The sequence below is a fragment of the Pleurodeles waltl genome, chromosome 7 (genome assembly GCF_031143425.1).
Source record: "Pleurodeles waltl isolate 20211129_DDA chromosome 7, aPleWal1.hap1.20221129, whole genome shotgun sequence".
In the NCBI taxonomy this organism is placed as follows: domain Eukaryota; kingdom Metazoa; phylum Chordata; class Amphibia; order Caudata; family Salamandridae; genus Pleurodeles; species Pleurodeles waltl.
In genome coordinates, this window is record NC_090446.1 from 85,322,265 (window position 1) to 85,610,622 (window position 288,358).

Genomic DNA, 288,358 nt, shown 5'->3' on the forward strand with positions numbered 1-288,358 from the left:
AACTATAAAGGGGAATATTTAAGAGCCCCTAGCGCCTCCTTGCGCCACATAAGCTTAATTTTTTGTAGGCCCAACAAGGCCAAAATCTCTGCGTCATATTTACAACACGGCACAATTCATGCATTGTGCCACTTTGTAACCCCTTGCGCAACATTATGCCTGTGCCAGGTATAATGTATGCAAAGGGGCGGGGGCGAAAAAATGGCACAAAGAAATCTAAAAGATTTATTTGCGTCATTTGTTTGTCATTTGTAATGCCTGCTCATAACAGGTGTAAAAAGGGGGCACACCATTGGTTAAAATGGGCCCCTGTGTACTGTTCAGGGACCCAGGACAGTTCTTCAATAGCGTCAGAAATTCTGACGCTACTGCCCCCTATCCTGCGCCACTGTGCGCCGTATTCGAAATAGGGTGCACACATGGTGGCGGCAGTGGGGCGGTAAGGGGCGCAAGGAAAGTGCAGCACCACTTTTCTTAAATCTGCCCCAAAATGTCTTCAGTTAAACAATATGTCACATAATTTATTTGTCTTTTCTTTACAGTGTGCCTTCTTTGCAGCACAGTTGAGTCAACTGTGATGTTTAATTCGATCCTTCACTGATGCATGATTGCATTGGCCCTGGTCATGTATGACGACAGCATGCCATAATCTGATTGGTTATAAACGAGTTGGTTTATGCCACACTGCAAAAAAAAACAAAAAAAAAACTTTGTATTGGGCATTACTTAAAATGGGTTAACATACCTGGAAATTATTTAGGTGGGCTTACCCTGATGACGCAGAGGACTGGCTTTATTACTAGCCAGCCTGCCTCGTTCTGGTTGCATAGACAATAAATTAGGATTTTTATAAGCAGCAATATTTTTGAGTCTGAAACATTAAGGTTTTCCAAGGGTATCTCTAACACTGTTTTGTTAGGACACTCCTGTCCTCCTGATTATGGTCAGGTTTATATAGACGCTGAATAAACAATCCCATCAGGTTTTCACAATATCCACAATGAATATGTATGAGGCAAATTTATGTATCAGAAATGCCATTGGAAATAATTTGCATATTTGTTGGTCACCTGCAAACCAGCCTCGATTTTACTGTTCCGCGGGTGTGAGCGTCTCCTTCCTCCCACCACCAAATAAAAAATAACCCTTATAAATTACAGGCCTAAAAAGATTGTGTTGTCAAAGGTAAATTGTTTCTTGGTTTTGCTAACTAAGCAGAGCTATCAAACCACATTCAACTTTGCAAAACATAAACCATTTGCAACAATTAAAGGTTTCCATTTCAAACACCTAACCATTACATAAATAATATTTGAAGCTACTAAAATATTGCATCTCATTTTCATTAAATTCTCTGCGTTCCGTGGCAGCATTTGATATTATGTTTTATTTGTTGATTTTTCTGTCATTGCAAACAGTGTTATGTCTTCATAGCCAGAGCCGGTAGAATTCTGCTTAGTGTAGGGTCAAACTATGCACTGTGATGGATTAAATTATGTGATTAAAATAGACAAATTATGCGGAAAAGCATGAACATTTTTTATAGGATATTAACTGTGTAAAAGCAAATTATGTGGCTCACATTGTAGCATTATGTAGTAGCTATTGTGATATAGCAACACATTGGTGCACAAAGGGATCCTGGTTGTAAATATATACACTGGTCTTGTTCCACATTTAGGCCCTCATTATGAACTTGGCAGGAAATCCCAGAGCGTTCGCTACTGGCGGTCGAAAAAAATGACCACCAGTGCGTTGAAGACTCCGCCGGCCAAATAAACGACATTCCACTGGGCCAGCGGAATGCAGCGCAATGCAGGGCCTATACATTGCCGCCGGCAGTGCGGCCGGTGCAGCAGCACCCGTCGCGCATATCACTGCCCCTAAATCGGGCAGTGACATGCGCAACAGGACTGTGCACAGGGGGCCCTTCACCTCCCAAAGCCAAGTGCATGGGCAGTGCAGGGGGTCCCGGGGCACCCATTCCGCCAGCCTTTCCGTGGCGGGCAAAACAGCCAGGGAAAGGCTGGGTGAAAACAGGTACATTATCCGGCGAGCAGCGCTGCTTGCAGTGCTCCCTGTCGGATAAGGTACTCCGCCATCGCCAGGATGCCTGTGGGCAGTAATCTGGCGGTGGCGGAGTTCCACCTGTGGCGGTCTCACCATGAACATTATATGGCGGTCCGGACTGCCATGCCGGTGGCGATAATTACCGCCACCGCCGGCATGGCGGTCTGGACCTCCATGTTCATAATGACCGCCTTAATTTCGGAACTGTCATGAACCAACAACTAAACGGTTTTGTATTGTGTGGAGCCAGGCAAAACTATTTAATTAAGCTTTCTAATTCCAGGTGTCAAATATATATCTATATATATATTTCTTGCAATTAAAGGTGCACTTCTTTTATTCAGCACATTCCATTTGTGTTATAAAGCATGCATTAATGTCTTGTGTTTTCTTTGTATTCACCCCCACAGGGTCTCCGGAAGCACCTCTTTGCACAAAGAAACAGCCTTGCGGAACAATATTATCATTTTCATACTCATTATCTTTTTCTTTCACTAGAAAGCACTTTAGGAATGAAGGCAGCGACCCTGAAACCATATGCATGTTTGGAATTCAAAAATCTGAGTTCCATCTTCAAATAATCTCTGCCTTAATGTAAAGGTTGAAACAAAACATATTCATGAAAAAGAACTCGTCATTCTTTCTATCCTGTTTGAAATGCGTTTAGGAACTGTATGCTATTATTTCCTACAGCAGGCAAAATCCCTTCCACCCAGCCCATTTATTTCAGATGTTAACACAATCTGGAACAAAATTGCCACACTTTCTTATGTCATATTATGGTAATCACTGGTGAGAGGTGACCACTTAGCATCCTTTGTGTAGTGATTTTGTTAACATTTGACCTATCTAAGGTATATGGGATACAATACCCCCTGCTGTGCATTATTAGTATATTGCAAGTCACCGAGGAGCTCCATAACCATATAGAGGAATGAGGCTAAAGGTCAAGTTCCCTTATAAGGTTATGGAACTTCAAAGTGATTTGCAATATCCTTATCATGTGTGACTGGGGGTACTTTATTCCTTATAATACATCTTCACATCATCAACTTTCCCAAAAACCACTTAGGGGGAGATTCACTAACATTTTGTGCTGGGTATGCGTTATGAAAGTGACGCAAACCAGTAAAATCTTTTTTATTATTTACTTTCCAGTGCAAAACTGCACTGGAAAATGACTAAAAGTAATACAAAGTAGCGCAAAGCACTGCTTTGCATTACTTAGCGTCAAGGGAGCATCACATGGGTGTTCCCATGCAACCACCCACCCTTTGAGATGCAAAACCCTATCTAACAAAAATGTGAGATTAGGTTTTTTCGTAAAAAATAACACCTTTTAAAACCAGGCACTAAAAGGAGAAATGTTGTCATTTCTCCTTTCTTTTTCTTCTTTGCATGCTTGATGCACTATGCAGCACACACACAAAGTAGGAAAAGTTTTAAATGTTGTCTAGGTATAGTATTTTGTAGTCGAAGGGAACCCTTTCAGTAGAAAACCCATGCTCGACTCTCGCACGCACCTTTGTACTATGGCGCAAAGGTGTGTACGTGTCGCCCGGCAGCTAAAATCAGCCCCGGCGCTAGTGAGAGGGGAGGAGAGAGCCGTATCTCTTTAGATATGTGCTCTCCAGCTCCCTCCCTGCCGCGTTAAGCAGCACAGGATGATTGGCTGCTGCGCTGCGTTGCCTGACAATTTGGTAAATCTTGCTGAGTAGCTCTATCATATGAAAGGCAAAGCGTGTTTGTAAACATGAAAAACAGAATATCCAGTGCAAAATTAAACACATCAAAAAAGCTGTTAGATACTTGTTGCTAAAAGGTATTAGAATTAGTTTAATGCAAGTCAGTTGTTTTTAAAAAACGTGCAGTAGCTCGGAATGTGTAGAAACATGCAGAAAGATTTTAACTTTTGTATTATTACTTACAGAGTAAAAAAATAAACATATTTTCATAAACATCTCTTTTTCTGTTTGTCATTGTCCAGTAGAAAAATAGAGCAGAAGAAAAAGAAGCAATGTTTCATTTTGTGGCCTGAAACGCCTCTGGCAGCCGGCATTGTGACATCAGAATTCAACTGTAATAAATTATTATAGATGAGTGGCTGTGCCACTTCTTTGAAATAGGCGACTGGGTGTATCACAAGTAGGGGACTAGAAAGAAATTAGACACAGGCTTTTAATACAGGGATTGGAGAATCACATGTATTATGTATGGCATAAAGTACCCTTGAAATATATTATAAGGACATTGCAAGTCACTGAGGAGTTCTATGACCATAGAGAGAAATGAGGCCTAAGGCCGAGTTCCTTTATAACTTGATGGAACTCCAAGGTGATTTGCAATAATCTTATAATATACAAAACAAGGTACCTTATTCCTTATAATATGTTGCCGCACTATCACCCTTTCCACAAAATGTTCAAACCCTTGGAGTGGAGCTCTTTGAAATGAAAGAGACAGGAAGTTTGTAAACATGAAGAATAAAATTAGAATCTCTAGTGCAATACTAAGCACACCAAAAGGCAGTTAGATATTTGTTGCAAAAGGATATTAAAATCTGTTTAATACAAGTCAGGTTTTAAAAAGGTTGTAGCTCAGAATGTATAGAAACACGCCGAGAAATTCTGTCTTTCCTATATTTAATCTAAGCCTGAAAAAAAACGATTAAGATGTTGCCATACATATCTCCTTTCTGCTTATCACAGTTCATCTAGAAAAAGAGAGCAGAAGAAGACATGTTTCTTTTCACTGTTTAAACTGCAGCTATAATTATGCTCAGCTACCCGCCTTTCCCTTGTGCTGCTGGCTGTGGCAGCAGGTTGTGTGGCATCAGAACCCACTGTAATTATTCCAGTTGAGCAGCTATGTCATTTCTTTATTACAGGTGACTAGGGATGGGTTTGCAGGCTCCCATGTACTCTAGGAGCCATTTTATTGTTTATTAAAGCGTGCACAGCATGCAGAACCCGGTGGATTGTGTGGCAGTGCAGCAAATGAATCCTTATGTGGAAAAGGGCCAGGCCCCTTCCTGTAGCTCATCCCACACCCCTCCTCACCTGCCACTCAGCCACACCACCCCCACTCCAACTTCTGCAGTTTTCTTTTACCCCAACCCCTCTCCCTGTCTGTCCTCATCCCTAACATCTCCCCACCCCTTCTCCCCTCACCCCAGTCTACTGTGCACCCACACCTGACTACACTCCTTATACTCAGCCCTCATTCTTCCAGTCTGACCTCACTCACATCCACTGTCACTCCTTAGCAGATTCCGCCTCCCCCCTTCTCTCCCTTGCCACCCGTGACATCTCCCCTCCCCCTCCACTCACCTGTGCCCTCGCTCCACCTGCCCACTCGCCAGCCCCCCACCCCTCTCCCCTTCGTTTCCCCTCTCCACCAACCCCATCTCAGCCCTTCCTCGGCTCATCCACCCCGATCTCCCCAGCCTCGGTCTCCGTGACTCCCCACCCTGTCACCCCCACCTCTCCTCCACCATTGCTTTCCCTCCCATCTCCTCCCACATTCTTGTCACCCCATTCTCCCTCTCCACCCCATCACACCTATCTCTCCTTCCCTCTTGTGACTCCCATCTCCACTGCCCTCCTGTCACTCCCGAACACTTCTCTCTCTTTTCACTTTCATCACCCCCCTTCTCTCCCTTTTAGCTTTTGCACCCCCTCTTTCCAACTCCCATCTCCTCTTTCCCACACTGATGTCACCTCCCTCAGCTCTCCCACCTCCCCATCACCCTCACTCCCTTCTTACCAGTTCTCAACTCCCACCACCATATACCTCCACACCTTACTCCCCCCTCTCCTCTCTCCTCCACCCCCAGCCCCTCCCTTCACCCTTAATAATGCATCGCCCTCCCCCACTCCCATCCGCCTCTCTCTCTCCTCAGTCTGCCAGCTCCCCTCCACCCTCCTCCCCTGGTTCCCATAATTGGTCCTAAATTGCACTGCATCGCTAACGAGGAGGCTAATGATCCTGGCTGGCAGTGCCCGCACGTGCAGGAGGGGGGGCACAGCTGGGGTGCCAGGCACACGGGCAGAGCGAAGGGAGACGGTAGACAGGGGGGAACCGTGCACGTCGATGCAGGGGGCGGGGGGCACAGTGTACGGGGGGCAGGAGAGGGACGGCTTGTTCTGGGGAGAGAAAGATGGGTAGAGACCGGGAATGATGGAGAGAGGGATGTTTGGTGTAACGGTAACATGTGGAGGGAGGCAGGGCCTTAAATGGGCAGGTACTCTCCGGTACTGAGGGCCTGCACTTCTTCAGTTTGAAAGGGTGAGTACCTGCAGTTTTCAGCTCTGCTGGGAGAGTACTGGCACTTCTAAGGAACAAACAGGTACTCTAAAGAGTGAATACCTGGACTTCTGTATTTCCATTTAAAGCACTGAGGGAAGGAGGGACCGGAAACAGCTGGCGGCATGGAAAGATGGCGTGCCTAGAGGGGAAGGTGATGGGCAGAGGTGAGAAATGGGCTGGGTGAAGATGCAGAACAAGAAGGGTGAAGAAGGAAGAGGCTGGCGAGGGAGAGAGGCCAGGTGGCGAACAGGCATGGAGAGGTGACGGGGAGAAGGGTGAGGAGAGAAAGAGATGGGCTGTGAGCAGGGGCCTAGCTTCGGAGGGGCGGGCATTTGTGGTGTTACACCCCCTTAATAAATGTATTTTCTGATAAATACTTGGGCACAGTTGCTTTCAGTCAGGTATGGTGAGGGGTCTGTCAGATTTCTCCTTGGATTTTTGTATGCACACACTGACAAAAACACACACACTCACTGTTTTGGAAGTCCCAAAATGTTGATTATTTTACAAAATGTTGTTTCCTCTCCCTTTCCACTGCCCCTTACACCCTCTCATGCACAGTAGTCTTACAATGTATTTTAACATTATATGAAGCTTGAGTGTTGGGAAATCTGCAGGGGTAACTCCTCCCCTATGGTGGAGGTGCGTAACCCCCGCCAGCAGCAGGATCTCCAAATCCATTAAAAATAAAACGATAATAAACTACATTTATTATCGTTTTATTTTTAAAGGAGCGGCGCCATGGGGGTGACAAGCAGTGAGGGGATTGCACAGAGCACTCCCCACAGTGCGCATATATGTTTGGGGCGGCCAAACACATATGCGCATAAGTGCTCTCTCCAACCTGGCACTGTGTTGCCGGGCTGAAGAGAGCAGGCCCAGGCTCCCAGTCTGCATTGGAGCACCCAGCCAGGGCGCATCAACCAATCACAAAGCTGCTTTAAGCAGCATCATGTTTGGCCGCTGGGTGAGCTGGGTTCCTGGAATGCGGCAGAGAGCGGTGGTGTGGCGGCGGCGAGGTTCAGGTAAGTTTTAAAAAAAAATGTTTTATTTATTTTTTGGTTTATTCCCCGCCCCCAACCCTCCCCCACCCCGCCACTTGTCCTAGTCCTCAGCCGCGACTGGAAATCTGACGCTCACCCCCCAATTTTACTGACCAAGCTCCGCCAGTGGCTGTGGGAGGTGATGGAGAGAGAGAGATCTTCAGGGTGGGCACTCATCAGGGATGAACTGACGAGGACAAAGGAGGACAAGAGACAGGAGACACATGAGACAGAGAAACCTGGATGCGGGAGGAGGGGAAAGAGAGAAAGGATGGAGTTGAAGAGAGAGAAGATGATATCACAACCCATGCCCTCACAGGAAGTGACATCACAAGAAGTGACATCAGATCTTAACCGTCCACACACGTTTCACAGGTCTATCATGAGTACATTTGAGTGCATTATGAGATTTAACAAATGAGATTTTGTGTCTGGTTTGTACCAAAATAATGACGCAACCTAAAAGAATATTTGGTCCTCAATTTATACATTTATATTTTTAAAACTCTGCCAGAAAGACGTTTGGAGCAAGGAGAAACCTAGCAGTAAATCTACTCTGCTTAGTTGGTTGAAAAGTCTGAATTTTCAAATATCTTATGGGGTTGAGGCACCTGCTGCAGAGATCTGTGTGTGCCCAGTACATCCCATCGAACAATAATAATAATTGTAAGATAGCTTTGGAGGGTAACACGTTTGAAGGAGAGACCTGTGTATTCTCTAGTCCCAGTTTTATATCAAAGTAGCGTAGAGGGTCAATGTGTCTCCTGCAAAGCATCTGCAGATGTCAAATTTGTATTTTGTGTTGCTAGGCAAGCAAGTTTCTGCTTTTAAGAAAGACATTCATTTTTGCTTGCAGTTCCTAAATTGGAATCCTTCTGATATAGCAAAGCTAGGAAGAAAATGTGCCTGTTACATCCTGTAACCCTCACTGTCTTATGTAACACATTTTATACATTGATTTACACATTTATTGAATTTATTATCAATTTAAAATGTGTACGTCTGATGCAAAATGCTGACACACTGCATTGGGATGAGTTGCGCTATAAAAGAAATAAAACAAATAGTGGTATTTAAATTGTTATTACTCTAAATAATGGGACAAACCAACACATCTGACATTCTTAAAGTGCATGCATATCTCATATATAGTGACTGAACACTGTAAAAAGTATGCCTCTCTTAAATATTTGTGAAGTGATAACAACAAGCTGTGCGCCTCCCTTGCATTTGCATCTAGGTGTGAGGATCAGATAGATCTCAGTCAGGACAGTGGAACAAAAGGAGGCTTGATGGATGCTTAAATTCGGCCTTTGTTATGGGCCCATCAGGAGTCTGCACCATGAAAGCCCTCTGCCGCCTGCACGTTGCTGCTCGAAAGGAGAGCAGACAAGTTGCAGGCCCTGCTGAATGTGTCCCGGTGTTTGCAAGTTACACTGGATATGTTCAACATATTTGTGTGGGGCCAAACTTCTTACAGAGTGGGTTGATACCCTGTACCTGCAGACTTGTACCCCGCCCGCTCTGCCTGGAGAGCAGCAGCAGTATATTCTGTCATAATGACTCTTGCAAACCCCAGTCTTCCTACTCCCCCTTAATGTAAATATTGAAAATATTTTTTGTCTATGTACTGTTCATACAATAATCAAATCTACATTTATCTATATCAGACCTGCCCACCCAGAAGGTGCCACAGTGTGACACACAATATCATCTCCCTTCACACAGTCACCCGGTGAGGAGCCGATATTACACGTGGTGGGGAAAACCAACACTGTAAAAGTGGATTTCATGCACAGTTTGGGGGGGGTCGAATTTTTGATGTCCATTAAGAGGTGTGAAAACACCCCAGGACATCTGCACCAACCTCAGCAAGGTGTTTATTTTATTTACGGGGGGGGGGGTATGTGGGTTGGGTGGAGACAAAAGTGCCTTTTAGGTGCTTCCTGGGTCGAGGCCCACCCCCTCCAAGGCCTCATCCCCTCCTCACACAGTTGTCACATAGTTGGTAGGTCTCATAAGTTGTCTTCACAGACACTGTAATTTACCCTATGTGCTGTATTCCTGTTCTTACATGTAGGATTCCTTGCCAAGTGCTATTGAGGGTTCAATATAAATCAACAAATAAATAATAAATGAGAGAGAGCCAGAGGAAGAGACAGAGAGAGAGGAAGAGTGATGTGTAGAAATGGATCAGCGGACGATCGAAAGTGAATGATAGCGAGGGAGTGTAATAGGGAGAGCTAGAGACAGAGACCAATAGACAGAAACTGTGATCCTCAGCCAAACTGTGAATGAGTTGTGCTGAGAGACCACTCGGGCAGGCGGGCTACACCTACTTGTCCACTCAGAACATCTCTCACATTATAACCTGCTGAGACAGCAAAGGGTTAACCAAGGGGAAAAGCTGCTGGGGGAACAAGAGAGTTTCTAAGACAGACAAAACTGGCTGGGTTTTGAGCAGCCTCGGTTCCAGGTGCTGCACACACAAAGAGTGCTCTGAACTTAGAAAGAAAATGCAGTTTTCAAAGCTGGAGAGTTCTCTGAGCTCAAAAAGATCACAAATCTGCTGTCCAGACTCCGATTGAGATGTAACTTTCATCCTCTTCGGGTGGAGTGAAAATTATTGGGTGGAAGGGGGCAGCACAGACCATATACTAATTTCTTGTGTGAAAAAGGCTGCTTTATTGAAAACAGGTGCACATCACATACGGACCCTAGACCCTAACAAGTCACCTGCGGTCACTGAACCACACCCCTAAGATTCCTACCCCCCCCCCACATATTTATCCTGCAAATGGCTAACTCCTAGCCTGCTTTTGAAATTGTGACCTTTAACCCCCCATCACTTAACCGAAGGCTATTAACATCTAACCATCTATATTTCCAACAGCATAATTTATAATTTCTTGGCTTATCCAGGTGTTACTTTGTTGACACTCCCCGGTTTCTCCTGATTCACCATAATCTTACCATAGAACCAGCCGCCCTGCATCTCTGTCAAGCGACAACAGATTAACATATCCCAACCCTGCAAACCTGTAACCAACGGAAGCTACCCTGCAATATAGGGTAAAAGACCTGTCTGGATCCCGCCTCAAAATTAGGAAAGGGTCGGACCGAAATGATTTCACCTAGCGCTCTGGCCAATGTGTCACCTAACCCAAAATGGTACCAGTCGGCATACAATGGCTTACTTTATTTGTTGGACTATCTTTAAGGATGACATAACCCAAAATTGGCCCATATGTAGCCTGGGCTGGACCATTCCTCCAATAATCCTCTGGGGGGCACACCCCCCCTCCATCCAGCTACACCCCAAAACTGAATGGAAACACAGAAACTTCTGTTCCTAAATTATTTTTAATTTGGTAGTTTTATATAGCAAGGCTGACTCAGAGGTCCATGGGCAAACCTAGTTTTTCACCATCTGTCCTGACAATTTTCATACAATTTACCATGTGTTCCGGATTCCAGCCAAGGCCGAGTGAACACAGAAGGAAGCACGTTTTCATGTATTCCAGTGCAGAATTAGTTTACAGTCTTTAGGAGAATATAATTTAGTTAACACAGATGATGATGTGTGTAAAGATGCGATTAATTCTTCTCAGTGCTTCATTCTCAGTGTTTTCTATGTTGTTGAGGGCTATTAATTAATTCATTTCTGTGCCCCTTGGTCGTGGAAAATGTGTAGTCCTACCTCTATGTTTGTGGAATATCCCAGTTTTTGGTTTTCATAATCTGGTCACCCCATGTTACCTTAGTGCCAACTCACAGACACTTCAGTGCCGTCCAGATCAAATCGAAGTCTTGCTTTGTTAAGCATCGGGAGTCGAATCCACCTATAGGATAAGGCATTTATCCACTATTTCTACCCCTCTACGCCATCCAAAAACAGTCTGCTCTGAATAATTCCGTTTTTTGGAGTTTTCAAACTTGTAGTTAGTTGTACATCTAGTGGGAAGCGCAGATGATCTTTATGTTCTTTTAGGGAAGCAGGGGATTCTGGCACCTTTGCTATTTTCACTGGAAAATACTGGATATGGAGGAGGTCTGGGAAGCAGAGAGGCAGCCATTAAACCCTTGAAGAGAGGTGACTTCTCACTGTTATGTGAAGCTCAGCCCTGGCAGACAGACCAGGGGTGGCTGCCACTCAACGTGAGTGGTGGGGTGGGGAGGGGTATTGATCGGGGGGGGGGGGGGGGGGGGGAAGGGAAGGGCAGGGTTAAAAGCAAAAAAAAAGAAAAATCTTTCCTGTGGGGGAGACGCGTTCCCCTCCGTCCTCGTCCTCTTCCCAAACAGACATGTGCACTTTATAATGCACGTACCCCTCCTCTGGCCCCTTCCCTCCAGCCCAGCCCCGTCCCATCTCCGAGGAAAAATCTAATGATAATAACGTAGCTGTTATGATCATTTTATTTTTCCTCTCCCCACAATCCAGTGGGGCGACGTTCCTCTGCCTTAGCAGAGGAGCCGCTCCTGAGACACACCCTGATTGAGCCTGACAGGACCCTCTGAAAGCTCAAGTAAGAGAGAGAGAAAGGCCCGTCTCTGTCTCTGGTCAGACCCTACTTCAGCTAAACTGTGGGATTAAGGAAAGGAAATAGTTGACTAACTTTGCATTGTTTCCTGTCCCCCGGCATCAGGAATCTTGGGAGGTGTTTCCAAGGCGACACCAGCTTCACATGTCTCCTTCACAAAATGGTTCTACAGACCCTCTTCTTATGGCTTTCCAAGCCATGCTGCCCCCTGCTGGCAGCCACCACCTATTGCATCAGAGATAGAAGGACCAGGAGAGAGCTGGGCGGGAGACATATGTACATAGGAAGAGTTGTTGGTGGAGAGATAGGGGCTGGGAGAGAGATGTGCTGGAGTGATTCGCAGGGACATAGATAAACAGGGAGATTGGTGGGAAAGCAGACAGATGGACAATGAGAAAGGTGGACAGTGAAGAGGGTGTGTTGGACGAGAGATGGAGTGATTATGGTCTCTCTATTACCACCGTCATATTTTCATGAATTAATGGACTCTTGGTTTAGTGAGGTGAAGGGTGCCTCTACAGCCATAATTGTGTCCGACCTGAGGTGCAAGAACTATTCCTAAAGATTGAAGGACTTGGGTAAAGAGATGGTATATTTTTACGCAGACAGCATCTTCTCTTCTGTTTTCGACTCTAATAATGAATGGATTACTTCCCAGTGCCCTTCATTACCCTCAGGATAATCCTCCTCGTCATAGCAGCTTCCCACCTCCCACCCTTCCTGGGACGCAATTACATGTGTCTTTGTTACTTACAGGAAGTGTTAAGGGGGAGGAGTCTTTTTAACTTATGGGTGGAGTCTGTTTTAATAAAAATAGAGGAAAGCTTTGATAGCGTTTCCCTGTTCAGAGGCGAGGTGGCCACATAGGTTAAGGCTATGATGAGGAGGACATCTGTAGGGGTAATGTTGCGGACATCACCCATGTTCTAACCTCTAACCAAAGAACAGTGCGTGTATCTCATTCAGGGGATAATAGTGTCTCTATATTGTGTTCAATAGAAAGTGACCACCAGACTTGTTCCTCAATGAAGAGAAACAACAGACTACGGAGAAAGACAGACTCATGCTGGAGGTCCATACATTCACAAGCAGCCCTGCATAATCATGGTCATGAAATCACCCTGAGTAGACAAAAAGGCATTGTGGGATGGTGGCCTAAGCGACCATAAGAAGAGTCTTAAGTTTGAGCTTCACCCTTTTGTCCTTCCTTACTGCTTTCCTGTTTGTCAGCAGTAAGCAACATCTCAGATGCTTTCACTTTCAGAGGCATTTCTATAGCATGAAAGAACTTCTGCCCTGTCCTTTTCATTCTAAAAGGTACCAAAACCAGCTGATTTCCAAGAACCAAAAATAATATTTATTGGTATAAAACAAATAAAACAACATTCGATGAACTGGGCAGTAGGGCCGGCATTCCAGAAATATTGCTTAACTTAGGTTGTAAAGAAAATCAGAAGTTGGGAGTTCTGGTCACCTGGAGGAGGTCCCGCCTGGAAAGCTCAATGCTTCTCAGCCCCACCATGCACAGTGGTGTAGTTAGTAATCACGTTGAGCTGACGTCAGATCTCACAATCTGAAGCCAGTACGTTCTCCCACATTGTTTGTTCTATGCATTCTAGTTTTGACGGTCCGGCACTTATGGTGGGACACAAACGAGTTCCAGAATTCGACAAAGAAAGCAAAACTTGATACTTCAGGTCCTCTTTATTTGGCTGGGGTTCCTAGCCGGGTTACACGGATGCCAGCTGGTCCCACAGCACTGCATAGTGCAGCACAGGGCATAAGGTAGGTCCACCCCCACATGGATCAAGCCTGTCTCAGCGGGAGGGCAGTCAGAGGCTACCTCTGATTGGAGGATCAGGCGGGGCCTCTGGTGGGACTTCCGGGAGGCTTCTGAAGCACTGGGCCTCTGCTCCTTTTTCATGGTGGCAGTGCCGTGCTTGAAATTTAAATGTGGGTGCGTCTCTCAAAATGAGCAATTATGATGCATCAGCATGGGTTCTGTCATGCAGCACAGATAGGCCCATATTTATACTTTTTTGCGCCGCTTTTTGACGTAAACTTACAATTGTATTTTGTAAGTTTGCGCCATTTTTGCATCAAAAAATGACACAAATGCGAGGCTAAAAAAGTATAAATATGGGCCATAATTTTTGGTAACTACACAGATAGTGCAATCATAAAAACATACATCTCAGTTAAGTCCTGGTGCACTAAAATGAGTTCTTGTGCTGAGCTCTGGCAAACACCTGCACAAGTTAGGCACTGATTGGCCTACACGCTTGAGGACGTTGATGCACGAAGATGCCAGGTGCAGCAGAAGGACCATCGCACACCTGTTGCTACCCAGTGACATCATAGGATTAGCCCTTTGTCACAAGGGCATAGCAAGGATGCCATGGGTCCTAGCACAAGGAAGAATATGGATCCTTCTCACTAACCAGGGTTCATTGCCCCTTTAGCCCTTTGGGCCCTGGCACCAAAGCACCTGCTGCCCCATTGATACCTGGGCCCATATTTGTCCATCCTTTCACCCCACAACAGTCCCAAACATGCTGCTTAGAGCCTAAATCAGTGGTCTTCAAACTTTTTAATGCCGCGCCCCCCCAGTTGAAAAATAAAAATCATTGGGGCCCCCCTCAGGATTTCTCACAATTATTTTAGAAATATGGCAATGTTTAAATAGGTCTAAACCTATTTAAACATTGCAGTTAAGTACTGTTACCTTTTTAAAACAGAAATAACATGCTTCTGCTTAAAACAAAGGCTTGTTATCTGTAAAATATTTCTTTTGGCCAGAGTTTGGTGCCCCCCTGGGATCACTTGAGGCCCCCCAAGGGGGGCCCGCCCCCCAGTTTGAAGACCTCTGGCCTAAAGGAAGGGTAAGCAATGGACACCAGAGAAAGTAAATAGAGATTTGAGAGCCTGGTTTCTATTCCTGGCATTGTCTTCAGGGCGCACCAGCTACTACCCCTGTCTGCCCCAGACTGCTGCCATGCATGCCCTGCTTTTTCCATGAGTGGGGATGCGATGCTTCTAGACCAGAGGGCTCTCCAGCCAGTCCCAGGCAGGTAATATACCAGGATTGTAAGCTGGATGACGTGACTACATGGACTGGTGTACCTGCACAAGGCATCTGTGTTTGACCATATGGTCACGGGTTTGAGTCTGGCAGGTCCACTCAGCCTTTCATCTTCTGAAGGTTTATTTTTTATTTTTATTTATAAAGTTTTATATAGCGCCAACATGACCCTTGTGGGTATCAGAGCACTTTACAGATGTTCAGGGAGACAGGTAGAATAAACAACAATATTGTCAAGGGCGGAACAAGATATGACAGTGTCCCCAAAAGAGACCACTTCAGGGTCCAAAACAGTAAAAAAACAAAAATAAGAACATAACGTGAGAGAAATAATCATGAGTGCAGCCTATGGGACGAATCGTGTCCGAGAGTAGAGTTTGTGAGGTCTAAAGCAGACATTTGTTCATCAGTATCACGTTAACTTCTTTCTTGAATGAAGCAGTTGAGGGGTTCAGTCTGATTTCAGGGGGTAGGGCATTCCAGATATTTAGGATGTTACCTGAGAAGGCTCAGTTATATGTTTTCTTTTTATAGAATTTCGGTGGTTTCAGCAGTATGGTGCTGGTGTCTCTGGATACTCTACAGCCACCCAATGATAAAAACAAATGATGTCTGGTAAGAATAAATATCTGTCACATGTCAAGAGAGTCAAGATTCCCTTTGGGATGCTCAAGTACTGTGCAAGGGCACGTGTTTTGCTATACCAGATGCGGTACTGAAGCTGTCTGAGCCTTCATCAGGTGTACATGAGGTAATAAGGGCAACTTTCCACCCACAAATTACTATAAATGAACAAATGCAAAACTTGTCATGTGTTGGGATGTCCTTTCCCTATTTCCATAATTCTTTGTGTGAAAATATAGGATCTGGTGATTTTATGACTGCACTTGTTGAAAAGACTGATACAGTGTTTTTTCCACTGTTTTCTACTGTTGTTAGGTGGAAGGGAGCAAACAGTCTTTCCTACAGTCCATAGCATGCAGCAAGGTGGCAAAAATGGAGGAGTTGCGGGCGTATTTATAAGAGGCTTACGCCACTCTTGCATCACTTTTAGTGACACAGCAGCAACGCAAACCTCTCAACCATATCTATGAGGCCACGCAAACCCACTTTGCGTGGCATTGAATGGCCTAACAGATATAGAGTAAGGTAAGGCAGCGCAAATCATTACGTTGCCTTACTTTGCACCAGGGAGACATTCCATGAGAGTTGCAGCGGGTTTTCCCACGTGACGACTGTGGAATTTGACGCATCCACAGATGTACAAGAGCCTGTAAACCTGTGGATGTGCCAAAACCTTACGCCTCCCCAGGGGAGGAGCAGGGAGGAGTAATATGTTCATTTTTCCTTGTTTTTCCCTCCTTCTATGTGGGCTGCAGAATGCAGCCCACATAGAAGGAGATAAAAGTCTCCCAGGAGGCACCTTCCTGCACAAAAACAATCCTGCCGACAATTGCAGACACCCTTGCACCATGGTTGGCGCTAGGCAGCCAAGACTGCGCCAGCGCAGTTGGAAGAGACAGGATTGCGCCATATCACATAGCTATGGCGCATTCCTGCCCTTTCCTTTTGACACAGGGCAGCGCAGAATAATAATTTACTGCCCTGCACCAAATTCTCATAAATTTGGCCCCATGGTTTTTAAACCATTACAAAACATATCCAACATCTGTGGTTAATGAATCATGTTCATGTGTAATATTATTATTATTATTATTATTATTATTATCAGAGAAAATGCCTAATGAGTGAACAGCCCTATTAGAAAAAATAATTAATCTGTGTTCTGTTTCATTTCTTTTATGTATCTTTAAGTTAATGTTTTAATAAGAAAACAACTTGATAATGCCTCAGGTTTGGTTTCAACTTATACATATTAAAACTTGGAAAAATTCTATTTGCTCAATGTTTTATGTAAAGACAGTAAAGGCAGAGCAAATTCAGATGGTTTCATGTTTGCCCTGGTGTTGCAATCCTTTCATGATACAGGCCGAAGCAAAGTGGGATCCACATTCCATTGATTGCACTGGTGACAGAGCAGGTTTGTACCGGTGGGGCTGCAATTTTACACAGATGTTTGTCAACCAGTTCGAAAATGTAGGCCATAGTTTTCATTTTTTCACACATCGCAACGCAGTGAGCCACCTTGCTGCGCTGCGTGAAAGGGGAAATGGCATGAATGCACCATATTTAACATTATGCAGCACATTCCTGTCCTTTCCTAGGACTGGCAAACTTTTGGCAGCCTAGCGCCAACGCAGGCACACTTGCGTCACGTTGCAAGGGTGCCTGCATTGTAAGCAGGATGGTTTTTGTGCAGGAAGGGGCACCTCCCAGCACAAAAACAATCCCCAGAGGCGTTTCCCTCTTCCTAGGTGTGCTGCAGAGTGCAGCACAGTAGAAAGAGGAAAAGAAACAGGAGAAATAAAGATATTCCTCCTTGTTACGCCTCACCTGGGGAGACGTAGTGTTTTGAGGCATTCCCATGTCTATCACTAATGGTAAATCTGGGAATGCGTCAAAGTCCATGGGTGGATGTGTGAGAAAATCCACGCTTCACCCATGGAGCGCCTCCCTGGGGCACAGTAATGCAAGGGAGCGGTTAGCCATACAGTGCCACGCAAGGTGGCCTTGTGTGGCTTGATAAAGTTCACTTAGGTCAATCTTGCGTGGCGCAAGGGCAACGCAAAATCCTTTCCAAATCGGGACCTCAATTTGCAGTGAGTGATCAGTACGAGAGCTGCCTTTACACCAAGTGAAGCTCAATTTTAACGTGTTGGTCAGTCCACACCCTGGTGCAAGATTGCTCACCACTGGTGCAAAATTCTTCGGTCATCAGGGCCAGTGTTGTATTTGCAAATAAAAACGTTCAGGTGCCCAAAGCTGTCCTCTGAAACACGCGGCTGCTCCAATTAGTTCGAGCACAGATCCATTCCATTTACAGCCACTCCATGCCCCTCCAGCTCACTCTTGCAGATTTCTGCGTTCTCCCTTTCTGACGCTTGTCCGTTTTTCTTTTCCTCCATCGTTCCCATATGAGTCTTTTGCTCGCAGTGCAGTAAAATGCCTGATGCAGAAAAATAAGTGCCGGTCCTCAAAATAAAGTGCCGGTGCCCACCGCCGAAAACCACCGGCTCAAATTAAGCACTGATCAGGGCATTCTGGTGACCGGAACCATGTCTGTTGTACCCCTAAAGACGTAAACAAAAACAGTGCAAAAAAAACCATTTGCACCATGTCGTGCGCCGCTGCAAACTTTTCACGGTCTGGCTCATGACGTCATTATGCAGCTTCTGACGCAGACCCCCGCACACAAAGGCGCCCAGAAGCTGAGGACACAACAGTGATGGCACAAGGGGATAATTTCATTGTGAGGTCCGAGGAGGTGACAGAAACGAATGCGAGAGACAAGGGGCAGGGGAGAGGGGTAGACAACAGAGGAACAGACGGGGAGGGAGCAAGAGAGGCACAGATGGCCGGAGGGAGACAGATGGAGAGAACGAGGGAGGAGTGGAACAGATGCAGGACAGAGTGACAGACCGTCTGAGAGACGAGCATCCAGCCAGGATAACTGGCTGGGGTTAACAGACATACACAGGGAGCCTGTTTCTGCCGCGCAAGAGACGGCATGGTGTGCTGACAGGACTTCACTCACACAGGATGCTGCGTCTTATGTGACGTCACTCATGTGACGTTATGTTATTAATGACGTTGGTGCCTGTTACTGTCTGACTGAAGGGCTGTCTCATATGCAGTAAGAGACATCTCCTTGTGGTGGCTATCGGGGTACTTGTCCATTAGACTGTCAGGTGGCATGTTAATGGTGAATGCCACCGTATACTGACTTTATATACGAGAATTGGCATCAGGGATGTCTCTTGTGCTGTAAGAAAGTTCCTGTTTGATGTTCATTGGGCACTAGAGGCGGGGGAGGGTGGGGGCGATGCTTTCTGTGACGGTTTAAGAGTTGTCAATGAAACAGTCTGTACGCTAATAGGTAGAGGGCCCTGTCTATAATGCCGGCGATGTTTCGCTGTGTAGATGAGACTGTCTCCTGTCCCTTTACCGCTGGGTGTGTCTCTGTAGTGGGTGTGGATAGGCGCGGGGTCTGTCTCGTGTGTTGTAAGGGGCCACGGTGCGCTACCAATAAGTTAATAGACACGGGGTATCGTGCTGTATGAGATGTTAACAAGGAGCAGTCTCTTCTGCTGTGGAGCGTTTCTGTGCTATGGTTATAAGTAAATAGGTGCCTGAGCCTGTCTCACATGCTGCAAGACATGTCCCTCCTCTGTGTTGGTTATGGTGCCAGGGGCTGTCTCATATGCTGAAATAATTTTCCAGTGTGTTGTTTATATGTTAATGGGGACAAGGGACTGTCTCAAATGCTGCACGAGATGTCCCTCCTGTGTCTATATTATGGTACTGGAGGCTGTCTCATAGGCTGTAAGACATGTCCCTCCAGTGTGTTGGTGCTCGGGGTTGTCTCATATGATAAAATACATGTCCCTCTTGTGTGTTGCTTGTGTTTTAATAGCTGCCGGTGGCTGTCTCATATGATAGAAGACGTCCCTCTTGTATGTTTGTGCTGGTGCCGGTGGCTGTCTCATATGCGGGGAGATATGTCCCTCTTGTGTGTTGGTTATGGTGCTGGGGGCTGTCTCATATGCTGTAAGATATGTCACTCCTCTGTGTTGGTTATGGTGCCGGGGGCTGTCTCATATGTTGTAAGATATGTCCCCCTAGTGTGTAGGTTGTGGTACCGAGAGCTGTCTCATATGCTAGAAGATACGCCTCGCCGATATGTCGGTTATGGTGCCAGCGACTGTCTCATATGCTGGAAGAGATGCCTTTCCGGTGTTGGTTGTAGCGCTTGGTGCTGTCTCATGTGCTGGAAGAAATGTCCTTCCTGTGTTTCGGTTATGGTGCTGGGGGCTGTCTCATATGCTGTAAGACGTGTCCCTCCTGTGTGTTGGTTATGGTGGCAGCGGCTGTCTCATATGATGGAAGACATGTCTTTCGGGTATGTTGGTTATGGTGCCAGGGGCTGTCTGATTGCTGACAGACATGTCCCTCCTGTGTGTTGGTTATGGTGCTGGAGGTTGTCTTATATGCTGGAAGACATGTCTCTCGGGTATGTTGGTTATGGTGACGGGAGCTGTCTCACTGCTGGAAGACAGGTCCCTCTTATGTGTTGGTTATCGTGCCTGGGGCTGTCTCATATGTTGGAACACGTCCCTCCTGAGTGTTGGTTATGGTGTTTGGTGCTGTCTCATATGCTGGAAGACATGTCCTTCCTGTGTGTCGGTTATGGTGCTTGGGGTGTCTCATATGCTGGAAGACGTGTCCCTCCTGTGTGTGGGTAATGGTGCCAGCGGCTGTCTCATATGCTGGAAGACATGTCTCTCGGGTATGTTCGGTATGGTGCCAGGGGCTGTCTCATTGCTGAAAGACATGTGCCCCTCCTGTGTGTTGGTCATGGTGCTGGCGGCTGTCTTATATCCTGTAAGACATGTCCCTCCTCTGTGTTAGTTATGGTGCCGGGGCTGTCTCATATTTTGTAAGACATGTCTCTCGGGTAGGTTGGTTATGGTGCCAGGGGCTGTCTCATATCCTGGAAGACATGTCCCTCCTGTGTGTCGGTTATGGTGCCAGCGGCTGTCTCATATGCTAGAAGACATCTCTCTTGGGTATGTTGGTTATGGTGCCAAGGGCTGTCTCATTGCTGAAAGACATGCCCCTCCTGTGTGTTGGTTATGCTGCTGGGGGTTGTCTCATATGCTGGAAGAAATGTCTCTCGGGTATGTTGGTTATGGTGCCGGGGGCTGTCTCACTGCTGGAAGACAGATCCCTCTTACGTGTTGGTTATGGTGCTCGGGGCTGTCTCATATGTTGGAACACGTCCCTCCTGAGTGTTGGTTATGGTGCCAGCGGCTGTCTCATATGCTGGAAGACATGTCTCTCGTGTATGTGGGTATGGTGCCAGGGGCTGTCTCATTGCTGAAAGACATGTACCTCCTGTGTGTTGGTTATAGTGCTGGGGGCTGTCTCATATGCTGTAAGACATGTCCCTCCTCTGTGTTGGTTATGGTGCCGGGGTCTGTCTCATATGTTGTAAGACATGTCTCTCGGGTATGTTGGTTATGGTGCCAGGGGCTGTCTCATTGCTGGAAGACATGTCCCTCTTATGTATTGGTTATAGTGCCAGGGGCTGTCTCATAACCTGGAAGACATATCCCTCATGTGTGTCGGTTATGGTGCCAGCGGCTGTCTCATATGCTGGAAGTCATGTCCCTCTGCTGTGTTGATTATGGTGCTGAGGGCTGTCTCATTGAAAGAAGACATGTCCCTCCTGTGTGTTAGTTATAGTGTTCGAGGCTGTCTCATTGCAAGAAGACATGTCCCTCCCGTGTATTGGTTATGGTGCCCGGGGCTGTCTCATATGCTGGAAGACATGTCCCTCCTGTGTGTCGGTTATGGAGCCGGTGACTGTCTCATATGCTGGAAGACATGTCTCTCCTGTGTGTCGGTTATGGTGCCGGGGCTGTCTCATATGCTGGAAGACATGTCCCTCCTGTGTGTCGGTTATGGTGCTAGCTGCTGTCTCATATGCTGGAAGACATGTCCCTCAGGTGTGTTGATTATGGTGCTGGGGGCTGTCTCATTGCAAGAAGACATGTCCCTCCTATGTGTTGGTTATTGTGCCGGGGGCTGTCTCATATGATGGAAGACATGTCCCTCCTGTGTGTTGGTTATGGTGCCCGGGGCTGTCTTATATGCTGGAAGACATGTCCCTCCTGTGTGTCGGTTATGGAGCCGGTGACTGTCTCATATGCTGGAAGACATGTCTCTCCTGTGTGTCGGTTATGGTGCCGGGGGCTGTCTCATATGCTGGAAGACATGTCCCTCCTGTGTGTCGGTTATGGTGCTAGCTGCTGTCTCATATGCTGGAAGACATGTCCCTCAGGTGTGTTGATTAAGGTGCTGGGGGCTGTCTCATTGCAAAAAGACATGTCCCTCCTGTGTGTTGGTTATGGTGCCCGGGGCTGTCTCATATGCTGGAAGACATGTCCCTCCTGTGTGTCGGTTATGGAGCCGGTGACTGTCTCATATGCTGGAAGACATGTCTCTCCTGTGTGTCGGTTATGGTGTAAAATTAGCACTTGTATAGCGCACTACTCACCCGTTAGGGTCTCAAGGCGCTGTACTCATACCGCTATGGAACCCCTCCTGGCTTTTCCCTGTGAGGCGCCCACTCCTGAGCACCCCCAGGGTGAAGCCAGGCATCCAAGCGCCGTTGGGGCCGTTGTGGAGATTAAGCAAGCTATTGCCCAGAGTTGCAGAGTGGGACCCATGAATTAGATTAGGCACCGAGGCGAGAATTATCTGGTCAAGGGGAATTGAGCCCAAGACCTGCCGAAGCGGGACTTGAACCCTGGTCTTGAGCCAGATCTCTGCTTCAGGGTCTGCCGTTCTAACCATTGAGCCACACTTCTCCACATATTGAGCCACACTTCTCCACATGGTGCCGGGGGCTGTCTCGTATGCTGGAAGACATGTCCCTCCTGTGTGTCGGTTATGGTGCTAGCTGCTGTCTCATATTCTGGAAGACATGTCCCTCCTGTGTATCGGTTATGGAGCCGGTGACTGACTCATATGCTGGAAGACATGTCCCTACTGTGTGTTGGTTATGGTGCCCGGGGCTGTCTCATATGCTGGAAGACACGTCCCTCCTGTGTGTCGGTTATGGAGCCGGTGACTGTTTCATATGCTGGAAGACATGTCTCTCCTGTGTGTCGGTTATGGTGCCGGGGGCTGTCTCATATGCTGGAAGACATGTCCCTCCTGTGTGTCGGTTATGGTGCTAGCTGCTGTCTCATATGCTGGAAGACATGTCCCTCAGGTGTGTTGATTATGGTGCTGGGGGCTGTCTCATTGAAAGAAGACATGTCCCTCCTGTGTGTTGGTTATTGTGCCGGGGGCTGTCTCATATGATGGAAGACATGTCCCTCCTGTGTGTTGGTTATGGTGCCCGGGGCTGTCTCATATGCTGGAAGACATGTCCCTCCTGTGTGTCGGTTATGGAGCCGGTGACTGTCTCATATGCTGGAAGACATGTCTCTCCTGTGTGTCGGTTATGGTGCTGGGGGCTGTCTCATATGCTGGAAGACATGTCCCTCCTGTGTGTCGGTTATGGTGCTAGCTGCTGTCTCATATGCTGGAAGACATGTCCCTCAGGTGTGTTGATTATGGTGCTGGGGGCTGTCTCATTGCAAAAAGACATGTCCCTCCTGTGTGGTGGTTATGGTGCCCGGGGCTGTCTCATATGCTGGAAGACATGTCCGTCCTGTGTGTCGGTTATGGAGCCGGTGACTGTCTCATATGCTGGAAGACATGTCTCTCCTGTGTGTCGGTTATGGTGCCGGGGGCTGTCTCATATGCTGGAAGACATGTCTCTCCTGTGTGTCGGTTATGGTGCCGGTGGCTGTCTCATATGCTGGAAGACATGTCCCTCCTGTGTGTCGGTTATGGTGCTAGCTGCTGTCTCATATGCTGGAAGACATGTCCCTCAGGTGCGTTGATTATGGTGCTGAGGGCTGTCTCATTGCAAGAAGACTTGTCCCTCCTGTGTGTTGGTTATGGTGCCGGGGGCTGTCTCATATGATGGAAGACATGTCCCTCCTGTGTGTCGGTCTCATATGATGGAAGAAATATCCCCGTGTGTTGGTCATATGTTAAAGGGTACCGGGGTGCGGCTCATGTGCTGAAATATGCCGGTGGAGCTTATAAAGTAATCAGCACAGGGGTGTCTCGTTTCCTATGACGAGCCAGGGTGTGTTGTCTATGAGTTAAGAGATTCAGAGAGCGTCTCTTCTGCTGTAGGAGATGCTAGGGTTTGATGGTTATAAGTTTATATGCGCCGGGGGCTGTTTTATATGTTGTAAGAGATTATTCTAACTGTTTGTTATGTGTCATTGAGCGCCGCGGGCTGTCTCTTATACTGTAAGCGCCTTTTGTAAGTTGACAGAGCTGTTTCGAGCTGCACGAAATACCAGGGTGGGTGGTTATAAGTTAATAGCTGCCGGAGCCGGCTCTTCTGCTGTCAGAGATGTCACGCTCCGATGCTCATAAGTTAACGGGTGCAGAAGCCCGTCTCTTGCGGAGGTCTCGAGGGGGCTCCTCCGTGCCCTCCCCGCCCCGGCAGCGCTAGAGTTAAATCACGGATGAGAAGATGCTCTTCGGTCTGTGGTACAGGCACAGGGGCTGGACCACTCTGTGCAGCATCTCCTGCATCCTGCTCCCATCCTTCGCTCCAAGGGCTGGACCAGTCTGTGCAGCATCTCCTGCATCCTGCATCCTGCTCCCCATCCTTCGCTCCAGGGGCTGGACCAGTCTGTGCAGCATCTCCCGCATCCTGCTCCCCATCCTTCGCTCCAGGGGCTGGACCAGTCTGTGCAGCATCTCCTGCCCCCGACTGTTCATCCTTCACTCCAGTCCTGCCGAGCGCCTGCATCCTCGCTGCCACCTCTGTCCTCCTCTCCACCCTTTCCTTGCACATCCACCGTCCTACCCTCAGTCCTCCCTCCACCTCTTGCTTAGTACCTACTCCTGAGCCCTGTCCTCTCCTCCTCCATCCTTCCCTGGACCCTGACCCTTGGCCCTAGGTCCACCTATACATGTGTCCTCCTTTCCACCCTTACACCGCCCATTCGTACACCCCCCCCTATCTCCACCTAAACCCACGACTGGTGCCCATATACCCACCCTCCCTACGGCGCCCTCCTCTCTATCCACACCTGCATCCGCCCCGACCTCTGTTCTGTCCACCTTGACCTGACTCACAACTACCCCCACCGGCTCTCTCCACCCTAACCTCTTCCTTCCCCTCCACCCTTCCTCGGCCGTCCTCATCCCCACACCCGCCCCTACTTCTGTCTTCCTCTCTACCCAGACCTCCACTCTGTCTCACCCCCATTCTCGCTGTCCATTCCCTCCGTTCCTCCCTCCCTAGCCCCCTAGGATGAAACAGAGGGGGGGCTGGCGGCGGCTCTCTCCCTCTCCACCCTTCGACTCTAGGAGATCTTCTCCCTCTTCCAACAGGTGCGTGAGCGTCCCTTCTCGGGGGGCGGCGGGAGGGGCGGATTGACATGATTTGTTTTCTGGAGATGCTGTGGTAAACATGGTTGGGGTTGGCTAAATCTGGGGGGGCAACGCTGTAAATATCGGGGCTGCTGTGATAAGGAGGGGAGATTAGGGCACATCTCTGCTGTGACGCGCTGCTGAGCCGCCATCCTCGTATACCGAAGGTGTGGCCCTCCTTTGGCACCCCCTGTAGGACCTGTTGTGACCCGCGCACGCCCCCTCCGCCCTCTCCGTGACCCCATGCCCGCCTCCGGGCTGCTAGGTATCTGCTTGGCTCTTGCTGCTGGCGGCTCCGCGGGGGGGGGGGGGGGGGGGGATCAGGGGGCTTCTTGTAAACACATCGAGGAGGGATGCAGCGAGATGCTGAGGGGGTCCGGGAGGGGCTCGGGGGCGGGGGAGTGGATGAAGATAAATCAACATGAGCAGAGGTGGCAGGAGAGGGGGGGTGCAGAGAGACAGGGAGGAGCAAGCAGGGGGCTGGGGAGCTGAAGTGGAAACAGGGTGGGGCAGAGAGAGAGAGAGTGAGAGAGAGAGAGAGAGAGGTGACTTAAGGATAAGAGAAAATACAGGGGTGAAGGAAGAAACAGAGAAGGAGAGACAGAGTTGTCCTGAACAGAGACAGGATAAAGACAGGGGGAAACGAGAAGAAGTAGAAGACAGAGGAAAAGAAGAGAGATCCATTTAGAGAAAGAAGAGACAGTAGAGGCCGGAAGAGAAATAAAGGGATGGAAAATTGAGAGACAGGGCGGAGAAAAAGAGGGGTAGATAGAATGGGAAGTGAAGTATTGAGAAAGAAGATGCGGAGGAAGAGGGGGGAAGCACGGATAAGACAAAATAAAGAGGAAAAGAAGGCCAAGCAGAGAGAAGCTGGGAGAGGGGAGAGAAAGAATTAGAAGAAGGACGGGAGTGACCAGGCAGAAACTGGAGGGAGGACAGAAAGGGATTGAGGAAGAAAAGAAAAAGATGGAAAGAGGAAGAAAAAAGAGTAAGGAGAGGGAGGAGAGGAAAAGAGGCAATAAATGAGTTGGTAGAAGAGTTGAGAGAGACGAAAAATAGGAAGAAAATAAAGGAAGAGGGGGAATGAAAGAATTAAATGGTCGAAGCAGATGAAGGCAGATGCTGTTCGTCTTGTGTTGTTTTCAGTCTTTGGTTCTCTCTGGTGGTGTTCGCTGTCTGGTGTTTATTTATCAGACTCCAATGCACCCTTTCTTTGCTGCTTCCCTTTCTGTAATATTTCTCTGTCTCTGGCATTCCTCTCTAGTGTTTGTGTGTCTCCCGGGAGTGTGCGTTTTTAATTTTTATTAGGATTCTCTTATTTAGGCCTTTTGCTGTCTGTGGTGTTTTTGGGCTTTGTTTTTTCTTTCCCGTTGCAGCGATTTGTCCATGTTGTTTTTGTTTTTCTGGTGTTCACAGTCTTTGGGGTGTTACCCTAACTTGTGCTTCTCTCTCTGGTATTTCCCTTTCTAAAGTTGCTCCCTGGCTGGAGTTTTGCTCTGCCTGCTGTTTATTTTTTCTGGTGCTTTGCTGGATGATGTTTCTCTGCCTCTAATGTTCCCTACCGTTGGTGTTTCTCTCCCTCTGATTCCTTGGCTCTGACGTTTCTCTGTCTCTAAAATGTCTCCATCACTTGGGTTCTCTTCAGGGCACGCATCCTAAGCAAAACAGTGGAGGGACTAATTATCATATGAGGTTCACAATAATATCACTGAAAGTGACGTCACAAGAAGTGTTATATTCTTATAGTAACTCCTATTTAAAATATTAAGGGCCCAGTTTACAAAGGCAACAAGTTAACATAATCACTAAGGAATGTGAAAATAATTTTTTTTTGGTTTTAATTTTACACATCAATATAAGTAAAAATAACAAAAATATAAAGTATCAAATGTAATGATCTCCAAAAGATATAATAACAATTTGTAACTGAGTTCAGAAATGGCTCAGAGTGACAATATTTTTTTAGCCAACATGTGGGACGTTGAAATTACATTTTACATTTCTTTTAGTAAGTAAACAAAATGCTCTAGTGTATTATTTAAACATTACATTTGCCATTAATGCATATTTGTTTTCTGTTATTGTTCATTATTCATCTCTAAACTACACATATACTTCACATTTGTAGTTCCTTAATCAATAGAACGGTTAACAAAAGCAATGTACCTTCATCACATAAGATATTAAAACATAATCCCCTCCTGAGCCATATTCGGATATAAATGGGCTTCTGTCGGGGGGGGGGGGGGGGGTTACAACCACCCATCCTAAAGCCAGGGACACCCTTAACGTTTTTACAACTGCAAGCAGTTGCAGTGCTGGCTGCTCAAGGTAACACACCTTAGACTGGGACTATCCAAAAAAGACTTGCCTTTTAAAAGAAAGTGGACTCCATACGCCAAAATCCACCCTGACTGTCTTTTTTTATCTCACTTTACTTGGAGGTTCACCTCTATAGACGTTTACTCTCTCTTATGTTTCACTTTCTGTGGCGTTTCTCGATCTGGTGTTCTTCTGTGCCTTCTGATTTGTTTTCACCAGTTTCTGGCGTTCCTCTGTGTCTTCGGATTTGCTGTCACCAGTTTCTGATGTTCCTCTTTGCCTTCTGATTTGCTGTCACCAGTTTCTGATGTTCCTCTGTTCCTTCTGATTTGCTGTCACCGGTTTTTGGTGTTCTTCTGTGCCTTCTGATTTGCTGTCACCAGTTTCTGATGTTCCTCTGTGCCTTCTGATTTGCTGTCACCAGTTTCTGATGTTCCTCTGTGCCTTCTGATTTGCTGTCACCAGTTTCTGATGTTCCTCTTTGCTTTCTGATTTGCTGTCACCAGTTTTTGGTGTTCTTCTGTGCCTTCTGATTTGCTGTCATCAATTTTTGATGTTCCTCTGTGCCTTCGGATTTCCTGTCACCGGTTGTCAGTTTCTGGTCCTTTACTATCTAACACAGCAGCTCTTAACCTTTTGACTACTGTGGGCAATCTCTTAATCATAGAGGACCCCTACAGAGTCAATATTGAAAGTCCTGGACCCCCAGTACTAACATTGTCTACAATTTTATCCTCAAAACACACAAAAAGGCAGAAACAAGTATACATCAAATCAGTCCACGAATGCTGAAATATTTAATCCACAATTACATATTGAAAAACTAAAATGTTAATTGGATGGTTGGAGCTTTTCCAAATCCAATTTTTACTTCTAAAAAAAACGAAGAGAGATGCTAATGTCTAGCATATCACTTTTCCTGTTGTGCTCCTAATGCATGCATTCTTCTGTCAGGCCTTCAAACAGGACAACCCATGATTTGTTGGTTTCAATTGCACTGCTCCAATGAATTAAGCTAAGGATAGCAACTTAATTTTTAGCCCCCAATTTCAAATTCCTTCACATTTACCGAACATTTAAATTGTTTTATTTTTCAACTTCTTTCCTTGTATACACGTTATTAATCTTAATATTATTAAACTTTCTACACACTTGATGGGTGTCACAGACCCCCTGGGGTCCACCGTCCACAGGTCAAGAACCCCCTTACTGTGTTTCCAGTGTTCTCTGTCTCAGATGTTTCTCTGGTGTGGTGCTCATTTTTCACTGTTCTGACGTTTCCCCAGTGTATCTCTGTGTTTGTTGCTTAGTGTTAGCTATTCTTTCCCCTGTCTTCGTTGTTATTGAGCCTCTACCGTTTCTTCATCACCTCTGATCTTGTATTTCATTTTCATTTTCTCTGATGTGTCTCGGTCTCTGACGTTGCTGTTAGCAACCTTTCTCTGTCTTTACTTTTTCCTTGTCCGTAGAGTTTTCAAGTTTCTCTGCCTTGGGGTATGCTATCTTTGTTCTTTTTCTGTGTCTGTTCTTCCCCTGGAGCTTGACTTTCTCTAAAGTTTGACTGTTTGTTGTGTTTTTCTATCGCCGGTTTGCTTCATTGATGTTCCTCTGTACCTGATTTTTTTGTTTTATTAATGTTCTCTATTTTTACTGCTATGCTTTCTGATTTTTTCATCTGTAATGTTTTATTTCTCTGGTATTTCACCAATAAGACCCCGATTTCCTTTGTTCCTGTTATATGTATGTTTTGTTGTTTTTTTTAAACCTGTGTTTTACTTCTCTCTTGTTATTTCTTTCTTTTAGTATGTTTTGCCCTTTTCTGTCTGTGGCATTTCTCTGTCTCTGGTGATTCTCTATGGTGCTTCACATTCTCTCAGTTGTTTCTCTGACTTTGGTGATTCATTCTCTCCGGTTTTTCTTTCTTTTGTGTCTTTGATGTACCTATGAATCTGTTGTAACTTGCTTTCTGCTCTGCCCCTGTATCTGGTATTCCGCTTGATTCCTCTCCTTTTCTTCAGAGTGACCCTCTTCTTACCTTCCATCCTCTGACTCCCTTCCATTTCTGTGTATTACCTCCTTTCATTCTCATGCCTGTCTGCCTTAATCTCTCCTATTGTAATTCTGCAATTGGCTGATACCTCATTTCACAGATCACAACCTCTACTCTTTGAAACCCTATCCCTGCGACCTAACACTATCTAATCTCTGACAACCTATTCACCACACTAACTTTTCACAGTAAACCATATACTCCCCCACTTAAGTGGTATTAATATGAGCTATCACAAATTAACTGGAATAAACTGCATGTTATTTTTTGTTGCGCGCATGTCTAATCACATTAATTAAGAATAACCACTGGTTAACCACTAACCATGGGTCAGGAGTAGCATGCTACTCACCGTACAGCGCTTCAACACCTCGTCCAGGGTAGGAAGTGCTATATAAATAGAATTACAATACAATAAAAATGTACTTATGGTACGGCTGTGTCGCCTATTTCTCTTTTTCTGGTGTTTTGCTGCATCTGGTGGTGCTCTGTCTCTGACATTTCTTGGCTCTCTCATTTGCTCATCGCTGGCGTTTGAGTGCTGCGAGCCTCTTCCTTCACTCCTTTCTCATCTCTTTCTCTGTAGATTAACTGTTTCTTGTGCTCCTTTCCCGTTAGTGTTTGTCTGCTTCTTTGGTTTCTGCTGCTTTCATATATCCGTGGATTCTTTATATATGGTGTTTGTCTGATGGTGCATCGGCTCTGGGTTTTTTCTTGTCCCCGTGGTTCTCTGCTGCTTGTGTGAGTCTGTCCCCTACTCCCTGACGTTTCTCTGTAGTGTATCTTTGGTTTGTGTCTGCCTGTGTTAAGTAGGTTGCGCAGTTTTGCATTGCATGTCTGCTTTTGCGGTTTCTTGGTCTGTGCAGACCCCCGCACCCCAGCACCACTCGCCGCATCTGCTCCTTTTATGCGTCATGTGCATTGCTTTCTCAGTTGTTGCTCTCTAGCCACGTCAGCCGCACGCTGACCGCAATCAGAGGAAACCTCTATCGGGGGTCTAGAAGGACACCAGCCGGCTAGGCAAGGAGGCTGCAGGCCTACTGAGTGCCCATCGATGGGCTCCTACCCTCCCGAATCATGAGAGTGAAGGAGTGGGGTCTCTGACACAACTGGTACTAAAATTAAGGGCTTGGAGGGCTCTAAGCAGGGAGCCTCTCCACCAGGAGCAGACAGAGGGGAGTCTTGGTCTTTCTTGTTACTTCCCTATTTGGTAGATGCCAAAGGGCATGACTGTGCCATTTGAAGCCACTACCCCATGTGGTACCCAGGGGTCACTCGAGTAAGTGACTGGTCTTCCTCTGACTGTCTCATCATACACCGACCTCTGTTCCATCCATCTGGGAAGAGAAAGTAGTCTTCTTCTGCCACTGGGCCACCAGTAGCCTGCTGCTGGGCCTAGGTGAACAAACCATTGGATGCTGAATCACTTGAACATGCTGGATCAGCTAAGATCGCTGAAGCTGAGGTCCACTCTGTGTCAAACCCATCAGCAATAATGTTTGGAGCTGCCTTCGTGCAGGAGAACCTAGTGTCCTAGAATGTTCCCGCTGCCCTTCTCTTGCTACGTACAGGGAGGAGCGCACATTCAGCGGTGTAATACATAATGAGAGTAGGAGTGTTTCCATTGACTGACACTAAACTTACTTTCTCCCAGTGGAAAATTGTTGTAGTGTAGTCCACCTTTTTTCCAATGGGCATCAGAGACACACGTCATCTGCAAGCACCATTTTAGCCTTGGTGGCGCTGGCTTAGACTCAATCAGATAGCCTTTTTTACCATAATGCTAGTCGTGATAGACACTAGGTGGCTGGTTTCTTTGGGATACCCATTTAAAGTTCTATCCCCTTACTCTTGGAGATACAGGAAAGTGATCTGGCTTTCGGTCACATCTGTACTTGTTTCTCCCATCACCAGAAGTGGGCTAGTTAATTTCCTCGTTGAGATCGTGCAGCCCGGAGACCCTGAGAACAGTCCACCTCAGCTGTGGAGCTTGAGAGCAAGTCACATTAGGTATCTAATGTCAGCCGGCCATAGATCATATACCCGGCACCTGGTGTCCTCCAGGTTGGCATAGACTTCCACTGTTAGCCTGTGCAGCTGGACCAGAGACCACACCTTTGTAGTACGAGTTTATTTTTCATTAGGTGAAGGTCTGCTTTTAAGGAAGTCCTTTCTTGATAGCCCCCGTGGATTGGTTCTTTTCTGTGGTGCCCCAACACTCCCACCTGAGAACTGCTTGGTGCCCTGTGGGTCTTGTACCTTGTGCCCCACTGGTGGGCTCTCGCTCAGTACAACCTTCCCATATCTGGGAAAAGGCAATCCTTAGGGAAATTTTATGAAGCACGAATTAAGCTTTAAATGATGGCATCATTTTGCATTACATCACTGAATGTACGCTTTTTCCTGTATATAGCAAGAGAAAAGCAGCTGGCACGTGCTAGGACAATATGTTCTCTTGCACACAGGCTGTTCCAAACATTGGCAAAAATGTGCATATCTGTTGTGCTCAGTCGATTAGCGCAGAGTGTCAGACATCATAACCACTTTATCAATATGGGACTGCTGTACCGGGTTGCTAATTTGTAAACTTCTCAGACACAGTGGGATGGGCCCAGGTCCACAAAGGGGCATATGCACCAATAAGCATTACTTAAGTCATTGTTGTGATATAAATATTCCTTCGTAGCACTGTGAGCTGGGTAGCACTCTCAACCTGTATGTCAAATGTTTTTCAAAAATATTTTTAAGCCTCAGGAGCCTGAACAGTGCGGGACTAGGCAAGTTTACGGGTATATAGGTGCTTTGTTTACATAGCACCACTCATCACCCAGAGACCTACAGGCTCATTGAGTGTTTTAACTGCATACTTAAGACCCACAAAACACAAAGAATGCTCACAGAAGGAAGCCATGTTATCACATTTCCCAAGGCTGTAGAACAACCTTCAATATATCATATACTCTCCGCACTCCTAGAAAGCTCCAGGGAGGAACTACACTTATTCCATTTATTTTATTTATTTTCCTAGCAGCAATAATGTAATGCTCTGACGTGTTTTACATAGCAGCAATGCCTGTACAGGCTAAAGATCTACCTCTGCCTCTCCGAACTGAGACCTCTATTCCCCCTTTGACTCATTCTCCCTATGCCCCCACACCCTCCCGCAGTTTTGCTGTATCTCTCTCCCCCAGCTATGTAAACATCCCCATATGCTCACTATGATGCTGTATGCAGCATGCGCATTTGCGTTGCTATGTACAGTTCATCGCTGCTCTTCATGTCAAGGTCCGCGCTCTAAAAATATCCACAATTAAATAATGCTGAAAAAATGCTGTGAATACTTTGTGGCGTAGGAGAGCATGCAGGGGTGGGATCCATCTTTCGCTCGCCATATGTGTATAGTGAGTGTTCTGTGGATGGGGGTGGGGCTCAGTTTGTATCTTTGGCAGTGGAGGGCTCAGTCTGTCTCTTGGCTAGTGGCGGCCTCAGTCTGGCTGTTGTCTAATGTAGGGCTCTTTATGTCTCTTGGCAACTTGACGGATCAGTCTCTCTCTTGAATAGTGAAGGGCCAAATTTTTCCCTGGCATAGTAGAGCGCTCAGTCTGTCTATCGGATAATGAAGGGCTCATTATGGGGGTCATTCCGACCCTGGCGGTAAATACCGCCAGGGCCGGGGACCGCGGGAGCACCGCCAACAGGCTGGCGGTGCTCCCTTGGGCATGGTCAGAACAGGAAAACCGGCGGTCTCCCGCCTGTTTTCCGCTGCCCTGGGAATCCCCCATGGCGGCGCAGCTTGCTGCGCCGCCATGGGGGATTCCGACCCCCTCACCGCCATCTTGTTCCTGGCGGGCGGGGATGGCGGTGAGGGGTGTCGTGGGGCCCCTGGGGGCCCCTGCAGTGCCCATGCCATTGGCACTGCAGGGGCCCCCGTAAGAGGGCCCCACTTTGTATTTCAGTGTCTGCATTGCAGACACTGAAATACGCGACGGGTGCCACTGCACCCGTCGCACATCCTCCACTCCGCCGGCTCCATTCGGAGCCGGCATCCTCATGGAGGGCTGTTTCCCACTGGGCTGGCGGGCGGCCTTTTGGCGGTCGCCCGCCAGCCCAGTGGGAAACCCAGAATGACCGCCGCGGTCTTTTGACCGCGGTACGGTCTTCTGGCGGTTCCCTACAGGCGGGCGGCTCCCGCTGCCCGCCGGGGTCAGAATGACCCCCTATGTCTCTTGGACGGTGGCAGGCTCAGTCTGTCTCTTGGATAGTGGAAGGCCCTGACTGTCTCTTGGATAGTGGAGGGTTCAGTTTGTCTCTTGGACAGTGGAGAACTCAGTCTGTCTCTTTGATAGTGAAGGACTCTGTCCTGTAGGTATCTTATGACTGATTTTCCTCTAAAGCTCTAGGCGTTATCGAATGGGCTCTAAGCAATCTATCCAGGGCCAGCCAGGGGTGACTGTGCGCACAGATGTACATTCAGATGGTATGGACAATATGGGGATTCCAAAAGCAAAAAGTATTCTTGGAATTGCAAGAAGCTCCCTCCAGTCGTAGAAATATGGGAGTAGAAGTCTCTTCTTTGACTACCAACAGCTGCATCGCGTCACCAATAACGAGGGGCAGCCATTGCGGAGACCTGGCAATTTGCTGAACCCTTTGGAAACCAACATCTTCATGTCAACAAAAGACCTGGTCTGAGGGTACAGCCGGACGCCTTTGCCCAGGTCAAAGAGCAGGTCTGATTTTACATGCCCCTTCCTTTATTAATTTTTCACCATGTTCTTAAGGATACAGATGCAAGGGCTTAGGTCTCCGACCTGAAGGAAAGAGCAGTAGAGTTGGCTCTCATGTGAAGGTAAAAAACACTGTTAAGTCTGAGAGCCTCAGGACTTTCCAGGCGACAAGCACCTAAGGGCGGTGAGGGCCACAGTGGTGGGTATTTCAGAATGACCCAGGCCCTTACTTAGCCACAAGTCTTTCTGGGAGTAACAGGCATAGCTCAGGTTAGAAACAACTCACAGCATCCTGATCACTGACTTGATTGGCTTCTTGGGAAGCAAGGCCTCCTAGAAGTCGCAGGACCTGAAATTTGCGAGACGTTTAGCTCTTAGAACTGCATTGTCTATATCGCAATCGTTACCAACCTTACACATAAGAACAGTTGGCACAGTGATGCTTTGGAACAGGTATTTGGAGTAGTCCTGGCACAGTTGGGCCACAATGGGGTGAAAACCCCCCTTGACTACTCTTTGTGGCAAACTGGAAAGAAAAATTTGGATCAATCAACCGGAATTGTTAGCAATGGTGCCGGCACTGAAAAACTGCAAATATTACTCTGTGGTGCCTGGTTCGTAATCCAAGGCAGCCAAAACAGTTATTTGTAAATACATTCTCCATAGAAAAACAACAAGAAATCCTTATGATTTGTCTTCAGTCTGATATGAGAACCATTGAATCCATCAACCCATGCCTGTAGTGCATAAACCTATTAGTGCAGCTAAGCACCAGGGAGGCCTAATGTCTCCCCAAGACTACAGGAGGTCTGACAAGTCTCATCAGAAGTGTTAGGAAGATTCTTAGGGTGCCCTGTGTTCCTACAATGGTGTTTTATTGTACGTCTTTTATCCTGGAGAGGTCTACTGTGTGTCTCGAGTCAATGCAGCACCGATGCAGGGGCTCCCACCCTCTAAGACCAACAAAAAAGCACGAGATTGTAGAGGAGGTGTGCAATTGTGCACACTGGGAACACAAACTGGTACTAGTATGGAATTCGCTGGCCGCTGTTTGAGGGATGCAGGAGAACCTAAAGGGGCAGGTTTTGAAGGGCATAGATTAACCAGTAAGCATCGAAGCCTAGGACCACAGTTTCAGGTTGTTCCCTCCTCTTGCACAGTTTGCACTGATTGACTCATGACCCAGTCCTCGGATAAAAGAAACATTTGCACATCACTCAAGCACCAGGCACTGTTGCTCGAGTTGATGAGCAGGGATATCTCTGTGATATTCCTCCTGAATGAGTTTGGGGCTTGGTGGGCCACAGACATCCCTAAGTCTGGGCACCACTGGTACATGACCGTAGTCCCTACTGAAAAGCTGGCATGCTACTCGACCAAGGGGTGGGGTTTGCTCAAAGTTTGCGAACTGAGATGTTCTGGTTGGTGGATGCTGTTGCAAGTTTTGAGAGACTCTCATTCTAGCGGGCTGCTGATAAGCGTGTAAGATCCAGCAGTATCATTGCAACCAGGATACCAAGTGGATTACTTATGTGGACTACACCCTCACAGCTCTCACACTTGTTGACACACTAAGTGACTGCCATTTAATGTTGAATAAATGTGATTCCACCTCTGTCACTGGTGCAAGGTCAATCCCTTCCCCCATTACTTGGGATTCTCACTAATTTTTGTGGAGGCAAAGGGAGGCAGGGTGAGATTCCATGACATGGGGCAATGTTTGGGACCACAGCAGGCACGGTATCAGCTGTGAGGACCCCCATTCAGACTGCCACCAAAGCTCCAGGATGGCTGTGCTCCCTGACAACCTACTTGTCCACTTCTGCCACTTTGACTATCATTTGTAAGGTGCCCTTTATAGCTACACTTTGTAGAGACATCTTTGTCTTGTCAGCTCTGTGGGATAGCCACCTTGCAAGGTGACCATCTGTGCTCCTTACTGCATGAGAACAAATGCAGTCACAAATAGCTCCCAAACGTAACACAAGTGTAAAGCCTAGTTAACATAGATGAGAACGTCAAGAGATGATAAGAAGTTTTCTGATGCCAAGACCGCCATCATCTCCACTTAGTACTTGCAGGAAAGAGCCGGCGTGGACAGTAGTAATATGGCTGATGTGTTGTTTCTGATTAGGGAAGACAGCAGAACAACAAAACTCCAGGAGATGAAGATTATCCTCTGGTTGATAACCATAATGTAATGAGACAAGATGTGAGTAAACTGCTTGATAGGAGAACTGAGGTGGAAGAGCGCATGCCTGAGGTAGAGCACGCAACAAAAAGGCAAACCGCTACTTGCAAATGAGCCGGTTGACTGTCATGCAGTATTCAGCATGACTCACTGAACTCCAGGACAGATCAAGAAGGAATAACATCAGCCTCTAAGGCTTAGCGGAAGGAACAGAGACATGTCCAATGAAGCTGTTCAACAAGAAGCTGATTCATAAGGTTTCGAGGGATGATGCTCTGGGAAATGTAAATGTAGATGCTGCATGCATAATGCTGGACATAGCCTGCCTCCTGGCGCACCAGCTCAACTGAACATATGCCACATGCTCCGCTTCACGGACGAGGTCTGGTAACTGATTGTCCACAGCAAGAAGAGCAGGTGAGTGACGAAGCTATCAGGTTTTTCTTCTTCCCTAGACATGGCAAATATGATGCCTTTACGAGACAGTTGTGTTATTAGGGAATTAGGTACAATCTGGTTAGTCCAGCTAGACTTAAGGTTGAATTTAAATCCAGTAGGTGCCACTTTGATACCACAACACAGATGCAAAGATTTGTTTTTTTCTGATGCTACTAGAGAAAAAGGGTTTTCATTGGAGGTCGTTGTGTATCCAGTACTTGACACATTTACCTAAGGCTGGAATTCTACATATGTAAATGACCCGCATCAATGTAATGGTGTAAGTAGTATTCTGTCAGGTAAATAATGCTGCTTGTTGGGTAATATTGGTTAGATCCAGATTTGTGCCCTGAGTCTGCACCAGCACAGATAGATGAGCTAGCTGAAATCCCAAGCAGGGGTGTCAGAGACATCTCTATTACCTGTTTATTCAGTTTAAGCATATCAAAGCTGCTAGCTGGCCTAGGAGCCTACAGAGGTTTCGCGCCTTGTTGGGTTTTGTAAGAATGTGGAAGGATTGTGGGGTTTTCGGTGCATGCAGTATTCCAGATGACCGTGCTACTGTCAGGTAACCAGGAATCTGTGGAGGGTTAGGACAGGACTCCGACTCAATTGATGGTCTGTCTGCTGAGTCTGGTACCAACCCAAAGAAAGTGGGGAGTGAGTTAATGTTGGGGAAGTGAATTAACCTACTAGACACAGTGCATCATTCTTTATTTGAAGTGTGAAGTAATACAGAGAGCACTACTTCAGGAGGTGCACCTTTCGGGGAATGAGCACCTAACATCAAACAGGCGATACGTTGGCCACGCTGTGTTTTCCCTTGCACATTTCATCTGCTGGGGGTAAGTGTATTACTGGAGGAAATTCTCTCTTCAAATTTACACCACATCACAAGGATAGCTAGAGCTAGAGAGTGGGATCTGGAGCTGCTGATATACCTGGCAAATGTCTGTGTCAATGACAAAGATATTGTGGAGCCACCAGAGATCACCCTAAGAGGTTAAAATTAATCTTCAAGGTTCCACCGATACAGGGTTGGGATTTTAACACTCCCACGGATATAGTACATAATAGATTTTCTGTTGGGAGTATGACTCGAGATGCACATAGCTCTTACAGGATCTTGGCCAGAAAAATGCATTAATAAAGATTTTGGGAAATTTATATAGTCAGCCCAGGGGATGCTAATTTATTATGACAGGCACTTGTCACATATGATTAGATCCACTGCTGTCAAGGACCCAGGAGGTTTAAGGTAGAGGATGGGGTCTGGGTGCTTTTAGGTCATTCTCCCTTCATGTGATCTTTATTGAGTCATTACTTGGAAGGCGAAGGCAAGGGCATTAGATGATCTGAATTTCAGGAGATAATGAAGTGATTAGAGACTGACATAGGTGATCTCTAGTTATTCCAGCTCACTGGTGAACAGTCCAAGACGGAAACAGCCCTTACAATGAAGCCCGAACCCCGCCAGACCTTTACAATGAAGATTTAACCACGCATGCAGCATTACCACGCATGTCTTTACAACGAATATGCCTTTACCACACATGCCATTACCACAAATTTTGTTGTAAAGGTATGAAGGGTAAAGGCATATTTGTTGTAAAGGTTTTAAAGGTATGTATTAAGTGTATACACACACACACACACACACACACACACACACATATATAGATATAGATATATTCACTGAAAAAAAACAAAGGTTCCCCCGCCATGCACAGGTTTTTCTTTAAAATGTGACTGCTAATGTTTCATATATACTTTTAAAGGGGTTATAAAAGTTCTCATGATTGATCTAATATCTGGGGTAATTAGCAGTGCATGGCAAGGGCGTGAGGTATAGTTACCTTAGGTCGCTAGTTATAGTTACTTGAAAGAACTCTAACTATAACTGCTGAATTTCTATGGTTTTGTATGAGTAAGTAAATTCAGAACCGAACTATAATGTCCCTGTAACCTTTGTTTTTTTTCAGTGACTTTGTAGGTTTTTTTTTGTTTTATTTCCTAACTATAGCGTCCCTATAACCTTTGTTTTTTTGAGTGAATTTCTATTTTTTTTAACGTAAAGTAATTTTCATTAATATACGTTAATCCAACCACCACCGGGCGTCGACTTTGGCCAGACCCTGCAAGCGACCCCTGTAACAACCTATCCACCAGCGCTGTGCATGGCCTTTGGCTGTGTGCAGCGGGGCTTGGCTGCAGGGCCTGACCTGCGGCCAATACCTATAACCACCCAACCCTGCACTGTGCTGCGCACGGCCTTTGGCTGTGCACGGCAGGGATTGCCCGCAAGGCTGGATTGGACTGGCCGCAGGGCTGGGTTTTCCCCCCTTCCCTGGCTGATCTCGGCCCCAGGGACTGCATCCCCCGGGGCCTGGCCTAAATATTGAACTCTTTTTTGGGGGTAGGAGGGCAGCGTGACTCCCGTCCCCAAGCCGATCTCAGCCCTGGGGACCCCATTCCCCAGAACCTGTCCTAAACATTTAATTGTTCGTGGGGAGGAGGGTAGGCAGTCCCCCTCCCTAGGCTGGTCTCGGCCCCAGGGACCCTATCTCCCAAGGCCGGCCTAAATATATATATATATATATATGTTATTTTAGAGGAGGGGGGCCACGCCGCCCCCTCCCCAGGCCAATCTTGGCCCCAGGGACCCATCCCCGCGGCATGGTCTCATTATTTCTTTTTGGGAGGGGAACAGCATGGCTCCCCTCCCCAGGTCGATCTCAGCCCTGGGGATCCCATCCCCTGGGGCCCGGCTTAATTATTTAGATATATATATTTAGGGTGTAGGGTGGGTATGGGTTTTTGGGTGGCAAGGTTATTTTTAGGGTTTAGGGTGGGTATGGGTTTTTGCGTATTAAGTGGTTTTTTTAGGGTTTAGGGTGGGTATGGGTTTTTAGGTGGTAGGGTTTTTTTGGGGTTTAGGGTGGGTATGGGTTTTTGGGTGTCAAAGGGATTTTTAGGGTTTAGGGTGGGAGTGGGTTTTTGGTTGGCAAGGGTATTTTTATGGTTTAGGGTGGGTATGGGTTTTTGGGTGGCAAGGGTATTTTTAGGGTGATGGGTGGGTATGAGAGACATACTAAGGAAACACCAATACTGCACAACACCATAGCAAGAGGGGGACAATTTGATGCATCTTGGTCTGTCTGGCCAATAGAAATACGGCATCCTCAACTATTCACATACAGAATCATAGATGTTAAGTGGGAATAATGGGGATGTTTTCACAGAGCAGTTCTGACTGACATCAAGCAGACAATGCCAGCGGTAATTTTATGTTAAATAGTGCCCCCTCAAAATGTATGTGTTCCTGCTTTCACAAACAACCTGGATTAAAAACAAGTAAACAAAATAACCTGATCTCCTTCCAGACACCCCCATCACACTCTGCACAACCCTAAACCCCTCCCATAAATTGAGAAAAATATACCTGGCTTTCTGCCACCTACCTACACTGCCCTTTTTTGTATACCTACCCAACTCTCCCCCTTAATAAAATTGGTCAAAACTATAGCTGGTCTCCTGCCACCTGTCTTAACCTTCTGCACAGTCATGAACTCTCAAAGCTTCATTCTCTCCTCTCAGAATGAGCGTGGAGAGTCAGCACCACACTGACGAGGGACATCTCCAGGAAGTGGCTCGATTGGTGCAGAACCTTATCAGATATGTGCTGGCACCCTGGTCCCTCCCTTAACAACACTGTATAACGAAGCCATTGGTGTTTCTCGGGCCCTCCCTATCAAGTAGATGTGAGAAATACTAGGGAGGAGAGGTGGGGTGAATGACAACAAGACCAAAACTGGACATTGAGAAGGCATTTGACTCATTGAGTTGGGTCTGGCTTAGAAAGTATAAGGAGGATGGGAGTCTGAGAACAACTGAATAATTTGGTCAAAATATTGTCTGCAGAACCGGTAGTCAATGGCAGACTGGCCCATGAGAGTAATCTGCACCCAGACACAGGTCAAGGTTACCTGGTGCCCTGTGCTTTTTGTGCTAAGCATGAAGTAATTGCTGACATTATTTAGGTAGTGACACCTGGAAGATGGCATACTGACAGAACAGTACCCTAACCTTATAGCAGTGTACACAGAAAATATGTTGACTCTCAGAAATCCTGTGGTGGGGGCCCCCCTCATTCTAAACAAAGACACAAAGACTCTCATAGGGGCCATTAGAGACTGGATCAGAGCAAACGAGTAGCCTAAGCTGTGTAATCGATAAGCTGATAGATGTGTGCAGTAAAAATAAACTCCCATACAGACTTAAAATGTAACCATTCTGACGAGTGAGGTAAGATATAAATGAAAAAACGCGTTAAGTTTTATTTTAATTTAATACAAAAAGGAAAAAAATATATTTTTATTAGAACACATATACAAATAAGAAACGAAGAAGGAATCAAAACTAACAATGAAGCATACATTTCGCAGAAGAGATAATGTGTAAAAAGTAAACAGGAAGAAAAGGCGCCAAAAGTCTGTGCAATAAATATGGGTCTTGCACACCATCTAACGCTCCAATAATTCACAAATATGTTTTGACAGAGCAGCAGCGGCCGCCACCGCAAATCTCAAGGGGAGGGGTGGGTAGGGGAAGGGATGGGGAGAAATAAAAAAAATTATAAAATAAAAACGTATCTGTTCCCGTCGCCACCCCCTGCCGTGTTGCTCCTCTTCTCTCCTTTTAGTGTCCCAGCATTCACTGAATCACCAGCACAGGCTCATCAGAAATCCTGGCACTGCTCTCATGCTAAACCTAGAATGAAAGCATGACCAAGATTGGTCTGATAGGCTTGTTCTGTCGCTCAGACACTACATGGGCACAACCAGGTTGGAGAAACCTAAGTGCGCATGTGTGTTTGGCCGGGCTAAGACAGCCGGCCAAACACACTTGCACACTTGGTGCACAGATTCCACTCCCTTCCTCCCGTGTCCCAGCCCCGCCCCACCCTGCACCTGCTAATGGCTGAGCCAGCAGCTGAAATAAAAAACGATAATGAAATATAATTTTTTCTTTCAGCACCTGGCTTAGCCAGGGGGCGACGCTCCTTCAGCACTGCGAAGGAGCCGCTCCTGTAGAGCAGTCTATTTTGGCCTTGTCAAGGCAGCCACGTCTGGCTCTCATTCTAGGCAGCTGCATGCTAAACTCTACCAATGATTCACTTAAATCGCCTTAAATCTGAGCCGTTTCACTTCGCTAGTCAATTGATACGGTGAAGATTGGAATTGGTCTTGGTTGGGCTACAAAGGCCTTTACCTAGCTGTATCTAGGGGTGTTCATCCCCTTGGGTAAGACTGAATCCCAGGAGTATGAAGAAATGTCTAACAGGCATCCCAGTAATAGGTGCCGAAGGATTAAAGTTCCACTTTCAACGCAGCGCAGGATCACACTGCTCGAAAAGAGTGTGTTATCTGAGCGCTACATTGCTGCATCAACATAGGTATCTTACATCAAATAGGTTGTCTGACAGAATGTCATTGTCAAAAATATTGTGTGGACAGTATATCATGTCAGAAATATCGAGGATCAAAATATTGAGAAGATACGTGCAAATCGATAAGTATATATTTACTGTTCTTACCGTCACATCTAAGTACCTGGAAGATATATTTATATTTTCAAGGTTCATGTATGTGTGGAGTTCAGTCTAGTAAAACATTGCTTACCCATAGAAACGTACCTTCATGATAATTGAGTCCTCAATATTCCTGACAGGATATTTTGTCCAGACAATGTATTTTGTCCAAACACCACCAAATTAAGGGCTTCATTTACGAGGCCCTAGCGGCACACTGCACCACCGGAGCGGGAATTGTTTATGCTTCACTTTGCATGGCTTTTCATGGGCTTGTAAATATGAACCCCTTTCATGCATTACACTGCATGACAGGGGCGTTCCCAGGGTGTTGCTTGGGGTGTTCCCATGCAACACCGATGGAAGCCAAAGGAATCTGACACATTCCCAGATTTACAGGACTGGGAATGCGTAAGATTACTACGTCACCTTAGGGGTGGCATAATTGTGATGCAATGGGGAGAAATATCTTTATTTCTCCCTGTTTTTTCCACTTTCTATGAGTGCTGCAGAATGCAGCACACATAGAAAAAGGAAAAAACCTCTTGTGATTGTTTTTGTGCAGGAAGGTGTCCTTTCCTGCACAAAAACAATCATTCCCCGCAAACACAGACAGCCTTGCACCATGCCTTGGCGCATGGAAGCAATTTGTGCACCAGCACAGAAGGAGAGGACAGAAAATGTGCAGTATCTTGTAGATATGGAGCATTTCTGCCCTTTCCCGGTGGCGCAGGGTGGCACAGCACAGCACTACGCTGCCCTGCGCCACAGTCGTTGTAAATGCGTCTTTCAAGCACTAGAGCTAATGATCTGTGGATTCACGGTGTCTGAGAAGATTCCTGGAGATGGTTGGAATGCGGTAAGTAAAAAATATGAAGAGGGTGGGCTATGAGTATCAAACATGTGTCCTTGCGACTGGACGTTCCCATTACAGGACAGAGTTCTTTGGTTGAATCAAATGCATTCCACTCTGACAGAACTGGTCGATTCCAATGAGGTCATAGAATTTTAAAGAGACATGCTTCTATAGCGAAAGACACTGGGCACTGATCTCAACTAGAACAATATGACATATCCGAGTAGGATGCCACATAGGGGCACCATTAATCCTATAGTTTTTAATCTGTACATTTTGGTCTTCCTAATTAGATGTTGATATCTTTCATATACACACTTAGGGTGGTTCAAACAATTTTATATGCTTTGTTAGACTAGGATTGCTGAATTTAGGTTTAGGATGGCGATATCCATGCTGGATTTTCAAGATTTTCACTATTTGAATAAGGTCATTATAGATCAACAGTATGTAAAATTATCTTATGTGGATAGCTTGAAATTCTTGCATGGGTCCAGTCTTCCTTAACTGACCTATTCACTGCAGGTCATTGCTGATGGTGCCTCCTGTCCTAAAAGTTTCACCTACAAATTATAGATTTCAGATATGTTAGTCTAATTAGTGTTATGGAATTAAAATAAGATTACAACACCCAGAATACATTAGTCTATCACACCAAAGTATAGGATAGGAAATAGTATCCATAATGACGTGGAGGGAGGTGATCATCCTTTGAACCTAAGGTGAAAACTTATGAATTAGCAGGCCTATTTGCAGAGTATACATTTATTTAATTGAAAACACCTATCATGGGTAGCAAAATGCTTGTATGCCCTGATTCCCACAGACCATCAGTTGCTCTTTATCGTAACATGATTCAGGGTTGAGCGAGCATTGATAAGGCCAATCATTAAGTGGGCTGGGAATATCTGGTTTTTGGACACTATATTGGTTCTCAAGGAGTAGGGGATACTTTTTCCTGGATATGCAGATCCAAGGCTGATGGTGTGGTGGGATTCGCCTGAACTGGTTGGGTATTGTCAAGAGAGTACGTTCATGATGAGGGGCAATACGTGTACCTTATCCTATGTAAAGGGCCTGTGGCAGTCACTTGTTTTAAGTGGGTGTAAAAAGTGAGCAACTAGAAAGATTCACAGTTTTAGTTTGGGGGGGGGGATGATCTGTGAGGAAAAAATAACAAGCCTTTAAAGCAGGGGTCTTAAAACTGGGGGGTGGGCCCCCCTAGGGGGCCTCAAGTGATTGCAGGGGGGCACCAGGGTCTGGCCAAAAGAAGCATTATACAGATAACAGTGATTTGTTTTAAGTAGAAACATGTAATTGCATTTAAAAAAAGGTAATAGCCCTTAACTGCAATGTTTAAATAAGTCTTGACATATTTAAACATTGCCATCTTTATAAAATAATTGTGAAAGTTTCAGAGGGTGGGGGGGGGGGGACAATGAGTTTTTTTTCAACTGGTGGGGGGCACGACATTAAAAAAATTGAAGACCACTGGTTTAAAGGAGATTGTAATTGCATTTGTGAGGTGCTTACTACCCGTGACAGGGTGTTGAAGTGCTTTCCGCCAGGAACTCAAGGTTAGTGGTTAACTGTAATTGTATTTATATAGGGCTTACTACCCCTGACAAGGCGTTGAATCACTTTTTGGCAAGTAGCACACTATAATCATGTATAATTCATTGTTGTTGATAATCAGGGTGGGCTTTAGGGCGGTGCATGCGGTGCGGCCGCACCGGGTGATGGCCTGTATTGGAGGGTGCTGATCTCAGGTGAGCCTTATGTTTAACAAAGTTGCAATTTAAAAGCACCTGGTGAAAAGTTCCTTGTGCGTCCAGCCTTCAGAAGCAATCAAAATGTCAAGATACCTCTTGTGATTAATGTTCCTGTAGAGAGAGAATGGGAGTTTTGTCCAGCGGCAGCTTTGACTTGCCATAAAGTTACACAGGGGGTTAATATGCCTGCTGCAAAGAACAGAACTATATTTTATGTGGATATCTGAGTGGATTAGTAAAGCAGCCTTTACACGTGCTGAATGAATGTATGTGAAAGGGAGGCTCTGGAGAGATAAGGGGCACATTTTCTGGGTGGTAGCGAGGGAATCCGAGGAGGTGGTCAGGGGGTGGGGGAGCCAAAAAAGATTGCTGCACAGGGCATCACCAGGGCTAAAGCCGGCCCTGTTGCTAATAGGAATTAGTCTTGTGCGCTCAAGCAAACAGTCCCATGCATTCACTCCAGTTTCTTTGAGGTAGATTACATTAATAGGAATTAAGCATGATCATTGGTGGGGGGGTTATGTTAGTTTATATCTATGGCGGGGTTAACAGATGTGCTCCAGGAGACTATGTATTGTTAGGTTGCAGAGGCATGACTTTCAAGGAAGGAGAGTTTGTGCTGTTTGAAATGAGTCATGGGCAGTTTGCAAAAATACATTAATAAAGATTAAGGCAGACAAGCATGTGACTCAAAGAAGATACTACTGAAATGCATATAGAAGATGGACGGGAAGAGAGAGCTTTTCGAAGGAAAAAGGAAAGGCGACAATCAGAAGTTTTGAGTTATGGTAAGTTTTCATGTTATATTTTAGAATTATGGAATATACTTTCTGAGCTAGCAGGCAGCTTGAGGATGCAAGACTGTAGAAAGAAGCAGGTGCAGATGAAGATAGTGCTGTGTTAGGCACTTATCAAAGGCAGCCGGCCCTTGTATGCACTTAAATGTCATGTAAGGCGCATCCCATGAAAGGCAAAACCTAAGTTAATGCATTTATTCATAAATCTTTTAGTGATGAAAAGGCTTAAGAACTCTTTAATATGCACTGCTGTGTCTTGAGGCGTACAGTCTGCCCACAGATAGGGTGCCATTACACAACTGTTTCAGCAAGGAGAGCTGATTGGGTCAGGGTTTGGAAGCGTAAAGTAAAGGCTGTGCATATGTAAGGGAAAGTCTTGAGAGCTATAGGCTGCACTCAAAGGAAGCTCATAGTAATGTGGGAAAATTGCTGGGCAACTAATGCAAAGATCGAAAATCAGTTTCTGCGCATGCTGGCACGGATGTCTTCTGGTATTAATCCTCATGTTTAGCTCACGGTATCAATTGTAGGACAGAGTGGGATCCATTCTGTGCGCCTCTGGTCTGGTACTGCATGTAATGGAGGGCAAGGAGAGCTTCTCCATGGAGTGGAAGTGTTTTCTTGCACGCCAGTGGCTGGAGATCCAGAAACTGTGGTGATATGTCTTCCTTTAGAAACTAACTAAAGACTTTATTAGCAAGAGGCTGCTGGTTAGACTTCCTGGAGCACAGTCCTTTGGTAGATGAGAGGGTGAGGGGTGGGGTTGCAGATTCTTTTGTGCAAGGTGAATGGGGCACTTTCGGTGAGGCCCAGCCTTTGAACTTCTTTGATCACACTTACAGTTGTGCTGATAACAGAGAAGTGCAGAAAACCCTCACCTCTTTATACCTTTGCTTTGGGTGTTCCAGGCCAGAGACTGCCCTGCTTTAGGACATCACTATACAAAGGCTGTCTGGAGAACAGGCTCAGTATGTTATTCCACAAACATCCCTACACCTCAAGGAAGCAAAAGAAACACCAGCACATGGGGACATGAAACCTCACCAGAAAAACAGCACAATAAAATACCACAGAGGAAAACATTTGTCACCTGGGACCATGGCTGTGAAGTGGGAGAGTGGAGAAGCGAAAGAGGAAAGGGGGCAGGTGGGCAAGAAGCAATGAACCATGCCAAGGAAGCAGGGAGATGATCGGAGAGATGAATTGCGAAACTGGGCGAGGGCATGTGAAAGACATCAAAAGCAGACAAGAGAGTGATCCACGGAGAGAAATGTGCAAAGGAGACTCACACATGGTTGTAGGGGCACACCAGTAAAAAAGAGCTCAATACAAATAAAGGAAATAAAGTGCACACAGAGAATTATCAGGTGTGCAACAGAAGCAATTGGTTGAAGTAACAAGCAGACCCATCAATTCGTCACCAGAGACTGCAATGGCGGAGGTTAGAAAAAGCTTGAAAGAATACCTTTATTTTTTCACACTTGTACATACATGTAAAGCGTCCTCTGCATCTGTGCTCATGCACCATGTAATCCACCAGCAGTTTACAGCCCTGCAATCAGGCCCTTTCACACACACGTCCTGTACTGCTCGGCACACAACTGATTTCTGCTATAAACTGCCCTGGTTCCCCTTATACTGTGTACCGGATAACAGTGTTTTAGAAGGCCAGCTCTCATTTGAAATGTGCCAAGTTTTTAACATGCACAGCAGGTGGGTGCATCCTCTGCCCAAGGCCTTTGGAAATGGAGGAGGCACATTACATGTTGCTTGGCTTCTGGAGTATGAGTTGGTCTGCTCAGAATGGTGCTGGGATTTGTAGGTGATGCTGGGATTGCAGCTGGTTTTCCGATAAGCAACAAAACTGATTTTGGAGGAGACCGCAGCGAGGTTGGTGGTTCACACTGGACAGAAACAACGACTTTGTTCTGTTCTGTGAGTGGTGGGAGGTTAATAAGTGTATGCTTTTTTAATTATTTATTTTTGGATGCAGCAGTAAGTACAAATGTCATTTGCAATATAATCAAAATTGAGGTCTGAACATTGATTTGATATTAGATAATAAGCCAAACCCCAAAAAAGGAAAAATAATAAAGAAAACAAAAGAAGCCTGCAAAAAAAGGACAGTGTGCCACTTCAGTCATCCCAGCTTTTCCATATTTTCAAGAATCTCCTTATAGACCCCATGCTCAATGCGTGGAGGTTTTCAAATGATTTAACCTTCTGCATTTTTGCGATCCACTGACTCAAAATTCTCAACTTCCCTATATTTACAGTTAGTTAATATCAGAGATATTGCAATCAGGGTAAAGATATAAAGAAATTGTTGCTGCCCTATAAAGATTTGCCCTCATCGCCATTTGGGATGATCTTAAAAACACAGTAGACCACAAAGGAGTTACCGCACTAATTCTGGACCTCTCAGCTGCTTTTGACACAGTTGACCACGTGACGAAGCCGACATAGAGGGGACTGCTCTCAACTGGATCACATCTTACCTTAAAAACAAACAAATTTCATCCATACTCCCCCTTCCTCATCCAAACCCTACTTTACAAAAGCAGGGGTCTCAATCATCTCACCCATGCATTTCAACATCTACATGAAGTCATTACCAGCAATGATCAATTAATTTCAACTCTCATGCTATAACTATGCAGATGACACACAAATGCCCCTTTAACCAGAAGCCTCAAAGACATTAGAAAATCAAAAATTTTCTGTTGCCTCAGAGCTGTTGATCAGTGGATGACATGGAGCCATCTCAAACTGAATGCTTCCAAAACGGAAATACTCACTTGTGGCAATTGGAAAAATTATGACCCACTGTGCACCTGGCCTCACGATCTCAGACCACCTCCTCAAGTATAGAAGGAAGTTAAATACCTTGGAATTACCATGGACTCCAAGTTAACAATGAATGTCTAAGTAGACAAATTAGCAAGATCAAGCTTCATCACCATGAAAACTCTGTGAAGCATCTTCCCCCACCCCGGATGTCCACATTAGGTCTGGGCTACTATCTCTCGTGTACTGTCTAAACTGGATTACGCCTATGGCCTCTATCATGGATCGCCTCAATCTACTATGAAAAAACTACAACGCATTTGGAACTCTGCTGCCAGACTACTCCTACATGTACAGCCACATGTAAAGCCACAAGCCCACATCTCCCCTGAGGGCCCTACATTGGTTACTGGTTGCCAGAAGATCTACCTTCAAGCTGTTTTTTTATCACTCACATAGCAATACATGGAACAGAACCACTTTTCATCAGGGATAAAGTCTCCAAATACATTCCACAAAGAAACCTCAGCTCCAGATTGGCATCCCGCCTTAAAATCCCACCATACAAGAAAAAGACAATAGGTGGTACATCTTTCACTGTTCAAAAGGAAAAACTATGGAATTCATTACCCCCAAATATAAGATCCACTAATAAATCTTATCTTCAGAAGACTACTCAATAGGTGGCTCTTTCCTACAAAACCACCATACTCAATACTCAAACAGCAATGGATTGCATATCCCTGTGTATGTAAACATTTATAATTTGATTATACGTATATATATATAGATGTGTTTATTTCTTTGTACAAATCTGTATAATAACTATTTTATCTTAAAATATATAGATACTCTTTAGACCTGTTTACCAAATGTGTATTTTACTTAGGGGTAATATATATATATATATATATATATATTTATACACATCCAAACAAAAGGTCACAATTCTGACATGGTGCACTCAGACTGCCAGTGCCAGTGGTAGGAGGTAGACCATTCCTCCTCTTATGTAAATCCAAAGAAAGAGGAAACCACTGCACTCCGTTTCACCGAATAGCCAATATTTTATTCCAAGCCAGCAACAAACAACTAACGCGTTTCAACTCCAAAAGAGTCTTGTTCACAGTTGAACAAGACTCTCTTGGTATTTATACACATATATATGTGTGTGCTTGTGTGTATGTTATTCTACGCTTCACATGTCCATAGGTCATTGCCTAGTTTCTATATGTTGTTTGATTAGATGCTTATGAGTCTCTGTTTTTATTTTATCTATAAATTATCTTAACTATTTATATACAAGCATTTCACTACTGAAATGTTGAGGAAAGATAAAATAATGATATAAAAGTACACAAATAAATTAACTTCAAATACTGTAACACTTCAAAGTGTGTGTTTACGATACAACTAAAAATATCATTATACCATATCTTTACACATATATTCCCGTACTACGTAATCACATATCTACATATTTTTTAGTTTAGTTCTACTGTACAAGAGAAACAGAAAAGAAAACAATGTTCTTGAAAGCTTTACTCTGACTCACCATCACCCTATACCCCTATCAATCTATCCTCTATCTCCAGACTCTGACTCATCCCAAACCCATTCTACTGCTATGATCTCCAAAATAACCCCTCCTAGACTCTTCCCTCATCTATCCCTCCTGGCCCATCCCAAACCTCAGTTTACTACTATGATCTCCTAAACAACCCTACTAAATTCTCCCTCATTTATCTCTCCTTTGACTTGTCCCAAACCCCATTTTACTACTGTGATCTCCCTAATCCCTTTCTACAGACTCTTCCCTCCTTCATATCTCTTTTACTCATCCCAAACCTCATCTTACTACTATGATCTCCCAATAAACACTTCTGGATTCTTCCCTCCTCTTTCCCTCCACTATTGTGTTCAATCCAGCTAACAGACTCACATGTCCACCACTCAAATTAACTCATACCTCCCTATACTAATACTATACTCATATTTCCCTATACTAATCCACCACTAATCCTTTTGGGTTCCGGAGTAGCGTACTACTCGCCGAAAAGTGCTTTGACGCCTCATCAGGGGTATTAAGCGTTATATAAATACAATTACAATGATGTTTAAAATGCTGTTGCATTGATTACTCAGGTTGAACCAGATGGTAGGAAGACCTGGGTCGAGAGATGACAGGTGTTCAGTAGTGCCCATGCTGTGCAATGATGAACCAGGTATCCACAGAGACTGTATGCACTGTACGCAGTACACACAACACTCCCTGGAAGTTATAAAACAATGGACTGCACCAAAAAACTGTGCTCACGGAGTGAGTAGTAATGCATCTGGCTGCGTACGGAAACTATAGATGGAATGCTCAATAAAAGTGTGCATGGAGGTTGTAAAGCCCAAGCAGAAATGACTCATATAAAGATGGATATTCCTACAAGTAGTGTCGCTGAGGGTCAGGAGTAATGGGGCAGAAAGTAGGTCTGGGAACCAAAATAGAAGTAGCCCATTACTGAATCAGATAGCTACAAGAAGTGTCCCACATTTGCAGATTGAAGCTGTTTGGAATTTAAGACAAGGTTTATATGTGTTTTGCAAGACATGGGCTAATGCGTGCATTTGTGCTTGCTGCGGGCAACGTTTGTGTTAAAACTAGAGAAACAATTGGCCCACTAGACCAGTGGTTCCCAACCGGCGGTCCAGGGACTCCTGGGGGTCTGCGAAGCCTCCACAGGGGGTCTGTGACTGCTGAGAAAATTAAATAATATTAACAGATTAAGTCCCCAGCTTTCAGAAGTGACTCAGTGGGGGTCCCCGTATTCCAATAATGATTCAGTGGGGGTCCCTGGGTTCCAGTATTGATAAAGCGGGGGTTCACAGGAGTCAAAAGGTTGGGAACTAGACTACAAAAAAGGTCCACAAACAGCCAAAAAACATCCCACATTCTGACCTGTAAGACCAGCCATTTGGGTAAAGCCAGATTGGCCGATAGGCCAGTTCGACCCTGCAAGGCAGTTGGCGGTGAAGCTGAAGAAGGCGACCCAAAGATAGTGCCTCGGCTCTGGGATAGGCGTCAATGTGCTGTTTTTTTTAATTTGACAGGGTGCAGTGAAATGGGACCATAACAGAGAACATATGGCAGGAATATTTAGACTTGATCCGCCTTTAAGTGGAGGAGTCAGAGAAGAAGCAATCTGGCAGAAAAATGACTAACCCCACAGAACTTAAACATTACATGCTATCCCTGCTTTCGACTGGTCCAGCTTGGACCTGGGTGAAATTGCCCTTACTCTTGCTATGCGACATTCCCAAATGTTTACCCTTATGCCACATGGCTTAAAAATGTGACATTCGCGGCAACATTTTAGTGTGGAGACAAGGGAACAACTTAAATGCAAGTAGCTGATATTCGTGGCACTTACATTTTTTGTGCTTTGTTTTGGCGCAAAATGCATCTTTGTGTGCAAAATAGACAGTTGCATTTTGTGTAATTTCACTTAAATTCTGCAGAATTTCATTTAAGTGTGCAGAAGCAAACATGTAAATGTTGCGCCCTCCCCTAGTACGGATGCAGACTGTAATGCTTTGAGAGGGTGGGGGTGGGACATCTCAGTAGTATTTGACTGTCAATTATAATTACGTGTAATCGAAAGGGGGTGTGCAACAGCACTGTGTGTGATGGCATCTTCATTTTCAGGGACGATAATCTTCTTGCTTCCAGGCTTCTTAACTGCTCTGCCTTATTGTGCTTTGAGTCCTCTTAACATTCATCAATCAAATTCTATTTCATCCCGTGAAGTCAAGGGCTGTTCATTTCATCAAAATAACTTCCGATGCCGGTCTGTAATGTCAGCTCATCAGACCAGAATGAGCTCATTACCTTGTGTTTAATGAGCTCTTTGGCAAAATATCTTCATAAGGGGACGACTAATTAAATGAAAGTGAGTTCTCTTGCAAAAGGTGAAACTACAGATCCTAGAATGCAATGCACAGTTGGATAGAAAGCCAGGACTGGCCGCAGGTGTCACACATGGCATGGAGCCGCTTGGCAGATATGTACTTGTACAGTAATAAACTTGGTAGTCCCTAGCCCTTTTGACTTGTGTGGCCAGTGGGTGGTAAATGGGAATTTCTGCATTTAGAGCATTGTCTGGCTTTAGTCTGTATGAGTTACGTTATGTAGATTTGTAGGATGCACTGTCACTCAGGATGGTATTCTGGCGCTGAACAAGTGTGAGTTTAGGCACACCTAGGGCCTAGTATGACTACTCAAAACACCAAGGCCCATATTTATGGATTTTGCCGCAAAACTGCACGAACCCAGTTTTGCAGAAAAATTCATAGCGCCTGCTAGCTCCATTCCATAGCGCCAGCTGGGTGCCATATTTATGGAGTGGTGCATAGGACAAGCTAGAGTCTAAAGAAAAGACGCTAGGGGGGTTGTGGGCGGGGGGGATGGGCAGAGGGGAAAAGGCATTAGTGGGTCAGAAATGAAGCTAAGCTGGTTAGCGGCAATAAATATGCTTCTAACCAGCCTAGCGTAATTTCCTGACGTACTACCACCCAAACATGACTCCTGTCTAAGTAAAGATGGGAATCATGCCCACCACCTCAGTAGCCAGCACAGGGGACCAGTGTCCCCTGGCCATGGCCATTATACCCAGAAAATATACTCACCTGTAATTACCCAGGATGGGGTCCCCCATCCTATGGCGTCCCTCTGGTGTGGGTGGGGATGTTCCTGGGGCTTGGGGTGGGCACCTGTGTGCCCAATCCATGGTGTTTAGCCATGAAAATGGGTCCACAGGTCCCCTAACGCTTGGTCAGAACCAGGCATTAAATAATGGTGCTAGGCAGTCTTAGCACCATTGTTTGGGTCCGCCTACTTTGTGCGAGTCATTTTTGCACCAGAGTATAAATTAGGTGTTAGGCAGTTAGCGTGATATTGTGGACAGGAACACCTACCTTGCATCTAATTAGCGCCAGGTAGTTTGCTGCATCTACAATATAGCGCTAAGCGCTATATTTTGACGGATCTAGTGCCAAAATAAAAAGATGGAGTTAGCTTTGCACTGTTTTAGCGTCAAAATAAATTACACTAAAACTGTGCAAACCAATTTTTAATATGGCCTCAAGTTTTCAGCTTCTTGCGGAATTCAAGAAGTGAGGAGGAGTCTCCCATGTGTAGCGGCAGGTGGTTCCACGCTTTAGGAGCCACAATTCTCAGTGTCACCAAGCTGCCCTATTTTCCTTGGTGACTTCCCCGGAACATGCAGGTACAGAAGGCTCCTTCCCTGGGAGCTGCAGAGGGTTTTTGTGAGAACTGAAGTTCCACTGCTTTGGCCTAGAACTTTTTGTGACTGGCCTCAATGCGAATCACCCTTTTTATGGGATACTTTTTTATGTGCATATTTATGTCTGGGAATTTTTATGGTGCTACAGCGGAAGTTTTTTTTGTCAGTTCTTGTTTCATGCGTGTGATTGTTTATATTTTTGTTGGGTGTTTTAATGCTGACTTGCAGATAGCCCTTGGATGTCTGGAGGGGTGGATTCTCAGACTCTCTGTAAGGTTAGGCACTGAGGCTCTCATTAGGAGTTGTCTGGAATATGACGCTGGAGAGGGGGGATGGAATCTCCCAGAATGGAGAATAACTGCTGGAGCCAGAAATACCAATCACATGACTGTGCATCCCCCCCCCCCATTTTAGGGGCAAAACTGCTGACATTGTCCACCTACTCTGAGCAGGTGGATGTGTTTATCGCAGTCCCTGGAGGGGTGAGATTTTGGGCTGGGGTTACGGAGGTCAGGGCAAACCTCTTTATGCCCCGGGGAAGCACTATCTGCTCCCCCACGTGCTCCCGCAGCAGTTGGGTGTTTCCCGGGCCAGAATTATGAGGCCCAAAACTGGATGACCCTAAAATTCAGGTCCAGGAGCTGCTTGTAATTGCAGGTATCCTAATTCCACCTAGTGGTAAAATTGCACCATTTGTAAGTGGGTCTTTGAATACAGTTAGGCTGAGCCCAAGCACAGCCCCTGAAATGGACCTCTCAGCATGGGGCTGGAGCTCACACAGGAAACACTATGCTTTTGCAGAAGAGGGCGCGGGATGAAGAGGACTGAGGGGAGTTCTATCTGACTTCGCTCAGGTAAGAAACTTCTCTATGGTCTTCATGCAGTAGGGACCGGGGAAAGCAGAAGCCAATAATCTAGGACCAGGTAGGACACAGCTGAGGCCTAGGCCAGGAACGATGCAAGTGGGGAGGATAAAGAAAAAGAAAAATAGGGAGAAAAAAAAGAAAGTGATAGTAGTTAGGTAGGGTTGTTCAAGATTGTCAAAATCATAAATGGGCATTTTGTTTGGAGCTGCCACTTGATGAGTCTTGGCTTAGAGGCCACAGTTGTAGGGCGCAGCCTTGGACTGTAGATGCAGGGCTAGGGGAAAGGCACTGATGTCTTTGTCCCTGATAGTCTGTGACAACAGAGACCTTCATTTTCATCTTCACTTTGGATTCCTCCACCTTTTTGCAGATCCAAAGCAAGAGTGGAGCTTAGGGCTGGATGTGGGGTCCCTGAAGTTGACCAATGGCATTGGCGTAGGTTGTAATGGGCGTGCCACCTGACCAGTATCTCTAGTGAGGTATAAGGAGTGGCTCGGCTGCGATAAAGCTGTCAATGGGCCGCTTGCAGACCTCTTGGGGAAATCTGTTCTTTTGGAAGCTGACCCGAAAAAGCCAAAAGCTGAAATCTTACACATACTTTCTGCTCAGTTGTGTGAATCTGAATGTGTTCAGTCTTTCTTTTCATCAGTGTCTTTTTTCTGCCAGGAGAGGGATTCCAATGGGTTTATAAGGTCCACGCTGTCACGTTGAATTCATATGGGTGGGTGGAAATGATTGGGTGGGTTTCCAAGGACAATGTAGTGTTTCACGCAAGAGTGTATTTTAAACTTGCTTTTGTCAACATTTAAGGCCCATGTGCAATTTTCCCTTCCCCTCTACTAGTGAACAAGATGACTACTAGAATATGCATGCCATGGAGGGATATTAGTGTAGCGGGAGGGCATGGTTGAGGCCCCCAAACATCTGCATAGACTTCCACCTCTTCTATTCCTACTAACCTTATCTCCCATGGTGATCTGGGATCCTTTATCGTCATTTCCAGTGCACCCACTACCCAACAACCTGCCTTTGTGTTGCTCAGTTGTCTCCTCCTCTCTGGGCCCACTATCCGTCATGCCAACCAACGATGCCAGTGCTCCTGGCACTACCACTTTATGACTGTGCATTGGGCAAGGTCAGGCTATATGACTGTGAGACTGTATGCAACAATTTGCAATCTTCTTGCAGCCCTCAAACACCACTGAATCAAATCCAGAGTGACACATGTTCTCCAAGAAGGTACTTGGTGATTGTGAGACTGGGTTTAAGATGGGAATAGCCCATGTTCCAACAAGCGTTGACCAGAGATGCTCTCCTCATGGACAGCACCTCTGGAACTTGAAGGATCTCAATGTTCTTTAAGATCGTGACCCATCAGCCCTCCAGGTGAGGACGTCTGTTGTTTCACCAGATATCTCAGAGTGCTACGGGGGGCATGAGAGCGGAGGCTACTCTTGGCCTCACCATCTTGGGGGCAGATGCTGTTAGTCCTATCTACGCGTTGGCACCGTGAGTCTGATGGAAGCCATCCCAAGCGCATGGCCAGCTGCCCAGTATGCATGAAGCCTCTTCTAGCTTTTCAAGAAGGCTGCTACAGCTCCTGGCTCATGCAAATATGGGTTAGGAGGGCAAACCAAAAGAGAGTTGGGCAAGCCAGGAAATTCAGAGAAGGAGATGAGCCGGAGCAGAGAACCAGCCTGAGAACCGAAACACAAACCGATCCAGTGCAAGAATGGGATAACAATCACACAATAAATGTTGTAAAATATGGTAAGGCTCTTTAAATTTTTTAAAAGGGCTATTTCTACAGTATTTTTGTTTCAACGTGATACATTCCTTGAGTGACATTTAGTGAAAACAACAGTTGTAAACACAAACTTAGAAATAAGTGCTGGGTATGTTGCTACGAATAGGCCAAACAAAGATATCAATCTTTCACGTGCCCCTTATATGGGGCCAATGTTGTTTTATATGTGAATCAACATTATTACTTTTTGAACCACAGAGGAGTAATGTTTTTGTACAGCGCACAAACTGAACTGACTTACTTCACAGCGCTATCAAATCGCTCAATCAAGAAAAAGGAAGCACAATGAAGTGAAATGATCTGCTTAGGATCACACAATTTTGTTAAGTGATTAAGCTGGGATTTGAATCAAGGTTTCCTGGTTAAACACTGTTCAGTTTAGCCTCTTTGAGGATATGGCCTTTAACCTACAATTTAACAACAAAATCAGGCCTCAATAACGTATTTCGAGAGTTAATGCAGGTAGCAGTTTATAAATTATGAACAATTCTTGATTGTGAGCTACAAGCATAACTCTGCAACTGCACAACCTAAGCAGTCCCTCTTGGGATGTGCATCCATAGTTTGATGTCAGGATTCTCTGGACCCTGAGTATGGTACATATTGTCATGCACAGAAACATGTGTGTATATGTCGGTGATGGACTAGCCCAGGCACCTGGTGAATCCAGTACCTCCACGTCCTGGTGTGAACTAGAGACACACATCTGCCTGGCCACACAAAGACCTTCTGGCCTACACCGAATTTAGCAGTCCTGCCATCCAGAACTGCTACCACCCAGAAGCCTTTGATCCTTCCCCTCACCATCCGATGATGTGGGAATTTCTATAGCTGACTTTTAGTTCTGCTGAAGTCTTTCCTCCTCCTCACAGAAGCTGCTCCTTGCTGCCGAGGTTGGAGCTGGTTGGATGCTGTCTGAAAAAGATTCTTTGGAACCTGAACCAGCTCTATCCATCACATGGTATACGTAATTAAACTAGATCGCTCAACCATCGTGCAGATCACTGGGTGTCCTACTTTCAGGGAAGAAAGGGCGCTGGCAGCTTTGTGTCCCAGGCAGAGGGGACATTCTGCCTTCCAAGGACTAGGCTTCACTTTGCCTGACGCCAGCATTTCAGTAAAAGAGCTGTGTATGAGCTTTGAACCCTTAGGAGCCCCAACTCAACACCTCCAGGTGACCCCCTTAACCCTGTTGTGGCCACAAGTGACCCCTAGAGACAAGGAGTGTCTAGAGATGGTTCCTGGGCATGGACCAAAGCCATGAGTCCTCAACTGCAAGATGGTGTCTATCTCTATGAGGTTCTTGGGATTGCATCCACTGAGGGTGGCGCTATGAACCACACCAGCACGTTGTCAACCTGCCAGGACTGGCAGAGGTCTTTCTGCCTGCACTAAAGGTCGCCCCGTGTCCATATAGCACATGATTGATGTCTCACAGGACTCAGGCTGTGGTACCTTGGACATTGTTGGGACATGTACGGGCACCGACATAGAAGGGGGACTTCCTTTGGTTCCTCACTCCTATTGTCGCCTGATTTACTTCAGCTTCATCTTATGGCATCTGTTATCACTGTAATAAATCGTAGACAGTGCACTTACCAGAGCAGTTGTACCTCCCTCCCTCACCTACCTGCACAACCCAGTCTGATTGACTAAGCCGTCTCCCAAACACAACCTTCTCAGTCATGTTTGAACCTTGGGCCTCCTCACAGAAGTGTGGCATGAGCCCAATGGCACAGCGAGCACCTGACCCATGCCCGGGCAAACAAAGAGTGAGCTGCAGAGGGATGGACTCTGGCCCTGAGAGCACAGAGGCAAAAACAGGGTACTGGATAGAGTGCAGCCCTGAGTGATTAGCAGTGGCTGGGATTGATTAAAATATTCCATTCATCGCTGTTAGAGATTTTACCTCACATTCTTGCCGGTGTTTTACACTGAAATGTCTCAGACTTTCAGCAGAGCTACACAACCGGCTACTTCCGGTCTCAGCATCACTCTCCTGGCAGTGACACGCGCACTAGCGCGTCACGGATGCCTCGTGCGCTGCAGTCACTGCTTTGCCTAATGTTCCTTTCGGGGCCTAGAGGCACGTGGCCTTAGCCTGATTGGGTATTGTCGTGACGTGGAGGGTGCAGACTTGTGACCTGCCTGACTTGTGATTCCATCACCCTTCTGGCACGTGCGTGGCTTCTCTTTCCCGTTCAGGGTGGGGGGACAGACCTTCCACAGATGCTTTTGTCTCTTTCCCCTGAAGTAAAACAGCGCCGGCTCAGTAGTCAGTATTTCAGTAAATTTGTTAAATTCGTCTTTTTTAATTGTATCACTTCAAAAGGATAGTGAATTACACAGTCAATTACAGTAACGAGATTTACAGAGCAGTGAAAATCTCACGGCTTTTATAAAACAATTAATAAACTGAAAAAAACAGGAAAGGCTGAGACTGCTAATGTAACATCAAAGCGCTGCACTATACTGTGCAGAATAGATGTACATAGCCACGTGTTTTAGGTGATGCAATGATTCTTGTTGTCACCGCACTCTCAAAATAACTGATAATGTATGCAGCTTTTTCATACACATCAACAACATTTTGGAATGGATAACGTAACTTTATTTGTACATCAGCCAGATATGCTTTAGTTTTGACAAATGCGAAATTAACTTCAAATAAGTCAATTCCATTTTGTTGCAAAATGCAATGTACTTTCGCCAGATCTCCGTCCTCCAGGAGGGACCAGGGGTCTTCGGAACAATGCATTATCTACTGATGGCTAAATAAGGAAGCAGGAAGACTTCTCACTTGTTGAGCAAGCAGAACCACAGGATTAGGGAGAATTGATGATTCACCTGGTAATCAAGAGATTCCACATGGCCAAATTAAAATGGATGATTCTCGTGGCTTTCTCAGGACAAATGGAAGAGACAAGCATCGGGCTACCTCCATCTCTATTTATGTTTTATTTATTTAAGTGGGTTTTTGAAGTAAGAACCTGGCCACATGGACGGCTGGAGACATTACAAGGAGCAAGAACTACAAGGAAGATTATAAAGGGACAGATTAACAATTGAACACAACGTAGCAATTAGCAACAAGGTTTATGCACATGCTATGGCCAAACTGAAAGTTTTGACATTTGTTAAACGATGGGGAAGATTAGAATTTTGAAGTGCTTGCACATTGTAGGGATTGGACTATCTTAAGATGTAAATATATTTTTCTTTCATGTTGACTACTTGTACGTAAGTGTTCTCTCTGGCAGTGCATTTTGTCCTCTTGTTGCTTCTCTGCCGAGAACTTACTAGAACTTACACGCATCAAGAAGATGGTGCATGTAGTGTAAATGCAGAGAGCCTGTTAAAGGACACCACGCTCAGGGTGTTGCCTGGTGACCTCATGCCTTGGACCACATTTGTGTTTCGGTGGCCATGGGAGCGGTGTTCCAATGTAAATGCGACGCATCAGACAGGAAAAGCAGTGACGAGACTGTGGGGTTCTGCACTGGACAATAGATGTCAGATTTAGGCGTCTTCATCTGTTAGGTCAAACCCATGACTCACACAAAGGGGCGTGGACAAGCCTTATGAGCGGCTGATCCAAAATGGCGGCCTGTTCAGGGCTTTTCCTAGTGTTCCCAATCTAAGATTAAATCAAGTCCTTTCCTGTGATAACAGTTTCTGTTTGAATCATATATAACGAGGCATTTGTAATTGCTGGATGCCTTGCAACACTTTGTTGCCTTATTTTTCATTGAGTTCATTGCACTCCTGTTCTATTTCTGATCCTAATTTTGCTTCTTATAGTTGGAATATTTCTTTGGCTCTCCTGCCAGGTGTCTTTGCTTGGCTCCTCCCTTGTGTCAGGGAGAGATTTGTGCCCATCTATTCAAGTCTGCATTGATTTTTATCTTCAACCAAGATTAGGATTGTCAATGAGGCTGTTTGCTCTTTGTGGCCTTCACTTCTTAACTGGAACCCTCTAAAAGAAATACCTGTTACATTTTACATGAAGTATTCCGTAACACTGTAGCAACTAGGAGTCTTCAATTTCTCTGGTAATCAAGCACAGAACTTAAAAAAGACCTTCTCAGTATCTAGTCCTTGACAACCTTGTTATGTTCTCAGTTTATGAATTATTGATCAGAGGATCCGGGGTAGGACCTGTGCACCCTGTGAACTTTAAGCCAATATGTAAACGGAAAAAAGTATAAATGCGAATTCACTACCCAGCCCACTGAACTTGACAGAGTCTCCACTCATGTCTATTTCACACCAGCATAAGGTGTCCACTTGACGATTTCAAGCAGTTCAAGGAAAGAGGTGAACTTTTCAGTGAGAAAGGTCTCCTGCCTCAAATAATAGTATACCACCCCTGCCAATATACTGCCCAGCTTTGACAAATTTCTGTTAGGAGAAACGCTAGGTCAGAGCCACAACCCAATAACAAGGTTAATATCCTAGAAAGTAGGCATCTTGCTTTACAATCCAACAAATATTCTGAGAAGAGTGGATGAGGGTTGTCTGGTTTCATGCCCAAACTCTGGTACACCCAGGGGTGTAACTTGGTCAGTAAGATGGGGGGGGGGGGAGGGAGTGAGATTCAGATTTTTCAACAATCACATTGGCACATAATGTTAAAATATATTGTAGGACAAGCAGGGCACGCAAAAGGGGCTTGAGGGGCAGAGGAAAGGGAGAGGAATGCAGAATGGTAGGGGTACTAAGTGAGAAAGCACATTATTTTGATAAATAACCAACATTTTTGAAGTCTTTCCACACAGAGAGGGGAAGTCTGTTTTTGTCTGTGTGTGTAAAAACCCCTAGAGAAATACGACAGACACCACAGCATAACTGACTGAAAGCACCTGTACCCAACTATTTGGTACAAAATACATTTTTTACAGGAGGGTGTGACACCCCAAATACCCCCTAAAGCCACGCCCCTGGGTACACCCATCCTCAAAGCATTAGAGAGGCGAAATCATCTTTACATTTTAGAAAACAGTTTAAGACATTGCTTTATTTTTTGTTGTTAAGATCTCCGTGTTGTGTTTTAATGTGATCTAACATGATATTGTCTCTATGAGCGTGTTGCTGCTATCGTACAATGACCTAAGTGAGTTGCATCTAACGATCTGTGCAATTGTAGCCCTATTGCTGTTATTGCAGTTCGGCATCTCCTGTATTTGCATTTTTTAGTGATTTTAGTGATGTTTTTATGTTAAACAAAAGCTTTAAATGTACTTTCACTGGCATATTGTGTTTAATTGATACAACTGTCTGTTAAGAAATAATGTACTTTATTTGTAGCTGCTAACAATAAAAATAAACATTAGATTAAGTATAAACCTAAACGTCTACACAGAGGCATCTCCAGGCTTCTTCAGATCTTGTTCTAAAGGATGTTTTGTTTAAATGTTAGAGATGTGGGCGAGCCATTGTCTTCTTCCTTCATCACGAAGTTCTTTGAATCTTGCAAGGAACACTGCACACTGTTAATCTCAGACTGAGGTGCCTCGTGTTCACTGTAGCAAGGACCGCCAGCACAATCGCACAAGCGTGCAACGACCTTCTTGTCTAACTGCATAACAAAGTGGGATATGGTGTCTGACTCACAAAGGCAGGCTGCAGAAGTCAGAAATCTACAAATAGTGGTGCTTTGTACTAATTAGACAAACACACCTGAAATCAATGATTTGTAGGTGAAAAGTTCAGGACTGGGCACAGTGTCCATAATGGCCTGTAATGAGGTGGCCACCATATACCCTTTGTTGTTTGGAGCCTGGCTAGGAGTTAGTGTCAAGGGGAGGGCAGCTGGAGACAGCCACCTTTGAGTTGATGGTTGACTTTTATGAAATTGGCAAACAATTCCAGAAGTACTTCTGTTTTTCTTCTGCTGGCATGAAATCTAGAGGAGTAAATTGTATAATTGTGCATTGACTTAATCAAAATTTTAATTCCACAAAATACATTGAAAGAGAGCCCCCGTTTCCTCTACACCCCCATCAGATAGCGCGGTTTTCCCTTCAATTGCCTATCCCGGAAGGGGATATGCTGTTCCCCTTCATAGGAGTAGATTTGCTTGTGTTACCAGTGTTTGAAAATACCTGCTAGCGGTAGGCAATCATAACAAACACATTTCTGGGGGTTCACCTGCTCCTGCAAGGTGTCCCACCACCCCCATCCTGCCACTAACACCAAATCTAATCTCGGATATTCTCCACCATCGCAAGGCAAATCACAGTCAAACATTTCACAACCAGCAGAAATAATTTGTGGTTGTAAACTCTATTTAAAGGAAGTTTTTGGTCTTGAGTCATAGGATGATTTGTTTCTTGTACTGACTGGTCCCTCTCTGCTGGTTTGTAACTCTTGTCTTGGTTTTACTAAGACATGTTAAATGATGTAGTAGATGTTTCTGTGATTACTCCCCTAACTATTAGATGGAGTGCGTAGGACTATATTTGGATTGCATCTTGGTAGGATCTGGTTTAAGGCAGGGTTTTTGACACATCTAGAGGAGAAGCCAAGTAGTTCCAACTGGAGCGAGCCTGGCGTTTCAACGTTTGGTCATGAGATGCTCTCATGCTGGTGCAGTGGTCTGAGCTGAAGCATACATTGTTCCTCGGTTGCCATTTTAAAGGGCATCTTATCCTAATGATTGACTGATCGATTCATCGCTTTAAGACAAGACCAGGCCTATCACTGGAGGATTCACCATGGAAGCACCAGCATCACCTGCTGCCAGTGTCCTGCCAGATGCCCTGTGCCTCTCAGTCCTATGTGGGAATTCAAGGCCTCCAGTCTGTTTCGAAGGAGCAGCTGCAAGCTGCAGGAAGGTTGTGGGTTGCAAAGCTGATCCCCTAAACCACCCAATGCCCCTCTCCAGCACCCCCTGCTACAAATGCAATAATAGTTTAGCACTCCTTTTGTAGGGTGATCATCTTCGTCCGGGTCATTTCAGCCACTCTGTTTTTGTGTGGTAGAATAATGCATTCTGGGTGTTATGGTCATGTTTGCTTCCATTGAACTAACTAGACTAACACCCTGAAATGAATGGTTTATAAGTGCAAATCTCCTGATTAGAGACAGTGTCTATAATGAACTGGATTCAGGTGCTCCCCCCTTTTCGTTTGTCACTTAGGCCAGGGCTGGGAGTAGTGAGAAAGGCAGGCGCGGGCCATCTTTTAGGGCGGTGGAGTCACTCCTCCCCACCTTTTGCCCCTTATGAAGAGTGCTTGTCAGGCTGAACAAAGGTCAGCCTGACAGACACTCTTCATGTTGAGGTCAGGCAGCCAGGAGGCAGACTCCTGGCTGCCTGAGCTGAACTTTGCTGGGCTGAAGAGGTCACAGCTCCGTGGGCGTGACCTCCTTCGGGCTCGAGGGATTCTTGAACCCCTCTTGTCAGAAAGCGCTTTTTGTGTACAAAAGGCTGTGAGTGACAGGAGGCTTGCACGAGTCCTATGTTCCCGAGTTCCAGGACCGCTGACAGCAGGTGCCGCAGTGTCAGGGTCAGAAGAGCCTGCGCGCGTCAGGGTCACCGGTAACACTAGCGTCAGTGCCAGGCAGGTGAATGCTGGGTGCCTGCATGCCTGGTGCAATGGTGAACAGTGCCTGGCGCTATAGTGCTTGCCGCATCCCTGCTAAGGATATCAAGGCGCGAGTAACCGAGGTAAACGTAACAGATGTACGAGGGGCAATAAATGATGAGCATTAAAAGTGCTTCTGCCTGCATCACTTGGGTGACAAGTGCACAAAATAAAAAAATTTAAAAAAGGTAACAGAAGAACACGTTTAAATCAGTTTCTTTAAGTTTAAAAAGTATAGTTTATTTAAAAAAATATACATTAGAAATAAGAAATATTTAAATGCAATACGTGAACATATAATTTATATTTTGAATCAATTTTAACTGTTGTCCACAATCCCGTTTGTTATTCCATTACATCGTAATGTGAACACAACACCTCAGACAGGTGTCTGCCTGTCTGCACCTGAACACAAGCAACTCAGACAGGAGACTTTTTCTGGGGGACAGTAGGCAGAGACGCCACGGACCCCACAGAAGCGTTAGGCTTAGCCCCCTCCCCTAACGTGAACGCCCCGCACGTGAACACAAACACCTCACATAGGTGTCTGCCTCTGAGGTACAGTAGGCAGAAAAGCTACGGACCCCACAAAAGTGGTAGGCCTCGCTGCCACAACCCCCCCCGCGTGTGTACACAAACACCTCAGACAGGTGTCTGCCTCTCTGCACGTGAACACCAACACCTCAGACAGGTGTCAGCCTCTGGGGTACAGCAGGATAAGAAGCCAGGGGATCACAGAAGTGCCAGGCCTCGCCCCCTCCATTTCTGAGGAGAATTCAGCCAATTCAGAGAGGTTACAGGAACCCTCAGCTGCCCCTTCAGGGCTCGAAATTCCTTCTGCTAACAGGCAAATCACTCCAAACAGGCATTTGCAATGCAATAGGGTCTTGCATTTCTCCGAGTTACAGCTATTAGCAATCGTAAACTCCCAACTGGATTTTTCTTGCTACATTGAATGGAAAAAAACAGCGCGATCGCCCTGCTACAGTTCACTCGTAGTGAAACCTATCGGCAAAAGTGCAATTATCTACGTAACCGGCAAAAGTGCAATTAACTATGTAACAGGGTCGATGTTATGCAATGCGCTCGACTTCTGCCAAGCGAGATCGTGATGCGAACAAAAGATAAAAAGTAGTCCACAAACATGACCCGAAACAGCGAGCCTCGTATGTTTTCAGTACTTGGTCGCTGCGATCGAGGAGGGCTAACCACCGGAAAAGGCATGACGTATGCGTGCCTTCCACTAATGAAAGCAAGCAGATTTTAACAGGCAAGCCCAAGAACCAATGAAAGACACTGACGTGACATGGATGGGGCTCCGAGCCCTTTTCTAACTCCTAAAGGGTCTCGCAAGCGAAACGCATGCGCAAGCGCATGCGACGCAGGCTCGACTCTAAAAAGACAAACTTTGTGGCGATTCTCACCTTCATTCTGCATGAGAGCCTCTCCTCGAAGGCCAGTGCTGGAGTGAAGGCTTGTTCCAGGCAGGGCCAGGATGCCTCCAGACCGGAAGCTTCCACCCTTTCGTACTCTGAAGACAGCGAGGGAGATTTACAAACCTTTTATTGCCGGGTTAGGGACACACAAAGTCACTCTAATCAGCACACAATGTTTTTTCCTAATTTACTTTCCAGTGCAAAACTTGTTTTGTGCTGGAAAGTGCCCTAAAAGTAACGCAAAGCAGCGCGAAGCACTGGTTTGCGTTACTTAGCGCCAAGGGGGTGTTATATGGGTGGTACATGGGTATTCCCATGCAACTATCCATGCCTTTTGACGCAAAACCCTATCTACAAACAATAGTAAGCAGGTTTTTGTGCCAAAAGTTAACGCCATTTGAAAGTAGGCGTTAAAAAGAGAACACTTTTCATTTCTCTTTTATTTTCCAACTTTGCATGAGAGCTGCATTGTACAGCCACAAACAACCTCGGAAAAGTTTAAAAGTGTGCATTAGCATACTATTTTGTACTGAAAGGGTACCCTTCCAGTACAAAACCTATGTTAGACTCACACTCACCCTGCACTATGGTGCGAAGTGGTGACGTAACAAAGGCCCCTGCAGCCCTCGCGGTGAAGGCCCTGAGCTCCGGGAGGCCCCTTCTGCACAGTACCCTGGCCTAACAGCTTTTGTGTGAGTCCGAAGAGGGGCCCTACATGTACTGTGCAGGGGAGCCCTGCAAGTTTTGTTTCGCCACTGGTGCAAAGGTGTGTGCGTGGCGCATGACAGCTAAAATCAGAATCAGCATTAGAAAATGGGAGGAGAGAACCATATTTCTGTAAATATGGTGCTCTCCTGCTCTCTCCATCTCATGCACCGCATAATTTTTTGCTGCTGCACTGCGTGACTCTTTAATAAATCTGGTTCAGTGTGTCTGGCTACCTCACCAAGGGGTGAAGGTTAGCTTACATAGATACTTGGGACTGTGAGTCCACGCCTCTCACCCCCTGGTGCCAGTCCAGACCTGTGGGTTGCATGAAAGTTCAAATTTTGCTATTGAGCAGCAAGGTTACGCCCACAAGGGGGCCAAGACTCCTCTGCAAATGGGGTACACAAGAAAAATGGGAGAACTTTACAGGAAACCCCTTTCACTGAGGAAGCAGCACTGGTTGTGGGTAGTCCCCAAGATAAAAAACAAGCATTTGCAATGTAATGGGTCGCGCATTTGCTTGTGTCAGAGCTATTCGTGTTGTAAATTCTTTCTGGACTTTTCTTGCCACATTAATTGAAAATGAAAAGTAAAGCAGTTGACATAAGCGAGCCAATTCAAAGCACCACGGTCGCCATGAGCATGAGCGCGATGGAGAGACACAAAAAGAAAAAGACGTTTGTTTGCAGTCAAACGTATCGGCAAAAGTGCAATTATCCATGTAACAGGGTCGATGTCCAAGGTGGTAACAAAACCGCCCCAAGCAGGGCTAAATGGAAAGCATTTACCAATGACATCAAGGAATTTTTGAGAGGCAAGCCCATGAACGAGTTATAGTGATGGGCGTGGTTAAAAGCCCACAGATAGATTACAAAAGGTCGAATCGCTTGTGCGCTTGACCTAAAAAAAAAGAACAGGACTTTGGCGCTAATTCACAAAGCAATTCATGATACAAATAATTTCACCTGAAAAATGTTCTGAAATTCACATTGGTGCTCTCTTTGCGCTTTAAGGAAAAATTGCCACAAGTTACCCTGAGGTTATTAGATCTGAGGCAGGTGGCTTCTTAGTCAGAGCGCTAGCTGGTGCTCGGTGCAATGCCTCCCTCAGCTATGCGTACGGTTTATGCTCCCTCAGCATGAAAAGGCTTTGGAATCCGTCTCCTCTCTTGATCTTGACTATGCGTAGCGCTTCGGTGCCCTCTGTGTACTCGTATACACTTTATAATTGTCTAATTATGGTGGTGCTGAATAAATACGAGAAATTGTTGCTGCAAAGTCCAAGTGCCATTATATCTCACTTCAGTGTTAGGAATAGGGAACGTTTACCCTACTGAAACTTTCAGTAGTAGAACTAAACACCGCCTCGAGCCGGCCGTGTCCTCTTTCTGTCCTGACAGAGGCCGTAACAGATCAGACCGAAAATAGGTCCGGGCAACAACAGAAAAGTGCCCCCGATTAGTGAGTAACAATACTAAACAAGCATTTGCAATGCAATGGGTCTCACATATGTTCGACTTAAAGCTATTAGCGTTATAAAGTCCTAACTGGACTTTTCCTGCCACATAAACTGAAAATGAAAAGAAATACAGTGTTACGTAAGCAAGACGATTTAAATAGCCATGCCATGAGCGTGAAGGAGCACACAAAAGGAAACAGAAGTTCGCTCGCAGTCAAACGTATCGGCAGTTGTGCAATTATCTATGTAACAGGGTCGATGTCATGCAAAGCGCTCGACCACTGCCCAGCGAGATCACGATGCGTAGGAAATAAAAAGAAAAAATAGTCGAGAAGCCATGCAAAAAACATTGAGCCTCGTATGTTTTCAGTAGTTTACCAGTGCTTTCGAGGAGGGCTAAACACCGGAAAAGGCATGACGTGTGCATGCCTTTCACTAATGAAATCAAGCAAATTTTAAAAGGCAAGTCCACGAACCAATGAAACTGATGGGTGTGGCATGGGCGTGGTTAAAAGCCTACAGAGAGATTACAACAGGGGCCAGACGCTTGAGCGCTCAACCCTAAAAAGTGACCTATGTTAGCAGTTTGGGGCTCTTTTAAACCTGTAAGGACGCCGTGGAATTGGTTCGCAAGGCACGGCAGGAAGCCTGCACAGATTTGAGTTTGCTGCAGGCAACCTTTGTTTCAATATCAGGGAAAGCAACTGTGAAACACAGCCCAGCCAACCATACAACAGGCCCACAAACAGCCAAAAACCGTCCCGCACACTGACCTGTCAGATCACTGCCTGATGCCCTAGAGGCCAGCGTGTCCTTGGCATCAGAGCCTGACCCCACCGAGCTGAGCACAGACACCCTGCACTTCTCAGACATACCCCCTTCGCCCCAGTGACTTTAACTGCGCCTGTAATAACCTTTTAGTACAGCACTCGTATGCTAATACCCGATTGGCCGGTTGCCTGCTTTTTATTACAAATGGGATTTTATCACCTTAATTTGCTATTATAGTGTCTGGTGTTAAACTCTTATCATTTCTTTTATACATTTCGTGTCTGGACATTGAGTTCTTCACTTGCTAACTGCTTATGAATATTGTAACACTGCAGCGCGCCCCAGTCACCACCTGCTTGGAGGAGGCAGGTGCACTTGTGCTAGACGTGTCAAAGGACATCTGGTAACAAGGCACTTATTTATGGAATAATATATGGCTTAGTCATCTGTGCACGAGTAATGTCAGTGCCAGGATTCACAAGTGCCCTGGTGACATGTGCACAAATATTAGGCTCACACGTGCCAGGTGCACAATCATAACATAACGTGAATTTGCAAAGATCATGTATCATCCGAGGGTATCAAGGCGCTGGATAACAGATGTTTATGGTTACTCAACTAATTGGTACTCATTTTATCGACCTTAGGAGGATGAAAGGCTGAGTGGACCAGCCAGGATATGAACTTGTCACCATGAGGTTGAGCACAGGCCCCTACATTGGGCGCATTATACCGCAATCACGGCACATGAGAGGGGCTAAAGGGGCAGGGTAAACAGAGATAAATGCGGATTGGTAGGAGTAATAAGGGAGAGAAAGCCCAATATTTTGTAAAATAACCAAGATTTTTAAAGGCACTCAAAGCAGAGAGGGAGAGAGTGTGTGTGCATTTTTGTCTGTGTATATGTAATAATTCCTTCTCAAATCTGAGAGACACCTCACAATACCCGACTGAAAGCTCCTGTACACAACTATTTTCCAGAAAATACACTTATTATGAGGGTGTAACTCCTCAAACACACCCCAAAGTTACGCCTTTGAAGAGAAATGTGAGCACGAGAGATCGATAGTGCAAGGGATTAAAATCATAGTCCATATGTCCCAACTGTACAAGGACCTGGTGCATGAGTGCCAGGAGCTGAAGCCCACGAGTGCCTGTGCAGCTCACAAGCACCAATGGTGAGAGGGCACTGATACCAGGAGGGTGGGTGCCAGGAAATACAACACATGACCACAGGTGCCACATACTCATGGCACGAGCCACAGCAGAGCCTTCTAGCGCCCAAAGCCATGGCCTGGCGCGTTGGTGTCGGGGGCTGCACTACAGTCCCTTTGTCCTACGATGGGCTTCAGACTGAAGTTTAAGGCCACGTACCCTCGAGCCAGGGCTGGGACTCCTTTGTCACATGGCAGGAGCTGCAGTTCACACCCCGTGGCAGAATCAGACCTTGGTGCACAAGCGGGAACTATTAATCAATAACCATACACAGGGCACAGGTGCCCGGATTACTACCCATTGCAATAATTGTGTATGGCTTGGGTTGTTGCACTGCATACTGGTGAAGGGGAACTGGAGGCCTGTGTATCATGGGTAATGCCCGGTACTCACCAGTAATTTTCATTACTCTGAGTCCATGTCTTCCTCGTCACAGTCCTGACTTCCCGCCAACCTCTACCTGTGGTTCGACTGATTTCTTTCTAGACTTTGTTATTTCAGGAAGTCTTCCCCAGGAAGCGAGGTATTTGTAATACCATTGGATGGGGACCATCTTAGATTGGGGAGGAATAGTCAAGTTTGGTAATTAGGTTCAGCATGAATGGAGATAAACTCATAGGTAAGGACTGTGAGAGGAAAGTGGACAAGGAGGTAATGTGGGTCTGTGAGAGGAAGAGAGGGAGGTGCACCATGGGACACACAAACTGCATTTTGTTTTGTTGGGGTTCCTGTGGTGTTTACCCTCCCTGATGGAAGATGTTCCATAGGACAAGTTCTATCTTTTACTTCCTTTCTTTGGGGACAGAGACAGCATTTTCTACACCCTAGGGAAGGCGGCGCTACAAATCACATTGTGAAAGTAGTGAGCGTGAGAGCAGATGGGACTATAGTTAGATGAGGCCTTATTTAGTAAGGGAATTAATCTCTAGCCATGCAGATAGTGAGAAGCCGTGTAGGTGGAGGTGTAGGGGGTGTAGTAATGGAGCCCATTTTGGTTCCCTCCTGCGAAAGCACATGCGTTGCATGAAATCTTGCTTGAGAGAAATATTGTATACAACAAGGGACTTTCAGCCCACCCATTGCTTAACATTTGTTGGCTTCATTGTCATTCTTATTTGCTGCCTTTTTATTGGCCAGGCCATTCTGGTTTAACTTCCTCTTCTTCCAGCTGGAGCATGGACCAAGTATTAATTGCCTCAGTTCGATTGCTATCCCTCAGCTGATCTTGTAGTGATTGAGGAAGTACTTCAATTTTTTCTTCCTTGCCATTTGTATCTGTTTAATTTGACAAAAGCACTTCAAAGAAGCCTTTTTTCTAATTTGAAATGGATATTTACTGTGACAACCGATTTCAACTGCTTTTATTGTGACAAAAGATGTTATTTGCTTCCAAATATATTTTCACTAAGACATGAACATGGGTGCAATTGCTTTCTTTGTGTGATAAGATTTTTTGTCAAATGTCATTTTTCCCCTTGTCCACACATTGGGAGATAAACAAATTTCCTCAACATTACAGGGGTGCTGTGCAAAGACCAAGAAAGCATTGGCAAAACCAATAGGTCTCACCATTGGCTTTTTTTCCCTGCTGTAGAGCATGAGAATTGTCGACTTTGGGACTGTATCCATGCTGTATAGCAGTGTGGCTCCTATGCAGCATGGCAAAAAATAGTAATATGAAAAGGACTCCATTGCATCCAGCGCTAATGCACTTTAAAAAAAAGGACATTCGCCCTGGCTGTGTAATAGAGTTTTTTTATATTAATTTTAGTCCACACTGCAAAGAATCCATGCTGCTGTAGAGCATGGCTACAAAACATTGCCACACAAGAGTTTTCTTAGGCAAGATCGATTGGTTTTGCCAATGCTACTTTTATTAGGTCTCGCCTTTGGTTGTCGAAACATCTCCTGTGAACCATATCAAAAATGTCCTGCGGGCTTTTAGCCAACCCATTGCTTACCATTGTTTGGCTTTCTTGTCTGACTAATTTCCTTGCTTTTTATTCATTTGCTTTCCTTTCTCTTCTTGCGTTTGTTCCTTCCCTGGAGCACAGCTTCCTCACCATCATTATGACTGAATAATTTGCATCCTTTAGAATCTGAATGAGTTTTCAGGTGTTCTGGTGTTTCTTTTTGTAGTGCCAGTTGAGGACAGCCTAGAAACTTCTCTTAGCGCCAGTGGGTTATTAGCTTAGTCTATGGAATGTCTGGTGCCCATTTGTTGATGGGAAATCAAAAGGTTGATGAGCTCAGAGGTACTCCAATTTCCTTTTCCTGGTCGGAGCCACAGGGTATTATATCTTAGCTATAGTTTTATATATGTTACTTTAGCTTACTAGGCTTGCCGCTGTGCACTTTAACCTAGATATATTTTATTCAGCTTTGTTTTTATTATTTTAACAATAGCCACATTTTCAGTCCTGTTTTGTTTTCTCTATCTGGCTGTTCTTAGCCTAGGTCAGCACTGTATTCTTAAACAAGGAGTTTCTTTCACTCTGTGCTTTTCTCAAGGCTGCAGTAAGATAGTTTGCCGGCCAAAGTGGTACGCTTTGTCTCCACTGTTCACAGAAACATACACACTCTTACATGGGGATCCTTTCTTGGAACATCAGCTGTTTTATTATAAAAACACTACTTTGACCCATGTGCGTTAGAGGGAGATTCTAGCCAGATGACCACGACTGTATGCTGATTGCTGAGAGCTTCGCTGCAGCTGCTTATGTAGACTACAGGCCTCTTGCTCAGGTATGAGGGATGATGTCTTCCCAGGGGGAACCTGAAGGGCAAAATTAGAGCTTAACATGCTGTCCTCTAATATGGCTTAGGTAGGAACTATCTTAAAAAACTTTAGTGACAATATGGTAGCATTATTTTTGTGATTTTCTCCCCTTGTCACAATTTTAATCCTATTAAGCTTCATCATCCTAGTTATTGCAATACATGCTTTATTATCTAGAATGCAGTTACTTCAGTAAAACCTTATTGAACCTTACTCTGCCTCTGATTGTCCTTGCATATGTGAGTCTAATGTAACTGAGAGAAATGGATGAGGTCTGAGTGACCACGATTCCCCTGAGGAGTCATTTATGTGTTGCACCCAGTTGCCCCAATCATCCCTGCTCTTGGGTGGAGATAAGGCACCTCTAGTTAACCGAAACAAAACCTGGATTAGGCCGACAGGTGTCACGTGGTGCAGGATTAGACTCAGTCCCCTCTGTACAGGTGATTCTGCCGCCCGAAACCACTACACCCAAAAGCAGGATTTAGAGCAGCTACTTAACAAACAAGCAATGCCAAATCCAAGAGCATGCCTGATAACTAAAAGTGCCTGGATTCTTCTATCTATGCAGTCACTAATCCATCTATACATGCACTCTGTTACACATCATACAGGATCTCAGTCACTCATATTTGCACTCATCCTTGTATTCATCATCCACCTGCCTGTGTACAATTTCACACACAGAAACTCACCAATCAGTGAGGTGGGATTTTTAGTTATCCGCCAGACAGTTTAGCTTTGCTGCTGGTTACTGATGGCATGAAAGGGCATTAAAGTGCTTCTGGCAGTTTTTGCCTGCCGGTTTGTTAGGCTTATGAGGGTGCTGTTGGTAGTGTGTGTGACTGCTAGTCTGAGAGGAGTGTAAGAGTGCTTCTTGTAATGTGTGACTGCTAGTGTGTGAAGAGCGGGACCGCTGTCAGTATTGTCATTATTCTATTCTGGAAGTGGTGTAGGTGATGTCCCTAGTTCGTTCTCTGGGACAGATGTAAGTGACCTTCTTTTAGTGTGTGACTACTGCTCTGAATATTTTTATATAACACACATTTTTATGTTAAATATTATTGTAAATTAATTGTAGACATTTGTTCGAAATATAGAACAAACGAAAACATGCTACATTACTATTAACTTAATTTTGAATTATATTTTTAAATCATTTCAATATATTAAAGGAAATAAAACATATATTTCTAAAGTTTAAATGAAAATGTAAATTCCCATAAGTAAAACAAAATACAATTTTGTTATGCATTAATAGTTATTGAACATGATTATGAATTAATTTATTAATAGCAATGTAATTATGTTTTACTAAAAATAATGTTACATTAAAAAATAAATTAACAATGGTTGCTAACATATTTTATAATTAAAGAACAAATTTGTTTTATGATATAGATTTTTAAGCATTTAATTATATGTATTTATTGTTGTAGCTTTTAAAAATAATTTAATTACATTTAACATTATTTCCTATGCAGTTTTATTTTAAGCCGTCTACCTCTATTATTTTCTATAGTAGGATGTTGCAGTAAAATTGGTTGGCCATGTATGGTGCCAGATTTACTACAGATCTGAAGTGGAGTAATTTACTACAGTTTTGGGTCCCTTTTTCGTCTGTAGTAACCTTAAAAGTGCCATTTGTTTATCGCAATCCACCTATTCATTTGTGGGTGAGTGCGTGTCCCTCCATAAAAAAAATTACTAACCCAATCCAAATGCCTCCTTACCCCCCCTTATCCCCTCACCTTTAAACAAGTATGCCCCTTATTCCAGCCACTCTCCCGATCCCTCCCACGTTTACTACTAAATCCTAAATGTACGTGTGTTAGGATCTCCCTATAGAAAAGATTGGAGAGGTGAAGATTTACACCCGTAGGTCCGTGAATAGTATGTTTTCATTCTTTAGTGTCACTAGTTTAGTAGTCTAGTACTACTAAACCTACTCAAAATGCAGCTTGTGAATAGGCCCCATAGTGCGCCTGAGTATCAAAGTGCTTTATACACAGTACACATGTGTGCTACAGTGAGCTCCACAGGAGTAGCTGGTTTGCACCAGGCAGGATCACAATATTCTGTGTGGGCAGCAGAGGATGTACTTGAGCATGCACCAGAGATCACCATATTCACACGTTAGGCAAACCACCCTAGCTCACAACTGACAACATCAGTATCATCACTGTCGTCTGGGATGGCCCTACAGTGGCTCTGGGGAAGCCCATCAGTGGTCAAAACAATGCAGAAAGCCCACCAGCCCACACCTTACATGTCAAGCTTTACATACACGTGCAGCAGCCATCTTTAGAGTAGGTGATCTGCAGATTGTCATGCTGAATTCTGAAGGCCCTTCTGCTGCTGGCGCATGAGGCAGGTCTCACTATTACTGTTTTTTAAGCAGTGATCAGCACTGGGGATGTTGAAGCTTTTGAGGCCACCGCGGATGGGGACCGGGGCACATGGCCAGTAGCAGTGCTGCTTTCTTCTGCAGAAGTGGTCAGTAGGAAAGAATGCTGTTGATGTGGAAATGGGGGAACTGAATTGGAAGGTGGAGTTCTAGGGGCAGTCTGATGTTGCTAAGCTCCATTCGTGGTAATTGGAGTCTTTTCCTTCTGGTGTACTGGTGTCATCTTACGTTCAGGGCCAAACTGACCACGAAGCGCACCCTTTTTGCGCTTATCCTTCTGGGTAACAAGGAAGAGCAGTCACAAGGCCGGATTTACTTAGATGTCAGGCATTGCAGTGCAGCGCATAAAGCTGCTGTGCTATGCTGCATGACAAGCCGAGAGCTGGACAGCACTATACAGGGGCGGCTCCTCCGGAATGCAGAGGAGCATCACCCCACTGCTGGAATCAGAAGATCAAAATATAAAATAAAATGATGATAAAGCAATCAATAAAACTGCATTATTATCATTTTACTTGTAGGAGCCGCAGTCAAGTCTTGAGGATAGGGCCATCAGCAGCAGGAGGAGGGGTGGGCACAGAGCACTGCCAAAGCGCATGCTGGTTTGACTGGTCATTTTAGGATGGCCAAACCGACATGCGCACTTGGTTATCTCCAGGCTATTGCATGGAGATATCAGTAGGGCTCAGGAGCACAGGTCCCCAGTCACTGCTGGAGCGTGAAACCGGCCCGCTCCGTCCAATCCCAGTGCTTCTTTCATGCTGGCTAATACCAGCATGAGAGCAGCATCTGGATTGGCGCGGGGGAGTGTGGGAGCCTCTGTCTATCGGGATTCAGGAGCTGAAGAGCGCGGTGAGGCAGAGAGGTGGCAGGTAAGTTGTATTTTTTTTTTTGCCCCCCCCTCCCACTGCCCCACCACTTTTTCCTACTAGCAGCCACCAATGGGGCTATATCTACAGAGATAAGATATTCTCTTCCCCTCTTCCTAGTGCTGGCACAGTATCAGACAGCCGTGAGCCATGCACACATATTTCCACCATAGGGCAAGGGTGTCTGCGTGAGTCTACCATAGGTATTGCGTTGGAAGGGTACCCTTCCAGTACACAAAAGCAATGCTTGGACTAACTTTAAATCTTTTCTTACTTTGAATGTGTGCTGTGCAGTGCAGCACATGTGCAAAGTACGAAAAGAAAGGAAAAATAAAAGTATTTCTCTTTTTAGTGCCTGCTTTGAATTGACATTAATTTTTAGTACAAAACTCTGCTTACTGTATCAGTAGATAGGGTTTTGCATCAAAAAGCATGGGTGGGAGCACAGGAATGCCCATGTCCCACGTAATTCAGGCCTGACAGAGTAATGCAAACCAGCGCTTTTCGCTGCTTTGCATTACTTTTAGGCAAATTTCCAGCGCAAAACAAGTTTTGCACTGGAAAGTAAATACAACAAAAACATTTTGCACTGGTTACGCAAACAGTGCAAAAGGTTTGTAAACCTGGCTCCAAGTCTTACTCAAGATGGTAGTGTGAATACAGCACTTACAACTACATAAAGAACACAATAACGCAATGTTCAGACATTGATTTTTATTTCAGATTAAAAATACTTTAATTCACACAAATGAAACATATAATTGCTCATGTACACAATGAAAACCAGACGTTACTAGAATCTCCTGATATAGAGAATTATTTAAGGTCTCTAAGTGATGAACAGAATTGAGCCCCTTGCTATGGGGCTTGTCAACTTCATCTTGCATTCACCACTGAGTTCTGCATGTAAAATGCATTTATGTTATATCTACCAGAGCTCACAATGTAAAACAACTTTTTATTGTGTTTGTCAGCGACATCACAATATAAAACCCTCCCTTCTTATTTAACAAGTGGTCTCTGTTAACAATGTTTGTGTCACTTATAAGCTATAGAACTACTGCATAAGCAGGCTTACCCACCTGGAGCCCAAACAAATGCCCATACAGAAGATGATCAGATGGGGAAGACAAAGCCCACCTCCCTGTACCACTTTTTTGGTTGCAACCTACCAGATAGCACAACTGTGTGGTATGCAAAAGACATCTTGTGGAGTTTCATAAAGTTGACCTGGCAATGCATTCTGCCCTTTGCTTGCCATTGGCTTTGTGGTTTATAACTCATGTTTTCTGGGTTTCCATTTGCTAGCTTTATTTGCTTTATGCACCGCAGCTCGAGTTCATACCTCCCCATGCCAAAGCCCGGTTCACAGTGTTCTTCTACAAACTATTTTTCTGTAACAATCAGGCCAATAAATCTGGTTACCTCCTCACATTTGCTGGGCATTCAAATACCAAGGCCAAATGTCAAGCTGTGTGTTCCAGGGAGCCTGGTGTTTGTTTTGCTTTCTGCTGACTTCAAAGTGAGAGCGTTGACAGGGAAGAGGAATGCAGCGTACTTTCTCCATGGAGCCCGCTTGTGTCGTTTTTTTGAATTTTATTTTATAACTTTATCATTTAAATTTATTTTTGGACATAGCTATCTCAAAATGATCTCGTTCTCCAGCAGCACAAAGCATTTGCCTTTCATTCATGCGGCATGAAGTTCACTATTGGCATCGATAGGGTTGTCGGAAGCATGGACGTTTCTAAAATCAGGTTTGAAAACTATTACTTTGAAAACAAAACTTGCACTGATTTAGTCTGATGTACTATTACTACTACAACTACTAAGATGAAACAGTTCTGTGAATGAAATATATTTTTTGAATTTTTGCAGCAATTTTTTCATATCCAACACATTTTTTGTTAAATGTCTTTGCAAATGAAGGTCTCGCGAAAGTTAAGTGTGCCGGACACCCTTGTTCCTTGCTTTCTTTCATGTTGATTCACTTGTAAATAAACGCTTGGCTGTTTTCAACAGGGGGCTGCATGCAAAGTTCAGGAGGGTGCTTGCGGATTGCACTGGTTTAGTCTGATCTACTAGTCCTACTAAGATGAAAGAGTTCTGCATATAAATGAGATACATCTTTGGAATTTTTGTAGACACGTTTTCATATTTAAAATGTTTTTTTGCGAAATTTGGCCTCTTTTGTGAGTCCATTTAGTTTGTGAAACTGCCTTTTTAGGAACAGAATACAAAACCGCCTTTCAGTCTCAGCTTAAGCCTGACATATGGTGTTCTTGAGCAATTTACACAGTTTATGGCCCATTCACTGTCAAGCACAGGATAACATATTTTCATAGGAAAGAACCAGCCACATTGTAACACAATTTAACAATGCTTGGTTTTCACTTTGATATGTAAAGCATGTGCTTTATTTATGACGCCTGTGACAACTCGTTTAGGAGATTTGGGTGAGATTAAAGGAACTTTTTATGAAAGCTTTTTGTTTTTGTTTAGCTACACAATAATTATGTATTCTGTCTGCAAATGTACTTTTTTTGGAACACGTATATTACTGGATATAAATGATTTCCTCATTTGCCCTTGCGGGCACTAAGGTCATGATTTGAATTGTGCAGCAGGTACAGTGGCGAAGGGGCCAAAACCTCCAAGAAACCCACAGAACCCAGATTACTGCTATAGTTTACTACTAAACAAGCAGTCACAAGGGCACTTACCTTACAGGCACTTCTGCCATGATTTGAATGGTGCAGCAGGTGCAGTGACACAGAGGCCAAAAGGTCTAGGAAACCCACTGAACATGGATTATTGTTACATTTTACTGCTAAACAAGTAGTCACAAGTGCAGTTATCTTGCATGCACTAGGGCCATGATTTCAGTGGTGCAGCAGGTGCAGTGGGACAGGGCCAAAAACGTCTAGGAAACCCAGGAACACCAACTCCAACTATTGCTATATTTTACTACTACCCTCAACTCGGAACCAGCTATGGCCGATGTCTCCCCATGTCCTAGCGACCCTCTGCCGTCCCAGTGTTCCTTGTGGCGCAGTGCCAGCACCGGTCAGCAGCTCTTTCTGTTAGTTCCCATCATTATTATAGTCATCTGCAACATGTACAAACACATGACAAAGGCAATGGATTTCACATAGTCAAAACCTATTGGCTTTGCCAATGCTTGTCCTTTATTATTACATACAATACAATCTTAAAACACATACCTTCAGGATGAGCACTCTATGAAAACTACTCCAACATTATTCTACTAAAATGTTGTCCATCTAGACTAGCAACCCACGCCATCCAAAGGGGGCACAGACCATGACTTGACTCTTCCACTACTGGCATCGTCAGGATGGGTGGAAGCATGAACGTTTCAAAATTCATGTTTGAAAACTATTCCTTAAAAGAATACTTGCACTGATTTAGTCTGATGTACTACTACTACTAAGATAAAACAGTTCTGCTTGTGAATAAAATACATTTTTGGAATTTTTGAAGAGACTTTTTTCATATTTTACATGTTTGTTGCATAATGTCTTTAAAAATGAATGTGGCCAAAAAGTTAACTGTGCAGGACATCCTAGTTACTTGTTTTTGTTCAGGTTGATTAACTTGTAAATACATGCTTGCCTGTTTTGAACAGAGGGCCGCATGCAAAGATCAGGAGTGCCCTTGGGCCCCCCAGACTATAGCTCTACAGGGACGTTATAGTATAGATTATACAGCAGCGCTGGCTTCAGTACAGCCTAGTTGCAAGTAAAAAGAAATGCTATAATGCAGTTAACGCTGGCTGTATCATAAAGCTTTTTATATTTACTTTCAGTCATTTGCAATATGACTAAAAACATTGGCAAAGCTAATAGATCTTGCATAGGCGAGATCTATTGGCTTTGCCAATGCTTGTTAATTCTGTTTCCTGCAATAATATGAGGCCTGGCCGACAGCTACAGCTCTCTCAAGCCATACTTAAAAACAGGACTAACTACTGGCAGAAACACTCTGAACATGTCCATAGCAGAAAGACACACACAGAAAACAGCCAATACTATGACTAGGCCCAGCTCAGTACAATTTAAGACTTTCTTGTTAATTCTGTTTCTTGTGATGAAATGAGGTCTGACAAACAGCGAAAGCTCTCTCTAGCCATACTTAAAACCAGGCCTCAGTACTGGCACTAACACTCTGTGAACATGTCACACAGCAGAGACACACACAAACAAAGCAGTCAATACTGTGACTAGGCCCCGTACAATACAAATTAAGACTCTATTGTTAATTCTGTCTATTGTTACGAGGTCTCACAGACAGCTAAAGCTGCCTCTTGCTGTACTTAAAAATCAGGAGCATAGCTTTAAGGGGGATGTTTGGGGTCTGATAACCCGCACCACCAAAATAAATGCATTCTTTGCTTGAGAGTTGGGTCCGGATGCCCTGAGTCGAGTCTCCTATGCTTTTGTTGGTTTTTCTTGTCCTCCTCATTCGACTAAAAGGTTTTAACTTGTTAATTTTATGTCATGAATTTAAACAGTGGCCCGCCTTATTCAAATCAGTATTAAGCCTGTACCTCATGGGAACAATGTATCCAAAACCTTGGTTATCCCTCCACCCATCGGCTTACTGTTTTTTAGTTGGGAAATTTGCAATTCATACCCTCCTAAATTTCACTGACTCAAATCATATCAAATCAAATCAAAATTATAAAGCCCACGGCTGCTCTACTGTGTGTCCCTGCTCGAATAAGCTTGTCAACCATTGACCCTACAGCTACATTAGAAGGCGCTATTAAACTGTTTTTTAGGATCTCCTTAAAGGAACCTCGATTCTTGGTGGCATGCAGGAAGGGAGGGAGGGCATTCCGACCAGAAGCAGCCAGCACAGAGAAGGAGGTACCACTCCATTTCTTCCTTTTAGTTTTAGGTATCACCTCCAACAGTGCATCCAAAGAGCACAGAGTTCTAGCCGGATGGTAATGAGTATGTCTTTTGGCCAGATAAGCAGGACCTGATCTATAAAAGGCTTGGTGGGCCAACACCATTCCCTTAAACTTCACTCCTCTGCTGAATTGGCAGCCAGTGTAATTCCTTAAGATGTGCATGGATTTAATTTTAATTCAGAATATTCAAAAGAAGCTGTGCTTTGGCATTCTGGACCAACTTGAGTCTTTTAAGTTGTTGGTACAATGGGAGACCCCAGTATAGAGCACTGGCATAATTCAGCCTGAGGTTATGAGGGAGCCCACTACCATATTGTGGCACTAGTGGGGAGCATGAACAGAAACTTTCTCAAAGATCTGAGACGTCCGGAACAGGTCCCCACCACAATGCCCACCTGGATATTGAAGGAGAATTTATTGTCAAACTTCACCACAACATTATGAACTACCATAGTGGAAATCAGAGGAGACAGATCAGAGCTAGGCCAAACATCACTACCCCATAAAGGGGTGGGGAAATGGAAAACCAGGACTTCTGTTTTGTTTGTGTTGCACTGGAGATAACTCCTGCACATTCACTGGAATACTACTGACAGACACACTTCAAATCTAATCCGGGCCGTAGAGATGCAACCATCCCAGGTTAAAAGGATCTGCAAGTTATCAGCATATGAGACAATCTGCACTCCAAAAGATTCCTCAAGGACTGTCAACGATGACATATAAACATTAAACAAAAATGGACTTAATGCAGAGCTTGGGAAACACCACATTTTTAACAATTTGGAGTCAGAAACATATGGCGGCATCCAAACTGATTGGCTTCTGCTTGACAGAATGGAATTCAACCACAGCAAAGTGACCCACCTATTCCAATATTCCACAAATGTTATAACAGGATAGGATGCTTCCCATTGTCCACAGCGAGTTTGATAACATCCAAGACCTCTACCTGAGTAGATTCAGTGCTGTGTGCAGGGCGGATGTCCTATTGTAATGGATGCAATAACTGATTAGAATCCAAGAATCTAGACAATTGGGCCTTATTTGATTTCTCGAGAATCTTTGACAAAGCCGGCAACAATGAAATAGGCCTGCTGTTGGCTAGAATAGATCTGTCTGCCAAAGGTTTTTTTTTAGCAATGGGATTAACTTGGCCTTCTTCCAACAGCTAGAGACAGTAGACTGATGCACGGAGACATTTAAAAGAGAATTAAAAACAGGATTGATGGCCTCAGCATTGGCAGCCAGTATACGATAGGGACAAGGGACATCAGGGGAGCCAGGTTTGTATGCTTTAAGGGTTTTGCAGAATCTTCCAATGTGATGGTAGTAAATTCTATCATTTGTTACTATCAACATTGGCACTTACAGCATCCATTTTATGACATCCTCATTCCTCACTCCTCATCCCTACTTCTCAAACCTGCTTCTCATCCATCATTCCTACTTCTCATCCATCATACATCATCCCTACTTCTCATCAATCATCACTGCTTCTCTTCCACCATCCCTACTTCTCATCCATCATAGATCACCCCTACTTCTCATCCATTATCCCTACTTCTCATCCCTGCGTCTCATCCCTGCTTCTCCTCCATCCTCCCTACTTCTCATCCATCAGCCCTGCTTCTCTTCGATCATCCCTACTTCTCATCCATCATCCCTACTTCTCATCCATCATATATCATCCCTACTTCTCATCCATCATCCATCATCCCTACTTCTCATCCATCACCCCTACTTCTCATCCATCATCCTTCCTTCTCTTCCATCATCCCTGCTTCTCATCCATCATACACCATCCCTACTTTTCACTTCTCAACCATCATCCCTACTTCTCATTCATCATACATCATCCCTACTTCTCATCCATCATCCCTGCTTCTCATCCATCATCCCTACTTCTCATCCATCATCCCTGCTTCTCTTCCATCATCCATACTCCTCATCCCTTCTTCTCATCTCTACTTCTTTTCCATCATCCCTACTTCTCTTCCATCATCCCTACTTCTAATCCCTCATCCCTCCTTCTCATCCCTACTTCTCATCCATCTTCCATCATTCCTACTTCTCATGCCTCCGCCATCATCCCTACTCCTCATCCATTATCCCTACTCCTCAATCCTCATCCCTGTTATACCAACACATTTTCAGTTTTGTGAAACACACCTTCACACTGATTGCTTGGGAACAGCCAATCAGAGTTATGAGAGAGCTGCATTCTATTTCAATGAAAAACAGCCTCCTCATTGCACATGGTGAGTGAAGAGGGAGGAGAGGAAATGCAACTGTGTGTTTGTTTCCAGTGAATTCAAGGCTGCACAATATTTCATTTTATTTAACTCAGTCTTTTTCTGTTTGCACAGGCCTCTGCAGAAAGCTCTGCTGGTTTGGGAAATACAAGGAGACACAGCCTGGCCATAAATCAGCTCTTGGAGAAAGGGTTATACAGGTCATCTACAGTTCAACCAAAAACCTTTGTGGTTTCAGTTACAAATTTAGAAATAAAATGTTTAAAATCAACTCTGGTGACAGTGCAATCCAATTCATCCAAACCTTTTCTGGTTTCATTTTTATTTGTAATAAATAAAATGTTTAAATCTGAGCCTGCTTTTTATTTGTAACAAATATCATGTTTACATCTGAGGCTGCTTTTATCTGTGAGTGCTGTTTTTTTTTTCTTTCCTGAAACCAGAAATATTTTCAATGAACTGTAGATGAACTGTATAACCCTTTCTCCAAGAGCTGAGTTATGGCCCTAGCTGTGGGCTCCTTGTATTTCCCAAACCAGCAGAGCTGTAAGAATGCAGCTCTTTCTCATAACTCTGATTGGCTGTTCCTAACCAATCAGTTTGAAGGTGTGTTTCACAAAACTGAAAATGTGTGGTATGACTGAGGGATGAGGAATGAGGAGTAGGGATGATGGATGAGGAGTAGGGATGATGGCTGAGGCATGAGAAGTAGGAATGATGGAAGATGGATGAGAAGTAGGGATGAGAAGCAGTGATGAGGGTTGAGAAGTAGGGATGATGTAAGAGAAGTAGGAATGAGAAGCAGGGATGAGGAGAGGGGATGATGGAAGAGAAGCAGGGATGATCGATGAGAAGTAGGGATGATGGATGAGAAGTAGGGATGATGTATGATGGATGAGAAGCAGGGATGATGGATGAGAAGTAGGGATGATGTATGATGGATGAGACATAGGGATGATGGATGAGAAGTGAGAAGTAGGGATGATGTATGATGGATGAGAAGCAGGGATGGGGGATGATGGATGAGAAGTAGGGATGATGTATGATGGACGAGAAGTAGAAGTTGTTGGAAGAGAAGTAGGGATGATAGAAGGGAAGCAGGGGTGATGGATGAGAATTAGGGATGATGGATAAGAAGCAGGGATGAGAATTAGGGACGATGGAAGAGAAGTATGGATAATATATGATGGATGAGAAGTAGGGATATGGAACAGAAGTAGGGATGATGGATGAGAAGCAGGGATGAGAAGTAGGGATGAGGAGTGAGGAATGAGGATGTCCTAAAATGGATGCTGTAGGCACTAGCACTAGATGCACTTATAGCATCCACAATGTCCATGATTTTATTGTAAACAAAAGTCAGAAAGCTGCATGCATAATTTCAGTGAAGCGTCAAGAGGCTGAGCTACGGCTCTGGGATTGGAAAATGTCTTGGTAATTTTAAAAAGCTCATTAGGTTTTTTACTAGACATGGCAATTTCATTTGTGCAAAACGTCGCTTCGGCTTGGCTTTGAGTAAGTTACGCCCCTATTAAAAGCAGGGCTCAATACTGGCAGAAACACCGCATGAACCTGTCCACCGCACAGCCACACAACGCAGTCAATACTGTGACTAGGCCCAGGTCGGTACAATTTAAGACTCTCTCGAGATACAGCTGAGTAGGAAGAAGCAAGACGCCCCCCCTTCCAAGAGGCTGCCTCGCAGCTTTCAGATTTATGGAGTCCTGCCTCGACAAGTTATTGATCGGATGTGAGTTGCATTTTCCAAGCTGTCAGCACGTTAGTAGACTTAAATACATTTCCATCACAGGTGGCAGCTCCTCTTCACGCGTGTACCAGCATGTTGCCATGAACAGGGTCCTCTGTAAGCATGTCTCCCTCTCATGGGCGGATAACACTTGCTTGTTTAGTTGTTTGGAGAATATGTGTAGGTTTCTCTGTATAAATGCAATGAGACATTTTTTTACTGAGTGGTTAATGCAGTTGTTGAGGGAAATTTGCAGCTTTGACGCCAAAAAGAATTAAGGCCATATGTACTAACATTAGGAATAGCTGTTCCTAATGTTTGAAATTTTATTTTTGAATTAGTGATACCTAGTGGGTTGCAATTCAGCCTCCCACAAGAATATTAATGAGTTAAAATTACTACCCACTAGGGATGGTGGCTTGCTGGAGTCAGCATACCGCTATGGCTGTGATTGCTTTTAAAGCAATTTTTTCTTTAAATGCAATCTGTTATCATTAAATGATAACAGGATGTGTTTCAACAAAAATAATGAAAGGTTTAATGTCCATTTTTTTAAGACTAAGCAGTGATCCATCGGATAGTTATTCAAGTCACAATTAGATGTGAATTTATATAGGAAGAGCATTTGTCTGTTTGCGAATAACTTTGGTGCCATATGGCGAACCTTCACCAAACTTTCAAAAAAAAAAATGATCCTCCACCGTAGCTCTTTCTTGGAAAGGTTTAGATGATCTCTGAAGGAAGGGCCGAGATAAAAGAGAGGACCCAAAACCATGTATACCCAAGCATTTTCCATAGACTTTTAAAAAACGTGATACCACAAAAACTGCTGAATGGAATTACACCAAATTTGTCAGGAAGTTAGATCTTGGTCCAGAAAGCATGTTTTTTTGTGAATTGGTGTTCATTCGTTCAGGAGTTTCTGAAAAATTCAGGTTTAAACATATTTGTATATCTGGACAATTGGGTTTTTAAGAGTGGCACAAGTTAAAAATAAAGCCACTTGATTGGTTGAGTGGCTTTTTTCCCATCCTCTGTCGCGCTCCTGCAGGAGCTAGAGACTCCCACAAGTCTTGCGGATGCTTGCACTCTGATTGGCTGGGCGCAACATGAAGAGAAATGTTGCAGTTGTCTTTTCAGGACAAAGGTACTCAATCCATGTGTCTTGAAAATACATTTTTTTAAAAGTATCATGGTACAGAATACAGGTACCGTGACACTGTGGACCATATGAGAGGGTCCCAGACGGACAACTCTGGGGCCAAAAGGTAAGCAAAAAGTTTTTTGGGAGGGTTTACATGATCCTACGGGTATCCCACGTGAGCAGGCAAACCCCTGGACTCCTTCTTCTTTCACAGGACACCTTCAGGAGTAAAACAATATATATAAAAAAGGCTGTGCATGATGGATGGTAGCCCAGACCCTGCCGCAAACCCCATGCCATGCATGGTCGAAGGCCATGTGCGGCAGACGGGGAGCTGGCTGCCCATAGTTGTTGAAAGCAGGACCTGGCCACCATGCATTGCTAATTACCTCTAAAATTACATAATTCATGACATGTTAAATGACATCACTGATAACATCACTGCAACATCTGAAATTACTTCATTGATGACAACACTTTGCATGGTGGGTGCGTGAATTAAAGCTACTTTACTGCACAAGTTATAGTTTCATGAGATTTGTAGCCTAAAACAGTATGTTTTAACTGGCATTTTCACCTAACTATAACGTCCCTTTAACTTTTGTTTTTTTAGTGAATACATATATATATATATATATATATATATATATATATATATATATATATATATATATATATATATATATATATGTATACATATATATAAGATATATATGTAGATAGAGATAGATAGATAGATAGATAGATAGATAGATAGATAGATAGATAGATAGATAGATAGATAGATAGATAGATAGATAGTCTGCTCACAAAATACAGAATTGCAGTTGGTCGCAGTTCAACATATCTCCTGAATATTAATAAGCCAGGTCGCAAGTTGTGTCCCACTGTGATTGGCTACAACCAAAGACATGGTGGCTTTCTAGGGTCAGCAGAGCACCACGTATGTGACTGCTTTTTAGAGAAACCGATCATTTTTAGGTATCGCCTGCACAGCGCTTGCACTGTGCTTGCCAAGTCTTATGTTACTAAAAAAAAGTCCTCAAAGGGACTCAGAACGCGCCCCCACTTCTCCCCTTACTTACCTGAACTTCCTGTTTGTTCATTCACACATCGCTGCAACGTAGCTTGAATTTACTTGCTTTTTATTGGCTAGCAGGTCACTTTCTGCTCTTCTGTTCTGCTTGCTGTTCTGCTTTTGCCATCATGTTGAGCCTGCCCGAAGTACACCTTCTGGTTTTTGTTGATTGGTTACTTCTTAGTGTTTGTACGTGAAAAGATGACCTGAATGCAAGTAAATTTGCATTAAAATGTGTGTAAACCTGTCGGCCATCTTGCAATGGAGTATCCAGTGCAGATGTAAAGCAAGCAGCGAGTGGGCTCATTATGTTATGTGTTTTTATTACTTAATAATTACATTTCTGATGACTAACAGTTGTAAATGTTAAAATTATTTGTGTGTTCGTTTCATAAGATACCACTGACTCATTTTTAAAGAAAAGTCATTTTTATAATTGGGTGCTGTTTTATTTCCAATTTCTATTCTCTAAGTGACTTATTAACAGCCAGTCACAAGTGCAGTTATCTTGCAGGCACTAGGGTCATGATTTCAATGGTGCAGCAGGTGCAATGGCACCTGGGCCAAAAGTTGTCAGAACACCTGTAAACACCAGATATTGCTATAGTTTACCACTAAACAGGCAGTCACAAGTGCAGTTACCTTGCAGGAATCAGGGTCAGGATTTGAATGGTGCAGCAGGTGCAGTGACACTGGGGCTACAGGGTGTCAGAACCCCTCTAAACCCAGATTATTGCTAAATTGTACCAGCAACAGGCTGTCACAAGTGCAGTTATCTAGCAGGCACTAGGGTCATGATTTCAATGGTGCAGCAGGTGCAGTAGCACTGGGAACAAAAGCTCTAGGCTTCTCACTAAACACTTATTATTGCTATATTTTACAACTAAACCGGCAGTCACAAGTGCAGTTATCTTGCAGGCACTAGGGTTGTAATTTGAATGGTGCAGCAGGTGCAGTGGCACCGGAGTCAAACGTTGTGGTCACTCCTCTAAACATCAAATATTGCAAATTTTTACTACTAAACAGGCAGTCACAAGTGCAGTTATCTTGCAGGCACTAGGGTCATGATTTGAATGATGCAGCAGGTGCAGTGGCACCAGGGCCAAACGTTGTCAAAACTCCTCTATACACCAGATATTGTTATATGTCACTACTAAACAGGCAGTCAAAAGTGCATTTTCCTTGCAGGCATTAGGGTCATTATTTGTAGGGTGCAGCAGTTGCAGTGGCACCAGGGCCAAAAGTTGTCAGAACTTCACTAAACACCAGATACTGCTATGTTTTACTACTAAACAGGCAGTCATAATTGCAGTTTTCTTGCAGGCATTAGGATTATGATTTGAATAGTGCAGCAGGTGCATTGGCACTGTGGCTACAAGGTATCAGAACCTCTCTAAACACAGGTTATTGCTATATTTTACTGCTAAACAGGCAGTCACAAGTGCAGTTACCTTGCAGGCAATAGGGTCATGACTTTAGTGGTGCAGCAGGTGCAGTGATGCTGGTGCCAAAAGTTCTAGGAACCCCTCGAAACACCAAATATTGGTATATATTACTACTAAACAAGCAGTCAGAGGTGCAGTCATCATTCAGGCAATAGGGTCATGATTTGAATGGTGCAGCAGGTGTAGTGGCACCAGAGCCAGAAGTTGTCATAACTCCTCTAAGCACCAAATCTTGCGATATTTTACTACTAAACAGGCAGTCACGCGTGCAGTTATCTTGCAAACACTAGGGTCATGATTTGAATGGTGCAGCAGATGCAGTGGCACCTGGGCCAAAAGTTGACGGAACTCCGGTGAACACCAGATATTGCAATATTTTACTGCAAAACAGGCAGTCAGAAGTGCAGATATCTTACAGGCACTAGGCACTAGGTTAATGATTTTAGTGGTGCGGCAGGTGCAGTGACCCCGGGGCCAAAAGCTTTAGGCCCCCCTCCAAACACCAAATATTGCTATATTTTACTCCTAAACAGACAGTCACAAGTACGGTTATCTTGCAGGCAATAGGATCATGCTTTGGATGGTGCAGGAGGTGCAGTGGTATCGAAGCCAAAAGTTGTCATAACTCCTCTAAGCACCAAATACTGCAATATTTTACTTCCAAACAGGCAGACACAAGTGCAGTTATCTTGCAGGCATTGGTGCCATGATTTGAATGCTGCAGCAGGTGCAGTGGCACTGGTATCAAAAGTTGTCAGAACTCCCCTAAACACCAAATATTGTTTTATTTAACTATGAAGCAGGTAGTTACAAGTGCAGTTATCTTGCAGGCATTAAGGTCATGATTCGAATGGTCCTGCAGATGCTGTGGCACTGGGACCAAAAGTTCCTCTAAACACCAAATTTTGCTATATTTCTATATTGCTATATACTTCTTCTATTATACTATACGATTCAGTTTTTATATGGTGCATGGGAGGCTAGGACAGTGCAGATTGTGACCAGAGTGTGCCAAACACAGCTTGAGGGGTCTCTGCATCCGACTGCGTGACGGCTCGCCGAGGACAACACTCTGCAAAACCCCAGAGGAGGAGAAACACTGGGTAGGGGAAGCACGTGCCATATTGATGACGAAAGAAAATAAAACAGGTCACTTACAACAATGAGTGCACCAGAGCAACAACCCCCACCGGTGCCAGCTGGAGCTCATTCATCGGTGGCGACATTGCCCCCTTTCAGTCAGCTTGCGGATCCGGCCACAGCTGTGCCACAGTGGCGCTTATGGCTTGGCCGTCTTAAAAAACTACTTTTGGGCCACACAAGAAAAAGATGGCACCGTGCTTAGATCGTTGATGCTACATATGGGAGGTGATGAGCTCCACGAGCTGTTTGACTCTCTACCTGACACGGGAGACCAGACGGATTTTGATGCTTCAGTAACAGCGCTAAACAGCATTTCGATTATCAACTTAATCCCGACTATGAGAGGTTAAAACTGCGCCAGGCCCAGCAGACGGAGACCGAGTCAGTTGATATGTTCTACGTGAGATTGCGAAAGCTGTCCAGAACATGCGTAGGACTGAATCAGCACAAGGAAATAAGGGCGCAGATAATTCAAGGGTGCGGTTCCAACATGTTGAGGAAACTGATCATGCGGCAGCCGGGGATATCCCTCGACGAGATCCGCATCCTAGTGCGCTCACACAAACTCTCCGCCGCACGGGCGGATGCCATGGCAGCGGTAAGGGGACAGACCACGGCAGCAGCATCACCCCCACGGACGGTAGCGTCAAAGAAGAGCAGGTAGATGCCATTCATACTCGCCCAGGACGGCAACACGGTACCCCCAGACAAGGGAAAGAGGTTTGCGGCAGCTGTGGGTATGAAAACAAGTCTCCAGGCAGCTGCCCCACAAAGGGCAAAGTGTGTGTAGGAAGTTGGCTCTGTATGTGCTATTTCAAAGTACGGAATAGCATGCACAGAGTCCAAGGGTTCCCCTTAGAGGTAAAATAGTGGTAAAAAGAGATAATACTAATGCTCTATTTTGCGGTAGTGTGGTCGAGCAGTAGGCTTATCCAAGGAGTAGTGTTAAGCATTTGTTGTACATACACATAGGCAATAAATGAGGTACACACACTCAGAGACAAATCCAGCCAATAGGTTTTGTATAGAAAAATATCTTTTCTTAGTTTATTTTAAGAACCACAGGTTCAAATTTAACATGTAATATCTTGTTTGAAAGGTATTGCAGGTAAGTACATTAGGAACTTTAAATCATAAAAATTGCATGTATACTTTTCAAGTTATTGACAAATAGCTGTTTTAAAAGTGGACACAGTGCAATTTTCACAGTTCCTGGGGGAGGTAAGTTTTTGTTAGTTTTACCAGGTAAGTAGGACACTTACAGGGTTCAGTTCTTCGTCCAAGGTAGCCCACCGTTGGGGGTTCAGAGCAACCCCAAAGTCACCACACCAGCAGCTCAGGGCCGGTCAGGTGCAGAGTTCAAAGTGGTGCCCAAAACACATAGGCTAGAATGGAGAGAAGGGGGTGCCCCGGTTCCGGTCTGCTTGCAGGTAAGTACCCGCGTCTTCGAAGGGCAGACCAGGGGGGTTTTGTAGGGCACCGGGGGGGACACAAGCCCACACAGAAATTTCACCCTCAGCAGCGCGGGGGCGGCCGGGTGCAGTGTAGAAACAAGCGTCGGGTTCGCAATGTTAGTCTATGAGAGATCTCGGGATCTCTTCAGCGCTGCAGGCAGGCAAGGGGGGGATTCCTCTGGGAAACCTCCACTTGGGCAAGGGAGAGGGACTCCTGGGGGTCACTTCTCCAGTGAAAGTCCGGTCCTTCAGGTCCTGGGGGCTGCGGGTGCAGGGTCTCTCCCAGGCGTCGGGACTTAGGATTCAAAGAGTCGCGGTCAGGGGAAGCCTCGGGATTCCCTCTGCAGGCGGCGCTGTGGGGGCTCAGGGGGGACAGGTTTTGGTACTCACAGTATCAGAGTAGTCCTGGGGTCCCTCCTGAGGTGTTGGATCTCCACCAGCCGAGTCGGGGTCGCCGGGTGCAGTGTTGCAAGTCTCACGCTTCTTGCGGGGAGCTTGCAGGGTTCTTTCAAGGCTGCTGGAAACAAAGTTGCAGCCTTTCTTGGAGCAGGTCCGCTGTCCTCGGGAGTTTCTTGTCTTTTCGAAGCAGGGGCAGTCCTCAGAGGATGTCGAGGTCGCTGGTCCCTTTGGAAGGCGTCGCTGGAGCAGGATCTTTGGAAGGCAGGAGACAGGCCGGTGAGTTTCTGGAGCCAAGGCAGTTGTCGTCTTCTGGTCTTCCGCTGCAGGGGTTTTCAGCTAGGCAGTCCTTCTTCTTGTAGTTGCAGGAATCTAATTTTCTAGGGTTCAGGGTAGCCCTTAAATACTAAATTTAAGGGCGTGTTTAGGTCTGGGGGGTTAGTAGCCAATGGCTACAAGCCCTGAGGGTGGGTACACCCTCTTTGTGCCTCCTCCCAAGGGGAGGGGGTCACAATCCTAACCCTATTGGGGGAATCCTCCATCTGCAAGATGGAGGATTTCTAAAAGTCAGAGTCACCTCAGCTCAGGACACCTTAGGGGCTGTCCTGACTGGCCAGTGACTCCTCCTTGTTGCTTTCTTTGTTCCCTCCAGCCTTGCCGCCAAAAGTGGGGGCCGTGGCCGGAGGGGGCGGGCAACTCCACTAAGCTGGAGTGCCCTGCTGGGCTGTGACAAAGGCCAGGTGTCACAGCTCCTGCCTGGGGGAGGTGTTAGCATCTCCACCCAGTGCAGGCTTTGTTACTGGCCTCAGAGTGACAAAGGCACTCTCCCCATGGGGCCAGAAACATGTCTCTGGTGTGGCAGGCTGCTGGAACTAGTCAGCCTACACAGACAGTCGGTTAAGTTTCAGGGGGCACCTCTAAGGTGCCCTCTGTGGTGTATTTTACAATAAAATGTACACTGCCATCAGTGTGCATTTATTGTGCTGAGAAGTTTGATACCAAACTTCCCAGTTTTCAGTGTAGCCATTATGGTGCTGTGGAGTTCGTGTTTGACAGACTCCCAGACCATATACTCTTATGGCTACCCTGCACTTACAATGTCTAAGGTTTTGTTTAGACACTGTAGGGGTACCATGCTCATGCACTGGTACCCTCACCTATGGTATAGTGCACCCTGCCTTAGGGCTGTAAGGCCTGCTAGAGGGGTGTCTTACCTATACTGCATAGGCAGTGAGAGGCTGGCATGGCACCCTGAGGGGAGTGCCATGTCGACTTACTCGTTTTGTCCTCACTAGCACACACAAGCTGGCAAGCAGTGTGTCTGTGCTGAGTGAGAGGTCTCCAGGGTGGCATAAGACATGCTGCAGCCCTTAGAGACCTTCCTTGGCATCAGGGCCCTTGGTACTAGAAGTACCAGTTACAAGGGACTTATCTGGATGCCAGGGTCTGCCAATTGTGGATACAATGGTACATTTTAGGTGAAAGAACACTGGTGCTGGGGCCTGGTTAGCAGGGTCCCAGCACACTTCTCAGTCAAGTCAGCATCAGTATCAGGCAAAAAGTGGGGGGGTAACTGCAACAGGGAGCCATTTCTTTACACAAGCCCCCCCCAGCCCACAGGCCAGGAGACTCAGCCAAAGCTGGAAGAGTCTTCCTAGTCTGTCAGGCGAGGAAGAGTAGAGGAAATGGCTGGTTTGTTGCAGGGCCTACTCTGCCTCACATCCTCCTGTTCAGGTCATTCCCTCTGGGGAACTGACCCACTTCCACAGTGATAGGACCTAGTCTGAACTGCCTCTTGTCTGTGCTTTTTATGTCTTCACCCATTCTCTCTATTTTGGGGTTAGAGGTATCCACCTCTGCTAATCTTATCTTAGCCAGGGTCACCCCTAGCTTACCCAAAGAGGTTACCCAGAGCTGGAGTAACCCCACCATGACCAACAGGGTCAGGGGGCCTAACTTGCTATTTGGCATGGGGTCAGACCACCATGCCAAGGATAGTGCAGCCATAAAGGCTAACACCCAGCAGAGGCCACTGACAGCTGTCAGTGCCCAGAACCACACCTTTAGCTCTTCACCTACAAGGGAAGGGGCTAAGTTACAGGCTTCTTTGGGTTCAGGGTGCCTGTCTGCTGTATTAGAGTGGGGGGTTACCACATCTTGTAGTAAACACCCTTCTTCCACTCTTTCTTCTGTTAGCTGAGGAGCCACCCACTCAGGCTTAACAGTTGCCTGACTAGCCAGGACTTCTTGTGGGTCAGGTTGGACTCTATCAGAGCCACTTTTGGAGTTCTCCCCTACTGGAGCAGAATCTCCTTGGCTTGCTGGAACCTTGGCTAAAGGTTGTCCACCTTTCCTACTCTGTTTCCTTTTCTTTTTCTTCTGGGGCCTACTTGCATTTACTGCAGAGGCAGGCACTCCAGAATCCTTGGGAGAGGACTGGCACTGGACCAGTTCCTCTCTTAGGCTCTGACTAACCTCTGGGTAGTCATTTCCAAGGAGACAATCAAGGGGGAGGTCTGTACTGACTACCACCCTTCTCCAGCTAAAAGTTCCACCCACTTCTATGGGCACAAGAGCCACAGGCCTATTAGTGACCCTGTCGGGGCTAACTCTTACTCTGGCCATCTCTCCTGGGATGTACTGGTTTGAGAGCACCAGCCTGTCATGCACAATAGTGTGACTGGCACAAGTGTCTCTCAGGGCAGTGGCTGGGATTCCATTCACCTGTAGGTGGTGGAAGTGTCTACTTCCCTCTGGAATCTCCAACTCACCTGCTGGGCCCATTTTCCAGTTGAAAGCTATGAAGACCTCCTCATCTGAGGAGTCATCCCCAATGGCTACACTGGTTACCCCTGGGATTTTGCTAGGGGGTTTGTTTTTGGGACAAGAAGTGTCCTTGGTGTGGTGCCCTGTCTGTTTACAGTTATGGCACCATGCCTTAGTGGCATCCCAGCTCTTACCCTGGTGCCCACCTTTGTTTTGGGTTGTGTCTCGGGGCCCACCCACCTGGTCTGGTTTTTGGGGGCCTACAGAGGACTCTTTTTCTTTGTTTCTAGTGTCACCCACTTTCTCCTGAGGAGGTTTTGTAACCCCTTTCTTTTGGTCACCCCCAGTGGAAGTTTTGGTTACCCTAGTCTTGACCCAGTGGTCTGCCTTCTTTCCCAATTCTTGGGGAGAAATTGGACCTAGGTCTACCAGATACTGATGCAACTTTTCATTGAAGCAGTTACTTAAAATGTGTTCTTTCATAAACAAATTATAAAGCCCAACATAGTCATACACTTCATTTCCAGTTACCCAACCATCCAGTGTTTTCACTGAGTAGTCAACATAATCAACCCAGGTCTGGCTCGAGGATTTTTGAGCCCCCCTGAATCTAATTCTATACTCCTCAGTGGAGAATCCAAAGCCCTCAATCAGGGTACCCTTCATGAGGTCATAAGATTCTGCATCTTTTCCAGAGAGTGTGAGGAGTCTATCCCTACACTTTCCTGTGAACATTTCCCAAAGGAGAGCACCCCAGTGAGATTTGTTCACTTTTCTGGTTACACAAGCCCTCTCAAAAGCTGTGAACCATTTGGTGATGTCATCACCATCTTCATATTTTGTTACAATCCCTTTGGGGATTTTCAACATGTCAGGAGAATCTCTGACCCTATTTATGTTGCTGCCACCATTGATGGGTCCTAGGCCCATCTCTTGTCTTTCCCTCTCTATGGCTAGGATCTGTCTTTCCAAAGCCAATCTTTTGGCCATCCTGGCTAACTGGATGTCCTCTTCACTGGGGTTATCCTCAGTGATTTCAGAGGTGTTGGTCTCTCCTGTGAGGGAACCAGCATCTCTGACTATTATTTTTGGAGTCAGGGTTTGAGGGACCCTGTTCTCCCTAGATAGGACTGGTAGGGGGGAATTTTCCTCCAAGTCACTATCCTCTTCCTCTGAGTTGCCACCCTCAGAGGGGTTGGCCTTTTCAAACTCTGCCAAAAGCTCCTGGAGCTGTATTTTGGTAGGTTTGGGGCCCATTGTTATTTTCTTTATTTTACAGAGTGACCTTAGCTCCCTCATCTTAAGATGGAGGTAAGGTGTGGTGTCGAGTTCCACCACAGTCACATCTGTGCTAGACATTTTGCTTCTAAAAGTTGGAATACTTTTTAAGAATCTACAACTGGTTCTAGAATCTAATTCAAACTTTTACAAACTTTTAAACTCTAAAAGAAATGCTAAACAGGATCTAACACAAGGCCCTAGCAGGTCTTTTAAGAATTTAGAAAACTTTTCAAATTGCAAAAATCAATTTCTAATGACAATTTTGGAATTTGTCGTGTGATCAGGTATTGGCTGAGTAGTCCAGCAAATGCAAAGTCTTGTACCCCACCGCTGATCCACCAATGTAGGAAGTTGGCTCTGTATGTGCTATTTCAAAGTACGGAATAGCATGCACAGAGTCCAAGGGTTCCCCTTAGAGGTAAAATAGTGGTAAAAAGAGATAATACTAATGCTCTATTTTGCGGTAGTGTGGTCGAGCAGTAGGCTTATCCAAGGAGTAGTGTTAAGCATTTGTTGTACATACACATAGGCAATAAATGAGGTACACACACTCAGAGACAAATCCAGCCAATAGGTTTTGTATAGAAAAATATCTTTTCTTAGTTTATTTTAAGAACCACAGGTTCAAATTTAACATGTAATATCTTGTTTGAAAGGTATTGCAGGTAAGTACATTAGGAACTTTAAATCATAAAAATTGCATGTATACTTTTCAAGTTATTGACAAATAGCTGTTTTAAAAGTGGACACAGTGCAATTTTCACAGTTCCTGGGGGAGGTAAGTTTTTGTTAGTTTTACCAGGTAAGTAGGACACTTACAGGGTTCAGTTCTTGGTCCAAGGTAGCCCACCGTTGGGGGTTCAGAGCAACCCCAAAGTCACCACACCAGCAGCTCAGGGCCGGTCATGTGCAGAGTTCAAAGTGGTGCCCAAAACACATAGGCTAGAATGGAGAGAAGGGGGTGCCCCGGTTCCGGTCTGCTTGCAGGTAAGTACCCGCGTCTTCGAAGGGCAGACCAGGGGGGTTTTGTAGGGCACCGGGGGGGACACAAGCCCACACAGAAATTTCACCCTCAGCAGCGCGGGGGCGGCCGGGTGCAGTGTAGAAACAAGCGTCGGGTTCGCAATGTTAGTCTATGAGAGATCTCGGGATCTCTTCAGCGCTGCAGGCAGGCAAGGGGGGGATTCCTCGGGGAAACCTCCACTTGGGCAAGGGAGAGGGACTCCTGGGGGTCACTTCTCCAGTGAAAGTCCGGTCCTTCAGGTCCTGGGGGCTGCGGGTGCAGGGTCTCTCCCAGGCGTCGGGACTTAGGATTCAAAGAGTCGCGGTCAGGGGAAGCCTCGGGATTCCCTCTGCAGGCGGCGCTGTGGGGGCTCAGGGGGGACAGGTTTTGGTACTCACAGTATCAGAGTAGTCCTGGGGTCCCTCCTGAGGTGTTGGATCTCCACCAGCCGAGTCGGGGTCGCCGGGTGCAGTGTTGCAAGTCTCACGCTTCTTGCGGGGAGCTTGCAGGGTTCTTTCAAGGCTGCTGGAAACAAAGTTGCAGCCTTTCTTGGAGCAGGTCCGCTGTCCTCGGGAGTTTCTTGTCTTTTCGAAGCAGGGGCAGTCCTCAGAGGATGTCGAGGTCGCTGGTCCCTTTGGAAGGCGTCGCTGGAGCAGGATCTTTGGAAGGCAGGAGACAGGCCGGTGAGTTTCTGGAGCCAAGGCAGTTGTCGTCTTCTGGTCTTCCGCTGCAGGGGTTTTCAGCTAGGCAGTCCTTCTTCTTGTAGTTGCAGGAATCTAATTTTCTAGGGTTCAGGGTAGCCCTTAAATACTAAATTTAAGGGCGTGTTTAGGTCTGGGGGGTTAGTAGCCAATGGCTACTAGCCCTGAGGGTGGGTACACCCTCTTTGTGCCTCCTCCCAAGGGGAGGGGGTCACAATCCTAACCCTATTGGGGGAATCCTCCATCTGCAAGATGGAGGATTTCTAAAAGTCAGAGTCACCTCAGCTCAGGACACCTTAGGGGCTGTCCTGACTGGCCAGTGACTCCTCCTTGTTGCTTTCTTTGTTCCCTCCAGCCTTGCCGCCAAAAGTGGGGGCCGTGGCCGGAGGGGGCGGGCAACTCCACTAAGCTGGAGTGCCCTGCTGGGCTGTGACAAAGGGGTGAGCCTTTGAGGCTCACCGCCAGGTGTCACAGCTCCTGCCTGGGGGAGGTGTTAGCATCTCCACCCAGTGCAGGCTTTGTTACTGGCCTCAGAGTGACAAAGGCACTCTCCCCATGGGGCCAGCAACATGTCTCTGGTGTGGCAGGCTGCTGGAACTAGTCAGCCTACACAGACAGTCGGTTAAGTTTCAGGGGGCACCTCTAAGGTGCCCTCTGTGGTGTATTTTACAATAAAATGTACACTGCCATCAGTGTGCATTTATTGTGCTGAGAAGTTTGATACCAAACTTCCCAGTTTTCAGTGTAGCCATTATGGTGCTGTGGAGTTCGTGTTTGACAGACTCCCAGACCATATACTCTTATGGCTACCCTGCACTTACAATGTCTAAGGTTTTGTTTAGACACTGTAGGGGTACCATGCTCATGCACTGGTACCCTCACCTATGGTATAGTGCACCCTGCCTTAGGGCTGTAAGGCCTGCTAGAGGGGTGTCTTACCTATACTGCATAGGCAGTGAGAGGCTGGCATGGCACCCTGAGGGGAGTGCCATGTCGACTTACTCGTTTTGTCCTCACTAGCACACACAAGCTGGCAAGCAGTGTGTCTGTGCTGAGTGAGAGGTCTCCAGGGTGGCATAAGACATGCTGCAGCCCTTAGAGACCTTCCTTGGCATCAGGGCCCTTGGTACTAGAAGTACCAGTTACAAGGGACTTATCTGGATGCCAGGGTCTGCCAATTGTGGATACAATGGTACATTTTAGGTGAAAGAACACTGGTGCTGGGGCCTGGTTAGCAGGGTCCCAGCACACTTCTCAGTCAAGTCAGCATCAGTATCAGGCAAAAAGTGGGGGGGTAACTGCAACAGGGAGCCATTTCTTTACAGTGTGCAACAAGTGCGGGAAGGGGAATCACTTTGCGAAAGTGTACAGGATGCGGAAAGGCAGGCCTCGAGATCCCTGAGGTAAGACAGCCACAGTCAAACACATAGAGAAAGAAGTGCACGCGATCCAAGCACAAGGGGACATGAAGCTACCAGTGTACGATGAAGAAGAAGAGGAAGACGTGTTGGTCATATCATTCTCATGAGGAAGGCAGCATAAACGATGACCACCCCCCATGAGTATGGTCAAGATCAACAACACCCAGGCCACTGTGCTCATCGACACCGGTGCATCAGTCAACATGATGGACAATACACTGTATCAGCAACTGTCTCCCAAACCACCACTATCACCCAGCAACACCAATATATATGCATACTGAGGACGAGACCCCCTCCCACTGCAGGGCACGATAGAAGAACCGGTTGCAAATGAAAGGCGCAGCACCCAAGCCAAATTCTACATAGTGAAGGAGGCCATGGCACTTTGCTGGGGTGCCATACAGCAGAGGACCTTGAGCTCGTGTTCTTTGCACACCAGGTGTATGAGTCATATGCCGAATCCATCCTTAAGGATTTTCCCCAACTATTCACGGGGCTGGGGAAACTCAGAGGCAAGCAGGTGAAGTTACATATCGACGGAGCTGTGACGCCTGTGGCACTGAGACACCGAAGGGTGCCTTTTCATCTGCGCCCAGCTGTGGAGAAGGAACTACTGATGCTGGAGAACCAAGGAGTGATTGAGAAGGTGGATGGGCCCACGCCCTGGGTCTCGCCACTGGTGATCGCGCTGAAGCCAAAACAACCAGGGGCCATCCACCTCTGTGTGGATATGCGCCTACCCAATCGGGCGATCGATCGGGAACGCCACATTACACCCATGATGGACGACGTCATTGCGGACCTCAATGGCGCGCAATGGTTCTCGAAGTTGGATCTCAATTCTGGCTACCACCAACTGGAACTGAACCCTGACAGTCGGAATATCACCACCTTCTCCTCCCACGTCGGACGCTGACGGTTCAAACGGGTGAGTTTGGAGTCTCGTCCGCAGCAGAAGTGTTCCAAAATGCCATCCGAGAGACACTGTCTGGACTGGCGGGGTAATTAACTTATGTGACGTCATCCTGATCTTCTCGGAGACGAGAGAAGAGCATCATCTCCACCTTAAAGCCACCTTGCAAAGACTCTCAGATGCAGGCCTGACATTGCACAAGAGCAAATGTGCTTTCTATCGCTCATCCATCGACTTCTTTGGGTACATTTTCTCAAAAGATGGACAACAGGTGGATCCAAAGAAAGTGGAAGCCATCCGCCAAGCAACGACTCCCCAATATGCCACAGAAGTCAGGAGTTTCCTGGGAATGGCTACTTATTGTGGCCCATTCATTCCCCAACTGGCCACGATGGCTGAACCACTAAGACAATTGACAAAGGTCAATCACAGGTTGGAGTGGACTGCTGAAGCAGACAGAACTTTCCAGGACATAAAAGGGGCACTGCTGGATAAAGTAACCATTGCGTACTTTCACCCGGAGAAGAGGAGGGAAGTGGTGGTGGATGCAAGCCTGGTGGGGCTGGGAGCAGTCCTCATGCAAGAACAAAATCCCCAAGAATGGGCCCCGGTTGCGTACGCCAGCAGAACCCTGTCGGCAATGGAGATGCAGTATGCCCCGGTGGAACAGGAGCAACTGGCCATCAGATGGGCATGCAAACACTTCCATCGATATCTGTATGGCCAGGAATTCCAAGTTGTTACGGACCACAAGCCGCTAGTGTCTCTGTTCGCTGGATCAATGAGATTGGCTCCCCCGAGAATAGAGAGGTGGGCGGTCCTGCTACAGCCGTATCGTTTCACAGTCATCTACTGCCCAGGGGCAAGTAACCCCGTGGACTATCTGGCGAGGCAACCACAGACAACTTCCCCGGGGGTTCCGGAGAGCGAGGATGAAGAAACACTGGAAAGTTTTGTTAACCTTCTGATAAAGGCGGCGTGTCCGGTGGCCTTGACTGTGGCGGAGCTAGCGGAGGAGTCGAACAAGGACCATGTCATCACCCAGGCAAAGGAGGCCATGGGTCAAAACAGGTGGAAGCATTTCCTGGAGGGGTCAAAAGCCTAAAATCCAAAGGAAAGGGTGGCAAAGCAAGGACTGTGGAAAGTCAGAGAGGAATTGTCTGTCCGTGGTGATGGCCTCCTGTTACGAGGTCAGTGGATAGTAATCCCCCACAGTCTGTGGGACAGGGTGGTGAAGCTAGCTCATCAAGGTCATCAAGGAGCAGCAAAAACAAAAGTGAGACTGCGAGCTAAGGTATAGTTCCTGGCCATGGACACAAGGGTAGACTTGTTTGTGGGGAACTGCCACTTGTGTGTTATAACACCTATTGAACCTCCCACCAATCCGGTGATTACGGAACCACCTTGCTGCCAGCCCTGGTCAAAGGTGAGCATTGATTTTGGGAGTTTTCCAGATGGCAAACTAACAGTGGTCCTGGTTGACTCATTCACCAAATTCCCTGTAGTAGAGACGGTGGTCTCCACCTAGTTCGAGAACCTGAGACCGGTATTGGAGAGAGCCTTTACCACATTCGGCCTTCCAGATGAGATCCGTACTGATAACGGTCCCCCATTCCAAGGGCATGACTTTAAGACCTTTCTGGATGAACTAGCCATCGCAAAATAACGCCATACTGGCCGCAGGCCAATGGTGACGTGGAAAGGTTCATGCGTACTCTGAATCGGGTGTTGAGAATCGCGGTGGAAAGGGGTGAAGATCTCGAAAGTAGTCTACAATTTCTGCATGCCTATCGGCAGACATCACACAGCACCACTGGATGTGCTACTGCGCTCTGCTGTTCATAGTCGCCCCATGTGACTGCATCCTGGCTGGAGCTCTTTGGGAATCCCCTGCACTGTATGTGGCCGCCACGCAACAACGCGGAAACAAGTCAACGACTGAGCCACAGCCCGAAGAAGAACGGGATGCCGGGACTTTCAGGTGGTCGACAAGGTGGTGATGAGAAACCGACAACCAATCTTGAGTCCTTTTGAGCTTGAGATGTGGAGAGTGGTGCGAACCCAGGGGTCCATGGTGACCACCCGATGTGGCGAAAGGCGGGTGACAAGAAACATTTCGCATTTCAAACGAGTGGGAGTGCCCGTGGTTGATTGCCCAGAAACTGAAGAAGAGGACACCGTCAGAGAGGCTGACCAGGAAGTCATCGATGGGTCAGGAGGCCAAGTGGCGTCCAGCCCGATGGTACCCCAGCCCGCAGTGGAGGACAGGGAGATGAGGTTGAGTAGTCGGAGTGAGAGGTATCATCTTCGGCCCAACCCGGCTCCCAGTCAGCGGCTTCAAGATTGTGCATGCTAAGAGACACGGAAGCAGAGGGGGACGTGTGCCCCGGCAAGGATGACGCCCGAGATAGACTGCGAACATTGTTGTCGATGACCTGGCCTGCTGGGAGTCTGGCTGGCCATCACGGAGGGCCAGGACATGAGCTGTGTGGAGAGCATTTATAATTTCGCAGATGTATCTCGATCTCTCCTTTCTCTTTTCTCTCTCGCTCTCTCTTTCTATCTCTCTCTCTATTTCTCTGTTCTTGCTTTTTGCTCTCTCACTATAGGCCCATCTCTCCATCCCGCTTGGCCCTGTTCTTCTATCTTTACCAGTTACTGTTTGTTACCGTGACGGTCGTGGTTATGACTGGTTCAGTTTTGTTGGTTGTGTTGTGGGGATTAAAATCCTAGAGGGATGTAGAGAGCCAAGCGGGCTCTACCATACTTTGTTGCCTGCAAGGTCGCGGTGCGGGTTCGAGCCCAGTTAATAAATGAGTGGAGGTCTGTGACCCGGGAGTCGTCCCTCGGAGAGTACATCGTGTTGTGTTGCATTTACTGCGCTGTCGCCACGTAGCGCCAAACTTTACACATCTCACTTTATTTTACATAACAGACTATATCGTATATGAGTATGTCCAGTAACGCCCTAGGCAACGTCGTGATTTAAGTGCTAAATATTGTCTCAGCTTACCACTCAACCACATTACAACCGTACCACCAGATCATGTCAATATATGTCAGAGTGTGGAAGGCTTCAACAAGAATCCGGGTCACACAAGTGGCCCAGATTGAGTGCTGCCTCCTTCTAGTCTGAGGATTTCATAATATTATTACCTTTTCAGTGATGTCCAGAAGAATGCATAACACTGTAAATTGAGACAGGCGTGTATTAAAGGAATGGGAGACAGATGCCACAGATTTGGGGGACAGTCTTAACTAGGTATTTTGTAAGACAGTGTTGGGTGGTGTTCCAGTGATTTCAGGGTGATGTGGTCTCTCTTAAAATGGCGGTGGTCTGGTCTTCTAATGGAAACTTAGGAACAATTAGGCAATTGCCTCCATTTGGCAATTGAGACATGTCTTCTTGCACTTTGTCAAGGGTATACTACATCACATTGGTATCAGTCAACGTGCCAATCTTCGGTTATTGACACATGGTTTGGTGACTATCTTGTCCCACCTAGGGCCAGGCGTTTGACTATTTAATTGTAAGGATGAAATCTTGAAATTGTCTGCTGCAGCTGTTTAACTCTGCTATTTATTGTGTCTCCCAATGTACCCTTGTTTATATGTATCTGGTGGTTCCAATCTGAGTGACCACCAGGATACCAGCGCCCCCCACTGTTCGGATTGCCCGTGTACCCCGAGGGAAAGGGGTTCATTGGATTAGGTTACTACTCTAATCTCCCCGAACAGACATCCCTAGGATTAAATGTTTGTATACAACTCTAAGAAAGATTCCTGAAAGAAGGGTACAGCGAGGAAGAGGATGGAAGACACGTCTGCAGTCTTCTGTCACAGGAGCAGGCCCTCATGGTGGCGTAACAAGGTCCCCCACAGCCCCCGCATTGCGGGGGGCCGAGCTCCAGGAGGGCCCCTCAGCACAGTACACTGTGCACGGGTGGCAGGCTCCTGACTGGGCCCAGGAGGGAGGGAGTCCTTTCAAGGTACTTTGCAGGGTGCCCCCTCAAGTTTGTTATGCCACTGGGTCCTCAGCACTCATACAGATAATGGAAGTGTCCGGGTCTAAGGTTCTCTAAAATACTGTTGAGTAGCATACCACCACTAATACGCAGATAAGCCACAATCCAGCATATAGGCCATAAAAGTGTGTCAATTACACACAAGATCCATCAGAGGAGTGTGTAGGGCTGCGCTCAACACACCAACAAAAACCTGGGACGCAGAAGGAATCACCCCTGAAAATGCTGTCTGACACTGCCACGGGTCGGGAAGTACAGAAACCTTATAGGTAAGGAAACAGGTATGAAAGTCTCTGGAGTCCCTGTAATGGGGGAAAGCACAGGGAAGCCAGCGGAACCCAAATTAATAAAGTTAAGGGCCACACAGCAGATGATCCAAGGCGCCATCTTGCTAGTTCTAATTTTCTCCTTGGCGCCAGGCGCCATCATGCTAGTTCTGACTCTCTTCCTGTGAACTTGGAATCTTTGTGATTGTTCTATTGTCTCTGCCGGCTCTGCCCAGGAAATTAGTATTTCTGCATCCCTGTGTGTCGCCACCCCAGGCGCCAAACGCCGGTCTTCTCTAGCCTTTCCTGCAAACTTGACAATCCCTGTCACCTCTCATTGCAAACCTGTTTCTTCCTTTGTGTTCTTATGGCCCAGGATCTGACACTTACTTCTAAAAGTGTCACTTGGTTTGACCTCAAAGAGTCACTGTTAAGTTACTACCTGGTGGCTCACTACAACTTGATTTTGTTAACAGGTGCAGCCAGTTCCTCTGCACCCAGGGGCAAAGGTAGACTTATTGTTCAACTAACATCAATGGTTCTTCTACCCACCTCAAAAGTGCAGAATGAAAGTGCCATTTGAAAAAGAGTTAAGTGTCTTTAATGGTAAATGTGCACCCCCAAACCAGCAATGTTTGAAGGTTCACCCTCATTTTCTGTATATCTGACTTTAATTGGGGCATACACGAAAAGTCTCACCCACTCAGTTCTGTCGAAGTCACATGTGAACAGAAATGCATCTAATAAGGACGGACTAAAAAGCGAAGTTCATGACCCTGGAGAAATTGAAGAAGCAAGAGCTTGCAAAGTGGTGGGATGGAGCCACACTGAAAAAGTATATAGAGAACAAACGAATACCGAGAGGACTTCGAATTTAGATTTTTCCTAATTTTGAGGATCTAGATGTAGATCTTTTACAAGAATGGGAAGACTGCCTATATGGAGCATCTTACAAAATGATGGACATTTTAGTACTCAATTCAGAAAGAAGAGTTAAGAAATTAAGAGAGGATATTAAGTGTTTAGAGAAAGAGATTAGAGAATTAAATCTTCCGGAAGCAATACAGAAGAACTATGAAATCTTAAAAAAGGAACTATCTTGCTATCTGTTGTATTTAAAAGATAAGAAACAAAAGAAAATTAATTGTGATGATAACGATTATACAAGAGGACGTATTTTCACTTTTGCAAGAAGATATGATGATATTAATGTCAAGATGGGTTCTACACTAAACGATCATTCTAGACAGATTGGTACATCCTTTAGCAGTATTTCTGCATCATCTTATGATAGTGATCCAGGAGAAGAAACTAGTAATAGTGACGCAACTGGAGTGAAGTCAAGTTTTTTATGCTAGGTACAAAGATACAGATTAGGCAACCAAAGAAGAGTGATCCAAATAAAAGATATAGGACCAGGAGAGGGGGGACTAAACACAAAGTCAGGAGTACAGACAAGACAACAGGCAAAGAGCTGAAGAGGGGAGAAAAAATAGAAACAGAAGTTAGACAGGTTGATTTGTCCAATGAAAAGATAAATGAAGAAAATGTTATTAAAGATTTTAAGATTATTAATTTATTCTCAAGAACTTTAAGTGAGGAAGAAACAAGAGTTCTGAACAAAGGCTTAGGTTTTTGTCCAAGTGAAAAATGTAATTTTATTGATTTGCATATAGATGTATTTAAGTTTGTCAGAAACCACAAATTAAATAAATATTTTGATGAGCATCCTATAAAGAGTCATTGTTTATCAAGTACCTCAGAGATGTCTAAGTTTATGATTGCTGACTTAAGTGATATACACACTATTGCCACTTTAGTCAATCCAGATGAAGTAGTAGATCTTTCTCATCTGGCAAATGATCTTAATATTCAAGAGAATTTAAGCACACAGATTTGTTTCAAATTACCTTCTGAATTTATGCCTCCCAGCACTCAGGATAGTGCTATTGATTAATTTCATTGTAGGGTTACTAAGGATTTCTATAAAATTGAGGACTCACATTTCAAAAATGGGAAATGTAGGCATGTTTTCAATTTGACAATAAGAGAAAAGGCTACTTTGACTAATTTGAAGAATGACTTGAACCTAGTCATACGTGAGGCTAATAAGGGTGTCAATATTGTACTTATGAATAAGGTTGATTATTTGAAAGAAATTGAAAGGCAACTTTCTGATAATACTTGTTAAGAGAAATTGGACAATAATCTAACTATGGACATACAAAGATTAATTAATGCCAAACTTTTGGATTGGCATGAATCTTGTCTACTTACTGACGATGAGTAGAAATATCTAAAGATACGCCATCCAAAATCTCCTTGTATATACATTCTCCCCAAAATTCATAAACCTGGTGTCTTTCCACCAGGGAGACCCATTATTTCCAGTAATGGGTCCCCTACTGAACATATGTCAGAATATGTAGATAGTTTCCTACAACCTCTTGTCAAGAATCTACCGTCATATCTAAGAGATAGTAAGGATCTGCTGAATAAACTACAGGATTTCCCCTGGGATAATACTGATCTTATCTTTGTAACTATGGATGTGGAAAGCTTATATGCATGCATTCTGACAGAATGTGGTCTGGAAGCATTAAAATATTTCCTTTATAAACGCAATGCGAGTCTCCTGGAACATACGCACATGTTGTTGGACATGGGCAGGATGATTTTAACCCATAATGCGTTTCTTTATAATGCAACGTGGTTTCTACAAAAACAAGGGACAGCGATGGCCTCCAGGTTTGCCACCTCCTACGCTAACCTTTTTATGGGTTTGTTTGAGGTGGAGCATGCCTGGGGACGTCAAGCATATCAATGGATGGATAACATCATTTTTTATGGTTGTTACACAGATGACATTTTCATCATATGGAATGGGAGTTTGACTGATCTTTTGGCTTATCATGCCTTTATGAATGAAAATAGATTCAATGTGAAATTGACTTTGAAATAAGACAAACTATTGAATTTTTAGATTTACAACTTTATGTGCACAATAATGTTATTCATAGTGAGATTTTTAGAAAACCTACAGCTTGTAATAGTGTATTGCATGCCACGAGTGCACATCCCAGAAAGACAATTGAATCAATACCATACTTGAAAATGGTAGGGGCGAGACGTAACTGTAGTCAAGAGGAACAATATGAAAATAAATTACTAGCCATAGATCTTGAATTTCGCAATAGAGGATATGATGAAGGTGTCCTTAGAATAGACAAAACAATTAAGGATTAAGGATTAGATAGAAAACTTAAATTGAAAGAAGATCATCTAAAGGGTGAAGGTAGAAAGAAAAATAGGTATAACAACAAGAAATGGGAGGTATGTTTTGTTACGAAATATAATCTATATAGTAATCATGTCTTCAATGTATTAAAGAAAAAATTGCCTATTTTGAATTCATTAACATTGTCAGAAGAAATTTTACCTAAAAAGCCCAAAATAGTTTATCGTAAGGGCAAGACACTAAAGAATATACTACGTCCTAGTTATGTGAAAGACAACCAGAGGAAATCTGAAGTAGAAACATGGCTGCCAGCTAAACCGTTAGGCTTCTATACATGTGGGGGATATTCTATACGCAAAATGGGAGTTAATAAAATACAAAGGTTTAAATATAATACTCAGGTTGAATATACTATGAATTATTTTATCAATTGTAACACCACATATGTGATATATGCAATAGGATGTCCATGTGGGAAACTATACATAGGCAGTAGTATTCGAAGCCTTAAAACAAGGATGTTGGAACATGTGAGGGCCATAAAAAAACATGATGTTAGATATCCTGTAGCCATTCACATACAACAGGTCCATCCCACAAATATTCAAATTTGGTTTCATGGCATTGAGCATGTGCCCCAATGTGAGCGAGGAGGAAACAGGGAACTTGCACTTAGGCAAGCTGAGGCAAGATGGATATGTCGTTTGCGACCTGTAAATGAAGGATTAAATGTAAATAATGAACTTCATTACTTTTTAGGAATTTGAATTTTAGATGACATATTAAAGATCAAATAATATGTGTTGATTTCAGAGTGTAGTATATTGATGAATGGTGATTTGGATATATTATTGACAAATTTAACATTTATAAGGTCTTAATAAAAAACAATTGATGTTTAAAGTGGAGTACTAAATTTAATTTATTTCACTCTTGGGCTTCTATTGAATAATAGGTTTGTGCTGTTGAACTGATAATGATATAAAAAATAGTAAAACATTGGAAAGAATGGAGATGCTCAAATATGGCCGCCGCATATACATGCACTGGAAGAAAATTCGAAGGAAATCGATTTCAACCAAACAAGATCTAATAAGGGTAATGGTGATATATTATATTATAAATGAGTGCATTTATCTCATAGGTTAAAATTAGATACATAGATTACATTTGTGTTTACATTTTGAGCCGATTTGAGTCGGCGTACAACACGAATTCAAAACGGCCGCCATGAGCAAATACTTTAGAATGAGGGAAAACAGCGATGAGTTAAATGGAGATTTCTGTCCCAGATAAAAGGTCTAATCTAATTTAATGACCTTGGATTTATAATTTAAAATATGTAAAATGATTAACCATACTTGAGATCTGATTAACGAACATATTGAACTTATGTAGATCGAAAACATTTAAAAAATGGAGATCAAATTAACATTTTGCACTTTTCAAGATGTCTGCCAAAAATGCATACATTGATACGAGGTTCAAAAAAACTCCCACAGGTGAGAGTAATGAAAGGGGCTCTATAAAAACGGCAAGATCGGACATGAGAAGATTTGCTTCTCTGTCGCCTTTTCGAATTGCATTTGGAGGAACATTCTGTTTGACCTGTGAGGTGGGAATCTATTCAGGTCATTATACATTAAATATACGTAAACAACTAATTTCAACTGAGTCCGCTTATACCAAAAGAAATAAGATATTCCAGTACTGTTGGACTAAGTTTAATATGATTAGGTTCATATTAAATTAGTTGAAAGTCACCCGTATTAGATAGTTTCATGTAATACGCCTATGAGATCCAGTGTGGTGATTTAAAACAATATGGCCGCCGCGTTAAAAACGTAAAGCCATCACTTCTGTCACTTAATGTATGTGATTTAATAATGCTGGATACATTCAAGTATTTTATGTATTAGATCGATGATGGCATTTTTTCAATATGGTCGTTGGGTTATAAATATGATTTAGTTTGAAGATCATGTATATCAGATATGCTTTTGAAGCATGCTTATGAGGTCCATGTCGGTGATTTAATTCAATGAGGTTGCCTTTCTATAAACTAAAATTCACGATCGCCACGTCATAAATAAAAAACAAACATTCTAGTTTGGAGATTATTACTTTTTAGCAGGCATTTTTCTGTTACACTATTCAATATCATGTCTCGATTGTAAGAAGCGCTTTAGATTCTGGTTGATAGTTTGATTTTTAATGGGAAAAGAGGATATTACTATTTGGGTTGATTGGAATTGTAAATATTATGTAAGTTCAATTAATTTCTTGTCATTTTTCCTCCATTGGTTTTGGGTCATAACAAAATACATTAAAAAATCGACAAGAATAAATTAGAGAGAAACATTTATGAATATATGGGGATTAGTTCCAATGAATATGGACTTTGTAAATAAATATTAAGGCAACATGTGAATATGACAAACATCTGATTATTATAGGTGTATTTATGTAATAGTTTTAATGTTTAATCATGTCTTCTTTTTTTACTAAATTATGTTTATTTATATTTGTATGTTTTTTAGCCCTGAAGAAGTCCTTTGGGACGAAACGCGTTCGCTATGGCTATTTTCACTGTATATGAGGTTATATATGGATAATCACAAATGAACTAATAAACTAATTATGTTAAAAGAAGACGTGGTCGATGAGACAATGTATACATAGGGTGCTGCATAAGGATGTGAAGATACATAAGGAGATTTTTCCTTCTTTCATAGGTGGATGTATTTGTGTGCTGAGTCTCGATGTTCAATTGTAGCACCTTGAGTTTTGGTGACTGAGGATTAGGGAGCTGACCCTCAAGACTATTTGTCAACAATCATTGATATATTTTACTTATATGACTGAATGAAAAGGTGTGGGAATTTTTGCCTCAGCCCCAGAGTCTTTTATAGAAATGCAAAGGTGTCCTACCAGAGGAAGAAGATACCTGGCTGTTCGAGCAGTAGCAGCACCTCCACCCCAACCCCCCCGCTCCTCAGCGCCTTGAGACCCTCACGGGTGAGTGGTGCGCTTTACAAATTCCTGATTGATTGATTGAAGAGATTTGTTTTGTTCCTAATCCAGCAAAGCGCCACAATAGCATCATAAATTATGATGCTATTGTACTAACATGGGCCATGGTGCACTGTATTGTAAATACAGCGCTGCCATGGTGATGTTAGGGAGCGCAGGGCGACGCAAGAAAAGTGGCGCATCAGAGCTGATGCACCAGTTTCTTGTAAATATGCCTTGAGTGTTCTAGATGGGGTGAAGTTGTTCTGAGCAGGCCTGGCTCTTTGAAAGTGCCAGGGAGCGTCCTTTCCCCTTCTCCTAACTGGGGCCTATTAGTTTTTAAAGTTTCATATATCTGACAGTTTGATTGCAAAACACCAGTCGTGCGCTTACCAAACACGCTGGGCTTAAGGCTGTGCCCACTGCATACCACTGGGTGGCTTCATTGTGACTCTGATTTCCTTGGTTGTGATTTGATGGCTTTCCTTGTGCATCTTGCGTTTGCCGTCCTCTGAAGCATATCCTCCTTACCATCCTCTTACTTGGCTAACTTGTATCCTTCCACTACTCACTTTAAGAGGACTACTTTTTTCTTTTTTGTTAAGCACACCATGAGTGCATGTGTTTGCCAGCTCTTTCCTCTATGTGCCTTCCCCCTTAACATGCCCAACTCCAACACTGTGTGTTGATCTTTCACATGTGTGCTGCTCGTGCTCTCTGTACTCATGGACGTCATTTAGGTGTCGCCAGTGGTTGCAGTTGCGACCCCTGGCTTGCAACCCCTAGCACTGCCTTTGCTACTCCTGGCCTCGGAGGTAGTAAAATCAATGCCTGAAACACAGGGGCAGTTCCTCCTAATGGATGTAGGTTGGGCTTCACTACCCTGGATTTCTGTCAGTGTATTATTACACGAATACTGAATAATAATATTCACTATTGGTATGATAAAAATAATCGGTACAATTTGCTGGAATATGGCAATATAAAGCAGCTGAGGTAAGTGAGAATGCTTTTAGATGTATGTTGTATGCATGCTTTCGGGTGAGGGTGTGTTCTTCTGTAAGAGAGAATGTGTGAATGAATGTGTGTAGCACCTGTGTGTGTCAGTCAAAGTAAAGGACAAATGGCGTGTGATGTCACTTTCACTACCACTAGCATTTTGGTGACTTGACACCCATGTCTCTGCTTTTACTAACAACAAATTGTGAAGTCGCTATGAAAATAGTTTTTTTCCCATGGAGCCGCTACTAAACGTGACTTTTGTTTGTTGCAAAAATATTTAGGCTTGTCCTTCCTGCCAGCCTCAGAGGTTACTCTTGCAAAAGTTATTTGTATTCAGCGCTGCTAATTTCCAATGTTGCCCATATTACAAGTGTTTAGAACGTAGGGCCTGATTTAGATCGCGGCAGAGGGGTTACTCCGTAGCAACGGTGATGGATATCCGGTCCGCAGAAACCTAACTACCATAGAAAACGAATGAGATTTAGATGTCGGCGTATGGGATATCCTTCACCGTTGCGACAGAGTAACTCGTCTGCCAAGAACTAAATCAGTCCCTTAATTATAATTACACTTTAAACAAAAATCCAGCAGTGAGGAAGTGTACAAGCACTATGTATTATTTAAAAAGAATGATTTCTATTTAAAGCTGCACATCAAATATTGCAACTCACCACTACTTACGGCAATGTTTCTGTCACTGGTGGGAAAGGGAGTGGCCAGGAAAATAAAATACCCCCTCCCTTTGAGCCATGTAGGAAAAGGCAATAGGTGGGTGAGTGGGATAAGGGAGCCCATCAGTCGCTTCCTCTGAAGGAATTCTTTATTTTCGTTCCTTCCCGCCACCCTCTGTCTTTCTTTACTTAACTTCTCTCATCTTTCGCCCTGTCATTTTTCCATCCATCTTTTTTGCTCACATCCCTTTGTTTATCATTTCTTAGTTTCTTCATCCATCCATCCTTTTTGTTCTTTCTTCCTATTCATTCATCTAAACATCCATCCATCTTCCCTTCCTTCTTTCTTTAAATGCATCTCATCGGAGAAAGTATTTTGAAGGGGATTTTGTTATTGTAAATTTTACCCAACAATCTGTTGCTGAGGATCTGATGTGTGCTGCTTATTTTGGTTCAGCGTGGCACAGTAATGTTGGATATCTTTATAGATTTGTGAAATCAAGGGAGAGGGTGGCCTGCGAGTCTACCTGTGAGAAAATACCAAATGATTCTTATTCAGTGCCCAGGACCAACCTTTTTTCCAGTGTGGCCAGGATTCCCAGTTCTGACTGACTTTGCCATGTTTCCTCCCCACAGTCCGTTGTAGACAATTGTGCAGTTAAGGGTATTGGCTATAATGTCCTGGCTTGGGTGTAATGTCATTGACTGTGTTCCCCCTGAATTTGGATGCTGATCCTGAACGAAAGACCACGTCGCTGTTGTCGGGTTCTGCTGGTAGGGTTAAAGTTTTTAAGGTGGAACATAGCTGGGCGTGCTGCTAAAACCCAGGTGAAGAACTAGGTGGACTTTGTTTCACTCTATGATATTGTTATCTTGCAGGAGACTTTGGCTACCAGGGATTTATTTTGTGAGGGCTCCACTTGTTATTCTGCCCCCGCTATTTCCTCCGGTTCTGGTGCTAGAGCCTGTGTTGATATCTGCAGTATGGTTTAAACCCACCCTTGATTGCATTATCTCGCCAATTCCAACCAATAACAAGTCAATATAAGCTTTCAATGTTGTGGGCAAAATCTTTTACTTTTGTACTTATCAATTTGTATAATAATGACAATTTCTCTACTAAGGCTAACACAGATTTTGCCTTTCTTTTTTAATTTATTTGTAATCTACAACTTAATTATCTATATCATGCTCATGATTTTAATCTAATTCTGGCTGGGGACTTTAATGCCTAAAAGGGCTCAGAGGAGGGAGATTCTGCTGGACTTGAATCCTATGTTTTTATGCCTTTCTTGTGGACATCCCTATTTGCACCAGGGATCACAGGGGCTGGATGTTATTGCTTTTTTGTCTAGATATGATGCATGCAACGGGTTTGAGTGGGTCGTCCCACACTGTTCTTCATGACCTTACCTTTGTAAGGGGCCTGGTGTCTCCATCATCGACTACATATTTGTCAGAAGGAATATTCTGGGGATTTGGGGAGATGAGCAGTTATCCCGAATATCTTTAGTGCTCGTAATCCCCTTAGCATTATTTTGCATGTCCTATGCCTGACCCCCGAGTTATTTCGTGGGTGGTACAAATTTACCCCTGAGCAGACACGGGCTCAGGCTGGTTTAGAAGACGGCCATATTGAATGATGTACTGTGTCAGCTTTGTCCAGAACATCTAAATCTATTTTTTTATGATGTTTGACCTACGATCACTTCGACAGCACGCAGGCTTTTGACAGATAGATAGTAGATTACGCTGCGTCAGATAAGATGTCCTCTTTCCTTCCCACAGGGCCAATTTGATCTGACAGAAATGTTGGTTTGTCCATCTGATCAGCGCTCATTGCAAACCCTGGTGCACTTGGGGGTATATTTAGGAGCCCCTTGCACCGCCTTCATGCCACCTTAACATGAGCGCTATGGTGGCCTTTTCCCTGTGCCATATTTACAAAGTGGCATGCATTGTGCCACTTTGTAACCCCTTGTGCCACATTATGCTATGCAAGGGGGGTGTTCTGGCGCTAAGAGTCCTGCAAAAATGGCGCAGTTAAATTAAACAGATTTCACTGTGCCGTATTTGGCGTCATTTTTAACGCCTGCTCTGAGCAGGCGTTAAAATGACGCACCCATAGAAACCTATGTGTCGCCAAGCACTTTGCCACATTAGCATCAAACATTTTGATGCTAGTGTAGCAAAGCGCCACAATAACGTCAACGCTGTATTATAAATCCAGCACAAACATGGGTTGTTAGGTGACAATGGGGAGGGGCGCAAAATAAATATGCACCTTTGTGTTATTCTGCAAGTTTCAATGTAATGATACCAGAAAGTTTTTTTAAATTCCGTTTCTATGGGACACGCAACCCTCTTCTCTGCCATACTCCTGCTCTTTTATACTTGCAGTCGCTTCCCACTGCTGGGGTCTGTGCAGGTGCGGTGACTTTTTTTGAGTATGCATTACGGCACAGGCATTCCTTGTTGTTTTTATTTACTCTACAATCTTGTTTCCTGTGACCCTTGAATGTGATCTGGAATGTACATGGATTTTAAAACCTATCGAGGGCATGGCTGGTTTCGCACAGTATGCGTGCTAATGATTTTAATGTTTGTAATTTGCATTTTTTTGGATGACATCTAATGCTTCTGCAATGTTTAATCATACGAGCTCTTTTGTTTTTATTGTTTTCATGCTTTATATGCTCGTGCTTTTATGGTTTGTTTTTATGAACCGGATAAAGCTAATTGAAACTGGAAAAAAATGCATCCATCATTTGTTTCATCCATGCATCCTTCTCTTCATCCATCCACACGCCTCCATCGCTCTCGCCATCCAGCCCTGGTCCATCTCTAACACCATCCGTTTACCTTTCCATTCATCCATTTCTCAATCCGTCCATTCTTCCATTCATCCATCTTTCTCGCATCCCCACCTCCCTTCCTTCCGTGCATGCTCCCTGTTTCGTGTGTTGCCTCACCCCCACCCACTCACAGCGCAATGCCACAAGCACATGTCACGTGTCAGTGCCACATCCTGACCACTTTGCCAGTTAAGTGGCACCTCTTGTTAGGTAACAGCAGGAAGACACAAGCCATTATTGACACTGTAAGGAACTCCAGGCCTTGTTGCTAAAACAATTATCAAATTGCACTGTGGCCCTTTCTTGGGAACGGATATTCTCATTGCGCCCTCTCCTTCCTTTCTTTCGGTCTCTGAGCTTGTTTTGCAACAAGTACTGACAAATCCAGCAGAGGCTGCAAAGTGTTTTTCTTTACGTAGACGCGGCCTCTGTTCAGCTGCTTATTTCTTCACTTGGCCTCTCGGGTGCCCTTTCCACAATTACCAAGAATCCATTCAGCCCTGGCTGCGAAGGCACATTATTCAGCCATGGCCACCAGTAAATATGTGAAACCCAGCCGGTGAGGCTGCACTCTCAGTTATTACTAACTAAATCTAGCAGTGACTGGAGCAACCTTGTTTTGCCACACTCCAGATAAACACTTCTCGGTATTGTTTAAAATAAAAGGTTTAGATCTGAAGTCATACCCATGCTGCCACGAAGCACAGGAGACTCAAATCATTGCCCATTATATGAGAATACTCACCAGTCACACAGCACAAGGCCACCACGTATCTGTTGTCTGTCTTCAATGCAGCACACAGAATTAAGTCAAACACCAGGCAATAAGGTAATGTTTACTTTATTGGCATGCATTTTATACTGGCTGAATCGCCTTAATGTAATCTTAGTCAGCTTTCAAGGCTAACATAGTAATAATGCATCTAAGAAAAATACTCCTGATGTAAGGAGGCAACCCATTGTTGCCAATGAACAGCATCCAGCTGTACAATGTACTGTCTAAAACTCTTTATTTGTTTTGGGTCACTTGGTATGAGCAGAACTCATGTTTGCTTATTCCAGTAAGCCTCGGATGTTGCCCTTTGATCGATCGATCTATCTATCTATCTATCTATCTATCTATCTATCTATCTATCTATCTATCTATCTATCTACCTATCTTTCTATCGTAAATTCTCCCATCCTTACCCCAGTTCTTACTTTTGAAGTTCTTCCTTTCCTGCCCTCCCAAACCCCCCCCCCCCCCCAAAAAAAACTTTTACGTTGCTTCTCTGCCCCTCTCTGGTCCATTACCTTTTACATGTATTTATTTTTTGCATTTTTAATACAATGGCGTGACAGCTGCAAAGTGCTTTCTGACTGTGTGTTTCTGTGTTTGTGGCTGCAGCACGTTTTTTTATTTTTTTTATTTACCTTTGTAACGTGGCTATGGACCATCCTGTAATGGTAAATTGAAAATGTCAAAATGGCCACCGGTGCTTGACTATGCATGTGCAGACACAGCAGCAGTCTTGAGAAACCTTGTCTGTGCCGAAAAAAAATTCCAAGATCCCTACCAATGCATGCACGTGCATAGATACGTATTTGTCGCAATCCTTATAACGCTAACTTAACACTCCAAGATGGCGACTATCACAAAATATTTTTTCATAGAGTAAAAAATTCAGTTCCAAGATCTCCACCAGGCATGTGTATACAGGGCCACGTGTCACGACACATAACCAACCATTTTGCCTTCTTTTTTTCATATCATTGGCAAAGCGAAAAGGTTTCCACTCTTCTTTCAAAGGCATGACCTATTAGTTTTACCAATGCTTGTTTTCTTTAAACTTGTGATTGAAGACTTGAAGGTGTCCTGAATTGCCTGAAACCTCGTCTCATCAGCTTCCTATAATGGTCAGCATCTGGAAGCACAGAGGGTGAATTCCTTCAGGGAGTCCATCACACCGGAAGAGTGCATTCTGCAAAGAACCCTTGTAATCGATGCTTTCTATCCTGCCATCTGTCCCTAATGATCCGCTCCTGCAAAATGAGGGCTGCAACTGTCTACAACCTGAGTTAGCCTTCAGCATGTACGCGCTGGGCCTACCCCCAGGGAGGCGACTTCCAGAGGGGCGCTGGCGCTCCCTGAGACTTAGGTTCAAAGAAGTCTGTGGGAGAGGTGCAAAGCTTGGTTTCACCCAGGGCGCTGTCTGAGCGAAGTCCAACTCTGCCTACAACCTAATGAGTGTGGTGGTCTTCATACATATATATCCAAGGGCAGCTTTTTACATACGCTTAGTGTGGTCCGGGGAAGAATGGCAGCTAGCGGGGATGGATAAGGATGGTGACTGCATTGCACAGTCTTACTGCAGACTGGAAACTCAACAATGTCCACTTGGATGGACCTTTGCCTCGGACTAAGGCAGAAATAACATCACAGTCACAGTGAAGCGGGGTTTGCCCCACAGTAATGACAGAGAAGAGTATGTTTGCAAACCATGAAAGTTTATGAGAAACTTAATAAAGTTACAATCAAACTAGACAAGCATCAGTCAATAATCACCCAAACCTAGCATGTATATAGTTTATTCAGGTATTCCAAATATGGCATTGCAAAAAATATTTATTAGAACAGAATATGCAAATATCACACGTTTTATTCCATTAAAAAAATACCTTAAGACTAAGGCTGAGGGCAGGTCGGAGAATTCAGAAGCAGCAGGTGTGAGCAACAACACCACTGAAAGAAAAACCAGAAGAAGGTTTCCGTTAGAATAAGAAGTAACGTACTTGCACTCAAGATTATCTCTGGGAGTAGAAAATAAGGAGCATTTGGTCTCAAGAGAGAGGAAAGATGTCCTCCTGCTTAGGTGGACAGGGGCAACTGATCTAACTCACTCGCTTTATACACATAAACATGAAGTTACATCCAATTGATACATCCCACAGATTCCCATCAAACAGGACCAATGTTAGCGCGTCAGAACCTTGATAAGTAAACTTACAAGGAGACACGCCTAGGCCATCGAATCTTTTGACCACGTTCGGATACTTCCCAGAACGATATATCTTTTTGGCATCACAATCAATATGACAATAACTCAATCAATATTCGCAATACCTAATTAACAAGTTAATCTAAAACATTTACTAAAGATCAATAACGCACACACACCAGGACCTTTCAGCCATGATTAACCACACAAATCTAATTGAGTGTTAGGATATTTATTCCCTATTAGTTACAATCTAAGGTCATTTCTGTTAATCTCATTAGCAATCAATCTCATTAGTAGTTCCTCAATTTTATCATTCAAACACAATTAATCAATGCGTAGAGAATATTCATTAAGCAATAACACATCACTAGTAAGAAACAGTTTAACCAAGTCTCAGAATACAAGGTTCAACAAAGCAAGAATTTGGTCATTTGTGTATTGCGTCAGATATTAGTGAACACCTTAACTAACCTCGAATTAGCATCGGCATGTTGGGCTTCATGCAAAACAATTTAGCAAACACAAATTTGGAAAACATCTAACTATGGCCTCTATCAAAAGAGCAGTTGGTACCTAGAAAGAAAAGGCAAACAGATAATTACAATTTTCAATCAGATAGTTACCCCTCCAACGAATCAGCAATCAGCGTCAGTCTTCGTCCTCAGGACATCAGTCGATTCAGCAAGAACAGGATAGGGCAAAGTCTCAATATGGCATAGTTAAGAGTAAGGCACTTCCCTCATAAGGAGGAGGAGTAAATATCAGGTAAGGATTCAATAGAGGATGGTTAAGATACCAGAACAGCAAAGTCTCAAAGAATAATGGCAAAAAATGTCCCAATAATGGCTGATTTCTCCTCGGGTCATGCTGTTATATCAAAGCTGTCAAACTAGCCCTTAATTCCCCATTGGATCAATTTTGATGCATCATTATCTCTGTCCAATAATTCTCCACCCACCTTACTAGAATTTTTCACAAAACACAGTTCTCATGCAGTTGATTGGCCCTTGTAATTGACGTCTTCATCGGTTGGAATGTCACGTAAGAAAAGGTACACTGTACGCTCCAGTCAGTAATCCCATTGTCTTCTCCTAGTCCAGGCGACCTTGCACCTGTTACGAATTACACTGTTACATTCGACAAGAATGTCTCTTTGAGCAAGTCGGGTCCCATGAGAAAGAATTTACTACGGCTACACACACATATCTCTAGCCTCTGGAAAAGTACAGCTTCGTGTCCTTCAGGAAGATAGCACATTGCACATTAGAAAAACACAGTTTAATATGAGACCAGGCAGCTAGGCCCATACCCTAGCTAACTAAGGCCTAGTGATTAATTTAGCAAAACCCCAATACATGACTCTAATTATAACATGCTAATACAAATCGATACATTAGTGCATTATTAATTCATTATTAATTAGTTTCATTAGCCTTCGTGTACATTTGGTGGCCACTCCCCGTGGGTATATTTCAAACGTGTGTATTATTTTCTACGTTAACACATTTTCTATGCGGCTTCATTACACAATATATTGCAAGCTTGTCACGTTGATATTGATTTTAAAAGACACACTCCAACACCAATCAGAAAGTAGTGACCCTCCTGTAAGTAATGTTGGCATCCTTCCTACAGATAATATAATGCCAACTTCTTTCACCATTGTAACCTTCCTGATATCACACAAAGGAGTATTCACCCCCTCTCCTCCCATCTTAAGCAGATGGTGAGACTCGTCATCCAAACTAGCTAATGACTATTCTGTGACCTTCAAAATACAAGCTAATAAAAATAACATTTCTAACTGAGAACATAAGGGCTCTTTCGTCTTAAACAGGAAAAGTGTTGTACTCAGCGAACAGAAGTACAGAATCTGTTTCAAAATGGAGTGAAACACATAGTCCCACTCATGTCAACTTTATAATAAAACAAAATCATGTAAATCAGTTGTTTCTCGTAATCTAAATGTCAAATAATGTGTGCACACATATATGCAATACTTAAACAGATTGCAAATTAATAGGTTATGAAGGAAAACATCGATGAAGGTTACTTTGCATCACCATATTCCGCACCCCAAAGTATTTAATACATTTCAAAGATGTCTCCTATGATGGGGCATAGCCTGTTTGCAAACTTTCAGTGTGCTACAAGGGGAGGGTGGAGCTGGACCAAAACACATTTCTGTTTGGTTTGTCAATTTCCATAAAGCAAGAGCATGGGAAGATGGAATGACTTCTCTTTTTCTAAGACTGAATCAAGTGTTCCCATCCATCATGTTTGTGCTTCCAAACACGTCATGCCATGTTACAAGCCACCGCAGGGAATGCAAACCACCCGTCCCAGAACTTGTCCCATAGGCACACGTCCCACTGGCAGACCACCATACCTACACCCCCCCCCATTACTGCCATATCCAATACCACACAATTCCTTATGAAACAGAAGTGGGATTATGGTGATGAGAGCACCTATGGCTTGCAGGAAGAAAGTGTGTAATTGTAACCTTTCACAAGTAACTGAGCAGTAACTTCCTACTTCAAGAACACTACAAACACTTCATTGCATCATCTCAGTCTTTCTCATTCTTAATATTCGGCCGTATATTAAAGAAACTCTGGACTTCATTTTTTCAATAACATGACTGTTACAGCGACGAAAGCCATCTGCACCTTGGTTTACTGACCTTTTAAAAGAATGGAAAAAAATGCAAAAATTAGAAAGGCACTGGAGAAGGTCATACCTACCACAGGATGAGTTGCAATTGAAAAATACACTCATACTCTATGAGAATGAAACCAGGGAAGTTGAGGAAAATAATTACCTAGAAACTATTACAGGAGCAATAAATAAATCTAAGAAAATATTCGATATAGTAAGGGACCGAGCCAACCCCAATTGTACAAAGCAAAATATAAATCCTACTCAGGTGCTCTGTGATAACCTGTCAGCGTTCTTTACTAAACAAAAATGAGCGTATCCTACAAGATATAAATAATGATTCCACTGGGCAAAATGGCACCACAGGGAGAAACGTTACTCCAGTGGAGGAGGGCTTCAGAGGAGGAGGGCTCTAGTGGAGGTGGGCTCCAGAGGAGGAGGGCTCTAGAGGAGGAGGGCTCCAGGGGAGGTGGGCTCCAGAGGAGGAGGGCTCTAGAGGAGGAGGGCTCCAGGGGAGGAGGGCTTCAGAGGAGGAGGGCTCTAGTGGAGGTGGGCTCCAGAGGAGGAGGGCTCTAAAGGAGGAGGGCTCCAGAGAGGCAGATCAGGCTAGGAGGAGGAGAAGGTATAGAAGAGGAGGATTTTCGATCCCTGGCTTTGACAATTTCTTCGGGGACCCTGCTTGACCCCTTCCCATCGCAAATTTGGAAAGAAAAAGCAGACAAATTACTTCCAAGGCTACTAAAAATCTGTAAACAGTCCCTGAGGACAGGAATCATACCCATTGAATGGAAGAAAGCTCTATTCACTCCATTACTAAAAAAGCTATTGGCAGACATAAATGGTCTTAATAACTATAGGCCTATATCGCAACTCCCCTATCCGATAAAAACACTAGAGAAATATATTAGTGGAAAGCTTGCTTGCTTTTTATAAAAGCAGAATATTCTGGAGTCGGAACAAATGGGTTTTAGGCCGGCCCATGGGGCGGAAGCAGTGCACGTAGCCCTGGATGAGCTTAGGATGATGGGGGATAGACATGTGGGTCCATCCGGGTCAGACAGCAGTTCTGATTTTACTAGATCTGTCAGCTGCCTTTGACATTATCAACCACCACATTCTTACCCTTAGACTGATGGAGACTGGAATAGAGGGGCCACTATTGGACCCAATTGAATCCTATCTGACGGACAGGTCCCAAGCTATAGCACTTCCACTATTCCGCTCAGAGTTTAAGAGAATTGAGTATGGTGTCCCGCATGGGTTGGCTTTGAGCCTCATATTATTTAACATCTATTTACAACCACTGCTGCTGCTTATTAGATCATTTGGGCTCACATTTGTGAACTATGCAGATGAAACACAGCTAATTCCAACCTTGGACACAGAAAATCATGCCCCAGTAGAAGGGTTGCGTAGCTGGCTTGTGGAGATGGCAAACTGGCTGAAACTGAGCTCTCTAAAGTTTAATGAACGCAAAATTGAACTTCTGTGTTGCTTACCTTCCAAGGTGCCCAATGCCTCCCGCAGCATTTTTGGCCCTGGACGAGCACAGAGAATTTGAAAGTAGCCCATGCTGTGTGTAACTTGGGGGTGTACGCGAATGACAAGCTCATCATGGAAGCACACATTAACAGAACAGCAGGCACCTGTTTTGGTCTTCTCCGGAGTTTCAGGAAGATTGTTCCAATATTACCTCCAACCTGCAAGGAAACTAGTGGTTCAGTGTGCAAATCTATGCAGAATCGATTATTGTAATGCGCTTCTCCTTGGAACCCCAGGGTACCTAATCAGAAGGTTATAGCCGGTTCAAATGAAAGCTGCAACACTCACATTGAACAAATCCTGAAATGACTCATCCTTGGGAGCTCTGAAAGAACTTCAGTGGCCCCCAGGTAAAGAGAGGGTAACAGCATAGCCCCACTTGCATTGCAAAAAACGCTTTGACCACTGTAAATTGCAGAGACACTTACGATCTGCCTCTGCTAACTGGGTCAGTGTTCCAAAATTCAAGAAAGTAAGATCGGGAGGGAGAAGTTCAGAGGCAGCGCAGTTGAAGAACTCCCTTCCAGTTTCCCTTAGAGCCAGTTGGAGTCTTTTGGGTTTCTGGAAAAACCTCAAAACTGGCTCTTTCGGAAAGGGGAGGCAGACCTTGAATTCTTTTCGCCCCTTGTGCAGAGATGCTCAAGCAGCCGATACTGCACTGTATGCAACTGGCAAAGGTTTTATAGCACCAAGATTCCTGTCCAGGTCAATGTTTGTGCTCTAACAAGAGTCAGCTACTATCTATCTATCTATCTATCTATCTATCTATCTATCTATCTATCTATCTATCTATCTATCTATCCACAGACCCACACATATATTCAGAGACTGATAGGTAGTCACCATGTAGTATAGTTCAAAATTTCATCATGTAAATAAAGAATGATACACATTACCCTTTGTGTATGTTTTACAATACATGTTTATTTTGGGGTAGTAATCATGAAAAAAACTGTGCCGATAACAATGTGCACTGACTGGAATTAGAATGTTTCGGTTTTGTTTACTTTCATGGCAAACAGTGAACAATGGTGAGGGTCAGTGGATCTGTTGGATTTATAACTGTATGTAGTTATGGACGCACTGCATTCACCAAAAATGTTTCTTGTTTAATTCAGTCAAAACATACTGCCAGAAAATGTGCTGCACAATTTGGATTTTTTGCTACATGATTTAGATAATCTTGCTGCATAATTTGGTCTTTCAGCCTACATAATTTTAGTAGACTTGACAATAGTAAATCTCTGCATAGTTGTTTAGGGGACGTCACTGTGGTGGTTGCTACTAGGAAGTTATAGTTGGGACCAAGTTTTTTAACTTGCCTATATCTTTGGCACTGTTTGATGAACGTTCACAAAATAAGTGCGGGCCGATGTTAATTTGCATAGGATCCTTTAGACACGACTACAGGATGAACCTCTGGACGGACTTACACCATATTTGGCAGAAAACCAGCTTTCGGTATGCATATTACACTTTTGCTTATTTGGTGTAAATCTGTTCAGTAGTTTTTGAGAAATTTAGGGAAATACAAATTTGTATATCTCTGGCTGCGAAAGTATTCGCGAACAAAGACGAGCTTGTGCAGGGAAAAGCACAGCTCTGACTGGCTGCCACCACTTCAAATCAGGAAGTGTTGACAGCCATCTTGGGACAAAAAGTAAAAAAAAAAAAGAAAAGGGGCCAGGGTAGAGACACCATGACCCCTTAGCATTTTTTGTTATTTTTTTTTACAGTTAATTTGCGATATTCGTAAATTTGTGGCACAATTTAAAAAAAAAAACAAGCACAGGTTCCTGCACTGTTTTTTTTTATTTTATAGCCCCCGGGTGTGCTTCCCCAGGGTTATCATTATTATATATGCGGGAGACCATGCCCCCCCGCTGTCCTGGGGACTGCCACCTCCCCAGGGCTGTGTTAATTATAAACTGCGGGGGTGCCCATCTCCCTCCCTCTGCCCCGGGGACCACCATCCCCTGGGGCTTTCATTTTTATATGTGCAGGGGGGCCTCCCCAGAGATGTGTTTATTATAATCTGCGAGGGGGATGCCTGCCCCTCCCACGCTGCAGGGACCACCACCCCCCAGGGCAAATATTTAGAAAAAGGAAGGGAGTCCCTTTGGGACCCCCACTCCCTGGGGTTATTCTCATTGGAGGAGGGCCGCATGGCCCCCCTTTTGGAGCCACAGATGGCCCAGGGGGCCGCCAACCCACAGGGCCGGCTTCCGCTATGTCCCGGGGTGCTCATCCCCAGGACGTAGTTGTTTGCTATGGCTTGGCTGCAGCTCTGCAGCTGCAGCCAACCCACAGCAAACACTTCAGGGTTTGATAGCGGGACCTGTAAAGCAGGTCCAGCTGTCAAAATCTGAAGCTTTCATCTATGTCCCCTGTGCGAATGCAGTAAACAGAGATGAAATGCTTCAGCAAACACAGAGCTGGTGCTGAAAGCAGCTCCTTGGTTGCTGAAGCAGTGGCACTGCTAGGGAAGTGTTGAGGCTTTTCACGCAGTGTCAGATAGCCCATAAAGGGCTTTTTATTTAATTAAAAAAATAAAATAAAATAAGAAGGTACCACGTGGGAGCCCTCACGGTCCCAGATAGCTCATAAAGGGCTGGAAAAAAGAATCATAGCTCAGTGTGGAGTTCACAGGCCTTCACAGTGAGCTTTGGGAGTCCGAGTCCAGCTGGACTCATTTATATATAAATTTTTTTAATTGTTTTATTTAACAAAAATAAATATTTTTTTATTTTAAATTGGAGACAAATAACTCATTCTGAGTATATCATACATCAAAACCTAATAAACTCTCTTTCCCTTTCCCTTTCTTTCGCTCTCTATGTCTCTCTTTTAATCAATTCTCCCACTCACACACCCACTCAGACACTTACGCACCCACTCACAGACCCACTCAGACACTCACGCACCCACTCACAAAGCCAATCAGACCCTCATGCAGTCACTCACAGCCTCAGTCAGACCCTCATGCATCCAGTCAGACCTATTCAGACAGTTACACACCCACTCAGACCGTCACACACCCACTCACAGACCCACTGACACCCTGATGCACACACTCACAGACCCACGCACATACTGATGCACACACTAAAACACTGATGTATGCACTCTCACACCCATACAGACACTATGACAGCCACTCTTACCCCCAGATACAGTCTCTCACACCTATTCTCACATCCAGAGAGTCCCAGGCAACTTCAGGCTGGGTGGGTAGTTGGGTTGGCTGCAGCGACTGGCTGCAGGCTAGCCCTTGTGGGCAACCCCGACTTTGCGCAGGTGCATGGTGCAGTGCCTATAGGGAGCTGGTCTCAGGGCCTGACCACTGGCCAGGTCCTATGGCCAACTGCCGCTGAGCACGGCAGAAGGCCGTGCTCTGCTTTGGTTGGATTCACATATAGAAATGAAAATTACTATACATTAAACGTAACATTTTAAACTCAAAAAGCCACTGCAATTCACAGTTATAGTTAACTCAATTAACTATCACTCACAACGCCTCGCCATGCACAATGTTGGTATCAATGATATCATATCAAATGTCACACTGATGTAATCAATGGTGTCACAGAACATGTTATGAGTGATGTAATGTGTGAGATTATAATCAGTGCACATCCGGTGTGTGAGTTATAGTTAGTTCAGTTACCTATATGTGGTGAATTTCAGTGGCCTTTTTCATTTAAAAGGTTACACTTTAGATAACATTTTCACCTAAATATAACATAACATCACTTTAACCTTTGATTTTTTTTCAGTGAATGTCTAGGACTTTTTTAAATTGTAAAATAGGATAGGATATCATATCCCAATCTAAGGATGACATCCCAATAATCTTTGCTTTTTTTACATTTAATCTTTGATTTTTTTTCAGTGAAAATCTAGGATTTTTTTTAATTGTAAAGTAGGATATTATATCCATAACTAAATATAACATCACTTTAATCTTTGTTTTAGTCAGGGAATTTTTAAGGCTTTTTAAACAGAAAGTGATATTTTATTACCCTACCTAACTAGGCCTACCCGCCCATCGTGCAAAGCCAGCACATAAGGTTACCTGCATGGCATGGCATGGCATGGGCAGTCAATCCTCTGCTACGCACACGCTTTGGCCATGTACATAGTGGGGTTGGTCGTAGGGCCTGGCACTGCACCCCAACCTTGTAGGCAGCCATCCCCCAACCGCATACATCTTTCAGCCAAGCATGCAGAGCGAGGGGTTGGCTGCAGGGCCTAAGCTCAAATCCACAAGGGTGGCCAGGACTTAGTTGCTGGCCAATCCCTATAGTCTTGCAGTGCTCCAAGACCGTACACTTGTTTTTTTTCCACGGCACCACATTACTTCGGTATTACTGTGGTACAACCATGAAATTCCACAGCAGCAGGAGAAGAAAAACAGGATGCCACTACCCTGTCCCCTTATTCCATGTATTTATTTTCCAATTCACAGGGACTGAGTTCCTTAGTCTTAAAAAGGCAACCACAACTTTCTCTTCATATTGCGGCCAGCCAATCAGATCCTGTTTTTGGACCTTGTGGTACCACGGTAGTACAGAGTGAGTACTGCACCAGCTAATGAGGTCACTTGTTTTGAGCTTGGGATACATAGTACTGAGGGGTAGTACTGCAAAGGTACCACATTGCTATATGTCCATCAATTTGAACATTCATTTTCTCAAAACCTACTAGACAGATTTACACCAAATCACAAAAAGCACACTTTCTGGATCAAGATCTAGGTTTGTGCCAAATTTGGGGTAATTCTGTTCAGTCACTCAGCTTAGGCTGCAGCGCTGTTCAATTTTCCTATGGGAAATTGCATGGGGAAAACATGTTTTGGAACCCCCCCCTTCTGTCAACCCCTGCTTAATAGACCACCCTAAAATTGTGCAGTAAGAAGCCGAGTTGGTGTGACCTTGTTTTGTGGAAAGTTTTGTGAAGATTTGTCAAAAGGCAGCTACGTATTGCCTTCTTTTTTAATGCTTACCAGTGGTTTCAAAATTCGTATTTCACAGAAGTATAACTACAAATTATTTCCCGCAGAATTAATTTGCATAATACTTAGTTTCCCTAAAAAAGTAAAAATCTTAAACACAGCACTTTTCTGTCTTTCAGTGCTGGTAAAAAGGAAATGCTTCACAATGACAGGTCTGCACGCAGACCTTTAATCAGCCCTCATGATAAACTCACTCCTGCAGGCATATAATCGATGCAAGCATTTACCAATGCCTTCCCAGTGGGTGAAAATAAACATTGAAAACACTAAAAAAATTATGTTTCACATTGTATTTTAGTTTTTCTATGTCTTGTTAAACCTACTTTTTAGTGTTAATGTACTACAAAAGAAAAGCACGTTTCATAATGCAGGTTTTTAATTTGCTTACAGTGTGGTTTGCATCTAAAATGGATTTGCAATAATACATATTGGTGCATAAAACACATTTTCAATAGTAGCACATTATTCCCAATAAAACACTCATTTCTTAAAACATTGACAGACTCATATGTAGTTTCAGGCAAATTAAAGAGTACACAAATGAAATAATAGCTCATGTAATATAAAACAATGCATTTGTAATATGATCCTATATTAACATCTTGGCATTTAGGTAGTATTACGAAAGCCTTAGAAAACAAGCATTTGCAATGCAATGGGTCTCGCGTTTGCTCAACTTAGAGATATTAGCGTTGATAATTCCTAACTGGACTTTTCTTGCAACATAATTTGAAAATGAAAAGTTAAACAGTTGACATAAGTGAGCTGAATCAAAGCGCCACAGCTGCCATGAGCATAAGCATGGAGACACACAAAAAGAAAAAGAAGTTCACTTGCAGTTAAACGTATCGGCAAACGTGTAATTATCCATGTAACAGGGTCGAGGTCCAAGGCAGTAACAAAACTGCCCCAAGGAGGGACAAACGTAAAGCATTTACCAATGATAACAAAGGATTTTTGAAAGGCAGGCCCATGAACCAGTGATAGTGATGGGCATGCGGTGGGCGTGGTTAAAAGCCCACACATAGATTACAACGAGCGCTTTCGATCTAAAAAGAGGTATTAAAGATGGAAGTCAAGCAACAAATAATCTCTGAGGATAAAGGTTTCAGGTCAAGGGCTGGGCCAATAGCAACGGGAGAGCAAGACTTAAAGGAAAAATGCACGACTAAAACTTCTGGTTCGATATTATGAGGGAGGACCAGCTAGTCTTATTTTTTTTCACAAAATAAACTTCAGGATTCTGAGTAGGGCTTGAGATGTTAACATAAATCTGTTCAATTTTTTTCACAAATAGAATGTTGCCAGCTTCCCACACAGGCCCTTAAATGGGGTTGGAGGTGGGTGCACTAGTGTCGCTGAGATGGCAATATCATGGAATTGATCAATTAAACGTTTGTGCACCCATTTGTACATTTGCTGTTAGCATCCATCCATCTTCCTAATTTACTTTTTCAGTGTTGTATTATTTTGACATTTTGCCCTGGCAGCCTACCCTTGTCCTCTACCCCTCTCAATTCTTCTTCCGTGGACTGTCTCTGCTCCCTCCCTGGCTCCAGTCTGACTCATCCTCTGCCCTCTGTCTCTCTTATATCTGTCTAGTGAGAGGAACAGTGCCCCGACGGCGCTGTGATGATAAACGTGCCACAAATGAATGCCGGTGACGCCACCATGGGACATGCGCACCGGTAAGTGACCTCAAAGTCTCCTCTCTATCGATATATTAGTCACTGCCTTCAGCTTTGCACGCTAGGCGCGCCTGTGATCTTCTCAAGGTTGGTTGCACATCACCATGGCGCGAGAGGAAGGAAGTCCACAGATGAGGACCAGGGGGCCCATCCAGCCTTCCATGCACAGCCTACTTTTTATACATGAAACACCTTATGAGATCTACACAATTCTCGCTTAGTTTGGTACCTAGTAGGTGCCTCATGCACAACATCCCAGACAGACTAGTTTGGTCATGAACCTGGGCTGTAACCCCAAAGGGTTATTGTCAACCCTGAGCTATGTTAAAAGTTAGGGTTAGGGTTACGGTTAGGGCAAGATTATAGGCCAGCGCTATAATAAAAGTTAGGGTTAGGGTGAGGTTTATGGTTAGGGCTACGATTGGGTTACGATTGTAGATAAGATTAGGTAAAGTTTACAGGCCAGTGGTATGATAGAATTTAGTTTTAGGGTTAAGATTATGGTTAGTGTTAGGGTGAGATTAAAGGCTAGAGCTCTGGTCACAGTTTAGGATAGGGTGAGGGTTATGATTACGGCGAGGGTTAGGTTAGGATTATGGATAGGGTTAGGGCAAGGTCAAAGGCCAGAGTTATGATAAAATTTAGGGTTAGGGCTACGATTATGGTTAGGGTGAGACTAAAGGCCAGAGCTACATTAACAGTTAGGGTTAGGCTGAGGTTTATGGTCATGGTTAAGATTAAGTTAATATTATGGTTAGGGTGAGATTAAAGGCCAGAACTATGGTAACAGTTTGGTTAGGCTGAGGGTTATGATCAAGGCTAAATTTAGGTTAAGATTAGGGTTGGGGCGAGATTAAAAACCAGAGCTATGGTAACAGGGATAGAGACTGGTACTGTGGTAAAAGCTATGATGAGGTTTTGATGTCAAGGCGGTGGCATTGAAATCGATTGGCCAGGCAGTGGTTGTCTAGGTGTGTGAGACAATGTAAAAGTGGACATGTAAAAAGTATGAGCGGACATAACAGTGATTCCCAGGGAGCTGGACACACCTGCTCCATGTGCACATCTGAGAGCGGCAAAGTCACAGCAAGCATCCCGTTGGTCGGGTGCCAGAATTCCGTGGAGTTCTAAAACCCACCTTCAAGCCCTGTTTAGACCATGAGTATTCGCAAACATTTTCCCAGTGGCCAAAACGTTTGGTCTGTGATGCGCATGGGGGCCGCATTGATGCCAGGGCTGTGGCGGTCAAGTGGGGTGGTTCGGGGAATTGGTGGCAAGGTAGGTGTAGGAGAAGCAAATTATATACATCTAGTGGCTGAAATAAACAATGGAAAACCAGAAAACCTGGAATGAAGCCCGGCTTACCCACTTTTCCAAATTGTGTGATCCTAGGCAATTGTTTAGTCTCACTTCACTCCTTTTTCTGCATTATCACATTTAAGATGACCTCGAAATACATGATTCATGGTGTGCGCTGCACAAAACCTACCTCTATGTTTGATTTAATAAACTATAATGTTGTTAATGTATGATAGGAACCCAGGCCATCGATAAAGTGCACATACCAAGTGACTGGCCTCTTCAATTTACTACTGGTTGTGTTCTCAGGATAAGTGAAATAATTAATGTTTTAAAATGTATGTTTCCAAATGTATGTTTGAAAACTATCACTTTTAAAGGAATACATCTCAGTGCACTGATAAAATAAATTGTACTAAGGCAAAAAGGTTCTGCATGTTAACTAAATACACGTTTTTAATTTTAAAGAGACTGTCTTAGTTTTACACTTGTGCTGCAGGATGTCTTTAAAAATGAAGGCGTTTCTAAAGTTATGTGCAGGAGTCCCTAGTTACTTCCTTTCTTTAATACCAATTAAGTTTGAAATAAATGATTGTGTGCATATTTAATATTTTTACTGTTAGTGCGGAGTTGAGCAAACAGCTGCCAGGGCTCCTGTTGCCCAAGGGGCCGCATGTAAAGGTCAGAGGGGCCGCATGAGGCCCGCGGGCCGTACTTTGAGTATCCATGGTTTAGACCAACCAGGCAGGCTGATCTGAGGCTCTGTTACCCAAAGAGATGCACCAGTGATCTTTGCCAATTGACCAGAATCCTCTTGGCTTCCTCGATAGAGGGATGCAAACAAAATGGAGCGCACCCATCACAAACCAGTTGGAAAGCAGGAGTCTATGTTGCACCAGACAGAGGTGGAAGAGATTGTTTCAATCCACATGCTTCGAAGCTATTGATGCTAACATCTGCTACCATGCATTATATTTAGCACTGTGTACAGGGCACATGCATCCCTCTGTACAACTAGGGAGAATAGACTTACTCAATACATAAGCAGTACCAACTCACCCATAACATATTCTGTGGCCTGGATGTAAGAATGTATTTATTCGCCAGGAAGCTAGGGAACCTTTTGGATCCCACTTTAAAGTAAACAGGGAGAAACATGGAAGAGGAGAGAAGGCAGCCCATCATGGATTTGGTAGAACAATCCAGTGAAAAAAAAAGATTATGCCTACCCATGAGTCATACATAGGGAAGTGCGAAAATCAGCTAATTTTGTTTTTGAGTAATTACGTACATTTTCGACAAAATTATGTGAAAGTGTCCATATTTATGGAAAATAGAAATCTGTAATTTTGTGCAACATTTTAACGAGACATGTGTCTTTACAACACGAATGATGCGTAGTTACACAAAGTGGCTTACTGGCGTCATTTTGGAAATTTCTCAAATCAAGCGTAATGTGAAATTCACAAAATTATGCAAATAATGCCAGTGTAATTTAAATTCCACGCAACCCTTGTTGTAACAGGATCATCTTCTACAGCATCGACCACTCATGTCACAGGGAGCCTTTAAATGAGCCACTACACCTCCTTCCAAGGAGAGGCCTTGAGTCGTAAACACTAACACTCAAGATGTAGAAGACAGCTACATGTGCACTATGCTCTTCCCACGAGCTCCAGACCAGGCAGCTGAGCTTGGAGAAGAACTAGGAAAAGCTAGTCAAGGTGTGCAAATCCATAGCACAGGCATGGGTGCCAGACACAGCTCTTGCATCCACAGTGCTAAATTACTTTAATCAGTAGGGCGCACCATTAGCCATGTTAGCTTCAGGTACTAGCCATCTTTCTGGTGCCCTTCATGGGCCTAGATTTGGAAGATGGGAAGGTTCTGAAGCTACGCTGCCCGGAAAGCAAGGATACAATGCAGCCTGCTTTTGGGGTCTTTGAAAACATATGCTCTGCTGACCAGATGCTACTGAGGGACAATCCTTCATCCTGGTTGTTCTGCTGACCTGGAAGGTCGGACAGACCATGGTCCAGTAAGGCACCAGGGGTTTAATTGGCTGTGAGCAAATCAGACCAAATATTGTTAGCCAAGAATATATACAGTGCCGAAAGCTTCCACACCGGTCCAGAAAGTACAAGATCAGATATGTGGACATCCTTCGGTGTCCTCAGTGGTAAGCTTCCTTGGCCTTTGGTTTGTAAGACAGACAATAACTCATGTCCCAAACAGTGCAATATGATGGTTAAGATGTGAGGACCTTTGATGCCTGGTAGCCTGATGGAAGATGCTTTTGACTGGTAGCTACTAGGCACCAATGGAGACAACTATACTATACCGACCTCTGGGAGTAAATGCCTGAACCACTGGCGATGGGAGAAAAGAACCACCTATAAATATACATTATTAAGGACAGAGGCAGGAGTCCTCTTGACAGAAACCTACCAAGAAGGAGAGTCATCCACCTGGTATGAAAAGAACCAGCTTAATAGTGCAGTCTCAGAAAATTCCTGGCAGTCAGGATAGATATAGAGATCTGATAGGATGGTAAGCATAGCTGAGACTGAGCCCGGGCCCTGGCCAGATTCTTTCAGCCCTAAATATTGCCTGACTTGGAGATGTGCTGCCGGCAATGCCACGTTGACCAGGTCAATAGGAACAAAGAAGGGAAGTCTCCAGCTCCCTTGGGAACCCCGTTTTCTTTACAGTGGGTCGGATGGTCACTTTCTTGGACTTGCCATCAGCAACAGGAGGAGATTTACCCTTAAGGCAATCAAGTGCACCACGATGTACCCAGGACTCATGCACTGGGGTCTGTCAGCACCAGGACAGCGGCTGAAGTCCTCTTGCAGGTATCTTCCCGTGGAGCAGGCACACAGATGGTGCAATCTGGTTGAGGGAATAATTTATGAGCTGAACTGTGCATGAACCCTCAAGCATCAGCAAGGAAAAATACACAGGCCAGTACAAGCTGTCACTCCAATTTACAAGCACTTCCAGAAGGAGAAGATGAAGGTCTTCACCTAGGAGAAAGCATAGAAGTATCTGGGGAACTATGTACTCAACTAGTGAATTGCCTATGAGAGATGCTGCCAGGCATCCCCCAGGCTTTGCCTCTTTGCATTCCCGTAAGCTTTGAGGCTAAAAGGCCACTGATTGGAAACAAAGACCCATATTTATACTTTTTTAGAGCCCAATTAGCGCCATTTTTTTTACGCAAAAGCGGCGCAAACTTACAAAATACCACTGTATTTTGTAAGTTTGCGCCGCTTTTGCGTAAAAAAATGACACAAATGCGGCGCTAAAAAAGTATAAATATGGGCCAAAGTGTCTCTACGTAACCCATCCATTTCGCCATGCAAAACACCTTAAAATGATCTCCAGATGTCAATATTGGGTATACATCACACAGAAAAAGAGGTGATTAAGTACCAGAAAGAAATATAGAAGTCATTTGATGAAGTCTCCCCTCAGGTGAAGTTGTCAGGCCATGTTTGTCTGTAACCAGGATGAACCACCTGAACAGGAGGACAACATCCCATTTCTCCAGGAAGAGAGTCACTGTGGTGCAGCTCACCACAGAACTCACAACAGGATCTGAAGCAGGTGCTCTCCTCGTCTAAAGACACCGTCTCCTGCTGGGCTGTCATGAGGAAAAACGTGAGCAAGACACAGGGCTTGAAAGCTACGTAAGGTATGAATCCCTGCATTGTATTTCCTAGCAAACTTCATCTGTGATGCTGAAGGACATCAGACAGCAGCTACATGAGATGATGTTTCCTTAAGAAGCATCACCATTCCTAACAGTGTCTAGAGCGGTCCTTAGGTTTTGGTGCGCACGCTGGGTGAATTTATCTACTACACACAGCCGAACCGTGTCACTGAGCAACATGCACCAGACAGATGTGGTCCTAGGCATGATAGGACGATCAAAGAACATATTCGCCATGGGTAAGGAGTGAGAGGACTGGCTGGTGAAGCTATAGGGCTGAACATACATTGGGTGAGCCTTATCTTCCCCTCAGTGCCACTTCAAGTGCACACTAAAGCCCTCTGGCATGAAGGATTTACCGGGGGCGAATCAGGTGCTGTGGTCAGAAACCATTAGGTCTGGCACATCCTGAACAATTGCATTGTCTGTTCAGACGAAACTCAAGCCTTCATCCTCAGCCAGACGCGGTTCGCCAATAAGCCAAATGTCCATTTTTTTTATTCAGGGGCAGCTTCTCCGGGCTCCTAGTGGGTCAGAGTAATTTCAAAAACCTGTGCGACCGAAAATGGAATCTATCTCAGCTTGGTCACCACCCACAGCCAGAAACCAGTAACAACGTTTACTCCCCCAACAAAAGATATTGGGATTTATTCAGAGCTATTGGGACTTATTCTGAGCTACAGCACTCCGGCGACCACAATGGCAGAGCTACTTAATAAGACAAGACCAAAATAAGTTCTGGGAGGTTCTGGGAGGTCATCAGGCCAGCGCTCACCAAAGCCATTAAAGTTGTCCTTTGTCAGGCTCCATCTTCGCTGGCACAGACCCTTCAGAGCGAGGGCGGAGGAGCTGTCTCTGATGTGGTGGCTGGAGCTGTACATAGAGGGCACAGGCGCAGAGCAACAGACCAATTATGTATCTCTCCCTTACTTTGGTGCCCAGGAAGAGAGGGCGTCAGGCTCAGTGGGGCTACTGCCTTTTTGTCAGCTGGGCCCTCAGAAATCACGCCTTCCAAACAGAGGGGGTGTGCCTAGTAAATCACATGGAGTGTCCTAAGGATGTGACAGCAAAAGGGCTGGGGAATGGTACTGAGCGCTGTTAAAGGTCACGCATTACGTCTTAAGGTTGGGTAGAGGAGAAGAGAGGGGAGTTTCATCACGAATGCTAATTTGCAAGTGGAACTCGTGTACATGTTTCATACATGCCAACAATTTAAACACGTAACGTTGGAGAGTTTTAATACAAATTAGTAAGAATGCATTTTGCTCATTTACTTCTCTTGAGGTAGAGGTGATTTTAGGCCGGGGGCGGCAAAAATTAAGCCACTTTTGATTTAAAAAAACACGGAAGTCTCTCCCCTCACTAGGGTCTGTTGGAACGATCAAATTGTTTTGGTATTGTATTTATTCTCGTTTTTTTAAAAGTTTTTGACTGGGTCAGAGAGTCTGACTGGTGAAGTTCCTGACCTCAAAAAGTTAAGTTAATGTCAAAATATGGTCCATTTCTAGAGTTGAGGCAGGGTGGTTCAGGAGGGAGCACACGTGATGGGCATTGCAGGATGGTGCAGGAGATCTGACTTTGGGGGAATGGTACCCCCGGTTTGGCTGATGGAGTAGAGGGGGCTGTGAGGTGTACAGGAGGAGGCTCTTATCTAGTGTGTGACACTTCTAATTGTGGTAGACCCTGTGGGATCACCGGCCTTGGACCTTGGTTTCAAGGATCTGTCTCTGAGGGATGGTGCATGAGCACTCACTGTGGGGGATGATGAACTAGTGGTGGCCGCTTGGAGTGGTGGAGCGGTGCTGGCTAGAGGGTGGAGCACACTGTAGAGCGCTGAATGCAGGCTGGAGGCGCGCCCTGGGATGTTTGCCACAGGCCCCACTCTGCACGGCCCTGCAATGCCTCTGTTGATTGTATTTATATAGGACAAAAGCAGGTCTAGCTCATTTTGTGATATATTCACGATGAGGTAACCTCAGTCTCCCCTCAATAGCACCTCGAATGTGTCCCAGGATATTGTTTCACTACTGAATGAGGGGCACGTGTAACAGAGGGAGGCCCCACGTGACCATACTGACCCTGGCCCTTAGAAAAGCTTCTGCCACGCCTGGCTAGCTGTGAAAAAAGCAGCTCGCTCAGTCTCCAACCCTGGGGCTTAGAGGCACAACCGTATGTTATTATTTTCCCAGCAGGCTGCAGCTTAGAGGCTGTTTTCATGGCTGGATGGGCTGCCAAATCCTAAAGTGCCCAGAACCTCATTCAAGCGGCAGCCACACCCCAGTTTCCAATTTTAGCGTCCTGCTTCCTCTGCCAAAGTCAAAGCAGGACCCATTCATAGATTATTGGTTCCGAAAACCCAGCAATCTTTAAACAGAGTTACACTTACAAGCACAGATGCATAGAAGGGTTCATCCACAAGTTGAGGAGAGCGGAAACTGGAGTAAAAGTCCCACTCTGCCTCCCTACAATAAGGAAGTACCATGAGGAGGAGGGCAGTGCAAGCTTCAGTCAACTCCTGCAGCAGTGGTTTGAGAAGCTGCTGATTAGGGGTGGGTGAAAAATTCTGCTCCGCCGGTACACCGCATAATGGAGTTTTTCTCGTGTGTTGCTCACTGTTAGAAATGGGATCTCTAGCTGGCTGTGGCCTGCACCCTGTCCAAGTAGGGACCCTCACTCTAGTCAGGGCATGGGAGTCACACAGATTAGATAACCCACGCTAATCCCCTTGGTAGCTTGGCACAAGCAGTCAGGCTTATCTCAGAGGCAATGTGTAAAGTATTTGTACACGCACAGGGTAACAGTGAAAACACCACAAAAGCACTCCACACCAGTTTCGAAAAATAGCCAATATTTATCTGAGTTAAACAAGACCAAAACAACAAAAGTCCAACATACACAAGCAAAGATACACATTTTTAAAGATTAAGGGGTCATTATGACCCCGCCGGTAGGTGATAATGTGACAGCAGTACCGCCAACAGGCTGGCGGTACATACCACCACATTATGGCATTGACGGGTTGGCTGCTATTGTTCCGCCAGCAGTATTTTGAGCCTGCCTACCACCATGGTTTTCGTGGTGATAGCAACGCCCTATCACTGGTAGGAGGCTCACCCATCCCCCTAAACACTCCCCAGATTCCCCCTCCCCCTCCATCCACACTCCCTCCCCTTCCGATCCTTCACCCCATCCAATAAATGCACACTTGCAGACGCGCACCACGCATACACACACTCACGCACACTGGCATACATGCATTAATTCACGTACACATCCATTCATTCTCGCACACATCCATACATGTATTCACACCGACATGCAGACACGCATTCACATCTCCATTTGTACATGCATTCTCACACATGCATACAGCCACGCACACAACACTACACACAGCCTCATTCACGCACACACTCACACATACATGCACACAACCCCCCCCCCACACACACAACACCCCCCACCCCCCTCCTCTGTCAGAAGACCAACTTACCTGCATCCAGGGGGACTTCCGGCAGGGAACGGGACGGGGCGCTGCTAACGCCAACAGCGCCTAACAGCAGAATACCGCCAGGCCATATCATGTGTCATGATACAGCTGGCAGTGGTCTACTGGCGTGGCGCTGATGGTGGTAGCAGCGCCACCTTACCACCATCTGCTGGTATAGCCACAGCCGGATTCCCACCCTTCTTGTGGCAGAAATCCAGCTGTGGTCATAATTTGGCGAATGGATGGTAGCGGCGGCAACGGTCTTTTGGTGGCCGTCGCTGCGGCAGTAGGTGGCTTTTACCACCAATGTTAAAATGAGGGCCTAAATTTCAGTAAAATCCTTAGAAACACAATAGATCCAACTTGGGCTATCATGATGCCTTGACAGAGTCGTTCCTAACAGTCCGATGCCACTCGCTAGGGAGTCCGTGCCATTAATAGAGTCGCATGGAACCCAAGTACAGTACCTTTGGAAACAAAGACGTTGCACGGAATCCAGGAGGTGAGGCGTCACTGGGGCCATTTCGGCGTCGCTTTCTTATTGCTACCAGGGAGGTGAGGCGTTGGTTCCATTACTGCTATGGAGGGGAGATGAGGCGTTCGTTCCTTACGGTTTCAGGGGAGGTGATGCAGTGTTGGTTCCTTAAGGCAAGACGGGGTTCAATGAATCCAGAAGGTCCAGACGTCCACAGGGCCAAAGGTGCTGCAGTGGACTCAGGTGTCACCGACGTCAGTGACATGGCACTCAGGACTCCCACTGTGATGGGATTTCTGCGGCGCTGCAGCAGTGTCTGGCCTGCAGCATCAGTCGTGGTTTTTGCACTCAACAGGTACCACAGCTCTGGTGCAGGCATCGCGTGGAGTCAGACAGCGGCGCCAGTTCTGAGGTCGCTATGGAATCGATGTACTTGGTTTCTTCTTGGGTACACCATACCTAACTCCCAAGGGCCCTGGAACTGAATTTGGCACCACCTGTCTAGTCAGGACCCTCAGCCAGAGAGCCGAGGTGCTGGCAGTCTTTGATGTCCCTGAGACTTCTAACAGGAGGCAAGCTTAGTCCAAGCCCTTGGAGAACCTTTGGAAGCCGGATGCAGAAAGCAAAGTCCAGTCCTTTCACTCCCAGGATGGAAGCAGCAAGCAGCAGGCCAGCACAGCAAAGCAACGGGCAGAGTGGCAGTCCTTCTTACGGCATCTAGCTCTTCTTCCTGGCAGAATGTCCTCAGTCCAGAAGGAATCTAAATGTATGGTGTCAGAGGTCCAGTACTTATACCCATTTCTGTCTTTGAAGTAGTCAAAGTTTAAGAAGAAGTCTTTGTAGTGCACAAAACCCTGCATTTCCCTGTCATGGCCCCAGACACATTCCAGGGGGTTGGAGACCGCTATGTGTAAGGACAGACATAGCCCTATTCAGGTGCAAGTGCCAGCCCCTGTCACCACTCTAGCCCCAGAAAAACCATCAGGATATGCAGGGCGCACCTCAGCTCCCTTTGTGTGACTGTCTGGAGTGAATTCACAAACAGCCCAACTGTCATCCTGACCCAGACGTGTATTCCACAGACAGACAGAGGCATAGAATCGTTTAGCAAGAAAATGGCTATCTGCTAACAGTGGCATTTTCAAACTTACAACTTAAAAACCAACTTCACTAATAGATGTATTTTTAAATTGTGAGTTCAGAGGCTCCAAACTCCATATCTCTATCTGCTCCCAATGGGAAATTACACCAAAAGATATTTCAAGGCAATCCCTGTGTTACTCCATGGGAGAGATACACCTTGCAACAGTACAAACCAAATTTAGCAGTATTTCAGGACAATTAAAACATACTAGTACGTCATACCTTTTAAATACACTGCACCCTGCCAATGGGGCTGCCTTGGGCCTACTTTAGGGATGACGTACATGCAGTAAAAAGGACAGTTTGGGCCTGGCAGGTGGGTTCACTTTCTATGTCGAACTGGCAGTCTAAAACTGCACACACAGACACTGCAGTGGCAGGTCTGAGCCATGTTTACAGGGCTACTCATTCAGGTGTCACAATCAGTGCTGCAGGCCCACTAGTAGCAATTGATTTAGAGGCCCTGGGCACACATAGGGCACTTTTACTAGAGACTTAATAGTGAATCAGATATGCCAATCATGGGTAAACCAATTCCCAATACAAGTAAGACAGAGAGCACATGCACTTTAGAACTGGTCAGCAGTGGTAATGTGCCCAGAGTCCGAAAGCCAGCAAAAGCGAAATTCAGCACAGGATCAAAAACAGGAGGTTGAAGGCAAAATGTTTGGGGATAACCCTGCAAAAAAGTCCATTTCCTAGACTCACTAAAGTTAAGTTGGTGAGCACAAGAGAAAATATGCGTCCCCTAGCATGATTTCCGGGCATTACAACGGCTCCTTCCGAGATTTCTCAATGCAGGCGGTGGCAGCAGGTCACGGCTGCACACAATGAGAAAGCATGCCACTCCAATAGCAAATCTACTCGAGTGGCAGAGAGCAGCAGCACCCTTTGGCGTGCCACCTGCCTTTCGTGCTGACTTTACAACACAAAACAAGCTCTTGGTGCTAAAAATCAGCACAAGCAGCGCAACATGCCCAAATACCGCCCGCTCGCAGAACTCTGTGGAATCTTGCAGAGTTTGTATGTAACTCTGCAGGATTCTGCACAGTGAATCACCACAAGTTCCACCTGCCCTTACTGCTGATCTGATGGGTTGAGGGCAGACAGTCCTTGCAGTGCCAAGTGGGCGAAGGTCCACCCACACCTACCCGACATCTTTTGCATCCTAAGTCCCTCTGGGCAGGTGGGTGAGCAGAGGAGTTGTGGGATGGGACAGAATCATGTTGGCAATGGTGCTAGCTTTGAAAAGGGGCTTTAAAAATACTGGGCAATGTGTCTTCTGTTATGACAGTGATGGTGCACATACCAGAGGGATGTGGATTCTGACCTGACAAAGATGCTGTGCAAGATGTGACGAAGGAAAGCAGGAGCGCATTGTAAAGAAATGTGAAGAACTTCATTTGAAGGAACCGCTAAAATATACATTTAGATTAATCTTGCACTTTCTAGTGTACAAAATCTGTTGGAAATGTGATGGAAAAGTGCATTGCAACTTCCTTCAAACTAATCCTAAGCCAGTACAAGAACTAACCCTAACATTAGCCCTAACCTTACAACTAACTTGTCCTCCTACTACTCTATAGACCCTTCAGCTTACTCTGAACTTGATTGTTAACTTTTCCTAAATGCGACCTGTAGTAGTATTTGTGTTACTGACATTTAAAAAAGGAGTAGATATTTCAGAACAGGTAACTATCACCGAAACGTCAAATTCACCAATGCCATTTGAGAAAAACGACATTTTAAAAAATAGCAATAACACAAAATAATATTATCCAGTGTTGTTTTCGCTACTGAAGATTTTAACAAGCATTTGCAATGCATCGGGTCTAGTTTTTGCTCGTGTTAGAGCTATTTAGCGTTGTAAGCTCCTAACCAGACTTTTCTTGCCACATAAAATAATAATGAAAAGTAAAACAGTTTCACATATGGGAGCCGGCGGTCGCCATGACCGTGAAGGAGACACAGAAAAGGAAACAGAAGTTCGCTCCCAGTGAAACATATTGGCAAAAGTGCAATTATCCATGTAATAATGTCGATGTCATGCAAAGCACTTGACAACTGCCCAGCGAGATCGCGCTGCACAGGAAATTAAAAGATAAAGTAGTCCAGAAACCAGCTGAAAACACTGAGCCTTGTATGTTTTCAGTAGTTTACCGGTGTGCTAGAGGATGCCCAAACACTGGAAAAGGCATGACATGCCTTTCATAAATGGAATCAACTGATTTTTAAAAGGCAAGGCCACAAACTAATGAAAGTGACCAGGGTGCCACGGGCGTGGTTAGAAGCCCACAGAGAGATTAAAACATGATCCAGAGCACTTGTGCGCGCTCAACCCTAAAATGGCACTGACTTCTTGCTGTTGAAGGTTTCGCCATTCAGAGGTATTTTTTGTCATATAAACCAGCAGTTCACAACTAAGCAAAGGGGATTCTGGCCTGATTGTCTGCAAAGCACGGCAATATCAATACTTGCACTCAAGTTGTTCTTTACATACCAGGGCAATATGGTTTCTGACATCACAGTGGTGCTGTATAAACCTAGGCATTTCTGGCAAAAAAGTTGTGCTTGCGTACTACATCAGCTGACTCTTTCTTAATCAGCACTCCCATAGATTTCCCTGGAAGAGGTCCATTAATACTGGAGGTCCTCATTACAGCAGATATACGAGCATAGGGGCAAGACCGACGACCTATCGTACCGGTTGGCTGCCACAGATTTGGCTTCTAGGATAGTCCTGAGATTCTAGATGTGTCAGGCTCTAAAAAATTGCGGACCCATTGAGATTGTGGCAGTATACGCTGCATACCATCAGGCACTATTTGCACACCATCCACAGGCAGCGCGTGAACGAAGATTCATCTTTGAAGACCTTCCTCATCCATTGTTTTCACCACTGCTTAGGGATGAACTTGACACGCCAATCACCCTAGAAGAAATAGATAAGGTGATGCTGGGGCTGAATTCTGGTAAAATACCAGGCACTGATAGGTTTCCTCTCTAATACAATTGTAAATTCTGTGAAATACTCTCTCCACAGCTACTTAACATACACAGGGGCGACTGGAAGGGGGGGAGGAGGGCACTGCCTGTTGGAACTTGGCATGGCTACCATTGTGGTTATTCCCAAGCCTGGTCTTGCAAACAAATGTGCCTCGTATCAGCCTATATCCATAATTAATACAGAAGTTTAGCTATTTGCAAAATCCTAGCTGCCAGACTTCTATAAGTCTTGGCCACTCTAATCCACCCGGACCAATGTGGCTTTATGCCCAGCTGTGCCACTCACCACTGTATACGATGTGTACACATTACAGTGGCCCGACTTCAGGAAGCACAAGATCCTCATGTCCTGCTACTAGACTTTTAAAAAGCATTTGGTTTGGTAGATTGGACATTCCAGAGTAAGATTCTAGAAAGGAAGGGCCTGGGTCTGCGAATACATGGGGACATTAGCCTGCTGTACTCAGAGCCTCCGGCACACGCACTGCCCAAGTACTTACTTGGAGAAGGGACCCGAAGATAGGATAGTGCTGCACACTGATGCCATACTCCTGTTCCTGTCTAACACGCACACCACTGGTTCCTGGGAGTAAATCCCTGTTGATCCCGCATTGAGGGGATGTTGCGGCCACAGCGTGGGAGACATCTATTTTCATAAGTGACTAAGGGCCCGATTTAGAACTTGGCAGACTGGTTACTCCATCACAAAGGTGAAGGATATCCCATCCGCTGAAATCTAAATCCCATTACTTTCAATGGGACTTAGATTTAAACAAACAGGATATCCGTCACTGTTGTGACAGAGTAACCCTTCCACCAACTTCTAAAACAAGCCCTAAGTATTTTACTCTTAGGTATACATATGTCTTGCGAACCTGGGCTAACATGGCGTTTCAACGTATCATCCAGTGCATCTAAAATGAAAACGGACCTCCAGCAATGGGCACTATTACCACTGCATGTCCTGGGTAAAATGGCTCTATTCAAAATAATGATTTTATTACGATATGTATACATCCTCCAAAACTTCCCATTGATGATCCCCAACCACTAGTTTGGCGACTTCTCTTCTACAATCCTCTTCTTCATTTGGGCAAATCTTCAGCCCCACACGGCCCTAGATAAATGCAGACAAACGGTGGCCGACCTACTATTGTATTACAGAGCGGCACAAACACTGGTCATCAAAGACTATGGAGGATGGGATGACCTGGCATAGCAAGCCAAACTGTCTCTTCTGGGACTAGATTAGGTGCTGGGGACTTTATCTGGTAACCCTATTCCACATAACCTTCCTGAGGCCACCTCTGTGGTCTTTGTGAAGTTGCGCTCTACACTGCGTGTCATGTGATGGAGTAACAAAGTGACGCAACAAAACCCATTATGGCAGTGGAGGCAACTCTACCCCAATGAGCAGCTGACAGACTTCCTCAAGTCGGATAGAATAGGCATTACAAACCTGGGAGACATCTGGCAGGGAGATCACATTCGAGCATTTCAAGACCTAAAGATTCAGGATAACCTGTCACAGATCCAGTTTCATAAATATCAGAAGCTCAGACGCACCCTGGCTAGCCACAAAACTCAAATTATGAGACTCCCTGAACACAATCCACATGAGGCCAAACTGCTATGGCTAGACTCGGTAAAGGGGGCATATGCCAAATATACTGCACTCTGGTCATTAATGCCCCTGATTGGTTCATGACACTAAAGCAGAAATGGGAGGAATGGGTGGACTATCTCATATGGCCAACTAAGAGATTGCCATATCGTCAAGCCTCAGAGTGATCCAACTGAACTATCTGCGCATGATGTACCTTACTCCCCGTTGCCTGTGGCTCGCTGGCAAAATTCCAGACCCTACATGCTTCCGGTGTCCATGTCCGGATGCACACTTCTTCCATGTAATCTGTCAATGTCTTGGCATGGGTTTTGGGAAGGTTGATAGGCCTGTCTCCAAATCAGGCCCTATTGGGAGTATGAGATGGCCTTGGAGGCACCCGTGGGGAATGATACGTGGTGAGCACGGTGACCACGATTGCCAAACATGATATTGTACATAAATGGAACCCTTCACACTATCCGAGTGGCGCACGGGATTGGATTGGTGTGCAAAATTGGAGGAACTCATATATGTTGCTAGAGGTTGCCCTCAAAAACACACCGAGATCTGGGAAAAATGGTGAGATTATTACAGACTAGGCTTTGAGTAATCAACTGTGAAGCTGAGACGCATTATCTGGGGTGGTGTCAAGTTGAGTGTATGAAATGGCGACATTACATGTTCTGTTTATATGTATAAAACCAGTAAAAGTTTATGTTTAAAAATAAGAAACCTGCACTAGCTCTAGCACCCTGAACAACAACCCTGACACACTGACCAGCCCCCAAAAGAGAGAACTGTCTCCTACCACAAAGATACCCTTTGATCTTTATTAGAACCACTAATCACTCCTGACATGCATAGCAACAGCTTGCGTGCTCGCTGTGCCACTCTATTCAAACTAGCCTGGCTGATGAGGGGTGGTACCACAAAACCAGTTCCAGGATGGGTGTTTCCGGTCCAGGGAGAACCTGGCAGTTCAGTCTGCACTGTTCACATGGGGAGCAGGGTCAAGGCTGATTTGCCCATGGCAGGGTGATATGGTGGGCTAAAAAAGACGAATTCAACCCAGATCTTAACTGGGAGTGAATGTTTGACAATGTATAGCTTTCCGTGCATCATCTTTTTGTGTTGCTATGAATAGCAATTTGCACAGCATTCCGGCATACATTAGCATAAGAGGAGGCACACTGCAAATTAGTGTCATGATATTAATTATTAACAGCAGAGGTTTGATGGGCACTTAGCTGGCACAGTAATAGTGACTGGTATTGTTTCCCAATGGTATGCAGCCGTCCTGCTGCATTCTTGCTGATGAATGACATTTCACCGCAGAGGCAAGCAATGAAATGCCACAACGAGATGATGAAATGGAGTATGGCATGGCGAGGAACGTGCCTTTAGGGGGGCTGTTTGGGGTGTTACACCCCCCCTAAAAATGTATTCTGTAGTAAATATTTGAGTGCAGGTACCTATAGTCAGGTATGGTGAGGCGATTTTTACATGCCCACAATGGCAATGACACACACACACATATTCATTCTCCCTCTCGCCTCTGTTTTGAAGGCCTGAGCATTTTTTAGATAACTTGAAAAAAATTGGTCCTCATTTACAAGAAACTGGCGCATCGGAATCGACATGCTAGTTTTCTTGCATCAGCCCAGAACCCCCTAACAATGGTTGCGCTGTATTTATGATATAGTGCTCCATGGCGCATGTTTCCACATATGCATCAGAAATTTGCACGCATCTGTGGTGCTAAACTGACGCATTGCTGGACTAGTGTCAGAAAAATGACACTACTCCACAATGTGAGGGGGGTCCAATGTAAAAAAGCCCAGCATCACTTTAATGCCTGTTCTGAGGTGGTGTTAAAAAATTGGCATTATGAAGGTGAAGGATGGCACAGTGAAATCTTGTAGATTTCACTGCGCCAGTTCTGCGTGGCTTTTAACGGGGATGCTTACGTGCATACATTTTACCTGGTGCAGGTATAATGTTGCACAAGGCTTTACAAGCTGGTGCAATGGTCCCATTGCGGCAGTTTGTAAATGTGGCGCAGGTTAGGGGACTGCTTGCGCCGCCGCAGCGTAACAAAACAAAGTGATGCTACGGTGGTGTGAATAATCCCATTATGTTTTAAGTAATCCTAACAATTCACTCTAATCTCTCCTTCTACTGCCCCTTCAGCCCCCCTCATGTCCTGCTTCCCATATTTATTCATTTTCACATAATATGCCAGCTTGATTGTTGGGAAATCTGAAACTCATGCCCCCGCCAATATTACTGGCGAAGCTACGCCCCTGGGCATGGTGGCCCTATAAAGGAAATGCGGGTGGCAGTTTGGGGGGCCAGAGGGGAGTTTGGGGAGTAGCAGCACCTAAAGAAATGCACTATTGGTTTACTAGTTGTGTCTAGGGGCCTTGAACGCATCTGTTGGGCCTGTGTTATAGTCCTAGAATAAAAGGAGAAGGAGGAAATGAGTAAAAGTGAGAGAGAGAGAAAGAGAGTGAGAGAGAAAGAGAGAGGGAGAGAAATTGAGGGAGAGAGAGCGAGAGAGAGAGAGAGTACTCGCGCTCTGATGGCCGAAGTTCAAAATAGAGGGCGAGAGAGAGCAACGGAAGTATTCATGTGGTAGCCGAATTTCAAAATGTGAAACCAGATAACCTGGAATCAATACTGCCTTACCTGCTTTTCTAAATTGTGTTATCATAGGCAAACATTGTATTTCACAGAAACTCCTTTTTCTTTACTATCACTTATGAGAGCACTTTTAAATACTAGAGTTCAGGATGTGCGCTGTACAAGCACCTCTGTTGTTTGAATTCATAGTCTACAATGTTCCTCCATCTATAATATTTATATGGCCATATTAAACTCTCACTTTTAATAAATGCCTGTCTATGCAGTGATATAATCTGGTAAAGAAGTTAAAAGAAATACACTTTTTTGAATTTTTAAGAGAGCGTCACAATATTTTTCCGTTACGTTGGTTACAAGATATACATGCAAAACTTTGTTTGGCTCATGCTTAGGCTCTTAGGCTCATAATTATACTTTTTTTGCGCCGCATTTGCGTCATTTTTTGACGCAAAAGAGGTGCAAACTTACAAAATGTAAGCTCTGCTCTGGCTCGGCTTGTTTTATTAATTTGTTCTTGCAGTCACCTCTATTTGCGTCTCAGGCTTTGTACATAGACCTATCAGTCACTTGATAAAATGATTTGTAAAAGGCGAATGGAAACACAGATCCTTACCTACATGCATTGAATTGACAATTCAACCATCTAAGCTTCTTGTGGCAGAGACGAAGCAGAGTGCTTGTTGTGAAAGTATATTTTAAAGAATTGATCTCGGGGCAGGGACTCCAGGCCAGTTTGTTGTATGTGACTAAAGTCAAGAGTTCCAGGGATAACTACCAGGCATACGGGGACAGCCAGGGGTCTAGGTTCAGGGAGGAGGGATGAGGTGTTTGTGGTGTGACACTCCACAAATGCATTCTTGCCTTGGTAGTTGGGTCTGGGGCCCAAAGTCAGGTCTGCTATGTCTGTGTCAGTTTTTCTTGTTATTCTCATTTCACTAAGAGATTTTAACTTGTTCATTTATTGGAGCAGAAACTTGAATATATATAGTAACTGGTTTACCAAAAAAATAGTAAATCTGCACCCGGCCAAGTGAACGTAGTTTCTGTCTCCTGCTTCCACAGCTTCAGAAGTGCTTCAAATGACTTCCCACCAACACTCATAGAACCCTCACCCAAGCCTTCATCACCAGCAAGCTGGACCATGTCAACACACTCTATACTGGAATCAAAGCCCAACAAACCAGACAACTCCAGACTGCACAAAACTCACCCTCCAGGCACACCCTCAACCGCCCCTCTAGCATTCATATCAACCCACACCACAAAGAGCTTTACTTACTCCCAAACAACAAACAAGCACTCTTCAAACTCCTCTCGATCACATACCAAGCCATGCACAACATTGGTCACATGTACTTCAACAACAGCATAAACTTCCACAAATCTACCAGAAAACCGCTGCTCAGCCGGACTCCTACTCACACACACCCCACACCTAGGGAGAACTAGATCTTGCAGTCGTGCCTTTTCCTTACCTTGCTCTTAAAGCCTTGAATGACTTGTCCCCACACATTAGAGCCTGCTCCTCAGTTCGTAAACTCTGCACAAAACTAAAGAAATTGGCTCTTCACCTAGCCCAGACCCTGGTTCGGCCCATGAAGCTCCTGCTTCAGCACCAGGATACCCTCTCAGGTGTGATGTGTGCTATACAAATACACATAACACAACAATACATTGAATGGGTGCAAATGTACTACTTTTTGGAGTTAACAAACATTGCATTATTAGGCTTGGACATCCGCACCATTCGCCTGTTTTCAGGCATTCTACTAACAATCAAACAAAAATGCAGGTGAGGTGAATACTTGCAAATAGTCTAACCAGGGACAATCGCTCTTGGTAGCATTCCAAACCATTGTTTATCACCCAACAGACACAGGCCTAACTGGTGCAAACCAGTACTCCAACTCCTCATGGGAACACTTCATCCTGAACCTCGGTCATCACACCCCGCCACCCTTCAGCCCACCGGAGTAGAATTCACTGTGGTCACGCACCCCTCAGTAGAGGTTTTGAAGTACTTGGCAAGACCGCATGCAGAAGCAGGTGTTTTAGCACTTGACGGGCTGGATTCACCAGTCATCTTTCTCTTTAGAGAGGGCTCAAGAAGTGGTGAACAACGATAAGAAAGCAATGCCATTAATAGGTCACACCTGCCCATATTATTGATGCACTGGCTTTGGTATTAAATGACTGTATTTAGCCAGATGAGGATTCTATGCCTTTTAAGGACTGAAGGAAGATACCCTACAATGGCCTTTTTGATACAGAGATGCTGAGGACCTGCAATCCCCCATGAATATGTATCCGTGACCTTCTGGCTGAAACAAAAGCCAAACAAATGTGTTTAGGATGACTAAAGTGATCAGAATCGTATGCCTTCTTCAAGACAGAAATTTAGAAGGAAAGGATCACAACAAGGACATTGAGACAGTCTTTGACCCGCTTCACCCTAAGAGCATTCACCTCCTGGGCTTTCGGTTTGCTGGCAAAGGATACTTAGACAAATGCATTCTCATAAGGTGTGTTGTGTACACATGTACGCATGCATATGGTATTTCCATTTCACAAACCTAACTGAAAGGCAGTGGAGCACTGTACATGGTCAAAGACAAGCATAAGGTCAATGGGTAAGAGGAGAGGAAACTGGGCTGAGGATTGTGAATGACTTAAATTACATTTTGAGTTTACTTTCAAATAGCCGGAGTGTGATGGGACAATGCAGGAAATACCTAATGACGTCTTGTCAGTGAACAGTCTCTTGTGTTGGTTTGAGAACACCTCAGGTCTTTTTAGTCCTGGCTAGTAGACTAAGGGAACTGCTGCCCCAGGATAGCACTGAAGGGTAAAGAAGAGGATTGACTTTGTTTGGTGCTGATTTAGATTTAGTGCAGGTGTGCCTGTTGCCTAGTGACAACTTGCTGAAGACCCCAAGTTGATTGTAGGCAACGAAAGGCAACATTAGTTGAAGAAGTTGACTGCTGAGCGAACTAGTTTTTGTGGCTCGCATCACCCAGGCAGGTATTCTCACAGACTAGCAGACACCACACTAGATTGGATTTAAATAGATTTAGGATTGAAGCAGCAACTTCAGCTCTCAGAGAACAAAAAACAGACACTGACATTCTGAGGATCAGGAGGTTCAAATCGGGTGGCTGTTGGCTACATTCACGCCTGAGCTGCCCCAACCATGGGGATTCTTGCTGTCGAATCCGCAGGCACCTCCTCATCGCCACCCAAATTCACCTCTAAAATATCAGAAAGAACTTGGGTAGGAGCGGTGTAGATAGGTAGAAATAAGACATAAATTCTAAAAGATAAAAAAATGTATGTGTGGATATTATGCAGCGTGGGGCCAACTAAGACAGAGGAATGCCGGTGACAAGGATGGGAAACGATTCAAGTCGTGCACAAAGAAACCGGGTGGGTGGGAATTTCATTCGCCCTGGATGGCAAGGGAGTGGGAAGCCTTTTTCAGTGCCTCTTGAAGAGATGTGTCTTAAGACCTTTTCAAACTATTGGCAGGAAGAGGCTCAGGCTGATGCGTGTGGGAAGGTGTTTACCTTCTATTTTTATTTAGTGCTTTTATAGAGCACACAATTACCGCTTACAGTATCCTAGCCTTGACAGATTTGCAATGGAATTTCCTGAGCTAGAATTAGATGCAAAGTAACCATCTTTTCAGATGTTTGTGAAAAGTAGGTAGGGTGGTTTGACTTCTGATGTTAGCAGGCAAAGCATTTCAGCGTGTATAACCAAAGTACGAAACCATGGTGGCCATTACAGGTGCACACGAGTGCGTAGAAAGAAAAGTCTTGCCTCCTGTTTTTTTTTTCTCTTTTGACAGTTTCATTCTTGGGACTCTAATGTTCCACTTTTCAGACAAGTGAAGTGGAGGGGAAGGTTATTGGTTTCCACTGTGGATGTGATGCAGCAGGCCTTGACCATGCTTGGACTGGGAGATACAAAGCAGGGGCTATGGCTTAGGAGAACCTTAGGAGAACCAAAATGTATTCACTAGAGAAGGAGTGAATAGAAGCAGGTAAATTAACAGAGACACGTGAAGCCTGGGCATGAGTTATACATAGCAGTATCAAAAGTGACTGTGTGTCTCCCACCAGAAATAGACTCGTCAAACTAGAAACACAAAACTGTGACAATTTAAATTTCTACACCAAGTTTGTGTCACAATGGTAATGTTGACTCTGGACAGTGGCTACCCCTCCCACCGCTGGGGCCAGGTGTGGTCAGTAATGTCTGTCTAGCTCCATCTGGCCCAGGAGAACCACCCCCCCCCTACTTATAAATATAAGGTAATAACAGTAATAATGCCCTAAATTAAAATGATCCTTTGCACTTAAGTGCCGCTACATGGCATGTCCAATATACCACCTACTACTGGAAGGTATTTTACATTTGACATGTATGGCACTTTCACTATTCCCGTTGATCATGCACTTTATAATCACTTTAAGGGGCTTTTGGTCAGCCATCTTCAGTCACTGGCTTCTTCTGCTCCAGAACAGTCAGCTCTTGGCTTGAGGCATTGTCTGTCTCATCTGGGATCAGCCCACTGAAGTATTCAAGTCTGACTATTTCTCAGTATGGCCTACAGACAGCTTTAGCTGTCTCACCAGCCCCATGACTTCCAAATAATTCATAATAAAAATACATACATATATAGATATGTATAAGTTAACCCTCTTCATGAATTAGTATTATCAAGTATTCACGCTTTGCTTCAGCCCACCAAAGTTTACAGCGGGACAATGGATCAGCCAACTCCATCTAGTGACAGTTTTGTAAGATGGGTGACAACATTTCGCCAGATCACATGTGCACACCTGCCTGAAAAGGAAGGCACTCTGGTGCCAGGGCTGGTCTACCTGGGCTGCCACTTTACCTTTTGTATATGTTTGCCATTTTTTTCATATTGTATATGCCTGTGGGAAATAAATTAGTCTTTAAAAAAATTACAGGTTTGCCAATGCCAGACCAAATGGCCTTGCCAAATACTGTTTGTCTGAGTGTGTCCTGCTGCACCACTGGAATGCATGAGAAACTATTTCAAATCTAGTATCTGTCAGCAAGCAGACCATTACTGGTGGGGATGGAGCACTAACAAAAGCATCAGAAATAAAAGAAAATAAAACAACTCTTTTTTCCCTGTAGCATCCATTTTTTTTCCAGATGTGCTGCCTTCCCAGTGCCGAAGGGGAAATAAGCCTTGGCAAAGCAATTAGGTTTGACTGGTTGAAAAAGTTGGGAGATAGTTGTTCAATACTGGTTTATGAGTATAGGCCAAAAAATATATGGCTGAATTGTACACAGTATCCTCTCAAAGTAGATGCTCTGTGGTGCAGGTGTACGGGATGCAGATGATGGTGTTGCAGCGATTGCTGCTCGAAACTGAGTAGGTGGAAGTCAATGGAGAAGCGTTGACTCTGGACAAGGTGTGGGAGTGATTGTAGTGGAAAATAGTTAGGAGCATTGACTGTGGTGAATGCTGTAAAAGCATTGGCAGTGTTGGATGGTGTAGGAATACTTGTTGAGAGGTGTGGTCGAAAATTACAGGACTAAGTGGTTGGTGGCTCTCTGACTGTCAGACATGCCACAGAGATACCAGCTGGATTCTTTGGGAGATGATGTACGAGCCCTGCCCTCATGGATGAAGTATGAGTGCTGACTGTGGAACAGGAAGGTGGTGTATGAGCGCTCGCTCACTGTAAAGGACAGTGTGGGAGCACTGGCTGTAGAGAATGTTGTAATAGCTTTTGCTTTGGGGATGCATTGGGTGTGCTGGCTATGTGAGCACCAGGAGTGGTTATTGGTTCAGGAGCTTTGGCAATATTAGATCCAGTAGGAACATTGGCCTTGAACAGTAGTTCAGGAGGGCTAGATGTGGTGGGTGGCTGATGAGGAATATCTAAGTCAGTGCAGTTTCAGACCTTTGCAACAAGAGAAACTGTTGGGGCTCATTTCCTTCTCGTTTGCATTTCTTCACAGGCACCCACTCCTCCGCTGTTACTACTGGACCAAGTACCAGTCCTTTCAAGTCTGGACATTAATAACCACTACTGTTGTCGTGGCCAGCAGCCTGTCTTGTGATGCAGCACAAGTGTCCCCTGTACCGGTTTACAGCCACAGAGACCATCCACCAGAGGGCGACTCATGGGCACTTTCCACAGGGAAGTTCACTGGAGGCGCATGGACTGTCTCTGCCCCTCAACCAGCTGAAAACCTAAAAGCAGCCCTGCTGAGGGCTGTAAGGAGCCATAACCCTTTGCGCCCAGAAGGAATCCCACGAGCAGAGGCCTGGCATCCCAGGTGGAGGCGCCAGGTGCCTAGGATGGCATCCTCTCCTCGCTCTGCCACCCCCTCTGGGTTTGAAGAGGGCCAGCCATCTTCCCAGTACCCCTGGGCAATTGTGTGGGGACCCACTGTGTCTGATGAGGAGGGCATGGATGCCAGTTCAGCCGATGTTGGTTCCTTGCACCTGGACTTTGGTCATGTGTCACCGCGTGGGATGGTGACGCCCTTCCCAAACTCCCGCCTTCGCCATCCAGATGATGGACTCAACCTAAAGGGGTCACCAGCAACTTTGAAGCCATTCCTCTTTGGACCCAGGACAGAAGGTGAGTTTCTCCATCTCATTAACAAACCCCCCCTTTACCCATTGTGAAAGAATATATTTACCCCTCATACCTAAAAACTATAAATGTCCTAAACTGTAGGAGACTAAGGGGCACATTACAACCCCAGCAGTAAAAAACGCCTACCGCCGCAGCGACGGCCGCAAAAAGACCGTTTCCGCGGCTACCAGTCGTCCGCCCTATTATGACCACAGGTGAATTTCCGCCAGCAGACCGCCGCTGACCGTATCATGACCCATGATACGGCCTGGCGGAGTTCTGCTGGCGGACGCTGCTGCTGGCAGCAGCGCCGCGTCCTGTCTCCTGCCGGAGGACCCCCTGACAACAGGTAAGTCGGGTGATCAGACAGGGGAGGGGGGTGGGGGATGTGTGTGTGTGTGGGGGTGTGTGCATGTCTGTGCATGCATGCATGCGGGTGTGTGTTGTGTGTTGTATGTGTGTGTGTATGTATGGATGTGTGAGTGCATATTTGTTGTGTTGTGTGAATGCGTGTGTGCTTGTATGTATGTCAGTGTGTGTGGATGTGTGTGTGAATGGATGTATTCTTGCGTGGATGAATGTGGGGATGAGTGTGTGTATGCCTGTGTTCGTGTGTGAATGAAGGTGCGTGTATGTAGTGGGAGAGGTCTGGAGAGGAAGAGGGGTGGGGGAATCTGAGGAGGGGGCGGGGAAGACCCCTATCAGTGACAGGGATGGGATTCCCTATCACTGATAGTGCCTACCGCCATGGTTTTCGTGGCGGTAAGGTTGCCACGAAAACCATGGTGGTAGGCGGGGTCATAATCCAGCAGGCGGGCAAGTGACGGACACCAGGCTGGAGACTGAAGTCTCAAGCCGGCGGTCGTTACTGCTGTGGCAGTCGGTGTGGTACATTGTCGGTTTGGCTTTAGCCAAACTGCCAATGTCTTAATATGGAGAAAGTACCGCCAGCCTGTTGGCAGTACTTTCCTCCATATTAGAACATTGGAACGTTGGCAGCTCCATTGGAAACAATGTAGTGCTGCAGGCTTTTACTGGCCGGTAAAAGCCCGCAGCGCCAACATTCCAATGTTCGCTTTGTTCACAGCAACAGCTGTGAACAAAGCCTCACGGAGCCCGAGGGGATTGTAATCCCCTCGGGCTCCGTGAGGAATTTGTTTTATTTAATAGAACATTCTGCCCTGAGTGGCAGAATGTTCTAATAGCCTTAGAACCCGCCGTAGCAGGCTCTACTGGCTATTAAAGGCCCTCTCCCATGTTAAAGGCCCGAGCCGGTGGGAGCGGGCCCTTAATAGTCGGTAGAGCCCGCTAAGATGGGTTCTAAGGCTATATTAACACCTTCCACCGGGGTCATAATGACCCCCTATATCCACTCCCTTTATTCCAGAGTAATGTCTTTGTCAGCATCTTTTTTGTCACAAGTAGTGTGCAGCTTGCTCATCCCCAAAAAGGTGGAATGCAGGACTATTCTGCATTCTGCTAGTGGAACACAAATCCTCAGGGAGAACATCATACCTGTAAGCTTTACTTTGTCTACCCATCACCATATGTCATGCCTCTATCAGTCTAACCTCCGTTCCCACTCTGACTCATCCCAAATCCATTTTACTACTTTTATCTCCTAAATAAGCCTGCCTAAGCTCTTCCCTCCTCTTCCACATCTAATTCCCCCAAACCTCAGTTTACTACCATAAACTCCCAAACAACCCTACTAAATTCTCCCTCATTTAACTCACCTTTAACTCATCCAAAACCCCTCATGCTACTATGATCTCCCTAACCCTTTCCACGGACTCTTCCCTCCTCCATCCCCCCTTTACTCATCCCAAGCCTCAATCCTATTACTATAAACTCCCAATTAACACTTCTGGATTCTTCCATCCTCCACATATCCATTACTCCAGTCAATCCAACAAACAAACTTGAATATCCGTGGCTCAAATTAACTCATAATAATACTAAAACTGTACTCAAATTTCCCTATACTAATCCACCACTAATTCCTTTTGGGTTCTGGAGTACCGTGCTACTCGCCAAAAAATGTTGACGCCTGGTCAGTGGTAGTAAGCCCTATATAAATATTATTACAATACAATACAAAACCTGTATTTGGAATACTCCATCTCCCACTGACAGTGTTCCATCTTTAGGCCTATCTGATTGGCTAGCATTTTGGCCAATCACCTAGGCTGGAATAATTTGTGCTAGTGAGCACCGAGCAGGAGATGTGCAGAAAAAACTTGGAACGTACTGCATTCCACACAGGGATCATCATGGCGAATCTTCAGGATAATGCGTTTGGGAATTTTTATGAAGCACACATAGCTAGTTTTATTCATGCATACACCATAGTATGCAAGTGTGTATATAGTATCAAAGTATATAATATAAAAACAGGATGTACGATGGAACAACGCATGAGCGAACCACGCATGCCGAACAATTTGGTCGGAACAACTACCACGTTGTTTCCACGCATGCCTTTACGATTATACATATTAAAAGCATGCCTAGTAAAGGCATGTGTGGGAACGGCGTGTGTGGTTCTAGCAAGCCACCCGCCCAACCGCCCTAAAAACATAACTACCCGACCCACCCACCCCCCCTAAAAACATATCTACCCCGACACTCCCACCCACCCGAAATACATATCTACCCTGCCCCCCAACCTTCCCTAAAACATAACTACCACAACACCCCTACCTGCACTAAAAACATATCTACCCCACCCACCACATGCCCTAAAAACACTACTACCCCGCCCCCCAACCGCCCTAAAAACACTACTGCCCGACCCCCCCACCAGCCATAAAAATATAACAACGCCGACCCCCCACCCGAAAAACATAACTACCGCGACCCATCATAAAAACATAACCACCCCGATCCCCCCACCCGCCATAAAAACATAACTACCCTGACCCCCCACCCGCCATAAAAACATAACTGCCCGACCCTCCACCCTAAAAACACAAGTACCCCAACCCTCCCACCTGCCCTAAAAACATAACTACCCCGCTCTAAAAATATAACTACCCGACACCCACCACCTGCCCTAAAAACATAACTACCCTGACCACCGACCCTAAAAACACAAGTACCCCGACCCACTACACCTGCCCTAAAAACATAACTACCTGCCCCCACCCGCCCTAAAAACACATGAACCCCAACCACCCCATCCGCCCTAAAAACACTACTACCCCACCCTCCACCCGCCCTAAAAACACAAATACTCTGTCCACCCCATCTGCCCTTAAAACACTACTACCCTGCCCCTACCAGTCCTAAAAACATAACTACCCTGCCCCCACCCTCGCTAAAATAAAACCATCCCAACCCTCCAACCTGCCCTAAAAAAAACTACACCGACCCCCCACCTGCCCTAAAAACAAATTACTACCCCGACTTCCCACCACTCGCCCTAAAAACATAACTACTCCGACCCCCCACCCTTAAAAAATAACTACAACATGCAGATCACCGTTTTGTATTTTTACTTTTTTAGCTGAGTAAGTTACTGCTTTTGCCACGCAGATCCTTTTGTTACTTGTAGTTCATAAGTTACAATACTTCTAATAGAGTACCGTGAGCAATGAACCGGCATCAAACAGCTGTATGCAAACTGCAAGGAACAGGTTTCTTAACATTGTTATTTTCCTCAATCTTTCATTATTTTTGGGTTGCTGTAAGAATTTCTCCGGGTTGTATTAAATTACTGTTAATGTAAACAAATCCAACCTCTGTGTTTTAAATTCTGAGGTGTGTGTTTCTACAGACAAAGCACTATTAATATATAATGCTTATCAGTATGGATGAAGTGAATCCTACCTCTTGTAGCTTTCATTGTTTAATGTAACATTTTCTATACATTGATTTACATAGTTGCATGAATCATTGTCCCTGTATAATGAATGTGTGTGAATAAATTAGGCTGTGTGGCGCTATAAAATAAATTAAATACAAGACAGATGGACTATGGAGAGAAGACAGGCACAACTGGAGCCTGTTGGACAGGGAATCGTTGGAGAGGAACGTCATTGGTGGGCAACCCTATGTGCCACCAACGTTAAATCCGACCTTGCTTAGTGTGCAGAATAACGAATTGTTGGTATGCTAATGTACTGGTGGTTTTAGGATGCATGTGTACTGGTGGGTTGGTATGTGCATGTATCCGTTTGCTGGTGTGCCAGTATGCTGGTTTGTTGTTGCGCCTGTGTGTTGGTGTGCCTGTGTGCTGCTGTGTTGGTATGCTAGGGTGCCAGTTTGCCTGTGTGCTTGGTGGGTTGATGTATCAGTCTGATGGTGTGTCTGTGTGTTGTTGGGCTGGTGTGCCAAGTGCTGCTGTGTATTTGTTCTGGTGTGTTGGTGCTCCGGTGTGCCTGTGTGTTGGTGTATCAGTCTGCTGGTTTTTTGGTGTGTTGCTGTGCTGGTGTGCCTGTGTGCTGGTATGTTGGTGTATCAGTCTGCTGGTGTGCCAGAGTGCTAGTGTGCTGTTGTGTTGTTCAGCTGGTGTGTTTGTGTTCCGGTGTGCCTGTGTGCTGGTATGTTGATGTATCAGTCGGCTGGTGTGCCGGTGTGGTGTTCTATGGTGTGTTGGTGTTCTGGAATGCCTGTGTCCTGGTGTGTTGGTGTAGCAGTCTGCTGGTGTGTTATTGTGCTGGTGTGTTCAGTGTGCCTGTGTGTTGGTATGTTGGTGTATCAGTCTGCTAGTGTGCAGGAGTGCTTTTGTGTTGTTGTGCTGCTGTATTGGTGTGCCTGTGTGTTGGTATGTTGGTGTACTAGTCTGCTGGTGTGCCGGTGTGGTGTTCTGCTGGTGTGTGTGTGTGTTCCGGTGTGCCTGTTGTGCTTGCATGTTGATATATCAGTCTGCTAGTGCGTTTGAGCGCTGGTGTGCTGTGCTTATGTGTTCAGTTTGCCTGTGTGCTGGTGTTCTGTTGTGCTGGTGTGTTTGTGTTCCGGTGTGCCTGTGTGCTAGTGTGTTGGTGTATCAGTCTGCTGGTGTGCCAGCGTGCTGGTGTTCTGTTTGTGTTCCGGTGTGCCTGTGTGCTTGTGTTTTGGTATGATGGTGTATCAATCTGCTGGTGTGCCCTTGTGGTGTTACACTGGTGTGTTGGTGTCCCAGTGCGCCTGTGTGCTGGTCTGTTGGTGTATCAGTCTGCTGGTGTGCCAGAGTGCTGGTGTGCTGTTGTGTTGTTCAGCTGGTGTGTTTGTGTTCCGGTGTGCCTGTGTGCTGGTATGTTGATGTATCAGTCGGCTGGTGTGCCGGTGTGGTGTTCTATGGTGTGTTGGTGTTCTGGAATGCCTGTGTCCTGGTGTGTTGGTGTAGCAGTCTGCTGGTGTGTTATTGTGATGGTGTGTTCGGTGGGCCTGTGTGTTGGTATGTTGGTGTATCAGTCTGCTAGTGTGCAGGAGTGCTTTTGTTGTGCTGCTGTATTGGTGTGCCTGTGTGTTGGTATGTTGGTGTACTAGTCTGCTGGTGTGCCGGTGTGGTGTTCTGCTGGTGTGTGTGTGTGTTCCGGTGTGCCTGTTGTGCTTGCATGTTGATATATCAGTCTGCTAGTGCGTTTGAGCGCTGGTGTGTTGTGCTTATGTGTTCAGTGTGCCTGTGTGCTGGTGTGTTGGTGTATCAGTCTGCTGGTGTGCCTTTGTGCTGGTGTTCTGTTGTGCTGGTGTGTTTGTGTTCCTGTGTGCCTGTGTGCTTGTGTTTTGGTATGATGGTGTATCAATCTGCTGGTGTGCCCTTGTGGTGTTACACTGGTGTGTTGGTGTCCCAGTGCGCCTGTGTGCTGGTCTGTTGGTGTATCAGTCTGCTGGTGTGTCGGAGTGCTGGTGTTTTTGGTGTGCAAGTGTGTTGGTGTATCAGTCTGCTGGTATGCCAGAGTGCTGTTGTGTTGTTCTGCTGGTGTGTTTGTGTTCCGGTGTGCCTGTGTGCTGGTGTGTTGGTGTTCCAGTGAGGTGTTCTGTGGTGTGTTGGTGTGCTGGTGTGCTGGTGTGTTGGTGTATCAGCCACTGGTGTGCCAGTGTGGTGTTCTGCTGGTCTGCTGGTGTTCTGGTGTGCTGGTATGATAGTGTATCAGTCTGCTGGTGTGCCGGTGTGGTGTTATGCTGGTGTGTTGGTGTTCCGGTGTACCTGTGTGCTGGTGTGTTGGTGTGCCGGGTGGTGTTCTGGTGTGTTGGTGTTCTGGTGTGCCTGTGTGCTGGTGTGTTTGTGTGCCTATGTATTGGTATGTTGGTGTATAAGTCTGCTGGTGTGCCGATGTGGTGTTCTCCTAGTGTGTGGGTGTTCTGGTGTGCCGGGTGTGCTGGTATGTTGGTATATCAGTCTGGTAGTGTGTCGTAGTGCTGGTGTGTTCTGCTTTTGTGTTCCATGTGCCTGTGTGTTGTTGTATCAGTCTGCTGGTGTGCCAGAGTGCTGGTGTGCTGTTGTGTTGTTCTACTGGTGTGTTTGAGTTATGGTGTGCCTTTGTGCTTGTGGGTTGGTATATCAGCCTGCTGGTGTGTTGGTGTTCCAGTGTGCCTGTGTTCTGGTATGTTGGTGTATCAGTCTGCTGGTGTGTCCAATGTGCCTGTGTGTTGGTGCTGTTGTGTGCATTTTCAGACTCCTCATTCTCTTCTCTGTCTCTCTGCAGGCATTGATCCCCAGCTTTATGTCACCATCTCTATCTCCGTCATCATCGTCCTTGTTGCCACTGGGATCATCCTCAAGTTCTGGTGAGTTTGATGTGCCCAAGCAGTAGGAATTCATGTTCTTCTTATGTGTAGCACGTGGCCTAAGTCTGATTTTGTTAAGTGAAATGTGCCACATTAGTGCGTCTCACCAATGATCTTTGTTCAATAAATGTACCACATTGGCCTCTGGAGATCAGCATTGCACCAAGATTGTGGGCCAAGCAATGACTAGTCACTTACTGGGATTTAGACTCATCTTCATCAGATTGTTCTTTGTAGGATATCCTGGAATTTGTGCATGGCGCTGGTCCTCAATAACCAACATAGAGCTCCTTGAACTAGCCATTCTCCTTTGGACTATGAGAATACAGGCTTTGTGCTTGGTCACACGCGCCATCATGAGTTCCGGGACAGGAGAAGTGTGGCACAATGGTTAGAGCGGCAGACCCTGAGGCAGAGATCTGGCTCAAGACCAGGGTTCAAGTCCCGCTTCGACAGGTCTTGGGCTCAATTTCCCTTGGACCAGATAATTCTCACCTCGGTGCCTAATCTAATTAATGGGTCCCACTCTGGGCAATAGCTTGCTTAATCTCCACAACGGCCCCACCAGCGCTTGGATGCCTGGCTTCACCCTGGGGGTGCCCAGGAGTGGGCACCTCACAGGGAAAAGCCAGGAGGGGTTCCATAGCAGTATGAGTACAGCGCCTTGAGACCCTAACGGGTGAGTAGTGTGCTATACAAGTGCAAAGTTTACAGATTTACAGTTTTTGCACTAGTGCAGCTGTGTGTCAGTCCTATTATGGTGTTTCTAACTTACTTTTTTGTGCCCCCAGTTGGGATCGGAACCAGAAGCGCCGGAACCACAGTGCCCAGCAGAACCCACTGCAGCCGGAGGACAGCCAGCAGCCACTCACCGACCTGTCCCCTGGTGCCCTTTCCGTCTTCAGCTACAGTGAGTCCCTCAAATTTACACCAGAGCTGGAGGCCCTGGCCATCCAGGAGGGCAAGGCCAAGGTGGAGAATGCCTCGAGGAACCCTGTGTTCCAACTCAACCGGTAAGGCCAGCCTACTGACCATTTGTTTGAGGTCTTTCTACGATTTAGTTACGGTGCCTCTGTGATTTACCCTTCAGACTGGGATTTCTAATAAGTTTTTAGCATCTGGCTACAGACTGCTTTAGCTGTCAGTTATGACAGCTCATGTGATGATTGCAAGGGCACAGCATTTCGCGGATGGTTACACTGTGCCAATGACTTTACCTTATGTCTTCAGTGATGTGGCAAACTAATTCCTTATTCCAAACACTACCAGCCCTGATGTATCAGTAGCTGAAGCAGCTTTTTCAGTTTTGGCAGGGACACAAGAGAGTCACAGCCCCAATACCAACATTTGCCCAGCCCTTGATAGAGCGTTCCGTACTAGTAATTTACCTATACTTTGAACGCTCTTTTGGCCGATGAATCTTTTGGCTAAGTGGGACCCTCTCCACCCTTAATCCGTCAATTTAATCAAATCAATAATCAATAATGAACGTAAGCAATGCCCTGATCAACGTAACACTTAACAATTAATCCAGAATACATTTCGGCGAACCCTGACCTTTCAGTCGGGAATAACCACACCAGTTTATTCAAAGTTAGTGAATTTTATTTCCCTATATTAACAAAGCTAGCACAATATAGATGTGTCTCAACACCAAATGATAAACATAAATGAACATTAATAGCTGTCCATAACGGCGAAACAGGTGCAATCTATGCAGCATTTGAATAACAAGGCATTCGATAACAGCAATGCAAATCACTAAAACTATAATCTGTAATGAGCTAATTGCATACATTTAGTCAGCATAACAAGGTCTCAAATTGCATCGTGCGACAAAAGGAATCCTCATCTAACCTCAAATTAGCATCGGCATGTGGGACTTCCATCAAAAACAATTTAGCAACATTAATTTAGAAAACTCCTAACTAGGGCTCTTATCAAAATCAGCAGTTGGTTACCTAAAAGAAACACAATGCAATTTTACAATTTCCTTTCATATTTACCAATTTCAATCAGCATTCAAGGAAGTCTTCGTCTCACAGGTACCGTTTCTCGATCAGCATGGGACGGGGCAAAGGGGCAGGGGTGGACGGGGCAGTTGCCTCACGGCGGCAAGATAAACTACTACTTCATGCAAAGGGACAAATCAAAGTTAAAGTCTCTAGGGTAAGAATCATTTAAGTCTCTTTCTCTCGATTAGAGAAAGAATCAAAGTCTCTCAAAATGGCGTCGCAGCAAGGTGGGCCATAACAGCTGCAATGTCCTGCAAAATGGCGGGTATCGGGCTGGTAATAGCTACTTTCTTCTCGTGCACCTGGTTTAAATAGACAACAGTTAAAATCCAGTAGGGTCTTCCATTGGAGGGTTCATAGGTTAGCTTCAAATTGTCCAATCAAAAACAACAGTTCTCAAGCTTTTACTTAAGCATACATTATCCTTGGAGACGGGTACGCAAGTTGCAACATTTTATACCAATTAACTCATTTTCAGAGCTTCCATTGTCCGCACCTGCAGATTGACCTTGGAGTAAAGAGAAAAATATGCCAGGCTGGCACGAAACCTTAAGATAAGCATGTGAACGATCTCAGTGGAAAAGTACAGCTTCAAGCAGGAATACACGTTTAATAGCACATTGGAAAAATACGAGCATCTAGACCGTGAGACCAGGCAACTAGGCCGAAGCCTGCACTAAAGTAATGCTAAGCTAAAATATTTCAAATAAGCAAATCATAGCACACGTTTACGATTATGTCGGATTAGTGCAATTCTAATACATCACGTTATATAAAGCACGCTTATAAATGTTGGCAAACTACTCTGAGGGCACATTTTGTCCCCGTACAATCTTTATTAGTTCGTTTAAAGTCATACATGATTATTTCACACTACGTTTATGCGTTAATAAATGTAAAACCTTCATTTCAGCTTCATCAGTCCCTCCTCTGATGACTACTTGTCATCACACCAAATCATGCCCACAAATTTTATTCCATTAAAATTCTGTCAGTTCTCTTTTCCTTTTAATTCCCCTTGTTTTCGCTTTGTATTCTTCTGCCATTCTTTTCATCATTTTCTCTTCCTTCCTTCTTCTAATTCTTTCCATAATCATTGTTATTCCCCTTTTTATTCCCCAAATTCCAAATATGCAAATTAGTACTATTAATATTCCCTGTATTATTTTCAGTAATATTCCATTCCAAATTCCCCCAATCCAATTTCCCACTGAAGCAAGTCCCTTTCCAACCTTCTCCCACACTCCTGGTTCTTTCAGTTCCTTTAAATCTGCACTCTCCTTTGTTAGATTAGCAAGAATTGTTTTAATCTTCACACTATTATCTGGAATATACGTACAACAGTGTCGTGCACCAAGCATTTTGCAAACGCCGCCATCCTTTGCTAAAAGAATGTCTAAGGCAAGCCTATTTTGAAGAGTCATAGCTCTTTCCGCTGCAAGTTCAGCATCTATCAGGATTATAGCACCTGAAAACTTTGTCAACATGTTATCCACTATAGTAGACAACTTTCTTATTTTGATGGAATTCAGCACAACTCCCAACGAAGGAATCATGGCTCCAAATATATCTCCTACCACAGCAGCTGCGGTCTCTCTTTTCTGGATACGATGGGATCCAGGTGTCTTTGGAATCATCGATAGGTCATCCAGTTGATAAACCTTTGGGAACACTATACCCAAATAACATCTCCCCCACCATCCCTTTGGAAGACGATAATAGGCATTATACCCACAAATGTAATATACACCTGGAATGACAGGGTCAAGTCCGTTCATCATGAATGTCCATTTGGCCTTAAAGATAAACGTATGTTTACACTCACTCGCTCCTACGAAAATGTTATCATAATAAGATTCACCTCGATATATACAAAATTTTCCTACATGCCAAGCATCTAAAGCAATTCTCCCTTGTGTCTTTATTGCGGCAAAATCATAATTATCTACTGAAGTCCTCTTATGTAGTTCTTTTTCTAATTTTGCATTCATTTGTGCCCTTCTATCATCTGTGCGATCTAAAAAGCTTATTTCTACTGCAGAGAGCGAGCAGGTAAGGTTTTCCCTATGAGCGTGAGCCATTTCAAAAGGTTGCATTGGCTCGAAAAATTCCCTCATTATTTTAGCATCCCAATCTTTAGCAATCTGGCTTAGCTGCGCTATTATAGGAACATATGCAAAGGTAACATCATAATTCGAGTAAAAATACTGTATGTTAGTTTGACCATAAAATCTAGACATTACTATACTACATGTAATCCCGTATGTAAGAGGCATGTGGTGATAAGTCACCCCTTCCTTTACTGATGTCGGTATCTGTGTACACACATAACAATCTTTCGCATCCATAGTCTCAACATATTCTGTTAATAAGCGATAGAAAACATTATACGAGAGTTCCTTTTTATCATGCAAGTGTCTCTCATCTAATTCTAATCTTTTCAGTGCAGTTAGTTCAGTGACAGTAACAGGAGCAAAAGTAGAAGCATCAATTTTCTCATTCTCACCCTTACCATGCATTCCAAGCACTATTGCCATTGTTATTAGTACACATGCAATTACCAAGCCTATACACACATATTTACAATATTTCTTTCTACTGTTTTGTGTAGCGTACCCAGTCATGATCTGTATAGAATCAGAGAGCTGGAAGCACCTGTGAAAGAAACTATTTAGCAATTCAGTTACAAAGCTGAGCGAGCACAATGTTTCACACAGTTTTCTTCAAGAGGCCAGTCACTTATCGGTTAGCAGCGTTTGTCTCAATTCGGCAATAACTCAGTCTTTATCAGTTCAGCAAGTGTCTCATCCTGTTTAGCAATGTCACAACTGGTTGTTTGTATCACGTTGGATTGTAGCAAGCAATGTCATTTATCACCCTTTCAATCAACAGAGTCCATAAAACTTTTCTTTTCTATTGGTATCTCTTCTTCTTCGTTCTCGAGGCTAAGAGATACAAATTCGTCAGTCCAATCGTCATTGACTACATATGCCCATTCTGGACCGGAATATCTCCTGTTTGGTATCCTTTTCCTTTTCAATTTTGCCTCTCTTTTCGATTCTGCCTCACTGGTACTTTCCTCTTTGGCCAAGTCTTATCCTTCACTTGAGGATGGTACCACGACAGTCACTTCCTTTCTTTTCTCTTTCACTTTTGGCCTTTCTCCGTCGTTCAAACTTTCTTTAGTCCTCTGTTTTATTGGTGATATACTTAGTCTCCTCTTTGCACCGTGTCCATTTGATGGACCTGCGACCTTTTCTGTGGAAGCTTGAACTGTTTCGTTCTGTTCTGCCTTGTCCCCTCCTTCTGGGGAATCAATCACATTCTCCTTTTCTTTTTCTCTATCGTCTGCTTCTGGGAAAGCCCTCCTCTGATCAGGCTCTCGTGCCTTTTCACCTCTTTCGAGCCCTTCGTCACCGTTACTTTCTTCACATTCTTTATCACTTTCAGCTGCTTCAGGCTCTTTGTGACCTTCAGCTGCTTCAGGCTCTTTGCTACCCTCAGCTGCTTCAGGTTCATTGTCACCTTCAGCTGCTTCGTCGCTGTCTGAACTTTCTCCTTGGTCTTCCCCAAGTGAGTTGGTCGCTTCGTCCTCAGAGAATATTTCTCTCTCTTCTGTTCCTGCCTGTTCGCTTTCGGTTTGGATTTGCTCTGTCTCAGCGCTCAGCACTGTTTTATCAGGCACTGGCAGTTTCAGCGCTTCAACTTCCTCATCTGTGGGACACAACACTTTCTTTGTGTGACTGGCGTGAATCCAGTTGGGAACTCCCGCACACTTCACAGCGGTAGTTGTCGTCAGGATCACTTGGAAAGGGCCTTTCCAACGGGGTTCCAGACACGACTTTCTCACGTGCTTCTTTACCACGACCCAGTCACCCGCTTTCAGTGTGTGTCCTGGACCTTGGATCGGTGGCAAGGTGGTTGCTTCCACCTGGTGAGAGAAAGAGCGAACCACGTCAGCCAGACCTTTGCAGTAGTCTAACACCATATCATCTGTAATATTCAAAAGCGCGTTTGCGGGAACTGCAGGAAGTCTCATAGCCCTGCCCATGAGAATTTCGTGCGGAGACAATCCAGTCTTTCTATCAGGGGTGTTTCTCATTGACATTAACACCAAGGGCAATGCGTCAGGCCATTTCAAATTTGTCGATGCACATATTTTCGCCATTCTTGATTTCAGTGTACCATTCATTTGCTCCACCAGTCCTGAGGCTTCAGGGCGATAGCTACAATGCAGTTTTTGCTCAATGTTCAGCGCTGCGCAAAGTAACTTTATCACCTCGTTATTGAAGTGACTTCCCCTATCTGATTCTAAAGAGATCGGGAATCCGAAACGTGGTATTAACTCCCTCAACAATAGTTTTGCGACTGTAAGGCTGTCATTTCTACGTGTGGGGTATGCTTCAATCCAGTGACTAAAAATGCACACAATCACCAACACATACTTCAAACCTCCCTGCACAGGCATCTCAATGAAGTCCATCTGCATTCTACTAAATGGGCCACTGGCTCTGCCAATGTGGCTCGCGTTCACAACTGTTCCCTTTCCTGGGTTCATCTGCTGGCAAGTGACACATCGATGGCAAACTGCTTCTGCAGCTTGACGAAATCTGGGGTTAAACCAATCAGTTTTGAACAATCTTATCATGGCATCTCTCCCTAGGTGAGCCTGTCCATGATAGAACCGCGCAAGCTGTGATAAGAGACTATCTGGCAAAACAAATTTTCCCTCATTTGAAACCCATAACTCATCTGGTCTTTTTATACATTGTGATTTAATCCAGAAATCTCTTTCGTCCTCCCTGACGTTATTCTGTAATGTTTTTAGTTCGTCTATTGTATCTACGACCTTCAAGGCAAATGCTTCAGCTGGTTCGAGTTCTGGTTCACTTATCGAATTCCATTCATCTCTTAGTAATATACAATTCAAGGCACAAAATCTTGCGACTTGATCCGCATATGCATTTCCCAGAGAAACATAGTCCTGTCCTTTTGTATGAGCACTACACTTTACCACTGCAACTTCGGCTGGCATTTGAATGGCGTGTAACAATTCCCTTATTCTTTCCCCGTTTTTCACTGGGGATCCTGAGGAAGTCAGGAAACCTCTCTGTGACCATAGTTGTCCAAAATCATGCACAATCCCAAACCCGTACTGACTATCGGTGTAAATGGTGACTTTCATCAATGCAGACAGTTGACATGCTCTTGTAAGGGCTACAAGTTCTGCTACTTGTGCAGAATAGACTCCTTGAAGCCAGGCCGCTTCCAAGACACCTGTTACAGTACATACAGCATATCCTGCTTTTAGAATCCCCATCCCATCTCTTAGACATGAACCATCAACAAAAACAATTTGGTCATTTTCATCAAGCTTAGTATCCTTAATATCAGGTCGAGGTTTGGTGCAAAATTCAGTCACCTGAAGGCAGTCATGCTCGATGTCTTCAGCGTCCTCAATTTCAGCATTTTCACCGGGAAGCAAGGTTGCTGGATTCAGCGTAGTGCACCTTTTCAGCTGCACATTCGGTGAGCCCAGAATTATCGTTTCATACCTTGTGAGTCTTGCTCCAGTCATGTGTTGCGTTCGGGAGCGGGTCAAAAGTATCTCAACTGAGTGAGGGACCATGACTGTTACTGGGTGTCCCATCACTATTCCTTCACTCTGAGTGAGGCTGATACCAACTGCTGCTACGGCGCGCAAACACCCTGGAAGTGCTGCTGCGACCGGATCCAAAGTAGCTGAAAAATATGCTACTGGTCTGTTTACGCCACCATGGGCTTGGGTCAAGACAGACAAAGAACATGCATCACGTTCATGACAAAACAATGTGAAAGGCTTTGTGTAATCAGGCATACCTAAAGCTGGAGCCCTGCACATGCATTCTTTCAACTCAACAAAAGCATCCATCTCATCTCCTTTCAGCTCAATTTGATCCAAGGCATCCTTCTGGGTCAGCTTCAGTAAAGGCTTTGCTAGAGTTGAGAAGTTGGGGATCCACTGACGACAGTAGCCCACCATTCCCAAAAACTTCCTCACCTCCCTCCTTGTCTTTGGTGGACTCATTTGAAGTACACTCGTTATTCTTTCCTTCATTATTCTCCTTGACCCTTTCTCTATCTGGTGACCCAAGTATTTCACTTTCTTCTGACAGAACTGCAATTTGGAAGGAGACACCTTGTGTCCATTCCTTCCCAAATGGTTCAACAGAGCAATGGTATCGGCTGTGCAGCCACTTTCTGTCTTTGATGCAATCAATAAGTCATTGATGTACTGTACTAGGGTTGACTCGAATGGCAATTCTAATGCTTCCAAGTCTTTCTTTAGAATCTGATTGAATATCGAAGGTGACTCAGAAAACCCCTGAGGAATTTGACACCAACTGTACACTCTGTCTAAGAATTTGAAACAAAAGAGAAATTGGCTGTCCTCATGAAGAGGCACCGAAAAGAATGCTTGTGACAAGTCAATGACTGAGAACCACTCGGCATCGCAAGGGACCTGGAACATTATCACAGCTGGATTCAGTACTACAGGGCAGCATTTGACTATGATGTCATTTATTTTCCTCAAGTCCTGCACGAGTCGGACCTTTCCACTCGGCTTTATTAGTCCCATGATTGGTGAATTACATGGACTGCTTAACACTTCTTTCAGCACTCCCTGTTTTACAAATTCGTCAATGAGTTGGGCAACTTTCATAAGGGTGTCTTGTGCCATGTGGTATTGTGGGGTCTGGGGAAAGGTTGCATTGGGCTTTACAGTCACTTTCACTGGTTCCACTCCTTTCATCAATCCCACCTCTTTCCCTGTCATATCCCACACTTCCTTTCCGACTGTTTCCCGTAATTCAGCTGGAATATCTTCTTCAGTTATCATCGGGAACAGACAAATCAGAGGATAATCTTCATCGACAGTTTCCATCTCATCCCCCTCTGCACTGTCCTCTTCTTCCCCATCACTGCTCATCTGTATTTTTATTCCCTCGTTCGAACACATAATCGAACATCCCAATTTACACAATAGGTCTCTCCCTAACAGTGCTATCGGGCTTGAGTCACATACCACAAATTGGTGTAACCCTTGATAGTTACCAATGCTGACTGGTACCGGATCTGTAATTGGGTTTGTCAGGTGCCTGTTTGCTACTCCCACCACCTGAACTGTCCTTCCTGAGAGTGGCAAATTTGGTACTTCAATGCTCTTAACAGTTGAACGTGTGGCTCCAGTGTCAACCAAGAATGAGACACGATGACCCATTACTCTTCCCTCCACGTACGGACCCTTTTGATCAAATTCCAAGGATGCTGCAAGCACACAATCTCCTTCCTCCCCTGAACTTTCACTCTCCCATACATTGTTTATTCCACTCTCACTGTGTAATGGGAACTGTTGTACGGTGCCATTTGTATTCATTACCTGACCCGAAACCTGTGGAGGAACCATCACTTGCTGCTGACTCATTGGTGCCAAAGGTATTTGCATTTGCTGATTAGGTACCATGGGAAACTGCTGTTGCATTGGCTGCATTTGCGTCATCTGCATACGAGGCATCTGCATCTGCTGCGGCTGCATGGGCTGTAATCCCTGTAGCTGATTTATGGTCTGAAAATTTGGGTTTGGACCTCTCATTTTCGGTCCCCTCATTGTCTGAAATGCATTGACATCATTGTTTTGCTGACCAACACCTGCACCTTCCTGCACCACCATCGGGCACTCGCGTTTCCAATGACCGACAATTCCGCACACGTGACACGGCATCACCTTCTTCATTGCCTGCACACCATTCACAACAGTGTTCAAATCCGGACCATTATTCACAAAACCTCCTCTGCCTCTGCCTCTCGCCTGTGGCTGAAACGCCATATTTTCCTGCAACTGTGGCTGCGGTTGCGGTACCTGTTGTTGGAACCCTTGCAACCCTTGCAGACCTTGCAAACCTGTCTGGGCTGCCTTAAGCTGCATCATCATCACTTTCTCTTTCAACCTTTTCTGTTTCACTTCGATTTCGTCGCTACAGTATTTCGCATAATTCAACACTTCATCAATAGGTTTCGACTGCCAACAAATCAAATGCGACTTTATCATCTGACTTATCTCTGGTCTCAGCCCTTCCACAAATCTAAACACAAAATGAAGCATGTCCTTCGCCTCTATTGTTTCCGTGCCACTGTAGTTCTTGAACGCCTTCAACAACCTCTCATAGTAACTATGAATCGACTCTTTAGCCTCTTGGGCAGTTCGATCGATCTTCTGCCAATCCACATTTTTCGCGGCAACCTTCGTCTTCAAATGCTCAATCACTTTATAGTACAGGCTCATCACCATAGGTGATGGTGCACCCGTATCCCTGTCTCTCTCCGGTTCACTTGTCGGCCAACCTACAGCTCTTTTGCAATCCTCCCACAAGTCTGCCGGAACCACAATCTCAAAGAGAGTGTTCAGGTCTTCCCAGAGACATTTTGCAAGCTTCACAAACCTGTCAGTCTGTTGATACCATTCAATCGGTTTCTCTCTCAGTTTGGGAAAATAATCCGTAAAAGACTGAGGGCCTCATTATGACCCTGGCGGTAGAGAACCGCCAGGGCCAACGGGGGCGGGAGCACCGCCGACAGGCCGGCGGTGCTCCCTTGGGCATTCTGACCGCGGCGCTTTGGCCGCGGTCAGAAAGGGAAAACCGGCGGTCTCCCGCCGGTTTTCCACTGCCCCTAAGAATCCTCCAAGGCGGCGCAGCTCGCTGCGCCGCCGAGGGGATTCTGACAATCCTTACCGCCATCTTGTTCCTGGCGGCTCGCCCGCCAGGAACAGGATGGCGGTAAGGATTGTCGTGGGGCCCCTAGGGGCCCCTGCAGTGCCCATGCCAATGGCATGGGCACTGCAGGGGCCCCCGTAAGAGGGCCCCGCTAGTATTTCACTGTCTGCGTAGCAGACAGTGAAATACGCGACGGGTGCAGTAGCACCCGTCGCACCTTCCCACTCCGCCGGCTCGATTACGAGCCGGCATCCTCGTGGGAAGGGAGTTTTTCCCTGGGCTGGCGGGCGGTCTTTTGGAGACCGCCCGCCAGCCCAGGGAAAAACTCATAATACCCTCCGCGGTCTTCTGACCGCGGAGCGGTATTATGGAGGGCGGCATCCTGGCGGGCGGCCTCCGCCGCCCGCCAGGGTCATAATGAGGCCCTGAATGTCGCTTCTATGCCATGGTACATGTATTAGTTTTCCCCCTGCTGTCTCCCTCATTGGTAACATGGTTACTGCATCGCTACTCTGTGGTCTCTTCTCGTTTAGCTCTGGGACACTGTCTTTCCTCTTTTCCTTTCTCTTTACCCATCTGCTTTCCCATTTATCTAAGCACCTCCATACTTGTGCACTCTGCAACAATTCTCTAAGGTGCGCCTTCATGCCTGCTGACCTCATGTGTTCAAAATCTGTGGTCCCGAAATCCAACCTGTAGCTTCTGCTCAAGTGTTTTGTCTTGTCTATGTCAACCCCGTTTTTGTCAGCTATTTCCTGCAAGCTTTTATGTACCTTGTTCACTTCTCTCGTAATCCTAGGACATAGATATCTCAGCTCTTCTTCCGAGTAGGACTCTAACCTATTCACACCCATAGTCCCTTCCACCAATTCTTGTGCTTCCATGTTCAACCTGACCCTATTTAGATAATCTTCTCCCTTCCCACTGGCTGAGCTTTGTGTGGAATTCAGACTGTTGAACCACTGTGTCAGCTGTTGCGCATTCAACCCCATCAGTGTAGCATTCACATCGACTGCCATTGATGGTTGCAGCAACTTTTCAGTGTTCGATGTTAGAGGTATTATCAGTGGGGGGCTTGACCTCACCACTGCCGACTGAGCACATATGGGACTACACTCCATCAAGGACCCAGATCCGGTTGGCTGAGCCGCTATCGGAGTTATCCCTGGAGTGTTTTCTATGCACCTCCTTTCTGTCCCACTCTGCAGCATTGATCCCTGACCGCTCATTCCTAAGTTAGGCTGACTATACAAAGGTACCGGTGGACCTACAGTAATGGGTAGTGATATCGCGTCTGGGTTCTGTCCATTTCCCATGTTCTGAGACATGTTCATTCCCACACTATGGGTCATCATTGCCGGCATGCCCATCTGACTCCCCGTCATCTGAGCATGTGCGTTTCCCCCCTGCATCTGCTTTTGAGGCATCAAAAACTGGGTTGATTCAGCTTGTGCCATTGTTGGGTTGTGACCATTCTGTCCTCCCATTGCGGCTGGATCTAGAATCATTCCCGTACTATTGTCACTGCTGTAGTACCTTGGGGCCTGTGGCTGATAGTTTTCTGCCGGTTTCAACATGGGCACATCTGGATATATTCTCCTAACCTGCGGTATCTGCGGGGTGAACAGTAAACTCGGGTCCTTAGATCCCGATGATGCTCCTGAACTCTGAGTTTCACTGTTCTGTACCGGTGCCGGAGGGGCAGAACTGGTACTTCGACCTTGTCCACTCTCTGCATAAGGTGGTGGACGGTCGTTCAACAATTGCATGATTAACTCCTCATCCTCTAACTCCTCTTCCCTTCTCAACTTTTCCTCGTCCTCTCTATCCTTGGAACACCTCCTGTTTGTCTTACAGGTAGCTTTCTTCCCTGTCTCCTCTTCTTCCTTAGTAATTGCCGGAAACAATTTTATCCCCTGCAATACATCTGACCTCCACACCTTCTGTGCATTATCCCACCTAGCGTCCGCTAGTGTCTTTTCTACCTTCCTTATCCTAGTCTCGAACTTATTTTGCTGCTGCTGTCTAGCCATCAGTTCCCAAATCGCTAGAGCCTCAAACTGCGCTGGCCTTGGAGGTACCTTCATGTCGTACATCGCAAATCTCAAATTCTCTAGGATCCTTATATTGAATGTCCCATGGATCGGGAACGCTACGCTCCCATGTTTCTCTGTCAGCTTGTGCCATTGCTTTAGCCAAAGACACGGAGCTACCCCCTTCTCTTCCATTACAATGTAAGCTGGTGTGCCTTCGGGCGGCGTTTCCTCTCCTACGCTCGCTTTAATGTAAGACTCCCCCTTCATCGCACTCCTCAATGCTTTAAAAAATTTCATTTTCTCGTCTTTTGTTTCACAAAATATGTAATCAATAGGTGACTTTAATTCCCGGAATACTCTTCGCTTGCCTTTCCCCTTCCAATCGAGCCCCACGGACTGCGTCCAATCCGTGCGCGACCCTTCTCTACAACCAACCTATCCCAGCGCGACTCCTAGTGACGTCACACTCACACACACTGCGGCTGACAAAGCCTCGCGGCTTGTCCTCCTTCACTCATCTCCTCTCGTACCAACTTCTGGCATGTATTGCGAGCTACCAAAAAAAAAATATAAAACAGATCTGTTGGTTTACTACAGGAGGGGTAACACAATCGCTTCAGGACCTTAGGGATTTTTCACTAGCCTCGGCAGTTATTCCATCTTTCTCGGTCCCCATGTTCGCAAGCAAATCTGACCCGCAGACTCTGCTCTCAACTTGTCAGTGATCTATTCTAGTGCACTTAGAATTTTGTCAAAGCCCGAAGTCGAAGTTTCTTTCACTCCGTTAACACACGTACCGACTCGTTGACCACGCCCGGTCAACCTATTAATCCGACCAGACCACAACATAAACAAGTGTCTCATACACTTTTCAACATACTCCGGAGTCTCTTGACCTCGCAGGGCCCGTCTCAACAACAACAACCACGTGGACCTTTTTATGCACGAAGCGCCACATGCACATGAAGTTCGACGACTTCCCTACTCTCACACTCGGAGTCGCATCTCCGCTATTTCTATGAAGTTCGACGACTTCCCTACTTCTACACTCGGAGTCGCACATCCGCTATTCTCTAAAATCCTCGCAACCTTTTTCACACAATCTGCGGCAATAAGCTGTGCAAGCGCAAAACCCTAACTTCACTCATACCATCACTAGTACCGCCAACGCCGATCTCACACCTCCATTCTCTTCATTCGCAAGCTCCGAGATCCCGGGAAAGTCGCGGTGGACTTAGCCCATCATCATTCTCTCAATCTGTTTTATCCAAGAAAAATCTAATTCAACTTCTCGAGTGGGGTCTCAAAGGGCGTAATCAATAATTCAACACCATGTACTTTAACAGTACAGGGTCCCAAAAGGCGAAACCGTCCTCTGCTACCATCTACTGATAGAGCGTTCCGTACTAGTAATTTACCTATACTTTGAACGCTCTTTTGGCCGATGAATCTTTTGGCTAAGTGGGACCCTCTCCACCCTTAATCCGTCAATTTAATCAAATCAATAATCAATAACGAACGTAAGCAATGCCCTGATCAACGTAACACTTAACAATTAATCCAGAATACATTTTGGCGAACCCTGACCTTTCAGTCGGGAATAACCACACCAGTTTATTCAAAGTTAGTGAATTTTATTTCCCTATATTAACAAAGCTAGCACAATATAGATGTGTCTCAACACCAAATGATAAACATAAATGAACATTAATAGCTGTCCATAACGGCGAAACAGGTGCAATCTATGCAGCATTTGAATAACAAGGCATTCGATAACAGCAATGCAAATCACTAAAACTATAATCTGTAATGAGCTAATTGCATACATTTAGTCAGCATAACAAGGTCTCAAATTGCATCGTGCGACAAAAGGAATCCTCATCTAACCTCAAATTAGCATCGGCATGTGGGACTTCATGCAAAAACAATTTAGCAACATCAATTTAGAAAACTCCTAACTAGGGCTCTTATCAAAATCAGCAGTTGGTTACCTAAAAGAAACACAATGCAATTTTACAATTTCCTTTCATATTTACCAATTTCAATCAGCATTCAAGGAAGTCTTCGTCTCACAGGTACCGTTTCTCGATCAGCATGGGACGGGGCAAAGGGGCAGGGGTGGACGGGGCAGTTGCCTCACGGCGGCAAGATAAACTACTACTTCATGCAAAGGGACAAATCAAAGTTAAAGTCTCTAGGGTAAGAATCATTTAAGTCTCTTTCTCTCGATTAGAGAAAGAATCAAAGTCTCTCAAAATGGCGTCGCAGCAAGGTGGGCCATAACAGCTGCAATGTCCTGCAAAATGGCGGGTATCGGGCTGGTAATAGCTACTTTCTTCTCGTGCACCTGGTTTAAATAGACAACAGTTAAAATCCAGTAGGGTCTTCCATTGGAGGGTTCATAGGTTAGCTTCAAATTGTCCAATCAAAAACAACAGTTCTCAAGCTTTTACTTAAGCATACATTATCCTTGGAGACGGGTACGCAAGTTGCAACATTTTATACCAATTAACTCATTTTCAGAGCTTCCATTGTCCGCACCTGCAGATTGACCTTGGAGTAAAGAGAAAAATATGCCAGGCTGGCACGAAACCTTAAGATAAGCATGTGAACGATCTCAGTGGAAAAGTACAGCTTCAAGCAGGAATACACGTTTAATAGCACATTGGAAAAATACAAGCATCTAGACCGTGAGACCAGGCAACTAGGCCGAAGCCTGCACTAAAGTAATGCTAAGCTAAAATATTTCAAATAAGCAAATCATAGCACACGTTTACGATTATGTCGGATTAGTGCAATTCTAATACATCACGTTATATAAAGCACGCTTATAAATGTTGGCAAACTACTCTGAGGGCACATTTTGTCCCCGTACAATCTTTATTAGTTCGGTTAAAGTCATACATGATTATTTCACACTACGTTTATGCGTTAATAAATGTAAAACCTTCATTTCAGCTTCATCACCCTTCCCACCGAAGGCTGCACTCCCAAGTAACTCTCTGCAGAACTCTTCATACAGTGCAAGCCTAACGCCTCAGCTTTGCCAATGCTTGTTTTTTTCAGATGCAAAAAAAGCACCCCTCATATCTTGACGAAAACGAGGCAACCAAATTCAAATTGTTTTATTAAAATTTTGTCAAATATCAAATGATTACATTTTAATAGTATTCATCATGCTTCTGTGCAATGTGTCTCTTAACATTCTGAGAATTTGCATTGCTCCCACCTTCATACAAATGTTAACTATGAGAAGGGGATTTCGGCATAAGATTTCATACTCAGGTCAAGGGTTCCGTGTTATGTTTAGAAATAAGGATTTGGGCTCAAATTAAACTGAGGGTTAGGGCTTTGTCTTAGAGTTAAGCTCCAAGTTAAGAGTTTAGTGTTGGGGTGCCGGGTTACAGTTATGACTACTTTTGGCATCATTTCTACTAAGGCCATCACTAGCTGTGACTTGGAAAATGATCCCAGAAATGGCCAGAGAATGTCCCACAAAGGGCCAAAAATTCGCCACAACCCCACATCTGCCCATACCAGTAACTCCGGGGTAGGATTATCAGATTCATTATGAGTTGGACCCTGAGGGTCCGCGAAGAAACAAGTCTTTAACTGAGGAATCTGTAATTCCAGCCCTGGTTCCCCAGGTAGTTCAGCATTTCCCTCCAGACTTTCACAAGGAGATTTCGGCTGCTTTTGTATAACAGTAGAGATTGCCCGTATTGATGCAGATCTCATAATTCCGATGGTTGTTAGTAGCCCCATTGGAATTAGAAAGTCACTCATAATGAACACCTAATTTTTATTTCATGATATCACACACTGTTCTGAAATTCTAGTTTACTACCACAATTTTCCAGCTCAGGCTCATGCTGTTTGACCCAGCCTACTACCTCAATGTAGGTTATGTGTTGTAATCTTCATCAATAATGATAGTGGGAGCAGGTGTTGTCTTCTTATATTTTTGAGTAGGGGACAAAGTATACCTTTCAAGTATCTTTTCATTTCTCATTTTAAAGCGGTTGAAGATTTCCTTGGCACTTGCCATATAGCCTACAAAAGCCCAGACTCGCTAATCATTGAACAAAACCTGACCATTAACCTATCTCTCCCCCCAAACAAATCCTTTAAAAAATCCCCTGAACAATTATAATTATTCCAAACTTCCATTCACCAATGCATCCATCAGTAAAGAACATAGCAACGTGCACTCAAACTTCGCTATTCTACTCTTAACTTTTATTTCCCGCTGCACCGATCATATTGAGCATCAACATACACCAACCTTCCTTCAAGTCCAATAATTCTCTCAAAAAACTGCCCCACATGAAAATCTGCCACACCTGCTCATCAGTGACAAACTTCCACCACACAAATCAAAACTTATGTGCACCTGCTTCAAGCAAAAAGGCCAATCCGTCAAACAAAACTAATATTATTCAGCCCAAACACTGCCTTATCTTAGGTCAGGAGGAAGAAAAAAACAACTTGCTCACTGCAAAACTAGTGTGACACCCTAACTGGTAAATAGGATGGATCACTCCGAGCTGCTCGCTACTTTGTAGTCTCTAAACCCCACCCCTCTGCATCCTGCTAACCAATGGAAAATCTTGTGGTCACTGGACCATATAATGAGTTAAACTCACAGGGGTAATGCTACTGAATCATCCGCACCACCAAGCCCACACCGTCGCTTAAAGAAGTGGTATCAGTGTACCACTGCTGCATCACCAGCATTTGTGCAAATGTTGACTATTGCATCTCTAGTTTTTTAGTTGGACTGGCTCTATGCCTTTGTGCCTTTTGTGCACAAGAAACAAGCACATTAACTGATGAATTGGTGAGCTCATATCCATGGTTCTCTCCGTATTCCGCGGAAGGGTTTCCAGGACTTTCTCCAACTTGACTGGATTTAAACTTAATTTAGTTTTCTGATTTATGGGACTAATATATTTGAGCGAAGGATGCATTTTAGAATGTGTCGTCTTTTTCTTCGCCACAGCCCCCTCGCCTACCCTCTTCCTTTGCCTATTTCCTTCCTCCTTCCATCCCCTTCCTTCCTCACTCTACTTTAGGTCCTTTTCAACCTCCAATGTGTTCTCTCTTCTAGGATCCCCCTGGTGAAACTATGATTGGGGTAACGTGAACCCTCCCTCACGTTTTGTGCCATATTTGCCACTGACAGACTACACAGCAGCCCACCACACCGTACCAACTCCCAAATCACTGATAACAGCATGGGACGTTTGCAGGAGCCTTAACGTGGTGAGGACAAGATGGCCGCCGCAGAGGCTGCAGACTAGCACTCAACGGTGGTGGAAAGGGGCTTAAACCAGCCTGTCTTTCAAGTTAAGATGGTGAGGTGAGCATGACGCCTGATGAATGAACCAGCTGAAGTGAGGGATTTATTCAACCTGTGTGCAAATAGCGTCTTCCCAAGTCACCCTAACATGGATGAAATGTCGAGCAAAATCAATACGGCCATCAGCTCTGACAGTATCCTGTTCTGAAGACGACTACTCAGTTAGTCCAACTGCTTGCATGCTAAAATGGACGTCACGCAGGAAACATCTGAACAACTTCCCACCAGGACTGTCTTCAATGGATTGGACACCACTCCATGTGCGCCTCTGAGTCAGTGAGTGAGGTGTCTGTTTACGGAGAGCTCATTACCTATGGATGCTCCTGAAATGTTGCACCTTGTCTGGGATTCATGTTTTGAAGGAAGGCTACACTACCAGAGAAGCTGGCACTTGAGGCTTCACCGGGGCTTGATGTCTGTGGTGGTGGACCTCGTTGGACCCCTAGGAAATGTTTGGTAGCAGGTCGTCTAGTGGGGAAGAGTTGGTTTTCAGTGCATGTCTCCAGCCATTAACTCTCTTCCAGTACTCCCTGTTTTTGTATCACCTTTGCTGGTACCTCATTTCACCCCCACTTTGTTCCCTTCTCACTGTTTAATCCTCCTTTTATACCTCCCTAACTTTCTATCTCTCTTCCCCATCTCTCATCTTTCTCATTATTTAATAACTTTGCCAGATCTCTTCATTTCTACCGTAACTCTCTTTCCATTCTATTTATTCAATCTCTTTGTCTATGTGCTGTCTTCCTTCTTCCATGTTTTTTCTTTTTTCTTGTTATTCAATGTTTGCCTCTCTTCTTTATTCCTAATTTTTCTCTCTTTTCCCTCTTGATATTTTTCTCTTTAATAAGTTTCCAATCTTCCTTCTTTTCTCTTACTGGTGGTCGCTTGTCACTCCATTTATTCTACCTTTTTGCTTTATTTATTTCTTTCAACCTCCCTTGTCAAGATTCCCTTCTTTCTCTTTTTCTGTTTATTCCTACCTACTTTAGTTCTTTGTCTTCCTACTTTCTCTCTGCTCTTCTTTCTGTGGCATCCCATATTCTTTCCTTGCTGCACCCTTCACACACACTCGTCCCTTTTTCCTCTCTCATACTCCCTCTCTCTTCAATTATTCAGTCTCTTGTCTTTCCTCTTTTTTCCTTCTTTTCCCTTTCCCACATTCCGTCCCAATTTTCTTTCTGCTCATTAGATCTCATTGCCAAGGCCCTACATTTCTCTCTTCTCACTTCTTTCCTACACTCACTGCCACCTTTTCTGTCTCTTCCTTGCTTCCTTCTCTCTCTTCAATTTATTCCATCTCGATGTACCCTCTTTCTTCCTTCTTTTCTCTTCCCCACGTTCCCACTCACTCTTCTTTCTGGTATTTTTCAATCTTCTCTCTGTCACATCCTCTCTGGACTGTGCCGTCTTCTCCTCTTCTTGCCTGCTTCGTCTTATCGCTCTCTCGTGCGTTGTCTTCCTCTCCTCTTCTCCTGGGTGTTCTCTCTTTCTAGTGCTGTCTTCCTCTCCTATTCTCATCTGGCTCTTATTCTCTCAGTTGTGTCATCTTCCTCCCTCTCCTCACCTGGCTCTTCTTCTCTCTCTTGTCTCGTCTCCCCCCGTCCTTCTTGCCTTCTCCGTCTTCTCTCTCGTGTTGTCTTCCTCTCCTTTTCTCACAAGGCTGTTCACTCTTTGTAGTGTTGCCTTCCTCTCCCCTTCTCATCTAGCTCTTATTCTCTCAGCCGTGTCATCTTCCTCCCCTCTTCTCACTTGCCTCTTCTCTCTCGTCTCGTCTTCCTCCCCTCTTCTTGTCTGCTTCATCTTCTCTCTCTCTTGTGTTTTCTTCCTCTCCCCTTCTCCCGAGGCGCTTCTCTCTTTCCAGTGCTGTCTTCCTCTCCTCTTCTCATCTGGCTCATACTCTCTTAGTAGCTTCATCTTCCTCTCTCTTCTCACCTGGCTCTGCTTCTTCTCTCTCTTGTGTCCTCTTTGTCTTCTCTCCTCACCTGGCTCTCCTCTCTCCTGCGTCGTTTCCTCCCCTCTTCTTACTGGCCCTTCTCTCTCATGCGGTCTTCCTCCCCTCTCCTGGCCCTCTCCCGCTCTCCATGCCTCTCACACTCCCGGCGCTCCCTTGAGTACCCTGTGCTCGTCGTCAGGCGGCCTGGGCCTCGCCCCGTGCCCAGTTTCCGCGGCACTCCTTCCTCTGGCGCCATCTCTCACGCGCAGGAACAAGGAGTGCGTCAGAGGAACTTCTCCTGTCCACCAGAAATTGCCATCTCAGGCTTCTGGAAGGAGGTCCAGCCCATCTCTTGGCTGCTGCTCTCTCCTTGCTGCCTCACCCCGCCTCTCCACCATGGCCTGTCTTTATTTCCTTCTCTCTTTCTCCCTTCCTCTCCCTTTATTTTCTGACAATCTCTCCACCACTTACTTCACTGATTTCCCACCTCTCTCTCCCCTCTCTTTCGCTGCCTTTCATTACCTACGTATTCCCCCTCTCTCTTTCCTATACCCCCTCTCTTCTTTTCTCTTCGATCTTCCCCTTTTCTCCTCCCTTTATTTACACTCCCTTATTTCACTTATTCGATCCTGGTTTTAGTCCCTCGTTCTTTCCCTCTTTACCTTCTCTCCCTCCCTTCTCAGTTCCTTTCTGTTTGTGCTTTTACTCGCTTCTACAATTGTTTTCCTGTGTCTTTGTCTTTTTCCTTCTTTCTTCGCTCCCCCTCTTCTCTGCGTCCCTGCTGAGACTCTCCGGGTGTCTTCGTATTCGTTCATTTCCCACTCTCGCCTTGTCTTCGGCTCACCCTTTTCTTCCTCTCTGGTGCCTCCCTATCCAGTGTCTTTCTTCTCTCTTCCTCTCCTTTCTTCCTTCTTTCTACACGTGACATCATGGACTCTGATATATTTTTGTAGAACACACTGTTAATGTGAAATGCAGTATTTAACATCTTGTGAACCGTGAGATGGAACATTTATACAAAGTTAATTAAAAATGATTGTTAAAAAGTGAATCAGAAGTTCCTCTACATTTTTTGTTATGATGTCCAGCCAGGCTATGTTGTGTTCTGTAACTTGTGTTTATATAGCGCTTTCCTACAATTTGTTTTGTTTCATAGCGCGTTCTTAGGTTAAGATGTGTGACACAGATTCCTGTTTCTGATGCCTTACTCCACTGAGCCACCAGACTGACCTATCTTAGTCCCCAGCCATAAAGGGGAAGTGTGAAACTCTTATGCTGTGTTACGCTATGTTATGTCATGCAATGCTTTGCTGTGCTTTATAATGCCATGCTGTGTTAGGTTATGTTATGCATAATTTATCCAGCTCGTACATCACCCGGCAGGGGATCCAGGCACCTTAGAACGGTGGTGCAGCCATGATTACAGCCTGTTGGAAGAGCCAGGTTTTCAGTTTCATGCAGAATTCTGAAATGGAGCTGGCAGCTCTGATAGAAGTGGAGGTTGTTCCATATTTTGGGGGGCAGGTAGGAAAAGGTGCGCCCTCCAGCTCTGGTTCAGCAGTTGTGGGAGATGTGGGCGAGGAGGAGACTGTGTGTGGAACTGTATGCAACTGTTCAGGTGTGGCGGGCCTCTTTTGTGTAGTGCTTTGTATGTGTGTGTCAGGAGCTTGAAGAGGACTCATTTTTGGATAGGGAGCCAGTAGAGATCCTTGAGGAGTTTGGATATGTGACTGCTGAGAGGTAAACTGTAAACTTTGCACTTGTATAGCACACTACTCACCCATAAGGGTCTCAAGGCACTGTACACATACCGCTGTGGAACCCCTCCTGGCTTTTCCCTGTGAGGTACCCACTCCTGGGCACCCCCAGGGTGAAGCCAGGCATCCAAGCGTGAGGGCCATTGTGGAGATTAAGAAAGCTATTGCCCAGAGTTACCGAGTGGGACCCATTAATTAGATTAGGCACCGAGGTGAGAATTATCTGGTCCAAGGGAATTGAGCCCAAGACCCACCAAGGCGGGAATTGAACCCTGGTCCCGGGACAGATCTCTGCATCAGGGTCTGCCGCTCTAACCATTGTGCCACACAGAGGTGGTTTGAGAGTGAGTTTAGCTGCTATGAGCTATATGACTTAGGTCCTGATTTAGGAGAGGAATGCACCATCACAACCGTGTTGGATATCCCATCCTCCATATTACAATCCCATTATATCCTATGGTGATCGTAATATGGCGGACGGAATTTTCGTCATGTTTGGGCCGGAGTATTACATCTGCCGAGATCTAAATCAGGCCCTTAGAGTGTTGGTGAGTTAAGAGGTGATGCCGACGTAGAGGACATTGCCTTAGTCCAGTTTGCTGCGGAACACAGCTTGCGTGACAGATCTTTGAGTGTCCAGGGGAACTATTTGAAGATGTTCTTGATGAACTTGAGGGTATGGAAGCTGGTGGATGTGGCCTTTTTGACTTGGTTGGTCACTGAAATTTTAAATTCAATGACGATCAGTGGGTTCCTTGCCGAGTTGGGCAGGATTGATGGTGGCTCTAGCTCTGGGGGCAACCACGCAGAGGCCCAGAGAGATAGGTCTTTTATGAATAGGAGCACTTCTGTTTTGTTGGCGTGGAAGTTTAACAGTTGGTTTTCATCAAGTTCACAACCTCAGAAATGCTGCTGATGAAGTTTGTTTGGGTACTGAAGATGTCTTCTGCGTGGGAGAGGATGAGCGGGGGTTCATCAGCATAAGAGATGATGCTGAGCCCATTAGCGTGGATGTTGTTGGCAAGAGGGATCATGTAAATGTAGAAAAGTGTAGGGCTATGCGAGTAGGCATGAGGGATGGTGCAGATAAAGGTGGAGGCAGTGGACGAGTCCGGGACTAACCTTACTGTTTTGATTAATTCTGAGAGGAAGGTGCTGACCCATTGAAGTGCTTGATCTCTGATTCTGGTCTTGTGGGGCCTCGGATGGGGATAGGGTAGGAGACAGTGTTGAAAGAGGCTGAGTGATAGAGACAAGAGTGCCTCTGTGTCTCCCTTGTTAATGATGAGGAAGATGTTGTCAATGACAGCCATGACAGTGGTCTCTGTGCTATGCTTAGGTCTTGATTCAGATTATGAAGGGTTCAGAAGGTTGTTGGCGTTCAAGTGGTTGGCCAGTGTAGTGTTGATGAGCTTTTCTAGTACATTCTAGTACACATAAATGGCTCAGTGGGTGGGTTTAACTAGGTACCAGATAACCCCAGGCCTAGATTTGTGTGCATGTGCACCAATAAGGAGACAAAAGCTTTTTGGCTTTTTCTTAAGACTACAAAATAATCCAAACAGCATCCAGGCTCCTTGCAGGGGCTTAGATGTGTGTGTATCTTCACTCCTAATACACGCTTGACACTGCTTGGATTTTTCTTAGGCTTAGAAAAATCAATACAGGATTTGGCTCCTCGCTGGAGTTCAGAAGAGTGCGTCTGTGCTCTGGCAGAACTGTGTGCCTGCCCCCCACAAAGTGCCAGGTGCTGTGTGGATTTTTTCATAGGATAAGAAAAACATCCAAAAAGCGTCCAAGTTCTCAATGGGGCACAGAGATGTGAGCCTGCAACATAGACTGGAGCCAGATCCTACATGTATTTTTCCAGGAATGCATGGGGAACACCAGAACTCCCTTAACAAAGTGTTCTTGCACTCCTACTAATAAAAACAGTAACTCAGATTTGTGGGTGGCCCTGTCATAAATGAAAGGCACAGGCCACAGATGTGACCATGTGAAGTCAATACTGTTTCAATGTAGTTTTCACATGATTTCAGGACTTTGGCCCAGGTTTATTTGGTTTGACTTCCCCATCAACAGGTACCTGGACTGAGTTCAGCACACCATTGCTTGAGCAGATGAGCCCAGGTTATTGTAGCCCCACACAGCTCCACAGAGCATACCTGCAGGCGTGGTGTCTGTGTTTCCTGGGTGGCTAACAGTCCTGTAAAGGGGCCAGGAATACAGTGGTAATTCAAACCCAATTTAATTTTGAGAATAGCACACTATACACATTCATGGTTTTAGCAGGGAGTCTTAATAAACAGTTCTAACTTGAATAGAATATTTCTAGCATCCTAACACCCTAATGACTACTCCTATGTGCTACAGTATGAGAGCATGGAGTAGCTAACTTGCCTCTAGAGTTTCTTGGGGCTTTGCATACCTGTTCCCAGCCGATCAACTATGGTTATCTCACGTCAGCCAAAAGAGAGTATTCCCTCGAAAGAAAAACACACATCAGCTTGGCTTAGCTCATCTCCTCTCATACATCAGCATGATGAAAATACATCAACTTGAACTACCTGTTTATTTTGCACATCTGCTGTCAGACCTTGAAGTGTAGATAAAGCATAGCTTGTGTTGACTTATGTGTTAGCAAAGTCGTTTTATAGATGAATTGACACTTTCACAAGTTCTGCGAAAGATAATGGCATACTAGATGTGTAGCAACAGACTAACTTAGCATGCTCAAATGAAATCTGGCTTTAGGAGTTCTATGATATGACTTATTCCTGTTTCGTGGGATAAGCTCACACACACATTCGGGGCACTATATGTATTGCAAGATGTGTTGGGCCATTGGACGGTAAGACCTTTGCTATTTGCCTGAAGTTATGGAGTTTTCTGTTACAGAAAAGGAAAAAACGTGTGATTTTCTTTTTTACCCTTTCTTTGACATTTGCAAGGGATACATTCAAGCTTTCAAGCTGAATCACTGTGCATTCCCCTTTGTAGCTAGCTTTCAGATATGTCTAGGATTAAGTTCCTGGGTACAGATTGACTCTGGGCCTAAATATTGCCCATGGAAAACTCTCACATATCTGATAACTCCACACTCAGAAGGTCAAGAGGAACACAGATTTGGGTCAAGTCTTGTAGGTGGCCCGGGATAAATGTTCCCGTGTGAGGAAGACTGAAGGAAATGACAATGGTTTGGGAAACAAAGTGTTCAAAATTCAGAACCATGTCCCTACAAGCCAAATACGGGGTAGGTGGTGTGGCACTGGGAGACAGAAATCTTAAGATTTGTTGATACTGAAATCTATGGTTGGGGTATGTTTCCTGGTGATATCTATCACCAAAGGTCAGGAACTCTCAGCTCGCATTTTGTTTGCAGCTACCTTACAAATTTTCAAAATGATCTATGCTCAGATTTTTTGCCTGTGGGCACCACAAACCTATGAAAACTTATACACATCTGGTACACTCATACTCAGGAGACCTAGAGGACACAGCTTGAGTTTTAGCTTTATGGTGTTTAGAAAAAAATGCTAAAAATCTAACAAACATCAAGTCACAGTGTATGGCTTTGTGTGGTTTAGTAAATACAAGGCAGTGCATAGCATTTCATGGGAGGATCGGGCCGTACCCATGCACCCACCCATGTATTTTGATGCAAACCCTGATTTACAAAGATGTGTAAACCAGGGTTTGCTTCGAAATTGTGCACCTACCCGAAAGAGGTCTAACAAGGAGAAATATCTTTATTTCCTCATCATTAGTTTCTCTTCGCTGCATTGATCCTAGGCAGTTCACAGGATGCCAGGGCAAGGAGAGAGGAGCACTTCTGCTCTTTCCTCTTCACGCAGTGCAGCACAGCAAGGTGCTTTGCTGCATTACATTGTTCGAAATAATGGTAGCTCTGAACCCCTAAGTTTGTACAGGCTCACAAACAGACCAAAAAGGTACTCATGCTTGAGGCAATCTAATGATGATTTGTGCAGGTGTCGCAACCACGCCAGCAGTGAAGGGGTAACAAATCATTGTGCAATAAAAATAATAAAATCCAAATGTATTTTATACCAAAACCCATAATAGGACATTGTAGCGAGACCTGCTGTCTAGAGCTGTTTTACCACCTACACCAGCTTGAGGGATTTGTGAGCCATGATCTGTATAGAGACATTTTAGACAAGAAGCCCATCTCCTCCTGAATCTGTTGTGCCCGCGCCCTTGCTGCCATGGCATTCTGATTCGAAATTACTACTTGAAGAGCATCCTCTGAAATATAGACATCACATTATGGATCAAGTGCAACACTGAAAAATTATATGGACGACTACTGGATGCCACATAATGCCAAGTCTAGTCTATGTGGGCATTGGAAAGTTAAGCATAGTTTGCTTAAGATGTAAGGCTGGCGATGTAAGAAGAAGCCATCCCTGGACAACGAGATCCAGGCTTGTAGGATGTCTTCACTCGACACATTTTAATTAAATTAATCTAAATTTTAATGATTGACGTGGTCAGTGATAATCCTGGTTACCTGGCGTAGATCACACCCTCGTAGACCAATGCTGTATATTCCAAGCATAGATGGTAGGCAAGGAAAGTATTTTATGTAATTATTTAATTACTTATTATGGCTCGTTAGAAAATGACATTGGTTTCTCCGATCTGAGGTTTACCTTTCATCACCCCATCAGTTCAATGCTCTAAACACTCAAATATTCCAATTCTTGTTATGTCCCTGCATGGCTTTCTCAGTAAAGATGTCATCTCCTTATAATACAACTACAGAAATAATCTTCATTTTAGTTTACCAGTGTGACCTATGAGGAAATCACAGCACAACAAAAATGTACCTACTACTTAGTCAAGAAAAAGAACAGATTATAACATCCTCTCCCTGGAAGCCTTCTTTGATTGACAGTTTTAAAGTGGATTCTGTTTGTGGGTATGGTAGCAAAATACAATAAATATTATCTGACAAAAATACAGTGCCCTAAATATCACCCATAATAATATCCCCCCAAGGGAGTTTATTACAGAAAAACTACACCCAATGTAGTGATATTTGTATAAACAATATTTAACCTAACAGATCACTTTGCCTCCTCGCCCGGATTTATAGAAAAAAAGCAAAATTGCAAATCCAAAAGTGCACATCCAAGTATGCACACTTTAGGTTGCAATCTTTAGGTTTAAAATTATGCAATCTTTAGGTTTAGGAGTATGCAATCTTTAGGTTTAAAAGTCTGTACCAGATGAAGGTGACGTTCTTGGAATGTTGCCAGCTGTCGGCTGTGAAAAGGTAGCCGGGTCATCCATGTTCAGGCAGAACAATTTTGGAATTCTCTAACTCACTCTAGTTGGTGGATATGGAAATACTGCATTGTAGCAGAGCAACCAATAAGCAATAATCTTTAGATGAGTGATCTTCAACACTCCATTTAGTGGCTGATTGTGAGTAGTATGTTTCCCAAGCTGTGGACAGAAGCTACGGGTGCCCGTCTTCTGAAGAAGCCTACTGCTGAGCTAGCGACTCTGAGCAATTACCATCCTATCTCGCTCTTTCTCTTCCCGGCCAAGATGGTGCAAAATGTAGCATTCATCTCTCCTATTTCCTTGGATATCATAACATTCTTGATGTCCTTGAAGTCGTATTTTGGCCTTTCCACAGCACGGAAACAGCATTGTTGGCATTCAACAATGACATTCGAATGATGTTAAATCAAGGAGGCAGTGCAACTCTTGATAAGGTCTTCCATGATCTGCCTTGTCTCAGGATACACTCGGTTGGGACTCAATATCGATCACTGAAGTGGGATTCATCTTTCCTGATTAATCTCTCCCTGTCGGTTGATTTTAAGCCTTACTACTCAACTCCAAAGCCCTTAGTCTGTGGAGTTCCTGAAGGTTTCTCATTGAGCCCCATCGATTAACATCAACAGGACCCCACTGGCTCATCTCATTCTGAGCTATGGCTGTTTTGTTATATCCTATGTTAATGACACACAGCTTGCAATCTCATCTGCAGGAAGTTCCATTCCCTTCTCTGAGAACTTGAATTCCTGACTGTTGGCAGTCTCCTTCCGGATGAATAGTCACTTCTTTAAACCCTGTGACAACAACACAGAGTTACATCTGTTTGCAGGGGCCTATTTGAGCTGGTGTTCTACCATGGTGGCCTTCCAAAGCAATCCAGAAGTCATTCTTAACTGGATATATCTGGTAGTATTCTGCACAGAATTTCCAATCCTGTGGGATTTTAATGCACACATATACACCACCTGGTCTTATCTCTAGACCTCCATGACTATTTAACAAAAAAGCATTGATGTTGCTTTTATAACTGAAACATGGCATAGAGAATATTTTGATCCGGGTGTGATTTTGCCCATTTCGCCCGAGTTTAGAAACCTCAGCTATAACAGTCCACTTGCAAATGGCAGCAACGTTCTTGTTATCCATAGTACTTCATCTGATATTATTGAACTCATCATTCCCAATTTTCCTGAGGCCGTACTCCTCTACAGCACAATGATTTTCTCACCAAAATGCGCGATAAAATCTTTATTAGTCCATCAATGCCCCTCACACAACAGTAGTTTTACACAGGCTCTTCTGAAATATATTTCTCTTTTTGTATTCAAGCTAGCAATATTATAAAGTGAAGTGATTTTAGTCTTCATGTAAACAAGTCATTTGATACAGATGCTCCAACTTCAATATATCTCAGTACATTATAAGCTCTTTATGTATAAAAGGCAATGCTCTTGATTTTTACTTTGGCCCACCTTACTTTATCTCTGTTTGCTTTACTGCCCCCCAGCATTGACCGATTACTGAGCAATTTTCTTCTTTCTCCCCAACATTTTTGCAAGTCCAATCCTCATCCGGGCATAATTTGGAACAGAGATCTTGTGGGAAAAGATGCCTGTGCAATCTTACCGGCTCAATCTGCTTGTCCCTCAGATCTTGATCTTGATGTCAATGCCTAAGCCCTCAAAGACATGACCTTCACTGCTCTTGACTCATCATCTCCTGTGACACTTATTACTCAACGCCACACCCACCCCTTGCTCCCTTGGTTCTCACTCAATGAATTCAACACCATTGCACATGCACAGAGTATAAATGGCGGTCTTCCTGTCAAACCAATTGCAAACACATTTATCAGAATGCTTTGTATGAATACAAAAGTCTTATTTGCAATACAAGAATTGAATTTTAATGACAATCACATTCATTTAGCCTCCAACAAAACCAACAAAGTCTTCCATATTTTTGATAGTCCGTTTTGTCTGGAAGTCTGCAAATCTACCCATGCCTCCTCTAAAACCTTCGGCAATATTGTTTTCAATTTGTTTTGGGACTAAATCATGGATATCTTACATGCATCCAAGGGGCCTGGATGATGATCTAGGATTGACCACAATATATTTACATTTGCCAATTTGGTTGGAAGCTCTGGAGAAGTACCAGCCCTGCTCGCAGCCCCCAATGCTTGAGGATACCTCAGAGGTAACATTGCCGGTGACCACATTCTGAAACCTTGCACCTGAAGCATAATTCTATGGCATTCTGTTTGATTGGATCTGCAATGCAGTTCGGTTTCGCCATCACTTATAGACGCTGCATTAGCAAACAGGAATGAGACTTCTTTTTTCCCCTTGGTCCTGAAGAGGCATGAAATTCTAAAGGACGAAACACGTCAGCTTTTTTTGTGAACTGGAGGAGTTACTTGAAGACGAACTACGATATGGAATTCTAGTGGAAGAGTCTGAATTACTGTATTGGCTCTTTTAACTGTCTCAACTTTTCCTTCCGGTCTCCAGGTGGATCATGGACTCAAAATGTATTTGATGCACCACACGCTGTGAAAAAAATGGATGCGTGGAAAGACAAAGATTGATTAAGTATATAAGAATGTACGTACTTATATTTCTTATTCTTATAACGCATGTCAATATTATGTTTTTATATCCTTTGTTGTGTACTTTGTCTGGTATTAAAAAGTAGTAATCAAGAAGTGCACACAAGTGATTGAAGTGGGAGAATTGGGGTTATATAGAATATTTGAGTTGAATATTGTGAGATAATAAATTCATAGTAATGCAATTAAAATAAGTTTGCTTTGCCGCTTGGCACTTTGGAGATCAGTCCTCAAGCTATCCATATCATGCATCAAAGAGGAAACTGAGGCAGATAATGAGCCCTTGAAAGGAGATGGGTTGATATAGAATGATGTTTCAGCAGGAGGTCTCCAACATACATTGGCAACTCGTCATATTCCATCTGTCCCAACTACCACCAGTGTAGTCTTTCAGACTAGACCAGAAACTATTTCTAGAACAGAAATGAGTCTTGTAACCCTAAAAGAACAGTTACAAGGCTGCATAAGAACCCCTTAACCCTGAGGTCAACCCAGAGAATAAGTCTCAAAATCCATAGGGTGGTTGATCAGTGGTTAGTAGCAAGAACAGTGATCTTCTGTTCATTATCACCTACAGATGTTAAGTTATATGAGATCTGCCCTTGCCTTTGTCCCCCAAGACAGTTTGGATCCTGGACCAAAGGAAGGGGAAGAACTGACCAGTACCAGTTTTGGCAGTAGACCAGGAAATTCCCTCACACAAAGGCTGGCACCAATATAAACAGAGGACCTTCGGACCCACTCATCAGAACACTTCTGGACCTGTGGAAGAATCAGAAGAAGTACTGCCCTGCTGCTTGAATGGCTGCCTTGATGTCTGAAGTAGGAAGTTTGGACGTGCTTGCCTTGATCCCAGGATACCCAGAGTGATTCCAGGATCAGTTGGCAGGCATGTGTGAGCTACAGGGACTCAACGAGCTTCCAGAGGCCTCCCCGCAGCTGACCATCTGCAAATGGACCGGCGTAGACCTGACTGAACCCTACTGCTGGCCTCTGCTGTGGGGAGTCCTGATCCCATGAGATACCTCCCCAGGTCCTGGACCTTTGGCTGGCATCAGTGGAAGCTTCTCTAAGAAGGAAAAGGTGAAAATCCTGAAGTTTGGGCTCCTGGTGACTGTGAACCGTCCCATGCAAGCTGAAACTCTGTCATTCGTGATGACCACCAACGCGAAGCTCTGAGCTCTGGTCAAACCAGCTCTTTGGGCCCACAGCAACTGTTTGTGATGAGCGGCAACGTGAGACCCACAATTTGCACTACAGCAACGACAGATGGCAATAACAGGATCCTCATGCTCCATCAATGACCGACCTGCTCTTCGTGCCAAAAGCCTCTGCCTCGCGGCCTCCTCCAATGCAAATGAAACCCTTGGAGACTGACTTGAGAAGGTAACACTTCAGCGGGACTAACCTGGTCTTTATATCTGACCAGCGCTCCATTGCAGTCGGCCTGAGGTTGTGGCTTTCCCCATGTCTAGCACAACTAGATCAGCGCAGTGGTGCTTAGTGCTTTTAGGTGCTATTTTCACTAAAACATTTTACTTGAATATCGCCAGCTCTACTGATCAGATTTTTGTCATTCTGGTATCCTTTTATTTATTACAATGTCCCCCAGTTTTATCATTTAATTTGGGATTTTTCTTCTGTTGGGTTTACACATTGCCTCTTAATTAAGCCTGACTGCTTTTGTGGTTTGGTACCAGAGGCTTAAGTACAGGCTAATCTAGTGACTTTTGTGGTTCACCTTGACAAAGATTGTTGTGGTTGCCTGAGTTGGGCTTCCACCCCTCTCAACCAATAACTCAATTCCTTACAGGCGGTATCTATTGGGAACAATTGTCTGAATCTTTTTTAATTGTACAAAAGCAGTTCCCATAGTTTTTATGTCAAAACGTATAATGTTGACTTTCAGATGCCTTCAGCTGAAAGGAAAAGAAGGCGCTCTTCTGTTCTCTGAGGCCAAGGTAGCAGCAGAAGGCAAAAGAAGAAACAAGCCTTCCCGCCGGTGTGCTCGCTGCTTGAAAGAAATGTACATATCTGCAATTGGTTGATCAGCAAAATTAAAGGCTGCTTGGGAGCCAGAATACAGCTTTATTTGATGGAGCCATTTTAGACTTCATAGTGACATCGTTTTTTTTCTTTTTAGGAGGTAATGTAAGGCTGTGATTAGGTAAGCTTACAAAAATGGTTTGCGCTAGATAAGTACAGTTTATTGTGTATTATTAAAATATGTATTTTAACACACATTTTAACACACTTGTTTTATCTTAAACACTAAGGCCCAGATTTACTAAGACTTTCCTCTGTGCTTGTGTTACTTTTGTAACACAAACCCTATGCAAAGTATTGAGGTGGTATTTACTTTCAAAGACAAATCAGAATTTGCATTGGATAGTTGGTCAAAGTAACACAAAATAGCTCTAAGCACTACTTTGCATTGAGGGCCATTCCATGGGTGGTACATAGGGGTTCTCATACAACCACCCATGTGTTTTGATACAGATCTTTTATCTACAAACACTTGTAGACAGGGATTTGTTCCAAAGCCTTACACCTCATCCAGGTAAGTGTAATGGATGAGAAATATTATTTCTCAATACTTTCAAACTATACATATGTGCTGCATTAAACAATACATATGCAGTGTTGAAGCATATGTTTTAATTTGTCTGGGCCCCGTTCTAGTACAAAATCTATGCTTGATAGAACACATACACTCTTACACTATGGTTTAAGGGTGTGTGCTTTGACACATGGCAGCCTAATGTACACCAGCACTGGGAGAAGGAAAAAGAGAGCCACCTCCTGGTAGATATGTGCTGCTTATCACGCTCCCTTTGTTGTGAACGCCATGATTTCCAGAATGAGGGTGTGGTCAAGCCTTATCATATGCCCTTTCCAGAATGGTGCTCTGATTATAGGAAGTTATCTGTGAATCACAACCCATGATGAAGTATGGTCTTGTTCCTTTGGTGTCAGCTCCTGCGAAGTCCATACATATGAAATCAATTCTAATTGAAGGATGAGTTCCCTTATTTTGTGTTGTTCTTCTTCCACCTGCTTCCATTTTCCTTACTTTGTGCTTCTTGACGCTGGAGCGTCCTACTGGATTCTACTTGTGGATTCAGCCTAGTTCTTTTCTGCTTCTGATTTCTCGTGAGGAGTTTGCTGCTTCGCTCCTCTTTTTTTTTTTTATAATCTTCATCTTCTAATAAAGATGCATAAGTTTGCAAGAAGGTTTTTTACCTTTTGGGTGTTTACCTCCTTTTTAGAACCCTCCCAAGGAGGCACTTTACAACTTTCATGTAAAGTATCCTCCGTAGGGTGGCACCATGACATCTGGAAGGAGTCACCCTTTATTCTAGTAGTCCAGAAGGGGATCCAACAGACCTCCCAAGCTCCCACTCCTTGATATTTACAGATTGAATTTAACATACTGATTGCCTCAGATGAAGGGATTTCCTGAAATGCACTGATGTCAACTGCACATTTGTGTTTCACTGAGTGGAAGTAATATTGGAATATATTTTTGCCGTAAAGTGATACAATAAATATGGTGTTTCAAAAAGGATTAACATACGCTGCCAATAAGCATTTGAACAAATGCTCTGCACTTCTCTCAGACGATACCTCAATGTGCTAACACTGGATGCTGGAACAAAGGGGTGAGCAGAACCCCATGGGTTTGAGTTCTGGCATGGTAGACTCACCCTTCCATCCTCCCAAAGGTCAGTAATTGAGTACCATGAGGGGGTACCCGTGACATAGAGCTATATATAACAAGTTACTATTGGTTGGTAAAAGCGCATATCAGCCCTCTTTAAGCATGCTGGGAGTATTAGTGGGTAAATACTAACATGTATCCTGACCTCACAATGGCCCAGCATTGCAAAGACTTGTGAACTTGTGGAGAACCTCAGATGTGGTCTCCGGTAAGGTAAGCTCATCGGGCAGAAGAATGTTTATCCTCAGTGCATATCACAATCGTAAGAAAGGGAAATATAAATTAGGATTGATGTTAGTCTGCTTACTTGTTGGAACAAAAGGCACAGGTTTCAGTAGTGTTCACCTGAGCTCACCCCATGGTAGCTATGGCACAGAGTAGATAAACTTAGGGGCATATTTATACTCCGTTTGCGCCGGAATTGCGTCTTTTTTTGGCGCAATTTCGACGCAAAACTAACTCCATATTTATACTTTGGCGTTAGACGCGTCTAGCGCCAAAGTCCATGGAGTTAGCGTCATTTTTTAGCGTGGACACCTACTTTGCGTTAATGAGACGCAAGGTAGGCGTTCCCGTCTAAAAAATCGACTCCGAGGCATGTGCGTCGGATTTATACTCCCGGGCAATATTCACACCCGGGAGTGGGCGGGTCAAAAAAAATGACGTACGCCCGCTTTTGCGCCGTTTTTTAGTGCCTGCAAAAGGCAGGCGTTAAGGGACCTGTGGGCTCTGAAGGAGCCCAGAGGTGCCCTCCCATGCCCCCAGGGATCCCCCCTGTCACCCTTGCCCACCCCAGGAGGACACCCAAGGCTGGAGGGACCCATTCCAGGGACATTAAGGTAAGTTCAGGTAAGTATATTTTTTTTGTTTTTTGGTGGCATAGGGGGGCCTGATTTGTGCCCCCCTACATGCCACTATGCCCAATGACCATGCCCAGGGGACAGAAGTCCCCTGGGCATGGCCATTGGGCAAGGGGGCATGACTCCTGTCTTTGCTAAGACAGGAGTCATTTCTATGGGGGTTGGGAGTGAAAAAAAACATGGCGCAAATCGGGTTGAGGCGCAAAAATTGCCTCAACCTGACTTGCCCCATTTCTTCACGCCCAAGCTCCATTTTCCCCTACGCCGGCGCTGCCTGGTGTACGTCGTTTTTTTTAACGCACACCAGACGGCGCCGGCGGCGAACGCCGGCTAACGTCATTCAATAAATACGGCGCCCGCATGGCGCTTCAGAATGGCGTTAGCTGGCGCAAATTTTTTTGACGCAAAACTGCGTTAGCGCAGTTTTGCGTCAAAAAGTATAAATATGGGCCTTAATTTAGTGAAAAATTTGTAAATCATTAAGAAGCACCAAAACAGTTGAAAGTCAAAAACACAACACAATAAAATCCCACCCCAAAGTACAATAAATATTGATGAAAATTGAATAAGCAAAATGACACCAAAATAAAAAAAAATAAGGGGAACTGTAGACATGATTTTTTAAAGATTTAAGAGAAAAAGCACCAAGAAAAAATAAAGTGCCGATCATAATCACTTTTCGCATGTGACTCAGACCTATATGTGATTTCATGCTGACTGCGATGGAGAGTGAGTTTTATATGCCATGTTCCGGTCAGAGATTTCCCCGTACAGCTCTGAAATGAAAATAATAATCCCTCAGTGGATCAAGGCTGCAAACTGTATATGAGGAAGTCCTCTCAAAGTCAAATACCTGCTGGACAATGTCCCACTGAAGCCCCTGGTTTTGCTGGGAAAATCTCAGAGCAGGAAAAGTGAAAATTTCACAAGGGAAATCAAACACTTTTGGTTTGTTCTGGACCTCCTCTAGAGGTCTGGAAAACCAAGTGTTTTCAAGTGCACAGTTTTCAGAGATTTTAGAATAAACCTTTCTGGACATCACTAAGGCTCCCCAGACCTCAGGGACAGCACTTATGGGTTAGGACGCACTCCAGCAGAGGCCAACAGTAGGGGCCAGTCCTCTTCCAACTGGTCACTTCAGGAAAAAGGTATTTTGCAGCTTGTTGTGTCCCTGTAGCCACACAGGATGCCAGCCAAGTCACCCTTGAAATCTGCTTCTTTGTCCTGGCTACAAGTGGGAGCAGGTGCCGCCCTTCAGGTCTCCTCACTGGTGTCAAACAGCAGGTGCAGTCCTTGTATTATTTCACAGGTCCAGAACGTGATCTGAGCGGTGTGCTTTAGGGTGCCACATTTAGGTTTAGCACTAGCTACATAGCGGGAGAAGAAGGCTCCTGGCTACCCCCCTTACCAATGGGGTAAATGTTCCCAGGGACAGCCCTGTCCACTTTTTCGACTAACTCTGTTTACCCTACTTCGAACAATACCACAGTGCACCTTACTCCTAAAATCCAAGATGGGGAAACTGTTTGTCCCTTATGAAAAGCCTTTGTGCTCGCCCAGAGTGTGCCCAAGCAAATGAGTACCCCTCACCTTTGTGCTTACTCATAACAGGCTCTGCAGGTTGCTCCCCTTCCCCTGGGTTTGGAGCCGGTCTGGCTGGAAGGACAAGGATTGCCCTTTCCAGGTCACACCTCCCATTTATTTGTGGCCAGAGAAGTCCTTTACACGTTAATGAACTTCGTGGTCCACCCTAACTGGTCTTTCTGCATGGAGAAGGAAAACACCCCTTCACACGCAGAACATTGTTACACTGGGAAAAGTTTTCACATCCCTTTAAAGTCAAGCACGTGCTGGGCAGCTGTTGTCAGATTAATGCAAATTCACCTCCAGGAGCTTCAAGCAAAGGAAAAAAACGTTCTAAAAGTTATTTTTCATAAATATTTATTAAAAATATAACTTCACCATTGAATTTGTTTTCTAATAGCTATTAAAAATTGGGACTGAAAACATTTTCTGGCTGGCACCAAACCCCTTAGAGAAGAATTATTTTTTAACCTTTACTCTTGATTCCCTCATTGGACATTCAGAGCATTTGGCAGTAAAAAATATCTTTTGGGGCCGCTATAGGAACATGATAGCATCACATTTTTACACACCCCACTTTTAAATATCTTGCACTCTACCTTGTCTGCTGCGAGGCCTACATAGGGGTGACATTAATATTTTAGGGAAGATTTTCCTCCACCAGAAGGGTTATTTTGACAGATAGAGCTGCAGGTTTAAGCTGCAGCATTCAGGATACAATGGTAGGCCTGAAGCCAAGTCTTCCTGTGTCACATCAGTAGATGGACAATAAGTGCTGCAGTCCACAGGTGACATCAGCGTTCCATGCCACAGGTGTAGTTTCTATACAACATACTCTGGCCCTATAGGAGAATTAAATATGACAATTAGGGATTAGCCACTTTTCACATAATTAGGAGCCAAATCACAGGGTTTGCTGACTTTGGTCATGATTTGTTTTTGCTGACAAATATTTTGCCATCTCCACTGCAGCAACTCCTTAGTGCTGCAGTTGAAGGTGGCAAAATGCCCGTGGGCAGGGTGAGGAGGGCAAGGGGGGTACAAGGCAGGGAATCACCACGGAACAAAACACCGCTGTGAAATGTCTGCAGATCAGATCACTTACATTCAGCCCTGGACAACAGTGCTCCAGTGTGCAGAGTCTGAAAACCAGCAATAAAATTGCACAAGAAATAGACAAAAGGTTTTTTTTTTCTACAATGTCTATGAAAAAGAATCCATTTGTTGGGAGTATAGAGTTAAAATGAATCCACCACCAGCTCCATTAAGTGTTCAAACGAATACTTACAAGCAATTAAATCATTACAAACCAATGAAAACAATACACCATGGGTAAAAATCACTAGCATGTTTGCAAAAACTACACATCCTAAAAACAGCCCAGCGTATTTCCTACATTTGCAATTTGGACTGAATTCACTCGTAAATTTAGCACAAAATGACCTCTTCGTCTGCAGCACTGGGAGTTGAAACTATGTAATCGGAAATCCCTGGGGCGCGTGGAGCTTATTTCAGGTAGGACGCAGGGCATGCTTGACTACCCCGAGGCCCCGGGGCTGTTTAGAATTTAATTTCAAGATTATCCGAACTTCCCAGGGAAATGTTCTATTACTGTAGGTCATACCGTGCGCTGTAATGGCATTTACAGCTCACAGTCCTGTTTTTCAAATGCCTTCTCACTCTCCTGACTGGTCTGGCATGAACGAGTATGTTGTGCAACACATACTGCAAATATGGCGGAACATTACAAAATCACGTTGCATTTTGTAGACCTATTCACACTTTCAATTTGTTATTAACTATGTACGCCAAAGCAGCAAGTATTGCAGTCACTGCAACTGTACAGCCACGTCGCCATGAGCATTTTTCCCCAGTGTTATGGAGGTATTAGCAGTGCTTTAAATGGAAAAAATAGAATGGCATGTGCTTACTATTTAGAGTACCTGTTTGCTCCTGAGAAGTGCTGGTACTCTCTCGTTAAATGTACTGCAGCAGTGCTGAGAAGTGCCAGTACTCTCCCATTAAATGTACTGCAGCAGTGCTGAGAAGTGCCAGTACTCTCCCATTAAATTTACTGCAGCAGTGCTGAGAAGTGCCAGTACTCTCTCATTAAATGTATAGCAGCAGTGCTGAGAAGTGCAGGCACTCTCTCTTTAAATGTATTGCAGCAGTGCTGAGAAGTGCAGGTACTCTCCCATTAAATGTACTGCAGCAGTGCTGAGAAGTGCCAGTACTCTCTCATTAAATGTATAGCAGCAGTGCTGAGAAGTGCAGGTACTCTCCCATTAAATGTACTGCAGCAGTGCTGAGAAGTGCCAGTACTCTCTCATTAAATGTTTTGCAGCAGTGCTGAGAAGTGCAGGTCTTGTCCTATTACATGTATTGCAGCAGTGCTGAGAAGTGCAGGTACTCTCCCATTAAATGTACTGCAGCAGTGCTGAGAAGTGCAGGTACTCTCTTTTTCAAATTAAAGAAGTGCAGGTGCCCAGTACTGGGCAGTACCTGCCCATTATAAAGTGCTGGATGATAGCACATTGTATGTTACCTGAACATTGTCACGAACGGCTGCGTAGATCACAACCCCTCTCTAAGATATGGCCATATTTATTTAAAATATCTCACATCGTAGACCCTTTAATGTTAAACGTGTGCTAAAGTAAGTGTTACTGGAGTCAGTGTGAGCAATGTCTCTGTAAACTAATGTCCCTTGTTAAATGCTTGAGTTGGTCATGGATCCCAACCAGAAAGCAGTGGGGTAAACTTTTTGTTACAACACATGTTTCAAATATAAAATATTCTTATATGAAAGAATGGACTTTTGATTGAATTACCTTTTAACATGGAGCGATTGTGTGTCATATCCTGTACTGTGGAGTCAATACCTATGAAGCAAACACAACATTCTAATGAGCAGTACAGATGCCTTGCAACTACCTAGAGGTCACACAGTGTCATCTAGAGGTGTTTTAAACATTCCTCTGTGAAATACCACAGTATTAGCAAGTCCTCTATTTTTACCTAAAAAGCAGCCTTTTTGGAGCACTTGCTTCTCTCCCCTCCTCCCTACTGAAGGATGTGTGTTGGCATAATACAGTACAAAACGAGTACCAATAGAGGTACCACACATCTCTGGATAAGATTTTTGATTGAACAAGAAGTATTTATGTGTGACGGTAACAGTAGGCATCTCATACAGCATCCTCTTATGGTGTGGAATACTCAGGTACCAATTAACCAATGTGTGTGGAAACACAACATAATTGAAAACTGTATGCTGTATTGGATATGGTAAGTCTCGGTCCAGCTTGCTACTTCCCCATTTCTTCCCTGACAACTTTTGATGACTGTAACTAGGGTATAGATATCACCTCGAAAGTAAGTTGAGATGCGTCTGCAGGTTAAGTCAAGATGTTACCAGGTGGTTAACTTAGAAAGTGCCTCATTTGGTTAAGCTGATATGGAATATAGTGCTTAAGTTGTGATGTGGTCTAATGGTTAACATGAAATGTGGCTTAGGGATACCTTGAGATGTGGCCTAGTGGTTAAGATGAGATGGTGCCAAGTGGTTAAGTTGAGGTGTGGCCGTGTGGTTAACTCGAGATGTGCTGCTACTGGTTAAGTTGACATGTGATGTAGTGCTTAGCATGAGATGTGGTCTAGAGGTTAATACAATATGTGGTTTAGTGATGTAGTCCGGTGGGTATGTTGAGATGTGATCCAGTGCTGAATTTGTGAATGTGGTCTAGTACTGAAGGTGAGATGTGGCCCAGAGTCTGATTCTAGTCTAATGGTTAACTTGATACATGGCCTAGTGATTACTGTGAGATGTTGTCTGGTGACTATTTTGTCTGGAAGTGATAGCACAACATGTCCGAGATGGGACATGTGCCTGTGGTTAAGTTGCAGCCACATTATAACCTCAGATTCCTTGCTTTACCCAATGATGCCAACCTTGGCAACCCTTCTGTTTACCTAGTGATTACTACACTAACCTATAAGATTTGGGAGTGGTGAGAAACAGGCATTCAGGTGAGTGTTTCCTATTGAACTTTCCATTTTTTTCCCAAGAAAAAAGCATTAAGCGCCCCCACAGGGACTGCCGAGCTCTGTAGTGACTGTCTCCTGCAAGGAGTGTCTGTTCCTGCAGTAGTTGTCACCTACTGAAGTGGCTGTTTGCACTGTGGTGGGGAGGTTACCATCAGTGGTAGTCGCTTGCAAGTCTACTGTAATGGTTGCCTCATCAATCCAGTCCCCGCTCAGCACTGCACTAATTGTAGAGCTGATTGCAGAGATGGGCTCCTATGGACTCATTTCCTCTCAGTGCTCTGCCTCCCAGGAGACACTGTCTGCTCCTGCAGTGGTTGCCTCCACCTTCAGGGGGTTGTCTCCCTCTGAGTCGCCTCTGCAGTGATTGTCTGGTTGTGTTGTTCTGAAGTGATCGTCTCCTCTGGGCTCGGCAGTTCATCCATTGATCCTGGAAGGGGCGGACGGTTTTAGAGCTATAATAGCATTTTATCCCGCCAGACATTTTTTTACTTACTGTTTAATGAGATTGGACAAACTGATGGGGAAAAACGAGATGGATTCAATAAAGTGAAATGAAATTTTCTCAGCTGCCACAGAGGAGTGTTAAATCAGCAGGCGCTTCGGAGGGGGGGGGGGCAAGAGAGGTTGTGTTGAGAGAAGTGAAAAGACAAGGGGGTCCGGTATAGGGAGGGGATCCGCTTCGGGGTGAAGTTAGATGGGTAGAGAGAGAGAGGGGAGGGATGCTGGGGGTGGGGAGGGGGCAGACAGAGAGGAGGGGGGAGGAGAGATGCGGAGAGATGGGGAGAGAGCAGGAGCTATGACATGAGTGCCGGTGAAGGTAGGGGAGCGAGAGGGGAGAACATATAACCTTATAAATGAATTTCTATCGATTTGTTCCGCAGGTTGGGAGAGTGGCGGCCGCATCCAGCCCTGAATCACACAGAGGTGAGGGGGCCGGTCGGACAGGCTGGGGAGGTGGGGGAGAAGGGCCGGGGAGGAAGGCACAGGGAGGTGAAGGTGTCTGAGCAGAAAGGCTCAGGAGATGACGGGGTGAGGGGAGGGCAACGAGATGGAGGGGGTTCGGGAGCCGAGCAAACAGGGTTATTAGTTGGGAGGACAGATAGGCAGGAGAAAGAGGGGTGAAGAAGGGAAAGCAGGCAGGCTCCGGAGATGGGGGAGGGAGAGGGAAGAGGGATAAAGGAGGAGACTAGGGCGACAGGCTCAGAAGATGAGGGTGTAAGAGGAGGGCTTGGGAAGATAGGCAGAGAGTGTTTAGCTGGCTGAGCAGGAAAACTTTTTAGAGAGGGGGGATGTTATATATAGAGAGAGAGAAATAGGAAGGGGTCCAGCAGACAGACTCAGCTGATTGTGACAGGGGGGGGGGGGGGCAGACTTAGGCGGTGTCATGAGAGCCAAGCCCCCGGTCAATTGTACAATTGTATTTTGTAAGTTTGTGCCACTTTTGCGTCAAACAATGAGGCAAATGCAGGGCTAAAAAAGTATAAATATGGGCCTAAGTTTTACATTTTACTGTGACATGCATATGTGGGCAACACAAGTGTGTCAGACATGGATGGGTACACCCTGGAAAATGACACATGTCACACACATACACAACTATCATTTCTGTGTCAGTATTCATTGCCAAATTAATGCTGGCATCACAGTGACGGTACATTCCAACTTTTCAACTGTGTCCATGTGTGCGCATTGCAAGGGGACCTGTACCTGTGACACTGTGCTTCACGTAGTACATGTGAGTTAATACGCATATGTATGTGTGCAATGCGATTGGCTCTTTGTGGTGGAGGGAGCTGGAGTGGGTGATGTGGTTGTGTCAGTATGTGTGCCACGTACATATTGGTCTCATGTTGTGTATTGTTGGTTGTGTGTTGTGTTGCTGTGTGTGACATTCAGGTGAGTGTCGTTGTTGCATGGCGGATGTTGTGATGTGAGTAGTTGCGCCTTGTGATAATGTTGTAGTGTAGCTGATTGTGTAGTTGTGTTTGTTGTTGTGGTCGAGATGTGTGGGTGCAGTGTCAATGGTATGTGTATGTTGTGTCATGGATGTATGTCATTGTGTGTTTCCGGCATGTACGTGTTGTGTTGGAATTGTAATGGATGATGGTGGCATGTGATTTGTTGTGTAGTGTGTAGTGCAGGGGGACACATATGTTTAATGTACAGTGTGTTTGTGTGACTTACCTCTATTCCATAGCCACTGCCATTGAACAATGTCCATTAGGTCCTGTGGCCATCTCCTTCCATCAGCAATCCGTCGTCAGTACACCGACTGTAGAGCTGTAACATCTAAATACGGCAGGTAGAACACAGTCAGTCTGACGGTCTTCTTGGGTCCGCTGCCAATGTGTCTTGGCGGTAATACTGTCAAGATCTAAATCAGGCCCAAAGTCTCTTCAAAGTTAAAAAAAAGTATATTTCTTCAACATGCGGAAGCAAGGTTTTCAACTTATGGCATCATTATGAGTTTGGCGGTCCGACCACCAGACCGCCATGTTGGCAGTCTCCCATATCGCCCTATTACGAGTTACACAGGTAGGACCACAGACCACCACCCAAAAATGGCAGACTGCTAGTGGCCCTGGAGTTGGAAAAAAGGCAGTCCGACCTCCCTCCCCGCCAGCCCCGCGACCAATCACCAAGCACACAGCCACTGTGGGGGCCCTTCAATGGTAGTCAGCCAATGGCAGTCTGAACCACGGTGGTTCGCAGTCTGCAAAGTAAGAGACAACTGCAGATTGGATGAATTTGAAAACAACACAGCTGACACATATTGCCACACTGGGCACATGCAAAGGACACTATAAAACACACCCGTCAAAAGCCACAATCATTTGCATCTAAACTGCAACACCCAGAAGCCAGAACACCTATATCTTGAAAGCACATAGATTAGACACCCCCATTTATTTCTCTATCTCACAGAACACCCTGCACACACCCTTGACCATTCACCCCCTAATGCATCTCCCCTGTTAAGCAAGTCCCTGTCACCCCAATTTTTTTTCACCTCCATGTCATTTCTTAAAAACCCCTATTTCACGGATGAAGAGTTAAGAGTCATGGTGGATGAAATCATCAGAGTAGAGCCACAATTGTTTGGAGCACAAGTCCAGCATACTCCTCTCTGTAGGAAAATGGAACTGAGGGACAGGATAGTTGACAGAATGAATGCTGTAGGCACTACCCTGCACACAAGGGAGGACATCAGGAAGAGGTGGAATGACCACAGGGAAAGGTCCGTTCCCTGGTCTCCAAGTACCAGTTGTAGGCCAAGAAGACTGGCGGTGGCTCTGCCATTGCCCCATTAAAGCTACTGCCTTGGGAGGAGAAAATCTGGGCCATCCTGCATCCTGAAGGCTTGACAGGAATACCTGGGGGAGTGGAGTCTGATAAGTCACAAGACTAACAACCATTTGCAGTGCAGCAGGTCTCGCATTTCGTCGAGTTAGAGCTATTAGCGTTGTAAATTCTTAATCAGACTTTTCTTGCCACATTAAACGGAGAAAAAAAAAGAGCGCTATGGCACTGCGAAATAAAGAGAAAAAGTAGTCCAGAAACCATACGGAAAACATGGAGCTTCGTATGTTTCCAGTAGTGCGTCGGTGCACTCGAGGAGGGCTAAGCACCGGAAAAGGCATGACGTATGCATGCCTTACACTAATGAAAGCAAGTGGATTTTAAAAGACAAGCCCACAATCCAGTGTAAGGGACTAACGTGACATGAGCGTGGTTAGAAGCCCAAAGAGACATTACATCAGGGGACAGAGCGCTTTGCCCTCGCCTATAAAAGGGTCACCAAAATGACATCATGCAGGAACATAAGTCAAGTTTTGCCTCAATTACTGCCACTCGCCTCACCATCCCAGTGTCCACCTGTCCGAAGACTACCTTTTGGCAAATCACAATTGAAGTGTACTCACCTGCGGAGAGGACATTGGTACAGTGTGTGTAGTACAGGGACTTGCATGACTACAAATCCCAGCAGGCACTGTTCTTGTAACTGCAAACATTATCACAGTTGTATCATGATACTAGGCATCTGTAGTAACAAAGATCAATTGAAGTGGACTCACCTGGGGGGATGACGTTTGTATAATGTGTATAGCACAGAGAGTGACATGTCTGCAACTACCAGCACGCCTTGGGTCTGTGACTCCAAACAACAGCACTGGGTTCACAGGCCTAAATACACCTGCCTGAACTCACTCCACTGCCCGAGACTCACATGGGAGAATACCATTTGTCAAGTGTCAGGAAGTGGAGGGAGTGACATGACTGCCAAGACCAGAAGGTGCTGTTTCTGTGACTACACACATAAGCCCAGTGGTCACTTACCAAAATAACCCTATCTTTCAACTCTCAATTGAAATCTACATACCTGGGAGGATACCACTGGTAGAGGGTGAGTAGTACAGGGACTGGGCTGACTACAGCTCATAATAGGCCTTGTTTATGTCACCAACCGGTGCACTCCTGCCCTAATACACCTGTTTGTCAACTCCAAAATTAAGTGTACTCATCTGGGTGGATAACATTTGTATACTGTGTACAGTAGAGGGACCGACCTGACTGCAACTCCCAGGAGACACTGTTCCTCGAAACTCCAAATACCAATCCAGTTTACTTCAGGCCAATTACACCTGTTTGAAAACTCCAAAATGCAGTTTACTCACCTGGGGGGATACCATCTGTCTAGTGTGTGAAGTACAGGGACTGGGTTGACTACAGCTCACAATAGGCCCTGTTTATGTCATCCCAACCACCAGACCAGTGTACTCCTGCCAAAATACACCTGTCTGTTAATCCTCAAATGAAGTGTACTCACCTGGGGGATACCATTTGTATACTGTGTGGAGTAGAGGGGCTTACATGACTGCAACTGACTGCAGACACTGTTCCTCGAACTCCTAACACCAGTCCAGTTTACCTCAGGCCAAATACACCTGTTTGACAACTCCAGAAAGCAGTTTACTCACCTGGGGTGGGCAGACAGGCTCAGGTGATTGTGACGGTGATGGTGGGGGGGGAGGGGGGGTGGGCAGACTTAGGTGGTGTCATGAGAGCCAAGCCCCCAGTCAATGAACTGGACGGCTAATCGCATTGGCATGGTACATTGGGTGGCACAGCACATGACCTCAGGTCCACCGCAGGCAAGTTTTACATTTTACTGTGACATGCATATGTGGGCAACACAAGTTTGTCAGACATGGATGGTTACACACTGGTACAGGACACATGTCACACACATACACAACTATCATTTCGGTGTCAGTATTCATTGCCAAATGAATGCTGGCATCACAATGACGGTACATTCCAGCTTGTCACTGTGTCCATGTGTGCACATTGCAAGGGGACCTGTACCTGTGACACTGTGCTTCCTCTAGTACATGTGAGTCAGTACGCATATGTATGTGTGCAGTGCGATTGTCTCTTTGTGGTGGAGGGAGCTGGAGTGGGTGATGTGGTTGTGTCCGTATGTGTGCCATGTACATATCGGTCTGATGTTGTGTATTGTTGGTTGTGTGTTGTGTGTTGTGTTGCTGTGTGTAACATTCAGGTGAGTGTCATTGTTGCATGTCTAGTCAAAACACCCAATACTATGGTCACTTGGCATATGGTCACTTGGTACAATTAGATCAGCTGCAAGTTAACTTCGAAGAAGGTCCCCGCTTACTGTAACACTAAACTGTTACATGTATATGTCACAATGCAACTAGCAACATTATACTTTTCACATCAACAGGTCAACCTGCCATTGGGTACACAGAGGCCACAGAAAAGACTGCCATCCCCACCCCACCAACCAACCCCACACACGGATGAAGCCCTCAGTTAGGACAGCACTCCTGGATTGCTGGATGTGGAGGACGTCCCTGGCCCATCTGGGCAACCTAGTCAGACAGCTATAGTGGGTCTTACTTTACGCGTATCAACACCTCCCAGCCCGGTTGTCTCTACATCGCAGGCAGCCATTCACCCTCCAACCTGTGTCAACAATCTTGTGCCCCCAGGCCTTGATTCTGAGTTGCAGCATAAGACTTTGGACAATGAGGGTCAGGAAACAAGTGGGAGAGGGAAACCTGTTGCAAGGGTACAGGCCCCTGGGGTTGGTGTGCGTGAGAGAGATGCTGTGGGCCAGCGAGGTGAGGCCAATGGAGCTGCTGTCAGACAAGACTCCATCAGCCACGTCTTGGGGGTCTATCAAGGCGTGATTGGCCAGGTACTGAATGAACTCCCGGAAATTAAGCAGCTACAGAGGGGCATCCACAGGGACATGCAGCACCATTGGGAGGCCCATAACGCCAACATGGTCTCCATAACATGGGTGTTGAGTGACATCAACACCACCCTGGGTAGGGCTATCCAACATCACTCCACCCCTTCCTTTGGCACCGCAACGCCAGGCCCATCGACATAAAGTGCCAGCCGCTGGAAGGGAGGCCCTGCTAGAGGAACAACCAGACCCAGACCCCCTTGCCCCTGTAGCAGAAGTTCCCCCCACAAGCAGAGAAGTCCAGCAAAGAATCCAGGAGGTGCAGATGGCAAGACACCCACCACTGGCAGCAACTGACGTCTTCCTAAGGGACCTCCTTTGTGTGCCACACATTCACTCTGTTGACGTTTCCTGAACCACCTACCTGATCCAATGGGAGGAGTACTCTGGACTTTGGACTCCCTATGGTGTGGCATCTACTCAGCTGATTTCATCCACCAGGACTGACCCCTTCACCTTACTTTTAAGTTCATGCCTGTCCACAATTTATGTTTTGCACTAGCATTGTAATAAATTCACCTACCCCAAACTTGTTGTCTGCTTGCTTAATTTCCAAAAATTGTTATGAAGAGATGTAAATTATGTGGACCATATGATGAGGACACAATCTACTTGTGCAAGGAGGGATATGTCACAGGTTCACAGTGTGCAGCTCAGGACCATAATCGTTACACAACAACACATTACCACAAGTGTCTGTTCACACAAATAAATGTCATTCCAAAGTAAAGCACATAGGCTGTCCATATGTCTGGACTTTTAGAAACAAGAATGTGTAACTCATACTGAGTCATAGTACATATCACAAGGTATAGCCCCCCTACAGACCACGATGAAAGGGATTTGCCAGACATCGATCCGTAGACTAGGCAAACAGGGTGGATGATGTCACCAGCTTGAGCCTTATCACAAACAACACTACATTTTTCCAACACCACATAATCCAAGATACAGACTGAAGTCAGTGAAACAGCCCCTGGTCACAGGCCCATTGTGATCTGCCTACCATGCGTCTAGTGGTATGACACACACATATGTCAGTGTTGTGACGCAGGCACTGTGGCCTGCAATGATGTAGCACACCGACAGCTACATATCGGCCATGAAAAAAGTGTTTAGCCAATGTAAAGGAAAAATGATCTGTTTGCAATCTATGTCTACATGTGCCATGCCCATATGATGACACACATGATGCAAATGGCCCATCCACAGCAATTACAAGTCCACCGGCCACACTTGACCTTCCCCCATGACATTGTGCAAGCTGTCTTGGCACAGCTCTCCTATACCCAAACTCTGTGACCTACATTACTTGGAACAATCCATGTCCACTTCGTCTGTCCTAACAGCATCACAAACCTGCCAATGTCAGAACTCTGAAATGCTCACATGAGGATGTCATGGTGAAGGTACCAGTACAAAGACAAAACAAGGAGTGTAGGGTTGGAACCACAACTGTGACACAAATCACATTTCAAGCAACTTGAAAAACACTTACATTGCAGGGAAACAAACACTAACAAAGCAACATCCTCAAGGTGGGGATGTGTCAAACGAAAATGAAACAAACTGCTTTTGGCTGGTCATTGCAGAGTATCAGCTCCTTAGCTGTTTTGTATAAAACATACTCCACACATTCTCACAACTACAGCCCATTGTACAGTCACAGTCATATCATCACAGGACATACTTACACTCATGAATGAAAAGTAGCTGTTGATGAGATCTTCACCGCAAGTCAGCTCCTTCCTCTTCACTGCTGTCATCCTCACTTGGCATTTTAGGAGTCACTGCAGGCTTCCACTCCTCTGAGATGTATGGGATGTTCCTACGCAGGGTGAGGTTGTGGAGCATGCAGCACACCACAGTGATTTGACATACTTTCCTGGGTGAATAGCGGAGGGCTCCATATGTCCTATCAAGGCACTGAAATCTGGTCTTCAGGAGCCCATAAGCTTGCTCCACGACCCGCCTTGTTCTTCCATGGGCTTCTTTAAAGTGGACTTCCCCTGGCATAGTTGGATTCCTTAGTGGTGTCAACAACCATGGACGGATGGAATATGCAGAGTCTCCTGCCAAGGAATGGGACATATTTGCATCAAGGAGTCCAACACTTCATGATTGTACCACCTGACATTGCACTCACAGAACCAGTACAGACATGACTCAACAACCAGCTAGGCCCTCTCTGGTCGCTGTTGTGACATCAGCTGGGATAGGGTGCTGTTCTGCATAATGAAGGAGTCATGGACTGAACCCAGATAACGGGCACACACATGACCTCCATTTTGTGAGCCTCTGAGCATCTCCCCTGTGTCCTGATAAAGCCCAGTGTTCAAGGATTGCAAAAAGACCGAGGTAAGGAGCCCTGAGATTTTTCTGGCTAAATAGTATATTATTTGTTCAAAAGTGTTTATTTCAGCTACCTGTGTCTGTTTTACTGTGGACTCTCTGTGTTTCAGGCAGCCTGGCTTCTTTTAAAGTGGTGTTTTTTTAAATTCGTTTTTGGTGTGACTGTGTGAATTGCCTTGCTAGTTTGTGGCACCCCCCCCTTTTTCTCTTCTAAGTAAAAAGGTTACATACATCTTGCAGAGTGTTTTTAGGAGACTGTTTTTATTTGTTTGTGTGATTTAAATTGTGCTTAAAAACTGTCTGCCCCCCTGTATTTTTTCCTTTAAAAAAGCCCGATTTCAGAGTGCGCGCCCAGCAGTATTCCAGTGTTTGTTTCTTAAACAATCTCTCCCTTACCTGGAAAGTAGACTCTGCTAGCTTGGAAGTGTAGATTCAGCCTGTCTGTATCCAAGGAGATTCTGAATAGAGCAGCAGTTGCCTTTCCCCCTGACCACAGGGACTGGACTTAGCTGATTGGCTCCCTGAGTCCCTGCTGCACCTGAGACCAGCCCCCCACACCTGCTCTGGCCCCTTAAGTTTGTGAAGGGAAGCCCAAGACAGCCACCTCCATTTCGTGAGCCTCTGAGCATCTACCCTGTGTTCAAGGATTGCAAAAAAACCTAGGTAAGCAGCCCTGAGATTTTTCTGGCTAAACAGTATTATTTGTTCAAAAGTGTTTATTTCAGCTACCTGTGTCTGTTTTACTGTGGAATCTCTGTGTTTCAGGCAGCCTGGCCTCTTTTAAAGTGGTGTTTTTTTTTTATTTGTTTTTGCCGTGACTGTGTGAATTGCCTTGCTAGTTTGTGGCACCCCCCCTTTTTCTCTTCTAAGTAAAAAGGCTACATACATCTTGCAGAGTGTGTTTTTAGGAGACTGTTTTAATCTGTTTCTGTGATTTAAATTGTGCTTAAAAACTGTCTGCCCCCCTGTATTTTTGCCTTTAAAAAAGCCCGATTTTAGAGTGCACGCCCAGCAGTATTCCAGTGTTTGTTTCTTAAACAATCTCTCCCTTATCTGGAAAGTAGACTCTGCTAGCTTGGAAGTGTGGATTCAGCCTGTCTGTATCCAAGGAGATTCTGAACAGAGCAGCAGTTGCCTTTCCCCCTGACTACAGGGACTGGAATTCAGTTAACTTGCTCCTTATATAAGTTCCTATTGGTTGTTGCATATGTTATTGTGATAGGTTGTTGGGAGATGGTCTTTCATTGGTTGCTGGCTCCAGGGTGGGGTTATGATTGGTAGATAGGGCTGGGAATGTGATTGGCTGTTGGTTCTAGTTCTGAGAACCTGATTGGCTGTTGGTTCTAGGGCTGTGATTGGTGGATAGGGCTGGGAATCTGACTGGCTGTTGGTTCTAGGGCTGTGATTGGTGGATAGGGCTAGGGCTGGGAATCTGATTGGCTGTTGGTTCTAGGGCTGTGATTGGTGGATAGGGCGGGAATCTGATTGGCTGATGGTTCTAGGGCTGTGATTGGTGGACAGGGCTGGGAGTCTGATTGGCTGATAGTTCTAGGGCTGTGATTGGTGGACAGGGCTGGGAGTCTGATTGGCTGATGGTTCTAGGGCTGTGATTGGTGGATAGGGCTGGGATTCTGATTGGTTGCTGGTTTTAGGGCTGGGGATGTGATTGGTGGTCAGGAATAGGGCTATGATTGGTGATTAGGGCTGGGTCTCCCATTAGTTGGTTGGATCAGGGCTTGAAATTGGATTGGCTAGGGTTAGGACCAGCTTCTTATTGGCCAGTAGGGCTATTAAAGCCTAGGACTCAGGGCGTCTCAGCCCGGGTGTCGAGGCAAAGGGCGGAGAGGACAAGGGCAGTTGACAGGTAGGGACTAGGGACTAGGGCCAGAAATGCTGCCCAATTCTCAATTGACCAGGAATGGTTTCAGCCCCTACACATCCCTCAACATGCAAACACATATTCTACAAAGACATCCAACTCATGCATCACAAACTGACCACAGACAGATTGCATTGCCCCATCACCCAACACAGTACCCTTTATACAACACATATACACATATACCCCACAACTACAACAGTCCAACACCTGCCTTCTCACAGCAAACACTACTCTGTCCACTCCCACTAACACAACCTGCCATCACCCACACAACACAAAACTACAGTATACATTTCTCTCAGTCTCGGCCTTCCAGATACACACTCTCTGCTCTTACTAACCAACAACACTATCCGCTGTTTGCTCCACACAGACGACCTGTCATCATAACAATGCCCAAACCCTGCCTTCAAATACACCATCTACAAACAATCTTCCCCTCTCTTCACCAATTACACACAACCATACAATCCCCACATTTCACTCCACCACACATATTACCTGTTCCAGTCATCGCAACTAACACTAACTCCCCTGACACACATCCATCACCTCTTAACACCTCGTACTTTCATCTCCAAAACACATCAACACCCGATCTAAAACTCAAATTCCACTCGCCAGCACTAACTCACATACAAATCCCTCACCAAAAACAACGAAACCAATATCCCCTCTCACTACTCCACAAAAACAATACTGATCACAAACATCAGCACATCACAGCAACACAAACTTACATTACACTTATCGCCATACCCACTCCCACCCTCAGGACTACAAAAAGAATACAAATTTCATCCTATCTCCACCCCTACTTTCCTACTCTTCACAAACACCTACCACAGGCACCCCAACCCAGCAACTTGTGTTCACTCGCCTCTCCTCCATTGCACAATTTAGAGCCTTATATCATGATCCACGTGCTCCTCCACCACCCCTAACCCATACTCCATCCACACTAAACAAACGCAAACAAAATAAAAAACATGCCACTCTTGGCAACCTCGCATCCCCTTGTCTATTACATAATAAAACTACCCTACAAAAAACAGTAGACTCCTCATGGCTCTCTCAGCCACCAAGTCCACCACCCACACACACAGACCCAACAAAATGCCTCCTTAACCTGCTGGAAGAGGAACACTATATTGAAAAGCAAGACTGTTGTGAGCCTCAAACAGTTATCACAACTAGCAACACCCCTGCTTCAAGCTCACATTATACTACTTACCCTTCTCCTAAACAAAACAACACTACCACTAACACACCTTTTCTAAACTGCCAGCTCATAAATGCTCGATCACTCTAAAAAAACAAGCACCACATCTACGACCTGCTCACAGACACACAACCTGACTTACTATTAATAACTGAATCCTGATTGGGAGATGACTTGGCCCCAGTGTTGCACGAAGCCGTTCCTCCAGGCTATCAAACCATCACACAAAACCGTATAAGCAAGAGAGGAGGTGGACTAGCTATTATATTCAAACAGGCATTGTACCTCAGTAAAACAGACAACATCTCCATACAAGGTTGTGAAGCCCTACTTACCAGATGCCACCCTACTCAAACTTCCTCCTGTAACTTTCTCCTCCTTTACAGACATCCATCTAACAACTGCACATTCCCAGATGCTTTTCTAGACACAGTCTCAAACCTTATTACACTATACTCCAACCTCTGCATTCTTGGGGATCTAAACATTTGGTTTGACAAACCCAATATCCCCCATCCAAAAGCTATCACCACTGACCTAGTCGCATTGAACCTACATCAGATTGTACACAATCCCACACACATTGCTGGTCACATCCTAGATGTAATTTTTGCTAAGCCTGAACTAGTTACTATTCTTAGCATCACACCAATCACTTGGTCAGATACCATTTGATAACTTTCCGACATACAACTCCACAAATCAACACACCCCACAACTACTTACATACATACACCTATCGACCATGGAGCAAACTCAATTTGGATGATTTAGAAACACAACTAACAGCCAACACAGATCTAGATACAATTAATTTTGTGCAAAAATGTTATGAGTGGCTACAGGAAGCTTTTGATATCCTAATACCACTCAGAAAAACTAAACACAACAAAAGAAAACCAACACCTTGGAGGAACACAGAACTTAAAAAGATAAAGCAACAAATCATAAAGTTGCAGCAGAACTGGCTCAAAACAAACAACAGTCAAGACAAACTGCAGCTACACAAACTTAACAGGATATACAAATCATCAATCAAAAAAGCTAAAAAAAAAGTACTACTCAGACAGAATTCAAAATGCTCAATCTACAACCAAGAAATTTTATAAAATTCTCAATTAATTTCAAAAACCTACATGCATGGAAGGAAGTCATCCCACTACTCAAGATCTCACAAACAAATTGGCAACTCACTACACAACCAAGGCAGACACACTGGACTCCTATTTCAAACAGAAAAAAACATCAGCACCAACCCCTTTCCTAAAATACCCTCTAAGAATAAACCAATCAAACCTCTACAGTCCTTCAAACAAATATCCCAGGATGGATTTATGGATTTGGTCAAAGCAAGCAGACCTTCTGGTTGCCCTTCTGACCCTTGCCCACCACAAATCTTCAAGAGCAAGAACATTCTTCTATCTAATTCTGTTGCCACACCTGTAAGAAGAATCATCAACAACTCTTTAACTTCAGGAACTTTTCCTGTAGACCTGAAAAAGGCATACATACGACCTTTATTAAAGAAAACAAGCCTAGACCCGCAAGACCCCAACAACTACAGACCAATCACAAATGGACCTTTTCTGGGCAAATTGATAGAAAGAGCAGCATTCGCCCAGATGTCACAATTCATTGAAGACAATTCTATACTTTCAGACTTCCAAACTGGATTCCGCCCAGGAAGAAGCACTGAATCAGCACTCATAGCAATGGGATGATCATAAAAACACAGTCGACTGAAATGGAGTTGCTGCACTACTTCTCTTGGACCTCTCAGCTGCGTTTGATACGGTTGACCATGACACCCTAATTCAAAGACTCCACGAAGCCGGCATACAATGGATTGCTCTCGACTGGATTACTTCTTATCTTCAAAAAAGATCTAATATCATCCACTCACCCCCCTTCTCGTCCGAACCCTACCTCACAAAAGCAGGGATCCCTCAAGGGTCAGTCATCACATCTTTGCTTTTCAACATCTACATGATATCTTTACCAGAACTGATCAATGATTTCCACCTCACATGCTACAACTATGCAGATGACATACTACTTAAATTAGAATGCCCCCAAAACATTGAAAACTCACAAATCTTCAGTGGCCTCAGAGCCGTTAATCAGTGGATGACCTGGAGCCATCTCAAACTAAATACCTCCAAAACAGAAATACTCATATGTGGTGACTGGAAAAGTTATGACCCTCTATGCGTCTGGCTTGACGATCTCGGACCACCTCCTCAATTATCCAAGGAAGTTAAAAACCTAGGAATCACCATGGATTCCAAGTTAACTATGAATGCCCAAGTGGACAAATTAGCATGAACAAGCTTCATCACCTTGAAGACTTTACGACGCATCTTCCCCTACCACGGATTTCACAAGGTGCAAGCTACTATCTCGCTTGTACTATCCAAACTGGATTATGCCAATGGCCTCTACCATGGATCATCTCTATCTGTTATGAAAAAACTACAACGTATACAGAATTCCGCAACCAGGCTACTACTACATGTAAAGCCGCAAGCCCACATCTCCCCTGCCTTGAGAGCACTACACTGGTTACCCGTTGCCAGAAGATGCACTTTCAAGCTGCTTTGTATCACCCACAAAGCTATACATAGAACAGGACCGCTTTTTATCAGAAACAAAATAACCAAATACATCCAACAAAGAAACCTCCGCTCAAGATTGGCACCCCGTCTTAGAAAACTACCATACAAGAAAAAGACTATAGGTGGTACATCCTTCTCCGTTCAAGCAGCCAAATTATGGAATTCATTACCCCCAACTATAAGAGCCACAGATAACTTTATTGTCTTCAGAAAACTACTCAAGAGTTGGCTCTTTCCTTCATAACCACCATATTCAAACAACTATGAACTGCATATGCCTATGTTGATAAATATTTTTTTCAGATTATGTGTATATTTCTAGTTATGTATAGTTTCTTCAGAAAATATGTATCGCTACTATGTCATAACAATAAAATACACACACACTCTTTAAACCTGTTTAACTAAGTATATTTTACCCATGGTTCTAATTATGTATTGTATGTGCATATGTGTGTGTATTCATGTGTTTGTGTATGTATATATATATATATATATGTATGTATGTATGTGTATATGTTGTTTCTGTGCTTGGCATGTTCGTGGGTCATTGCATGGCTCCTGGGTGGGTTGTTATACTAGATATCTATGAATTCCTGCTATCATCTTATCACACTTATCTACCCATCATCATATGTCATGTCTCTATCAAACTATCCTCCATTCTCACTCTGACTCATCCCAAATCCTTTCTACTACTTTCATCTCCTAAATAACTCTGCCTAAGCTCTTCCCTCCGCTTCCACATCTAACTCACCAAACCTCACTCTACTACCGTGACCTCCCACACAACCCTACTAAATTCTCCCGCATTCATCTCACCCTGCTACTATGCTCTCCCTAATCCTTCCACATACTCTTCCCTCCTCCATTCCCCTTTACTCATCCCAAGCCTTTGGGTTGAGTAAATTAAGGATATACTCCCAATTAACATTTCTGGATTTCTTTCCTCCTCCACCCCTCCATTACTCCAGTCAGTCTATCTAACAAACTCTCATATCCGCGGCTCAAATTAACTCATATTAATACTAAAACTGTACTCATTATTTCCCGATACTAATCCATCACTAATTCTTGTTGGGTTCCAGAGTAGCGTGCTACTCACCGAAAAGCGCTTCGACGCCTCATCAGGGGTAGTAAGCGCTATATAAATACAATTACAACACAATACAATACATGTGAAATGTAGAGATCCGCCAAGCACACAACTTGCACTTTGATGGAATGGAAGTTCTTCCTGTTCCGATAGACTTGTTCATTGGCATGCAGTGGCACCAAGCCAACATGTGTGCCATCAATGGCTCCTACCACATGTGGTAGGTGGAAAAAACCATAAAAGTCAGCCTTCACATTGGCTAAATCCTCACATCGGGGAAACTGGATATAGGTGTCAAGGTGTTTCAACATTGCATCCCTCATCACCAGACTGGACATAGGCTGGGACATACCAGCTTACAGGGCCACTGTATGTTGGAAGGATCTTGTGGCCAGGCAATGCATCACTGGCATGACTTGTACAATGGGTGATATGCTGGTTGTATAACTAATAGCTGGCATCAGACCTAACTTCAACTGATGACACAAGTCCACTATTGTTTGTCTATCCAGCCAGTAGTACATGATGATGTGCCTTTGCTCCATGCTCTGCAGGTCTGGCAGTGGGTGGTAGACAGGAGGTTGATGCCCCCTCCCTCTCCCTGGGTACCTATGTGTATCAAGACATGACTTATCAGTGTGTCTACAGCAACATACATGATGCATGCCAAGTTTGTCATGTGATATAGAATTTCAGACTGCATAGACATGGCACCTGGAACACATCACAGCTGGCAACTACACAAGAGTCACATTTGACCAACATGTTTTCACACACGTGTCCCCTACATGGTATTGGACCAAACTACGACTCAGTGCAACACAATTGCCCCTCGAAATGTGACTGCCTCCCCCAAGTGCAAACAAGACAGTTGGTGGGGGTGTACCATGCATTGCTGTTTAATGCCATCTGTGCCCTGCAATATGCAAAAATATTGTTTGAGGAGGAGGACCTACTTGATAACACAACATAAGGATGTACATGAGCTTACATCACATTTTTAGGGTCTGATGCACTGCAACTAGTCCTGTACAGCATTTCATGCTGCCAAAATGGCGGCTACCTCACCCACTCTACTGGACATTAGAATCCGCCAGAAATCGAAGGCACAAGTCGTCATGGCGGTAGGCAGTTGAAACCACGGCAGACCCAGCCATATGCTAATGTTGTTGGCAGTGGCAGTCACGGGCTAATGGCTGTGTCTGCCAGCGGTAATGACCACGTTTGTGATGGACGTGACTGCCATGTTTTGCAGATTCAATCGCTTTACTCCTAATCCTGCTCCCAGAAAGACCTCCACAGCCCGAGTTGCTGTGTACCGCCTCCGGGAGCAATCATGCCATGTCCAGCAGGTGATAGGGCCTATGCATTCTCTCCAGAGGAGCTGGAGAGGCTAGAGGACAAGGTCCTAACCCTGTATGGACAGCTCTATGGTGCACCAGAGGAGCAGGTAAGAACATCATGTACACAGTTTTCTCTGTACGTCGCCATCCTTTCCCTCCTCACAGGCTAGAATGTGGCCATGTATGCCAGGATGACAATTCACGTGCCTGTTGTTGCAATGGGAGGGACAATGTGCAGGTGTTGGTGGCCAGTGCCATTTGTAAAGTTCATTCACATTGTGTTGTGTGGGTTTTTTGGGTTCCAAGATCCTCCTTGTGTTGGATGTACATAATTAGCTGAGGATACATCACTGCCATCCACTGACATGTCTTTCCTCATGATTGTTGTAAATGTGCGACAACATGTATGTGCATGGCAGCATGAGCTGAGTATGCATGTTGTATGAGTCAGTTGTGAGTAATGTGAACAATGTATATGGTGCCACAGAGATTCATTGACACATCTGCCCTTGCTTAACTGTTCTTTGGGAGGTAGCTCATGAGTCACTCTGCCCTTCAGGTTGCCACACACACACACACAACATGCCAATTTGCTGTTGTCTACATGATGTACTGTCATGCATCAAAGTGATGGGGAATGGAGTGTCATGTAGGTTCTGTCTGCTCAGTCTGCAGAGACCAGGGCCTGTCACATGCATTTCCCAGTATGTGTCCTAGTCTAGGCTGGGATAGGTTCACTGGGGCTATGCAACTGTGGCACTGTGCCCACTCCATATGCCCCAGCAGATCTTGTCATGTGGCCAATATGTGGCCCTGGTGGCAAATCCTGCCCAAAATATCTCATTCCTTTGATTAGATTAGGAATGGGTACAGAGGTAAATTACAGATCTAAGCCATATGCGCACTTGGCATCATTGTTAATGTTTGTCTTTGACTCATAACAGGTCCTTTACTCCCACAGCCCTGTTGTCACCTTCACACAGGTCATACTTGTCTTGTGCAGGCTTATTGCATGAGTGACAGTCCAACAGCGCAGACAGTGTGTTGATTCCAGGTAGGCCATGACATGTGTCTAAGTATCTTGGTCACATAGCAGAAACTGTACAATGCAAGCCTTTGTTTGTTGAATGCCATCTCTGTAGGATGGACACATATATCCAAAGGACTGTTATGTGGCACAGGTTCATGCCACAGACACCACCCCCTGAAGTGACATGGGTCTGCATTTGTTATGGCACGTGTCCACACATGGACAGGGAAGACACTCTCTGTACCCATCATGCTAGTCCCTTCATTGTTACCCATGTGTAATGTTTGAGTTTGTACTCTGGCTGTAGGAACTGTATGCAGAGCGTCATTCTCATAAAGTGTGAATGTGTTGGTCCATTCATGCCTAAGGAGTTTACCCTTCAGAAGCCACATAGGTGTGATGTGTTTCATGGTGGATTACATCACAGTCAGGTTGCTAAAGCATGGGCTACATGATGTCAGTAGGCTTGCTTAAAGAAAAGATGATGGACGGAATGTGGAATGAATCGAACATTCACCCCCAGTCACGGATCTGGGTTTAATCCATCAGTTGTTTTGCTCGTTATGCCATTCCAGTTGGGATCCAGCCACATGCAAATTAGTTTTGACCCTGTTCCCCATGGGACCTGTCCAGCCCGAACTGCTAGCTCAGGTCCTCCCTGGATCAGAAACAAGCATCCTGGGACTGGTTTCAGGGTATCACCCCTCTTCTGTCAGGTTAGCTTGACTCTGGTGGCATAGTGAGCAAGGGACCCATGTCTCGGCATACCCTTCCCACTTAGGACGACAAATGCAAAACGAGCAGATTATGGATGGAATGTAGAACAAATCAAACACTCACCCCCAGTCACAGATATGAGTGTAATCCATCAGTGTTTTTTCCCGCTATGCCATTCCAGTTTGCTTGCTTAGTCATTGTGGATCCTGAGCAGGGTAGTGGGTTAGTCTGCAGAGGGATAATTACATGTCTGTAGTCATGTCCCTATACCTATTGGCTTGTATGTGTCACACTTGGGGAGTATTGACAAATAGGAAAGTCCTAGCTTGATTTTTCTGACACGTATGTGACTCACCATTTGTGAGGAAACTTGTGATCATGGTCTCTTGATTTGTCTTTTGCATCCATGCAGGTCAATGCCCATCAAAAGAAGGGATTATGGAGAGCCATCACCAAGAAGGTGCGGATCCTGTGGGTTCACAGCTGGCGGGGTGCCCACTCCAGGAAAAGGTGGGAGAACCTGAGACACTGAGCCTGTAAGATCGCAGAGGCCACACTGGGGCTGTCCTCCCAACATGCTCGGAGTACCCATTGGACCATGATCCCCCTAAAGGCCCGCATTCTGGAGGTGGCTTTTTCAGAGCTTGAAGGGCATTTGAGGGTAGCACAGCAGCCTGTCACATTGCCTGTCACATTGCCAAATGAATTAGAGATGAGCCATGTGTAACACAGTAGATGAGTGATTGTTTGTGTAGACATGCCATGTGGTGCATACTGATGTGCCTTGCATATTGGCCTAGGGACCTAGGACACAACTGAGTAGAATCCACAAACCAAGTGCTCTCCAGGCACGACATATGGCTGGATACATTGATAGTACAACTACTGTTTGGTCTTGTAGTGTGTGTAATTTCTATGCATCAGACCACTACTCCTAAATGTTACAAGCCAAAGGTAAGTAGGTAATGGATCACTGTCCTCAGCCATGTGTCTGGGTAAAGGCATATAGGCATCTTCCACCCAGAGGCCAGTTGTCTTCAGCGTATGATGGGTGCTGCTGCCCCACTGCAGCCTGAAATGTAAACAAGTCCAACATACATGTGACAGAGCTTACACCGTTGTTTGGATGCAACTTTAGGACACTACTTTCCCTTGGTAAGTGGGGAATGTCCATTGACATGTTTCCTGTGCCATCATTGTTGCCAACATTCCTTGTGCCTACATGTCAGCATGAGACCCTTTTTCTTTTGGAAAACATTTGTTAGCTACTGTTTCATGCATGATCTACATCAGTTGATATATGTATTCCCTCACATATATATGCATGGTAAACTGTTGGGGGCAAATGTCATGGTATTCCACAGACAGTAGTGTATGACCAATGTTTGTTGGCTGACACATACCCTCACCCATCACAGCATGTCATGTAGGCCAAGAGTTTAGAGTCACAATATGAATATATCTGCCCTTGGTGTGGCACCATGTGGAAAAGTGCACTGCACATGTGTAATGGTTAAGGTTTGTGCCCTGATTGTTGGTGAGTACCTTCAACAATAACTTGCAAATCTCTGGGCCTCTCCAACATCCAAGAGACTAATGGTGTCTACTGATGCACTCAGAGTATGTAATTGCAAGGGGTGCTAGGCATTAGTGGTGATTAGCCCGGTGCTTGCTGATTCATTGTGTTGTGGATGTTTGGGGCATCTTTCCCTGACATATTGCATATGATGGTCACAGTGTACATTTCCATGCCACCTGTGTGGCCTATCTGACCAACATTCATACAAACTCTTTGACCTTGTTGGGACAAATATCACTTGGTGAAGTGTGCATTGTTGACATGTTTCCAGTGTGACCTGGGTATTTCCATGTCTCGTTCTCTAGGGTAGTGCACGCTTGTCATCAACATGGCAGGACATTGTTTATTAATTTCTTATTGTAGGGTCATTACGTATGTGACAAATGAATGTATGCATGACCTTGTGTGGGATCTGTGGAAATGCATTTGGCATTGGCCTGCTATTGTATGTTAATAGGTAACTGGGGTCTGCTACATGGGGCAAAGGTTTTAGGTGATGGTGTCTCCTACTTGTTGAATGTTTATTGTGATTGTACAACTTCAGTCATGCAATTTTAGTTGTCTGAGATCCTGATTTTCCTGTGGGCAGCTGTTGATAGTTCAGATGGCATGCATGCATATGGTATGGTACATGTATGGGGCACTTATGTGGACTTTGTTGCTGGGGCCTACTTTATTTCCTGGTAATGTTTTCTGATCAGAGCTGTTGTTCAAGTGTGATCATGGACATGTGATGACCCTATTTCTCTCTGTACTTGTAGCACCAGCAAGTGAAGGAGACGGGTCACAGCTGAGTGGGGAAGCATCTGGCCACAGGACCTCGGGTCAAGACACCACTGACACAGAGGCACCCAGTGGCCAGGAGGGCTAGGGGAGTGCCATGGGGGAGACCGGAACATCATCTTCATCATTGGATTCTTCCTCCAGTGGACACTCCTTAGAGATTGCGGACCCATCGTGCCACCCCCCTGTACCATCCTTGTTTGCCACCCTGTTCTATCACCAATGCCCACCCAGTTGGCTGTGTTCGCTCATCCAAGGGGGTGGGCTTTTCCTTTGCCGCAGACACCTCCTCCCCTGCCCCTGTTACCCCTGATGCCCTTAGTTAGGAGGCTATTGACCTCCTGAGAATTATCTCTGTGGGTCAGACAGCCATTGTGAATGCCATCCAGGGACTGGCAAGTCAGTTACAACAGACCAATGCTTTCCTGGAAGGCATTCATGGTGCAATTGCTGGCCTACAGAGATCTTTTTAGGCTCTGGCCTCCACACTGACAGCAACCAGTCATCCCCCCATGTTCCGCCCCCCCACCTCCCTCTTCCCACTCCAAATCCCCCCTTCCCTACCTACTCAAAGCACACAGACAGATCCTCATGCATCCACTTCAACATACAAGAGCAGCACACACAAAGACAAGCAGCACAAAACACACCAGCACACACACAAACAACATCCACCCACAGGCACAAGTCACTACTTCCCCAGACACCCTCACAACCCCCATCATTACACACATGACATCCAGCATACCCATAAGCACCACACTCATCATACCCACAGAGACCACCCCAACAGACCCCCAGACATCCACCACAAACACCATACCTGCAGACAGTGCCGGGTTGGAGAGAGACCTTATGCGCATGTGTGCTTGGCCGGCCCGAGGCAGCTGGCCAAACATACATGCGCACTGAGGGAATTGCTCTGTGCACTCCCCTCAGTGCTTGTCACCCCCTGGCCCGCCCCTTTAAAAATAAAATGATAATAAACATTGTTTATTATCATTTTATTTTTAAAGGTTTGCAACTGCTGCTGCTGGCGGGGGCGACGCTCCTCCGTCATAGCGGAGGAGCCGCCCCTGCTTACTGGCAAGATTCAACAGAAAACCAGCCTAATGCAATCTCAAAAAACTCTATTCAATCAATGTGCAAGTTGTATTTTTATAGGATATGTACATTCAAAGTGTGTGTGTCTTTCACAGGATCAACCCAGTTCTCCTTTGAACTTTGCAACAGCAGCATATAGCTACAAATGTCACAACTTTCAAATGGTCAAATGAAGAGGAAATGGTGAAGGATCCTAAAACAGAAAAATAATAATGATTTTCCATCCCAAAATAGACACATTATCACTGTGAAATCACAAGGACGCGTTTACAATCAAAGTTAAACAATGTAAATGAACACAGTAGTCAATGTGTAAAAACTTTAAATAACAAACGCCTTTGCCCTGGAAATTCCTGAACTACACATTCCTAAACCATGTCCAGCACAGACTGATATGCTCATCATATTACAAGTTGTTTTGACATTGAATGTAACATTATATAAAGAGATACTCACACTCGTGAAAAAGTGGTCAATAACATCTTGATGTACGTCCATCCCTTTCTCTTCACCACTATTTTCTTCACTGGGCATTTCAACATCCTCACCCGGTGGCTCATCATGCTCTCCATCCTCTGCAATATATGAGATGTTCCGTCGCAGGGTTATGCTGTGCAACATGCAGCAGGCCATGCTGATTTTACACACCTTATCTGGTGAGTAGAGGAGGGCTCCTCCAGCCTTATCCAGACAGCGAAATCTGGCCTTTATGAGCCCAAAAGCCCGATCCACTAGCCTTTGTATCCTTCCATGGGCATCATTGAAGCGGACTTCCCCTGGCGTTGCTGGATTCCTCAGCTCAGTGGTGCTAACAATCATGGTCACTTAGGGGAAGCTGATACTGCCACACTGTATTGGAAGGATCCTGTGTCATAATTTTGACTATTGGTGGTATTGATGGGGGATTCCTATTGTGAGCCAGAAGATCCAGCTCCAGCTGATGACATATATCAAGAATAGTTTGCCTATTCAGTCTGAATTTTTTAATAATATCCAGTTTTCCATGGTAGCAATGTCTGGAAAAGGTCAAAGCACTTAAGGCCGTCATCTTCTTCCTCTCCCTGGGTTCATATGTATGCATTTAAGAAAAAAAAAGAGAAATATCTCTTTATATGTGCAAATATTTATTTGCAAATCAACACACATCTCATATCTATCCACAACATTTTGCAAGCGATGTTGGAAGTTAATTTCACAATTTGTAACATGTCTGATATATTCTTTAAATAATGTGTAAATAATACATTTTAAATATGTTATTTACACATTATTTTTTGTTATTTTTTTTCTCTAGAATTACGTCAATGGAAGTATAAAATAATATGAGCCACTATTGCGTTTAACCACAGTATCACAAATCATTATGCTGATTCAGTTACCATTTAAAAATACACCAGTCCACATTCTAAAATGGCGGGTGCCAGACCTTATCGTCAGGATATTTGCAATCCGATGGCCGTCGGCGGAAGTTGACCATGTAGTGGGTGTAACACTCCATGAGGGACACAGCCAAAGGCCAACGTGTGGTATCAATGTACGAAAGCCAATGGATGTGTCAGCAGGCCATGGTGATTTTGCACACCTTATCGGGTGAGTAGAAGAGGGCTCCTCCAGCCTTATCCAGACAGCGAAATCGGGCCTTTATGAGCCCAAAAGCCCAATCCACTAGCCTTTGTGTCCTTCCATGGGCATCATTGAAGCGGACTTCCCCTGGCATTGCTGGATTCCTCAGCTCAGTGGTGCTAACAATCATGGTCAGTTAGGGGAAGCTGAATCTTCTATATGAATGAAAAAATCTATTGAGCTAAAATATCTAATGCCATTGTAGATTTTCAAACTATAAATTAACCAAATAATTATAATGAGAGATTATACTTACCAACAAGCCAGTTCTGTTCTACAAAGGAATCATGTGTGGATCCTGGGAACCGGGCACACACATTTGAGAAGTACAAATCAGGTGAGCAGATAACTTGCATATTGAATGAATGAAAGTTATTCCGATTGTGGTAGACCTCTTGGTTGGTGGCACTAGGGCAATATGTATACCATCAAGTGCTTCGACCACATGTGGTAGGCCACCCAAAGCATAAAAATCTACCTTCACATTGGCAAAATCCTCATTTAGTGGAAACTGGATGAAGCTGAAAGCTGGTTGTGATATGTCACCAGATACTGCCACAGTGTGTTGGAAGGATCCTGTGTCATAATTTTGACTATTGGTGTTATTGATGGGGGATTCCTATTGTAAGCCAGAAGATCCGGCTCCAGCTGATGACATAAATCAAGATTAGTTTGCCTATTCAGTCTGAATTTTTTAATAATATCCAGTTTTTCCATGGTGGCAATGTCTGGAAAAGGTCTAAGCACTTAAGGCCGTCGTCTTCTACCTCTCCCTGGGTTCATATGTATGCATTTAAGAAAAAAAAAGAGAAATAGCTCTTCAAATGTGCAAACATTTATTTGCAAATCAACACACATCTCATATCTATGCACAACATTTTGCAAGCGATGTTGGAAGTTAATTTCACAATTTGTAACATGTCTGATATATTTTTTAAATAATGTGTAAATAATACATTTTAAATATGTTATTTACACATTATTTTGTTGTTATTTTTTTCTCTAGAATTCCGTCAATGGAAGTATAAAATAATCTGCGCCACTATTGGGGTTAACCACAGTATCACAAATCATTATGCTGTTTTAAATTTAAACTGATACACTAAGTTCACATTTTGTATAGGTAGCACACCAGCCACTATTTTGAGTGATGTTGACTCAGTTACCATTTAAAAATACACCAGTCCGCATTCTAAAATGGCGGGTGCCAGACCTTGTCGTCAGGATATTTGCAATCCGATGGCCGTCGGTGGAAGTTGACCATGTGCTGGGTGCAACACTCCATGAGGGACACAGCCAAACATGTGTGGCATCAATGTACGAAAGCCAATGGATGTGTCAGTTTCCATTGTCGATCGCGTACATCGTGTACATGTACGCAGCATAAATCGAAAAAAGCTCACATGCCTCCTAATACTGCAGCCAACAACACCACCTCCACTTTTGCTGCTGTTACTGACGTCTGGGAGCCACCATGCTCAGCAGAACAAGTAACAGGGCCCCTTAATTCTCAGCAGATGATTTGGAGTTGCTGACTACCGAGGTCCTGTCCCTACACAGCCAGGTGTATGGGACACCAGAGGAACAGGTATGTGTTTCAAAGGAAAAATGTGTTTCTAACTAACTTGTGTTTTTTTAAAACACAGGCTAAATGGTCCCTTTTAATTCCTGAGTGAAGTGCTGTGATTAGAGTGAAGTCAACCCAATAATTTGGCTGTGAACAAAATGATGTTTATCATTTTTTTTAAATGCCTGTAAAATGAAATGAAAAGTTTCCTTGATGACTAAGGTAACTTTTCATTTCAATTTCCATTTACAAATTGCATGCCCCATACTTCCAGTGGCCAGTAGACACTTTGCCGTAAGTATAAGTGAAAAATGCAGGCATGTGTCAAAATGAGAGAAGTGTAAAGTACTGAAAAATAATACTAGTTATGAACTTGCTTGCATAATTATTTTGTGTTGTTTAAATGTATTCCATTTTCAGATTAGTGAGTATCAGTTTGTATTATAAATGTAATGGTGGAACATATGGGGAAAAGTATATCCTCTGCTGCAAGTACATACAGCACAGGCTCCAGTCACCCATATAAATATATCCCATTCATACACATACCTGTTCAGACATCATCAGCCTGCCAAGTTTGTCAGGTACATTCAGGACGTGCTGCTCCAGTCCGGGTTTTTCCTTTGAATTCTGGGACTTGTAGTTGTATCTATTGCATCATAAAACAGGACTGCACGTCCAAGAATTCAAAGTAAAAAACCTGGACTGGAGCAGCACATCATGCATGGACATGGGAAACGTGGCTGTTATGCAACACCAAAGACTGCGCTCTCACTGACACACATAGCAGCCCTTCCATGGTGGCCTTAGTCATAGTATATGGTTATAACCATAGTATCTGGCTCTTTGGGCATTAGGCATTAAGCCAATGCAGTTGGTCGTGGGTGTGGGTGGTAACATTGTGTAAGTTGCTTAGCCTTCAGTACCTCACAAAGATTTGCTGTACCGCCGCGCTCAGACTTGGCGTCTCTTTCTGTCCTCACGGATGGAACGCGCTACCGATACTCGGAGCGCCGTTCCCAGCGTTTTTTGACTACACATTCTGGGAAGCATATATTTCGCTCCCGGTCGCGTTACACTTACCTGTAGCCCTTTTTTCTTCTTTTTGTTTTTGGTGGGTTTGTCTGGTCTTTTTACCTGTCTCTGTCCATGTTGTGTCCATCTTGTCTTCTTCGTGTTTTTGACCCAGCTTGCTCTGTTTTTCTTTTATACTACTTTCTTTTTCCTATACTGATCTATGGGCTCTTCCCAATTCAAGATGGTGTCCTTTCCTTTTCCTGTGATGTCACTTCCCTTTTCTCAGTATATAAGTCAGTCAGTCTTGTTCCACCTTGCGTTGCAAACACTTCCTTCTGGTTGTGCTGTTCGCTCCTGTTCTTTGTTCCTGCTTTTTGCCTTGGGAGATTTTTTGCCTGTTCTTTGTTCCTGCTTTTGCCTGGGGAGATTTTTGCCTATTTTTGTTTCCTGTTGTTAAGTCCTGTTTTTTCTTGTTTTTCTTCAGGAGTTCCTGTTTGAGTTATTTCCCCCAGTGTTGGGGTTTTTTCCCTCTGGGACTCCTTCTGGAGGGTTCGGTCTGCTTTGGCGTAGCCTGTCAAGCGGCACCGTGGCTACTAGAAGGGGTCGCCCTTATCTGGGAGTATCCAGGACCTGTAGAAGACTTGGTGTATTTGCCAACCCGGTATCCAGAGGTGAGAAGTCCAGCGCAGTAAGTAACATTTGCACTGATCAGGAGTAGCTCTCACTACAGGAAATGTTTATGACCCCTGGGCATGATGATGTTAGTGGCCTGGATTTGTAAAATAAGGACATGAAAAGTGATGAGGATACTGAACACTTCACTACAAAATTGTAGTTTAAAGTAAATAACCATTACAAAAAATATGCTCTACTAATGTTTTAGACATGCTTGTGATGATTTTTTTTTAAACTGTGTTACATCAATGTAAATAAACAAAACCTCACAAAGGTTTTTCGTATCCAGTCAGGTCCCCATTATGAAAAAGCCATGTGGAAGACCATTGTAATCAAATTGCAGAACCTGAGGGTCTACAAGTGGCGTAGCATTCACTGCCACAAGAGGTGAGAGGACCTACGACTCTCGACTAGAAAGTCATCCGAAGTCCAGCTCAGCCAATCTTCCCAACTTGGGAAGCGCATGTACCGCACACTGACCTCCCTAATGGCACGCATACTTGAGGTAGCCTAACTGGACCTTGATGGGCAGGTGAGAGTCCTACAGCAGCAACAAGGGGGTAAGTAACTTTTTGAGTTCTTTGTTAGTTGTGTTTTTTTACAGCAACAATTTATGGCAGCAACACAAAAGTTGATTCACATCTAACACACAAGAAGAGTTTGTGGAAGGTGTAAGTTTTGCACAAAGTGTGTGATGATGTGTTTTGTGCATTGATTTGTGTTAAATGTTACCACTTCATTTCTTCTTGCCACCAAAGGACTGTTTTGAGAAGACAAATGCATGCCTGAAAAAAGAGGTATCTGGATTTTGTCTCTGTTTAAGGGACAGCTGTAACAAACAGGCTACCATTTATGATTGTCTCAGGTGTGATGCTCCATCACAATGGTGAGGAGGTTGTATTGGGCCCATTACCGGTGATACAGCACACAGTGCACTTATGATGTAGTGGATTTCCAGAATTCACACTGGTGAGTTGGTATAATGAATAAACAATATTGAGTGTGATGTCCAAAATGAGTAGGAACAGAAGAACATTGGCAACAGTTGTTGGCAAAAACATAACAAAAATGTGTTTCACTGCAACATTCTAGTCAGTTCATGTTAATAGTTGCATATTGCCATCAACTCTTACTCCATCACAAATGTACATGTATGCCAGTCTGTTTCTACAGACATGAGTTTGATAGGCAAACATTATTGAATGAAACAGTTAGGAATGTGTACACATTGGGGATAGTGCAACACATACCCCGAAAACCTATTTATGTGTCCTCTGTTATGTCCAAATGATAAATCAATATTGAGGAAAAGGAGTTATTGAAAGTGACTTTTGCAGATGGACAATGTACATGGTACAAAACGTTCTTGCCACATATTTATTTTTGTGACATGAGTTCACAATTCAAAACAACCAATATGTACCATTGAGGAGCATTAAACAATTCCACAAGAAATTTTAAGTGTTTAAGAAAAATGCTCAAAAATGCAATTGGAGCAATGATGGTAATTTTTAAAACTGAGAACAAAATGGATCCATAACCAGTTCTCTACATGTGTTGGGTAATGGTAAGGTATACCGAAGTTTAAAAACCATGAAGCAGATGAAACTTTAAATTTAGGGAATGTTTTGTTAAAAAAACTCTTGATCGTTTTTATTTGCACAGGTATAATAAAAATATTGTATGTGTCTTTTTAGCATCATCAGGATCAGACGAAGTAGACATTGGCCACGAAGGCAAGAAAGCAGCTGGCCCCTGTACAGAAACACCGGACACCGATGGACACAGTGGCATGGAGGGTGAGGGGACTAGTACCGAGGCCACCAGCTCTACCTCTTCATCGGAGGCATCCACAAGCAACCAGTCCCTAATGGTGGCAGACCCTACAGGGCCTGTTCCATCTGCATCCTTGTCTGCCACCCTTCTCCACCCTCCCTCATGCTCCCCCTAGTTGGCCAAACATGCCCCCCTAAAAGGGCTGGGGTCTCTTTTGCTGCAGGCACCTCCCCCTGCCTGTTTCCCCCACATGCGCTTAGTGAAAAGGCTATTGACCTCTTACGCAGCATCTCTGTTTGCCAGACAGCAATTATGAATTGCATACAGGGGCTTAGTTAACTGACACTACACCCACAGATGCCACATCCACAAGTACCACCACTACACCCACAATGACAACACCCACCACCACAGACTCAACCACCACACATATAACTACCAGCACACCCACATGTGCCACAACCACAAAATCCACCTCCAGAGCACACTCATCCAAACACAGTCACACACACACACACACCTCCACACAAGACAACACAACCAAACACACATGCTCACAGTCACTCAAATCCAAAACACCTACAAAACAACACATGTCCAAACATATACCAGACACATGCATCCGCAACACATAAAGACCCTCAAACCGTTGCCCCATGTAGAAGACCCCAGTTACCTAATAACATACCACCCACCTCAACAGCACACTCACAGAAAAGCACACCCACCAAATGCAATCAGGATCTCAGACAACTACAATTGCATGGCTGAAGTTGTGCAATCACAATAAACATTCAACAAGTAGGAGACACCATCACCATCAAACCTTTGCCCCATGTAGCAGACCCCAGTTACCTATTAACCATACCACCCGCCTCAACAGTACACTCATCCAAACACACTCACAGAAAAGCACACCCACCAAACACAAATTCTAATTCGAACACCAGACACCTTCCAAGAAACACACACCCAAACATATACCACATATACCAGACCCACGTGTACCAGCAAAACAGACACCACACATACATACTCCAGCTCCCTGTACCTCCCAAACCCAATCCTCTCACACCACTTTTACACCCTCTCCTCCACCCAAGTTCACTTCTTGCCCGTCCCTGACACTGTGGCAGCCAAACCTACCCCTTTCAAGACCGCTCCTTGAGGTGCCTGCTCTGTGCCCACTAGATGCCCCTTCCTGGGGGGGGGTGGCCCATGGTAGTGTGATTAGGAGGCAAATTCTGGCCCAGCAAAGGCTTTATTTGATGCTATGCAAAATAAATTGGTAAAGTTATCTCAATTAAAAAATACATTCTTTTTCTTTTAACATAGTTTGTCCAATTATTGTTTAGTCTTTACAAGTCATTTATTAAAACAATGTTCATTAGGAAAATGGGAGTAACCTAAACTTACCTTCAACTATGACAGTGGACAAAAAGGGTATTTTTAAATGACATACAGTGCATACAGTTATGATAAACATTTGTAAGGGATATGGTCATTTTGGTGCAAACATTCATCATGATAATGGACACTTCCACCAAAATGAAACGTTTAAATGTTTTTAATTTTTAATACAGATGTGTTTTTATTCAAACAAAACATGTTAAAGATAAACACATGCATTACAGATTTACAAATTTTATAGAGACATAATATTTCATGATATACCGAAAATGCACTAGACCAGGGGAAATATGACATTAATACAAATATAAGATGTTTTAAGTATAGAGCTAACATTGATTTCGATTTTTTTTTGCAAAACAAAATTTTGCTCGGTCTAGTACAATTTCAAGTTCTAGTTTAATTTATGTTGTTCAACTAATGTGTAATGCACATGTATCTGATTTGATAGCTTAAGGAAAATTATTAAACACATCTGTATGCACGCATTTTGATTTTGAGATTAATGTGATTTTTTTGCAGGTGTCCATTGAAGGCAGCTAGGACCAAATTTCTACATGTAGAACAAATAGACATTTGTGTTTCTTTTCATTGACTACACTACCATATTACACACATATGCATTGCACATTATTATGCTATTGCTTGTAAGTAAGAATTCAAAATTCACAAACCCAGAGCTAATGTGAAAAGATCATTCAGATGGTAATAGGTAAAAATCTAACTTTCCTACGATTTGGGTGATGACGGAGTTGGTTTGCGTCATGGTCATGCTGCAAAGGAAACACTTGTAAGATCATGGTGGCAAGAGAAGTGAAAACTGGCTAAGCTCCCACCGCCAGTCTCTTTTACCTGTGGCGCCGACAACTTGGGTGTAAAATTCTGGCGGTGATGGCGGTTCTGTGACAGACTTTTGTCTATGGGCCTGCCAGCATCTAAATAGAGTAGGCGGATCACCTAGTCGGCCAAAAATCGACAGCGGGCCCAATTCTGACAAGGTCTAAATCAGGCCCTTTGTCATGCATAAGGGTTTATGGGAAAAATGGGTGAGGGGAGAGGCAAGAACAGGGAAACAAATACAGAGCAGCTGAAAATAAATCAAACTTGAGGGGAACATGGTGGCCAGCATGGAGGCAGGTCATTAACCCCTTAGCTGCTGGGCCTTTTCCCCCCCAGTGCTGAGCCCTTTTTTGGCTATTTGGGGTAGTTCGCGCTTAGGGCTTCATAACTTTTTGTCCACATAAGCTAACCACGCCAAATTTGCGTCCTTTTTTTCCAACATCCTAGGGATTCTAATGGTACCCAGAGTTGGTGGTTTCCCCTGGAGGAGACCAAGAAAATAGCCAAAATACAATGAAAATTTAGTTTTTTCCAAAAAAATGGGAAAAAAGGGCTGCCGAAGAAGGATTGTGGTTTTTTCCCTGAAAATGCCATCAACAAAGGGTTTCTGGTGCTGAAATCACTATCTTCCCACCTTTCAGGAACGGGCAGACTTGAATCAGAAAACCAAATTTTTCAACACAAATTTGGCATTTTACTGGGACATACCCCATTTCTACTATATTTGGTGCTTTCAGCCTCCTTCCAGTTAGTGACAGGAATGGGTATGAAACCAATGCTGGATCCCAGAATGCTAAACATTTCTGAAACTAGACAAAATTCTGAATTCAGCAAGGGGTCATTTGTGTAGATCCTACAAGGTTTTCCTACAGAAAATAACAGCTGAAATAAAAAAATATTGAAATTGAGCTGAAAACAACAGCCATTTTTCTTTATGATTTACTCTGTAACTTTTTCCTGCGATGTCAGATTTCTGAAAGCAATATACCGTTTTGTCTGCTGGACTCTTCTGGTTGCGGGGATATAAAGGGCTTGTAGGTTCATCAAGAACCCTAGATACCCAGAGCCAATAAATGAGCTGCACCCTGCAGTTGGTTTTCATTCTATACTGGGTATACAGCAATTCATTTGCTGAAATATGAAGAGTGAAAAAGAGGTATCAAGAAAACCTTTGCATTTCCAAAATGGGATCCAGATAAGGTTTTGAGGAGCAGTGGTTATTTGCACATCGCTGAATTCCGAGGTGCCCATACTAGCATGTGAATTGCAGGGCATTTCTCAAATAGATGTCTTTTTTACACACTCTCTAATATTTGGAAGGAAAAAATGTAGAGAAAGATAAGGGGCAATAACACTTGTTTTGCTATTCTATGTTCCCCCAAGTCTCCCGATAAAAATGATACCTCACTTGTGTGGGTAGGCCTAGTGCCCGCGACAGGAAATGCCCCAAAACACAACATGGACACATCCTATTTTTTTTATAGAAAACACAGCTGTTTTTTCCAAAGTGCCTACCTGTAGATTTTGGCCTCTAGCTCAGCCGGCACATAGGGAAACCTACCAAACCTGTGCATTTCTGAAAACCAGAGACCTAGGGGAATCCAAGGAGGGTTGACTTGCGGGGCTCGGACCAGGTTCTGTTACCCAGAATCCTTTGCAAACCTCAAAAAGTGGCTAAAAAAACAAGTTTTCCTAACATTTCGGTGACAGAAAGTTCTGGAATCTGAGAGGATCCTCAAATTTCCTTTCACCCAGCGTTTCCCCAAGTCTCCCGATAAAAATGATACCTCACTTGTGTGGGTAGGCCTAGCGCCCGCGACAGGAAACGCCCCAAAGCGCAACGTTGACACATCCAAATTTTTTGAAGAAAACAGAGGTGTTTTTTGCGAAGTGCCTACCTGTAGATTTTGGCCTCTAGCTCAGCCGGCACCTAGGGAAACCTACCAAACCTGTGCATTTCTGAAAACTAGAGACCTAGGGGAATCCAAGGAGGGGTGACTTGCGGGGCTCGGACCAGGTTCTGTTACCCAGAATCCTTTGCAAACCTCAAAAAGTGGCTAAAAAAACAAGTTTTCCTCACATTTCGGTGACAGAAAGTTCTGGAATCTGAGAGGATCCTCAAATTTCCTTCCACCCAGCGTTCCCCCAAGTCTCCCGATAAAAATGATACCTCACTTGTGTGGGTAGGCCTAGCGCCCGCGACAGGAAACGCCCCAAAGCGCAACGTTGACACATCCAAATTTTTTGAAGAAAACAGACGTGTTTTTTGCGAAGTGCCTACCTGTAGATTTTGGCCTCTAGCTCAGCCGGCACCTAGGGAAACCTACCAAACCTGTGCATTTCTGAAAACTAGAGACCTAGGGGAATCCAAGGAGGGGTGACTTGCGGGGCTCGGACCAGGTTCTGTTACCCAGAATCCTTTGCAAACCTCAAAAAATGACTAAAAAAACAAGTTTTCCTCACATTTCGGTGACAGAAAGTTCTGGAATCTGAGAGGAGCCACAAATTTCCTTCCACCCAGCGTTCCCCCAAGTCTCCCGATAAAAATGATACCTCACTTGTGTGGGTAGGCCTAGCGCCTGCGACAGGAAACACCCCAAAGCGCAACGTGGACACATCCAAATTTTTGGAAGAAAACAGAGGTGTTTTTTGAGAAGTGCCTACCTGTAGATTTTGGCCTCTAGCTCAGCCGGCACCTAGGGAAACCTACCAAACCTGTGCATTTCTGAAAACTAGAGACCTAGGGGAATCCAAGGAAGGGTGACTTGCGGGGCTCGGACCAGGTTCTGTTACCCAGAATCCTTTGCAAACCTCAAAAAGTGGCTAAAAAAACAAGTTTTCCTCACATTTCGGTGACAGAAAGTTCTGGAATCTGAGAGGAGCCACAAATTTCCTTCCACCCGGCGTTCCCCCAAGTCTCCCGATAAAAATTATACCTCACTTGTGTGGGTAGGCCTAGCGCCTGCGACAGGAAACGCCCCAAAGCGCAACGTGGACACATCCAAATTTTTGGAAGAAAACAGAGGTGTTTTTTGAGAAGTGCCTACCTGTAGATTTTGGCCTCTAGCTCAGCCGGCACGTAGGGAAACCTACCAAACCTGTGCATTTCTGAAAACTAGAGACCTAGGGGAATCCAAGGAGGGGTGACTTGCGGGGCTCAGACCAGGTTCTGTTACCCAGAATCCTTTGCAAACCTCAAAAAGTGGCTAAAAAAACAAGTTTTCCTCACATTTCGGTGACAGAAAGTTCTCGAATCTGAGAGGAGCCACAAATTTCCTTCCACCCGGCGTTCCCCCAAGTCTCCCGATAAAAATGATACCTCACTTGTGTGGGTAGGCCTAGCGCCCGCGACAGGAAATGCCCCAAAACAGAACGTGGACACATCACATTTTTTCATAGAAAACAGTGCCTACCTGTGGATTTTGGCCTCTAGCTCAGCCGGCACCTGGGGAAACCTAGCAAACCAGCACATTTTTGAAAACTAGAAACCCAGGGGAATCCAAGATGAGGTGACTTGTGGGGCTCGGACCAGGTTCTGTTACCCAGAATCCTTTGCAAACCTCAAAATGTGGCTAAAACAACACGTTTTCCTCACATTTCGGTGACAGAAAGTTCTGGAATCTGAGAGGAGCCACAAATTTCCTTCCACCCAGCGTTCCCCCAAGTCTCCCGATAAATATGATACCTCACTTGTGTGGTTAGGCCTGGTGCCTGCGACAGGAATAGATCACACAACGGTCAATGTTGGTCCTTACGTGAGGCAGCTGTTGACCCTGGGGTGATCCATTCCTGACACAGGCACTAGGTGTAGGCACTCAAGTGGGGTAGTGTTTTTATCAGGACAGGTCAGGAGTCACTGGGTGGTAGGAATGTTGTGGATCCCAGCATATTCCTGTAGTTTGTGTGACAGAAATGCGAGAAAAATAGAGTTTTTTTTCAACATTTCAGCTTTGCAGGGTATTCTGGGTAAGAAAACTTTGGGGAATGCACACAAGTCACACCTCTGTGGACTCCCCCGAATGTCTAGTTTCCAGAAATGTTTGGGTTTAGTGTGTTTCTCTATATGGCCGCCGAATCCAGGACCAAAAACACAGGTGCCTGCCTTACAAAACCAGTTTGTTTTGCCATACACAATTTTGATGTCTCCACAATATGATTTGGGTGGTGGAATTTGGGGCTGAACTAAATTGGTGAGCTCCCAAGAGAGCACTCTCTCTCTGCTTGCCGCCGCATTCACCTGCTCTCTGGGTTGGCCTAACCCACTATTACCCAGTTGCACGAACAGCTTGCGAAGGGACAGCAGGACTGTCCTCATCACCTCCCTCATAATGTACTGGAAGAGGAGTTTTCGAATGGGACTCCTCTGACTGAAAAATCACTCCCAGAGTCTGCGCCATTATCCTATCCCTCAGATGCTGTCTCAGTATCTGATGTCTCAGTCTCTGATCTTATGTCAGAGCGGTCCTCTATAACCCGAGTGCAGGCAGCAGTCATCCATCAAGATGCCATCTCTGCTATTGGCTAAACTGTTGCTCTAAAACACTAGCCTACGTAGACAGTCACAAAATCGATGGTGTATGTGAGATACGTGCAACACTAGAGGCCACCTTACCTGCGCTTCTTCCCTCAATCAGCACGTACTTTCAAGACACTCAAAAAACACCTTGTCACATACCATTCGTCACAGTCTTTAGCACCTCCTGCGCCCAGTCCAACAATCATTATTGGTTCTCCCACTCCCTCCTCCTCGGATTCCCTCATTACCACCCAGCAAAAGTGCCCTTCATCTCTCCATAGACTTTACTAATGTACTCAGCTATTTACATAAAATACAGATGTGCTCTTTGCAGTAGGCATATAAACCTTCTGCGCTTCTTTATGGCACTAAAACTGCCACTAGACAAGTCGGACCCTTTTCCCCCCAGGGAAACCACACACATATTGACAAAAGTGATATATATATGACAGCCAACCACCTGAAACTCAACTCAAGCAAAACTGAAATAATCCTCTTTGGCCCACACAAAAACACCTGGGACCCCCCATGGTGTCCCACCACGCTAGGCCCTGCACCCACCCCCGCCAACCACACACGCAACCTCAGCATCATCCTAGACTCCTCCCTCTCGATGACCCAACAAATCAACGCTTTTACCTCCTCATGCTTCAACAAACTCCGTATACTGAAAAACATTCAAATGGATCCCCACAGAGACCAGAAAAACTGTCACTCACGCACTCATCAGCAGCAGGCTTGATTACGGAAACGCCCTCTACGCCGGCACCACTCTAAAACTCAAGCGCAAACTACACGCATCCAGAACTCAGCAGCACGACTCATCCTCGACCTCCGCCGACACGAACACATCTCTCCACACCTCAAATCCCTCCACTGGCTCCCCATTGACAAAAGGATCACCTTCAAGATCCCCATCCTCGCACACAAATCACTCCACAACACAGGCCCTGCCTACCTCAACGAGAGTCACCTTCCACACCCCCACACGAAACGTCCGCTCAGCTGACCTCTCTCTCGCCTCTGTCCCCCGCATCAAACACACCACCACCGGGGGCAGATCCTTCTCCTACCTTGTACCCAAAACCTGGAACGCACTCACAACCCACCTTCGCAAGACCCAAAACCTACTTCTTTTCAGGAAGGGCCTCAAAACCTGGCTTTTTGAACAGTGAACCTCCCAGCCCCTTCTGAAAGGGGCTGGGAGCTGCGATCGGGGGCCAGAAACAGTTTCAGAAGGCCTCGTAAGAAAGGGGAGAGTCTCCCCTTTCTTACGAGGCCTTTTCAAAGTGTTTCCTCGCCCCCCCGATTGCAGCTGTGCTGCAATCGGGGGGGCCAGGAAACCTGAAAGTGTTTCCTGGCCCCCGATCGCAGCACAGCTGCGACCGGGGGCTAGGAAACACTTTCAGGAAGGCCTCGTAAGAAAGGGGAGAAAGCTGTGCTGCGATCGGGGGCCAGGAAACACTTTCAGGAAGGCCTCGTAAGAAAGGGGAGACTCTCCCCTTTCTTACGAGGCCTTCCCGAACGTGTAAAAGGCCGTTTTCCCCATCAAAGCAGGAAGCGGCCGCAAGGCTGCTTCCTGCTTTGATGGGGAAAACACCTTTGCAACGTCAGCGCGCCGCGTCACAAAGGGGCGGGTGGGGGGCGGGGGAGACACAGTAGCTTCCGTGTCTCCCCAGGGAAGTAAAAAAAAAAAAAAAATCCTCGGGTGCAACGCACCCGAGGATTTATTAATGCCCTTCCTGGTGTCGGCCACTGGTCGTGACCCGCACCAGGGAGGGTGTGTGGGCGTCGCACTAAAGTGGTTAAAGCGCTGACAGCTAGGGGCCGGGCCAGTGTTCCTGCAGATAAGTAAAACTACTGTTGTGCTGGCTTTCCGGCTGGGGCCTGGAGGCAAGCAGTGACAGGCCGGGTGGAGTCATGGGCTGGTTGCGTGTAGCCCTGGAGCTGCAGAGGACAGCTTAGCTGTGGCACGGTCTTCCTCTTTGAGGAAGGCGCGGCAGTGGCAGCATCAGCACAAGCAGCGTAGGTAGCGTGGTGAACGAGGCAGGAGGGGCTGCGTTGGTGAGAGGAGGCTCTGTCTGCAGGTCATAGCGCTCACAACACAAGTCTGAAGCTTCTTGCTTGCAGGACACTGGGGAAAATAAGACGAAGAGGAGAAGGATTCTATGAGAGTAAGAATAACGAGGGCTCTACAGTCACGTTAGGCTCCTTTGAAGGCAAGAGCAGCTACCAGTGCAAGAGGACATCAGGACGCAATCCAAGCGGAAGACAGTAAGTCGGAAAATTAAATTGGGAAAGCTGAGAAACTGTTTAAAAAGACTCCTATGGGGGGCGTGGCTTCGGGCGTCAAGATGGCGGTCGCACTCTGAGAGTGCTCTGGACCCCTCCGTCATCCGCCCATAGTTAGAGTGGCCTGACCGAGCTGAGGACGTCGTCTTAACAGTCCTTGCAACCCCTGGACCCCCGGGAACCTCCGGCGGTGAGTAATTAATGAAAGCGGCCCCCGTTCTCGAGCCGCGCCCGTCCCGTCTCTGAAAACAAAATGGCGGCCGGGGCTGACTTCCGCGGCTGAGCCGGGACCGGACCGGCGATCCCTCCTGACGCGGCCGCGCTGGAACAAGAGGTGTGACGGGGTAAGGAGAAAACCCTGGAGGGGGTTGAGGCTGCGATTTAAACACGGTCCTCGCGGCATGTAGGAGCAGCGCTGCATCCAGGGGGAGAGAGCGCCGTGTGGACGAGGCTGCGCCCGTGCGCCGGCTCGAGGGCATTGGCCAGAGGGACCTGAGCGGCTGTACTGCATCCGAGGGAGACCCCGCTGGCCGGGGCTGGAGCGACGGAGGGGTGGTTGCGGAGAGAGACTCCCTGGTGCCCTGAGTGACGACAGAAACATGCTGGGGGTCCATGGAGTGCAGCAGAGACACCGGGGCAGGACGAGGATGCTCTGAAGATACTGGCACGACCAAATAACCAGCAATTGAATGGAGGAACTGGGGGCCACCCTCTCCGAGTCCCTGATCTGAACAGGCCTACCGTGGATCGTGGCTACACCGGGAAACAAACCACGATCTGGCCTAATGGAGGGTGATGGCCTTGAGTGACCTCGTGGCATCACTGAAGCAGCGTAATCAACATCAGGGCCGGTCGAGGCCCTACTGAAGGTACCGGCACGAGCTGGGCCGGGACGGAGCTGGATTCATCGTGGAGTCACCGGATCCCAAAGGTGGAGAAGACCACAACTTGGGCCTGAATGCCTCTCCCCACACCTTCTTTGTAGCCGTGGTAACAACAAACGTGCAAGAGACCTAGACTTGATTTGAAAGACTGCAAGAAGCGAGCTACCTGACTCCTGTTTCCGATATCGTGATGGGGAGAGACAAGGCGAACAAACAACCCCCCTCCTCCCAGCAAAAGATTGACCAGTTCACGACGCCGGCGGGCCAGCGAGGAGAGGGAGACACAGCTAGCGGAGGCCCCGCACCAGACAGAGTGAATGCCATCCTTCAAGCCATTCAATCATCACAGTTTGCTGTAGAGACTAAGATCGGGGAAGTACGAGAAGACGTGGGTCTTGTTTGACAGGACCTCAGAAACGCAGTGAACCGGATCACTGAGATTGAAACTAGAGTCTCCCAGACTGAAAACGACCTAGCTGACCTCAGAAGTAAAGTGGCCCAGCTGCAGACTCGAACCGGCGAGCTGCACCGTCGTGCGGAGGATGCAGAAAACCGGTCGAGACGCAATAACCTGCGTTTCATCGGATTTCCGGAGGGCATAGAAGATAGCGGGGCCTCTGAGTTCCTAGAGAAGTGGATTAAAACCTGGATGCCGGACCAGTCCCTTTCGCCCTGGTTTGCGATCGAAAGAGCCCACAGGGCACTGGCTCCCCGCCCCCCCACCAGGCGGCCCAAAACGCCCAATGATTGCACGCTTCTTTAACTTCAAAGATAGAGACAATATCCTTAAGGAGGCTAGGAGATCGGAAGATCTTCAATGGGAGAACCATAAAATCCTAATTTTCCCAGACTATACCCATGAGGTCCAGATCCGCCGCCGGTCGTACGAGCACGTTAAGCAGAAACTTAGAGCAATGCAACTTTTATACATGCTCCTCTTCCCCGCGCGGCTCAAGGTCCTCTTGGCCGGGCGAGCGCACTTTTTTGAAACACCTGAAGAGGCTTGGGACTGGCTGACGGAGGAGGGCATCGGAGCCCGAGGGGGGCCCTTGGGACACACGGAGAGGGCCCCTCGGGTCGGACCCCCCACACCGGGAGGCCCCCGGAGGAGCCGGAGGCGTACCAGATCCCGGAGAGGGAGACCGAAAGACACAAACACTTTGGCAAATAATGAGGAAACCCGAGACTCTGGCTCACAAACAGAGAGGAAACCCGAGGACCCTTCTGGGCCTCAGACCTCAAGCCAAACGACAGATGATAACAGCTTGAGCCAGTCCCCGGCCCTCGGTTAATATGATGCATTTGACCCCCCTGATGGGAGTCCAAAAGACTTGGGATGTCCGACTTACCTATGCAGACCTTACAGGGGTCACTACAGAAGGCGTCAAGCCTCTCTACTATACGACACCCGAGACTTGGCAGGTTACCACCACTAATTGTAACTGATCCGATTATATGGAGGGGTCCACCACTCCACCCCAAGGACAGTCCTGCTGGCTGTCTGGTTTTGGTTGGGTATTTGGGAGACAGATGCTTCGGGGGGGAGTATGGGAAGGGGGATGGGCTTTTGAAGTTAGCCTAGACAGGAATAAGTTGGTTAGCTTCCTTATTATTTTACTGTTATGTTTGGAATGGTCGTCCCTGGGTCCACAGCCTGACACTCAGCCCTATGCAACACCTATGCAACTCATGCCTGGCACTCATTAACTCAGGTCCTTTCCTGGAACGTAAATGGCCTGTTGGACAAGATTAAGAGGTCAGCAGTATTTAACACTCTCCGCAGATACTCCCCCTTAGTGGTCCTCTTGCAGGAAACCCACCTCCTTGGGACTAGGTGCCCCATGCTCATACGGGGAGGATATGACAGAGTATACCACGCTGGCTTCTCCAGGGGCTCTAGAGGGGTAGCCATTTTACTTCACCGCTCTCTGCCTGTGGTGATCACAGCCACGCAGGCCGACCCACAGGGCAGATTTGTAGTGGCCAAGGGGACTCTTCATGGAACACCGATAAATCTTATATCTGCATATGCCCCCCGACGAGACTTGATGCCTTCTTGCACTCGCTTCGCCGAGTGGTTGTGGGACTGCCCCAAGGGACCACCCTGCTGGGAGGGGACTTCAACGCGGTTCTCGATCCCGATTTGGATGTATCCGGTGAGATTACGGCCAGTAGATTAGCCAGGGCCTCGGCTCTTACTGGCTGGACGGAGAGCCTTGGCCTTTGTGAGGTATGGAGAACCTGGCACCCTAGGGATCGTCGATACACCCACACGTCGGCCGCCCACCGGACGCAATCCAGAATAGACCTGGTATTCATGTCCGCTCTGGACCTCTCGAGCGTCACAGGGACAGAGATACTCCCCCGGGGAGTCTCGGACCACGCACCAGTGCGGGTCCGCCTGGGTGGAGCAGATCCCTCCAGACGCCCGGCATGGCGCCTAAACGCATGGTACTTACAAGACAAAGACTATACCCAGGAGATCAGAAATCAACTAACTCAATATTTTGATCTGAATCTGGGGTCGGTCCGATCCCCGGGAACACTATGGGTCGCCTGTAAGGCTACCCTCAGATGGCATGCCAAGCACCTTCTCCGTTCCCGCTAGCAGGACAGGAACTCCCAGATCTCTGACCTGGAGGCCAGGGCCCTGAGATTGGAACGCCAACAAATGACCTCTTCGTCTGCCGCTGCCCTGAGGCAGCTGACTATGGTCAGAGAAGAAATTAAACACATAATGCTAGATTCGGCTAGGTGCATGTGGAGAGCTTCGGTAGCCCGTATATATGGCTGGGGGGACAAAAATGGGAAGCTCCTGCACTGGCTGGCCGCTCGCCCTCTGGCCAACAGGGTTATACCTGAGATTTTAGAGCCCTCGGGCTCCCTCGCTAGGACACCTGCTGAAATCGCACAAAGCTTTGCCTCCTATTATGCCCGCCTCTATGCAATGCACCCCGCCCCGCCATTGAGAAAGAGACTCCCCTCCTGAATGAGGTCACTCTCCCCAGGATCTCCCTGGAGACAAGAGATAGGCTGGACGAAACTATTAGCCTTGCAGAGATCACCAGTGCAATTTCTAACCTGGCACCGGGCAAGACCCCAGGCCCTGACGGACTCCCGGCAGAGATATATAGCAAATGCAGTGATATATTGGGTCCCCACCTACTCAACATGTATGGAGAAGCCGAGAAATTAGGCCGATTTCCCACCGAGATTGACCAAGCTACGATAGTAGTGATCCCTAAAACCCAACCCCCATCGCGGCATTGTTCGGCATACCGACCCATCTCACTTCTAAATATTGAGATCAAAGTGCTTTCTTCGACCCTGGCCTCCAGATTGAAAGAGATAATGCCCACATTGGTGCACCCTGACCAATGTGGCTTCATGCCCACTCGTAGTACCAGGCACTGCATTAGGCGGTTGCATCTGGCTCTGGCACATCGCAAGACTCTGTCACACACACCCTTGGCATTACTCTTACTGGACTTTGAAAAAGCCTTTGACACAGTGGATTGATCCTACCTTGAACTGGTCCTGCAGAAAAATGGGCTCGGTCCCAGATTCCGCGGCCTGGTGAGACTCCTGTACTCCAAGCCGACAGCTCGAGTCCGGGTGAATGGAGTGGTCTCCGACCCGTTCCCTATTGGCCGCGGAACCGACAGGGTTGCCCGCTATCCCCATTGCTCTTCGCTTTAATGATAGAGCCTCTTGCAATACTCCTGCGAGGAGATCCCCTGATCGAAGGCTGGTCCTGGCCCGCTTGTGCAGAGGATCGTGTGGCGCTATACGCAGACGATGTCCTCCTATAAATCTCCAACCCGGCTAAAAGTGGCCCCCGCGTGCTAGAGATCCTGGGCCTTTTCGCAGAAGCCTCGGGGCTGATCCTGAACCCCGCCAAGTCCCTATTGGTCCCCCTACACCGCTCCGGAGAATGTGTGGACTGGCAGCGGAATATTCCAGTACGAAGAAACAGCTTTAAATACCTGGGAATATATATTTCACTTCTCCCTGAGTTGACATGGGAACTTAACATTACACCGTTAACCAGAAAAATCAGAAGTGATCTTCTACACTGGAGGACACTCCCTCTTAACCTGCTTGGTAGAATAGCGCTGTACAAGATGATGATCCTTCCTAGGCTCCTCTATCTCCTGCAAAATGTTCCCCATCCCATCCCTAGGAAATGGTTTGGGGAAATGGACTCATTGGCGCGCCAATTTATATGGAGCGGAGCCCGCCCACGGTTAGCGCTCAAAACTTGCCAGAGGGATGTATATGATGGAGGTTTGGGCATGTCCAATATCCATTACTACCACCTTGCGTCACAAGTACTTGTGATTAATGACTGGATGGGGGGTGGTGGACAGACCCGGCATACCGACTGGAGCTCCAAACGATGGGTTACCCACGGATTTTGGGCACCCTCTATGGAGGTCCGATCTCTCGAGACGTCCCAGACGTGACCAGGGTGGTTCTGCAGGGATGGCGGACGGCTCAAAAATCGACGGGGTGGTGGGGACGACTCACCCAACAGACCCCACTGTGGCATGGGAGGCAATTGGTGGAGGTGGCGGGCCTGGAGGGGTTTCAGAACTGGGACAACATAGGCATCTCCACACTCGGAGATGTCTGGAACGGGTCACACATACGGTCCTTCGAAGATCTCCAGAAAAACTTTTCATTAAATAAGACACAGTTCCACAGATACCTCCAGCTCCGACATGCCTTATCAGTACATATCCGAGTGGGAGAAACCATACCCGAATGCAGCCTCATGGAGGCCAAGGCATTGATGGGGGGCCTGGGCAGGGGAGGTGTTTCCCAGATATATCGCACCCTGGTCTCCGGCACCTCGGGTTCCCTGGGGGTACTTCGCCAGATGGAGTTGGGTGAGGCGCTAATGGCCCCGTGTGCCCTGGCGATCGCTACCCGCTTTAGACTGATACAAACTTATTTTTTGCACACAGCATACTTCACACCCGACAAACTACACAGAGCGGGCCTCGCCCCACTGCGGAGTGCCCCCGTTGCAGAAATCCTACAGCTGACTTCTTCCACATGGCATGGACCTGCCCGGCCATGGTAACCTATTAGGGAGCTGTCTTGGGGGAGGTTTCTGAGGTGTTACAGGAGAATATAGAGAGAGAGCCTCTGCCCCTCCTCCTTGGGATCATGGGTGACACCGAGCTAAGGAGACCAGATCGAATTTTCCTCGGGGTGGCGTGCTTAGTGGCTAAGAGGGAAATAGTGGCAAATTGGAAGGCCAAGAGTGCCCCATCATTGGCTAAATGGAGACGGGGAGTGGATTGGTGCGCGCAGAGTGAAAAACTTGTATATGAGGCCAGAGGATGTCCGAATAAATACAATAGGATATGGGGGAAATGGGAGGCCGCACTAGGCTCCTGAATAACATGCTATCTCTAATATAAGCGCTGTCTGGGATCACAGGTTCGACCAATGTTGGATGCCCGTTGGCATCGTGTTTTGATGTTTGTATCACGATTTTTCTTTCTCTTGCAAAAATCAATAAAAATTCTTTATAAAAAAAAAAAAAGACTCCTCTCTCTAGGAAATCAAAAATAACCCCCTCATTGAGATTGTATTTTAGGGTTCTTCCTTATTTGGGGTGTCTCAGTGAGCCCTCTAGGCCAGATAACCCTATGGAGGGTGTTCCGGGCAAGGAAGCCCTTCCTCCTGAATAAGATAAGCAGAGACCCATACAGTGGAACACGGTGGAGAGGAGATGGAGGGGGGTGAGAGGGGCCAAGAAGAATCTTCTCCCAAGAATACACATGGTGAGCTCTCAGTTGGCCAGGTGATGCATGACCAGATGATGAATGACAAGGTAGTCTCCCATACCGTGGACTCTATAAGGAGAACTGAGACCTGGAAGGAGGGGCAGGCACAGGGACAAATGCAGGCTTTGTTGGAATAGGGATCCAGCTTACCCATCTGAATACCCATATAGAGGTAATAATTATATCACTCTCCAAGGAGATTAGAAAAGGCTTTGCAGTACCTAAAGCAAACCAAGTAAACATTAGAGAGGTCTGCAAAATATTGGGAAAACAATAATTGACTCGCTGGCCAAGAGAAACCAGGCGCTAGAAGAGTCAGTGGAAGGTCTGAGAGAAGATATAAGGAAGAACAAGCAGGAAATATGGCAGCTGAAAGTTAATGAGCAAGAAATGCAGGATAAGCTGGATCGATTAGAGAATGCTGCAAGAAGGAATAACCTGAGAATTTTGAATGTACCTGAGGGGGTGGAAGCTGATGATATTAAGACATATACCTCCGCTATTATTAAAGGTGCACTGCGGGTGGAAGAAAGTGAGGAGGCTATTGCGGCAGCCATCCAGAGGATTCATAGAGATCCCTTTAAGAGAGATCCTAGTAAAAAGAAGCCGCACAAAATCTTGGTAAATTTTCTGACTTATACTCTGAAGGAGAGGATTCTGTTAAAAGCTTTAAAAATTGAATCACTAAAAGGGAAAGACTTCTCCTTTGAAGTTAGGTCGGAACTTGCTAAAAGTACTCTGAATAGACAGTGAGAGCTAGGGAAACGTTTGGAGGATTTTAAGAGTCTAGGTATTCCAGCTCAGCTTAAATTTCCTGCCTTCTTGCGTGTGATGTACAATAATAAAATGTATAACCTGAGGGATCAAAAGGCAGCAGACGAGCTACTGGAGATCATTTAGAATAGGAAACAGTAGGTTTGAAATTTGAGTTTATCACTACTGGCTGGTTACCCCTTTCCCAAAGGTGCTCTAAAATTCGGGCCTATCATCTAGCTCACGAGGAGATAGTGATAGGTTCCCGATCAGTGCAGGTTGGAGGGTCACAAGAGGGAGCGGGCACAGGGTGGGGAGCATTTGGAAAAAAAAGAAAAAATCCTCTTTCACCTTACGTACCATAGATGGTATAGCGGTAGGGAAATAAATTGGAAAATTTGATATGAACCAGGGGGAAGAAATTTGATTCAGATTATGACCTGGAACGTGAATGGGCTGAGAATTAAGGGTAGAAGAAGTAGAATTCTTCAGTACTCGAAAGACTCCCCAGCTGATATTATGATTTTTTAAGAAACTCATCTGACTGGAAGGGAATTCACGGAATTGTTCAGGTCACAAAAATGGTCTCAGGCTTTTATATGCACGGACCATAACTTTAATACTAAGTGGATGGCCATTGTGATTAAGCAACAGGCCAGAGCAGCAGAGCTGGGGGTTGCCTGCAATAATTTTGGTCAGTGGTGATAGTCAAGGTTCAACTATATGACACCGTACTTACACTAGTAGATTTTTACAACCCAAACTGTGATGATACCAACCCTATGGGGGGGATGTTCTCTCGCCTCTTAGATTTCACTGATCCAGTCACAATGGCAGGGGACATAATGTAATTATGGATAATAAATCGGATAAGTCATCGAAAGCTAGGTTAACAACTATGTCGAAATCACAATCTTACCTTAAGAATAGGATGAAGGAATTTGGTCTGTGTGATCTTTGGAGATTGAGGGCTGGTGTGCAGAAGGTTTTTTCATTTAGAAATAAAAAAATATGGCCATGCTTACCAAACAGATAATTTCCTTATAGATCAAGTATTAGTGGAGGAGGTTGATAAGATAGTTTATGTGCCAGCGCATATATCAGATCACTCAGCAGTGATATTGATAGTGAAACTAGCTATAAAAAATGAGGTGTCAAGGTGGACATTAGATTGTTCTTTGCTGCTGAAGGAGGAGGTGGTCCCACAGCTATGTAAAGAAACAGAAGAGTTCTTTAGAATTAGTTTAGGATCTACCCCAACATGTGTGGTATTGGATGCATATAAGGCCTTTATATGAGGTAAAATAATAGGTCTTTTCAGTTTCAGAAGTAAGAGGTATAGGAGGAAAATAAATATGTTAGAGTCGGAAATGGTAGAATGTGAGCCCACAATTAAAGATGGAACAGATCCTCTAGGCAAGATGGAAGGAAGGATGAGGCAATTACAACTAGAGGAAGTACTGCAGGGGTGATTAAGGAAAAAATGGGAAGCAAGTAAATTAGCCCATTTGCAATGGGAAATTGCTAACATGGAAAGCCAGAACTGAACAAATTAAAAACACTATCAAAGAGATTAGGTGTGAGCAAACGGGGGAAAGATGGATGAGTAGTGTGGATATAGGGAAGGCCTTCATGATTTTTTTACAGAGCTTTATAAAGAGGATAGGACGGTAATGAGAGAAGAGGTGAGAAATTGGATGAGTACAGATAAGCTACCTAGATTAACAGCAAAGGAGCAGAGACAATTGAGCAAAACAATCTCACAAGGGGAAATTAGGGCGGCATTTGAAGTGGGTAAGGCAGGTAAAGCCGCTGGGCCAGACAGCATCCCAATAGAGTTGTATAAGGTATTGGGGGAATCTATAGCGCCAGCTATGTCAGCATTTTTTGGAGAGATCTTTGAGAAGGGGTTGGCAGTACCAGAGTGGTGGAATGATGCCGTAATCACATTGGTTTTGAAACCAGGCAAAAATCCGTCAAGATGTGAGTCATATAGGCCGATATCTCTTTTGAATAGTGACCATAAGATCTTGGCCAAAGTGCTTACGGATAGAATGAGTGGTGTGGTGGCTGGGCTTCTACATAATGATCAGAAAGGATTTGTTAAGGGTAGGCAGATCTATGAATTAACATCTAATCTAATAGGTGCTATTGACTTCATATGGATCCCCTCTCGCAGAAATCACGTTCGATGCCTTGAAGGCATTTGATAGAGTCAATTGGTGTTATCTAATCTCCATTTTAAAAGATTATGGATTTGGTAAAACATTCTGTAGAATGGTGGGTCTCCATTATCAAGCTCCTTCGGCCAGGGTACTGGTTAATAGGAGGCTAATGTCCTCTTTTAAAATAACTAGAGGTACAAGGCAGGACTGCCCCCTCTCTCCATTATTATTTAACCTATATATTGAGCCTTTCGTTAGGATATTAAGGCAGGAACAAAAGGATTTATCTTTTTTTGTGTCTGTATGGGAGAAAAAGGTTTCACTGTATGCAGACAATCTGTTGATATATACTTTGAATCTACAACCATCTTTTTCGGCAGTTTTGGAGATGCTGATGTTGGGAAGGTGTCAGGCTATCATGTTAATGCAGAAAAAACTGAGATCATGGTGTGGAATCAGAAGAGGGAAAGTCCGCGAATAAAGACTGAAATGAGATATTTGGGTTTAAAGATTGTACAACACATTAAGATGACATCAGTGATCAACGTAAGAAAAGGCCAGATGGAATTTAATGACTTGATGCGAGGGTGAATGCTTCTCACCCTGACAGTTCTAGGAAGGATTAGCCTGGTAAATGGACGAGACAATACAAGCAAAACTCAGCAGAACATCAATTCATTTATATGGGCACAGAGAGGAGTTAGAATAGCATGGAAGAAGCTGCGAAGAATAAGGGAGAAGGGGGGACTTGCACCGCCTGATCTTCAATATTATGCTTGGGCTTTCCAGTTGAAGAACGCAAGGATGCTTTTCTCCTCTCCTGAATTGACAGACCTTGGCTGTATGTTCAAAGCCATGTTGAGAGGAGTGGAAGGGGCAGCAAACCATTTTTTGTTTAAGTATGGCGATCCCAAATATTTTTAAAAAATAAGACTAAAAGTGCTTAAATATATGGAAAAGATCTGTTAAAGTATAAGAAGAGCAATTAAAAGAGAATATTACAGTTACTGGGCACCCATTTGGGACTCTCCAGGAACGCCAGAGTGTTTTAAAGACATGTTGGCCGGCCCAATTAAAAATGCGGGTCTTATATATTGGGGGGATCTCTTTAGAGAAGGCAGGTTACTCCTGTGGGAGGAAATCTCTGCAGAGATGGGGGGGAAGTGTCAAGATTGAAGTATACACAGATTAAAGGGTGGGCACAGAGGGGACACATGTGTATAGTTTGGAAGAATCAGCTGAAGGAGAAGATGATGGGGAGACTACCGCCCAATAAAGAAGTGGCTATATGGTATTGGGAAATTCTGGATCTTGTAGATGGAGAATTTAGGTTGGCAGAGAATTTGTGGGGTAGTAGTATGTCGGGTGGTCAGCTACAGGACATATGGCAAATCTCTATGCGTACTTTATTCACTATGGTGAAACCAGCCACTTACAAAAGAAATCACTTGTTCTCAAAACATAGGGCATATATGTCACCTTATAAACTGTCAAAAAATAAGTAAAGGAGAAGAGACCAAATGTGGAAAGTGTTGCTTAGGAAATGCTACAGACGTACACATGTTCATGGAATGCCCTGCAATACACTCTTTTTAGGAAAAAGTAATGCAAACGATCTCAGATGTTATCAGGGTCAGCTATAATAGAAGTCTCTCCCTAGTAATGTTTGGAATTATGGACAAAGGTGGAGTAGTGAAGAGCGATCCGCAGAAGTTGCCTTTCTACGCAATGTTGTTGGCTAGGAGAGAGTTATGTAATAAATGGGTGGGAAATATACTTCCTTCATATATAGATTGGCTGGATGAGTTGGTGTTTGCATCAAGAATGGATACATTAAGAGGGATCACAAGAGCTAAGAAATTTTGGCTGCCCCTCGCAAAATGGTTGGGGAGGAACAGAGCATAGGTCCAAGGTTGATGATGTGTCCAATGATTATAGCTTTACCTCGCTCTTGAAGCTCTTGAAGCTGTTTGGGAATGTCACCTCCCACCCTCCATGGAGTACGGTGAGAGAGCGGAATGGCCCCCTTGGGAAAGGTCTACATACGGAAACGGGAGGGAAAATAATTTGGCTCAGAGAAGACCTGGAGCCTAACGTGAATGAGGACTTTAAAAAAAAGGAAAACAAATCACTGCTCTGAGACAGTGTGCTGAATCACCTGGGTGAACTCTAGTGAACTTTGCAGACTTTGCAGATGTCCTACTGAGCAAGTGCCAGCCTGGCAGTTTTTCAATGACCTGCAGGCAAACGCTACAGCAGTGACATCATCAGAGAGGGAGTGCTGAATTAGAATGCAAGTGATCAGTTTGCTTTTGGGGTGCAAAAACAGTGGCCCTGGGAGGAGTTACAAGATGCCATCCACTTCAAAGACTGGGGGTGGGGAAGGCAGATAAGGACAAGGAGGGAATGGGTGGCAACAATTTGTTGATCATCATAGAGGGGCAGTCTGTAGGAAGGGGGAGGGGGTGCTTTCCTGGCAGTAACACATGTTCAGTACTGCATTTGGTTTCACTTTGGAAAAAACCTTATGGAACTGAGCATGACAGAGTGCGCCTTCTCTCAATTTTGTAGAGGCCCAAGAGAAGGAAGGAACCAGCTGCAGACAACAATTGTACTAGTGGACTAAGAGATAAGTGTGCAGTTAAGCTTCTGCCTGCCTCAGGGGCATTGTTGACCCCTCCCCCGCTTTAGCAGCTACGGTGGGGTGGGGTTCTTGATGGGCTTCTTCTGCCTGCAGCTCATAAGACAAAGGCCCTCATCCTGACCTTGGCGGGCGGCGGAGGCCGCCCGCCAAAGTCCCGCCGTCAGGTTACCGTTCCGCGGTCGAAAGACCGCGGCGGTAATTCTGACATTCACGCTGGGCTGGCGGGCGGCCGCCTTCAGGCCGCCCGCCAGCCCAGCGGGAAAGAGGCTTCCACGATGAAGCTGGCTCCGAATCGAGCCGGCGGACCGCCGGGAACTGGATGGCGGTAGGGGGGGTCGGAATCCCCTCGGCGGCACAGCAAGCTGCGCCGCCTTGGAGGATTCCAAGGGGCAGCGGAAAACCGGCAGGAGACTGCCGGTTTTCCTGCACTGACCGCGGCCAAAGCGCCGCGGTCAGAATGCCCTGCGGGGCACCGCCGGTCTGTCGGCGGTGTTCCCGCCGACCCTGGCCCCGGCGGTCTAAGACCGCCAGGGGTTAGAATCACCCCCAAAGGCTTATAATTAACTTGAGAGGCTGAGTGAGTGAAAGGATAGATGGTGGATGGATAGATGCATGGATGAATGAGTGAAAGAATGGATGTAAGAATGGAAGAGTGAAAGGCAGGGAGAGTGTATGAGTGAAAGGGACAGTGGATGGATGAATGGGTGGATGGAGTGAAAGGATGGATTGATGGATGATGAGAGAAAGGATAGATGGATGGTAGAACGGATGAAAGGATTGATATTGATGGTGTCCTGGATGCAGATGTCCCAAGAACCACCAGACATGGTGAGCTTGTCTGGAAGACAAGCAGGGATGCAGGTCGTAATGGCTTTGTAAATGATGCAGTTGGTTCTGATGGTGGTGCGGCCTGGCAAGGGGAGGCAATGGAGTTCCATCAGCATGGGGTGATGAAATCATGTTTCTTCAGGCCTGGATGAGGCGTGTAGAAACATGGGTTGATACCCTTAAGGGGATCAATGATACAATACTGTGAACAAAAATGTCAAATTACACAAATATTGTGTCATAAATATCAGTATCAAAAATATCATGGTCCTTTACTTGTAATGAAAACTACATAAATAGTGTAGTGTGTCAAAAAATATTGTTGAGCAGAATATTAACAAGAAGCAGGTACAAATATTGATTTCTTAATATATATAAACTTTAAAGTAATGTATTTTTAAATATTTTATTTAAAAGTTATAAAATGTGTAATTAATAGATGTAATCGTGGTTTAATGTTATATATATATGTGTGTGTGTGTGTGTGTGTGTGTATATGTATATACGTGTGTGTGTGTGTATATATATATATATATACATATATATATATATGTATGTATCAGTGTATATATTTATTTATATATATATATATATATATATATATATATATGCACCCCGCCATGAACAGTCTTGTCATCAATGTGACAAGATGTTGCAGTGATGTTATCAATGATGTTCTTTATATATATATATATATATATATATATATATATATACATATATATACACACATATATATACATATATCTATATCAATAATAATAAATTACTAATTTGTGAAATATTCGAATTTTTAATATTAACAGCAAATAAATTAAATATTTCCATATATATATATATATATACACATATATCTAAAAAAAAATCTGACCTAATTAAAATATTAAAAAACATATATTAAAGTTTTTTTATTTAGTGCTGTACATTAAATGTACAAATAAAACGCATTTTATAATATAATAGTATTTAAATATTTTGCAAATGTTCAAAAATGATATTAACAGAAACAAATAAGTAAAAACTATAAATATATTAAATAAACTAATATAACAAATATAAAAAATAATTATAAAAACATTTCTGTAAAAATAATATAAACATTTTTAAACCCAAAATTTGAAAACATTTTTAAATTAGACAACAATATTAAACATATTATAAATATACTCCAATCAACTATAGGAAAACATTGGACTTCAGAGGATTTAGATTTACTATTCCCACTCATGTGTAACAGTAGGGAAAGTGTTGGACTTCGGAGGAGGTACATTTACTATTCCCACTGCAGTCTTAGCAACTGTAGAGAAAGAGCTAGACTTCATAGTGGATTCAGAATTGCCACTATGATCGCAGCTACAGTAGGGAAAGCATTGGAGTTTGGAAGAGTTTGAATTACTATTCCCACTCCAGCCTAAGAAACAGTAGGGAAAGTGTTTGATTTCAGAGGGGTTACATTTATTATTCCCACTCTAATCTAAACAACAATAGGTAAAGTGTTGGACTTTGGAGAGGTTAGTTTTCCTATCCACTCCAGTTTAAGCAACATTAGGGAATGCATTGGACTTCGGAGGGGTTACACTTACCATTCCCACTCCAGTTAAAAAACATTAGGAAATCGGTGGACCTAGGAGGAGTTAGATTTACTATTTCCACTCCACTCTAAGCAACAGTAACGAAACCACTGGACTTAGGAAGGGTTAGATTTACTATTCCCACTCCAATCCAAACAACAGTAGGGAAAGTGTTAAACTTCGGAGGACTTAGATTTATTATTCCCACTACAGTTTAAGCAAAAGTAGGAAAAGGTTTAGACCTCAAAGGGGTAAAATTTACTATTTCCACTCCAATGCATACAACAGTTGGGATCATGTTCAAGTTCATAAAGATTACATATAACATTAGTTTTGTTCTAGAAAACAATGAACAATAACCATTTAAAAAATATATTTTATAGTAAAATAAGCATACAATGCAACCTAGAAAGACAATATTAAAAAATACAAAATAATCTAAACAATTGAAAATATTAAAAATACAATTATTTCCCCTTCATACAAGCCAAACCCCTCCCAAGCAAATAAAAAATTAAAACCATTTAAAATTAACATAATAATTACATTTAAAACAATTGAAAATAATTAGCTTTTATAAATTTAAATAGTTAAAACTTATAATAACAAATTAATAAATAAAACAAATGATTTAAATAATAAACATTTAAAATATTTTTTAAATTAAATAATATTTTGAATTAAAAATACATTTAAAAAAATGTAATATAGTACCTTCCCACCCTACTCCCCAACAAACCCAACAACCTGTATCTAAAATATAAATTTGTACCAAAAGTATAAAAAATAAAATATACATTATAATTTAAAAATTAAACTGAAATAAACAGAATAACAATCTTGTACTTTCTTAATTTAAACAAATATTAAATTACATTTTTAATTTATGATAGAAATTCAAATAACATATAAATTAATTATAAAGTAATTAACTTCCTACCCCGTTCCCCATAAAAACCCAACAACCTACTAATAAAACATAATGGTGGTCATTACAACCCTGGTGGACGGTGTTAAAGCGGCGGTAAGACCGCCAACAGGCCGGCGGTAAAAAAATTGGAATTACGACCGTGGTGGAAACCGCCAACAAAGACAGACACTTTAACACTCCGACCGCCACGGCGGTACAAACAAACAACTTGGCGGTCACCGCCAACAGACAGGCGGAGGACAAAGTACCGCCCACAGTATCACAACCTACCAATCCGCCACCTTTTCCGGGGCAGATTCACCGCAGACAAAAACACGTCGGAAACAGGACTTTGAAGGGAAAACGCTCACCTCTACACACCCCACGAGGAACCAGGATGCCATGGAACCAGAGCTGCAGATCTTGCTCCTCTACCAGGAGCACGAACGCCGGTGGCGAAGACCACAGTGAGTACTGCACCTACGACACAGGGGAGGGGGGAGGGAAAAAACAGGGACACACACACGCAACACCCCCACCCTCACCCACGACAACACACACACTAATACAGCATGATACATTACAGTTACACCCCCAACCCCCTCAGAAGAATACAAAGACCAAAGAAAATGAGTGTAACCATTGTAATATATTAAAATCCAGTACGCAAAAATATACATATATACACTCTAAACAAAATATACACCAAGAATAGTAGTCCAGGTAGTGCTCCATTGAAGTCCATGGAGCACTGGGCCCACACGGTATGGGCGAGGCCCACACAAGATCCCCGACCATGACGGAGAGAACACTGCAGGGGCATCAGATAGCAATAAAACAGGCACCTCATGGGGAGGGAAAGTGGGGGCACCTCAGCCGGTTGAGTGCACAACGCCAAATCCACTAGGGGGCCACATGCCCACTGTTCAATCCTGGAAAGTGCAAAGCCACAGTCTCTCAAGTCTCTACAGTGGGTGGTTTGCCCACTGCTTTCTCCTGGGGAGTGCAAAGCCACAGTATCTCAAGTCTCAACAGTGGGTGGTTTGCCCACTGTTCAATCCTGGGGAGTGCAAAGCCACAGTCTCTCAAGTCTCTACAGTGGGTGGTTTGCCCACTGCTTTATCCAGGGGAGTGCAAAGCCACAGTCTCTCAAGTGGATGTCTTTCTCCACTGGTTCTGGAGGGGGCTTGGTGCCCAGAGTGCTTCATCCTACCAAGGACAGAGGTAGTGGATGTCCTTCTCCACTGGTTCTGGAGGGGGCTTAGGGCCCAGAGTGCTTTATCCTGCCAAGGACTGAGGTAGTGGATGTCTTTTTCCACTGGTTCTGGAGGGGGCTTGGTGCCCAGAGTGCATCATCCTGCTTGTGACGGACTTAGTAGCGTCATTGCCCTTGGCGCTCATGGGTCAGCGGTGCATGTGGCGGCGGTGCCCTGTTCAGCGGTGCTTGTGGCGGCGGTGCCCTGTTCAGCGGTGCTTGTGGCGGCGGTGCCCTGTTCAGCAGTGCTTGTGGCGGCGGTGCCCTGTTCAGCGGTGCTTGTTGCGGCGGTGTCCTTTGCAGTGACTCAGCTGCTGGCGGTCCTTCATGGCCCAGCGGGGCTGGTGCTGCCGGTCCTCTCTGGCCCAGCGGGGCTGGTGCTGGCGGTCCTCTCTGGCCCAGCGGGGCTGGTGCTGGCGGTCCTCTCTGGCTCAGCGGGGCTGGTGCTGGCGGTCGTGTCTGGCCCAGTGGGGCTGGTGCTGGCGGTCCTCTCTGGCCCAGCGGGGCTGGTGCTGTCGGTCCTCTCTGGCCCAGCGGGGCTGGTACTGGCGGGCCTCTCTGGCCCAGCGGGGCTGGTGGCGGTGCCCTCTTGGGCGGCAGGGCAGGTGCTGGCGGTGGCCTCTTGGGCAGCAGGGCAGGTGCTGGCGGTGGTCTCTTGGGCAGCGGGGATGATGGCGGTGGCCTCTTGGGCAGCCTGGGATGATGGCGGTGGCCTCTTGGGCAGCAGGGGTGCTGGTGGTGGCCTCCTGGGCAGCGGGGATGATGGTGGTGGCCTCTTGAGCAGCAGGGCAGGTGCTGGCGGTGGCCTCCTGGGCAGCGGGATGATGGTGGTGGCCTCCTGGGCAGCGGGGATGATGGCGGTCTTCTCTGCCGTGCTGCTCTTCCCAGACCTGCTGACTTTCTTGTGGCCCTTCCCCACCTTGGAAGGTGTCGCAGCTGACTCCACACTCCCACCGGGACCCCTGGGAGCAGCTTTGGTGGCTGGAGTCTTCCCCCTCTCCCGCCGGGCACTGGCCAATGTTTGATGCTTCACAGGTGGCCAGTGGCCAGCGGGAGTGTGTCCGTGCTGTGGCTCCATGCCACACTGGCTGCCCTGGTGGCCGGTGCACTCCAGATTCCGGTGACTACAGGCACCACTGGTCCCGGAGATGTTGTGGCTGAGGTGCTAGGTTGGGACCTGGAGGGTCGGGCCCTAGGAGACGGAAGGGGTGGGGGAGGTGTGGGAAAGAGGTCAAGGTTGGACAGGAAAAGGTTTTGGGAAACACTGGGATGGGTAGCTGGAGGGGGTTTGGGAGTGGAGGAAGAGGTTGTGGTTGTAGGAGGTGTTCGTTTGGTGACTTTGGGTGAAGGTGCATGCGCTGGAGGCTTTCGTGAGGTGGATGGCTATTGGGTGGGTGTGTGCCTGCGTTTGTGTATCTTGGGGGGTGGCGTCACAGACACACTGGGAGAGGACACAGGGGACGTGTGAATGGCTGTGGGGGTGGTGACTGCACGTGAGCGGGGTGTGGTGGTGTGTGTGCTGGTGATGGCAGTAGTGGCTGTAGATGTAGTGTATACAGGTGTGAGTATAGACGAGACTGGGAGGGAGGAGAGAGACGAGGAGGAGGGGGACACAGTGGAGGCAGTGGATGTTGGTGTGTCTGCATGTGTGTGATGCTTGTGTGAGTGCCTGTGGGATGTGTGGTGCTTATGTTTGCCTGAGCTTCCCTTGTGTGTTGACGTGTGTGCATGCTGGTCTGAAGGTGTGCTTGGGATAGGCTGAGGTAGAGGGGATTGGGTCTGGGTGGAGGAAGTTGGAGGGGGGAGGCTAGACACAGGAACAATGGCTGCCATCAGTGCTGAGGCCAGAGTCTGAAAAGCTCACTGAAGGGCCGCCTGACCAGAATGAATGCCCTCCAGGAATGCATTTGTTTGTTGCAACTGCCTTTCTACACCCTAGATGGCATTCAAAATGGTAGACTGCCCAACAGTGAGTGACCTGAGGAGGTCAATGGCCTCCTCACTGAGGGCAGCAGGGGTGACTGGGGCAGGGCCTGAGGTGCCTGGTGCGAAGGTGATGCCCACCCTCCTGGGTGAGCGGGCACGGGGCAAAGGCTGAGGGGCTGCTGGGAGGGCGGTGCTGGTAGGGAGGGGGTGGCGGCTGTACCTGTAGATGCGGGGGGCACAGATGTTGCGTGTCACTGGTGTCAGCTCCTGTCCCCGCCGTGGAGCTCCCCTCGCCCTCCGTCCCACTGGTGAACTCCGAGTCCGTTGTCTCGCCCTCCATGGCCATGTGGGATGCAGCTCCCTCCTGCTCCGGTGCCACTGCTCCTCCACCTGATGATGCTTATGCACACAAGAACAGGGAGACCACAAAAAGGGGGGGGGAACGACAGAAGAAAGACATGTTGAGTGCATGCATTACCGCTACCGTTGGTGGACACGACAGACACAGAAGCCCCCTGCACTACGCCACACACTTGGGCTCCACTGTTCAATCCCTGGAACATGGTCTACAAGGCTATGGACGACATCTGCACACATAGATGACACAGGAGCATGACTAGGTGTACTTGGCACTGTACACAGGTGGGGTGGGGTGCCACAGGGTATGCCAGAACAAGGGGACCTTGCCTACTAAACTCGCCCTGGCCTAGGGAAACCCACAGCCCACCTCCCCCACCCAGACACCTCCACTGCGTGCAAAATCAGCAGGATGAGAGTGTACTCACTCCCTTGTGGCTGCTGTGATGCCCCCAAGCGCCCATCCAACTCCGGGTACGCCACCGCCAGGATCCTGAACATCAGGGGGGTCATGGTGCGACGGGCACCCCTCCCACGTTGGGAGGCCATCCCCAGCTGGGCCTCCGCCGTCTTCTTGCTCCAGCGGCAAATGTCCTCCCATCTCTTACGGCAGTGGGTGCTCCGTCTGTGGTAGACCCCCAGGGTCCGGACGTCCTTGGCGATGGCATGCCAAATATCTTTTTTCTGGTGGGCGCTGACCTACATGAATTGTACAGGGGGAAAAGAAAAGTTATTACCAAATGCACCGTCACAGTCCTTGGCCCCCATCCCTACCCTTGCCATGTGGCACATGCACTCATCGTCGTTTCATGCAAGCCTCAATCTCCCCCCTCCATCTTTCATCCACCCCACTCCGCACAGGCATAGCCCATACAGCATATTGCCAGTGTACTTACCTGTTTGTCTGGAGAACCGTAGAGTAGCGTGTACTGGGGGAGGACCCCATTCACGAGTTTCTCCATCTCCTCTGATGTGAAGGCAGCAGGGGCCCTTTCCCCAGACACTCGAACCATTGTCTCTTCCAGACCGAGGTCACAGCAGCACTTGCAGTGTAGGTCCTCTCCTGTCGAAGATCAGGTATCGAGTGATTGAACAGATAGAAAATGGCGGTCACATCCGCGGCGGTGCGTACCGTCACCGCCGGCGTACATCGTCATTGGCTCCTGGGACCCATAGGGTCCAATGTTAACCAATGCAGCATTGCGCCGTGGTCTTCAACCGCCTACAGCAACGGTGTACAACGCCAGCGCAGTTACCTCACATCCCATTGTCCCACTTTACAGGTCAGGCGCGCCGCCATTTCAGGGGCCCACATGGCTTAATTTTTAACTGCGTCACACATACCTAGGCCTAGCCTCAACACACATACAGGCCACTTTTCGGATTATGATTAGTGTTCTGTGTAAGCTGTGGGTACGTACCTCTGAGTTGGTTGAGTCTGTGCTCGCTGTTGTCCTTCATAGGCACCGTCCGCTGGGACATGTGAGGAGATGGCGGCATCCTCCGGTGTACCGACTGTTGGTGGACCTGTCGACAATGGAGGAAAGACATGTGATCATCACCTACAGGCTGGCCCGAGCCACAATCCAGGAACTGTGTGCCCAGCTGGAGCCAGACCTGATGTCAGCTATCCGCCATCCCACAGGAATCCACCCTCAAGTGCAGGTGTTGTCAGTACTCCATTTCCTTGCAAGTGGGTCATTTCAAACAACAGTGGCCATAGCATCAGGGAAGTCCCAGCCTATGTTTTCCAACGTGTTGTCCAGAGTGTTGTCTGCCCTGCTGAAACACATGCGGAGCTACATCGTTTTCCCTCAGGTGGAGGATTTGCCTACAGTGAAAGGTGATTTCTCTGTCCTGGGACATATCCCCAAAATCATAGGTGCCATTGATGGGACCCATGTGGCTTTGGTACCCCCCCCCGCAGGAGTAAAAAGGTGTACAGAAACCGGAAGAGTTATCATTCCATGAATGTGCAGATGGTGTGTTTGGCAGACCAGTACATCTCCCATGTTAATGCCAAGTTCCCTGGCTCAGTGCATGACGCCTACATCCTGCGGAATAGCAGCATCCCTTATGTGATGGGTCAACTCCAGAGGCACCGTGTATGGCTATTAGGTGAGCGCCTGGAAGCAAGTCAGTGGGAATGGTTGTCTGGGTCTGGGGATATCCCTACAGGTTAGTGTGTGTCTAACAGTTGTCCCTCGCAATTTGCAGGTGACTCTGGTTACCCCAACCTGTCATGGCTACTGACCCCAGTGAGGAATCCCAGGACAAGGGCAGAAGAACGCTACAATGAGGCCCATGGGCGAACTCAGCGGATTATAGAGCGGACCTTTGACCTCCTGAAGGCCAGGTTCAGGTGCCTCCATATGACAGGTGGATCCCTATTCTACTCACCAAAGAAGGTGTGCCAGATCATCGTGGCCTGCTGTATGCGTCACAACTTAGCTTTGCGACGACAGGTGCCTTTTCTGCGGGAGGATGGTCCAGATGGCGGTGTTGTTGCAGCTGTGGAGCCTGTGGACAGTGAAGACGAGGAAGCAGAAGAGGAGGACATGGACAACAGGAACTCGGTGATCCTGCAATATTTCCAGTGAGACACAGGTAAGAATACAGACCTGCCTACTACATGTACTTTAACACTACTACCTCTCTACTGTCTGTCGTTTTAACCCAGTGTATGGTCACTGAATTGTCACTTTCCCTTACGGTTTCCCAGATGTGTGTCCCACAGTGTGACATCTGCTTTGTTTCCTCATGGACTAGAGCTGTGTGACATAGGTATGTTGACATTACAATTGAAAGAGCATTTTGGCACTGTAATTGCTAATACACTATTTCGAAATCACAGACTGACTCCAGATTGTTTTGTGCTTCAAAGGTGTTTATTTAAGTGCTCAATATTGGAGAGGGTTGTAAAATGGTGAGGGGTGATGGTGGAGGAATGTCCATGGCAGAGTCCAGTCTATTAGTCTCACAGGTGCATTGCCCAAATGGGCATAGGAAGTGGAGCTGGGGCAGTTTGCGGATGGACAGGGTGATAAAGTGGGACAGAATGATGACATTCAGGGTGGTCTCATTTCTTGGTGGGGGACTTGGCATCGTTCTCTGTCTTTGTCCTGGATCTCAGGGACCGTTTGCAGGGTGGTTCTCCCTCTGCAGGGGGTGGGGTGTTGGTGTGGTGGTGCCTCCTGTCCACTAGCGCCGGCGTAGGTGGTGGGCAGTTCATCGTCCATGCTAGTGTCAGGGGCCACTTGTTGTGCCACAGTGTCCCTCCTGGTGTTGAGTACTTCCTTCAGCACCCCTACGATGGTGCCCAGGGTGGAACTGATGGTTCTGAGTTCCTCCCTAAAGCCCAATTACTGTTCCTCCTGCAGGCGCTGGGTCTCCTGAAACTTGGCCAGTACCGTTGCCATCGTCTCCTGGGAGTGGTGGTAGGCTCCCATGATGGAGGAGAGGGCCTCATGGAGAGTGGGTTCCCTTGGCCTGTCCTCCCCCTGTCGCACAGCAGCCCTCTTAGTTCCCCTGTATTCCTGGGCCTCCGTCCACTGGACAGTGTGCCCACTACCACTGCCCCTAGGTCCCTGTTGTTGTTGGGGTGGTGGGTTAGCCTGGGTTCCCTGTAGTGGTGGACACACTGCTGCTTGACGTGTCCTGGGGACAGAGGTATGGCCCCGCTGGGTGGGTGCTGTGCTGGTGTTTCCAGAGGGGGGAAGCTCTGTAGTGGCCTGTGACTGTGTCAGGGGAACCGACTGTCCCGAGGTCCCTGATGGGCCGGGCTGGTCATCTAGATCCAGTTGGACAGAGCTGCTGTCATCACTGTGGGCCTCTTCTGTTGGTGGTGTGGACATGTGTGGACCCTCCTGTCCGGTGACGTTGGGTAGGGGTCCTGAAGGGGTATAAAAGGATGTTTATTACATCTGTGTGTGCCATGGTGTGCAATAGGTGGGTGACCTTGTACCCCAGTGCTTGCATTCCTGTGTGGGACCTTGTGTGATGGTGGTTTAGGGGGGTGTATGGGTATGTGCAGTGGCCATGCTTTGGTGATGGGTGTCCATGCTTTGTTGTTGCATGCAGGGCTTGGTGTTGGGATGGATGGGTTGTGATAGTGGGACATTTGTGAGGAGTAGTAGTGATGGGGGTGAGGGTGGGGGGTATGTGATGGCATGCAGGTAGGGTGGGGGATGTAATAGTAAAGCTTTGACTTACCAGAGTCCATTCCTCCATCTACTCCTGCTAGGCCCTCAGGATGCAGAATCGCCAAGACCTGCTCCTCCCATGTTGTTAGTTGTGGGGGAGGAGGTGGGGGTCCGCCGCCAGTCCGCTGAACCGCAAGGTGGTGTCTTGAGACCACGGAACGCACCTTCCCCCGTAGGTCGTTCCACCTCTTCCTGATGTCATCCCAATTTCTTGGGTGCTGTCCCACTGCGTTAACCCTGTCCACTATTCTTCGCCATAGCTCCATCTTCCTAGCTATGGAGGTGTGCTGCACCTGTGCTCCGAATAGCTGTGGCTCTACCCGGACGATTTCCTCCACCATGACCCTGAGCTCATCCTCAGAGAACCTGGGGTGTCTTTGCCGTGCCATGGGGTGGTGTGAGTGATGTGTGGGGTGGTGTGTATAGTGATAAGTGGGGTGATATTTAGTGGTGTGTTGTGTGAGGTGCGTGGAAGTTATGTGGGTGATGGTATTGTGTGCCTGTGGATGCTTGGTAGTTGTTTGTGGTGTATCTCTCTGGCCTTCTCTTGGTAATTGTGGTCATAGGGGTTTGTGGGTGATGTGGGTGTGTGTTTTATATTGTAATGGGGTGTGGGAGTGGTGTGTGTATCAGGTGTGTGTATTTGGAATAGTCCAATGTTGATGTGTTTTGAATATGTGGTGTATTTTGAGCGTGGCGGTGTGTACCCCCAATGGAATACCGCGGTTGAAAGACCGCCGCGTGGATTCGTGTGTCGTGATAGTGTGGGGGTATTTCTGTTGGCGTGACGGTGGAGGATTTGTTTTCGCCAGTTTATCACTGACCTTTGGTGTGGCGGACTTGTGTGGGTGTCTGAATTCTGGCGGATTCCGTGCTGTGGGTCAAAATAGCTGTGGCGGAATGCCGCGGGGGTGTGTTGGCAGTCTTCTTCACGGCAGTAAGCGGCTTTTACCGCCAATGTTGTAATGAGGGCCAAAGTATTAACATAAATGCAAAAATAAAAATAACAACTTACTCTAACCAATTAAACTTAAATACATTAAATAACAATTCTGTGATTTTCATAGTTAAAAATCAATATATAAATAAAACATAATTAACATGTAAATTACATTAATTTTAATGTTATTAACTTCCTACCCTGGTGCGCTACAATCCCAACAACCGACTAATATATTATAAATTATTAATAACAAAAAAACATATTTTAAATTAGAAACTGTATTTAAAAAAATAATAACTATATTAACAATAGTAACATGTGAGTTAACATACTAATATACACTAAAATATTCTATATTCTTAATGTAAGCAATATTAAATACAACTACATTCTTTACAACAATATTAAATACAAAAAAACAAGATATTCTTACTCTCAATATTATGTTCCACAATATTTTTAAGTCACACTTTTTTTTACATGGTGTTTATGTTAAATGATATTTTTAATCCAATATTCTGTCGAAACACCCCTTAATGGCTGCCAGTGTGGAGTCTCAGAGATCAAAGAGTAGGTCTTTGCCAAAATACAATGTGAGTACACAAGGGCTTGAACAGCACTCCTAAGTCATTTTCTCTGGGAAAACATGGATTCAGTTTCATTAGAAGAGAGAGCTTGCATGAGGCTATTTTCGCTTTTTGGCAATGTGTTCCTTGAGGATGAGATTTGCGTCCGGGGTAAACTAAGTGACTTTGGCATTTGGTGAAAGCTGGAGTTCAAATTGGTCAAGGTTTAAGTCGTAGAGCCAGGTTTGTACTGTTTTTTGTTATTCGCAAATAATAACAATTATGTCTTGGTTGAGTTGAGCTTCAGGTAGGTGCTGGACATCCAGATCTGGATCACCTGCAGTCAGTGTTTGAAGAGTAGGCAGGCTGAAGCAGAGGAGACTTTCATGTAGAGTTATGTATCATTGCATATCAGTGAATCTTACTCCTGTCATCTACGAGTCTGAAGCAGCTGCATGCAGAGGTTGAAAGTGACAGAGGACAGTATGGAACACTGGGGAACTCCATAGGTGATGGTGCTCTTTTGGGGCTTAGAGGTGCCCATGTGAACAAACTGGTGTCAGTTGGAAAGGTAGGAGAAGAACCAATTAAGGACTTTGCCGGTGAATCCCATTCGAGGGGCATATTTACAAGAAAGTGGCGCATCATAAATGATCCACCACTTTTCTTGCACCCCACTACCAGCACCTAACAACACCACGGTTGCTCCGTATTTACAATAGGGCACACCAAGGCAGTCATTAGCACAACATTAGCACAAGAGCTGCTATTGTGGTGCTTTGCTACATTAGTATCAAAAATGTTGACGCTAGTGCAGCAAAGCACAGGGAGGCCCATTGAATATAATGGGTGCGTCATTTTAATGCCTGCTCTGAGCAGGCTTTAAAAATGATGGGGAAAAAGGCACAGTGAAATGTTGTAAATTGCATTGCACCACTTTGTACATATGGCGTGGCAGCAAAGCCACCTTAGTCCTGCCTTAGCGTAAAAAAAAGTACGTTACGGCAGCACTAAGGTGGTGCAAGTGGTTTGTATATATGCCCCCAAGACTCCAGTGTGAGTATGAAGGTGGCATGATCGACTGTGTTGAAAGCAGCTGAGAGGTCCAGTAATGTCTGGTTGCAGATATTACTGTAATTTTGTGGTTAGGAGGGCATTTTCTATGATTTGTACCAAGACTACAGACTCCTTGCTGCAACGTGATCGGAAGCCAGACTGGTAGCCATACAGGAGATGGTTAGTATTGATATTATTTCGGAGTTCAACATAGACTGTTTTTGTAAGGATATTTGCGATGTATGGTATGAGTTTCTTCAACTTACAGCAGATGATGCTTACAAAAATCATGTGCAATATTGAACAGAACTCCTGATTTCACCTGGTTCAACTCAAAACCATGTGCATATTGCACACCCACTAATTACTGAGTCTCAAGGAAATGATAATTGGTGCTCAACTTGCATCCCCAGTTTGCACAAAAATTGTAATCTGGGCCTAACAAGTATCAAGTAATGTATTATTGGCCTAAAGTGCATTTAGCCCATGCTCTGTCGACCCAGGTGTTCTTAACCATTGCCCCATTCGCAATTGTACAATTAGCACACGTGAAAGAGGTCCGCACATTGTCCCCCTAAGGTGCAATTAGCCCATGTACCATTAGCTTATTCTCAGTTAGTGCATGGGTTAGAACCATGCATGAACTGGACTTGCTACAGCTGTGTTTGCTCAACAACTTATGGGTAATGCTTCAGCTGCAATGGCCTATGGTTGTGTTGGACCCTCGGGTTACCAGTCTGCTGAAAACTGGGATCTTGTGTCCTCCAATTCCCTCTGCTGATGGAATAACTACAAGGGCAGGTTCAATTACCTGTACAGGCTGTTAAGGAGTATGCACTATGACCACAAAAGGAAGCCCTTGGCCCCTGAAAGAGCAGACGACCATGACTCCACCTCAAATCACTAGAGTAGGATTTATGTATTTATTTAATTATTTGTTTGTTTATTTGTTTATTTATTCATGCATTTTTATATAGTCGCACATTACCCTAAGGTGTTAGAGTGCTTTACAATAGAACAGGTTTCATTACAAGAGATACAGGGGGTCATTCTGACCCTGGCGGTAATTACCGCCATGGCGGAGGTTGGCGGTAGCACCGCCAACAGGCTGGCGGTGCTCCGCCGGGCATTCTGACCGCGGCGGTACAGCCGCGGCCAGAAGCGGAAATCCGGCGGTGTACCGCCGACTTTCCGCTGCCCATGGGAACCCGCCATGGCGGAGCAGCTTGCTGCGCCGCCATGGGGATTCTGACACCCCATACCGCCATCCTGTTCCTGGCGGTTCGCCCGCCAGGAACAGGATGGCGGTATGGGGTGTCGTGGGGCCCCTGGGGGCCCCTGCAGTGCCCATGCCAGTGGCATGGGCACTGCAGGGGCCCCCGTAAGAGGGCCCCACAAAGAATTTCAGTGTCTGTTTTGCAGACACTGAAATTCGCGACGGGTGCAACTGCACCCGTCGCACCTTCCCACTCCGCCGGCTCCATTCTGAGCCGGCTTCCTCGTGGGAAGGGTGTTTCCCACTGGGCTGGCGGGCGGACTTTCGGCGGTCGCCCGCCAGCCCAGTGGGAAAGCCAGAATGACCGCTGCGGTCTTTTGACCGCGGAGCGGTCTTTCGGCGGGAACCGCTTGGCGGGCGGCGACCGCCGCGGTCAGAATCACCCCCACAGTCTTATAAAATGGTTGCAGCTTGCGACTTTTACAAAAGACCCAAGGTGGCAGGTAGATGCATAGGGATAAATGTTAGTATCAATCGTTACAAAAGAAAGGAGTTACTATTGTCGGGGGACGTAGATGGTATAGGTGGTAGCAGCAAGGTAAGGTCGAGTGGGATGGGGTAGTACAGTCGATCCCAGTCTCGGGGGGGGTTACACAGTCGTGACATGGGGAGTAGGGTTAAGGTGATAACTCATCAACATGTCTATGCAGGAGAAGGGCTTTCAGCTCCATTTTGAAGATCTGTGGTGAGGTTGTAGCTTTGGGGTTAGGAAGTTCCATATTCTGGTTGCCCTTCCTGGGAAAAATTGTGCCATGAGTCATTAAAGGTCAGAGGCTCTAGTAACAGAGCTTCAGCATTTCTTGATGATCTGCTGCCTCCTGATATCTTCAGTTTGTTTGATTGGCAGTGAGCAGGGGAAGCATCTAAGGCCTTGTGGGTGTAAACATCTGTGTTATATATCACCCTGGTTCCTAGAAGGAGCCAACAAAGCATGACAGGTTTGGGTGATATATGGTTGCTTCTTTTCTCCCTGTAGCCCAAACAAGCTGCTGCATGAAGAACAGATTTCAGAGGGTTGTGGTGGGTTTTGGAGCGGCCTGCAAGAAGAGAGTTACAGAAGTCAACTCTTGAGAGAACCAGGGATGGAGCAAGAGATTTCAGATCTTCCTCAGGGATGTAGCGGAGGATTTCCCAAAGAAGACGTAGTTCATATTGCGCATTCCTGGCCATTGTGTTTATTTGCATTTGAAGCGAGAGCCTTTTATCCAGGATGACTCCCGCTGATCTGGCACTGTCAACGATGATGGGTTTGTTGTTAAGGATGTTAAGTGTATCTACCCAAGATCGAATAGACAGTGGAGAATTCAAAGAGGAAACGAGGAACAATTTGGTTTTGAAATGGTTCAGTTTTAGGTTGTGCGAAGTCATCCAGTCTTGTACAGAGTTTAGAATGGTAGCAACATGAGAAATGTTGTCAGTAGATGAGACCTTTAAATACAGTTGGATATAATCTGCATACTGAAGATAGAGGATCCAACCTTTTTCTTAAAAGGAGTCCTGGAGGCTCCATATAGACGTTGAACAGCGTAGGAGCGAGGATAGAACTCCATGGAACCCCTTGATCAATGGCCTTCGGTGCAGAAAGACAGTCATCAATTTTGATTAACTGTGAGCAAGTATTCAAACCACTTTAAGGCCATGCTGTCAAAGCCGATCCATTTTGTTTAGCATATCAGAGAGAATATGGTGATTTACTGCATCAAAAACTGCTGATAGATCAAGAAAGATTATGTGGCATGAGCTACTAGAGGCTATGACTCCAAGAGCACCACTGACTACCTTGAGCAGTGCTATTTCGGTGCTGCACCCTTGATGGAAGCAAACAAAATGAAATGATGAATGGAATGCAGAACTAATCAAACATTCACCCCCAGTCACAGATCTGGGTTTAATCCATCAATTATTTTGCTCACCATGCCACCCCACTTTGGACCCAGCCATATGCAAATCAGTCATGACCCTGTTCCCCATGGGAACAGTCCAGCCTGAATTGCCAGCCCAGGTCCTCCCTGGATTGGAAACAAGCATCCTGGGACCAGTTTCAGGGTATCACCCTTGATTAGCCAGTCTAGCTTGAATCCAGTGGCACAGTGAGCCCTAGACCCATGTCTAGGCATACCCAGTGCACTTTGGGCGACAAAAGCAAAAACAAACAAGTGATGAACGGAATGCGCCGCTGGTTTCAAGCTAGCCTAGCTGATGGAGGGTGATACTCTGAAACTGTTTCTAGGATGCCTGTTTCCGTTCCAGGGAGGAAATGGCTTGACAGTTCGATCTGGACTGTTCCAATGTGGAACATGGACAAGACTGATTTGCATATGGCTGGGTACAAACTGGGGTGGCATGGTGAGACAAAAAAACATTGGATTAAACCCAGATCTTTGTGACTGGAGGTGAATCTTTGTATTGTTCAGCATGAATTCACTCAAAAAGAATAGCGCCGGCATTCCAGAGCGTCAGCCGGGTGCCAAATTTATGGAATCACGCAAGCCGGCGCAAAGGGTGGGCTAACGTCTGGGAAAATGACGTTAGACCGGTGGGGGTGGTGGTATGGGGGAATGGGGTTTTCCACCAAAAAATTACTCTATGCTGGTTAGAGGCAAAAAAATGCCTTTAACCAGCCTAGCATTATTTCCTAATGTATAACCATCCATACCACATGACTCCTGTCTTATAATAGATAGGTGTCATGCCCACCACCCCAATGGCCAGCACAGGGTACAAGGGTCCCCTGTGCATGGCCACCCCCATTCTCTGGTGTCCCTCTGGTGTGGGTGGGGGTTTTCCTGGGGTTTGGGGTGGGCACCTGTGGGCTCTTTCCATGGTATTTGACCATGGAAATGGGTCCACAGGTCCCCTAACGCCTGCTCTGGCCCAGGGGTTAAATAATGGCACTAAGCAGGCTTAGCACCATTATTTTGGCACACCTCTCCCCGTGCACCATTTTAGCACAGGAGGATAAATAAGGCGCTAAGGGCTTTGAGTCATTTTTTGGATGGGAACGCCTACCTTGCATCTCATTGACGCAAGGTGGTTTCACACATCCAAAAAATGAATTTAACTCCAATATTTTGATGCTAGATGGTTCTAGCATCACAATATAAATATGGAGTTAAGTTTGTGCTGAATTCGCGTAAAAGAAATTATGCTAATTCAGTATAAATATGCCTCTAGGATTTGGTCCCAGCCCATTATTTAATAACTGTGTCACATGACCCTAATTGACCTGAACTACCTCCACCTAAACTGAGGTGGATCTCCACCACACTTTCCACTCTGATATGACCCTGTTACATCACAGGGGATGTTACACTGTCCATCCACTCTGCTGAGTGCACTCTGCGCCCACCTCTCACAGCCCAAACATCCTCTTTGTACAGCAATAGCCAGGATTCCATGGGCTCTGGTGTAAGCAAGGAAAATTACCCCTTGACTGCTGTTGGGGTAGTCAAATAAAGCTATTATCAGGGTTCAAAGGGACATTCATGGCTTCAGGCCCCGGTGCCACTGCACCTGCTGTACCAATTGTAGCTTCACTTCCTTATAAAGTGGTTTCTGGTTCAGCATTCTACTGGTTTGTAACTATGTTTGTACTACATACATTTCCATATCAACTAGCAAAAGGATACACTGACATCCACCAGTAAGAGGAGGAAAGGGGAAAATGCCTACCTTAAGTACATCAGGGCCAGACCCAGCAGACACCACTGCCCTGCCTGCACTACACACTGCTCACACTCTGGCAATACACTGGACAACGGCCAGCTTTGTCACAGAGGTGCTGCAAACAGTGCGTGGGAAGGCTGAAAACGAGAGGCAACAGCAGAGGATGAATGAACCAAAGTCTGAAGAATCAGCCCCAACTTGCAAATTGAACCAGCATGGAGAAGCCAGAGTGCCCTCACCAGAGGCTAATGGACACATTTTGTTTATTTGTGAGGCCAAAGAGAAAGTGCGTTAACATGTAGGACCAGGTCAGTGCTGAGCCAATGGTCAGCCTTGGCTCTAAGAGCCTGAGCACGAGCTGAGCCATCAAAATATTTGGCATGTTAATAGAGCAGAAAACAACATATAGACTCCTCTATAAACTGAGGTTGGATCACCACCACACCATCGACCCTGGTGTGCCCCTGTTAGGACACAGACGACGTTACATTCCTCCATAACGCAACAAAATTGTGAACACTGATATCACCACAACAGTTCCCCTTTTGATCGTTTGGAGCCCACCAGCCAGTGCTATTTCTTGGATGAGAAAGTCTCAGTCTGCTGGATAGATCAGGATTGTTTCTCAGCTGATACCTTGTTCTGCCTCCTGGGCTGTCGACCTCAACTGATTCTCGCCTCTCGGAGGGGCAGAGATAGACACAGCAATACTAGCCCCCCTGGAGCTTGGGCATTACTGGGGTTCAGGGCAGGGGATGACAAACCAGGACTAGAGTTCAGAAACTCAGTACTAGCATCTGAATCCTTGAGATCCCCTCACTCTGGGGCCCCAACTGACCCAAGTCACTCGAAAGAGAGACATTGATAGTGACATGTTCATCATCCTTGCGAACAGTGATCATGGGGCCATGCCCGCAGACTACTGGCCAGGGCTCCTGCTTCAAATTGTGACCTAAACTGTCTTCCAGGGCACTGATTTAACTAGTACTAGATCACCAGGCCCGATACTCGAAGCTCTGGCTCGTCAGCAGGTCCTGCCCTGGTCCCGGTGTCACTGCAATAAGTGGTCAAAATCAATGCCAGCTGGCACCCAAGCGGGGTGATGTGCTATCGATTCATAGATCACTATCCCCATGCACATCTGCCCGGGGGCTCTACCTGTAGTGGCATGCGGTGTCTGTCAAAACTCTCAGGAAAGAATATTTCACCAACTCCAAAGACTGAGAATTGGCAGAGGCTCTACAAATTACTTTATTCAATGTCCTCATAAATCTCACCGCTTCCCCATTTGTTTGTGGCCACTGGGGTGACACCTTCTTATGCACAATGTTCCACTAGCTGAGATGCTCTGCCAGGTCCTGATCGTGACATGGAGGACCGTTAACAGTTCTTGGTTCAGCCCATACGTTGCCATGATCTTCTCCAGCTGTGGCAGCACCTCACTTGCAACCTGCATGGTGAGCACCTTCCTTTCTGGATACTTGGAGTAGTCATCAATGACAACCCTCATAAGTCTTCAATCTAGCAGACTGCCAAAATCAAGGCTGGCACACATCTACTGCAGCTGCAGGCCCTTCTCAGTGATCTCTGGCAATGGCGGATCAGCGTTTCCCGCTGCTTGACACCATATGCAAACGTGTACTGTTATTTCCACCAGCTCATCCAGCTGAGGCAACCATACTTTAGACTCAATCAGGTTCTGGGTTTCATCCACTCCCTGCTGGCCTGCGTGAGCCAGCTGGATGACCTGATTAGTCAGGTTACTGGGATAACACGGCGATGGTCCTGGATTAGGCAGTTCATGCCTGACATGATAGAGTGCATTCAAAACTCTCTGAGCTTCGAGTGTCCGATGTGACTGGTGGAATTCGACCATTCGACTACATACCTCACTCCTGTGTCTCCGCAGCTGCCTCGCCCTGAGTGTGTTGCCACCCTGGGATGCAGCGACAGATACTCAGCAGGGTTTGGAGAACTTGGCTTGTAAACCACCTTAAACGAAAGCCCCTGCAGCTGAAGTATCCACTTCTCAATACATGGAGGGAGTTGAGAGGAAGTCCCTTAAAATTGAGGGATCAGTGGCCTGTGGTAAATAATGATTATGAAGGGGTGACCATACACATGGAAATGGTGGCAACCCAGCAAATCGCTATTGCTTTGAATAGTGTTGTTTGTTAGTGGCAAGAGCCCTGCCTGTTTAGGCAACAGGAGCCCATTCCGCACACCCTTGCCTTTGGGACGGTCATGTCCCTAGTCCTGTGGGACAGCCATCTATGAATAGCACCACAGGCTTTGCTGGTTCAAAGTAACCAAGCGTAGTGCGGCTGATAAAGCTGCTTTGGCACACCGGACTACAGTTTCCTGTGCTTTGTTCCCAGGTCCATGAAACTGATGACTTGGTGAGTTTCATCAGAAGTTGAGTAAGAGATGTTAAGTCCTTTGTAAAAATAACCACAATAACTCACCATCGATAGGAAGCTCCGCACCTATACTACGTTGGACGCCCTCTGCCTAAAACTGATACCCAAAGAAACTGATTTTCGTTTTTCATGAATTTATTTACCTTTGTGATGGTTGAGACTGCACTCCCGAAGTTGTTCGAGCACCTTCAGCAGTCAGGGATTCTGTTCTTCCACCAATGAGTCATATTCAATAATACCATTGCTCACTTTTATGACACTTGGGAGCCCAGAAAGAACTTGTTGGATGACATTTTGAAACACTTCTGCTGCACTGGAGATGCGAAGTTGAGTCTTTTGTACCTCCAGAGGCCCATGTGAGTAGAGAGAAAAAGTCATGATGTATCGTGACTCGGGCTCTAACATGATCTGATGGGAGCCTGATCTCAAGTCCATATTCGAGAACCCCCCTTGAATTACTGAATTTCCCAAGAATGTCACCAACGGTGAGGTAAGATGCCTCCCTCTTTTAATCACCATATTTGGATGGTGCATGTCAACACATAGCCTTTCCTCTCCTGTTTGTTTAGGCCTTTGGGTGACAACAATGGGCACTACCCTTAGAGTCAGGCCACCCACCTTTTCAATTATGTCAATGTCTTTAAGTTTTTTAAGCTTTGCCTACATTTTGGGTCTCAGATGAAACGCTATTCTCTGGTGCCTGAGGGCTACCAGGTGCATGGACTTATTGATGTGCAGTGAGACAGTCTTACCTTTAAGGCAGCCAATGCCACTGAAAATTTCTTGAAAATTGTCGAGGATGTCCTCTACCTCTGTGGCACGTACTCTTGGTGGAACCGCACCAGTAAGAGCAATTCAGCCACACAACAGCTCAAAAGTCTGCCTGAGTCTCCCGATGTTGCGTATATCTCAGTGGAGACTGTGGGATGGTCATGCGAGATGTCTGTGGTGCCATTCCTTCTATATGAAGGGAACGTAACTGCCTATAGGCATAGACTATTACTTTCGCCATCTGAAGTGAAGGCTTTCATTCCAATGTTTCCTAAACCTCCCATGACATGATGTTGATTGAGGCCCTAATATCTATAACAGCCTCACCAGCTGGCTTCCCTCCATCATGTGGCATTTCAGTGGATACCCCCAGCCTGTGTGCACCCGCGCCATGGTGAACACTGTGTGGACCTGTCCTTCTGCAACATCAAAATCCATGTCTCTCTCACCATCCACAAGGCTGTCTAAGACAGCATTGATGACAGATGCGGTCTGAGATTTGCTGCCCCAGGAAGAGCGACACCAGCCCTGCCAAGTTTTCCAGGTCCATCAGTGATGTGCTGCTCCAGTCCAGTTTTTTTCTTTGAATTCTGGGAATTGTAGGCTTGTTTATTTTAATTATAAAGCAGGACAACAAGTCTCAGGAATCGAAGGAAAAAAACTAGACTGGAGCAGCAACAAGGGCGGCTCCTGTCAGGGCAAAGCGGCAGGGCGGGGGCACAAAACAAACATTACAAATTAAAAATAATTTAATTTAAAAAAACTTACCTGACTCACCGCCACCCCACTTCTCTGTCTGTACTCACTGCAGGCACAGGTTCCCAGCCTGCCCTGCTGCCAATCCTAATACTGCTCTCATGCAGCTGGCAGCATGAGAACAGCGTTAGGATTGGCATGAGTGCCCAAGCTTGGCACTTCCAGGCAGACTCGGACCCTGGGCCTACTGTCTCTAACACAGCAACACAGTGCTGGGTTGGAGAGAGCTCAGTGTGCATGTCTGTTTGGCTGTCCTTAGATGGCCGGCCAAACATCCGTGTGCACTGAGGGGAGTGCACACGACTCCCTCTCTGTGCTTGTATCCCCATGTCCCTGCCCCTTGAAAAATAAAATTGATAATAAACATTGTTTATTATTGTTTTTATTTTCAATATGCAGCTGCTGCTGCTGGCGGGAGGACGACGCTTCTCCGCCATAGAGGAGGAGCTGCCACTGGGCAGCACATCACACATGGACCTGGGAAACTTGGCAGCTATGCGACACATCCATGCACAATGGTTCAATTTTCCACAGGATGCACATTTCTTCCCTCTGTTGGGGCATTCAGTTTGCTGATGTGCCTTGCACCCGCAGTAGCGACAGAGCCTTCGGGCAGTCTGCTTGGTGTTCTTATTACTAGGCATGAATTGTATTATTTGACTCACTGGTTCACTCTTGATTGGATTGTTCAAAGCTGCATCCATAGGCAATGCTCGAGCACGGACGGCTCCTTTGAGTGGCCTTGCATCAAAATGTCTTATACTGATTTGGCCTGTTCTTGGTGTTTCCCCAGTTAGGATAATGCTCAATCCTCTAATATCAGAGCTCTTATTTCTCCAGATCAATTGTAAATGTACATTTGCCTGCCAGTTGTTTTAATCTGGAATACAATTTGTCCAGGGACCCACCTGGCACTTGCCTGTCTGCAGTGGTGGGTGCCGCAAATCTCAAGGGGAGGGGTAGGGGAAAGGAGGGACGGGGGCCAGGGGTGAGGGAGGGAAATAAAAAAAGAATGGAAAAAAATTATCTGTGCCCGTGGCTGCCGTCTGCCGTGTTGCTATTCTGCCCTTCTTCTGGTGTCCTAGCATTCATTGGGACACCAGCACAGGGGTCCCAGCAATCCTGAGAGCAATGTCACGATTGGTCTGAGCAGCTTGGACTGACTCTCAGATACTGCCCAGTGGTCTGTGCAGTTTCTCCAGCCCGGTTGTGTAGCACATCTGGGTTGGAGAAACCTAAGTGTGCATGTATGTTTGGCCGGCCTGAGACAGCCGGCCAAACACACATGCATACTTAGTGCACAGATTCCACTCCCCCCTCCCGAGGCCTAGCCCCACCTCTCCCTTCAAACAATTATGAAATATGGTTTTATCTTTCAGCTCTTGGCTTAGCCAGGGGGGCGACGCTCCGCGCCATTGCGAAGGAGCCGTCCCTGCCGCCCTGTCGTAAAATGAAGCTCTCATAATCGGGATTCCCCACTGGCTCAAAATACGTGTTGAGTCTCCAATGATTGTGTTGTATGTGGGTGGTGCTGATTCTGTCAGGGTGTGAGATATCTTATAAGTGTCAGTTCCAGCTGGGTGGAACAGTGATGCTCTCCTAAATTCATCTTCCACTGCTGTGGCGGTGAAGTAGAGGCACAGATATTCTACAAGAGTCGCCATTTTGGCACTTGTGCTGCAGGACCCCAATCAAAGGTTCAATCGATGGCACGCCCACTATACACACCACTGTCGCTGTCGCCCCTGAAATGTGGGGGAGAGCTGGTAATGCTGACATGCCGAAGTCTAGCTTCTTTGCACTAGCGTGCAAACAAGACCGCTGGCACACAAACCCCTTCAGCTGCAGACGGTGCCCTTTCGTGGTAGAGGCCAGCGCTGTGTTGGCTTGTGCTTCGGTGATACAGCGCCTCCTTGGAGAGTTGGCAGGACATTGTGGAGCCCCTGGAGTGTAAATAGACGGTGAGGTAAGCTTCAGGTGACTAGATTTTTAAAGACAACAAGCAGGACATTTTGCAAAAACAGAAGAAGGGCTGCAATTTTACTTCAATCGAGCGCCCAGAATGACGGCGCCCATCAGCATAGAGTTACAGAAGAGGCACTAAGAACATAAATAAAATGCAATATTTAAAGCTAGTATCATGCTTGTTAATTAAATTGCTTTCTTATAACAGCTGCTCACTATCCTTCCTTTGGAAAATATAAAAATGCACCTCCCACTGTTTTCACTTGACCCTCTATAAAAACTGGGACATGAGCTAAACTTCCCAAAATCTGCCAGGACAGCTGGTGAAAAAACAGGACTGTGCCAGCAGAACTGGGACACCTGGTCACCCTAGGTAAGCTCTGGGTTCTGGATACACTCACATGCTGCAAGCAGTGCCCACTCTGAGCTTGTGCAGCAGGAAGACAGCGTAGGCCTCTGAAGCGGCCTGGTCTGGGATGTTGGGCCGCGCTGTTGTGCGGGTGCTCACTGCCTGGATTCTCCTGCAGCAGGGAGGTCCATGACACCACCTGTGTGCTTGTTTCCATCACCCCCACAGCACTAATAAGGGCACCAAAACAGGGGCAACTGCACTTGCAGGAGTGAGAGAGATCCCCTTCCCACTATCATTCAGGTGAACATGAGCGGTACGTGCGGCAGCCCCACTGGCTGTGGATGCTGCGGTGAAGGGAGCGACCACTCAGGCAGAAGACAGTGGGTGTAGAGTCCTCCCCGAACACCGAGCTCTGTAACAGACGTCTTTATTCTTCAACATACTATTGCGTTCTGCACTCATTGCGTCATAACTTTTATAACCACACCTTAACACCTCCCTACCAGTTACATAATTCCTTTCTAAAGTCCACACAGGACCGCGAGGGCCCTAGCACGCATGATATCAATGAAACTACGGCGGGCACCACCAAGACACGGCAGCATGGGAGTGACTGCAGCTGCTTGCCAGTCCTCATCGCCAGTTGTGGAGTTGCAGATGATCATTGTGGACACGCTGGGCAGATAATAATGCACACCAGACACAGCCTATAGTCTTGGCTCAGGTCACAGGCCATTATTTATTCACTGGGTCACATGACCCTAACTGGCCTGAACTACTCCTCTCTAAACTAAGGTGGGATCGCCACCACACCCTGCACCCTGGTACTCCCCTGTCACGTCAAAGGGGGCATTATACTCTCCATCCGCTCTGCTGAGTGCATTCTGCTGCCACCTCCCGTGCCCTCCCCTCCACACTCACACATGCTCATTGTACAGCAGTCAGTGGCAAGGATACCATGGGCCCTGGAGCAAGCAAGGTAAATGGCTCTTTTGACTGCTGCTGGGGTACAACAATTATCATGGGTCAATGGACCAGCCATGGCTGGCGACTGGGCCAAGTGGGAAATAAAACAAAAATAAAAAAATATTGAAAAAAAAAAACTTACCTTAAGCTCACTGCCGCACCGCCCATCTCCAGGCACAGGCTCCCAAACTGCACTGTGGCCAATCATGGCGCGGCCTGAGACGGTCGGCCAAACATACATGCGCTCTGAGGGGAGTGCTCTGTGCACTCTCCTCAATGGCTGTCATCTCCCCATGGCCCTGCCCCTTTAAAAATAAAATTGCTTATGATTGTTTTATTTTTAAAGCTTTGCAGCTGCTGCTGGCGGGGTGGCAACGCTCCTCCGCCATAGCCGAGGAGCCGGCCCTGACTATGCAGGGCTCCAGGCCCTGGTGCCACTGCACGTGCTGCACCAACTGTAGCTACACCTCTCTTGTAAAGCGTTTCCCTGAACAGTGTACGACTGGTTTGTAACTACTGTGTGTGTGGACTACGTACATTTCAATAGTACAACCACAATGTGTATAGGTAACTAGCGAAACTATGCACTGACATCCACCAGCAAGAGGAGACAAGTGGAACATGTCTACCCTGAGTGTATCACTTCCGGGGTCAGCGTCAGTCCCACCAAACACCTCTCCCCTGCCCGCGGTACACACTGCTCACAGGCTGGCATTACACTGGCAACGCTCAGCTTTGTCCCAAAGGTCCTGCAGACGGTGTATGGTACAGCTGAAGGCGAGAGATCACAGCAAAGGATGAAGGATCCATGGCCAGGGGCGGAGCGTCAACTGGTGCAGCAGGTGCAGTGGCACCCGGGCCCAGAAATCCGATGGGCCCACTGAACCGTGAATATTGATGCATTTAACTCAAGCATCAGCCGGGGGGCATTCTTTCCTTGCACTAGGGCCCCTGACATTCTCAACTACTGACCAGAGTCCGAAGAACCAGACATAAAGAACAAAGTCGACCTATTTAGAACTCTCACCGAGGAGGCGGGGCCTCGCCGCAGGTTCTCTCTGTGATTAGAAGTGGGCGAGGCAGCGCATTCAAAGGGAGAGTCTACGCAAGGCTGAGCTGCAAGAGCCTGAGCCGAGCCAGCAAAATATTTGGCAACAAACATCAAGTAAACACAGAATAAAGAAATTAAAAAAAAATAAAAAAAGTGATTTTTTTGTAACGTGGGAATTTCATTTTAGTAAATTACATGTAGTACATTATTTTAAATCAGTACGTTCTACTTCGTTATAGCGATAGTTTCTAAAATGATCTAAGAAACATTAATGAAACGTTCATGACCCCGCCCATCACCCCCAGTCGACGAGACCATCACTGGACCCAAAGGCAAGTTAGGTGTCATCTGCCCCCTGTGTGGAGGCAAAGGGGGTTTTACATATGGAGCAACATTACAGACTATTAAACCACGTACAAGAAAGGAGTGTGTGCGAATGTACTTCTAGGCGCTGGCAAATGCGGTGCTGAAGAAAAGGAGGCACAGCAAAATAAAAGAATTGCCGAGGATCACACAGTTTGGTCAGGTAAGGTGAGGAGGCTGGGCCTGATCACAGATGTCCTGTTTCCACAATGCAAGATGCGGCCACTCAGCAGGGAAGAGAAGAGGTGCGCTTAGAGAAAGCGTTCTGCATTTCTAACTACCCCCTGGGGTGGGGCAGCATTGACGCGGGCTGTGCAGCGCCTCACTATCCCCCCATCTATATAAAGACCAAGAAACGCCTCTCTGGGCAGACCCTCTGCAGGGCAGGTGGGGGTGCAGGTTTGTACAATGAAATAGGAACCTGGGCAGCAGAAGGCACTTCAAGGCTCGGCCCGTTCTGGGCTTGAAAACCCGAGGATCTCGAGCTCAGCCAGAGCCAGGCATCTGGTTCAAGCCGTCAGTGGCTCGCCTACCTCTGTGATTTGTGCATTTACCCTCTGCGTAAGGGAGTCTGTTACGTGCACTTGTCAGTGTCGTGCACAAGTATGGACGAACCAATGTGTCAGTTTTGCATTGCATTTTGAATGCCTGCGCCAGACATAATGTATGCAAAAGGGGCATCCCCACATTAGGGCCAAGAAAATGGTGCAAAGAAATCTGACAGATTTCTTTGCATCATTTTTTTCCACCACTTTTAATGCCTGCTCAGAGCAGGCATTAAAAGAAGGCTTCCATTAGTTACAATGGGTCTCTGGGTGCTTTGCAGAATTAGTGTCAACATTTTTTATGCTAATCCTGCAAAGCGCCGGACTAGCATAAAAAATTCTGACGCTAGTCCCCTAACTACCTCCATGGTGCGCCGTATCTCAAAAATGACGCACACATGGTGGCGTTAGGGAGGTGCTAAAGGGCACAATATAAGTGGCGCAGCACTGTGTGCAGCGCCACTTTTTTCAAATATGCCCAATAGGGCAGTGCTTAATTTGTAAATAAAAAGGTGCTGGTGCTCAAAGCCCTCCTCTTAAACATGTGGCTGCTGTAATTAAATATGTGAACACGGACTACAGAGGCAGCGTAATCCAGAAGCCATCTCGGGCCTCATTAATCCATTTACAGGCACTCCCTGCCCCTTCAGCTCACTCTTGCGGATTTCTACTTTTTCCCATTGTGACGTTTTTTCGTTTATCTCTTCCTTCGTCTTTCCCATATGCGTACTTTTCTCACAGACAATGCTTGAGGCAAAAAAATAAGCACCGGCACTCAAAAATAAGTGCTGGTGCTGCGCACCAGAAACAACAAGCACAAATTAAGCACTGCCATAGGGGCATATTTAAGAGCCACTGGTGCCATTCTAACACTACATTAGTGTCATTTTTTTACCTTAATGTGGCATTAGAAGGCCAAAAACACTGCCCCTTATTTACAAAGAGGTGCAATGCATGCATGCACTTTGTAACCATTTGCGCTACATTGTGCCTGCGCCAGGCATAATGTATGCAATGGGGGCATCCCCCATTAGGGGGGCCAAAAAAATGAGGCAAATAAATCTTTTAGATTTCTTTGTGTCATTTTTTTTCTGACACTTTTAACGCCTGCTCAGAGCAGGCATTAAAAGGAGGCTTAGATTGGTTACAACAGGACTCTGGGTGCTTTGCAAGATTAGCATCACAATTTTTGATGCTAATCCTACAAAGCGCCGGACTACTGCCATGGTGCACCGTATTTTAAATATGACGCACACATGGTGGCGTTAGGGGAGCGCAAAGGGGTGCTAGAAAAGTGGCGCTGCACTGTATGCAGCGCCACTTTTTTTAAATATGCCCCATAGTTCTGTTTCTGCAGCAGGCATATTAACCCTCTGCGCTACTTTATGTTGAGTCAAAGCTTCCGCTAGGCAAAACTCCCATCTCTCTCCCTAGCAGGAACATTAATCACAAGAGGTATCTTTACATTTTAATTGTTTCTTGAAGGCTAAACGCACAAGGAGCATTTCAGCAAGTGCATTTAAATCGTAAGTTTCGGAAGTTATTGCTAAACACAGCGCCCCCCTGAGGTCAGCGCCCGCTCGCACCGCCCAAAAGCCTGCCCTGGTTGAATGCACATACTCTGTTCCATGGAGTGGGTCTGTGTGGGGGTGGCTTGCTTATCTAAGGCCAAGGTTCTACGGGATGCAGTGTCTCTCTGGTGCTTTATATTGCTTCATAAAATGTCTATAGCACTTTATACTCCTCCAAACAACCTGAAGCGCTCCGATTGGCATTAGCATTCTGGACTTTCCTTCGGAGTGCATAATTCAGGGATGTAGTTCGACCTATATCGGAAGTGCTGGGAGATGTGCCTCAGGTTTAAGACCTGCTACAAACATGGGGGAATATTTACAAGCCCCTTGCGCCACCCTAGCATAATTTTTTTTTACGCTAAGGCGGCCTTAAGGAGGCCTTTCTCCTGCATCATATTTACAAAGTGGCACAATGCATGCATTGTACCACTTTGTAAACCCTTGTGCCACATTATGCAGGCATAATGTATTCAAGGGGGGCGTTCTGACGCAGGGAGGCCCGAAAAAAGGGCGCAGTGAAATTTACAACATTTTACTGCGCCATTTTTTCCATCATGTTCAACACCTTCTCGGAGCAGGCGCTAAAATGACGCACCCATACAGTATTAACCTATGGGCCTCCCTGTGCTTTTCTGCACTAGCGTCAACATTTTAGTGCAGCAAAGCGCCACAATAGCGTAAAAAATGTTGAAGCTATTGTGTTAATGACCGCCATAGTGCACCGTATTATAAATACGGCACACCCATGGTGTCGATAGGTGGCAGTAGGGGGACGCAAGAAAAGTGTTGCATCGGGACCCATGGGACGCTTGTAAATCTGCCCCATGGTTTGGCGAAGGCCGCTGCACACCTGCATGAGAGGATGCAGAGAGTGAGAAGAGATGTCGTCCCTCAAGCCTGCCCTTTCTGTAATTGGATGGAGAAGAGCAGCGGAGATTTTAAAGCCCTACAGAATCCTAGCTGACTGGTACGTCTTCTTATACTTGGTGGAATCAATTTCCTCATCACCTGCACATTTTGCTCCACAGCCACTATTCTCCCAGTTAACGCCTCCATGTTAGACTTCATCCTTTAGTAGTGCTTGCAGTCTTGCCAGTTTTAGCATCAGCATATTGAGCAGCGTGTAGAGCTCATCGGGACCCACTGACCTGAGTCCGTGGGTCTCCTGGGGACCTGAGTTCTCACCTTGAAGAATGCAGCCGCCCCCGCACCTTCGAGCATTGGTTTCTGGGACATTGCGCAGTCAGGCTTTCCAGCTAGTTCTCCCTCTTTGCCTGCCACCTGTTTATAGAGTTCAATTCCGCATGCTGGTTCCAACCAAGGGTGTCATGTGGATCTCAATGCAGCATAACCACAAACCCAGTTATGAGACCCTAGAGATATGAGGGTTGAGGGTCTTGGGAGGCCCACACCGACATCCTGCTTCTTCCACTCTTGTTTGGCTCTGCCACCACCCACTGTGTGGTACCCAACACCCCCACCCCACGGGGATCAGGCCGTGTTTGCGACAGCTCCTGTCATGCGCAGCACCCACAGGTATTTTTGCGTTTCATCCCTCTTCCCGTATCACCAAAAACATTGCACCCTTCTGGGTGGCACTTCAACGTGGTTTCAGAAGTCCTGAGCCATCACCTTGTATTCTCTAATTCTCTATGGGGACAGAAGGAAGCTATGGCCTTGCTGTGTCCTCTACAATGGGGCCATTCCTTTCCTCAAAAGTGGACTGCCATGACTGCCACTGGGTTTCCTTTCACAAAGGCAGACCGGCGGCCACCCAGATGCTGATCTTCCAGCCTGGCTTGCTCTGCATGCCCCGTGTCTATCTTGTGAGGGAAACCTAGGTATGGGACAATTTGGTGAAGGCATCTCACGGTGTAGACGCATTGGGACATATTTACAAGAAGTGGGGCAGCATGGCCACTGCTCCAAAATTAGCAGCACCGCCCTGCATCACTCCTAAAACACAGGCTTGTGCTGTATTTGCTAGAATACAGCGCATCCCTGCGTTTCACGCTGCTTCGTCCAGCACTAAATTAGCTGCTGAGCGCCAACACAGCCACCCTTGCACCATGGTGCATGGACGGCTGCATTGCAGGGGAGATTGTTTTTGTGCAGGAAGATAGACCTTCCTGCACAAAAACAATTTTTAATGGGGATTTGCTCCTTCAGAATGCAGCACACAGAAAGAGAAAAAAAATTAGGAGAAATTAAAGTTTTTCTCGTTGCCCCATACTAACGCCACCCATGGGGTGGCGGCAGGTTTTGGCACTGCCTCAGGTTTACAAAATCTTGAACATCTGTGGCAGCGTCCAAATGCATTGGGTGTTGCTGTGGCACCCCCACAGCAACATCCCTTCCACGCAAAGTGCTGTGTGTGAAGGGCTGTATTTACAAAAAGTGGCTTAACGCTGCCATGTAAATATGGTGCAGTGTATAGCGCCTCCAGAGCCTCAGTAAACGTGCCGCTCCGGTGGCGCTGGGGGCTTGTCAATACGCCCCTTTGTTCAGGAACTTGCTTACTTGTGATATTAGCGTGGGATTGGGCTCCATCATCGCCCCAACATTTCTAACTTCCATGGAGTATGATGAGATTGACCTAGTTCCTGTGACCAGATCCTTGAAGGTTGATACTTGATCCATCTGCTGCATGCCAGTATCTCAGTCTTCGATGTGTTCACCTTGAGATGCTTCAATAACATCAAGTGCTTGCCCCATGCATTCATTGTCCAATAGTATATGACACAATCTGATGGATCTTCAAGTTTAGTATGATTTGCGCATCATCAGCGTAGTTGTAGCTGTTGTGGTTGATACTAGGTCAGGTTGACTCTCCAAAGGAACATAGCAACGTGGGTGATTGTTGGAAATCAAGCATGACAATCAAATGTTATTTTTATATTGATGGCATTCTGCCTTTTCTTGTCTTTGAACACCCATGTCCTGGCCTCTGGGGCACCACTAATGGCACATGTCAGGAGTCTTTGGCAGAAACCACACTTGGCAAGCTTGCAATGATGGTCAGGTTTTATTTAACTGGATTAATGGTTTGTTTGTCACTGACAAGGAGATGTGATCCTCATGTCGTATATTAGTGCACTCAAGTCCTGAGTGGAGATTTGCAAGAGCAGGGGTTGTACCAAACCAGGCACCACTACAGGTTAGATCTTTGCAGATTCTGTGGGGCAGGAGTGCTGGGAAGTCAGCATTGAGGGGAGGTCACACAAATATTAATGCCTGGTTCAGTTCCCTGGTTCTCTTTCCTAGGGGCATTGACTCCCAAGTGGCACATTGATAGTATCTGATGGTCCATGATGCTCAATGGTGTAAATATGCTGAAATATAACTGTGTGTGCCCGTGTGTGCATTTGTGTGTGTGCATGTGTGTGTCCATACACATGTGTGAATGTATGCATGCATGTACCCGTGTCAGCACAAAATGGAATAGCGCGGGATATACACCCAGAATCCTCAGGATGAAAGGTACCCTGGAGGAATTATCATCCATTTAAATCAAAAGATGTTCTGGCTCTTACTCTTTGGGTTTTAGACTGGGTCTCTTTGGTGTGGATTGTCCGCGCTGCTAAGGAGCATGGGAAGGACCCCGGAGAGCCATTCTGCACATCGGTAAGGGATCAGTTCCCCAAAAAACTCTTTTTTCGTAATTAACATCTAGCTAAATGTACACATTGTAAATTGTTCTACAGTTCTGGAAGTGCTGGAAAGCTGCAACAGTCACTGGTTTCTAGGATTGGGCACAATTATAAGCAGTTACACACATGCAGAATTGTATATAATGTACAATCACGTGTTTTTAAATAAAAGTTTGCCAAAGGTGTGTCACTTGCTGAAAGTCTATTTACATTGCTGTTTTTTTTTCTCCAGAGTGAAAATATTGTTCCTCGTGCCCACCCCTCCACCAGTTTTGGGGCTGTTGCCTGTCCAAGCCCCCCAACCAGGCCTGTCCGGTTCGTCCAGGTGTGTATATGATTGAATAGTGCGTGCCAAAGTTTGTAAATATAAAGCCAGAAAGCAACAGCAACTGCTGTAAATGGGGTGCAAGCAGTGCTTAATTTGTGCTTATTGTTTCCGGTGCGAGCAAAAGACACAAATGGGAAAGACGGAGGAAGAGAAAAACGAAAAAGCGCCACAATGGGAGAAAGTAGAAAGCTGCTTTATCGGACGCAGATTTTTTAGTTATTTTATACAAATTAAAAAAGGCTACCCATGTGAAAAAAGAAACTTAATATATCAGCTGAGAAGTTTACAGGTGTGGGTGTTGTGTACTCGAGGAATACGCCTCCTTCCAGAAGATGTCTTCGTATTACCCACAGCTGAATGCTGAAGCTAATGTATACGAACCATGCAATCACCCAGGCCATGGACTCAGGCATATGGAAGCAATCAATACAGTGGTCAGGACCCAACAAATAGCCAATCCCAATACGCGAACGCAGGACAACCATGGATCAGAGGTCTTACAGGGTACACAGCTCCAACAAGCGTCTGTTGACACTACACCCAATTATGTAGACAGCAATTTAATCCCCCGGATGTTGCAATCAATATCTGTCTGCAGAACTGTGCCTTCCACCGTGTACTCCACTCAATCAATTGATCATTAGTCAACCTGCCATCAAACAGGCGCTATCTCAAGAAATCAGGGACCACCCCAATAACGCAGCAGAGAGAGATGATGGAGTTTGGTGCACTTTCTTTTCAATCTTCCCATCACAATATCTCGTTTAGTACATTGTGATTTACTGCACCGGTTAGAAGGGTACTGTTGCATCTTTATGGAATCGTGCCAAGATTTGTCCAATCTCATGCTTCAATGTTCATGAAAAACTTGAAGTTAAGTTTATGGAAAGCTTGTCTCCATCGCTTCTTGCCCTGGTCTCTTACGAACAAGTTGTCTTCAGATACGACGACACATAGGCAACGATGGATTCAGCAAATGTCAAGGGTGTGAGGGGGGAGACGATAGGGACAGGGGAAGCAAAAAAAACCACTTACTGTTCTCGTCGCCGCCTCCTGCCGCCTCCTGCTGCCTTGCTCGTTGCTCTTCCTCGTCTGGTGTCCCAGCATTCACTGGGACATCAGTACACGTTCCCCAGCAATCCTGGTGCTGCTTTCATGCTAAACATAGCATGAAAGCTGCCTCAGGATTGGTTTGAGCGGCTTGGACTGCCACTCAGACACAACCCTGGGGTCTGTGCAGTTTCTCCAGCCTGGCTGTGTACACAGCCGGGTTGGAGAAACCTAAGAAACCTAAGTGCGCATGTGTGTTTGGCTGGCCTGAAACGGCCGCCCAAACACACATGCGCACTTAGGTGCACTCTCTCCTCCCACCTCCCATGGCCCAGCCCGCCCCTCCCTAAATATGCTGCTTTCTGAGTCAGCAGATGAAGGATAAAATGATAGTAAGCTATTGTTTTATTTTTCATCTGCTGGCTCAGCCGGAGGGGGGCAGTGCCCCTCTGCCATTGCGGAGGAACCGCCCCTCACATAGAAGTCTTAGGGCCTCATTTACTGTTTCGCTGTATTATGATTCCATTATAGCCTATGGAACTCATAATACGATGAACAGGATATGCATCACGTTTGTGATGGAGTAACCCATCTGTCAAACTCTAAACCAGGCCCTTAGTATTATGGTAGAGGACTCTGCACTAGAGCATCGTCGTACTATGAAATAGTTCTACGTGATGCTGAAAGGACCTAGAACAGGGATTTATTAGAATATTGTTGAGTGACAATGAAGAGATTTGCATTTCCTGATGCCTTCTTCACAATCATTTTTATTGTGGTTGGTGATTCTGCACTTGTTGGAGGCCTTCTCAAGAGGACTGGGCACACACTGGGGCCTGATTAATTACCCTAACAAGAGCCTTTGATTTGGTGCTTCAAGAAAGATACCAACATAGGGCCAGATGTATAAACAAAACGTTTTTACATATCTTTAAATTGGAATGGGAATAGTTTTCAAACATCTCTTGATAAATCGAGATGTATGTACCTTCCATTTGCTAGTTTCGAGAATTCTAATCAATATCTATTTCCCAATTTGGATTGCCAAATTGTGAATTGTTGTTTGTCTAAAAAATTTGATCAACAATTTGGAAATGGAAAATAGGTATCCCATCTATTCATGGAAGCCCAGGCTAAATTTGAAGTTTCAAAGAATTGAACCTTGGTATCTGGTATTTCGGGGTTATTTAGAATTCATGACACCATTGCAGCCAACAAAGTACAAAAAACCTTGGCAGCACACTTTCTGACGCTCCTCCTGCTCTTGCTACAATCCCCTGATAACGGCCAGAGGGAAGGAGGTGCAGTGAACATCGCACTGGTCATGTGTGTGTATAGCACCACTCCTGTGAGTGTCTGACCCTAATAATGGATCTAGCTCATCAGTGAGGGTCAGGGTGACTGGCTATTGAGACCATAATTATCACAGATTTCCGAAAATATTTTCCACATACATGCGACTCCGCATAAACGCCTTAGTTAAACTGGTGCGCCCTACCACTCCATAGAAACACGTGGTCAAAGTTTCATGAACATAGAGGACAGACTACCCGAATAAATACATTTGCATAGAAAATAACAACTTGCAAAAACTATTTTGTAATTAAATTAATTCACTAGTATGCACACAAATTAATTTGAGATATTTAGCCCACTGGGGCCGTAGTTTAAATGATTATTTAATAATTGTTTATGCGTTTGAGTATTTAAATGTGTGATGTGATTATTGCATTTTGTTGTTATTATAACTGAAGGCGCTGATATGTATAATGGATTTTGGGTGATGTTACCAATTTAGACTTGGAGTTGTGCAGTATGGATAGTACACAATTGGAATGTGGCTTTAGGTTTCAGGTAGTCTGTTCTGTATGTCTATGAAATCATGACCACGTGTTTCTATGAAGTTGGGGGTCGCACCAGTTAAATATTTTGTAAAAAAAAATGTTTTGAAAAGTTATCGATTGTGATGCACCCAAAATGAATTTGAGACATTCAGCCCACTGGGTGTGGAGCGATTTCCTTAATTAATCTGATTATCACTTATGATCCTGAGTATTTAAATTGATGTTGTGATTATTGCATATATTTTGTTCATTTACTTAATCTGAAGGAATCAGTATGAAGTTTGGGAGATAATAATACTGTCATTGAGTTAAACACTGCTTTTTGCAATGTTAATCTGTACTTTGGAATATGGCTTTTGATCTTGCGTAGTATATCTTTATGTTTATGAAATCATGGCTATTTATTTCTAAGGCGTGGTGGGGCGCATCAGTCTGACAAAGACATCTTTGCCAAAATGCGTTATGTCTGTAACTGTTTGAAATAAACTCCTGCACGAAAGTCACTTTGGAGTGCTGGTCGTCTTTATAACTGCAGAGTCGAGTGAGTGGCTTCATAGCGCGGGTGCTCCACCAGCGACCAGCATTAATGGTGGATGAGACCGGTGGTTTGCAGCAGGAAGATATATATATATATATATATATATATATATATATATATATATATATATATATATATCTTTATATATATATATATATATATATATATATATATATATATATATGTATATCTATCTATCTATCTATCTATCTAGATATATATATATATATATATATATATATATATATATATATATATATATACATATATATATCTAGATAGAGAGAGAGAGAGAAACAGAGACAGAGATACATAGAGAGAGATTGATATACATAGATCTATAGATACATATATGTTATATACATTATGCATTTTTTATGTGTTTTTATCTCACACACCTGGCAGCCTAGTAATCCTGTCAGACCTTCAAAAGAGATTCCTGCAAGAATTATCACTGTGCAAATCTTCTACCGCCTACAGTTCTTTAGAGGGGTAATCAATACCAAAATCCTTGCATACAATGGTAGTCTCTGAGATTTTATGTAGCAACATACATGTCTGCAGGCTTAAGCTAGTATATTCACAAGTCACCCTTAGAGGCTTATTGGTTTAAAATATGTGCCTCATAATTAATAATCTATTCTATTACTTTTATGTTGAATTTAACTATGCCATCTGGCATTGCAAATAGCATCAGGCCTAAATCCGTAATCATTGGCTTGTCTTCCTAACCAATTCAAACCTAATGTATTCAGAAAAAGCTATCCCTCCCACAAGGCAACCATCAGATACACAGTAATAACATACTTTACAAAATTACACTTGTCAAACCATATAAAATCCCTCCTAAGAGGCCTAATAAGGATTATTATGTTGTATATCTTCCATCCCCACGCTTTGTTCGAGTAGGTCACAAACACCAAAACCCTACTGTTCACTGTGAGATTCCATTTAACTAAATACCTGTCTCCGGGCTTTGATAACAGGGTAATAACAAACCATCTTTAAAAGCCAATTGCCTTCAGCAGATGCTTCTCACAAACATGTCAGTCCTACTGACTTTCTAATAGGTTTTCATAATAAACAGATTAAACATATGAACTCTGACATAACTTTCCCAGTGAACCAATGAGGTCTATCACCTTTAACATTGGTTTGAGACCATCACCAGCCAAAACAATATACGGCCCCTTTCAAAAGGGCCTGACAAGGATGATCTCAATCAAACTCTTCTACACCCAGAGTTTATCACAGAAGATGATAAACAATAAAACACCTGCCTGCTACAGTAGTCTGTGAGATTTAGGGCCATATTTATACTTTTTGACGCAAAACTGCGCTATCGCAGTTTTGCGTCAAAAAAATTAGCGCCAGCTAACGCCATTCTGAAGCGCCATGCGGGCGCCGTATTTATTGAATGGCGTTAGCCGGCGCTAGCAGACCGGCGCTGCCTGGTGTGCGTGGAAAAAAAACACGTACACCAGGCAGCGCCGGCGTTGGGGAAAATGGCGTTAGGGCGTCTTAAAATGGGGCAAGTCAGGTAGAGGCAAAAAAATCGCCTCCACCCGATTTGCGCCATTTTTAACGACGCCCAGACGCCATTTACATGACTCCTGTCTTAGTAAAGACAGGAGTCATGCCCCCTTGCCCAATGGCCATGCCCAGGGGACTTATGTCCCCTGGGCATGGTCATTGGGCATTGTGGCATGTAGGGGGGCACAAATCAGGCCCCCATATGCCAAAAAAATTAAAAAAAACAAAAAAAATTATACTTACCTGAACTTACCTGAATGTCCCTGGGATGGGTCCCTCCATCCTTGGGTGTCCTCCTGGGGTGGGCAAGGGTGGCAGGGGGGGTCCCTGGGGGCATGGGAGGGCAGCTGTGGGCTCATTTTGAGCCCACAGGTCCCTTAACGCCTGCCCTGACCCAGGCGTTAAAAAGAGGTGCAAATGCGGGGTTTTTTGCCCCGCCCACTCCCGGGCGTGATTTTTGCCCGGGAGTATAAATACGACGCATTTGCGTCGCAGTCATTTTTCTAGACGGGAACGCCTACCTTGCATCTCATTAACGCAAGGAAGGCGTTCATGCAAAAAAATGACGCTCATTCCTCATACTTTGGCGCTAGACGCGTCTAAAGCCAAAGTATAAATATGGCGTTAGTTTTGCGCCGAATTTGCGTCGAAAAAAACGACGCAAATTCGGCGCAAACGGAGTATAAATATGCCCCTTAATGTAAGAAAATACCTGTCTGCAGCCTGTAACACCATAATGACAATGCCTCATCACAGGCATTTTGGATTTTGAATTTAACAAATGCTTTTCACAATAAAAAAGACAATCCTATTGCCTTTGTCATAACATTTTGCAATAAACCAGTGAACCAATCAGGCCAGTAC

At 45.5% G+C, this 288,358-nt stretch overlaps 1 protein-coding gene across 1 annotated transcript; it reads left to right on the plus strand.

Annotated features, from left to right (window-relative positions):
* Positions 1–24,108: 24,108 nt before the first annotated feature.
* On the plus strand, positions 24,109–178,059 carry PIANP (PILR alpha associated neural protein). The gene is made up of 6 exons (XM_069243080.1): positions 24,109–25,142; positions 128,466–128,551; positions 151,935–152,563; positions 159,193–159,274; positions 160,066–160,287; positions 177,189–178,059. Exons 2-6 carry the CDS (start codon positions 128,496–128,498, stop codon positions 177,208–177,210), a joined length of 1,011 nt encoding a protein of 336 aa, XP_069099181.1. The 5' UTR covers positions 24,109–25,142; positions 128,466–128,495; the 3' UTR covers positions 177,211–178,059.
* Positions 178,060–288,358: the final 110,299 nt, after the last annotated feature.

Bases quoted from the DNA above. Each gene is read 5' to 3' on its own strand.
- PIANP (XM_069243080.1), top strand. From the start codon at position 128,496: ATGATAAACGTGCCACAAATGAATGCCGGTGACGCCACCATGGGACAT. The intron at 152,564-159,192 runs GTGAGTTTCTCC...GTCTCTCTGCAG, and splicing joins CTTTGGACCCAGGACAGAAG to GCATTGATCCCCAGCTTTAT. The intron at 160,288-177,188 runs GTAAGGCCAGCC...TCTCTCTTCTAG, and splicing joins CCTGTGTTCCAACTCAACCG to GATCCCCCTGGTGAAACTAT.